This window comes from Pinus tabuliformis, chromosome 5_1 (genome assembly GCF_031772625.1).
Source record: "Pinus tabuliformis cultivar Carrire ecotype Pingquan chromosome 5_1, CPIR1, whole genome shotgun sequence".
Taxonomy (NCBI): Eukaryota; Viridiplantae; Streptophyta; class Pinopsida; order Pinales; family Pinaceae; genus Pinus; species Pinus tabuliformis.
In genome coordinates, this window is record NC_142305.1 from 413,382,501 (window position 1) to 413,670,858 (window position 288,358).

At 40.2% G+C, this 288,358-nt stretch overlaps 1 protein-coding gene and 3 pseudogenes across 6 annotated transcripts; 3 read left to right on the plus strand and 1 right to left on the minus strand.

The window, feature by feature from the left end:
- Positions 1–25,337: 25,337 nt before the first annotated feature.
- On the minus strand, positions 25,338–90,195 carry LOC149165227 (protein WVD2-like 4). 6 transcript variants are annotated; one of them, XR_016260319.1, is made up of 8 exons: positions 89,951–90,195; positions 67,187–67,265; positions 66,241–66,327; positions 66,055–66,123; positions 26,625–26,692; positions 26,154–26,436; positions 25,967–26,038; positions 25,771–25,830 (listed from the first exon to the last, which is right to left on the minus strand). XR_016260319.1 is itself a non-coding variant. In XM_089431095.1 (7 exons), exons 3-7 carry the CDS (start codon positions 66,249–66,251, stop codon positions 25,702–25,704), a joined length of 336 nt encoding a protein of 111 aa, XP_089287221.1. In that variant the 5' UTR covers positions 66,252–66,327; positions 67,187–67,265; positions 89,951–90,195; the 3' UTR covers positions 25,338–25,701. The 6 variants fall into 6 exon arrangements, 4 of the variants coding, with proteins under 4 accessions (XP_089287221.1, XP_089287223.1, XP_089287220.1 ...); XM_089431095.1 differs by lacking the exon at positions 26,154–26,436 and having other exon boundaries at positions 25,338–25,830; positions 66,055–66,110; XM_089431097.1 differs by lacking the exons at positions 25,967–26,038; positions 26,154–26,436 and having other exon boundaries at positions 25,338–25,830; positions 66,055–66,110.
- A 2,642-nt stretch (positions 90,196–92,837) lies between these two features.
- Positions 92,838–124,425, plus strand: LOC149165228 (transketolase, chloroplastic-like; annotated as a pseudogene).
- A 52-nt stretch (positions 124,426–124,477) lies between these two features.
- Positions 124,478–180,376, plus strand: LOC149165229 (serine/arginine-rich-splicing factor SR34 pseudogene; annotated as a pseudogene).
- Positions 180,377–184,772: 4,396 nt separating this feature from the next.
- Positions 184,773–185,429, plus strand: LOC149165230 (serine/arginine-rich-splicing factor SR34 pseudogene; annotated as a pseudogene).
- Positions 185,430–288,358: the final 102,929 nt, after the last annotated feature.

Consider the following 288,358-nt stretch of genomic DNA (forward strand, 5'->3'; position numbering starts at 1 on the left):
GGGGAGATCATACTCATTATTGCAGTAGTTGCAACAGTGGTGCAAAATCATCAATAAAGCAGTAGCAACAACAACATGAGTAGATTAGATTTCGCTATGTTGGCAACCATATCTTCAGGAGTGAGGTGGGGTGACTTGGAGCTGTAGCCCCAGAGAGATATAAAGATGGACAAGGTCCTTGGGGAGTCCACCTCATGGATCATTACCCAACTATAGGGGCCCACAGTATTCAATAGCAGAATGGATCAATGCCAGAGTTAGATATTGGGGGGTGTAGTGCAGAGTGGCACAGTGTAGAGTCAAAAACAACACAGAGTATTCAGTGGACAGTGCAATAGCTAGTAGCAACTAGAGACTCGGATGACATATGCATCATACTGAACACATTTGATTCAATATTTTGGATGCTTCTTAGTTGAAGTTGTAGTAGCAACAACAACAAATGAGAGGGAATTGCAGTGCAGATGTAGAGTTGGCAACAATATGGCAGTGTCAACAGCGACAAGGATGCAACATCAAATTTTCACAGTAGTTGGTGGGCAGCGTCAGCCAGACATCAACAATGTGATAGGAGATGATACAGCAGCATGATAGGAAATGATACAGAGACAAAGTTTTTTGGCAGAGTGCGCAACACTAGAACACAATCATCGCTAAGAGGGAGTGTTAGTTTTTGTAGCATCAGATGTGTTCTAGCCAAGAAATTTGGTGGAGAGGCTAGAATACATGAGCTCTCCAAAACCCATAATCGTTTATGAAAATTCCATCTAGAGATGACTTAATTAGATTATTCACCAATTTTTAAATGTTTCCTAAGTCTAAACTTAGGGAATATGGTTAATTAATCAAAATTAAGTCAAAGGGGAGAATTCTCTAGAAACTCACACGGATCGACTCTGAGATCATGATCCTAGCCCCCTATTAGGTTTTAATCTTGGTCATTGGTGCTCCAACAAAGGATTATAAGAGGAAGTCGATGGGAACTTGGAGAACACATTAGATACACCAGAGACACTTCGAGAAATCAATTTTCTAGAGTAGCAAGAGTTAGTTGCCAGAGAGTTCGAGCTTTAGAAGGAAGCAGAGATAGTGAGGGGCAGGGATAGTAAGTTTGGAGGAAATTTTCTAGATCCGGAGAGTCAATGATAAGAGGGCTAAGTTTTCTCAGTGAGGCTACGCAAAAGCAACGCAGGAGCTTTAGAGGCAGAGTACGATTTGGTGAGACAGAGGTTTGATTCAGTTGTTGAAGGTTGGGAAGATTTTCAGAAGGTGCTAGTGAGTCATTCTCAGAGGCTAGATTGGGCAGAAGACTTGATTAGTTGCAATTCTAGGTAGAGCGTTCTAGTGCCTACACATGCTTGATGTAGAGGCTGGTGCAGGGGTTTCGGGGAGCCCATTCAGAGCCAGTTTCAGAGCTAGATCAGTGCCAAGTGAGACAAAATTTGTCTCACTAATTTTTGGGGCCAATTTCTCCTGTAGTGGATTGCGAGTTTGTGCATCCATATTGTCTTCAGAATTTCTCACAGCGACTTAATAATACAAACCCTTAGATGCTGCACCGGTTTTCCCAAGTTGGGTTTTTTTTTTTTTTTTTTTTCTGGGGACATTTGTCCAAAAATAACAGTGACTTTTATGTGTGTGTGTGTGTGCTAGAATTTGCTCAGTTTCCAGTGCTATTTTTTCTTCCATAGTTTATTTGTGAAAATCTCAGTGTGAATTATTTGGTATTTGTTGTAATAGACAACAAATAAAATGTTAAACAAATTAACAATTAGGAAAATAATTTCCAATTGCTATGATAGATGAAATTTTCACATGGTATCAGAGCATAACTGAGTAACTAGGAAGCTCAAAAGCGGAGGAAAGAATTTCGCTATTCAGAGGGAGCAGGAGGTCGAAATTCTCAAAGGCTGCGCAATATCCATACAGGAAGGCATAATTACTGGGGCAAGGGTTCAAATTTCAGTTGCATGTTGGCAAAAAAGTCGAGTTGCCCACGATAGTGATTCCAATAGTCAGAGGGAGCAACAACAACTCAGATTTTTGCTGAGCATATTTTTGGTTGGACGCAGCGGATTTTGCAGCAGTGTCAGTTGCAGAATCAACATCGGGTGGAAGGTGTATTGCACACACAAAGGGAGATTTCTCTTAGATTGGCACTCACAACTAGCAGATCTGTTCATTCCAGCAGTGAGTGTCCAAATTTTGCAGCTTTGAAGAGATGGCCGTACGAGATTGCCAGAGAAGGTCGTATGATTTTGTCAGATTGTAGATCTGGACAACATATTGACTACCAATTGTCGGAGACAAGTGCTGGAGGAGGTGCAAGTTGTCTAGTGTGAGCTGAAAATCGAAGAAGGGTCCCAACTAGGGACTAGGCTTAAAACGAGATAGTGGGGCACCAGATCTAGGAGGAGTATGAAAATCCAGAATGCCGAATGGGCAGGATCTAGCGCAATTTCCACAAGGAGATCAATCAACTTAGCTTCAGATTGTTGTAGCGGGACCATCACCTTTGTTACAGGAGCCCACAGTATCATAGTAGTAGTTTTAGTGCCAACAGACACAATCTGTCAATAGACACTTGCAAAGCTAGTTGCAGTGAGTACTCGAGAGAATTGCAGAACTAGTTGTAGTGACAGGTAGGGTGAATAGCCCAGTCGCAGTATGCAGGTGCAATTCCAGCCAGGAGATTCCGAGTGAAGACCTATGCAATCTAGTTTACAGTGCAGAAGGAGAGTGCAGGGTGTGAGGAAGGAGCAAAGATATTTCCCATAGGGAGATCAAGACTCATATGGAGTCTAGTTTCAGAGGGACCATCCCTATGGAAACTTTAGGATCTGGGGAGATCAGACTCATTATCACAGTAATTGTAGCAACAGTGCAGAAGAATCAACATAGTAGTAGCAAGAACAGTATGAGTGGATCAAATTTTTCCATGTTGGCGACCATACCTCGAAGATTAAGGTGGGGTGACTTGGGGTTGTAGTCCTAGAGAGCTACAAATATGGGTAGGGTCCTTGAGGAGTCCACCTCATCGATCATTATTTGGTTATAGGAGCCCACAACATTTAGTAGCAGGATGAATCAGTGTCAGAGGTGCAGTCAGATTCCAGAGTGACAGTTGCAGACTACTAGTAGTCAAATATTGGGGGGTGCAATGCAGAGTTGGTAGATGTGTAGAGTGGCACAATGCAGAGTCAAAAACAACAAAGTTTTCAGTGGACAGTGTAATAGCCAGTAGTAGTCTGAGACTCGAGTGACAAATGCATCATATTGAACACAATTGATTCAATATTTTAGATGCTTCTCAGTCGCAGTTGTTGCAGTAGCAACAACAACATATGAGAGGGAGTTGCAGTACATATGCAAAGTTGGAAGTAATATGGTTGTGTTAGCAACAACACAAACACAACATCAGAGTTGCATAGTAGTTTGTAGGAAACAACAACCAGACATCAACAGCGTGACTGTGATGATACATAAACAAAGTATTGTTGCAGAGTGTGCAACACTAGAATACAATCCTCGCTAAGAGGGAGTGTTGGTTTTTGTAGCATCGGATGTGTTCTAACCACGAAATTTGGTGGAGAGGCTAGAATACATGAGATCTCCAAAACACAAATCGTTTATGGAAATTCCACCTAGAGACAACTTAATTCAGAGGCTGAGTTCGATTTGGCCAGACAGAGGGTCGATTTAGTTGTTGGAGGCCAAGAAGATTTCCGGAAGGTGCCAACGATCCATTCTTAGAGGCTCGATTGGGCAGACGACTTTATCAGTTGCAATTCCAGGCTGAGCGTTCTAGTGCCTACATAGGCTTGACGCAGACGCTGATGCGAGGGTTTCATGGAGCCCATTCAGAGCTAGTTTTAGAGCTGAATCAGTGGCAAGTGAGGCAAAATTTGTGTCACTAATTTTTGTGGCTAGTTTCTCTTGTAGTGGATTGCCAGTTTGTGCATCCATATTGTACTCATAATTTTTGACTGCTGCTTAATAATAAAACCCTCCGTTGTTGCACTGGTTTTCACAAGTTGGGTTTTTCTGGGCACATTTGTCCAAAAATAACGATGTCATTTTTGTGTGTGCTAGAATTTTCATAGTTTCTAGTGCTATTTTCTTCGACAGTTTATTTCTGAAAATAATAGTGTGAATTATTTGGTATTTGTCGTAGTACACCAAATAAATTGTTAAATCAGTGTTGCGGGGGAGCGCCCCCCCACCCCTCGAACCCGCTCCCGAAGCGCGCTCCGGGCCGGAGCGGCTCGGGAGCGCGCTCCCAAAATCGCTCCCGGACGGGAGCGATTTTCGGGAGCGCGCTCCCTTAAAAAAATTTACGCTTCCTGCTCTGATAGGGAGCGTTTCAGGGAGCGATCGCTCCCGAGCTCCCGGAGCGCTTTTTAATGCCCAGGAGCGATCGGGGAGCGATCGCTCCCTGATCGCTCCCGGGCATTAAAAAACGCTCCGGGAGCGATTTTTAACCAGCCGGGAGCGGTTCGGCGGAAAAAAATTCCGCCGGACCCGAAAAATCAAAAAAATTTAACTAATTTTTTTTTGTTTATAAGCCCAATGGGCCAAAAAAAACTCATTTCAACTTCATTGAGCTTGAGATTGAGAGCTGAGCAAGAGCAAAGGAGCAAGGAGCAAGAGCTGAGGAGCAAGGAGCCAGAGCTGAGGAGCGAGGAGCAAGTGCCAAGGAGCGAGGAGGAAGCTTGCAGAGGTAAGTAACTTAATCATTTAGTTAGTTTAGCTGGTTAGGTAGTTAATTTGGTTAGTTTCATTTACCTGTTTGAGTTTAAAGATCATTAATTTAAATTAAATTAATAAATTAAATGAATTAATCCCAATAAACTAAATTAATTTGCAGATTCAAGACAAACCCTACAAACATCAAACACGATGGACCTGAGCATTTTTATTGGCATTTTCCTCTTCCTGGTCCCCTTTCTGGTTATTATGGTGGTGGAGAGTAGGAAACGGAGGGGGCCTGAAACTGAAGAGGTGGATGAAGAAGCCGGAGGAAGTCAAATGGGTGAAAACCCCAGTGAGGAGGATGTGGAGGAGGGTGAACATGACCCTCAAAAAACTAAACAAGACCAAACTCCATTGTGGAAATATGTTCACAGGGCTGAAACAGGGAGAGGAGGTGGAACCACTAAATTTCATTGCCCCCATTGCAACACTGACTACACAGGCTCATACACCCGTGCTAGAAGACACCTCTGCGGGAAAAGGCCATGGGATGGAGAGAAACAAATAGGAATCAAAACTTGTGACAAGGTGTCAACAGCAGATAGAGCCAAATACATAAAGGAAGAGGAGGATGCCCAATACAGAGCAAAAAGATCAAGGGGTTTCTTTGAACCAAGCTCACAAAGAACTCCTTCAGCATCCTCCCAAGGCAGTGGATATGAACATGGAGGCACAGGGTCATCATCTTTACGCCATAGAACCATATCAGATTTCCTTGATGAGGGGTGTAGGAATGATGTGGATTCAAAAGTTTACAGGTTCCTCTATGCATGTGGGATACCATTCAATGTTCTACGCTCACCTTATTGGCACGAAATGGTTTCTGCCATAAATGATGCCCCTAAAGGATACAAGAGCCCTGGGTATGACAAGGCAAGAACTGTTGGCCTTGATCATGAAAAAGCAAAAATATCACATTCTTTGAATAAAATGACAAGTTCTTGGACTGACAATGGGGTGTCCATTGTATCTGATGGATGGACAAATGTAAAAGGCAAGCCATTGATAAGTGTTCTTGCTGTGTCTGTTAGTGGTCCCATCTTTCTAGCTGCACATGATTACTCAGACAAGTTCAAGACCGCTATCAACATTGCAGAAGCATTGCTTGAAACAATTGAGCGTATTGGCCCATACAATGTCATCCAAGTCATCACTGATAATGCTCCTAATTGTAAGGCAGCGGGAGCAATTATTGAGGATAAATACCCGAACATATTTTGGTCTGGATATTTGGTTCACACATTGAACCTTCTGTTGCATGATATTGTCAAAAACAAAAATGAACAATACCAATGGATTGGTGATTTGTACAAGAAAGGAAAAAAAATGATAAAATTTATTACAAATCATAGCAATACCCATGGCCTTTTCCGCAGTCACTCGAGATTGGAGTTGCTGAAGATTGCGAGGACTAGATTTGGTAGCTATTACCTCACCTTCAGGCGCCTTTTGAAGGTAAGAGAGGCATTAGCTAGCATGGTATCAAGTCCACATTGGCAGGTGTTAAAGGAAAGGGCTACAAATGTAGCTGACATTGCAGGTTTTGAAACGGTGGAGGAGGCCGCCCTTGATGGGCAGTTTTGGACAACTGTGAGACAGGTATTGGATTTCACCAAGCCAATTTATAACATGATTCGGTTTGCAGATACAGACAAACCAGTGATTGGCGAGGTGTATGAGCAAATGGATACCATGTTGGAGGAAATAAAAGACATTGTTCATAACAAAGATCCCGACTTGTACAAACTGATTCACGATTGTGTGTGTGAACGGTGGAATAGGCTTAACCTTCCACTACATTGCTTGGCGTATATCCTTACGCCAAAATACTACTCAGATTCTTGGTTGGGCAAACCTGCAGCAGGGGGTGGTGTTAGGACCAAACCCCATTTAGATCGAGAGGTAACTAGAGGATATTTGGAAGCATTAGAAAAGTTGGTGCCTGACAGGGAGGAATGTGCAGCTGTGCGCCTTGAAAGAGGCAGATACTTCACTGGCAGTGGTTTGTATGGTAACTTCCATGCAATGGATGACAAAGATAAATTTGATTCTCTCACATGGTGGGAAACATATGGCAGCCACGAACTTTTGCGAAAATTGGCAATAAAAGTTCTTTCACAGGTTGTAAATTCTTCTTCTGCAGAGAGGTGTTGGAGCACCTACAGTTATATACATAATGTGAAAAGAACTAGGCTCAACGAAAACCGAGCAGAAAGCTTGGTTTATGTGCACTACAACTTGAGGTTGTTGAGCCATTACTTTGATTGGGCTAATGAAGATCCCACATATAAAATTTGGGACACTCACCCAGAGGACGACAATTTGGAGGATGGCATTGTACATATGGAAGAACTAGAAGAGGAGCTTGTACGGGATGAAGCTGAAGCAGCTGCAGCAGCCATGGCACCTCCACCTCCACCATCCAGTAGCAGTTCTCGGGGCCCAAGTCTTGTTCCATTGCTGTCGCCACCTCCATCGGCACCCTCGCGTGGAGGCTCTAGTTCTGGTCGTCGGTCTGGGCGGGAGACTCCTAGAAGACCACCACGACCTACTTATACTCCTGGAGACTCTCGTGGCAAGGGCCACTTGTAGATTTACAGTTTACTTGTATTTTTTAGTTTCTATTAGACTTGTCACTTTAGTTTTCATAACTGTTCAGTGTTGAGTTTTGAGTCCTTGACTCTTGACTCTTGACTCTTTCATATCATTATGACATTATGATATTTTTTGTAAACATTATATCACTGTGACAATGAAAATTTGAAGTTTGAAGTTGGGCCTTGGCAATTATAACTCATTGGTAATGATTGTGAATTATGAATATGATGCTTTGTGAAAGACTAGTCACTAAAGTTGTTTCATTTCATCTCATTATTCATGTTTCATTTTATAAATTTTTAACATTTCATATCATGTTAACAGTTAGAAGTTAGGAGTCAGGACTTAGAAATATCTTCGATATTACTTCTTGTAATGGTTAAACTTGGCTTACAAGTACAACTTGTTACTTTGGTGATCAATGATGATAAATGTTATTGAATTTTCAATTCTGAAAGCTTGAAGTTGAAACTTTAATATTGAATTTGATGAATCATGATTTATAAGACTCAATATGTTGCAGTTGTAATATGTATTTTAATTTTACTAAGGTTGATGACGATTATAATTTCTAGATGATTGATGTGATATGGTTCAATGATCAATTTATGTGTTTTTATGTTTTTTATGTCTATTTCATCATTCTACATGTTTTTGTTGACATATATGTATCAAAAATTAAAAAATATATATATTTTTAAAAAATCGCTCCGGGATTCGCTCCCAAACCGGGAGCTTCTGAAAATGGTCGCTCCCGCTCCCACTCCCGCTCCCAAGTAACATTGTGTTAAATAAATTAAAAATTCAAAAAATAAATTCCAATTGCTGCGATAGATGAAATTTTCACATGGTATCAGAGTGTAAGTGATTGGCCAGAAAGTTCGGAAGTGAAGGAAAGAATTTTGTTATTCAGAGGGAGCACAAGGCCAAAAATCTCAAAGGCTACACAATATCCAGATAGGTAGACCAAATTACTGGGGCAAGTGTTCGAGTTTTAGTTGCAGGTTGGCAGAAAAGTTGAATTGCGTAGGATAATGATTCTTCCATAATTTATTTGTGAAAATAGTAGTGTGAACTATTTGGTATTTGTCGTAGCAAACAACAAATAAATTGTTAAATAAACTAACAATTAGGAAAATAATTTCTAGTTGCAACGATAGATGAAAATTTCACATGGTATCAGAGTGTAAGTGATTGGCCAGGAAACTTGGAAGTGGAGGAAAGAATTTTGCTATTTAAACGGAGCAGGAGGCCAAAATTCTCGAAGGGTACGTAATATCCAGATAGGCAAACCAAATTACTGGGGCAACGGTTCTAGTTTTAGTTGCAAGTTGGCAGAAAAGTCGAGTTGCCCAGGATAGTGATTCCAATACTCAGAGGGAGCAACAACAACTCAGATTTTCACTGAGCAGATTTCTGGTTAGACGCAAGGGGTTTTGTAAGAGTTTCAGTTGCAGAATCAACGTTGGGTGGAAGAGAAATTGCACACACATAGGGAGATTTCCCTTACAGGGTTTCTAGCCAAAAACTCCAATTTTCCCAGTTGCAGATTGGCAGTAGCAGCTAACAGATCTTCTCATTCCAAGAGTGAGTGTGAATAGCAGATCAATAACCGAGCAGATGAAGAGGGACATTTGCAGGTTTATTTTCTCTAGTTTTGAGTTTCACAGATTTTGAATCTTTGCAGAGAAGGTCGTACAAGATTGCCAGAGAAGGTCGTACGAGTTTGTCAAATTACAGATCTGGACAGTAGATCGACTTCCAGCTGCAAGAGACAAATGTTGGAGGAGGTGCAAGCTACAAAGCGAAGAAGGGTCCCAGCCAGTGACTAGGTTTAAAAGGAGATAGTGGGGCACCACATCTAGGAGGAGTATGAAACTCCAATGTGCTGAATGGGCAGGGTCCAAAGCAATTGCAACAAGGATATCAATCAACTCAGTTCTGGATTATTGCAGTGGGACCATCACCTTTGGTATGGGAGCCCACAATATCATAGTAGCAGGTTCGATGTCAGCAGGTGCAATCTGTCATTATACAGTTGCAAAGCTAGTTGCAGTCAATACGCGAGAGACAATTGCAGACCTAGTTGCAGTGACACAGGTAATGCGAATTGCCCACTTGTAGTATGAAGGTACAATCTCAGCTAGGAGATTCCTAGCATAGAGTGTAATATCCCTCCCCTTAATAATAAATAATAAATAATAATAATAATAATAAATAATAAATAAATAAATAATACAAAATAAATAATAATAATATAAATAATAAATAATAAATCACTTAATAATAAATAATAAAAATAATAAATCATAAATGTTAAATAATAAATGATATTAAAAATATATACAAAGAAAATAAATAAAAATAATAAAAATAAAAATAGTAATAACCATACTAAAACTCTAAATAAGAATAAATATAAATAAAACAAGAAAACTATCAAAAAGAAGGAAATAAAACAAGAAAAGCTAAAAATCAAAAGAAAAGTAAAGAAATAAAACAAGAAAGCTAAAAATCAAAAGAAAGTTGCATGTAGACACATGGAGTGTGTGCATGTGGTTCCCCTTCCAATGTTGTTCTATTTAATAGATGGTGAGGAAGATGAGAGGCATTCTTGCATTCCATCTTTCCGAGATTCTGTCTTTCATTCTCTCGGGAGAATGGTATACTAAGACCTAGGAGTCACTGGCAATAGTATGTTGATTGAGGGCTCGGGGGTGGCCAATTGTAGCAAGACGTTGCACAATTGAGCCTACGGTTGGGTGGAGAGTCGTCCCCAAAACCTTGTTGCGGTAAGCCTACTTCTACCACAGGTAAGTGCCACTCTGATTTAAATTTAATGCTAATTATGACAGTTAATTAGATATTTATTTTTAGACTGTTACATAGAGCTACGCAGTCTAGTTTCCAGTGTAGGAGGATAGTGCGAGTTGCTAGGAGGGAGCAGAGAGATTTCCCTGAGATTTCGAGAGAGTCTAATTTCAGAGGGAGCATCCCTATGGACGCCAATACTTCAGGATCTGGGGAGATCAGACTCATTATTGCAGTAGTTGCAGTAGCAACGCAAAAGCATCTGAAGAGCAGTAGCAACAATAGTATGAGTAGATCAGATTTCGCTATGTTGGAAGCCATACCTCTAGGAGTGAGGTGTGGTGACTTGGAGCTATAGCCCCAGAGAGTTACATAGATGGGCAAGGTCCTTAACGAGTCCACCTCATGGGTCATTACCTAGCTACAGGGGCCCACAATATTTACCAACAAGATGGATTAGTGTCAATGGTGTAGTGAGATTTCATAATGAGAATCGAAAACTAGTAGCAGTCATACGTTGGGGGCGTTGTACAGAGTTGGCAGCAATTTAGAGTCAACAGCAACGCAAAGTCTTTAGTGGACAGTGCAGTAGCTAGTAGCGGTCAGAGACTCATGTGACAGATGCATCATACTGAACATAGTTGATTCAGTATTTTGGACGCTTCTCAATTGCAGTTGTTGCAGTAGCAACAACAATAGATGAGAGGGAGTTGTAGTGCAGATGCAAAGTTGGTAGTAGTATGGCAGTGTCAACAGAGTCATAGATGCAACATCAGAGTTGTGCAGTAGTTGGGTTTTATATTAACAGCTTAGGTGCCAACTAATATTCAAGTCAAATAGTCCAAAAGATAATATGGTAGAAAGTAAGATCACAAAAAGATTATAGTTTTGTAATCAAACCCTAGAGTTTTAGTTTGTGATCATGAAGTAAATGAATTTAAGTGTATTCATTGATGAGTTGAACAGGACTTAATGGCTATAGGAATTTGTATTCTTGTAGAAGGGTTTGGAATACCCTTTGGTGAAAGGAAATTGCTATTGTTTGGTACGAATTAATCCTCCCCGTAAGAAATTACTGATCAAAAGCAAAGGTGAATGAGAAGATGGGATTTTGAACAAGGGAGAGAATTGTCATTGGATGTGTGTAGTCCAGTATTACTTCAAGAAGTTCTGGTAACTCTTGAGATTCAGGTAATTCATATGTGATTCTGGCAGTTGCTTTTTGTACAAATGTATTTGATGATGATGAAGTTGTTAATGAAGAGCTGAGCCTGAAACACGCTGAGATGAAATTGAAAGAGAAATCAATCAAGTCAAATTATGACTTCTGATGGATAAAGTGATAGTATTCCTTTCACTGTGGGCATAGTTTGACAAAATTGTGAATCGCAGTTATGAAACACTCCAAAATGGGGTTGGCATTCATAATTCTATGAGGGATTTTAATCATATTACTTTGAAATCTTGTCACTACCTTGACCTGTTTCATCCAGTATGACCTATGATGGCTCTAGCAGTTTTATAGTTCTAGAACTATCTTCTCTCTCCCTTGATCTGTTTCATCGCCCGGCATAATCTGAGATAACTGCAAGTTTCATAAAATATGCTATGAGACTAAAAAGAAAAAGAAAAAAGAAATTGTAACTTAAATTTCCAGAATGAGGTGCTGAGTTGAAAGTGAACATCATATGTATACAGCCCCAATTTGACAAGTTTCAGAGCTTTTTGTGTGTATTCTACCTGTACAGATTTTAAACTTAGAATTTTCCCGACATTTGTGGCATTTTTGTCAAAGATGTGCCCCTCATACCCTTGATGGAAAACTACATCTCTAACACAGCCATCATTCAAGAACAAGTAAATCATGCATGATCTTCTAAGAGGACAAGGACATCTTTGACTTATTAGCAATATTTGAGCAGTTAGTTCTTGACACATTGGTTAACACAAGAACCAAGAAGAACAGTGATGACTCATTTGTTTTTGTATTGTACCCCATCAACAATGACTCACTGGGCAAAGGAAAAACAATCCCACCGAATGCCCTTTCAGTTATATGGAAAGATGTTCACAGACCTTGCTACATTCCTGTTCAAATTTGAAATATTTGCCAACAGTATAATTATGTGAAGGATGAACAGAAACTTTGATTATTTCTCTTCATATTGAAGGATGAAGGGGTAAAATTGTTCATGGCCTTGGAAGACGACCTCAATAAATCATGGAAAGATATCAAGCAAGACTGCTGAGACAAATGCAAAGAATACTGCAGAACCACAGACCAAAAGAAGGAAATTCTGAGGATAAAACAATGAGAGAATCAGAACTTAGAAGGGTGTTACTTGCTGGAATGTAGGGAAATTTAGATATAATGAGAGGTGGAGATGTAACTACAAACTCCTTTACAGGTGGAGCATCAAGAGTTAATCACCTTACCTGTCTTCGGGGAACCTCTACTCGTCCTTGGGGAACCCAAATAGCCTGCGAGCATTCAACTATAGGTCTTGTTGTCGCGCGGATTGACACGACAACGCTCGGATCGGGGGCTGTCACTCCGATCCCCGATCCCTCCGTTTAAGCCTGTCTCCCGCGGCTAAGGGGGGTAGACCCTGTGAGGTGATGGAGGCCAACTGCCAAACAGTTGGGCTGGGAGACGAGATGCACGATTGAGATAAGCACTAAAATGATTTGATGAATTGAGCAGACTAGTGCCTTAAAAGATCTAAATGATTACTAGCTAGATGATCTAAGAACATGAGCCACGGACATCAATCATTTATTATCAGACAAAGAGAGCGATGCTTTAAATATCCAGTAAATCACAAAGCTCTTCAAATAACGATATCCAGCACTAAGAGAAATAAATTGCTTGAAATAACAATGACACCAGATATCTATTTCGTGTTCAAATCTCAGCGTGAAAGATGTGCAGTGATAAGCATCTGAAGGTGGTAAAAGTAATTCTCCACAAGAAATTTTTTTTTTATGCTTTTCAAAAAAAAAAATTTTTTTTTTTTTTTTTTTTTTTTATTTTTTTTTATTTTTTATTATTATTATTTTTTTCTTTTTTTAAAAAAAGTAAAATTTAAAAAAAAATCTATCTAAAACTAAACTATGAAACTAAATCTAAAAACTTCTCTTCCTTTCCTTTTTTTTTTTTTTTTTTTATAAATTTAAATGCAACTACATAAAAAAAATTAAAATCTAAATATTAAACCCTGAAAGAACTAAAATCTATGTAACAAAAACTATTTAAAATCTAACAAGTAAATAAGTTAATAACCTAAATCTAACAAATTTAAATCAAACTAAATCCTAGAAAGAAACTTTAACAATTAAAACCTAAACCAAATGGCATACGTTACATTTAAAATTAAAATCCTAAAGTAACTAATGAAACATTTAAAATTAAAATCCTAAAGTAACAAATGAAACTATGCTAAACTAAACCAAAGGAAATAATTAAATACTATACGGCAATCTAAACTAACCATAAGTTAAAAAACAAAATGAAAATTTAAATGGGACTTTATCAAAAATATTTCCAAAGCCCAAATCGTGGATCAAAACTGGTATACGTGACCACATAATGACTACGCCCAGCAAAATAAAAACGCAGGTATGGAAACAATACTTGAACCAGCACGCGGGGATGGAAGCCAGAAGGGTTTTCCGTGACAATACGAGGGCGAATCGAAAATCAAATGCTGACAGAGAGACCGATTTCAAGGCACCGGCAGTCTACGGGTTCATTGCTGCATACTTGAAAAGAAAGCCGCATCACCTCAGCCGTCGAAAGGGAAACGAATCACCTGCTGCCGGCGTGCTCGAGCTTTGCTGTAGGCGCAAATGGAAGGAGCAGGAAACTATGCCTACGCCCAAAAAACTCAAACGCATTCAAATTGCAGTTAATAAAAATACCCACGCGAATACCCTGAAGGGAATCACGCAGACAGCTTCGTCCAAAATGTTAGACGCAGGAAAAAAAACGCACAGTCAAGAAGACCCGACAAAAATGCCCAAACGAAATTCGTTTTTTATGCTCTGCCTGTATAAAAATGAAAACGATTTTACCTGGACAGCTTTGAAAAATTGGAGATCGATTACACAGTTACCTGGAGACGATGGCTTGCATAACAATCAAATTGATGGCGGCAGTATGGTGTGATCTCTTAAGCAGATGCAATTCAGGGTTTTATTTACCAGTGAAACCCCAGGCGTATCCCAAAACTATGATGACTCTTATAAATTTGAAATTAAAATCTTCCCTTTGTCACTGGGATTGAGACGTCTGATATCAGATGAACAGTTTTCTTGGTTATAGCAGCAGCATGAGCCTTTGAAACCCTGAAAAAAACAAAATAACAAGAGCCTGGCAAGGATATGCAAAACTTCAAAGTGAAACCCTTCAAAAGTAACTTAGTATCAGAAAATTTTACAGCTCTAGAACAGCCAAATTTAACAATAATTGCAGCAATATTTTCGAAATATCAGAAATTTGAACTTTACTGTGAAAATAAAGAAAATTCTCTCCTGTAAAACAAAAAATGAACTTTAAATAATTAACCCAGGGCACAATCAGCTGGGCTCTGCACAGAACAGCCTGTGGGAGTCGGCTGGTTCAGCCCGGAACTTCCCCAAACACCCACAAATACCCTTCACCTAAAGGTTTCCTGCACACCTCAAGCAAACATCAGCAAAGAAGGCAAGAAATGCTGCCAGATTTCAAAAAATGATGGAGATACCTGCCATATTTCCAGAAACCTACAACATTCAAAACCCTAGCACGTGAGCAAGGTACCTGTACTCACAATGCTCTGAAAAACCAGCTATTTTAACTGCTGAAAACTGAAATATGCAGAAAAGCAAACATCTCACAGCAATTCCAGAGAGTAACACCAGCCAGTTTGAACCCCAAAGTCTTCTTTATTAATCAGAAATCAGATTACAAGAGAGCTTTCAGTACAGACTCACAGATCAGATAAACCTGTAAAATGACCCCCTAAGACCCTATAAGAAGGAAATGATCCCAACGGCTAGTTTTGGGTGATCCATGTAGAACTGATCTCGACCGTTGATGAGGATCAAGACATCTCTTGATCTCATCCGTCGATTTTATTTAAAAATGATATTTTGCATGTGTTCACAAAAAATATTATTATTTTATTATTTAGGGTTTTTGCTTTGTTTTATGAATTTTTTTTTTATTATTATTATTATTATTATTATTATTTTTTTTTTTTTTTCAATATTTTATTTATTTTCTAAATGGATCATTTGAACCAAACCGTTGGAAACATCCCCTAGGACCTAGGACCTAGGACTCATGAGGGGATTTAAACATTTCTCAACCCTCAAGACACATTACATCATGACTTTTACAATTTACATCTTAAGGGGACGAACCCACTTTAACATAGACCCTCATAAACCACCCAGTTCTGCGACACAACTATAATCTAGCAGATTAACATGCTAGGATTCTCCTAAAGTCCTAATAACAAAATGCATCCCGGCTTTGGGGTCGGGTTTGAAGGAAAACTCTGCCGATCCATGGATCGGTCAGACTAAAAACCTCCCGGGACGCAGATCATCATTAGAAAGTTAGGTCCACCTAGGCAACTTTACATACATGACTCTGATCTGCTTAGATTATTTACAATTCAAACATGCAGACTGGGTTTACAACAAAAATGATCAAGCTGTCGATGACTGTAGGCTGGCACGGACATGTCGCTCAGGAGCTACCCCTCTCTGCCAACAGAAAGGAGGTGGACTACATGGGCAGTTGACCAGTAGTGGTCAACATCTGGCTCTACTTGGGGACACGTTGCTGCACTGGTAGGAATGTGAGAATCCAGAATCTGCATCCATACAACACACAAATAAAAATAAGTAGCGTCCATTCCAAAATCATCATATACATTAAGCACAGGAAAGATAAAAGCTCTTCATTTATTGACTAACTAATAACATGAAAAGTAAATCTAATCCTAAAAACAGAAATAAAATGCTGAAAAGACAAGGAGTAGGGATAGAAATACAATACAAAAGATGCCCCATGGCATCAGATATCATCTCTGAAGAACAGCTTGAGCATTTGGCCGTTCGCTGGTAGATGAAGTGGTTCACCATCCAATCTGCTCAAGTGGAATGAGTTTGGTCCAGCTATATCTCTAATGATGTACGGTCCCAGCCACAAGCTGTCAAACTTCTTATGCTTTCCTGGTTTTTCATTTTTGCGATCCCAAAGTAAAACCATATCTCCAACCTGCAAAGATCTAGATCTAGAGCATTTATCAAAGCTTTTCTTAATATTAGATTGATTTTTACATATAGTTTCGAAAGCTGTCCGACGAGTCTCATCTAATTCCACAATCTGATCTATCCTATTCTGAACAACATCTTTATCAGTGGAAAAATTTTGGAGAAGCTGATAGGCTGGCACTTTTAGGTGCACAGGTAAGGTAACATCCAAGCCATAAACCAATTCAAAGGGAGATCTACCAGTAGATTTCTTCTTAGTAATTCTGTCGGCCCACAAAGCATACTTGATTTTGCTGTCCCAAGACTTCTTGTTATCTCCTACTATCTTCTTTATAATGGTTATTAGATTTTTATTACTTGATTCAGCCAAACCATTACCCTGAGGATAGTAATTCGACGAATGAGATAAGACAATGCCATATTTGAAACAAAAAGATGTAAACTCTGAAGAACTAAAAGCCTTGGCATTGTCCGTGGTTATCTTAGCGGGGACACCAAATCTAGTAATGATGTTACTCTCAATGAAATCCATAATCACCTTTTCAATGGCATTCTTAGCAGGAATGGCTTCTACCCATTTAGTGAAATAATCTGTAGCAGTCAAAATCCAAGAGTAGCCATTGCTAGAATTTTCATGGAACTTCCCTATGAAGTCCAGACCCCAATGCTGAAAAGGTGCCTCTACAATAACAGGTTGTAGAGGAAGGGCAGCAAGCTTCTGTTTCCCAGTGAACAGTTGACAGGCTTGACACGTTCTAACATACTTGTGCACATCAGAAAAAATCGAAGGCCAATAATAGCCAGCTCTCAGGATTTTGTGGGCAGTAGTTCTAGCGGCATAATGACCACCACAAAATCCTGAATGAAATTCGGAGATTAATCTTTTGGACTCAACATCGTCAACACACCTAAGCACTATGCCCTCTGGATTTCTCCATCCAAGGCCATCCTTCATAAGGCAGTACTTAGTGGCTTTTAGTCTAAGAGCCCTTTTCTTATGAGCGACTAAGTGGATAGGACATGCAAGCTTTGTTAAATAGTAAACTATGTCCTTATACCATTCATGCTTAGCTAACCTTCTTAATTCTGGTGAAGATAGATCATCAAGGCAGAACAAACCAAGAGTCTTTTCATTACTTTCAGCTAACATTTGAGCTAAACCTTGGCCTTTGATCAGCTTAGTGGGTCTAATCTCTAAATCATACTCCTGTATCTTAGTAACCCACCGAGCACGAGTCCCTAAGCAATCAGTTTGAGTTAATATGTCCTTAACAGCAGAATGTGGGACGAAAGCGATGATCTTAGAATAACCCACATAAGTTTTAAAATGCTTAAGAGACATGACCAGGGCATAAGCCTGCTTTTCCATGGTATTGTACTTCAATTCGGAGTTTTGAAGTGCTCTACTCATGAAAGCGATAGGCTGCTCATGACCATCTTTATTCTTTTGAAGCAAGACACCGGCAATGGTATCCTCAGAAGCGAAAGAAAAAATCATGAAATCTTTGGAGTAATCAGGACTAACAAGGACAGGAGCTTTTGCGATAGCAGACTTGATTTCTTGGAAAGCCCTTTTGCCCTCTTCCTGCCAGACAAATTTCACATCTTTCTTCAGAAGACTTTGAATGGGCTTAGCTATTTCCGCATAATTCGGGATAAATCTTCTAATAAAATTTATCTTTCCAAGGAAACACTGAAGGGACTTGAGGTTATGCGGGAGAGGAATCTTTTGAATTGCTTCAACTCGTTCAGGATCGACCTTGACTCCTTCCTTAGAAATGATATGACCCAGAAGTTTCCCTTCAGTTACCCCAAAGACAGATTTAGCCGGATTCAAAGAAATTCCATATTCTCTGCATCTTTCGAAAACCGTCCTAAGATGATCTATATGGCTGATACCATCTTTAGAGAAAACAGTAAGATCGTCTTGGTAAATTTCGATGATTTTCCCGATTAACCCTTTGAAGGCATAATCCATGGCCCTCTGGAAAGTAGCCCCAGCATTTGTTAACCCAAATGGCATTCTGATGTATTCAAAAGTGCCCCATGGTGTTGTGAATGTGGTCTTGTGTCGATCTTCCTTTTTAACCCAAACTTGATTATACCCAGAAAAACCGTCTAGCAATGACATCATTCCAGACCCAGTTACTCTTTGCAACAAAGTTTCCATTTTTGGCAAAGGGTAATTATCCTTTTTGCATGCTAGATTAAGGTTTCTAAAATCGACACAGAGTCTTATTGTACCATTCTTTTTCCTGACAATCACTAAATTTGAACACCATGTCGAATGCCTAGTTTGAGCGATGATCCCTGTTGCAAGCATTTTCGTAAGCTCTTTCTGGACCAGGGGGGCTAACTTAGGATTAATCTGCCTAAGCTTCTGCCGGAAGGGTCTAGCATTTTCGTCCTTTAATGGAATAGTATGCTCCATAATATCCTCCCTATAGCCCTTCAATTCATCATAGGAAAAAGCTAAAACATCTCGATATTCGCGAAGTAAATTGGTTAACTTTTTCCTTTCCTCCAAACTAGTACCCTTACCGATTTTAACTATTTTCGGATTTTCAGAAGTGCCAATGTTGACTTCAAGGTACTCACCTGGGTCCATCTTGTTTTCTTCTCTCAGCTTCGTGGCATCATGCCGATCAAAATGTTGCTCTAAGGCAACCACATTTCTGGGAGTGGGATTTATGATATGTTTATGATCTAAAGACCCATCCTCGTCAGAAACTAACCGGAAATCCTCAAACTCGTCTAAACTATTAAGAAAACGAACGACTTGCTTTTCATCATTAAAAACTTGCCAATGCTCTGAGTTGTCTGGGACAGATGGTCTGAATATTACCTCCATTTTAATTTTATCGTTAATTAACTCATCAGACAACTGGAAAGTGGTAGCAGCTACGGCAAGTTCATCTGCCGAACTATTTAGTTCTCTAGGAATTGCTTCAAGGTTAAGGGCATCGAAGTGCTCCATAGTATCCCACACAGCATTCCGATAGTTTCTTAATCTCTGATTTCTACATGTGAATTTGTTCTTAAGCTGCATGATAACCAGATCGGAATCCCCCTTTATGCTAAGCAACTTAATCTTCAAAGCTTTGGCCAATTCAAGGCCCAACAATATGGCTTCATACTCAGCGACATTGTTGGTTGCTTCAAATTCTAGACAATAGGCAAACTTGAATTGGTGACCAAGGGGGGACTTAAGCACAATTCCAGCACCCTTACCATGACTAGAGAACGCACCATCGAAATACATATACCAGACTTCATCTTTAAGACTTTTGACCTTTTCATCGGGAGGAGTTATGAAGTTAGACAGGATAGAATAGTTCCCGATGTCAGATTGCTCTCTAATTATTTCGTTATGAGGCTTTTTAGGATTTTCAACATGAAATTTCCTCTCAGGCTCTCTATTTAGTCTAATGAAACCGTCACCGCTAGGAGAAGGAATCATAGCATATGACCAATTCATCTGAATGCTTCCCCCTAGATCAGAGGCCCACTTCCTAGATAACAGCATACCCCAAGCATCAGGTACATCAACGACAACAATATCCATAACAACCATGATGTCTGGATAAACCAAAAGATGAACTTGCAAATCCTTGATTAAACCATGTACTTCGATTTTCTTGGAATCCATGGCACATATATTATAATAGGGTCTGGAAACTCTTAAGTTAAGCTGTTCCATAACCCTTTTAGTCATGACACAAGCAGATGCACCTGAATCCAACATGCAGTTATTCAATTTATACCCATTGACTAACAAGGTGATAAAGAAGGGTTGATGATCCTTGTTATCAGCATCTACGCTTTGCAGGTAAATAGGAGCATCCTGATAGTCAACCTCACGAATCTTCTGTTGAGAAGCATTGACTTGAGGACCCTGAATTGCTTTTAGTAACTTGTCTCTTTGGGAAGGGATCTTAGCAATCTCAGATACGGGAACCCAGATTTTAGCATTATTAAACCAACTCCCCAAATCGACATCTATTCCAGAGTTTATACCAGGGTTTAAAGTTCGAGGAGGAATTTGATTCCCGCTCTGATCTTTATCCCTTCTCTGGTATGTTAAACCCTTATCTCTAGCAATTTCCAGAATTTTCTCAGGAGAGGGTTTCTCACCATACAACCTAGCCAAAATGTCATCTTCGTCTTCAAGGTTATTTATATTAAAAGCAGATTGAGGATTCCCAACATCATAGCTCCTTTCCTTAACATCTATCCAATCATTCATAGGCAAAGGAAACTTGCTCCCTACTACGTTTATTTGCTCACCTGTCCCAAACATTCCATTATCGAAAAGTCTTCTGATAATGGGACAAGAGGACTCTTCGTGAAAATCAGCGCAAGCACGACAGTAAGGAGGAGCATTATCCACCAGGTTGGTAAGCGGATTAGGGGGCCTCTGCTCACTAGATTGACCCTTTCTTTGCCAGTTACTATTTCTGTTATTATTATTTCGAGGCTGAAAATTTTGCGGTTGCGCTCTTTCCATTTGAATTAACCTATTCTGCAAAGTGTTTATCTCCTTGTTATGATTAATTTCCATGGTTTCAATTTTTTGAAGTAACTTGAGAACAAGTTCATTTTCAGGCTCTTGGGCTGCTTTTCCCTTAGGTTCCTTTAGTTTTGTAGCAGCCCTATCATAACCTGGGATTTCAGACTTCCCAGAAGCTGCCTTGTCCTTCTCAAGTTCTACAGCTAAGGCTTGGCAATCTCGATAATCAGTAAGTTTAGCACGCCTTAACTCATAAGATGGTTCAGGACCAAAGGCATCAATATAAAAATCTTGGAGAGTTTTATCTGAAGGTTTATAGTCTTGAGGTAATTCTCTAATAATACCATTAAACCTTCTATTAAATTCTTCAACAGTTTCGTCTTCTCTCTTTTTCATCAGAGTAAGAGCTCTTACAAGATGTCTTCCCTCTCTCTTATCTCCAAATTTTTCTCTAAATGAATTAATGAGTGATTGTAGAGAGTCAAAAGAATTAGGAGGTTTTTCTGTATACCAGTCATGAGCATCACCTCCTAGAGTCAAGATAAAAAGGGTCATCCTGACATCTTCATGATCAAAATCAGGAGATCTAGCATACTTAGCCATCCATATGTTGAAATCACGCAAATGGGAATTAACAGTAATGGCATTATCTCCATGAAAGCTAGGCAATTTGTCTATCCCAACAGATGGAATATCATTGGGGGCTCCAGGAATGTTGGAAAAATCACAAGGGGCAAACAGACTCATGGTGCTGCGCTTAACTTGACTTTTAAAGAGCAAATGAATATCGGAGAGGGCTTCTTGTCCAAGATTTCCAAGAAGTGTACGAGAGGCGAGTTTGTGTGATCGCACCCTATAAACCTTTTCAGGATCAGGAGTAGGATTGCACAGACTGCTCGGATGTCTTCTAGTGTACACTCTTGCAGATAATATAGGAAGTGGAGTCGCCACTTGAACAAGAAGCTAAGCACGGAAAAGCTTGAAAAACAAGGACCAAGGACAGAAAAACTCTATCCCCGGCAACGGCGCCAAAAAATGTTGTCGCGCGGATTGACACGACAACGCTCGGATCGGGGGCTGTCACTCTGATCCCCGATCCCTCCGTTTAAGCCTGTCTCCCGCGGCTAAGGGGGGTAGACCCTGTGAGGTGATGGAGGCCAACTGCCAAACAGTTGGGCTGGGAGACGAGATGCACGATTGAGATAAGCACTAAAATGATTTGATGAATTGAGCAGACCAGTGCCTTAAAAGATCTAAATGATTACTAGCTAGATGATCTAAGAACATGAGCCACGGACAGCAATCATTTATTATCAGACAAAGAGAGCGATGCTTTAAATATCTAGTAAACCACAAAGCTCTTCAAATAACGATATCCAGCAAACTAAGAGAAATAAATTGCTTTAAATAACAGTGAATCCAGATATCTATTTTGTGTTCAGATCTCAGCGTGAAAGATGTGCAGTGATAAGCATCTGAAGGTGGTAAAAGTAATTCTCCACAAGAAAAAAAAAATTTATGCTTTTCAAAAAAAAAAAAAAAATTTCTTTTTTTTTTATTCTTTTTTTTTATTTATTATTATTATTATTATTATTTTTTAAAAAAAGGAAAATTTAAAAAAAATCTATCTAAAACTAAACTATGAAACTAAATCTAAAAACTTCTCTTCCTTTCCTGTTTTTTTTTTTTTTTTTATAAATTTAAATGCAACTACATAAAAAAAATTAAAATCTAAATATTAAACCCTGAAAGAACTAAAATCTATGTAACAAAAACTATTTAAAATCTAACAAGTAAATAAGTTAATAACCTAAATCTAACAAATTTAAATCAAACTAAATCCTAGAAAGAAACTTTAACAATTAAAACCTAAACCAAATGGCATACGTTACATTTAAAATTAAAATCCTAAAGTAACTAATGAAACATTTAAAATTAAAATCCTAAAGTAACAAATGAAACTATGCTAAACTAAACCAAAGGAAATAATTAAATACTATACAGCAATCGAAACTAACCATAAGTTAAAAAACAAAATGAAAATTTAAATGGGACTTTATCAAAAATATTTCCAAAGCCCAAATCGTGGATCAAAACTGGTATACGTGACCACGTAATGACTACGCCCAGCAAAATAAAAACGCAGGTATGGAAACGATACTTGAACCAGCACGCGGGGATGGAAGCCAGAAGGGTTTTCCGTGACAATACGAGGGCGAATCGAAAATCAAATGCTGACAGAGAGACCGATTTCAAGGCACCGGCAGTCTACGGGTTCATTGCTGCATACCTGAAAAGAAAGCCGCATCACCTCAGCCGTCGAAAGGGAAACAAATCACCTGTTGCCGGCGTGCTCGAGCTTTGCTGTAGGCGCAAATGGAAGGAGCAAGAAACTATGCCTACGCCCAAAAAACTCAAACGCATTCAAATTGCAGTTAAATAAAATACCCACGCGAATACCCTGAAGGGAATCACGCAGACAGCTTCGTCCAAAATGTTAGACGCGGGAAAAAAAACGCACAGTCAAGAAGACCCGACAAAAATGCCCAAACGAAATTCGTTTTTTATGCTCTGCCTGTATAAAAATGAAAACGATTTTACCTGGACAGCTTTGAAAAATTGGAGATCGATTACACAGTTACCTGGAGACGATGGCTTGCATAACAATCAAATTGATGGCGGCAGTATGGTGTGATCTCTTAAGCAGATGCAATTCAGGGTTTTATTTACCAGTGAAACCCCAGGCGTATCCCAAAACTATGATGACCCTTATAAATTTGAAATTAAAATCTTCCCTTTGTCACTGGGATTGAGACGTCTGATATCAGATGAACAGTTTTCTTGGTTGTAGCAGCAGCATGAGCCTTTGAAACCCTGGAAAACAGAAAACAAGAGCCTGGCAGGGATATGCAAAACTTCAAAGTAAAACCCTTCAAAAGTAACCTAGTATCAGAAAATTTTACAGCTCTAGAACAGCCAAATTTAACAATAATTGCAGCAATATTTTCGAAATATCAGAAATTTGAACTTTACTGTGAAAATAAAGAAAATTCTCTCCTGTAAAACAAAAAATGAACTTTAAATAATTAACCCAGGGCACAATCAGCTGGGCTCTGCACAGAACAGCCTGTGGGAGTCGGCTGGTTCAACCCGGAACTTCCCCAAACGCCCACAAATACCCTTCACCTAAAGGTTTCCTGCACACCTCAAGCAAACATCAGCAAAGAAGGCAAGAAATGCTGCCAGATTTCAAAAAATGATGGAGATACCTGCCATATTTCCAGAAACCTACAACATTCAAAACCCTAGCACGTGAGCAAGATACCTGTACTCACAATGCTCTGAAAACCAGCTATTTTAACTGCTGAAAACTGAAATATGCAGAAAAGCAAACATCTCACAACAATTCCAGAGAGTAACACCAGCCAGTTTGAACCCCAAAGTCTTCTTTATTAATCAGAAATCAGATTACAAGAGAGCTTTCAGTACAGACTCACAGATCAGATAAACCTGTAAAATGACCCCCTAAGACCCTATAAGAAGGAAATGATCCCAACGGCTAGTTTTGGGTGATCCATGTAGAACTGATCTCGACCGTTGATGAGGATCAAGACATCTCTTGATCTCATCCGTCGATTTTATTTAAAAATGATATTTTGCATGTGTTCACAAAAAATATTATTATTTTATTATTTAGGGTTTTTGCTTTGTTTTATGAATTTTATTATTATTATTATTATTATTATTATTATTATTATTTTTTAATATTTTATTTATTTTCTAAATGGATCATTTGAACCAAACCGTTGGAAACATCCCCTAGGACCTAGGACCTAGGACTCATGAGGGGATTTAAACATTTCTCAACCCTCAAGACACATTACATCATGACTTTTATAATTTACATCTTAAGGGGACGAACCCACTTTAACATAGACCCTCATAAACCACCCAGTTCTGCGACACAACTATAATCTAGCAGATTAACACGCTAGGATTCTCCTAAAGTCCTAATAACAAAATGCATCTCGGCTTTGGGGTCGGGTTTGAAGGAAAACTCTGCCAATCCATGGATCGGTGAGACTAAAAACCTCCCGGGACGCAGATCATCATTAGAAAGTTAGGTCCACTTAGGCAACTTTACATACATGACTCTGATCTGCTTAGATTATTTACAATTCAAACATGCAGACTGGGTTTACAACAAAAATGATCAAGTTGTCGATGACTGTAGGCTGGCACGGACATGTCGCTCAGGAGCTACCCCTCTCTGCCAACAGAAAGGAGGTGGACTGCATGGGCAGTTGACCAGTAGTGGTCAACAGGTCTGACAGCTACAAGTTCTATGTTTCATTCTATAATCTGATCATCATACTGTATGCTCTAAGGTTTTATTGGTACCATGATGTTTTATAAAACATTGCATAAGTTACTTTGAAGGTGTGTCAAGGAAAATACCAGTATGGAAAACCTTGCAAGAAAATGCAACATAAAAGGCCTTGCACATTATACTATCTCACAGATCCATAATGGCCATACCTACATGGTAAACATTACAGAGAATGCTATAAAAAAAGTTGACATTAAATGGAAAAGGCTCATGATGTAAGGCATGATATGTTCTATTAGGAGAATCAATAGTTTGTCTACCAGTATCCAAGTTTTGATTTTAAACCAACAAGCCCAGCACACATGTTTTGTGAAATTCATGGTTCGACCAACTATTCCATCATAATGAATGAAAACCATCATCACTGGGATAGTTAATGTAAGTCAAATTCCTTTTTCAGCTCAGCCTTCGGTGGAGCTGCTTCATGATAGAATGATGGAATGGGAGATACTTTAAATGTCAAACTTTTCCTGAGCATCTTTATCTCATCTTCTTGCAACTCCTGCATTTTATGCACAGCCCATAAGAAAGTTAAAAGAATAGAAAATGCATAAGAGCAGATTAAAAAAATAGAAGCTAACAAAGAATATTAACAGTAGATGGATTAACACAACATTTTGTTATAGTGTGAAAAACACCTTTGCTTTAACTTGCAATTGGCTTTTCTCCACTTCCTTTGCATTCAATTTTGCCTCTAATTTTGTAAAAAACTGAAATATTTTAACAAAAATAATATTCAGTGACAAATTCTAAATCCATGATATGGAAGGGATACGATTATCAAGACAATGAAAGAGTGTCATACCCACATTCAAGAACAATTACCTCTTTATGCTTCTCAGCTCTCTCATTACATCTAAAGCTGAAAACAGGTCCAAAAGGAGCATTGCCAGATTGCCCTTAGAGTCAAACAAGAAGGCAATTTCCAAGAGTAAACAAACTGACTAGAAGATTTCTTAAATCATAAATTCATAAGATATTCATTTCCTTACATTCCAATTAAAAGATTAAAAGATACGAGGAAAAAGTTGAATGAGCATCTTCCTCTAGCTTTGTATTCACTTGCTTGGGAGGATTCACATTCTGGTCATGTAGACTACCCATTTCACTATATGCAAGGAAGAATTCCACATTAGAGATTAAATGAACATCTTCAAGGATACTATTCAAACATGAAATCTGTTTATTCAGCATAAAAATTATCGATCCAGACAAGCAATAATTTACAACAGAAACATTCTTAGAATATAATATAACATTTGAAAAAGTTGAAAAGGCAAAATGAGGATTACTCACTTGTAGATTTTCAGAGAGCAAAGGATTGCAAGCAGCTTGTGTATCCAGTTTCACTGACATCTGCGATTCTGCACAGACACAAATATAATAAAAGTTGAACTCATTCTTGCCAATTGTCATAGACCTGACTAACCATCTGATAATAAATTAGGAAGCATGAGTCTTCATTGTAGCCTCCTGTTTTCACAAAAATGAATACACCTAGACAATGGACTTTGTCATAATTTTTCACTATTATTTTTATCTGATATATCAATATTCTCTTTCAGCTGTTTAAGGAAGACACAAACTCACTAAAGTTGAAACTTTTACAAGTGATACTGCAGTATGAGTCCTACATCTAAACCTAACAAATTTTCTGCAAATTTCTTGTGAACCTTCTTTAAGCTTTATGTCCAGCCTTAAATATAGAAATACCAGTTACACCTAATTTTACCATGTCCTTCTTAGGAACTGAAGAATATGGGGTATCTCTTGCACCCATACGCTTGTTCATGTCATAGCTGCTACATCAACAGGCCATACTCCTGTAGAAGCCCTTTTGTCAGTTGTCTAAGTTTAACCCATTAGAAATTCTTCCTGTACTATCGGGTTTATTTCTTCCTACTTGTTTAATTATATACAAGTTATTTACTATGTAAATATTGAAAATAAACACAAGTACAATATCAACATCTACAAATCATTAACTGAAAGAAAACAAGCACACAAGTGACACCGTTAATTTTGGACCAATGTCCCCGGAAAAACCCAATGCGAGAAAATTGGTGTAGCGATTCAGAAGGTTTTATTATTATGCAGTTTTCAGAATACAACCGGGGTGCTAGAAATGGCTCACCCAACAGAGAATGCCCTTGGCAGTAGTACCTCTCGAAGACAAATATTTTGACTGATCAATCATCAGATGAACAATCCCACATCAACAATTGCAACTTCACTGCTCTGTGTCACTCTAATAAGGACTGCATCACCCTTCCTCGGCTCACCAACACCCAGTTTGCCCCACGAAAACCTCCCAGCGCTGCCTCTTGGCACTGCGTTAGCCCTTAGACCCTATGCGTCACACACGCTGGCCTCTCCTGGCTCTGTGCAGCTCCTAGCTGCAGCCTGCCTCTCCGTAGCACCCAGTTGCCTCTTGTCAACCTCTCCTGGCTCTGCACTATCTCTCTAGTACCAACTCTGCCTCTCTGTTATGTATTCATTGCCCCTCGCTACTGATCACTGATTCTATCTCCCTTAGCAAACCCTGCTCTAGAGAATAGAATGACTGATCACTCTAGTGTGTTCTCCAACTGACCCTCAAGCCTCCTCTTATACTTTTCTCGTTGGTCCATCAACGACCAAGATTAAATCTCTAATCAACGACTAACATTAGATTTGGCTTCATCCATGACTTTTGGAACCTTCTAACCCATTTTTATATTAATACCCATTAATATTTTATTTTTCCCAAGTTTAGACTTAGGAACTCCATTAAAAATATTAATTATTTTAATATCTCCCAAACTGGTTAGAATCTGCCCAACCCATTTTTGGGTCTTGGAGATCTCATGTGCTTTATCCTCTCCACCAATTTTCATGGCTAGAGCACATTCGATGCTATCCCAAATCAACAACTATCTCCAAAACACTTGAAGTAGCATTGGCATTTCATAGTTGTTAAGATTGAAGCATTTCTTGAATTCAATTATTTGGCTCTTCGCTTGAAAGAGTTTCCATGCAAAGCATGCTACAATTTGAAATGTTCGAAAGCTATGCTTGAAGGTTGATGTCTCCTAGAACCTTTGAAATGAAAGGTATGTATCTTCACTATAACTTTGTTTGAAGATCTATTGTCATCATAAAAGCAACTCTCACCAAGTATGGGTCTAAATGCTCGAATCATAATATTCTTTGTAACTATTCACAAAATCGCATTATTGCTCCTTAATCTGAAAATTGTGTCAATAAAATACGCCCTTACAAATCATATGCATTATATGAAGAACAATTATGCAAACACCTATTGATGCGTGGTATGTAATCCATCTTGATATGATATGGACTATGACTTGTGTTTGAAGGTGCAAGGTTTGGTATATCTTCAAAACAAAACAATAACACACATGGTACTGAATGTTTGAAGATGGCAGATGTTGAAAAGATTGCATGAATATTGTGCTATATTGATGACAAGGTATGTTTGCCCAATCCTAATGTCTATACTCTAGGAAGTCAATATTCCAAATAAGAAATCATACCTTGATGAATTGAGTTCATTGGACATGTCAAGATTATGAGGTCGAGTTCCTATTCAAGATTGAAGGTTAAGTTCTCTTGAGAAAAATGATCCATTCTCTGGGGTTGAACAAGTCAAATCTGATGTATAGTTGATCTGTGAAAAATATCATTTATGATATAGATCTATCATCACATTGGAAGATCATTGATCTTGACACGTTTTCCTATTCGATGACAATGATAAATATCATCACATGTGTTCTAGGGTTTTGGACGTTTGAGAATCTAGGGTTTGTAAACCCTAGTAGGGAAAATAGGCTTGGATAAGAAAGGTCTAGTGTTTATGGAAAAAACCCTACGATTGAACCTAGATAAATTATTCTGCTAAAAGAAGGAACCCAAACCCTAGCAAGGATGGAATGACATCATAATGATTCAAGGATGATTAAGTTGTAAAATTGGATGCAAGGGAGCTAAGATCCAGGGGGAGCTGACATTCCCCTATAATCCTCAAAAGATAAGCATTTTATATCTCTCTTGATTGAGTATTACTATTGTTGATTTACTATTAATGAGTCTCTTGTTTTTTAATTCTTTGCTTGGTTGTAATTGTTCTTACATGGCCTCCTAGTGAGGATTGCAACTACATAATGAATACTTCTAGAGCTTTGGCAGTAGATGAAAAGAATGGAAGAACAAAGCAAAGATTGTGTTGAGAGATATTGTACTAAATGAGATCCAAGCTTAGAGGGATCAGGCATATCAGAAACTTTGAAGTATACATGGATTTGTGTTGATGGGAAGTCAGTGGTAAATTCCAAATGAATCTTAAAGATCTTGCATGCAATAAGTTGACAAGATAGAATTGAGAATAGAATGTTCTCCCAGTAAGAGGGAGAGGATCATGACAAAATACTTTCTCCTGTTGTAAGGTACACTTCTATTAAAATTATTGTCATTGCTTTGAAAATGCACTAGGTGGATGCAAAGAATATTTTTCTCAAAAGAAAATGTACATGAAGCTACCTCAGGGCTTTGAGGTACATGAGAAGAAGTCTTGAGATTAAAGAAGGCTACTACAAGAAGACACACTCGGCTTGGTTGATCTCATTTGATTTGTCTCTGATGGAAGTTGGAGGACTCGTGTCAAAGGGAGTAGTTGTGGCAGAAACAATTGGCCATGGGAGAAGTTAGAGAGCCGCATATTAGTTTTAGAGGGATTAGATCTCTAAGTTCAAAATTATTAACTATCATTGACATTATCAGGCTAGATTAGCTTATATGTTCAGAGGCCACAATGGTGTAATTACCACAACAAGATATGTCTTAGTGTGAGAGGGAGCACCTAGTTAGGGTCATAGGCAAACAGTTGTGGTGAGAAACACAATAAAAGGGTTGGTATACCAGCGTGGTACATTTGGTCATGGTAAAGTCAGTTATGTTTTGAAATTTGTCTCAAATAGTGAAGTACAACTACATATTCAGATTGGGTAGAGAGTGTTGAAGACATAAAGAGTTCATCAGGATATTGTATCAGTTTGGGCTCCATTATGATTATAAGCATGAAGAAGATATTTGTTGCACTCAGTATTGCAATGGCTACATAAATTACAACTGGATTGGCTGGTTGATAAGTAGTTTGGCTTCAGAGGCTACTTGTAGGATTGTCTTGATTAGGTGCAAGTGACGACCATGATGACAAGTCGAAGAACCACGAGATTCAGTACTAAGACATGGTACAGAAATAAGCAGAATGGCTTCAGTATTATTCTATAGTGTAACACACTATTGGTAAATCCTTTGTCCCTGAGTAAAGTATTTATGCTTCAAGGACAAGCTTGGACTTGTTGAGAATTCCTCTCTCATTGAGAGAGATTGTTGATGCAATAACATTGTGGACTGAAATTCTCCCTGTGCTTAGTACATTGGCCTTTGACTAGAATTAGGGAGATTATCCCTGTCTAGTACATTGACCTTTGACTAGAATTAGGGAGATTATCCCTCTGTCTAGTACATTGACCTGAATTAGGGAGAATGGTCCTGCAGAGGGTTGGCATTCTTCACAGACCCGAATTAGGAAGAATGGCCCTGGAACATCAAGCTCATTTAGCATAGGGCCCCAAATTACTCTGATAAGAGTGTGACCTTTGGCGATTCACCATGTGTCGGGACATTGACCTGAATGATGGTGAACCAAGACTATTCCAGATTCCATATGTCAAGTTTTGACCCAAATTATAATGACTAGTTGATGCCAAATGATACACCATGTGTTTGAAGTACTTACCGAAATTATGGTGAGGTTATACCATAAGTTTGAAGTATTGACCCAAATTATGGTGTGGATGTACCATGTATCTGAAGTATCAACCCTGAATTATGGTGAGGATGTACCATAGGTCTAAGGTACTAACTTGAATGATGGTATCGTGCTAATGATATTGATTTACACTGTGTCAAAAATGTTTGACTCGATTATGGTATTAGGCTTGATGCTATCGATGTACCATGTGTCACAATTGTTGGCTCAATTATGGTAACTTGTTTTACCATGTGTTACGAGTGTTCACCTATTTATTGTGATGATTTGTAATAACTTTTTCTTAGAGAAATCTGTCAACATGATAACATCTAGATAGTCATTATGAATACCTCCCTAGCTAAGAGGGAGTGTTGAATTTTTGTATCTATGGTTGGTCTTCATAATTATTATTTTAGTCATTGATGTATTTGTAAAGCATGTTCTTCATGTTATTTTCAAATATATATATATTTGATATGTTCTTCATGTCGGTTTTGAAAAACAGAAAATTTGAATTTTGAAAAATTAAATTTTGGCTCCAAAATAGCTAGGTCGACCCTCCTGCTAGTAAAGTCAGCCTAGTTTCTAGAGACACCTATTCAGCCTATCAAGACACCATATATAGACATCATTCGACCTCCCTCCAAGTGCAATACAAATCCGCTCTATTGAATCAACTTCAAACTTCTTGAGGCAAAAGAATGAGCAAACATTTTGAGTCATAATCTTTTGCTTGGCCATGCAAAGGAGACAAGAAAGAAGGACAAGTTCAATGACAAATCTCTAGCTCATGTGTAGACCAAACTTCTGAGAAAACACCTTACCTATCTTTGTGAAAAATTGAATTTCTGAGGAAAGACTCTAAGACAAAAAAAGGATGAGTTCCTGAGATATAATAGAGTTGCAGGACAGAGTTCTATGAATTAAGGAGGACGAAATTCTACCCTAGCTAAGCATACTAGGGCAAGTTTCTTAGGCAGAATTATGACTTCACTAGGAGGCAGTGGACCAGGCTTGAACTACCTACTTTGTTGGCATGGTTGACATTGTATTTGACTGATGTATCTATGTTGAACTTGATGATTTCTCTAGGGAAAAGGTTGTTGGGTTTCCCCCACGTGGGTTTTCCCAAGGTAAACACTTGTATTTTTTGTGTGGTTGTCTCTTCATGATCCTATTGTCATATATCTTAATTTGTTGATTTCTTCTGTGTAATTGCTTAATAATGAAATAATGGATAAGAATGTGAAAAATATTTAAATCATGTGAACTTTGAAGTAATTATCAGTATAGAAGACACTATAAAAACTAAACACTTTTGATTATGATTAACGAGTAAAGGAATACAAATCTTACATATGCTATTGATTTGAACTTTTCTATTCCCCATCCCTCTCACATTATTGATCTTGAACAAGTATGATATAAAACATAGATGAAGTTTTTCAGACATGATGCAACATACTTATCCCTCGTTTGCTAATTTGGTATGGCTTTGAATTAATTTTAACAAGAGGACTATATTTATTCACTATTAGAAAGACCCTTAGGTTTTTCTAGTGTAAGTTAATTTTGCTTTTTCATCTTTAGGATTCATTGGATCCATTTTCAAATCAATCTTGTTTTTATCCTAAACATATAACAAATGGGGTTTGATCACATTTTTTTCTTGAATATGATGTTTTAATTAATAGAAAATATTAATAACTTACGAACAAATTATTTTTCCTAGCCCTAAAAGAGCTTGGGGAGAATTCATACCTTGAGGAGATACATAGGAGATACATTTAGTTAAATAAAATTGACCCTTGTGAAAACGATAATATATAATATGCAAAAAAATGATTTGACTCTTTGCATTGTGGTACTAGGGTCAATCCCCAATGCTATAGGAGCTCCACCAAATGGTTGAGATATAGTTGTACTTTGTTTTATTAGAACCAATTGAGTAGAAAAACCATTGAAAATGACATTATAGAATTTCAATCCCCTTCATGCATGATCTGACCCAATAACAATAATTCAACAATGAATTATATACGTAATTACAATTCATTCCTAAGACTGAGATATGTCATTCTGTGAAAGAGAAATTATTTATGTAATTATTCTTTGGGAGAACACATTCCTATTATATATGTCGTTGTGGTTCATTGATTTTGTGAAATCACCTAATGAAATCACCCCACTACATTATATATGTTGTGGTTTAACTTTGTTAAGATCAACCCCTTACTAAAATGACCAATGAAATAAGATATGAGTTAGTGGTTGGGTTGCACTTGACATTATATATGAGTTAGTGGTTGCACAAGATTGATCTCTTTTCCAGTGATTTCCTAAGAGTGTTTCATGTATTTTCCTTCCTCGCCCGAAAAGTCAAAGCCAAACACATGAACGTTTTTAAGCTACTTGAAAATAAAACAAATTGTTTTCTTATTTTGTTCTTCTTATCTACCATCAGGAGTAGGGGCCCTGAAATAGAGATGGCTTTGGTGGTAAATTGGGGAGTGATAAGGTGGGCTTGTCAGGAGTAGCTAGTAATGTCACTAGTGAAAGGGTGAAGCCCAACAACTTTGTGATATGAGGTCCTCCCAAAAGCATAAGAATAGTAGAAGTGGAACACTTGGCCCGACCGAGAAGAAAGAGCTTTAGATTCGCCTTCCAAACCTTAATAGAAAAAGAAACAAATAAAAGAGAAGCTTAGGTTTAGAAGTCTAGGCAAATTTGTACCCCCTCTGGAACTCGAGTGTGGGAAAATGGAGGAAGTTGTTGGCCCCATCTTCTCTTCCTCTCAAGGAGTGTTCGGGTAGCCCAATCCCTAGGGGAAGGAAGCAATATCTACCAACCAGTGGTGATTGCAAACGAGTTTCCCTCCCTAGGGAATGGATATTGATAGGGATTTCATAATTGAAGCATCGAACTCTCATATGATATTTAAAAAAAAAGGCTAGCACTAAAGGCAATGGCATCTTGGACTCGCAAAGCTTGTTCAACACTGCAAAGGGAAAGGTACACATTTATCCATATGGGAAGCAGGAACGGAATATTAATAATGCAAACACACCTTAGGCCAATATCTACCATAAGTCTTTTACCTATTGCTGTTATTTCTACCAAAAGAGAAGGAAGGATAAGCACTCTAATAAGGCTTTAGGGAGTACTGGAGTCTCTATCCTTCTATCCTTAATACACTTGGCCCAGCTGGGAAGAAAGAGCTTTGGATTTTCCTTCCCAGCCTTAATAGAAGAGGAAACAAATAGAAGAGAAACTTAGGTCCATAAGTATAGGAAAATTCATACCCCATTAACACCAAAGGAATATAGACAAATAAGAGGAAGACCCATTCTCATGGACATATGCATATTCAATTGCTTGTAGTAATATTGTGGAGGTGCAACAAGGTACCCAACAGTGTTGCATATAACTTGTGCCCATGCCATATGGCTGCATAGAACCTCCCCAAGGAAGAGCATGACCTATACAACTACCAATAATCTAAATGGGCATGATACAAGACTCCATTCAGTTTTTTTAAGGGTGGTAAGGGCTCAATAGAAATTCCATACACCACTCACAAACTCACCAATGGAAGGTAATAGCATCATAACCATAACCATTGATTCCTTTTAAGAAAAGTATGGTATGATCTGGGTTATTCAAACATTAAGCTTATGATTTTTAATCCCTGTGAAAATTTCATCTATTAGAATAACTAAAAAATATTCTTCTATTTTTTTTATAAATTATGCAGTTTATTTGCTACGACAAATATCGAATAAGTTTACTACTGCAATTTTCATAATAAATTACTGCGGAAAATAAAATGCTGGAAATAGAGAAATTCTATCACCCACATAGAAAATATTAACACAAATATTTTTGGACAGTTGCCCCTGGAAAAACCCAATGTGGGAAAATTGGTGCAGCAAATTAGGGTTTTTCTATTAATTTTCAGCAGTGAATATGAGTACAAGAATTCTGGCAATCTATATAGAGAAAAACACTGAGAGAAATTTTATAAGCAATTTCTCACTCTCCACAGCAACTTCCTGACGAAGAGATAGACCATCTGCCCATACGTTGGTGCCTCTGCGTCACTCTCTATGCAATGCTCTTGTGGAATACTGTTGATTTGGGGTAGCATCGGATGTGCTCTAGCCATGAAATTTGGTGGAGAGGTTGGGGCACATGAGATCTCCAATACCCAGAAAGGGTTTGGACAGATTCTAAACAGTTCAGGAGATATTAAAATAATTAATATTTTTAATGGAGTCCCTAAGTCTAACTTAGGGAAAATAAAATATTAATGTGTATTAATATGAAACTGTGTTAGAATTGTCGAAAAGACATGGATCAAGCCAGATCTAATATTAGTCGTTGATTAGGGACTTAATCTCGGCTGTTGATATGTCAACAGAGAAAGTATAAGAGGAGGCTTGAGGGTTACTTGGAGAGTACACCAGAGTGATCAGTGATTCTATTCTCTAGAGTGGGGTTTGCTAAGAGAGATAGAATTAGTGATCGGGAGATGCAGCTAAGGGGCATTTGAGTACAGAGAGGTAGAGATAGTGTCAGGACAGCAGCGCAGTAGCCGGGGAGAGTGACACAGAGCAAGTGAGGGTTCACGCAGGGTCACGCAGAGGGAGCCGGGAGCTGCGCAGAGCCTTAGAGAGGCCAGCATTGCGGACGCAGAGGGCCAGAGGGTTGATGTAGACCCATCCGGGGTGAAGCGGGACCAGCGCTGGGCAGAGAGGGTTGACGCAGTCCAGAGAGAGGCTGACGCTGGGGTTTCTGGGGCAGATTGGTGCTGAGTAGCTGCTAGAAGGATTATCCGGGGTTTCAGCCAAGAGATTTGTTAGAAACTGAGGTATTACTACCAAGGAAATTCTCTGTTGGGTAGGCTAGTTTCGGTACTTAGATTGTACTCTGATATTGCTTAATAAGAAAACCCTCAGATAGCTGCACCGGTTTTCCCACATTAGGTTTTTCTGGGGACATTAGTCCAAAAATAATGGTGTCATATGGTGTGATTATTTTTGTTTCCTTTAGTTATTGATCTGTAATATGTTGAGCATGCACTAGTGTTTATTTTCAGTATTTACATTGTAAATAACTTGTTAAATAAAATAACAAGTAGGTAGGAATGAATCAGATAAAGTGCATGGAAGGTTTCTAACTAAGTAAACTTAGAAACTTCAACATGGTATCAGAGCGTGATTGCAGATCACAAGAGGACTAAGGACATCAGCCGAGCGAAGCAATAGCAGCAGAAAACAATTGTCCCGAGGTGACAAAAGTTGTTTCTAGTAGAGCAGCAACAAGGAAGGGTGACGCAGTGCCTGCATTATCAAGGGTGAGCCAAGAAGAGGCAACGCAAAGGCTAAGGAAGGCAAAAGGAGCCTCACGCAGAGCCACGCAGTAGCTGGAAGGGCTGACGCAGTTGGCTAAGGAGGTCGGGTAGCTGGTGCTGGGATTGCGCAGAACCTAGGAGCTCTCACCTTCAGGTTGCTGGGGTTTAGAAGGCTGCGGGAATATTGCAGAGTGGAGTTAGTGAGGTATTGTACTCAGAACAGTACCTGACAGAGCAAGGCCAAGAGGAGTTGCTACCGAAGGTTTCTAGCCGAGGAACCTGGATCAGTGGTGCGGTTGCACAAGATGATCAGAGTAGGGGGCATCTCGACAACAGCAGAAGGATTTCCAGGAGGGAAATCGGGACTCAAAGGGAGTCCATAAGAGAACTTCCAGACGGGAAGTAGAGACTCGGAGGAGTCGAACAGAGAACTTCCATGAGGGAAGTAGAAAAGCATCATGGCACTACACAGAGTAAGAGACCAGGATAGACTGGATGGAGCGTCGAATTTCGCATTTTGGAAGGCCAGAATCTTATCCGTACTTTATAGAAATCATGTCAAGAACTTCGCCTTGAAGGTAATAGTTATCCCAATCAACCCCAATGATAACGACAAGTATGAGGAGGCAATGGCGAGGGCCAAGAGCATCATCCTTGATGGGGTCAAGGATCATGTAGTACCACATATTTCCGAGAAGGAAACAACATATGAGATGTGGGAGGTTCTCAAGAAATTGTACCAGCATACTTTTGTGCAGAGAAGAATGCCACTTGAGAATCGATTGAGGTCGTATCAGATGAAGAAGGGAGAACCGAGTGACACCTTCCTCGGAGGACTAAATGAGATCCGAGATCAGTTGACTGCTATAGAAGCCACACCGGATCAGGAGCTAATGGTGAGGACAACCCTGAATGTTGTCTCGGAAGACTGGGAGGTATTTTTCCAGAGTATACTGGGCAGAGGGACTCTCCCACCTTGGGACGAGATGTGGGCGGCTCTTCGCCAGGAAGAGATCAGACGACAGTTGAAGACGAGTAGTAGCAGCAAGGGGATCAAAGTCAAACAGGAGGAAGATGTTGCCCTAGCATCTGAGGGAAAGCAAGAAAAGCAGAAGAAGAAGGATCTCTCCAAGATCAAGTGCTTCCACTGTGGGGAGCTGGGTCATTATGCGACCCAGTGTCCAAGGAAAAAGAGTAAGGGAGAGTCTTCCGAGACTAAGGCAGTGCTAGCGAGGGCAGAGTAGGAAGTTTTGACAAACGATGACTGTGCCATGAGTGCACACGCACCACTTGAGCGGAAGTGGGGAGACATCGAGGTGTAGTCAGGTGGACTACAGGCGGTGAGGGGCAGGATCCTCAAGGTACCCAGCCTCTTGGATTAGACCTTGCTACAGAAGCCTTGAAGAGGAGTAGCAGGACTAGCTGAGTCGGGTAGAGACAGAATTAGATGGAGCAACAGAGAGAGCTACAGTGCAGGAGTCCCGAGACAGCGCAAGGCTAGCAGGCTACAACAGTGCGAGAGGCACAAGAGTGTTGCACCAATGGAGGATGGCACAGAGAGGTGTGCAACGGTGTGAGAAGCATGGAGTTGTTGCAACAACACAGAAGTTAGAGAGGGAGCACTTGTCAGCGGTAGAGGGAGCTTCAGCATCAGTGGGTGTCTCTAGCCCAACAATGAGTTCAGATTGGGAGATCAGTTACTTACTTCAGTAACTGAGTTGCAGTGCAGTAGTGGGAAGCACGATGCAACATGATGAGAGGAGGTGAGTGCGGATGCAGTGCTGGGAGAAAGGACCAGTAGCAAGCACATATGCAGAGGGAGTTGTCGTACAGATGCAACAGTGGCAGTGGCAGAACCATGGGCAGCAGTACAGGATACAACAGTGTAGAGGATGGTGGGCAGCAAGCCTAGCATTAGCACAGGGACCGATGCCGGATGATCAGAGTAATACTCAGTGAGGAGTATTGCTAGAGCACAGTCCTCGCTAAGAGGGAGTGTTGATTTGGGGTAGCATCGAATGTGCTCTAGCCACGAAATTTGGTGGAGAGGTTGGGGCACATGAGATCTCCAATACCCAGAAAGGGTTTGGATAGATTTTAAACAGTTCAAGAAATATTAAAATAATTAATATTTTCAATGGAGTCCCTATGTCTAACTTAGGGAAAATAAAATATTAATGTGTATTAATATGAAACTGTGTTAGAATGGTCCAAAGACATGGATCAAGCTAGATCTAATCTTAGTTGTTGATTAGGGACTTAATCTCGGTCGTTGATATGTCAACAGGGAAAGTATAAGAGGAGGCTTGAGGGTCATTTGGAGAGTACACCAGAGTGATGAGTGATTCTATTCTCTAGAGCGGGGTTTTCTAAGAGTTAGAATTAGTGATCGGGAGATGTAGCTGAGGGGCATTTGAGTGCAGAGAGACAGAGAGGCAGAGATAGTGTCGGGTGAGCAGCGCAGTAGCCAGGGAGAGTGACACAGAGCTAGCCAAGGCTCACGCAGGGCCACACAGAGGCAGCCGAGAGCTGCATAGAGCCTCAGAGAGGCTAGTGTTGTTGACGCAGAGGATGAGAGGGCTGACGCAGGGCCTCCTAAGGCTGACGCAGACCTATCTGGGGTGACGTAGGGCCAACGCTGGGCAAAGAGGGTTGACGCAGTCCAGAGAGAGGCTAACGCTGGGGTTTATGGGGCAGATTGGTGCTGAGTAGCTGCCGGAAGGATTATCCGGGGTTTCAACCAGGGGATTTGTCAGAGTAGTTGTTGATCTGTAATATGTTGAGCATGCACTAATGTTTATTTTTAGTATTTACATTGTAAATAACTTGTTAAGTAAAATAACAAGTAGGTAGGAATAAATCAGATAAAGTGCATGGAGGGTTTCTAACTAAGTAAATTTAGAAACTTCAACAAATACGCTCTCCCTCACGCTGCCTCCTCCTAAATTCGGAAATCTACCTTCCAGACTCTTGTTTCTACCCTTTCTCTCATCTACTACTCACCCTCTAGCTCTCTCTCCTCTATTAAATCACAGCCATTGAAAAAATCGATCTGCCTGGGCAACTAAGTAACTACGCTGGTGTATTCTGCAGCTACCCATCAACACCTTCTTATAATATTTTGTTGGAGCACCAAAGACCAAGATTAAAACATAATCGATGGCCCAGATTATTTCCCTATCGGTCCGTGTGAGTTTCTAGAACATTCACACCATGACTTAATTAATTTTGATTAATTAGTCATATTCCCTAAGTTTCAACTTAGGAAATATTTAAAAAACGAATAATAATCTAATTACGTCGTCTCTAGGTCGAATTTCCATAAACTATTTCTGGGTTTTGGATATCTCATGTATTCTAGCCTTTCAACAAAATTTCATGGCTAGAACACATCCAATGCTACAAAAACTAACACTCCCTCATAGTGAGGAATGTGTTCTAGTGTTGCTGCCCCTTGTAGCACCATCCCATCTCTGCATCATCTCCTATCACACTGTTGATGTCTGGCTGTTGCTTCCCACCAACTACTGCGCAACTCTGATATACGTTGCACCTGTGTTGCTGTTGCACTTGTGCTACTGCTAACCCTATTGAACTGCTACCAACACTGCAACTCCCTCTCATCTATTGTTACTATTGCAACTGAGAACCATCTGAGATACCCGGTATCTGCTACTAAAACGAATTCTCCACCATACCCATTTGTTCCCTAAACTGGATGAACTTAGCTCTCCCTAGAGCCTTCATGAGTATGTTTGCTACTTGATCTCCTGTGGGAAAATATTGCAGCAGGATTTCCCCACACTGTACACAGTCTCTGATGAAATGACATTTGATATCTATGTGCTTCGACCTGTCATGAAACACTAGATTCTCAAAGAGTTTTATGCAACTCTGATTATCATAGTAGACACTGGTTGCTCCCATCGTCTGCCTGAACAGGCTCATGAGCAGCTTCCTAAGCCAAATAGTTTTGCATGTAAGTTTGTTGGTTTCCATATATTCTGCTTCTGTTGAGCTCAGTGCTACTGACTTTTTCTTCCTGCTACACCAAGAAACCATCCTTGATCCAACACTGAAGCAGTACCTGAAGATACTTTTCCTATCCATTGAACTACCTGCCCAATCTACATCTGTGAATCCACATAATCTGACATCATCTCTTCAAGTATATTTCAACCCATACCCAACTGTGTCGCGCACATACCTTAGGATGTGTCTTGCTATTGCCCAATGTACCTTTTTCGGCTCAACCATAAACTGACTAAGGGTATTGACAACGAAACAAATGTCTGGCCTAGTGTTGACCATATACATGAGAGACCCAATGTGATGTCTATACAAGTTGGGGTCAACTTCCTTGTCCCCTCATGCATCTATCTTCTTCCAATTGGTGATCACTGGCGTATTCATGGGCCGACAATCCTGCATTCTGAACCTCTTCAGAATATTTGTAGCATATCTCCCTTGCCCAAGGAAGATCTCCCCATTCTTTTGTCAAACTTCCAATCCTAGAAAATAGTGCATCAACCCCATATCCTTCATGTCGAATTTTGTTGCAAGGTTCCTCTTGCAGTCTTTTATGAGCCCTATTATCTTGTCAAAAAGAGATCATCCACATACAAAACCAGAATGAGTGGCTCGTCCTCTACCATCATGTAGTAGAGGTTGGGATATGCACCACTCTCGACAAATCCCAACTGCTGCAAGTAATTGTCAATCCAACCATACCACACCCTGGGTGCGTGCTTGAGCCCATATAGGGATTTCTTCAACCTGCACACATGAGTGCGCTTCTCGTGAATTTCAAACCCTTCAGGTTGTTCTATACACACCTGTTCTTCTATCACCTCGTTCAAGAATGTTGTCTTGACACCCATCTGGTGAATCTCCCATCCCATCTGAGCTACTAGGGATATAACATATCTGATAGAGATATATCTTTCGACTGGGGCGAAGGTCTCCTCGTAGTCTATTCCTTCTTTCTGTGCACACACTTTTGCCATGAACCTAGCCTTGTACTTCTCTACATTGCCATATGCAGCGTACTTAATCTTGTAGATCCATCTGGAACCTACAACTGATCTGTTTTTCGGCCTTGGCACTACCTCCCAAACATTATTTGTCATGATAGAACTATACTCTTCTACCATGGCATCCACCCACACCTGATGTTGTGTGGCTTCTTGAAAGTTGGAGGGTTCTGCAACCTGAGCTACCAAGGCTTGATATCTATCAAGTTGTCTGCGTTGTCTCTTGTTCGTCCTAGAAGTTCTGATAAACTCCTTTGCATCTCTCAATGTATGACAAACTTCCCTGTTGGTTCTACCACTGGTGGTGGGAGGTCCAATCAGTTCCTCCTCCTGTTCCTGCTGCTTCGTTTGTTGAGAACTCCCCGAATCTCCTACCCCTGAGGAAATACTAGCACTAGTCACTGTACTTGATCCCTGTGACTGTCCTCCTGCTAGTCCCACTCGCTGTCCCTACTGCTGGACTAACAAAACTTCTATTGATTGATTATGATCACTTGCAAGCATCTCTCAAGATCTCCTAAAAGCTCTGTCATCCATGTGTTGAAGAAAGCGTAACTATGTCAGGTCTTCATAAATCTACTTTTGATATTTGTATTTATTCAAGAAAAGAAATATTATTTTTGTTATATTTATCAATGAGTTTCTTGCTCATTGAAATAGGTCTAGCACATGTCAAAGTTCTATAAGTGAGTCAAAGACTCAAAAGAAAATGTTAAAGACCCTTAAGGGCATGTTACACCATGTACATATTTGTATAAGAGTCAAAGAATATCCCTCCAAGCAAACACAAGTCCTCTCCATGCAACGACATCATCAAAGGAATAAAAAATGATGAAGGAAACTCAAGTCGGCCTACAATCATCATGTTGGCCTCAAGTCAGCCTAAAGGAGGGACAATCCTCTATATATAGAGGTTGTCCACTCCCTCAAACGACAAGCAATCCACCTTTGAAATCAGCGAGTAAGGAAGACCAAGAAAAGGGTGAAAAAGGACGAGTATAAGGAGCCTTTAGTGCAGCGAAGAAGGAGAAGTCATCACCGAAGGTTGGCGGATTGTTTCTAGGGTAAAACACAGTCACACTGCAAGAAAAGGAGGCATCTATGCGGTCATAACAGCAGAAAAATAATAGTCTCATACTTCTCATTGTTTGGGCTTAAAACTTAGGCCTATAAGGCCTCCCACTAGAGCAAAGAAGAGACCCTCCAAATTGAAGAATAAAGGAACCAAATACTCAAGGAAACCTCCCACACTTGTGACAATTTAGGGCTGCAAGATAGTCATATCAAGTCTGCAACTACACCTTCAAGAAGAAGCTCGGTTGGTCAAGAGGAAGGAAGGGATCATCACAAGTAAAGGGTCTCACTAAAGATCAAGGATAAGTGTATCTTCTAGAGCAAGTACAACAAGGAATATCAACAGTTGTAAGAAGAACGAAGTTCCGAAAGGAGGACGAAGTGTCGGGGAATGAAGTGAAGGAAGAAGGAAGGACTTGACTTGTGCTTGGACGATATTCGTGTCAAGGGTCTAGGGTTTGGCATTGATCAATAGAAGCTCCAATAAGAGAAATTTACGAAAAGGTTTTCCTCTATAAGAGAGAGAGGTTTTTGCCTGGTGTTGACCACTACTGGTCAACTACCCATGCAGTACACCCCCTTTTTTTGGGCAGAAAGGGGTAGCACCTGATTGACATGTCCGTGCCATCCCGCAGTCATCAGCAGCTTGATCGATTTATGTTGTAAACCCAGTCTGCATGTATGAATTGTAAATAATCCTAGCAGATCTGAGTCATGTATGTAAATTGCCTAGGTGGACCTAACTTTCTAATGATAATCTATGTCCCGGAAGGTTTTTCGTCTCACCGATCAACGATCGGCAGAGTTTTCCTTCAACCTGACCCCAAAGTCGGGATGCATTTTGTTATTAGAACTTTAGGAGAATCCTAGTGTGTTAATCTGCTAGATTATAGTTGTGTCGCAGAACTGGGTGGTTCATGAGGGTCTGTATTAAGTGGGTTTGTCCCCTTGAGATGTAAATTGTAAAAAAATCATGATGAAATGTGTCTTGAGGGTTGAAGAATGTCTTAAATCCCCTCATAGGTCTTAGGTCCTAGGTCCTAGGAGATTTTTCCAAAGGCTAAGTTCGAGGATCCATTTTAAATGAAATAAAAATTAAAAAAATAAATAAAAATGATAAAAAAAAAAAAAAAAAAAAATTAAAAATTAAGAAATTTAAAAATTTAAAAAATGAAATAAATAAAAAAATTATAAAAAATAAAGCAAAAACCCTAACTAATAAAATAATAATATTTAAAGTGAATGCATGCAAAATATTATTTTTTAATAAATCGACGGATGAGATCAAGAGATGTCTTGATCCTCATCAACGGTCGAGATCATTTCAACATGGATCACTCGAACTAGCCGTTGGGATCATTTCCTTTAAGTAGGGTGCTAGGGGTCATTTTCAGATCATTGGATCTGTGAGTCTTGTACTGAAAAAGCTCTCTTGTAATCTGGTTTCTGGTTAATAAAAGAAGACTTTGGGGTCCAAATCTTGCTGGTGTTACTCTTTGGGAGTGTTGTGAGATGTTTAATTTTCTGCATAATTCGTTTTTTAGCCATTAATAATAGCTTGTTTTTAGAGTATTGTGAGCACAGGTATCTTGTTCACTTGCTAGGGTTTTAGTGTTGTTAGGGTTTCTGAAGTAATGGCAAGTATCTCCATTACTTTCAGAGATCTAGCAGCATTTTTGCTCTCTTTACTGATGGTTGCTTGAGTTGTGCAGAAAAAACCTTTATTGAAGAATATTTGTGGGCGTTTGGGGAAGTTCTAGGCTGAACCAGCCGACTCCCACAGGCTCTTCTTTGCAGAGCCCAGCTGATTTTGGCCCTGGGTTAATCATTTAAAGTTTATTTCCTGTTTTACATGAGAGATTTTCTCGATTCTGTTCACAGCAAAATTTAAGTTTCTGATATTTTGAAAATATTACTGCAATTATTTTTAAATCTAGCTGTTCTAGAGCTGTGAGTTTTTTTTTGAGTTTAGGTAAAAAAAAAAAAAAATTGAAGGGTTTACTGCAAAATTTTGTGTATATCTGCCAGATTTCTTTTCCTGCAGGTTACTAAGACAAAATCGGGAAGAGGTTTTCTCTAGTGCTGTGTTGATTGTCTGCCCATCTGCTGGGCTGGCTGTCGAGGGATCAAGTCCCACAAACCGTGCACTGAAAGGAATATAGTCCAGTCAAAGGGTTTTAACTAAGCTTCGGAGGAAACATTGTTTCAGAGTAGAGATCAAGCAATCTAATTTAACACTTGCAAACTATTGTGTATGCCTTCAATCAATAAGTGCAGTGGTGTTCTACAAATACATAGAGGAAATGCGGGATTTGAAATGCATGTGTGCATTTTTCCTTCCTAAAACTGGAAAACGCATGTGCTGTCAGTTTACATTCTCACGTGGGTCCTTCAAAAAACATTTAAAAGACGCAGGATATCCGTCATCAGGTGAGGTACTTTCTTCAAATCTCTGCGTGCCATCGTATCCAAGTAACCCTGCAATCAAATTCGAAATTTTTTTCTTGGCCGCTGACAGGTAACATCTGAAATCCGATTCGCATTTTTCTTTTATTTCTCGCCATCGACTTTGTCATCATTTCTTTTGCCTGCATTAAATTCTTTCGTTTGAGCCAGGGTTACGACTTTTGGACTTTGGCATTCGTCAATTTGTAAATTGGTGGATTGGCTCATCACAGGTTGCAGTTTAATCTTCAGTGACCAGCCATTTGTATGCACCCGGAACGTAAGGCAAATAAAAAAAAAGAGGGTTACGTCTTTCATCCACACCTGCACATCTAAAATCGATCCGCAATCACCACCGCCGTCAAGCTTCGGTCGATTTGCAAACCAGGTTATCGATCTCCTTTGCTAATTGACATAACTGGCGTGAGTTCATTTTTTCATTTACGTTTCATTTAGTGTAGAAGTTATAAAAAAAAAAAAATCTCATAAAAAATTTTCGTTTAGATTTTAGTCATAGTTTTATTTTTTAGGTTTTAGATTTAAATAAATCGTTTTTAGTTCACATTTTCCCTTTTTTTTATTATTTAGACTTAATCAAATTTTCAAATCGTTTTTTTATTTCCTATTGTTTTTTTTAGTTAACGTAGAATTTTGTTAGAAATTTTGATTAGGCATTATTTTAAGGCTTTTATGTAGATGTAATTTTTTATAGTTTAGTTTAGATTCAAGTTTTGTTTAAATTTTATTTTTTTTAGGTTTTTAAAAAAATAAAAAAAATAAAAAAATTATTTTAAGTATAGATTTAGATCTAGCATAAAAAGTATTGTGGGAAATTTTGCCAGTTTCAGTTTTTCTCGGGATATCATCACGCCATACTTTTTCACGCTGAGATTTAAATGTATGTGGAATGAATGTTTATCATTTTAGACAATTCTGTGCATAATTCATCATCTTAAAGATTTGCTGCATATGATATCTGGTTAATGATTTATAATTGCATGGTTGTTTAAGGCACTAATCGAAATTTTGTTAATTGCTAGATATCGTTTGTTGAGATTTGGTCATCGCACGATCTTTATGGTTATTTGATGATAAATGATTGTTGTTCATGGTTTATAATTTTATATTATCTAGCAAGTAATCGTTTAAACATCACTCTCATAAGGCACTGGTCCACCAAATTAATAAAATCATTTCAGCATTTCGTGTCTCCCAAACCAACTGGTCGACAGTTAGTCTCCTTCACCTCGTAGGGTCTACCCCCTTAGCCGCGGGAGATAACGGAGGGATCGGGGATCAGAGTGACAGCCCCCGGTCTGAGCGTTGTCGTGTCAATCTGCGCGACAACATTTTTTGGCGCCGTTGCCGAGGACAGAGTTTTTCTGTCCTTGGTTCTTTTCAAGCTTTTCTGTGTTTAACTTCTTGTTCAGGTGGCGACTCCACTTCCTATATTATCTGCAAGAGTGTACACTAGAAGGCATCCAAGCAGTCTGTGCAACCCTACTCCTGATCCTGAAAAGGTCTTCAGGGTACGATCACACAAACTCGCTTCTCGTACACTTCTTGGAAATCTTGGACAAGAAGCCCTCTTCGATATTCATTTGCTCTTTAAGGGTCAAGTTAGGCGCAGCACCATGAGTATGTATGCCCCTTGTGATTTTTCTAACATTCCTGGATACCCCAATGATATTCCATCTGTTGGGATAGACAAATTGCCTAGCATTTCAAGGAGATAATGCCATTACTGCTAATTCCCATTTGCGAGATTTCAACATATGGATGGCTAAGTATGCAAGATCTACTGATTTTGATCATGAAGATGTCAGGATGACTCTTTTTATCTTGACTCTAGGAGGTGATGCTTATGATTGGTTTACAGAAAAGCCTCCAAACTCATTCGACTCCCTACAATCAATCATTAATGCATTTAAAGAAAAATATGGAGATAAGAGAGAGGGAAGACATCTTGTAAAAGCTATTAGTCTAATAAAAAAGAGAGAGGATGAAACTGTTGAGGAAATTAATAGAAGGTTTAATGGTATTATTAGAGAATTACTTCAAGACTATAAACCTACAAATAAAACTCTCCAAGACTTTTACATTGATGCCTTTAGTCCTGAACCATCTTATGAGTTAAGGCGTGCTAAACTTAATGATTATAGAGATTGCCAAGCCTTAGCTATAGAACTTGAAAAGGACAAGGCAGCTTCTGGGAAGTCTGAAATCCCAGGTTTTGATAGGGCTGCTACGAAACTAAAGGAACCTAAGGGAAAAGCAGTCCAAGAGCCAGAAAGTGATCTTGTTCTCAAGTTGCTTCAAAAAATTGAAACTATGGAAATTAATCATAATAAGGAGATAAACACTTTGCAGAATAGGTTGATTCAAATGGAAAGAGCGCAATCGCAAAATTATCAGCCTCGAAATAATAATAATAGAAATAATAATTGGCAAAGAAAGGGTCAATCTAGTGAGCAGAGACCCCCTAATCCGCTTACTAATCTGGTAGATAATGCTCCTCCTTACTGTCGTGTTTGCGATGCTCTTCATGATGAATCCTCTTGTCCTATCGTCAGAAGAATCTTAGATAATGGAATGTTGCAGGAATCACCCCCCCCCCCGGATCCGAGGCCGGAATCGCGTCCCGTACGGAAGCGTTCCGGAACCTCTCCCCGAAGTGCGATTCCAAATTTCTGAAGCGCGATTCCTTTTTTTAAAAACGATTCCTGGAATTCATGAAGCGTTGGCCCGGATCCGCGCTTCGGAGGGCGCTTCGAGCCTCCGGAAGCGCAACGCTTCAGGCCCGGAAGCGCACGCTTCACGAGGCCCGGAAGCGCGCTTCCAGTAAACTCCGCGCGGGCAGCATATAACTCGGTTTTTTTTTTTTTTTTTTTTTAAAGTTCACTTAAGTTAGCATGAGGGGGTGGGTTAGGGTGAGGTTAGGGTTAGTTTAGGGTGAGTTTAGAAAAGAATAAAGCCCCCATTCTCTTCTCATTTTCTCACTTTGAGTTTATGAGAGTTGGAGAAGAGAAGAGAGGAGAGGAGAAGAGAAGAGAGGAAAGGAGAGGAGAAGAGAGGAGAGCTTGGAGGAGTGAAGAAGGAGGAGCTAGGAGAAGGAGGAGGAGCTTGGAGGACTTCATCTACAAGAGCTAAAGAGGTAAGTTCAAACCCCAAACTCCCTTGTTTTTTTGAAAAAAAAATTGTATTTTTCTCCTCCCTCTCCTACTCTTTCCCATTGTTTCTACTTGCTCCTTTATTTACAGGTTGTCCACCACCTATATCCATATTCCAAGATGGTGTTCTTTTGGCTTCTATGTATCATTCCACTCTTGGTTTTAATGATGGCAAAGGTGAGGAATAGAGGGGAAGAGGAAGGGGATGAACTTGGTGACCCAATGTATGATGAGGAGGAAGGGTTTGAAGAGGAAGGGGATGAACTTGAAGGGGACACTGAAGCACAAGATGGGAAAGGTACAACAACACCCTTGTGGAACTATGTGACCAAACTTGATGGGGGAAAGGGTGGTGGATCTTACAAATGGATGTGCCCTCATGATTGTCATGGAGGAAAACCATATTGTGGTTCATATACCCGTCTGAGGAGGCATCTTTGTGGGGTGATGGACAGTGATGAAAAAAAGGGTTCTGTGGGGGTACAAATTTGCCCAAAAATTTCAGCTGAACAAAGAACAAAATACATCCAAATAGAGATGGTTGCACAACAAAAAAACAAGAAACAAAAAACTCATTCTGAATCAAGTGCAACCTCTAAATTTGGTAGTTGCCCATCTCCTCATGGTACTTCTGCAACCTCTGGAGGTAGAAAAACAATAGGGGATTTCCTTAATGTTGCTGGGAGGGATGATGTGGATGGAAAGATAGTCTGTTTTCTTTGTGCTTGTGGTGTACCATTCAATGTGCTTCGCTCTCCCTATTGGCATGACATGGTAAACGCCATCAATGAAGCCCCAAAAGGATACAAGGCCCCCAACTATGAGAAAGCTAGAACAGTGTTATTAGAAAGAGAAAAAGCTAAGGTTCAAAGAGCTTTGACACGTTTTACACATGAGTGGGTGGATTCTGGGGTATCCATTGTATCAGATGGGTGGACAAATATTAGAAACCAACATTTGATAAATGTTCTTGGTGTTTCTTCTAGTGGTGCAGTATTTATTGCATCTCATGACTCCTCCTCCATCAATGCAACTGCACAAAACATTGCAGATCTCCTATTGAAATCAATCAAAGATGTTGGTCCGAATAATGTGGTTCAAGTGATCACATATAATGCAGCAAATTGTAAGGCAGCAGGAAAAATTATTGAGCGTACTCATCCACACATCTTTTGGTCTGGGTGCCTGGTTCACACATTGAACCTTTTGATGCATGATATTGTGAAACACAAAGATTGTGGGTGGATTGCTGAGGTTTACAGGAAAGGGAAGCAGCTCATTAAATTCATCACAGGGCATACAAGGGTAAACTACTTCTATGGCACTTACTCCAAGTTGCAATTGCTTAAAATTGCAAAGACAAGATTTGCTAGTTATTACCTCACCTTTAGGCGGCTAGTGAGGGTGAGACAAGCTTTAACTAATCTGGTGTGTGCTGAAACATGGGATGAAATTAACACTGACACAGATGGTGCTAATGCAGTCAAGGACACTGTTCTTGACAGTTACTTTTGGTCACAGGTTAAATATGTTTTGCAATTCACCAAACCAATTTATTACATGATCAAGTTTGCAGATTCAGATCGACCAGTAATTGGGGAGGTGTATGAGCAAATGGATAGCATGTTGGGGCAGATTAAAGACATTGTTGAGCCTAGAGATACCACCTTGTACAATTATATTCGTGAAGAGGTGCAAAACCGATGGGAAATGCTAAATATTCCATTGCATGCATTAGCATATGTTTTGACACCTAAATACTATCATCCATCATGGCTTTCAACACCAGCACTTGGGGGGGGAAGCAGGAAAAAACCACACCAAGATAAAGAGGTTCACGAAAAATATATGGCTGCATTGAGTAGATTAATCCCTGATAATGAGGAGGCTGCATTGGTACGGAGACAGGTGAGCAACTATACGAGCAACACTGGTCCATTTGGGAGCATGCATGCAATTCAAGATCGAGAGCATTTTTCTGCTCTTGAGTGGTGGAACATGCATGGAGGGCCTACTCCACTTCTACAGAGTTTGGCATTGCGGGTGCTATCACAGGTGGTAAACACTTCTTCTGCAGAGAGGTGTTGGAGCTCTTATTCTTTCATCCACAGTGTTAAAAGGAACAGGTTGAATTTAGACCGGGCAGAGAGCTTGGTTTATGTTCATTACAACTTGCGATTGTTGTCCCATTACTGTGAAGATGCAAAGTCTAATAAAGACTTGTTGACTTGGGACAAGAATCCAGAGGAGCCCAATTTGGAGGATGGAGTGTTGCGACTAGAGCAATTAGAGGATTCTCTTATCCAGGTATGTCCATTGTGGTATGAATTTTCCAATTTTCCCTTATAAAGCATTTCTCTAATTCATGTTTTTAATTTTTTTGTTAACTAGTGTTTTTTTTTTTTGCATGAATTTTTTGAGCGATTCTAGGATGATGACACGGGTGTTGATATGCCACCACCCCCACCCCCATCTGGTCCCTTGGTTTCTAGGTTCCATGGTTCAACACCAACGGCAGGGGGTTCTTCTTCATCAGTTCCAGTGCCACGACTTACACAGGGACCATCTTCTTCATTGCCACCACGTGGAGGCCCGCCATCACGTTCTATTCGTGGTGGAAGGAGGAGAGATTAGTAGATATATTCACAATCTACTTCTTTTTGTCATAGATTACTCATTAGACTTGTAGACTTGTGAATTTGAATTTTGAACCTTTTTGGCTTGGCGGTGACCAAGTGACATATTTTGTAAACATTATTATTTGAATTTTGGACATGACAAATGTTGACAGTTGCTCACTTGCTAGATAAATCATAATATGCTCTATGTTTTATGTTTTATAATATGCTTAAATGTTTTATGTTTTATAATATGCTTAAAAATTTGATGTATGTTTGTAATAGCTAGAATATAGATGATTGTTGTACATACTAGTAACTACAATGGAATCATGGATGCCATATCTATCTTGATTTATGCAAAAATATGCATGTTTTCATGTCTTCTACAATTAATTTGGTATTTGGGATGTTTGTTTTGAGTATAAATGCAAAAAAATATAAAAAATATATATATATATAGCAGACGCTTCCGCGGACGCTTCGCTTCCTAGATTTTTGGAAAATGACGCTTCCGCGCTCTGCGCTTCCGCTTCGCTCCCGCTTTGTGCAACATTGGTTTGGGACAGGTGATCAAATAAACGTAGTAGGGAGCAAGTTTCCTTTGCCTATGAATGATTGGATAGAGGTTAAGGAAAGGAGCTATGATGTTATGAATCCTTCATCTGCTTTTAGTATAAATAACCTTGAAAATGAAGATGACATTTTGGCTAGGTTATATGGTGAGAAACCCTCCCCTGAGAAAATTTTAGAAATTGCTAGAGATAAGGGTTTCACATACCAAAGAAGGGATAAAGATTAGAGCGGGAATCAAATTCCCCCTCGAACTTTAAACCCTGGCATAAACTCTAGAATAGATGTCGATTTGGGAAGTTGGTTTAACAATGCAAAAATCTGGGTTCCTGTGTCTGAAATTGCTAAGATCCCTTCCCAAAGAGACAAGTTACTAAAAGCGATTCAGGGTCCTCAAGTCAACACTTCTCAACAGAAGACTCGTGAGGTTGACTATCATGATGCTCCCATATATCTTCAAAGCGTATATGCTGATAACAAAGATCATCAACCCTTCTTTATCACCTTATTAGTCAATGGGTATAAATTGAATAACTGCATGTTGGATTCAAGCACATCTGCTTGCATTATGACTAAAAGGGTCATGGAACAGCTTAACTTAAGAGTTTCTAGACCCTACTATAATATATGTGCTATGGATTCTAAGAAAATCGAAGTACATGGTTTAATCAAGGATTTACAAGTTCATCTTTCAGTTTACCCAGACATCATGGTTGTTATGGATATTGTTGTCATTGATGTACCTGATGCTTGGGGTATGCTGTTATCTAGAAAGTGGGCCTCTAATCTAGGAGGAAGCATTCAAATGAATTGGTCATATGCTATGATTCCCTCTCCTAGCGGTGATGGTTTTGTTAGGCTAAATAGAGAGCCCGAGAGGAAATTTCATGTTGAAGATCCTAAGAAGCCTCATAATGAAATAATTAAAGAGCAATCCGACATTGGGAACTATTCTATCATGTCCAATTTCATAATTCCCCCCGATGATAAGATTAAGGATCTTAAAGATAAAGTTTGGTATATGTACTTCGATGGTGCGTCCTCTAGTCATGGTAAAGGTGCTGGAGTAGTGCTTAAATCTCCCCTTGGTCATATTTTCAAGTTTGCCTATCGTTTAGAATTTGAAGCAACCAACAATGTTGCTGAGTACGAAGCTATATTGTTGGGACTTGAATTGGCCAAGGCTTTAAGGGTTAAATTGCTTAGCATCAAGGGGGATTCCGATCTGGTTATCATGCAGCTTAAGAACAAATTCACATGTAGAAATCAAAGATTAAGAAATTATCGAAACGCTGTGTGGGATACTATGGAGCGTTTCGATGCCCTTAACCTTGAAGCAATCCCTCGAGAACAAAATAGTTTGGCGAATGAACTTGCTCTAGCTGCCACAACTTTCCAGTTATCTGATGAGTTAATTAACGATAAAATCAAAATGCAAGTAATATTTAGACCATCTGTCCTAGATAACTCGGAGCATTGGCAAGTTTTTAACGACGAAAAGCAAGTCATTCGTTTTCTCAACAGTTTGGATGAGTTTGAATATTTTCGGATAATTTCTCAGGAGGATGGATCTTTAAATCATGGACATATCATAAATCCTACTCCTAGAAATGTGGTTGCCTTAGAGCAACATTTTGATCGGCATGATGCCACGAAGCTTAGAGAAGAAAACAATATGGACCTAGGCGAGTACCTCGAAATTAACATTGGTACTTCTGAAAATCCGAAAATAGTTAAAATTGGTAAAGGTACTAGTTTGGAGGAAAGGAAAAAGTTAACCGATTTACTTCATGAATATAGAGATGTTTTAGCTTTTTCCTATGATGAATTAAAGGGCTATAGGGAAGATGTTATGGAGCATACTATTCCTTTAAAGGACGAGAATTCTAAACCCTTTCGGCAGAAACTAAGGCAAATTAATCCGAAATTAGCCCCCTTGGTCCAGAAAGAACTTGCAAAGATGCTTTCAGCAGGGATCATCGCTCAAACTAGGCATTCGACATGGTGTTCGAATTTGGTGATTGTTAGGAAAAAGAATGGTACAATAAGACTTTGTGTCGACTTTAGAAACCTTAATCTAGCATGCAAAAAGGATAACTACCCTTTGCCAAACATGGAAACTTTGTTGCAAAGAGTAACTGGGTCTGGAATGATGTCGCTGCTAGATGGTTTTTCTGGGTACAATCAGGTATGGGTTGAAAGGGAAGATCGGCACAAGACCACATTCACAACACCATGGGGTACTTTTGAATACATCAGAATGCCATTTGGGTTAACAAATGCTGGGGCTACTTTCCAAAGGGCTATGGATTATGCCCTTAAAGGGTTAATCGGAAAAATTATCGAAATTTACCAAGATGATCTTACTGTTTTCTCTAAAGATGGTATCAGTCATGTAGATCATCTTAGGCAAGTTTTCGATAGATGTAGAGAATATGGAATTTCATTGAATCCGGCTAAGTCTGTTTTTGGGGTAACAGAAGGGAAATTACTCGGTCATATCATTTCTAAGGAAGGAATCAAGATCGATCCCGAAAGAATTGAAGCAATTCAAAAGATTCCTCTCCCGCATAATCTTAAATCCCTTCAGTCTTTCCTTGGAAAGATAGATTTTATTAGAAGATTCATCCCAAATTATGCAGAAATAGCTAAACCCATTCAAGGTCTTCTGAAGAAAGATGCGAAATTTGTCTGGCAGGAAGAGGGCAAAAAGGCTTTCCAAGAAATCAAGTCTGCTATTGCCAAAGCTCCTGTCCTGGTTAGTCTTGATTACTCCAAGAATTTCATGATTTTTTCTTTCGCTTCTGAAGATACCATTGCCGGTGTCCTGCTTCAAAAGAATAAAGATGGTCATGAGCAGCCTATTGCTTTCATGAGTAGAGCACTTCAAAACTCCGAATTGAAGTACAATACCATGGAAAAGCAGGCTTATGCCCCGGTCAAGTCTCTTATGCATTTTAAAACTTATATGGGTTATTCTAAGATCATTGCTTTCGTCCCACATTCTGCTGTTAAGGACATATTAACTCAAACCGATTGCTTAGGGACTCGTGCTAGGTGGGTTACTAAGATACAGGAGTATGATTTGGAAATCAGACCCACCAAGCTGATCAAAGGCCAAGGTTTAGCTCAAATGTTAACTGAAAGTAATGAAAAGACTCTTGGTTTGTTCTGCCTTAACGATCTATCTTCGCCAGAATTGAAAATATTAGCAGAGCATGAATGGTATAAGGACATAGTTTATTACTTAACCAATCTTGCATGTCCTAACCATTTAGTCGCTCATAAGAGAAGGGCTCTTAGACTAAAAGCCACTAAGTACTACCTTATGAAGGATGGCCTTGGAGGGCGGTAGTCCAAAAGATTAATCTCCGAGTTTCATTCAGGATTTTGTGGTGGTCATTATGCCGCTAGAACTACCGCCCACAAAATCCTGAGAGCTGGCTATTATTGGCCTTCGATTTTTTCTGATGTGCACAAGTTTGTTAGAGCGTGTCAAGCCTGTCAACTGTTCACTGGGAAGCAGAAGCTTGCTGCCCTTCCTCTACAACCCATCATTGTAGAGGCTCCTTTTCAGCATTGGGGTCTGGACTTCATAGGGAAGTTCCATGAAAATTCTAGTAATGGCTACTCATGGATTTTGACTGCCACGGATTATTTTACTAAATGGGTCCAAGCCATTCCTGCTAAGAATGCCACTGAAAAGGTTATTATGGATTTCATTGAGAATAACATCATTTCTAGATTTGGTGTTCCCACTAAGATCACCACGGACAATGCCAAGGCTTTTAGTTCTTTAGAGTTTTCATCCTTTTGTTTCAAGTATGGCATTGTCTTATCTCATTCGTCAAATTATTATCCTCAGGGTAATGGTTTGGCTGAATCAAGTAATAAAAATCTCATAACCATTATCAAGAAGATAGTAGGAGATAACAAGAAGTCTTGGGACAGCAAAATCAAGTATGCTTTGTGGGCAGACAGAATTACTAAGAAGAAATCTACTGGTAGATCTCCCTTTGAATTAGTTTATGGCTTGGATGTTACTTTACCTGTGCACCTGAAGTTGCTAGCTTATCAGCTTCTCCAAAATTTTTCTACTAATAAAGATGTTGTTCAGAATAGGATAGATCAGATTGTGGAATTAGATGAGGCTCGTCGGACAACTTTTAAGGCTATATGTAAAAATCAATCTAACATTAAGAAAAGCTTTGATAAATGCTCTCGATCTAGATCTTTGCAGGTTGGAGATATGGTTTTACTTTGGGATCGCAAGAATGAAAAGCCGGGAAAACATAAGAAGTTTGATAGTTTGTGGCTGGGACCATACATCATTAGAGATATAGCTGGGCCAAACTCATTCTACTTGAGCAGATTGGATGGCGAACCACTTGATCTACCAGCGAACGGCCAAATGCTCAAGCTGTTCTTCACAGATGATATCTGATGCCATGGGGCATCTTCTGTATTGTATTTCTATCCCTACTCCTTGTCTTTTTAAGCATTTCATTTCTGTTTTTAGGATTAGATTTACTTTTCATGTTATTAGTTAGTCAATAAATCAAGAGCTTTTATCTTTCCTGTGCTTAATGTATATGATGATTTTGGAATGGACGCTACTTATTTTTATCTGTGTGTTGTATGGATGCAGATTTTGGATTCTCACATTCCTACAGTGCAACAACGTGTCCCCAAGTAGAGCCAGATGTTGACCACTACTGGTCAACTACCCATGCAGTACACCCCCTTTTTTTGGGCAGAAAGGGGTAGCACCTGATCGACATGTCCGTGCCATCCCGCAGTCATCAGCAGCTTGATCGATTTATGTTGTAAACCCAGTCTGCATGTATGAATTGTAAATAATCTTAGCAGATCTGAGTCATGTATGTAAATTGCCTAGGTGGACCTAACTTTCTAATGATAATCTACGTCCTGGAAGGTTTTTCGTCTCACCGATCTACGATCGGAAGAGTTTTCCTTCAACCTGACCCCAAAGTCGGGATGCATTTTGTTATTTGAACTTTAGGAGAATCCTAGTGTGTTAATCTGCTAGATTATAGTTGTGTCGCAGAACTGGGTGGTTCATGAAGGTCTGTATTAAGTTGTCCCCTTGAGATGTAAATTGTAAAAAATCATGATGAAATGTGTCTTGAGGGTTGAAGAATGTCTTAAATCCCCTCATAGGTCTTAGGTCCTAGGAGATTTTTCCAAAGGCTAAGTTCGAGGATCCAATTTAAATGAAATAAAAATTAAAAAAAAAAAAAAATAAATAAATAAATTAAGAAATTTTAAAATTTTAAAATTTTAAAAATGAAATAAATAAAAAATTATAAAAAATAAAGCAAAAACCCTAACTAATAAAATAATAATATTTTAAGTGAATGCATGCAAAATATTATTTTTTAATAAATCGACGGATGAGATCAAGAGATGTCTTGATCCTCATCAACGGTCGAGATCATTTCAACATGGATCACTCGAACTAGCCGTTGGGATCATTTCCTCTAAGTAGGGTGCTAGGGGTCATTTTCAGATCATTGGATATGTGAGTCTTGTACTGAAAAAGCTCTCTTGTAATATGGTTTCTGGTTAATAAAAGAAGACTTTGGGGTCCAAATCTTGCTGGTGTTATTCTCTGGGAGTGCTGTGAGATGTTTAATTTTCTGCATATTTCGTTTTTTAGCCATTAATAATAGCTTGTTTTTAGAGTATTGTGAGCACAGGTATCTTGTTCACTTGCTAGGGTTTTAGTGTTGTTAGGGTTTCTGAAGTAATGGCAGGTATCTCCATTACTTTCTGAGATCTAGCAGCATTCTTGCTCTCTTTACTGATGGTTGCTTGAGTTGTGCAGAAAAAACCTTTATTGAAGAATATTTGTGGGCGTTTGGGGAAGTTCTAGGCTGAACCAGCCGACTCCCACAGGCTCTTCTTTGCAGAGCCCAACTGATTTTGGCCCTGGGTTAATCATTTAAAGTTTATTTCCTGTTTTACATGAGAGATTTTCTCGAGTCTGTTCACAGCAAAATTTAAGTTTCTGATATTTTGAAAATATTACTGCAATTATTTTTAAATCTAGCTGTTCTAGAGCTGTGAGTTTTTTTTTGAGTTTAGGTAAAAAAAAAAAAAAAAATTGAAGGGTTTACTGCAAAATTTTGTGTATATCTGCCAGATTTCTTTTCCTGCAGGTTACTAAGACAAAATCGGGAAGAGGTTTTCTCTAGTGTTGTGTTGATTGTCTGCCCATCTGCTGGGCTGGCTGTCGAGGGATCAAGTCCCACAAACCGTGCACTGAAAGGAATATAGTCCAGTCAAAGGGTTTTAACTAAGCTTCGGAGGAAACATTGTTTCAGAGTAGAGATCAAGCAATCTAATTTAACACTTGCAAACTATTGTGTATGCCTTCAATCAATAAGTGCAGTGGTGTTCTACAAATACATGGAGGAAAAGCGGGATTTGAAATGCATGTGTGCATTTTTCCTTCCTAAAACTGGAAAACGCATGTGCTGTCGGTTTACATTCTCACGTGGGTCCTTCAAAAAACATTTAAAAGACGCAGGATATCCGTCATCAGGTGAGGTACTTTCTTCAAATCTCTGCGTGCCATCGTATCCAAGTAACCCTGCAATCAAATTCGAAATTTTTTTCTTGGCCGCTGACAGGTAACATCTGAAATCCGATTCGCATTTTTCTTTTATTTCTCGCCATCGACTTTGTCATCATTTCTTTTGCCTGCATTAAATTCTTTCGTTTGAGCCAGGGTTACGACTTTTGGACTTTGGCATTCGTCAATTTGTAAATTGGTGGATTGGTTCATCACAGGTTGCAGTTTAATCTTCAGTGACCAGCCATTTGTATGCACCCGGAACGTAAGGCAAATAAAAAAAAAGAGGGTTACGTCTTTCATCCACACCTGCACATCTAAAATCGATCCGCAATCACCACCGCCGTCAAGCTTCGGTCGATTTGCAAACCAGGTTATCGATCTCCTTTGCTAATTGACATAACTGGCGTGAGTCGATTTCTTATATGCGTGAGTTCATTTTTTCATTTACGTTTCATTTAGTGTAGAAGTTATTAAAAAAAAAAAAAATCTCATAAAAAATTTTCGTTTAGATTTTAGTCATAGTTTTATTTTTTAGGTTTTAGATTTAAATAAATCGTTTTTAGTTCACATTTTCCCTTTTTTTTATTATTTAGACTTAATCAAATTTTCAAATCGTTTTTTTATTTCCTATTGTTTTTTTTAGTTAACGTAGAATTTTGTTAGAAATTTTGATTAGGCATTATTTTAAGGCTTTTATGTAGATGTAATTTTTTATAGTTTAGTTTAGATTCAAGTTTTGTTTAAATTTTAATTTTTTTAGGTTTAAAAAAAAAAAAAAAAAAAATCTTTTAAGTATAGATTTAGATCTAGCATAAAAAGTATTGTGGGAAATTTTGCCAGTTTCAGTTTTTCTCGGGATATCGTCACGTCATACTTTTTTCACGCTGAGATTTAAATGTATGTGGAATGAATGTTTATCATTTTAGACAATTCTGTGCATAATTCATCATCTTAAAGATTTGTTGCATATGATATCTGGTTAATGATTTATAATTGCATGGTTGTTTAAGGCACTGATCGAAATTTTGTTAATTGCTAGATATTGTTTGTTGAGATTTGGTCATCGCACGATCTTTATGGTTATTTGATGATAAATGATTGTTGTTCATGGTTTATAATTTTATATTATCTAGCAAGTAATCGTTTAAACATCACTCTCATAAGGCACTGGTCCACCAAATTAATAAAATCATTTCAGCATTTCGTGTCTCCCAAACCAACTGGTCGACAGTTGGTCTCCTTCACCTCGTAGGGTCTACCCCCCTTAGCCGCGGGAGATAGGCTTAAACGGAGGGATCGGGGATCAGAGTGACAGCCCCCGGTCTGAGCGTTGTCATGTCAATTTGCGCGACAACACCTGGCAAAGAGCCAACATCTTGTGTGCTTCTTCTTATGTTTTTGGTAGCGGTTTGATGAAGTAAACACATGTATTAATAATAAGAAGAAGAAGATCAAGCTAACAAGATAAATTGTAAAAGAGCTTCACAAATATTTATAAAGTCTAGAAGAATCCTACTATACCCCATTGCCCTAGATTCTTCAACACCATGAACTTTACATCTCGTCTCACTACAATCTTCCTACTACTAGGACTGTAGATCCTGTATGCCTTTGAGTTCTTGCTATACCCGACGAGGAACCCCTTCTCTGTAGTCTAATCCAATTCACTGTGTTTTTCATCTGGCACATCGTAGTAAGCTACACTCCCAAAAATGCTCAAGTGACTTACTTCGGGCTTCTTTCTTGTGAAGACTCCCTCTAGCGTTTTCTTCCCCAATGCTCTATGAGGAGTTTTGTTCTGAATGTACATTGTTGTGTTACATGCCTCTTCCCATAGAAATCTCGGTAGTTCCTGATCATACAACATAACCTTTGCAACCCCAATTATTGTTTTGTTTTTCCGCTCCGCTACTCCATTCTGTTGAGGGTTATATGGAGTTATCCATTCTCTTTTAATGCCTTCCTTTGTGCAGAAATCTGTGAAATCTTTATCAATATATTCTCCACCATTATCTGAGTGAAGCACCTTGATCTTCTTCCCTGGCGCGTTCTCTACAAGTGCCTTAAACTCTTTGAACCAACCAAATACCTCATCTTTGGTCTTTAAGAAATAGATCCAGGTCTTTCTGGAATGGTCATCAATAAAAGTGACGAAGTATTCGCCACCACTAAGAGCCCTAGTGGACATAGGGCCACAAATCAGTCCTAACACACCATTTTCTTTGCAGTCACTTCTCGGGAATGCTTCCTTTGTGTACTTTCCAAGTACACATCCTCTAAATACATCATCGCACTCTGTACTGAGAACTAGAACTCATGTTATAGTTTCTCTAAGAATTTTGAGTGCTCCATGGTGTAAATGTCCCATGCTCTTGTGCCACAATTCATTCAACTCCTTTCCACTACCACTGGCACTGCCTATTAGTGCCATTGGAGAATCAAGCTACAACCTGTATAGCTTGTTGCTTCGAGCTCCAATTTGTTTCACCTTCTTCCAGCTTGAGTGTTTGACATACACTTTCTTCCCTACAAAGTGTACATCATACCACTTGTCCTGCAACTGGGACACTGAAATTAAGTTCATACCCAATCAAGGCACATGAAATACATTAGTAGCGTTGGTGCTGACTCCTGACTCCCTCTGAAACTCTATGGTGCCTCTCCCTACAAGAGTACATTTAGTTATGTTGCCCATTTTGATCTGGAAGTCCATCTGCTCTTCTTGATAGCAAGAGAAATATTATCTAACTCCTGTCATATGAGCTGAAGCTCCACTATCTATATACTAGACACTAGGTGAAGATGATCCTGATAGGCAAGAAAATTCATCCTCCAACCTAGAAGATAAATCTGAATCATCCTGACTGTTAATTCTGTCCATAATTTTATGTGATATTTCTAATTCCTCTCGATGCTGAATCTGCTTAGCAAACTACTGCAAAAATTACTACATTTGGCTAGAGATTTGCTCTGCAAAAAGTATAGGGCTGCTCCCTCTGCCTCTGAACTTTCTTAATCTGGAGAAATCAAGTTTTTCTGTCGCTCTCTCAGAAAAGCTGATTTTCCTCAAGAATTACGACATCCTAGCCAAGAGACTACGCTGCCCTTTGGGGATTCGAATTGTTGCTCACATTGAGCAGTGAACCTCTTCCTTTCTCTGCTACTGAGATCTCTGACTGATCATATCTACTCTGATACCATGTGAAAATTTCATCTATTGCAATAACTGAAAAATATTCTTCTAACTTTCAAATAAATTATGCAGTTTATTTTCTATGACAAATATCAAATAAGTTTACTACTGCACTTTTCACAATAAATTATGCGGAAACTAAAATGTTGTAAATAGACAAATTCTAGCACACACATAGAAAATATTAACACAATTATTTTTGGACAATGGTCCCTAGAAAAACACAATGTGGGAAAATCGGTGCAACAGATGAGGGTTTTCTTATTAATTTTCAGCATTAAATTTGAGTACAAGAATTTTGGCAATCTAGACAGAAAAACACTGAGAAAAATTTTAAAAGAAATTTCACTCTCCATAGCAACATCCAGAACAAGATATGGACCCTCTGTCCATACGTTGGTGCCTCTGCGTCACTCTCTGTGCAGTGACTATGCAGTGCTCTTGTGGAATACGCTCTCCCTCACGCTGCCCCCTCTCTCTCACCTATTGCTCACCCTCTGGCTCTATCTCCTCTATTGAATCATAGCCACTGAGAAAATCGATCTTCCTAGGCAACTGAGTAACTGCACTGGTGTATTCTCCATCTACTCATCAACTTCTTATAATATTTTGTTGGAGCACCAACGACCAAGATTAAAACATAATCGATGGCCCAAATTATTTCCCTATTGCTCCGTGTAAGTTTCTAGAACATTCACACCATGACTTAATTAATTATGATTAATTAGTTATATTCCCTAAGTTTAGACTTGGGAAATATTTTAAAAAAAGACTAATAATCTAATTAAGTCGTCTCTCGGTGGAATTTCCAAAAATGATTTCTGGGTTTTTGAGATCTCATGTATTCTAGCTTCTCCACAAAATTTCATGACTAGAACACATCCAATGCTAGAAAAACTAACAATCCCACAGTCCACTCCAAGGTTAAAAAGAGAGTGGAATTATGTGTATAGCCCAATAATTAGAGACAGTGACGACTCCAAGGTAAAAAGAATGCGATCTAGGTTTATAATTCTTTGCATCGTAACTAGTGAGGAAATAAACCAACTATCACACAATTGAGAGCGGGTGTTATTCTTTCGACCAAGCTCAATGTTCAAGAACCATTACGTGTCGTCAAAGATTCAACCAATGAATTATGGTGCTACATGAGTCTATAATTTAATAGTAATGTGGACATTACCTTAGAATTGAAGGAAGTAATCATGGTTAAACTTACAAACCTAGTTCATACAACAATTGAAACACACCATAGGACAAATATTTCACCCTGGAAACCCAAATGGGAAATCCAACTTCAAATGGGTCATAGTTTCTTTATTTTGACAATCTCTGATTATAATGCTCTGATGGCTCTCTCTGTCTCTTTCTCTCTACCAAAAAAAGTCGTTGAGAATAAAATACGATAAAAAATAGGGACATAGGAGGTAAAAGAGAGCCAACAAACATGACCCTTTGTTCCTCATTCCTCAACCTTCTCTCCTAATTTTATTTTTTAATTCTTTTAGTTTTCTATTTCATTCTTATCTTATTCAAGTATACATTTACATTGATTCACAATGTTTGCTAACTCTCATACCATGCCTAAATAATTTTGCAAATATTGAGCCTTGCACCCATTTCATAACCATTTTAAATCAGATTACCATAAGATTGTTGACATTGACAGTTAATTTATCCTACAGTGAGTGAGAGAACCCATTGCCTACATCATTCTAGAGCCTAGCAATTGTGTAAAATTCATTATGTTGGGGAAGTAAATTGTCTAAATTGTTCCTTGACAACCATTATTCTCGTGTTAATTCTTATTTTCATTTTCTTTCCTATATATTTATTGGAAAAAAATAAGAAGTTAGAAGCTCTAGAATGTGTCTGTCAAAATGTTTGCAATGTTGAGAAGAATATTTCACATGTTTGTAAAGATATTTGGAATCTTGTGATGAATATTTGGTGTTAATTGTTTCAAGGGATTTCATTTGGAAGGGCTTATCTACCTTATGCTTATGTTAGAGAGCCCATGCTAAATTTTGTTGTTGTAATGAGTTATCTTGGATATCTGTGAGTTAAAATTTCTGATTAGAGAAGCACTTATAGCTTATCTTTTTCCATGATTGTCTTCATGTGAAATTTCACTGCTACTCAAGTTTAGCAATTGTTATAGTAGTTAGTAGACCAGTGATTTTGGGACAAATTTAATGGATGCCATATAATATGTACCTCATTCCCTCGATGGAGTTCACAGACAATGCCCATGAACTTGCTCTACAATATTTTCGATTTCAAGAGCCATGTACCTCATTCCCTCAATGGAGTTCACAGACAACGTCCATGAACTTGCTCTACAATATTTTCGATTTTAAGAGCCCGCATATTCTCATCTTGCCTCCTTGCAGTAAAAGAGCACACAGTCTGAATCAAAACCCCACAACTGGGAACCATTTCTACGGTTCTTACACTAATCCATCATGAGATGAGGGCAAGTTGTGGACTGTAGAAGCGTGAGAACAACAAAGTGCAAGAATGATGGTATTATAATATTATTGCAAACTTTGTTGTCCTCTTGAAAATATCACTGATTAAATTTATAAACATCTCTCAAGTCAGAAACCCAAAATTCTGCAAAAATATATGATGGGGGTCATGGTGGATAAAATATAAATGTCGAGCAAAGATTTCTACTGCTCACGACTTCAATATTTAATTAGCGTACGCATGTCGAGATAACATGTAATGCTCTATACCGCATTTACTTGGCATTGCTCTCAATGGATCTTCAAAATGGAAGAAGAGTTAAGCCCTTCATCATGATTTAATAACAACACCTCACAAATAATCTATAATAATTCTTATAATCATGTCGAAAAGGTTAGCCACAAATTCCAAAAGCTGGTAGTGAAAAAATATATATGATCAGTTTTGGAACTCATACCGTCAAATATTGGATTTCCCTTTTAAATAAAAATGATTTAAATGCAAAAATTTCTACATGCTTTAGTATATATAATTTTACATTTTCTTACACCCCGATATGGAATGTGTTTGGAATCCACAAAAGAAAAAGTATGCATATTAAAAGTAATCCTTTCTATAGGTCATGAGTACTTTTAAGGAATAAATTTCCATTTAAGATTTTCCTACAATATGAAGACTTGTAGACTTTGATAAGCTGACCGTCATTCTTATTTGTGTGATTTTGCAAGTTACATGGAGAATAAAAAATAATAGATAATATTACACTTGCCACAGAATGGCAACTAATGACCCTTCACACCAATTCCAACTTGTTTCTGGGCAGAACAAGAGATCAATCTGCTAAACTAACAATCTAAGTCATTGGACACGTCCCTCAGGGTCACGTGTCTCGTATTTCATGTGTCGGACACAAAATACCACCTAAAACGCGTCCAAAACGTTTTTTATCATGTCCTCCAATTGTGACATGAGTTTTCGACGTGGCAAAAATGTGCCCTAACGTTTTTGCCCCTTAGGACACGTGTCCCACAAAAGGTCACTCATAGAGCGCGTGCATGGTTTATTTTTTTGGTTTTTTCAGTCATTTTTCACCATCAAAGCTCGCTGGAGTCGTTGTTGTGTTGTGTTGGAAGTTCCTTTAGCGATTCCCCACTATCAACTTCACATCGACCTAGGTCCTAGATAATAGCTTTTATGGTTTGGAGTTTGTGGTTTGGGGCTTAAATTTCTTGTTTTTGAGCGTGTGGGGACCAGGTCAGCATTTTCTTGTAGTCCATACACCCTTACCTATATAATTTCTGTCAATCTATTCAAGAGACTTTCCAGGTGCTGGCTGCCATCCACGATTTTTAACTTTTGAAATAGCTTTCTTCATGGTCTCTATAGCTTGATTCATTTGCTTGTTCTCTAAAATATCCATCCACAAACATTTCCCATGTTTCCACAAACATTTCCCATGTTTTGAAATTTGGTTTTCCTTCTTTTTCTAAAACATGTTCAAGAAAGACTCTGCGGCTTGCCTTTTCAACCATTCCTTTTGTGATATAGGCATCAATTAGTACATTGGGCACTCTGATATCATAACTTAGGCCATCGAATTCCCACTCTTCAAAACATTTTTCGACTCCCTGCATATCTCCAAGTTTGACCAATGAAGAAAGCATGCATACATAGCTAGTGTATTGTTTTGATTGCAAATTTCAATGGCTACAGAGAGTTGACTTAAATATATAGGGCTCCACCTAGTTGAGTATGTCTTGCACTTGCCCACATTTTCCAGGATGTGCAACCTGAGTAAGTCAGATTCATATACTAGTCAACAAGAGAGCTAGAACTGTCGAGAAAGAAAATATTAGTGTCCGATGTCATATGTGCCATATGCGGAATGCCCCTGTTGAGATCCTTGATTTGGTTCTCAATCTGTTTAATAAGTTAATAACATGAAGATTCAAGAATGAACAATGAACTGTGATTAATGAACATCATTGATGTAGTAAATTAATAATACTATAATATATATATATATATATATATATATATATATATATATATATATATATATAACGTGTCCGTCGTGCCCTGTTTCTGCGGTTGCTGTGTCTCGTGTCCTTGTGTCATGTGACTTAGCTGGCAATAGAATCAGAACCATATACTGCATAAAAGTCAACTTATTAAAACTGGTCTCATGCTGCAACTGGTGTTGGCCTCTTACTGGTCATGATTTCCTTAATAGATGCAATGCAAAACTCATCTTTAGCTTGTACAACCTCGATTGTTACTAGTGCCTAGTACTTCAGATACCTATCTGGACGGTACAACAGATCAATATTATAGTCAAATTTAACCGTATTGATCATTTAGCGAATAAGAACCTACCTTCAGCATAATCGTTTGCTCCAAATACTGCAGATCCTGCTACTAGTGCTTTGGCACTAGCTTCAATAACTTAAATTAGAGAACGATTAGTAAAATCTGCAAATGTGAGCAAACAGAAGAAGAAGAGAACAATAGCATCTGAGAAAAATCCCTAATCAGCAACAATATAAAAGCTTTCATACCCACCTTGTGGACATTTGAAGGAGTAACTGAAATGTTAGTTTATGATTCTCAGGTTGAAGGATCTCTGGTGGCCTGTAATGCCACACAAATCTGCACAATAGAGGCAACATTAACATAGTGAGCTTGAGAAAGTCCATCTACTTCCTTACTCTATCCACACACATTCTCCTTAGGTCTGAGATTTTTTTGACTTGACTTTCTATAAAGCTCTACCCACCAAAGCCGGGATTGACTGACATAATCAAGACCAAGCCTACCACTGGCAACATTACCAACAACACAGTGCAACATCTGTGATCAACCTTCTCAAAATTAAGGTTCCTTGCAAACTCAATAATCACAAGCTAAAACACAATGTCATATTCATCTCCACTTTTAGATATGCTTGCTGCAGCACAGGTAGGTTTTGAATATTCAGCATATCATCTGTCTTATTCTCTTACATAAGCATGCACTAGTGCACACATGCAAAGAATGTGCATTACCCATGTAAATAAATAATGGAGTTCAATGATGAGGTGAAAAAATGTTGCAATAAGCTACAATTGAAAAGTTCATTGGAAGCCAAGTTCAATTGCCGATTGCAGAAACAAAACTGGGCAAAAGAAAACCCTAGTGTCAAGAAAAATTTAACAATACAAGATTAAGTCAAAGACAAATCAAATCCACCATACCTCTTCTAATAGATACTGTACTAAATTAGAACTATTTCATCCAATTTATTAAAAAGAAATGCTATTTGATACCAACAATCAATTTGTTACAAAACATAGCAGATAATGTTTAGATCATCACGAAAGAGTTGCATTAAATACCATTCCAGTGCCTGCGTAAATAAATATTGAAGTGCAATTTCGAATAAATTGTTTGTTAACATATTTTGCGAACATAAATAGATATAAATGCTATTTTTTTAACAACAATTTCTGAATTTTCTGTCAAAACTTACTATCAAGCACATATTTTATACAACTTAATGGAGTTGTTGGGTTCAACACTACTCCAGCTTTCGCTCCAAGACTCTTGATCTGAATTTCAAAGAAAAAAATGTTGAAGACAACCATTATAATTTGCCAAACAAAAAAATATAAGCCAATAATGAATGTGACTGTTCATATGTTTATATGAGGAAAATTGCTCTAAGGCCATGTCGAAAGCAGAATATATGTACCGTTTTGCATGCTATAAATTAAAATTTACAACAAAGAGAACAATTTTCCATTTAGGAATATGCCCGAGCAAACAACCACAAACATTGGAAAAAGGTTGGACTCCAGACACCAGAGCTTGGATGGAAAACTTGCTAATGAAAATGGAGATTTCCCAAAGAATACCAAAGCCACAAGAATTTCTCCCAGTAAGAGGTTTTGCATAACAATTTTATTGTCCTCTGGTCTGCAGTTTCCTTACGATCATAGGGAACTTTAAACCAACACATCACAAATCAATAAATTAGATTTACATGAAAACTGAAAAAACGTGGTTGAAGCACACATATCAGGGTCAATTTAGCATCACTACCCATTAATGTCAATTAAAGTCAGACAAGTAATTTTATTGATTATAATAACAAAAAATAGAAAATTACAAGGCAGGAAAGCAAATTGTGATAGGGAACTGTGTAGATACCCAAATGACATCACATCTACAAAGTTACAATTATAATTTATAATATGAACAAAAAAGCATATTAAATGAAACAGGCCCAAAAAGCTTGGGATTTGTGAGGAATAGGATCCAGAAGAGCAATCTGAATGGCTCTGAGCAATATAAGTATGGCCATGCTAATATCTCAGAAAAGAGTGACCAACAATCTAACAAATGAATCCAAAATACCTCAACAGTTCTTTAAGCTTGAGAAATACTTCAAAAAGATTATTTTTAAATTGCTTAAAAGTAACTAAAATGTTACTCTTGGTCTTTATCGTTGAGAAATCAATATGCTTGTAGATTAGGGTGATTTCTCTTACTTGATAATTACTTGTGAATGGTTGTTGACTTTTTATTTAATTTATTATGTTTTTCTTCATCAAGCAATTACCAAAATACAAAATATGAAGTCCATAAGAGTCAAAAAACATGGGAACTTAGGCTCCAAGTCAGGGAAAAACTCCACAAAGGGTAAAACCCAAGAAAATTATCTTCTTATAGAATCATATCAAAGTGAGATATCCAATACCCAAGACCAAACAGTCACAAAGAACCCAAGTCAGCCCTCTTCCAAGTCTCTTCCACCAAATCAAAGTCATCAAAGTCAATGTTGGTCAAATCTCTGAATTTTAGTCATCCCCTAAAAACTTGGCCTGTGAAATCTCGGGCCATGTATCAGCTCTCAAAAACCATAGAGAATACTCGCGCATGTGGACAGATTAGGGCAGAAAACAAGACTCTCTTTCTCCTTAGACTTTTCTCTCCTCCTTTTACTTCGCTGATTTTCTTCTTCTTCCTTTCACAGAAATCGAATTGGTAATGTGAAGCACAGTTGCCAATATATAGTTGTTCGAGCATATGAAGAGGCACAACTTATGGGCTGGCTGACTTTTCCATCTTGAGGGCCGACTTGGTCTTGTGGTGACAAAATTGACTAAAATAAAAATTTTCTTTTCTTACAAATAGTCCAAATGGAACTTTGACTCATGACAAATTTTCTTATTGACTCAATAAACCCGAGAAGCATGAAGAACATGCTTTGACTTAGAAAATAATAATAATTATAATAAATTTATTTTTCTTCTTTTTGTTTTTACATGAAATACATATTGATACAAGTACAATGATAATTATGAAGATCGAACGTAGTTACATTTTTCAACATTTATTCCCGATGATGGGTGATGCATTCACCAGAAATGTCTAAATTTCAAATCTACATGGTTTTATCCAAAAATCTTTATAGCAAGATAAAAATGTTGGTAATCAGGATTGTTCTTCACAAATTTATCCTCATGAAGTCTGAGTGGGCTGCATAGACTTACATAACTACTAATAACCATTAAAGGGCTTAATCTATGTGATTCTCTGTGCCATATACACATGCCTGTGAACTAAGCAATATTAATTTAATCGCAGTTTTGTTCTTGAGTAATGATATGAACATGCCAGGTTTTGAAAGGGAAGGGCCAATGCATCATAACTGAACTATAAACAGACTGCAAAAGTCAGTTTGGTAGATCTCAATATCTTTTACTGTAGCTGTTCTAGTTAGTATCTAGTAATGTATTCTGTTACCAGTACATCATAAAACTTGAGCTATTAACTTCCACCAAACTGTCTCTCAAATAGAGATATTAGATAATAATCCCACCTGATTTACTGTTCGGTACAAATGGATAGTGGAAGATTGCTCATAGTGGACACTAACAATGTCTGCCCCAGCCTTGATAAAATCTAGTACATGTTGTTCCGGTTCAACAATCATCTATATTGAATGAGTTGAAGCATTACTAAATCAATTAACACATTTAAGTGCAAGACCATAAACTCATAATCCATCAACATCAAAAACAGTAATCACATTTTACTATCAAATCAACCCATCTTTTATCTCACAACTAATACACAAAATCTAAAATATCTAAAGATCACATCTAGATGTTCACTCTGAACAATAGACACTCAAACAGAAAGAGTCATATGAGAAAGAGTGTCAATTAGACAAATGTACATCCAGTGACAAATCAGTCATGGGTCATAATGCAGCAATCACCCGAGGTCCGATGGTGATATTTGGCACAAAATGCCCATCTAGGATATCAACATGAACCCAATTGCAATATGCCAACTCCACAGCTTTGACCTATGAATTGTACAAACATATGTCACTCTGAAATCAATGGTTAGACCAGTGAAGGCGAAAAATCAAAGATTTTGCAACTAAAAAATTTTGCAATCATATAAAGCAGCCCCTTTTTTTCTTTTTGGTTGGTAGATCACCCTGTGTTAAGGAAGTGGGCTTACATTCATCTTATGGATAGCATGACAGAGTTGTATCTATTCAGTCGAACTAACATGACATCAGAACTCAGGGAAACTTGATCAACAACATTACCATGGAAAACATGCCCACCAGGTTTGCACGTGTGTAATCCTCATGGGAAGTGCTCCAACTTTTCACCAGACCATAACACAATAGACATGCAAAACAGCATCTAGCTTTAGCACATTTTACATAAACCCTTGAGGAATGGCAGCTTTCCCTAGCAATAGATAAATCCATATTTCTAATAAGTGCCTCAAGTTCCCCATTCCAGGAGAAACTACAGGAGCTCAAAATACAAAGAAATCCAGACCCAAACTAGGATTGGATGATAAGCCCAGGAGTTCATTATCTTGCACAGTGTTGATTTGGGGTAGCATCGGATGTGATCTAGCCATGAAAATTGGTGGAGAGGCTAAAGCACATGAGATTTCCAAGACCCGGAAATGGTTTGGGCAGATTCTACCTGGTTAAGGAGATATTAAAATAATTGTTAGACACACATGGATAACAAGACAATAGGAAAGATAAATCATCGAGTACATTTTTTATTAACAGGAGATGTACATTTATAATACAATGTTGTGACTCTTGGGATTCAGATCCCAAGGTCTCTTGGACTGCTTAGTCTTTTCGGCTTCCACACTAACCCTTTAGGATTAGGTGTCCAACATTCCCCCCCTTAATCCGAAGGGTTATGTATGAGTCCAAGAAGAGAGCTGTAATACAAAATGTGCAAAAATGCATGGCAGCACTAGGCTGAATGTGCTCTATGAAATGTTGGTAAAAAAGGGCGGTGGTTTAAGGATGACCACCAACACTGGAACGCTTAGTGCAGTTCCCGGAACTCTTCCAAAACTGGCAAGAAACTAAAGTTTTCTGCTAGAGGAAGTGTTCTCAATCTGTGATGGTTTAAGGATGACCAACAACTCTGGAATGCTTAATGCAATTCCTTGAACTCTTCCAAAACTGGCAAGAAGCTGGTGTCTTCTGCTAGAGGAAGTGTTCTCAATCTGTTCCTGGAATGCTTCCGAAACTGGCAAGAAGCTGAAGTCTTCTGCTAGAGGAAGTCCCAGATTGCCAACTGAAGGCATGTTCAGGCATCTTTTCTCTGGCTACAACTCTGAAACTGGTGTGGCAGGTTGTGGCTCAGGCTCGCTTGATGTGGCTTTGAAGCTTGTAGATGACCATCATTTTCCCCCCTGTCAGATACAAGGTGAGAAGATGGAGAAAACTCGACTGCAAGACTGTTCAATATTCTGGAACAAGTTCTGACATGTGTTTGGAATATCTTCTTGGATGTTGATGCCCATTGCCAAGAAGCGATCCATCCAAGATGAATCTTTGTTCTTGAATCTTGCAGGACGTTTGTTTTTGAAGCACCTGTGTGAAGAATGGTTGGTTTTATGACAGTGCTCACATGGATGAAGATCAAAACAGTGATATTTCAGATGGCCAACTCGGTCACAGTGTTGGCATTTCACGATCTGTTGTTTTTGTTGTTGTTGTTGCTGTGGAAGAGGGGCAGAATCTGGAACAGCTGAAGCTGAACTGTCATGAGGAGCAGGTGAACTGTCATGAATGAATCCGGCACTCTGAAACTGAATGGGCTTGGCATAGTCTGGAATATGAAAGGACAAGTCCTTGTCATATCCAAGACCAGTTCTGTGCTTGTTGTGGACAAGCTGTTCCCAAGGTCTGATGATGGGCTTGGGAAATGCAGACTGAGTTTCTGCATCTGCATGTACAACTGCTGCTTTATAGGATTCTGGATCTGAATGAACTTGAACAATATTGACTTGCTGTTTATGGGAGTCTGCTTCACTGTTCTGAACAGAAACAATTTCAGAATGATGACTCCACTGCTGTAATTCTTCCTGCTGTAGCTTTGTTTCCAGCTGCAAAAACTCAATATTTTCTTGTACATTTTTCAAACAGATTTGAATGTTTGCGACAATGGCTTTATCAATCATAATTGTATTGTCCGTTGTAGAATGTATTAGAGTGTTCAGCAATTCTAATACAACACCCATTCTATCCATTTCACAATAATATTACTGCAAAAAATTGATTGGTGTACCACTTTGTCTTCAAAAATCTTCAAGTATGTAGCTTCTCAATATACTTCCATATACAATGCAATTTCATACCATGAACAAATTATGTGCAAAATTACACAGAAGAAAACATCTTAGCCAACAATTGTAATAAAGAAGTAGCTGGGAAGTAGAGAACCTGGTTCTTCAAAAATCTAGATCAACATACAACAACCCAAACATTTGCAGAAGTCATAACACTTGTCTTGTAACTTGAATATCTATGTATTTCAGCCGCCAAACTTGAATTTCAAAACCCCTTCAAATAGGAAGACCAGTGTGAATTGCTTTGGGTCTGCTCAAAGCTTGAAGTCAAGAACATAAAGAATTTCATTCCATTTCAGTCACCATAGACTTGATATTACACCTTCAATCTATAACATATATTTCAAGTTTCTACAATCAATTCAAGACAGTAGCAAATGATTATGAGATGACTTTGCATGCAAATTCAGAAGTTGAAGAAGCAGTTGAGGAAGGAACCCATATTCCATAATATAAGCACAACTTTGGGAGTGTATCACTAGTTCTAAGCAACAATGAAGAAATCTCCAAGCGTGATATTACAATTGCAGATGAAAGCAAGAAGACAGTGGTAGTGGGTCTCTGGAATGATCTTGCAAAGAAAGAAGGACAAGTGTTGCTTGACAATGTTGATGATGGACCTTACTGCATTTTTATTTTGGCTGCCTGGGAAATGATCACTCTTCAATATGGTCTTTCTTCCAAGAACAGATCCCCCTTGCTACTGATAACCTGCTCTGGTCCTCTTTAGAGAGACATCATCATTTCATGTTCGTGCTCACCAGAAAACCCTTCGGCTTCCAACTTGTTAGAAACCCTAATAGATCGTACTCCTTTCTGAAGGGGCGATACAATCTCGATATTCGATGCTGCCACTACCTGCTACTTTGAGCTGTCTTTATGAAATAAAAGGTGCTTACAATGAAGAATATTACTGAAAGATGCGATGAAGTTAACGCGTTATATTCTAAAGTCATAAATGAATACCACAAAATGCGCACATATTCTTTAGTTCCTAGGGCAGCTATCCTTCGTCCAATGGTATGGAAAAGCCAGTACATTAAAGCGCTTATTCTTCTTTTAGAAAAAAGGGTGTAATTCGATTGCCGAATTATAGCATTCACAGGCCAAAATGGTCTGGCAATGGAATTTGAATGGCTTAAATGGCCCTAAATTCAGTACCAAAAATAGTCCAGGCAATAATAACAGAGACTGGGAAGTAATATGAACAGAATCGATTCAGAACAGCTGAATTCGATGAGAATAGTGAAATTTAATGTACGCGTTTCTTACTTCTTTGTTTTGCGCTTCCACGGACCTGCATAAATTTAAGCAGAGATTGTTGACGTTTCTTAAGCGCATGCTACACAATACACATGCCACTGCAACAGCAAATTTATCTGTTCATCAATTCAGTTTCAATAAAATGAAGTATGTGATTCAATTTCGTTTGGTAGCTCAACAGAAGGACGCCTGCGATCTGGTAGTTGAACAACTTTAGGTGCTACTGCTTCTGCTGCAGCGGGGAAATATCCTATTGTTGGTAATGGCTATGCAACCCAATACAGCAACGATGACTTGTTTTAATTTCAACGTTCAAAACACTTAGCTCCAACATACAAAGAATTAATGCCAAACGAACACATATAAACCTTGAATTTTGACACCACACAAGGTATCGCACATTATAATTGATGTAGTAAACAGCCAAGGCACATTTAAACTCCGATCAATGGTCATTAAAGCAGAGGAACGAGGTCTTCAAAGCAGATAATTAACGATTGCAAGAGCTCGGCTTCGAACGAACGTATGAGCAACGTCCAACGATCAAATCTCAAATTCATCTCTTTGAAATAGGAATTTGGACTGAGCCCTCACACCGCACTCCACGACATGTTTGAAGTCAAAACAATTATGAGAAAGACTGCAACTCAAAATAATAAATTCAATACCTCCTCGCTGTCCAATACCTCCTCGTTGTCTCAGATCCAAAATAGCGCCCTCCCTAAAAGAGCTTTCACATCAAATGCTCGACGCAGGTCATGGCCTTCAAGGTCTTGCTTCTGCGTTCGTCTGAGGGACAGTGGCTTAGAAACCGCCCGGCGCCCAGTTCTTTCGTGGCAGGCTTTATTATAGCAGGTTTTCTGACGGATCTCCCGCACAACATTGAGAGCTCAAAGCTCAACAGAGCCACACATTAGATGTTGAAATGCTCGGAGGGGCGTTGATGGCCATTTGCAATGACCATTGGTAGCGTCTTCTATCGAGGATAATCAAGTGGCGAGTTGTAACTCAGCATATCTCAGGTCACTGGGCTACACTGCAAAGGGCAGGAAGAGACGGCCAAAATGGGAATTGGAACGCTCGCATTTCAGGCGGCAAAGAGATCAAAATCCGCTTATGGGTTGTGCAGCAGCAGCAGCGAGAGGCGTTGGAACACAACTGGATTGTGTATGCGGGAAATATCTTTGTCTCCAGCGAGGGAAACGGAAGCGAGCGTAGAAAAAAGAACGTCGGTGGCAGGAGCGAGGGTGGAGATCCCTAAGCTGGAGGAAGCTTTCTCAGGTGTCAGACCAACATTTATGGACAGACAGGCGTTACAAAGGCAGCGCTGGTGCGCCAGAGAACATCATGGACAGACTGGCATTACAAAGGCAGCGCTGGTGCGCCAGAGAAAAGGAGTTACGACTATTCTGAGGACTCGGACCTGTGCTCAAGTCAAAATGACAAAGGCCAGTGCTCAGACCAGTTGCACAAAACTACACAGGCCACACATCATGGCTCTGATACCATGTTAGACACACATGGATAACAAGACAATAGGAAAGATAAATCATTGAGTACATTTTTTATTAACAGGAGATGTACATTTATAATACAATGTTGTGACTCTTGGGATTCAGATCCCAAGGTCTCTTGGACTGCTTAGTCTTTTCGGCTTCCACACTAACCCTTTAGGATTAGGTGTCCAACAATAATTAATATTTTTAATGGAGTTCCTAAGTCTAAATTTAGGAAAAATAAAATATTAATGGGTATTAATATAAAATTGGGTTAGAAGGTTCTAAATGACATGGATCAAGCCAAATCTAATCTTAGCCATTGACTAGAGATGTAATCTCGACCGTTGAAGGACCAACAAAAAAAGTATAAGAGGAAGCTTGAGGGTCAGTTGGAAATACACTAGAGTGATCAAAGTTGCAGCGAGGGACAGTGAGTACAAGACAGAGAGGCAGAGATAGTGTCGGAAGACCAGCGCAGAAGCAGAGAGGCAGACGCAGATCCAGAGGGAGCCATGCAGAGGCCAGAAGGGCCTGCATCATCCACGTAGAGGCTGTAGGAGTGACGCAGAGAGCCAGAGAGATTGCGCAAAGCCTCAGAAGGCTGTTGCAAAGGGTTTTAGGTTGATGTAGAGGCCAGGAGGGCTGACGTAGTGCTTTAGATTGTGTTGTAGAGGGTTTCATGGGGCATAGTTTCCGAATATCTGCTTCCGAAGAGAGGTATTATTGCCAGATATTTTATCTCTGCTGGGTGAGCCAGTTTGGCACCCAGTGTACTTAGAAAAGATGCTTAATAATAAAAACCATTAGAACTGCTACACCGGTTTTCCCGCATTGGGTTTTTCTAGGGAAGATTGTCCAAAAATAACGGTGTCACTTTTGTGTTTGTCTATTTCTTTTAGTTGTTGATCTGTAGATAGTTGGGACTGTATTATGTTTATTTCAATGTTTATATGGTTAAATAACTTGTTAGTAATTAAACAAGTAGGCGAAATAAACCAGAGAATACAAAGAAAATTTCTAATGGGTAATACTTAGAAATTTGTAGGTTTTAACCCTGTACAGAAATTACCTGCATACGAATTCTTAAACAAAGAAAATAAACAAGGCGAGAGCATAACCCATAAAACACATATACACAGAGATTTTTCCCTGGATCCCAAAACCGGGACTACCAGCTTGATTTTTCATTATGTTCTTTTCAATGTTACAATACATATTTATACATGTTGAAGCATCCAATATCATGGACCGAAAACCATCGCGTCCAATACCATGGACCGAAAACCATCGCGTCCAAAAAACATGTGCGAAAATCATGCACAAAACCATAGGTGCCCTTCAAACCACCTATTAACTACGTGGAAAGAATATAACACAACCCAACAATCTCCCACTTGTTGTTTTCTTTCCACAGGGGGCCACAGGAGAGCTTAGTCATTTTTCATCCCTAAGATTCCCATTGCTTCTCTACACCAAGAGAACTTCTCAAAGCTCACAGATTTTGTCAATGCATCTGCAGTATTCTTCAAAGTGTCCACCTTTACCAGCAACACCTTTCTGTCTTCTATCATATCCCTCACAAAGTGATATTGAACATCAATGTGCTTTGTCTTTGAATGATAAGCAGGGTTCTTTGCCAAGAAAATTGCACTTTGGCTGTCACAGTCTATTCTTATAGCTCTCTGTACTAACCCCATACTTGAACACAATCTCTGCAACCAAACCGCTTCCTTGCTTGCATGAGTGGCTGCCATGTATTCTGCCTCTGTAGTTGATAGTGCCACTACAGATTGTTTCTTACTCATCCAACTGACTGCACCTCCAAATAGGTTAAACACATACCCACTTGTAGATCTTCTCTGATCCAGATCTCCAGCTCAGTCTGCATCAACAAAGCCATGAATATCCAACACTCTGTCCAATCCTGGTCTTCCTTGGTAGCACAAACCATAATCACTAGTGCCACGCAAATACCTAAAAACCCGCTTCACTGCTGTCCAGTGCTCCTTCCCAGGTTTTGACATAAACCTGCTCAATACTCCCACTACATGTGCAATGTCTGGTCTAGTACAGAGCATTGCATACATCAGGCTACCCACTGCACTTGCATATGGAACACGGGACATGTCCTCTTCCTCTTCTTGTGTCTTGGGACACTGTTCAGCAGATAACCTCACACCTACAGGAATAGGAACCTTCACCGGTTTACTATCTTGCATATTAAACCTCTGGAGTATTGTCTCGACATACTTCCTCTGGTTTAACCAGAGCTTCCTCTTTGACTGGTCTCTTTTAATTTCCATGCCCAAAATATAGTTTGCAGCACCAAGATCTTTCATGTCGAATTTGGAGGACAATTGGGTCTTCAAATCCTGGATAATTTCTTTGTCATTTCCAACCAGCAACATATCATCCACATACAAGACCAGATAAATAATACGGTCACCAATTAATTTAAAATACACACAATGATCTGCTTTGCTTCTGGTGAAGCCAAGTCCCCGTGTAAATGTATCAAATTTCTGATACCACATCCTTGGTGATTGTTTTAACCCATACAGAGACTTCTTTAACTTGCATACCAGTTCTTTCTTACCCTTCACCGCAAAGCCTTCAGGTTGCTTCATGTAGATTTCCTCTTCCAAATCCCCGTGAAGAAATGTTGTCTTCACATCCATCTGTTTTACCTCAAAATCAAAAGCAACAGCAACAGATAAAAGTAATCTAATAGAAGTTACCTTGGCAACAGGAGAAAAAATATCACCAAAATCAATTCCCGGCACCTGGGAATAACCTTTTGCTACCAACCGAGCTTTGTATTTCTCCACCTTTCCTTCTGCATTTGTCTTCTTCTTGAACACCCATTTGCTGCCAATGGGTTTCCTTCCAACCGGCAACTCCACCAGATCCCAAGCCTCATTTTTGTGCAAAGATGCCATTTCATCGACCATGGCCTCTTTCCAGAGTTTTCCATCCTCTGAATCCACTGCTTCCTTCACAGTTCTGGGATCATTATCAGTAACAGACAAAGCAAAATTTGAACTGAAAGCAGATGGACTATACCTTTCTGGCTGCCTTCTTTCTCGAACTGATCTTCTCACAGCCGGAGTTTGTGGCTCTTCATCTTCTGATTCCTCCTCTGCTGCTGAGTCTGATTCTTCCTCCTTTGGCTCAAACTCTATCTTCTCAAGTTCCTTTGGTTGGACTTCATGTTGAATAACATCTTTTACCTCTCTGAACAACACATCTCGGCTGTACACAACCTTCTGTGTGACTGGGTTCCAAAGCTTATAACCCTTTAAACCATCCTTATACCCAATAAAGATGCACTTTTCAGATTTACTATCCAACTTGATTCGTTTCTCCTTTGGAACATGTACATATGCATCACATCCAAATACCCTTAGATGTGAAAGAGAGGGTTTCTTACCAGTCCATACTTCTTGTGGAGTCTTATCCTCCAACGCTGATGAAGGTGATATGTTGATCAGGTAACATGCAGTATCCACCGCCTTTGCCCAGAATTCTTGTCCTAACCCGGCACCACTAAGCATGCTTCTTGCCCTTTCCATCAACGTCTTGTTCATTCTTTCTGCGACTCCATTTTGCTGAGGTGTATATGGAGTAGTCTTCTGCCGTGCTATACCACACTTCTTACAAAATTCTTCAAATTCCTTGCTGCAAAATTCTCCACCATTATCTGTCCTCAGCACCTTTATCTTCTTCTCTGTCTGATTTTCCACCAGAGCCTTAAATTCTTTAAACCTGTCAAAGACTTCAGATTTCTTCTTAAGAAAATATATCCATGTATTCCTTGAGAAGTCATCTATGAATGATACATAGTACACAGACTTACCCAGTGATGGAACCTTCACAGGTCCAAACACATCACTGTGCACAAGCTCTAATATCTGTTTCGTCCTCTTACCACCAGAGGGGAAACTCACCCGATTCTGCTTCCCATATACACAATTTTCACAGAAATCAAAATCCAGAGAGCTATTATTCATACCTTCTACCATACCTTTACCATGAAGTATTCAAAGACCCTTCTCTCCAATATGTCCAAGCCTTTGATGCCACAACATGGTCTTCTCTCCAGAGACCACTAGATTCTCTACTCCATTTTCAGGAACCATAGAACTATTGCACCCATCAACAACAGTGCTACCTTGCAGCTTGTACAAAGTTCCAATCCGAACTCCCCGCATTAATATCAGTGCTCCTCGAACCATCTTGCAGGTATCTTTCTCGAACACAGTCTTTACACCTGCATCATCCAACTTGCTTACAGAAATCAGATTTCTGGCCAATGCAAGAATATGTAGAACACCCGGAAGTGTTCTAACCCTTCCACCTTGCAACTTCAACTTTACTTTTCCCCGACCAATGATTCTAGCCTTCCTATCATCTCCTAAGAAGACATCACCACCATCGTATTTCTCATACTCACAGAACCACTCTCTATGGGGAGTGAAGTGAAAGGATGCACCTGAGTCAATCAACCATGCCTCATGATCTACATGTGTATTTGAAGAAGCCAAGTACACATCCCCACCTTCATCTGAGGTGGTTTTCGCCTCTACAGAAGGAGCATCATCAGATCCCTTTCTTTTATCAGGAGCTTTAGATTTACAATCCCTTCTGAAGTACCCTTCCTTTCCGCATTTCCAGCACACCACCTTTGTAGGTTTTCCTGGAGATTTAGATCTCCCTCTAGATTTAGATCTCCCACTCGATGACTTATTTTTGTTTCTGTTCTGGGACCGTCCTCGTACAAACAAGGCATCACCATTCTGGTTGTCCATATTTTTCCGTCTCATCTCCTCCGTCAGCAAGGCTGAGACTATTTCATCAAACTGCAAAGCAGTTGCATTGCTACCTATTGCAATAACCAGACTATCCCACGAATCTGGTAGAGAACACAACAGACTGATGCACTTATCTTCATCTGAAATTTTAATATCAACAGATAATAACTGACTTACCACAGTATTAAACGCATTCAGATGCTCTGTCACCGAGTCTCCATCTTTCATCCTCAGGTTATACAGCTTTTTCCGCAGGAACAGTTTATTCACCAGAGACTTAGATTGGTACAAAGTCCCTAACTTGACCCACAAAGCCTTTGCCGTAGCTTCCCTTGATACATTCAGCAATACTGAATCCAAGACACATAATCGTATTGTGCTCTTTGCCTTCCGATCCAACTTCTTCCATTCTTCATCGGTCACTCCCGATGGTTTATTACCCGGATCTATCGCGATCCACTGATCTTTATCCACCAACAGATCCTCCATCTTGAGTTTCCACAACTCAAAATTCTGACCATTGAACTTCTCAATCTCTATCTTTCCACTGCTCGGCATCTTCTTTCACCACCAGAATCGATCTCGCAGATCTCCCACTGAACAGGGTCTACCACAGGCCCGAGCGAAACCCCTCAGCAACAAAGGCGTCCCCTTGAAGCCAAAACAGCTCTGATACCAAATGTAGGTTTTAACCCTGTACAGAAATTACCTGCATACGAATTCTTAAACAAAGAAAATAAACAATGCGAGAGCATAACCCATAAAACACATATGCACAGAGATTTTTCCCTGGATCCCAAAACCAGGACTACCAGCTTGATTTTTCATTATGTTCCTTTCAATGTTACAATACATATTTATACATGCCGAAGCATCCAATACCATGGACCGAAAACCATCGCGTCCAAAAAACATGTGCGAAAATCATGCACAAAACCATAGGTGAGTTCGCCCAACCTAACATATGGTCCAAAACCAAAATTTTCTGGGGCGTTGCCACGGACCCCATAAAGTGGGGTTACAGGTGCCCTTCAAACCACCTATTAACTACGTGGAAAGAATATAACACAACCCAACAAAATTTCAACATGCTATCAGTCTTCAGAGGGTTGCAGATCACAGGAGAGCTGAAAGCGCCAACTGAATCATAGAATTTGCAGTAGAAACAGCTGTCTCGAGTGACAGAAGTTGTTCCTAGGCAGAGAGCAGTTGAGAAGGGTTGACGCTGAGGGCTTGCGTCATCAATTCAAGCCAGAGAGAGGCCAGTGCAGAGGCTGAGGAAGACAGAAGAGGCTCATGAAGAGCCACGCAGAGACCGGGAGGGTTGACACAGTTGGCCAAGAGATCAAATTAGCCTTGCCGGGATTGCGCAGAGCCTGGAGGCTCAGTTCTTCAGCTGCCGGCGTATAGGAGGTTGTGGATAGATCTGAGAGAGTGAAGCTGGTGGGGTGCTAATGTGGCCGAGATAGAACAGTTCCTAACGAGGCAAAACCAAGGTAGAGGGAATTGCTACCTAGGCGGATTTCCAACCAAGAAATCCAGGTCAGTGTTGCAGGTGCATAGGAGATCAGAGAGGTGCGACTCGACGGTTCAGGCGAATATCCAGGAGGGAAATCGAGACTCAGAGGGAGTCTAGCAGAGAACTTCTAGGAGGGAAGTAGCCACTCAGAGGGAGTCGAAGAGAGAACTTCCAAGCAGGAAGTAGAGACTTAGAAGAGTCGAAAAGAAGAGCAGAGAGATGGCTATGAACAGATTGAGGGATCAGGATAGGCTGGACGGGGCGTCCAACTTTGTCATCTGGAAGGCCAGGATCCTGTCCGTTCTAGATAGACATCGTATCAAGGCCTTCGCCTTGAGAACCGTGGCTATCCCAGTTGACCCAGCTGACAATGAAAGGTATGAGGATGCGATGGCCAAGGTGAAATGCATAATCCTTCTTGGGGTCAAGGATAATGTGGTCCAACATTTTGCCGAGAAGGAGACGGCAAAGGAAATGTGGGATACCTTGAAGACATTGTATCAAGGCACTTCTGTGTAGAGGAAAATGCTATTGGAGAATTAGTGGCGATCGTACTAGATGCAGAAGGGGGAGCAGATAGATCACTTCCTTAGCAGGTTGCAGGAGATCTAAGACCAGTTGACTTCTATAGGGGCAACGCCGGATCAGGAGTTAATGGTGAGGACTGCCCTAAACACAGTCTTCGAGGAGTGGGAGAAGTTCGTCCAAAGCATTATGGGCAAAGCAAATCTTCCAGGATGGGAAGAATTGTGGGCAGCACTTCGCCAAGAAGAGATCAGATGGCTGACCAAGACGGGAAGCAACAAGAAAGAGGAGGAAGAGGATGCAGCTCTGGCATCTGCGGGAGAGCATGGGAAGAGGAAGAAAAAGGACCTCTCCAAGATAAAGTGCTTCAACTGTGGGGAACTGGGGCATTATGTGAACCAATGTCCGAGGAAGAAGAATAAGGGAGAGGCGTCTGACTCCAAGGCAGCACCACTGAAGGCGGAAAAGGAGGTAGAAGATGATGACGATTGTGCCACGAGTGCTCATGTACATCTAGAGAAGAGGTGGGGAGACATTGAGCTGTTGTCAAGAGGACTACAGGCGATGAAGAGCAGGATCCTTGAGGTACCCAAACTCTTGGATCATACCTGGCTACGGGAGCCCCGAAGAGAGAGTAGCAGGATGGCGGATGTCGGTAGAAATGGACGCGGATGAAGCAGCAGAAAGTGCTAGTAGTGCAGTAGTCCCAGACAGCGCAGAGAGGTTTGCAGTAGTGCGAGAGGCACAAGGGAGGTTGCAGCAGTGGAGGATGGCACAGAGAGGTTTGCAATGGTGCGAGAGGCACAAAGTTGTTGCAGCAGCACAGAGGTAGCAAAGGTAGCTCAACATCGGGAGGGTTTCTAGCCTGACAGGGATGTCAGTGGTTGGGTGGATCAATTACTTACGTCTCAATAACTGAGTTGCAGTGCAGTATCAGTTAGAAGTAGCACAATGCAACATGATGAGAGAGAACTACAGTGCAGATGTAGTGTTGGGAGAAAGGACCAGCAACAACACAGATGCAGAGGGAGCTGACATACAGAGGTAGCAGTGACAGTGGCAGAGACATGGGAAGAAGTACAGGATGCAGCAGTGCAAAGGATGTTGGGCAGGGACACCAAGCATCAACACAGGTACTGATGTTGTATAATCAGGGTGATGCTCGGTGTGGAGTATTACTAGAGCATAGTCCTCGCTAAGAGGGAGTGTTGATTTGCAGTAGCATCGAATGTGCTCGAGCCATGAAAATTGGTGGAGAGGCTAAAGCACATGAGATCTCCAAGACCCATAAATGGTTTAGGCAGATTCTACCTGGTTAAGGAGATATCAAAATAATTAATATTTTTAATGGATTTCCTAAGTGTAAACTTAAGAAAAGTAAAATAATAATGGGTATTAATATAAAACTGGGTTAGAAGGTTCTAAATGACATGGATCAAGCCAATCTAATCTTAGTCGTTGATTAGAGATGTAATCTCAGTCGTTGAAGGACCAACAGGAAAAGTATAAGAGGAGGCTTGAGGGTTAGTTAGAGATACACCAAAGTGATCAATCATTCGATTTTCTAGCGCGGGGTTTGCTAAGATAAATCGAATCAGTGATTAGAGTTGCAACGAGGGGCAGTGAGTACGAGGCAGAGATAATGCCGGAAGACCAGCGCAAAAGCCAAGAGGCAGATGCAGAGCCAGAGGGAGCCACGTAGAGGCTAGCAGGGACTACGCGGAGGCCAGAAGGGCCTGCGTCATCCACACAGAGGCTGCAGGAGTGATGCAGAGAGCCAGAGAGGCTGCGCAGAGCCTCAAAAGGCTGACGCAAAGGGTTTCAGGCTAACACAGTGCTTCAGATTCTGTTGGAGAGGGTTTCGTGGGGCAAACTTTCCGAATATCTGCTTCTGAAGAGAGGTATTATTGCGAGATTTTTTATCTCTATCGAGTGAGCCAATTTGGCACCCAGTGTACCCAGAAAATCTGCTTAATAATAAAAACCCTCAGAACTGCTGCACCGGTTTTCTCGCATTGGGTTTTTCTGAGGATGATTGTCCAAAAATAACGGTCTCACTTGTGTATTTGTATATTTCTTTCAGTTGTTGATCTGTAGATGGTTGAGACTGTATTGTGTTTATTTCAGTGTTTATATGGTTAAATAACTTGTTAGTAATTAAACAAGTAGGCGAAATAAACCAGAGAATACAGATAAAATTTCTAACGGGTAATACTTAGAAACAATGTTGCATTAATCGTTATTGGGATAATATCGGCGCGAGGGAAAAATCGGAAAAAATCATAATTATTGGGAAATAATAGGAAATAATCGGGAAAAAATCGTTTGGTACCAAAATATTCATTTTTTTTCAATTTTTTTAATATCTAAACCATCTACAACATAAAATAAATACGTTGACACATAAATATGATAAAAGAACTAATATATAAGATGTTCAATATCATTTCTAGTGCTAAAATCACACATAATATTGAAACATGTTCTGAATAGTAAGTCCTGACTCCTGAGTCCCAACTCAACCTCAAAATATCAACAAAAAAATAATAATGTATCTCATCATGTCATAATGTCATATACAATAAAATGAAGAAAATAACTAAAGTCTGATCCTATTGATTTTCTCTGCCCCTCTTGCGAGAAAATGCCACAACTTTCCCTTTCCCTCTAGATGTAGATGCTGGTGTTGGTGGAGTTGGTAGTGGAGACTGTTGTGCTCTAGAAGCTGAAGAACTAGAAATAGGAGCTATAGGAGGTGGACCATGTCCTCTACTGGTGGCAGGGGTAGCCCGGGCAGGTGGTGTCACCTGGAAACATTACAATCTCCCAATCCTGAACTCCTGAAAAATTGATAAGTCTGTTGGATTTTGAATGAAATCTAAAATTCTACTTTCTCCATATGAAATCCAATGAGGCCAGAACCATTATCAAACATCCTGAGTCATTTCATGGTAATGTTAAAAATTTAAGTAAAAGGATTAATCTTCATTTTCATCCTTTTACTTTAAGAATTTAACATTACCATGAATAGCATATCAATACTAGGGCCTAGACTTGATCATTAAGCTGCCCCACTCAAAAATTATTTGTTTCTTTCAAAAAAAATTGCATTTCAAACATTTGGCATCCCTTATAAAACCGCGTTGCACCGACCCTCGACGATAAATTGGGAAAAAATAGCGATTTTTTCGAAATTATCAGGTATAAAAAAAATCCGCGATTATTACTCGCGATAATATCGGCTTCGGGAAAAAATCACGATAAAACGATAATATTGCGATATTATCGCGATTTTCACAACACTGCAGAAATTTCAACACATACGAAGGGAATGTTTTCCTAATATTTTGTAAGGGACAGTGATATTCATGACAATTAAGCTAAATTTATTAACTGATCTTAGACTTGAACCTAAGTTGGTCTTTGAAGATGTAATATTCCTCTTTGGGAAAACCCTGAAGTGTCCATTGCATTTTCCAGAGCTTGTATAGTTTCCCAGTGAAGTCTTGGATGAAACCAATTGATAAACGTAATACCCACTGTATTTTTTCATAAATTTGTTTGTTTACTAGTGATGTCTTTTGTCAAACAGTATTATGAAATACTCCTGTAGATGTAATCTCTTTGGGTTTTGGTGCCAATGAGTAGACAATGCCCAAATTAACACTTAAGGGAGTATTTTATGACAACACCACCATATTTATAATTAAGACAACAAGAATAACAATGTTGATATACTAAAATCAGTCATAAGTAACCAAGCTCTTCACTGATATATTGTTTCAGCAACACACTATTGAGATTGGTAGCTTGGGAGGTACTCCAAGCCCTAGGGTTTGGGGTTTTGGAGGAAGGAGCACCAAAATTCGCTTTGTGGGCTTAGGACCCAAGGTGTAGGCTTTGCACCCAAGCTTGTGGGTGTAAAACCACAAGGAGTTTGATTGAATTGACACTTGGAGGATGTAAGGGACCCTTAGAAGAGCAAGGGGACACATTAAACACCAAGAGATGTGAAGTAGAAATGAAGTTATGAATTTATTTGTATCACTGGTGGGTTTTCTCAACAATAGGAGAGGTCGGCTAGGGTAAAGAGTTGCCCTCAAGACAACTCCTTGGAGCTACACATGAGCATATAAAGAGATGAAGGCGTGGAGGTCATGTAACATATCCCCCTTATTAACCAGAGGTAGTTACTATGATGAACGACTCCCATGGTTAGATTATGAGAATAAGGTAAAATTCTTTTTTTTTAGCATCTTTTCTTTCTAAGGGATCCCTCATACATTCAATAACTATTCTTACCATGAGCTACTACCCATTATTAACAGAGCCTAACCCTGAGGGCATCGATGAAAATTGACCCTGTGACCTTGGTACTTTAACAATGAGAACTCAAGCAGCCAAATTTAAAGGAACCATCCTCAGCCAATTAGTTTCCAGCAATCAAGATCTGAAAACACAACAATAATGTCATCTTCTAATGTTCAAAGCTACTAGAGGCCACAACATCCCTTACATAGTCAAGTAGACATGATTCTAGAGCTTAAACTCAATCAGGGAAAGTGTTTCAGCCCTCTCTTTTTTTTTTGAAGATCAATGAAAGAAGATTCTTTCCATGCCCACTCACATCATATACATCATCAAGTGGAAAGCTCTCAGTTGTTCCAGAGCTGTTTACGTTCACAAGATTTAATAACCATCATTTAAAGCTTTGTGTTCATGTATTCTTTCCAGCCAAAAGACTGACCTTTTCCAGCCTATATTTAAAAGCACAAGCACCTTCCTTAAGAAGTGAACCAGTCAACTTATTGTAGATTTTGTTTCATTGAAGTGCTCCACCTATTGATGTATCTATCCATTTGAATAGGTTCCCTTGCACACATCTCCATGTTATTGGTTCAAGGCACCAACACATGGAGGGCATCTTTTCAGATGATATACTACTTATTGAACACTTCTTTTTTGGAATCGGCCAATATGGCTGAAGCATCATTGCATCAATTGAAGCTACACAAGGATCTATCATTTTTAGGTTCTAATACTGCTACATAACTTATACTTGGTCAGAAAGGTGTAGAATATTCTACATGTGATGGCCTAGAGATAACAATACAGAGAGAAGATGACCTTCCTTTTAGTCTCTTCCACAAACATGTGATTAGAACGGACCTCATATTAAATGATTATAATATGTGGTGCTCCTTTGTTGGAAGAATATATGATTTGGGTTATTTTTCCACTGTTCATGAGCAGCCCTGATATTAGAAGCTCTTCCAGCCTTATAGAAAAAAGAGTGAAAGAGAGGGATTATGTTCATGACTGCCACAGCTTGATCTTGAGTTTGGTACTCGTATTGTCACTTAGCTTTGTGTTTAGCTTGACTTTTGCCTACATTAACACAATTAAGGATTGGTGCGCTGTCAGAGACCTTTCATTGTTTATAATAGAGGTCTTATTAGCTGACGCAAACAGCCCATGGATAGATTTTTCATATGATGCCTGCTTAAGCTCTTGTTTTAAGACAACAAATTTCCCACCTTAATTAAAGCATTGTTACTTCCAGAGACTGTAATTCCTTGAAAGTACACCCTGCGTAGCCATCAAATAACAATACTCCATACCCAGCATTGAGTTGAATAACTATATTTAACAGTATACCTAACCATGAATGCAGTTAAATGATTTCACACATTATCATGCTCAGTGATATCCTAACGTGACTTTAAATAACATCAGTGTGTGGCAGTACTTTATAACAATAACCAAAATGCTATGGTGACAGCATATTGCTCACACTTAGATATTCACACCTAATTATTGCAACATGTTATGACTGTGCAGTAAGAGTAGATGTCAGTATAATTTAGAAGCCATAGAGATCACATAGTGTCATGAGTTTCTCTTGTTGCCTATGAAATAAGGAACCAAACATAGCTACAGCAACTAGTACAAACTTCTCTTTCCTACTGTATCTGTATATATGAGGCAAATAACACTTTGTATAGTCTTTAAAGAGGGCATACATCAATGAAATTCACACAGGGAAATTAGAGGTAGTGACTTGATAGGACTTATGTCCATAGATTTTAAGCTAGGAACCCAACAGAGATAAAACTACAATAAACATAGTCAATCATGCTAATCTGTACATAACACAAACCTTGTTGCTCCAGATGACTTCAAAACACTAGGCAGCATTCCTATGAATCACATTTAAGACAACAGGGGAAGTTTCACCCTGATGGTGTCTTTCTAAATGCCTAGTCATGCTACCTGGTGACTCAAATTTAAGAAGACTTGAGACTTTGCATCATGTCAAGGTTCCTTGTGGGCAATACTGTCCCAGAAGTCTGTATATTACTTGCCTATGACGTGTAAATCCTCCGACTTGTGGAAGTACATTAAGCATATGGGTTAACAACAGTGCCAAATTGTACAATTTTATCCATGACTACAGAATCCCATTAATCCACCTCCTACAATGCAAATTAGGAAGTACCGTAATCTAGTGTCCCTGGTACATGGTGAACTGTCCCAGAAAATTTCAGGCATACAGTCAATAAGGTACCTAACATTGTGTGACTCAGAACGAGCATTGGGATAAGGTCCATAATTTTCCTCCCTACCATTGACAAGCTGCCAACAATGCAGCTGCCACCTCCTAGCTTGTGCAGTCTATCCCAATGACCAGACAAAGGATTCCAGAGGTCTGTCCCACCTCCACCCTGCATATAGATGTTCAGCTATAGGATTGTACAGGAGTTCCAGAGGTAATTCTCCTCCACCCAACAGCTCCCAGGGATTCCAGAGATCTGCCTCCGCCCTGAAGTTGCTCAGCAACTCCTTACAGTGCTGGGAATCCAGAGTTTACTAGTTCTGAGCACTTAACAAGGAAGGGTCTGTCCCACCTCCGCCTTGCACATAGATGTTCAGTTGTGGGCTTGTACAGGGATTCCAGAGGTAATTCTTCTCCAAGCAACAGCCAATGAGGGGCTCCAGAGATGAAAATCTCCACCTTCACTTATCCCAGGGATTCCAAAGATCTTCCTCCACCCTTCTAGCATAAAAAGTACTCATTTATAGGCTAGTCCAGGGACTCCAGAGGTAAGCCACGTCTGCCCACCAGCCAATGAGGGGTTCTGGAGGTGAAAACCTCCATCCTCACCCAATTCAGGGACTCCAGAGGTTTTCCTCCACCCTGAACTTGTTGCTGCAGTAACCCCACCCTGTGTAAGGAATCCAGGATCTACCACACTTTGAGTGTCCCTGCAAAGATGATTAGCCAAGGCAACCAGAGGTCTGCTACCTCCACCCACCAAGAAATGCAGAAAGGAAATTTTGACAACAGGGCTCTAATCCATGCCATAGATTACACAATTGAATCATAGTTTCAAATCACTGCTACCATCAGCACAGAGAAATAATGTGGCTCATTGAAACTTCTTTTAGCAAAACTTTTCGTGGCTTCAGCAGTAGAGCTATAATCCATCTTAGTTGCAATCACAGTCCTACAGCAAAGACAGTTTGGTTTCAAATTCAATGCCAAAGCTAATTTCACCCAGTAAATATTCATAGTTCATAGATGCAGCTTTTAGAAAAGTTGTGCATGACTCTTGGAGCAGAGTTATATTCCCTATTTAGGTTATACTTACTGCCTCTCAAACAACACGGTTTGGTTTCAAAACCAACTTTCAACAGAGAAATAGTTTGGTCTCAGATTCACTATTAAACAACTTTCATCAGAGAGAAACATGATTCTCTATTTTAAAATAATTCTAGAATGGCAGAACGGTCATAGATAAAGAAAAAAAACCTTTCAATTCAGTGATTCCAGGATTCTAAATCCCACCCCAACTTGTAATATAGTAATTTTACTTATCCACAACGTTAGACCCACGGTTTACTCATTAGTTGGTATGCAGGCAGGGAATATTAATTCTGAAATTTATATATTAAATGAGTATGGGTCAACAACTTACCCAAGGGAGTTGCTAGCCTAAGTCCTTCGTTCCCTGGTATAGTCCAGGTCTGTTCTGCTCTCTTCACCACACAGGATGCACAACCAGGCTTCATGTGCCTCTCTTCTCTGCTGTCACACACTAAGTCTCCCGTTCGCTCTTCTCTTTTATTTCCTGCCTTGACCTACGCTCTCTGTTTCCTTTTTTCTTTATCTCCTCCCTTGCTTCTCCTCCATATCGGCATAGATCCTCTCTATCTCCCAACAGAAAATCCTTCTTTTTCTTCCCCGCTCCATTCCCTCTTTTTTATGCTGTTCGATCTCTGTCTATGATTGGTTAGGGTCCAGTCTAGCCCAACTCCTCTGGACCAACCAAAAATGCCCCCGTCCTAGGTTTTTAGAATTTTTTGCCATCTGTCAGATATTTCCTTTTCTTGCAATGTTTTTCATGAAGTTTTTAATAAACTGCATGGATCTAAGTGTTACCTCCAAGACAATGATTTCCCCAACTTAAGGTTCACACACATAATTAAGTACATATATATCCACTTTACCACACTTGTGCAGTTTGGACATGTCTAGCTAGTATTCACATTGTTGCAAAGTGACCAAGGAGGCCTATATATTTATCACTGGCAATATTTACAAAATAACCCAAAAGCCGTATATGTATATTTACCATTTTTTGAGTTGTAGACAATATTTACACAACTAAACAAGACAACATTTACCATATCTACTTGAGTGCATGATGGTTGGGATAATCAATATATTTGCAGAATAATCGGAGTCACTACAACGCCTCCCCCTTGGAGGAACACCGTCCTCGGTGTTCTATGACCATATACCGCAAAAACAATACATGCTTAAAACAAACCTTACCATTAGATTCATCTCGTCAAAGATGATTCTGCTGATATAAAATTTCATGTCAAATGGGTACTGGAATCATAAGATATGGTGTTATACTTATTTAAAATGTACTCATTATTGAGCTTGTAAAGAAGGAAACATTTACATCGGTCTTCAAGACACAAGGTGAGATGATCATGCACACTCATTGTGACCTGAGTAGACTGTAAAAGACTAGACCAGAAAAGGAATACACTCCAAATCAAGTTCTGGAATTGGAAGAGAATGCTTAGGGCTACTTGACATCACCATATACAGTTAGATGCAAACTTCCAAGGCATCACCAATTGGGCAATTGAGTCACACATTTTCACAAGGCACCATTAGTTCCATCTTTTCTAGTGGGGAAATCAATGCCCTTGGATGTTAGGAAACATCTCCCTTCTACACCTACCATGTGGGGAGTAGGTTACACCACTCTGAATTATTATATTTCTTGGGCGTTATTAGCCTAGCCCAATGTCTTAATGACATTTGTAGAAATTTTGAAAAACTGCCCAATTCTGAAATTGCCACCTCACTTTAAATGAGGTCATGAATTTATACGCAGGACTTCCAAGCTTAGGGTTGCACTAAAATATTTACATATGCAGACCTTAGTCTTGGCAAGTTCAACTGGATAAACACCACAAAAAAATCTTCCAAAACTGGATCAATACAACGACCCTTAGGGTGTAGGGTGTAGTTAATCAAGTATGCAAATAATATGAAAATTACATTAATTGACAGAAAAGATATGACACACATTTCATAGCTGAAGTTTTCAACTAAGGCATGCCAAATCACTCAACATTTCAACCTTGTTAGTTCAACAAACCAGAATATCCAAACAGTCATAAAGGAGAATTTAGGACAGCAATGGTAGAATCTCCTTATTATCACAATATATTAAATAAAGCAATATACCTCAGTTCATTCCAAATTAGTACAATAATTCCTATCAGCTTATCTTAAGCAAAGATTCCTCCCAAGCTTCCCAAACCCTAGCTAGGGAATCTACAGTCATTGTAAATTCTAACCAGTGATAATAAGGCATTGCAAGGGATCCAACCACTACTACAAGGGCCTATCCAAGGAGCTCAACAATGCGCTAGATCACACCAATTCTCCAAGTTACAACCAAAGCACTTTCATCACACAAGCTCTATGCTCTTCAATTGCATTTCACAAGCCAAAGAACCCTAGCACAATGCAGTCAACAGGGACTACCCTTGTTAGAAGAGTGAGTGTACGATCTTTAAGATCTATCACATAGCTAGCATTACACCAACCAAAATTTTCTATGGCATGCTTTCTATGAGTGTTTCATTACAAGGGAACTTCCTTCTTTTATATATTTAATAGGTGAGTGAAGCCAACAATAAAACATTAACTAAATCCACAAGCAAACCCTAGGCTAAGTCAACAACAAAGGCTCCAAGCGGAGTGCTAACCAAAGTTGGCATACACCCACCAAACACTCCAAATGTAAGTCTACCAAAATATGAAATATCATTTTTTTTGTATATCTAAAGCTATCAAATTGGTCATGAATATGAACAGTCCTCTTAGTGATAACTAAATTTCTCATGAATTTAAATAGTTGTCGTGATATTCCTATAAGAGTGTGTGTCTATCTTAAGGCAAATTTGCTTCATGAGAACTACTCAAAATGAATGATTTCCCTAAATTTGAATATTTCCTTTGTTACAAGCATTTTTCATCCTTAGCCAATTCCACTAATCGGAAAGTGAGGATTAATTTTATTTTTGAGATTTATAATATAATATTCAGTTTTCTCCATTTAGTATTTAGTTGATTATTGTAAGAGAGGATTTCAACTTCACGAGAGAGAGTGCTCTTATCTATAGCACCTATTTTAATTGTTATCTCGCTGATGTCTAGTTGATTGTACTCATTTTTCTTCTTTGAAAGATGCCTTTGTGTACTTTATGATTCACATTCTTTAATCTAGCTTATTATGACCGGTAGGCTACTTTTGCTAGTGACGCAGAGAAATGCAGAAAAAATATGGAGAAAGACTAGAAGAATGGAACTCAATGCTAGAGATATACAAACAAAAATATCATGTTGAGGCATGTTGAATTTTCTAAGTCTGTCCGTTAGAAAATTAATCTGTATTTTGCTAATTTATTTCTTCTACTTGTTTAAATTCGAACAAGTTATTTAATACATTTAAATATCGAAATAAACACAATACAGTCACAACATCTACAGATCATCAACTGAAAGAAAACAAGCACACAAGTGACACCGTTATTTTTGGACAAATGTCCTCGGAAAAATCCAATGCGGGAAAACCGGTGCAGCTATTCAGAGGGTTATATTATTATGTAGTCTTCCTGAGTACAACTGGGTGCCTAACCGGCTCACTCAACAGAGAAAAATACACGGCAGCAATACCTCTATATTCGGAAACAGGTGTTTAGAAAACCTGTCCCACGAAACCCTCTCTAGCACAACTGAAGCTCAGTGTTGGCCCTTCTGGCCTCTACGTCAGCCTCCTGCTGACCTACATCATCCCTCTGCGGCACTGTGCAGCCTATGGGACCCTTTGTGTCACTCCAACAACCTCTGCGTGGATGACACAGTCCCTCTACCTCTACGTTGTCTTGTTGGGCTCTGTGTGGCTTGGACTGGCTGCTGCTCTCACTCTCTCTGCTTCTATGCTGGTCTCTCAGTACTGTCTCTACCTCTCTGCCTCGTACTCACTGCCCCTTGCTGTTGATAACTGATTCAACTTTGCTTAACAACCCCGCTCTAGTAAAATGAATGACTGATCACTTTGGTGTGTTCTCCAACTGACCCTCAAGCCTCTTCTTATACTTTTCTTGTTGGTCCTTCAACGGCCAAGATTAACTCTCTAATCAACGACTAAGATTAGATTTAGCTTGATCCATGACTTTTGGAACCTTCTAACCCATTTTTATATTATTACCCATTAATATTTTATTTTTCCTAACTTTAGACTTGGGAAATCCATTAAAAATATTAATTATTTTAATATCTCCCAAACTGGGTATAATCTGTCCAAACCATTTCTAGGTCTTGGAGATCTTATGTGCTTTAGCCTCCCCACCAATTTTCATGGCTAGAGCACACCCGTTGCTACCCCAAATCAACACTCCCTCTTAGCGAGGATTGTGCTCTAGTAATACTCCACACTGAGCATCACATTTATTGTCCAGCATCGGTCCTTCTGTTGATGCTAGGCCTCCCCGCCCAACATCCTCTGCACTGCTACATCCTATATTGCTGCCCATGGCCCTGCCTCTGCCATTGCTACATCCATACGACAACTCCCTATACATCCGTGTTGTTGCTCGTCCATCCTCCCAACACTGCATCTGCATTGCATCCCCTCTCATCATGTTGCATTGTGCTACTGCAAACTGCTACTGCACTGCAACTCAGTTACTGAGAAGTAAGTAACTAATCCACCCAACTTCTGACATCCCTGTTAGGCTAGAAACACTCCCGATGCTGAAGCTCCCTCTGCCACTAACAAGTGCTCCCTCTACTGACCTCTACACTGCTGCAACAACTCCTTGCATCTCGCACCGTTGCACACCTCTTTGTGCCATCCTGCACTGGTGCAACACTCTCGTGCCTCTTGCACTATTGCAGCTTGTTAGCCTCACGCTATCTGGGGACACTTGCACTATAGCACTCTCTGCCGCTTCATCCGCATCCGTCTCTACCTACATCCGCCAGTCCTTCTACTCCTCTTCGGGGCTCCCGTAGCAAGGTATAATCCAAGAGGTTGGGTACATCAAATATCCTGCCCCTCATCACATATAGTCTTCCTGACTATAGCTCGATGTCTCTCCACTTCTTCTCAAGTGGCACATGAGCACTCATGGCACAATTGTCATCCTCCTCGACTTCTTTCTTCACCCTCGCTGGTGCTGCCTTCGAGTCAGAAGCCTCTCCCTTACTCTTCTTCCTCAAACACTAGTTCGCATAGTGACCCAGCTCCCCACAATGGAAGCTCTTGACCTTGGAGAGGTCCTTTTCCTCTTCTACTGCTTTCCCGCAGATGCTAGAGCCGCATCCTCTTCCTTGTCCTTCTTGATAATGACCCCTTTGCTGCTACTCCCCACCTTGGTTAGCCGTCTGATCTCTTCTTGGCGAATAGTCACCCATAGTTCTTCCCAATCCAGAAGACTCGTCTTGCCCAGTATGCTCTGGACAAATGTCTTCGAATCCTCAGAGATTGCGTTTAGTGTGGTCCTTACCATCAACTTTGGATCGGCTTGGCCCCTATGGAAGTTAGTTGGTCACAAATCTCCTTCAACCAACCAAGGAAGATATCTATCTGCTCTCCCTTCTGCATCTGGTATGACCTTCGCTGATTCTCCAGGAGCATCTTCCTCTGCACAGAAGTATGCTGGTACAATGTCTTCAAAGTGTCCCACATCTCCTTTGCCATTTCATTCTCAGCAATATGTGGTACCACATGATCCTTGACCCCATCAAGGATGATGCAGTTTGCCTTAGCCATTGCCTCCTCGTACCTTTCATTAGCTACCGGGTCAACTGGGATAGCCATCACTCTCAACGAGAAGCCCTTGATACAATCCCTGTCTAGAATGGACAAGATCCTGGCCTTCCAGACCACAAAGTTGGACGCTCCGTCCATCCTGTCCTGATCTCTCAGCCCATTCACGACCATCTCATTGCTCTTCTATCGCCTCCTCCAAGTCTCTCGACTTCCCACCTGGAAGTTCTCGGTTCGACTCCTGCTGGGTCTCTTTAATTCCCGTCTAGAAGTTCTCTCTGGACTCCCTCTAAGTCCCGATTTTCCTCCTATAAATCCTTCTGCCAACTGTCAAGTTGCTCCTCTCCAATCGCTTGTGCAACTGCAACACTGCTCCAGATTCCTTGGCTAGAAATCCACCTCGGCAACAACTCCCTCTACCTTGTTCTTGCCCTATTAGGTACTATTCTAACCATAGTACCCCACCAGCTTCACTCCACAAACTACCCACAGCCTCCTATGCCCTAGCTACTGAAGGAATGAGCCTCTTGGCTTTGCGCAATCTTGGCATCGGCAAAACAACTCCCTCAGCCAACTGTGTCAGCCCACCCGGCCTTTGCGTGGCTCTGTGTGAGCTTGTTTCTGCCCTCCTCAACCTCTGCGCTGCTTCTCTCTAGCCTAGAATGATGACGCAGTCCCTCTGCGTCACTCCTTCCTCTGTCGCTTTCTGCAAGGATCAGCTCTGTCACTCGGGACAGTTGAATCTGCTGCAAATGCTCTGCTAAGCTGATGCCTTCAGTTTTCCTGTGATCTGCAACCACGCTCTGATACCATGTTGAATTTTCTAAGTCTGTCTGTTAGAAAATTAATCTGTATTCTGCTGGTTTATTTCTTCTACTTGTTTAATTCAAACAAGTTATTTAATACATTTAAATACCGAAATAAACACAATACAGTCACAACATCTACAGATCATCAACTGAAAGAAAACAAGCACACAAGTGACACCGTTATTTTTGGACAAATGTCCCCATAAAAACCCAATGCGGGAAAACCATTGCAGTTATTCAGAGGGTTATATTATTATGCAGTTTTTCTAAGTACAACTGGGTGCCTAACCGACTCACCCGACAGAGAAAAATACATGGCAACCATACCTCTATATTCGGAAACTGGTATTTTGAAAACCTGTCCCACGAAACCTTCTCCGGCACAACTGAAGGTCAGCGCTGGTCCTTTTGGCCTCTTTGTTAGCCTCTTGCTGACCTGCGTCAGCCCTCTGAGGCACTATGCAGCGTCTGGGACCCTCTGCGTTACTCCAACAACCTTTGCGTGGATGACACAGTCCCTCTGCCTCTGCGTTGTCTCTGCTGGTCTCTGCGTGGCCTATACTGGTTATTTCTCTTGCTCTCTCTGCTTCTGCGCTGGTCTCTGAGTACTGTCTCTGCCTCTTTGTCCCGTACTCACTACCCCTCGCCGTTGATCACTGATTCAACTTTTCTTAGCAACCCCGCTCTAGCAAAATGAATGACTAATCACTCTGGTGTGTTCCCCAACTGACCCTCAAGCCTCTTCTTATACTTTTCTCATTGGTTCTTCAATGACCGAGATTAAATCTCTAATCAACGACTAAGATTAGATTTGGCTTGATCCGTGACTTTTGGAACCTTCTAACCCAGTTTTATATTAATACCCATTAATATTTTATTTTTCCTAAGTTTAGACTTAGGAACTCCATTAAAAATATTAATTATTTTAATATCTCCCAATCTGGGTACAATCTGTCCAAGCCATTTCTGGGTCTTGGAGGTCTCATATGCTTTAGCCTCTCCACCAATTTTCATGGCTAGAGCACATTTGATGCTACCCCAAATCAACAAGGAAAAAAATTCATGACTTTCTTCAGGGTGGACTTCTTTGTGACTGGGAATTAGCTCTGCCAGTAAGTACTAAATTACAATGCCTTTTTATTTTTTCTTGATACAGAATAATAATAGATGTTGCTGCTAATTGTTGCAAAGTTTAATTTGGTCTGGTCGATTAGTAAGAGGGTACTTCCACACCCAACACATGACTCCATTCCACACATGGACATGCTTGGCAAAGTGGATTTTGTATGGTTTGTTGTAAACTAAGTTCAATTATGTTGTGCATCATATAATTTATGTGTGGTTGGGTATATGGATACAGAGATTCTCGCAATCAGACCAGATAGATGCAACACATGGGTATTTTGAAAAGTGCTTGAATCGAATTGCAAAAGTCATACCTAGTCCAATGGGAGGAAGTGCTGACCTAGCAAGCTCAACCTAAGTCTACCTAAAAGAATTTGAGGATTTCATGCGGCCAGAAAGGTCATGGGGCGGAAACATCCATTATGGTTGTGAGAACATGCCACGGCTGGGATCTCCAATGGAATTGTCTTGCATGGTAGTGGGTTAATCCCATTTGCAGCAATTTTCCTTGTGTTTTCAAACTACATGAAGAGTTCAATGAGGCTATCTTCTCTCAGCAATGTTGTGGAGTGGGTACATACTAATCCATGACTCAATTGGTCTAGTGGAAGATGGCCCAACACACCAGCTAGTTGAGCATCTTGCAGATCTGCGAGCTGTACTGAATTTGTTGGTCTTGAGACCTGGTGATTACAATGAAATAGCAGGTGCATACAAAATAGCAATTGGATATATAAAAGGACCATCCATAATTGCACTATCTAGGCAAAAGTTGGCTGCAAACCTGGCAGGGACAACAATTGAGGGCGTGGGTGATAATTCTGACAAAGATCTTGATTAGAACTAGATAAGAGCTCTGCCTTTGCAAGACTGCTGCCAAGAAACTCAGAAAAGGATGAATGAAGATAAGAGTGGTCTCTTTAGCTTGTTGGGTATTGTTTGAAGAACAATTGCAAGGATATAGGGATGTCATTGTTCCTCCAAGTATTGAGAAGAGACTAAGTGTTGAAGCTGGTTCTCCTCTGGGATGGAGAGAGTATGTGAGATCTAAGGGGCTAATACAAGTTGTGAGAGATTTTGGAGCTAGTGGAGCTTAAGTGGATGTCTTTGAGAAAATGGGATTTACAGAAGAAAATATAACAGAACTGTATTCTAAGCTTCCATGCTCATCCCACCCAAAACAGTTTCAGAATCAGCAGCACCATAGTTTGCTACATGAGAATAAATGTTGGTTTGTGTATATGTACAAAATTAAGACCCCCACAACCATCTGCAGTTGTCTCGCTATTGCATTCAATCCTTTTAAATGCATGTTTTTACTTTTCAATTTTCTGTATCCTACACATACACGGTCAAATATCTCCTTTATGGTTAGTATGTATTCTTATGACATGGGAGAACCTCATGAGAGTAATTGGCAGAACGATAATTGTAATCTGTGCTATTCTAGGGGCACCATTCTCATGGGCATTTCCTACTCCAGAGGTGTTAAGATTCATATACTTGTCCCCTTATTTTTATTTTTTTTTAGATGTCAGTTGGGCATGTGATGTGATTAGTAGTGCTCTTGAGGATATTTGTTCTCTCTTGGTTCTGGATCAATTTGATAGTGTTCCAATAAGCAACAGGGGGTTGGGCTTTCCTCTACTTAAGTTGAATATGCTAGTTTAGTTCCTTTCGAGAGGCATCTTTCTTGGAATTCAGATGTACTTGGTGAGCTACGTTTTGCTCAAGATCATCCTTTTGTCTTATTTTGTGACAATTAGAGTATTATTGAGCTTAATCATAATCTAATGAATCATACAAGTCTAAACACAACAAGGTTTGGAAGCACCATAGTTGGCACTCCCATGCTTAGGGAAAAGTTGTACAATTTTTCTTCCATTTATAGATCAATTTGGACTTGCTTATTGACACATATTGGTGGTATGTGATCTGCAGCAGCCCCTAAGCCCTAGGGCATAAACAGAGTAAGCATTAAATAGTGAAAATGCCAAGGGAGGACTTTGCTTGGGCTTATTATAAAAAAATTCCAGCTCCAGTTAAGCTTTGTTACTTACGTAAATTTTGCAAAGATCCATGTGTTGATTTCTAGTAGCACCGGATGCGCTCTAAGTCTCAAATTTTGTAGGGAGGCTTGGGCACATGTATTCCAAAGAACCCAAAAAGTGTTTTGGGAAATTCCACCCGGATACAGTTTTATTAAAATAATTAAGTATTTTTTTTAAATAATTAATAGGTGTTAATCTAACTGTGGGTGTAACTTTTAGAAGAAGACGAGGATCAAACAGAAATGATCTTAGCCATTGATTAGCTTCTAATATGGGCCATTGAATGTCAACGAGAAGATCATTTAAGGAGGCTTGAGGGTCATTTGGAAGACACATCGAGAGAGATCAAGAAGATCAAATTTCTCAGAGAGGGCAGCGCAACAATTGCTAGAGTGATCTTAGTGATCTTTTGCAGTGAGGGGTAGAGATAGTATCCAGAAGAGGGAAGCTTTTCTGGGCTGGAGAGTACAAGGCAGAGAGGGCAGAACGACGTCCAGAGAGAGGTAGATGCTAGCCCATGCAGCGCTGAGGCAGTGGCAACACAGGCCTTAGAGGGAGATCGAATTCCTACTGAGGAAATCGAGTTTTAGATGTTGAGAGCCGGGGTGAGAGACCAAGAGGCGGATATTCGGAATTTCCAACTAGTAGAGGGTCTAAAGGAGGAGCAATGTGATTCCCAGCAGGGGTGATGCAAAGATTACGTCAGGCTTACGCAGTTCTGCGCAGAGGCCACGTAGAGGGGACGCAGAGACTACGTGAGGCTTATGTAGTTCTACACAGAGGCCACGTAGAGGGGACACAGACGATCCAATCCAGCGTGATTAGACTCACATTCTTCTAGTGACAGGGTGAGAGCATCTCAATACTTGTTTTGTCCAGTTTCTCTCTGTATCGGATTGCTAGTTGAGCATCCAAGGAATTGTATTCAAATTTGCTACTGCATAATAATAAAACCCTCAGATTTGTTGCACTTGTTTTACCGCATTGGGTTTTTCTGGGGAAATTTGTCCAAAAATAACGGTGTTATTGTGTTGTATTTTCTTTCTTGCTCAATGTCTTGTTTCTGTATATAAATTAATTAAGTGAAGGTTGTAGTGTATGTATTTCAATATTTGTCATAGGAAACTGCAAGTAATTTGTTTAAAGCTAAGTTGCACAAAACGGGGAAACGGGTACGAGTTTCCGATACGGACACAGGTACGAAACGCGACCTCCCCAAATTTTGAAAACGGGGAAACGCGAATATATATATGTGTGTGTGTGTGTGTGTGCAATCATAAAGCATACATGATACATTATAATTTATTACATTTAAACATTATGATTAAATTTACATCACATTTACTCATGAATGATCACATAATGAAAATAAAAATATCGGAATATCCAAAAGCAACCTTTATTATATATCCAAAACTCAAAATCAGCCTTTATTATATTAATATATGAGGCTGCAAGTACAATAAAGACTATAAGGCTGCAAGAACTATAGAGACAAAAGAATAATCCTCATCAAAAATAGAAGCAGAACAATGCTCAACAGTGGATGGTGGTGCTGAAGAAGATGATGGGCCAATTCCACTTCCAATTTGGACCTCAATATTCAGGGCAGCAAGAGAGAGATCCAAATTAGGACTTTCTGCATCCACATCCCATTCTTTAGAAGGACCATTGTTGTATTCTGGACCCCTACAAGATGCAAGGCGAAGGTTGGAGTGCACATAAACAAGATCCTCTGCCTTCTGTGAGCCCAACCTATTGCGTTTCAAAGAATGAATAAAACCATAAGTGCTCCAATTACTTTCTGTTGATGAAGAGCTTGCCATGGGGTGAAAAAAGCCCTTATGAGAATATTTCCATCTCATCTACACACGGAGGTAAAGGAAGAATTTGCCAGTTTTGTTGCAAGATTAGATGATTATGCAGATATATCAGCTTTGGAGGAGAGAAGCACCATGAATCCAATTAGGTGGTGGATTTGTCATCGAGCAAATGGTGTACATCTGCAAAACCTTGCCACTCGTGTTCTTTCACAAGTGACAAGCTCTTCAGCAACAAAAAGGAATTGGAGCACCTATGGTTTTATTTATTCTGTGAAGTGCAAAAGGTTGGGCTCACAGACGGCAAAGGATCTTGTTTATGTTGACTCCAACCTTCGCCCTACATCTTGTAGGGGTCCAGAATACAACAATGGTCCTTCTAAAGAATGGGATGTAGATCCAGAAAATCCTGATTTGGATCTCTCTCTTGCTGCCCTGAATATTGAGTTTCAGCCTGGAAGTGGAATTGGCCCATCATCTTCTTTAGCACCACCATCCACTGTTGAGCATGCTTCTGCTTCTATTTTTTATGAGGATTATGATGATGAGGATGAGTGTTTTGTCTTTATAGTTCTTGTAGCCTCATAGTTTTTATTGTACTTGCGGCCTCATATATATAATAAAGGCTGATTTTTAGATTTGGATATATATTAAAGGTTGATTTTGGACATTCCAATATTGGTATTTTTATTATGTGATCATTCATGAATAAATGCGATGTAAATTTAATCATAATGTTTAAATTTTAAATGTAATAAATTATAATCTATCATGTATGCTTTATGATTGCACATAACATTTCTAACATGTCCTAAATTGTAATATATATATATATATATATATATATATATATATATCGCGTTTCCCCGTTTCCAAAATTTGGGGGGTCACGTTTCGTACCCATGCCCATTTCGGAAACTCATACCTGTTTCCCTGTTTCGTGCAACTTAGGTTTAAAGGAATTTAACAAATAGGAGAAATGTCATCAGTTCTTGCAGTAGGGATTTCGGTTTAGGGAATTTTCACATGGTATCAGAGTTGTAGGTGAAACAAGAAGAGCAGAGCCAGAGAAACCAGCGTTGAATAGAGAAGGAAGTCAAATAGCTGCAGGAGGTAGTAGTTCGAATCCCTAGAGGAATTGCGTAGTCCAAGCCAAGAGGGCTGAATTTTCGAAGAAAGTCTCTCTCTGAGTTAGTCGACGAAGACGAAGGGCTTCCAAATCGAAATTTTGTCGTGCCAAAAGGGAGCAGCACAGAGCCTCAGCGTGAGGAAAGAGCTAGTGGGACACAGTTTTCAGCAGGCAGATTGCTGGGCTGAAAGATGTCAGAAAAGAGAGGAGAAGCACAGTGAGGGAATTTTTCCTCAATAGACTTCCCACCAAGAAGTTTGTTTTCTTATTGTCTAAGCAGCAGCAGTAAGAGACAGAAAGGAGCAATTCGACATTTTCGTGGTAGATATGGCAGCTTCAGGGCTAAGAGATCAGGGCAGGTTGGATGGGGCATCCAACTATGTCATCTGGAAGGCAAGGATGTCGTTCCTTCTAGATGAGCATTTTCTCAAGGCCTATGTCGACAGCGTTGTGGTTGAGCCTGTAGATCCAGATCTGCTGAAGAAGTACAGAGGAGAAATGGCGAAGGCCAAGAGGATGATCCTAGATGGAGTAAAGGATCAAGTGGTATGTCACATCGCTAGAGAGGGACTGCTAAAGAGATGTGGGATGCATTGGCAATGTTGTATCAAGGATCTTCCGTGCAGCAGAAGATGTACTTAGTGTTGAAGTTTCTAACTTTACTTAGTTTAGAAACCCTTCATGCACTTTTTCTGGTTTATTCCTACCTACTTGTTATTATTCTTGAACAAGTTATTTACAAAGTAAATACTGAAAATAAACACCAATGCATGCTCAACATATTACAGATCAGCAATTAAAAGAAACAAGAACAAACACACAACATGACACCATTATTTTAGGACCAATGTCCCCGGAAAAACCCAATGCGGGAAAACCGGTGCAACTATCTGAGGGTTTTCTTATTAAGCAATATCAGAGTACAATCTGGGTGCCGAAACTGGCCTACCCAACAGAGAATTTCCTTAGCAAATATACCTCACAGTTTGAGATAAATATCTTGGCTGAAACCCCAAAAAATCCTCCCGGCAGCTCCTCAGCACAAAACTGCTCTGCAACCCCAGCGTCTGGCCAAACTGGACTGCGTCAGCCCCTCTCTATCTCATGTTGGCCCTGTGTCAGCCTTTCTAGGCCTGCGTCAGCCCTAGGAGGCCCTGCGTCAACTCTGGGAGCCTCTGCGTCAGCTACGCTGGCCCCTCTGGTGCTCTGCTACAGCACTTGGTTGCCTCTGCATGGCCCTGTGTGAGCCCTTGCTAGCTCTGCGTCACCCTCCTTGGCTACTGCGCTGCTCTCCTGGCACAATCTCTGCCTTCTTTGTTTCTTTGTACTCAATGCCCCTCAGCTGCTCTCCCGATCACTGATTCTACCTCTCTTACCAAACCCTGCTCTAGAGAATAGAATGATTGATCCCTCTGGTGTACTCTCCAAGTGATCCTCAAGCCTCCTCTTATACTTTTCCTATTGACATCTCAACGGCCGAGATTAAGTCCTTAATCAACGGCTAAGATTAGATCTGGCTTGATCCATGTCTTTTGGACCATTCTAACACAGATTCATATTACATTAATATTTTATTTTCCTTAAGTTTAGACTTAGGGACTCCATTAAAAATATTAACTATTTTAATATCTCCTGATCTGTTTAGAATCTGCCCAAACCCTTTCTGGGTATTGGATATCTCATGTGCCCCAACCTTTCCACCAAATTTCGTGGCTAGAGCACATCTGATGCTACCCCAAATCAACACTTGGAGCATAAATTGAGATCTACAAAGATGTAGAAGGGGGAGCGCACAGATCCGTTCGTCACGAAGCTTTAGGAGACTCGGGACGAGCTAGCAGCTGTGGGGTCTACACCTCAAGGTTCCGAGATGATGAGACTGGCCCTAAACTTAGTCTCAGAAGAGTGGAAAGTCTTTGTCCAGAGTATCTTGGGCAGGGTAGCTTTGCAAGATTGGGATAGTATGTGGGCAGCTCTCAAGCAGGAAGAGCTAAGGAGAGATCTAGTCAACTGTAAGCTTGACAGAACTAGCAACAATGGGTCGAAGCCAAAGGAGGAGGAAGAGACTGCAGCCCTTGCATCCAAGGGGCAGCACGAGCAGTAGAGGGGGAAGAAGGACGTTTCGAAGATCAAATTCTTCAGGTGTGGTGAAATGGGTCACTACGCAACATAGTGTCCTCTCAGGAAGAAGGATAAAGATGAGAAGCATGATCCAAAGGCTACACCCTCGAAGATCAAGGAGGAGAAGTTTTCCATGAGAGCCGAGATAACTCCAAGAGGGAGGTGGGTTGCTTTAGAGTTGTAGTTCAAGAGCTACAGATTGGCAGGATCCTTGAGGAGCCCACCTCTCGGATCAATTCCTTGTTTCGAGAGCCCAGATTAGAAGTAGCAGGATGGACTAGCGTCAATTGGTGCGGAGGAGTGTTGCAGTGACAGATGCAGTGGCTAGAATGCCAAGTTTGAGAAGCGTAGTGCAGAGTTGCAACATTGCAGGGAGGCACAGTGTAGTAGCAGTAGCAGCCTAGTGGCTCAAAGGGATAGCGTGGGACTTGCAGCGATCTGATCTTCAGCATTGAGATGCATCTATGCTGAACACTTGTTCAGATTTTGGGATGTTTTTCAATTGGAGTGCAGATGAACTGTTAGCAGTGGAAGTGTTAGCAGTAGCATAGTTGCAACACCTGAGAGGGGGTTGTAGTACGGATGCAGTGTTGACAGTGGCATTGTCAGCAACATTACAGTTGCAGCATCAACGCAGTAGTTGGTGGATATCATGTCAGACATCAATAGTGCAGAGGACGATGTTATGAAGTCAGGGTGATGCTTCAGTGGCAGGCATTGCTAGAGCACATTCCTCGCTAAGAGAGCGTGTTGATTTCTAGTAGCATTGAATATGCTCTAAGTCTCAAATTTTGCAGGAAGGCTTGGGCACATGTATTCCAAAGAACCCAGAAAGCGTTTTGGGAAATTCCACCCGGAGACAGTTTTATTAAAATAATAAATTATTTTAAATGGGTCCCTAAGTCTAACTTAGGAAATTAAAATAATTAATGGGTACTAACCTAACTGTGGGTGTAACTTCTAGAAGAAGACGAGGATCATGTAAAAATGATCTTATCCATTGATTAGCTTCCAATCTAGGTCATTGAATGTCAACGAGAAGATTATTTAAGGAGGCTTGAGGGTCATTTCAAAGACACACAGAGAGATCAAGAAGATCGAATTTCTTAGAGAGGGCAATGCAACAGTTGCTAAAGGAGTGATCAAAGTGATCTTTTGCAGTGAGGGGCAGAGATAGTATCCGGAAGAGGGAATTTTTCCTGGGCCGGAGAGAACAAGGTAGAGAGGGAAGAACGACATCTAGAGAGAGGTAGATGTTGGCCCATGCAGAGCTGACGCAGTGGCAGCGCAGGCCTTAGAGGGAGATCGAATTCCTGATGAGGAAATCGAGTTTCAGATGCCCAAAGCCGGGGTGTGAGACCGGGAGGCAGAAATTCAAAATTTCCAACCAACAAAGGGTTCGAAGGAGGAGCAGTTTGATTCTCAGCAGGGGTAACGTAGAGACTGCGTTAAAATTACGCAGTTCTACGCAGAGGCCATGCAGAGGGGATGCAGAGGCTCCAGTCCAGCGTGATCAAACTAAGATTCTTTCAGTGACAGGGTGAGAGCATCTCACTACTTGTTTTGTTCAGTTTCTCTCTGTATCGGATTTCTAGTTGAGCATCCAAAGGAATTGTACTAAGATTTACTAATTCATAGTAATAAAACCCTCAGACCTACTGCACCGGTTTTCCTGCATTGGGTTGTCCTCGGGACATTTGTCCAAAAATAACGGTGTTATTGTGTTGTATTTTCTTTCTTTCTAAGTTGCTTGTTTCCGCATATAATGTAGTATTTTGATATTTGTTGTAGGAAATTGCAAGTAATTTGTTTAAAGGAATTTAACAAATAGGGGAAATGTCATCAGTTGCTCTACTAGGGTTTCCAGTTTAAGGAATTTTCACACCATGTACAGATGCCATTTTTAGATTCAAATACCACCCTGCCCAGATTCGTGGCCATGACAATGGCCCTTGCAAAAGCATTCCCAAGGATGATAAACACGAAGCCAGCTTTAGCATTGATTTCATGAATGAGCTTAAAACCAAGAAAGCATGCTGAAATACAGAAATGGTACCCATTGTGGGTGGCTAAACTTCTTCAAATACGCCTTGTCACCTTTCTCTATTGAATCCCCAATGTCTGGGCCAAGTTTTCATGTTCAATGTCGAAAATCGTCAACAATATATCATCTACGCATGTGAAAAGCACAATCAAACTCCATGACAACAAACTATCCTTATGACCTATTTGCTACCCCTACCCCAGTGCTGGAAACCTCGCTCTGGTACCACTTTATAACATATCCCCCTTATTAACCAGAGGTAGTTACTATGATGTCCAACTCCCATGGTGAGATTATGCGAATGAGGTGAATTTTTTTTGGCATCTTTTCTTTCTAAGAGACCCCTCATACATTCAATAACTATTCTTACCATGAGCTACTACCCATTATTAACGGAGCCTAACCCTGAGGGCATTGATGAAGATTGACCCTATAACCTTGGTACTTTAGCAATGAGAACTCAAGCAGCCAAATTTAAAGGTACCATCCTCAGCCAATTAGTTGTCAACAATCAAGATCTGAAAACACAACAATAATGTCATCTTCTAATGTTCACAGCTACTAGAGGCCACAACATCCCTTACACAGTCAAGTAAGATATGATATTAGAGCTCAAACTCAATCAAGCAAAGTGTATCAGCCCTCTATTTCTTTTTTGAAGATCAATGAAAGCAGATTCTTTCCATGCCCACTCGCATCATATACATCATCAAGTGGGCAAGCTCTCGGTTGTTCCAGATCTATTTACATTCACAAGATTTAATAAACAACATTTGAAGCTTTGTGTTCATGTATTCTTTCCAGCCAAGGGATTGACCTTTTCCAACCTATATTGAAAAGCACAAGCACCTTCCTTAATAAGTGAACTAGTCAACTTATTGTGGAATTTGTTTCATTGGAGTGATCCACCTATTGATGTATCTATCCATTTGAATAGGTTCCCTTGCACACATCTCCATGTTATTGGTTCAAGCCACCCACACATGGAGGGCATCTATTCAGATGATATACTAGTACTACCTATTGAACCCCCTCTTCTTTTTTTGGAATCGGCCAATATGGTTGAAGCATCATTGCATCAATTGAAGGTACACAAGGATCTAACATTTTTCAGGTTCTAATACTGCTACATAAATTATACTTGGTCAGAAAGGTGTAGAAATATTCTATATGTGATGGCCTAGAGATAACAATACAAGGAGAAGATGACCTTCTTCCATTTAGTCTCTTCCACCAACATATGATTAGAACAGACCTCATATTAAATTATTATAATAGGTGGTGCTCCTTTTTTTGGAAGAATATATGATTTGGGTTATGTTTCCACGGTTCATGAGCAGCCCTAACATTAGAATCTCTTCCAACCTTCTCAAAAAAAGAGTGAAATGGAGAGATTATGTTCATGACTGCCACAACTTGATCTTGAGTTTGGTACTTTCATGGTCACTTAGCTTTGTGTTTAGCTTGACTTTTTCCTACATTAACACAATTAAGGATTGGTGTGCTCTCAGAGACCTTTCATCGTTTATAATAGAGGTCTCATTAGCTAACGCAAACAACCCATGGATGGATTCTTCATATGGTGCTCGCTTAAGCTCTTGTTTTAAGACAAATTTGTCAACCTTAATTAAAGCATTGTTACTTCCAGAGACTGTTAAATTTGGTAAATATGGTCGATTTTTAAAATTGGTAACTAGGGCCAAATTCCACTTTGGATAGCTCAATTGATGGAGATGATTATTGCATTGAATTCCTCTTTTCGAGAGGACCAAAATTGACCTAAATATCATCAAATTTGGTCAAGGATAAATAGGTTTTTGAGGTCAATCCCACACATGAGCAAATTATCAAGGTCGACCACATCATCATGTAGGCTCATGAAGCCTAATGGACATGTTCTTTGACCCTCAATGACTTCTATAAATAAGAGAGACCTCAAACCTCATTTGGTATCATTACAACTCATCAATGCTCTCTCCTCATTTGATTGTGTCGTACAACTTGCAAGAGCAAGTCTTCTTCTCTCACATGTGTGGCTGAAAATGGACGAATTTTAGGACGCCGAATTTCAAGATCTGTTGCAAGGTTTGACCATTGTTGACCAGGGCTATTTTGACCTGCTTTGACTACATTTTTTGTGCTAGAATTTCTGTTTTGGAGGGCTGCATTAATTGGCACAGAAACCGAGGTTTTCTGGGCCTGTTGACCAAGCTGACCACAGGGCAGACGTGCAAACTTTGACCAAGTTTGACCGACTGTTTTGAAACTGTTTTGTGTTGACTTTGACCAGCAAAGAAGGTCAAGTTCGATTGGCTTTGACCGAGCTACATTGTGAATTATTTGCTGCTGCATTGACCAGCATTGACTTTCTGGTTAGGGTTGTTCACTGCTGCTATCTGAAAGTAGAAAAATCACAGATTGACTGGGTTGTTTTGGACAGTAGTTTTGATCATCTATTGGAAAGTCAATATTGACTTTATTGCACCCTCTCTCTCTCTGATGAACATTTGATATAATAATAAGAAAAATTGATCAAAGGGTTTTCCCCATCTTGGGGTTTTTCCCTGGGATTCGCCAAATTCTGGTGATCTCTTGTCTTGGCTTGTTTTCTGTTCTTTTTTTGTTCATGTGTTGAAGTAAATGTAACTAGGTTCGGTCTTCATAAATGTACTTTGATATTTTTATTTATTCAAGAAAAGAAATATTATTTTTATAATATATTTCAATGAGTTTCTTGCTCATTGAAGTAGGTCTAGCAAATGATAAAGTGTTATAGGTGAGTCAAACAGTTAAAATAATTATGTTGAATACCTTAAGGGTATGTTACATTATGTATATTTATGTATAAGAGTCAAAGAAGACACCTCCAAGCAAAGTCAAGTCTCCTCCTAGCAAAGACACCATCAAAAGAAGCAATGGCACCATTAAAAGCACCCATCGAAGCAAAGAAAGTCAAGTTGGCCTAAAGGAGGGACGGTCCTCTATATATAGAGGCTGTCCACTCCATCAAACTACAAGCAACTCACTCTGAAATCAGCGAAGGTAGAGGACCGAAAAAGAAGCTGAGAAAGGGACGAAGAAGAAGCCTCTAGGGCAGCGAAGAAGCAAGAAGGAAGAGCGAAGGTTTTGGCACTGTTTTGGGGCCAATACCAGCGACATGTGTGAAGAGAAGGAAGGGCTATCTGTTGTTAGGATAGCAGCAAGTCACCTCCCATCATACCTCATCGTTTGGGCTACAAACTAGGCCTACTAGGCCTCCTATCCAAGAGAAGAAGGAAAGACCTCAAGCGAAGGAAAGAGGAGCCATATAACATCAACAAGACCTCTCACACGTGCGAGAATTAGGGCTACAGTGCTGTCACACTAAGCCTACCACTATACATCATGAAGGGACTCGGTTGATCAAGAGAAGGGAGGAGTATCCTTGGGCGAAGGATTTCAATAAGTACAACAGATAAGTCTCTTCTAGAAGGTTTACTAATAGTGGAAGGAAGAACAAAGTACAAGGGAACTGTAATACTCATTCACACACAGTAACTAAAATCTGAAATACAGAAGCCTGAAGAATTAATTTGTACTTACCTTAACTGCTGTTGATTCTGCTACTGAACTGGTGATTCTGCTGCTTGTGATGCCGTGGCTATGTTGATCCAATCTCCGGGAGACCAATACCACCCAACCAGACTGAGCAAACCTAGCTGCTCAATCCAGAAAGCTGCTCAACAGAAGCTCTCTGTCCCTCCGTGCCCACAACCTCAGATGACTTAAAGCTCTTCCAATGGATAATTATCTTCTCCTGGTTTTCTCCTGGTGAATTTCTGCTTCTAGTTCTCTCTGCCCCACTCTGGTTCCCCCCCCCGTTTCTCGATCTAGGCTACCGGTTTTTATCTACGGCCCTGGCGGTGGCCGCCCTCCTACCTGCAGCCACCGCCTTCCCTCGACTTGACACGCCCTCCATGCAATTTAACCCTCAGATATTTTCCTGGCAAAAGGCGCTCTGTTATAAATTTTCAGTTGGTTGGACGCGCCCTTCTTTAATGGATCCTGTAATGATTTTTAGGTATGATATAGCATATGGTTGTGTTTTACGCTTAGCATATGTATATTTATAAGTTCAGCTATATATCTTATAACATTTAAATATATATATATATATATATATATATATATTATAAAGTTCCATTATATAGTTTATAAAATTTATATTATAAAGTTCAATTATATATTTTGTAAATTTAATATATATATATTATAAAGTTTAATTATATATTTTATAAAATTTAACTTATATATGTTTATAAATTTAAATTGTATTTATAAAACTTAACATATTTATTGTTTAAATTTCATCACATTTGTTTTATTATAAAGTTTAAAACTTTATATAATGGATCAATTTAGCTGGGTCGTTACATACACCCCCCCTTCTGAGAACTTCGTCCCGAAGTTTAGAGTTTTAGGTTCAAGGTTTTAATGGACATGACCTTTTCTATCCAGGTCCCCAAGCTATTCAAAATCATCCTATCCTCCCTAATCTCTTTTGCTCCCATCCTATCCGTCCTCTACTGGAGTATGCCATGACGTCAATTTTACTGACCTAACCATTCATAAACACTAAGGTGACAGCGTCGGTTACACCGACCTGATTCCCAGTAGGCATCCGGCAGTCATCATCACACGTCTAGGGGAGCGTGACTCGCACAGTCCTCCCATGACTCCAGGGTTCGGAGGATAAACGGTGGGTAACACCTCCACCCCTCCCAGTAGAATTAGGGCTACTACCCTATCATAGGATCACTTTGAGCTTTAATTGTTCTGAGGTTCTGTCATCACGTGGTCATCTCGGAAATTGGATCATTTATCTGCAATCATACACTTACCCATGCATTTGTAAAATGTGCATCAGCATATTCAAAATAACTCATGTATTATTTACATATGTCACTACAGCATAACATATTTTGCCATATTCCAAGCACGTCTTTTGACGTTCATCTAGAATGTATTCACTTCCTGATTTCTATCCCATTGATCATACTAAAATAAAATAAATCAGATCTATAATATCTTAATTTTTATCAGAAGAAAACTTATTCAACTGTCTTAACTTTACTTCAACATTTATAATTTAGTAAAATAAATCACATATATTGTTTTGGTATCCATGTACCAGCAGGAATTAAACATATATTATTTTGGTATCCATGTACCAGCAGGAATTAAACATATATTATGCCACAAAATTTCATGTTTATCCATAATCATTCAAGAATGTTTTTGAGTGCCTGATTGTAGTGAAGTAAATATATACTAAACATACTGTAAGGTTCTTCAAAATGGACATAAATTAGGGTATCTCTGGCATATGTCCTCTGTATTCTCCCAAGTTGTTGATCCAGGACTATACTTGTCCCATTGGACCTTAACTTGGTCCACCAGACGGTTCCTCAGCTGTCGAACTCTACGTTCCAGTATACGTAATGGTTCGACCGTTATGACTCCCTCGTCCGATACCTGCAATTCTTTCCACAGGATGTTATGAGATAGATCAGCTATATAATGTCTTAATACAGAAACATGAAATACATTATGAATTCTATGCAGGTGAGGTGGCAGGGCAAGACGATAGGCAACAGGTCCAACTCTTTCCACGACTTTAAACGGTCCTATAAATCGGGGTGACAACTTTGTCCTTTTTCCGAATCGAATAGTACTTTTATTTGGTTTGATGCGGACGAAGACCTAATCCCCTACTTCATACCTCCTATCAGTTCGGTGAGCATCAGCATAACTCTTTTGTCTATCCTGGGCTTCCTTTAATCGTTGTCTAATCTGTCTGACCTGCGCTTCCATTTCATGGATTAATTCTGGTCCTATTATCACTCGATCTTCTAACCTGTCCCAACTTAACGGTGTTCTGCAAGGTCTGCCATATAAAGCTTCAAATGGAGGCATCCCAATCGAACTGTGGTAATTGTTGTTGTATGCGAATTCGACTAAGGGTAAATACTTTTCCCAGTGTGATTGTTGATCCATTACATATATTTGCAACATGTCTTCAAGTACTTGATTTACTCTTTCAGTTTGCCCATCAGTCTCAGGATGGTAAGCAGTGCTTAAATTTAGCTGAGTACCTAAGGCTGTCTGCATGCAAGTCCAGAATCTGGAAGTGAATCGCGAATCTCTATCGGATATAATCTTCTTAGGTACTCCATGAAATCTGATAATTTCATTTATGAATACTCGAGTTACGTCAGCAACATCATAAGTATCTCGTACCGGAATGAAATGGGCGCTTTTTGTTAATTTATCCACCACTACCAGAATGGCATTGTGTCTTTAAGAAGTAAGAGGTAGTCCAGTGATAAAATCCATAGAAATGGTCTCCCATTTACACATAGGAATGTCGTGGGGGTGTAAGAGGCCCGCTGGGTGACAATGATCTGCCTTTACTTGCTAACATTCCAAACATTTTGCAACAAATTGAGTGATATCACAATTCATGCCTGCCCAAAAGAAGAGTTTATTGGTATCCGCATACATTTTCCCTACTCTAGGATGAGCACAATATACTGCTTTGTGAGCTTCCCCAAGGATGGTATCTCGAAGATCTTTATCATCAGGAATGTACATCCTTCCATGGAATCATAGGATCCCATCGTTTTCTAATTCATAACCCTCAAATTTAGATTCTTTTGCCTTAATTCCCTCAAGACTTGCCCTCACCTTTAAATACCAGCTGTCTTTTATAAGACGATCCAGTACTCGTTGTCTTAAGTCCACTTTAATGGGTATGAGAGAAAATATATGGGGTCTCCTGCTTAAGGCATCGGCTACTACATTTTCTTTTCCCTTAATATATGATATTCCAAAGTCATATTCACTTAGGAATTTACTCCATCGTCTTTGCCTGGCATTTAAGTCTCTTTGGGTGAACAAATATTGTAGACTTTGATGGTCGCTTTTAAGTGTAAAATTTCGTCCCACCAGATAGTGTCTCCAGATCTTTAAAGCTAGCATTACAGCGGCCAATTCTAAATTGTGAGTAGCATAGAGTTCTTCATGAGGTTTTAGCTTTCTGGAAGCATAAGCTATCACTCCCTTATCTTGCATCAACACTGCACCCAGCCCCTGCTTGGATGCATCAGTACATACCGTAAAGTCTTTGCGCATATCAGGGACTCTTAGGATTGGTGCACTGGTGAGTAGTCTTTTGAGTTCAGAGAATGCTTTATTACATTCCTCGGTCCACTCATACTTAACACCTTTACGCTGAAGGGTTGTGATTGGCTTTGCGATTTTGGAGAATCCCTCCACAAATCTCTGGTAATAACTGGCTAAACCCATAAAGCTTTGAATCTCATGTGCATTTTTCGGTATTGGCCATTCCATGATTGCTTTTACCTTCTCAGGATCTATTGAAATCCCTTCACCTGATATGATGTGACCCAAATAATGAATCTTTTCCTGAAAAAAAGAACACTTGGATAGTTTTCCATATAACTAACGTTCTCTAAGGCAGGACAATACTATCCGCAAATGATCTTCATGCTCTTCTTCATTCTTGGAATAGATGAGAATATCATCTAAAAAGACTTGTACAAATTTATCAAGATACTGACGGAAAACACTGTTCATAAGATTCATGAATACGGTTGGTGCATTTGTTAACCCAAATGGTACTACAGTAAATTCATAGTGCCGAAAACATGTCCGGAATGCAATCTTAGAGATATCATTTTCAAAAATCCTTAGCTGATGATACCCTGATCGAAGATCAATTTTTGAAAAGACAGCAGCTCCTTTCATTTGATCGAAAAGATCATCGATTCGCGGCATAGGGTATTGATTCTTTACTGTAGCTCGATTCAAGTCTCGATAGTCTATGCATAATCTTAAGGATCCATCTTTCTTCTTCACAAAAATTACAGGAGCGCCCCAAGGTGAGGTACTAGGCCGAATATGCCCTATATCGAGTAGTTCCTTCAACTGGATTTGCAATTCCTGAAGTTCTGGAGCTGTCATTCTATAAGGCGTTTTAGAGATCGGTTGGGTACCTGGCTTTAATTCAATAGTGAGATCCAATTCTCTTACCGGGGGTAATCCAGGTAGTTCCTTTGGAAATACATCCGGGAACTCGGCTAACATCGGATATTGTTCTAAGGATGGCCCTTTTTCTTGGCTTACTTCGTGAATTGCATAAGCCTGACAACCCTTTCTTAAACAACGCTTCACCTGCATTGCCGAAATGTAGCGTAAAGAAACTTCCCTCTTGATTCCTTGAATTTGGATTACTTCTCCCTCATCATTTATGCCCAAAACCCTTTTTCCATAACAGTCCACCCAATCTTGGTGAGCTTCCAGCCAATCCATACCTATGATAAGATCATACGTTCCTAAGGCTGTGACATAGAATTTTAGTTTAGTCGAACAGACCCCTAGGTCAATTTTGCATTGATCCACACTCAAGCCCACGGTTTGGAGTTCTCCTGAGGCCATTTCCACTTGGTGGAAATCATTTTGTCTACGAGCTGCCAACCCACATTTGTTTAATGCATATGACGAAATGAAACTATTTGTGGCACCAGTATCAAATAAGATTTGAGTTTTATGCCATTGATAATACCTGAAGATTCCACTACAGTGGATTGATGGGCAGCTTGGTCGTGGTTGACTACTGCATGAATTCTATGATTACTTCGATTGGCTGATATCGGTTCCTTCCCAGTCCTTTGCAATATATTTGATGAAACTTCAGGGCAGTTATGCTGGAAATGCGGCCCCCCACATCCCCAACAATTGAGCTGCGCTGATCCTCTTGAATCAAGGTGTGAATTTCTAGAGAACGAGCCGCGTCCTCCCATGTTGATTCCTCTCGCACTCCTTCCTCTACCGGTAGTCCCTCGCGATGCCCATGGTCTGGTGTTGGACGATTCCGCGGCTATAGTGTTTACTGCCATGGGAACTCTTGTCCCCACACTTGGGGTAAACCTGTTACCGTAAGGTGGCCTCGAGCTACCTCTGAAAAAGTTCCGGGGAGCCTTCCCTAGAAATCCTAATTGTAAAGGCCCTGCTGGCCCCATATCCTTTTTGATTCCAAGGTGCTCTTCTGCATAACAGCCACATTCGACTGCCTCGGCTACAGATGATGGTTTCCACGAGGATTTAACCCAAATATGAAGCGTTTAGCTTGACGTTCATCAGAGTCTAAGTAGTGAATGTATTTTACCAGCTCCATAAACCTTATTTCGTACTCTTCCACCGTTTTACTTCCCTGAATTAGTGTATGAAAGGCTCTGGCTTGCTGTTGTTGAAAGTATGGAGGTAAATACTTTGCACGGAACCTTTCCTCAAATAGTTCCCAAGGAACATTATCCGATGTAACGTGCAGCTGCTTTTCCAGATTTCCCCACCAAATCAAGGCACTTTCCTTTAGTTGAAACACGGCAATTTTTGTTTTTGCTGAAGGCGAATATTCTCTTAACCTAAAGCACCGGTTCATCCCTTCCAACCATGCCTCAGCGCGTTCACCAACTCGACCTCCCGAAAATTCTGGGAGTCTAATTTTCTGAAGCTCTCTAGAGATGTCTTCTCTCGATCTTCTGGGCTCCAAATTATTTGGTTCCGCTGAACTGGTGGCTACATGCTGAAATTCCTCTTTGTTTTTAGCCTTAGTTGATTCCTTTAATGTCTCCAATAAGGCTTCCAAAGAGTTCATTATCACAATCAACTCTGGCGTTGGAGCGTTTGATGTTGACGGTGGTCTTGGTGGTGACGAAGATGATGGGGATGATGATGGCGACGGTGGCGGCATTAATGGTGATGATGTTGCATGGTCACGTTGTCGTCGCTCATACGTCCTTACCATAGTAATGGTCCCTGAACACATAATAAACTTAAAAATGATAAAGTTTTAGGCATAGATGAAAAGGAATCATTCAGACATCTCATCAAACATGCGGTATGTATCCTGGAAATTTTTTTTTTTTAGATGGGAATGAAATGCAATGTTTTGTTTTAAGATGGAAAATAAGACAATTGAGAGACCAACTTTCAAATTTAAGTGAGATTAGGAATGATGAGATAGCCAATCCTAACAGCTCTCAAACTCAGTTAGGAAACCAGTATACCAGCAAAACATGAAATCTATTAAACAGTCATAATGAGTTTCATTGATCCATTTCATCAAACAGTTCATGCACACTCTATGACAACACTTAGATTCTTTAGGTTAGATACCCATTACATAGAGCATATATCTTGTATTAATATACTGTAACTTCCAAGTATTAAATGACATTTCTAGGCTTATAATTATGAGTTCAGCTCCATAGTACAAAACAGAATTGATGGATGATATGCAAATGGGAAGGTTTCACACATACATTTGTTTGAACAGTTATATAAGTCCCATACATCTCTGATCATGGCTGAAGATACATGCGCTATTGCTCAAGGAACCAGAATTTAAACTACCTATCACTGCTCGTATGTAATGCAGTGATTTATGAGATGTCTCATTCATACAGTTATACTCTCAAGGCTGGCATACAAGCAAAATGCTGAGGCTGTCACACAATCTTGAAATATGCATTGTTTACCCCAAGGCTCAAGAGTGGGGTAATGCTGAAAGTAGAGGGCTTGGTGATTTGTTCAATTCTTATGTTAGTCATCTTAGTAATGCCTACTCTGATTTCCTTCGACATTGGGACCAACTGATTGACTTGGAAGCCCGCGATTCACAGAAAGCTTGCAGACCGTTACCCGTTCGTCGATTTTCTTATTCGGCTCCTTGAGAGCAGCCAGAACACCAGCACGCGACTTGTACGTCACAAAGCCAAAGCCTTTGTTCTTGCCGCTGCGGCAATGACTTGTTGAGGATCAGGGGCCAGCATCCCGGTAGACAGGCTGGGTGGCCGATTTATTGAAACGGCACCTTTTCCCACCATCGTTGTTCAAAGCAACAGACGATGAGAGCAGAGGTTGGCCTTTTTATTGCAACGGCAGTCTGTTGGTGCCCGATTCATTGGAACAGCACCGATTTATTGAAACAGCAGAATCCTCAGTGGTTACGGGTTCTAATCCCGCTCATGGAAACAATTTTTTTTTCTTTTAAACAACAAAAGAAAAAAAAACCACAATTGCGAGAAAATACGATCCATGCCGCAATTCGTGGGGAAATACGATCCAGGCCACCATTCGAGGCCTTGGATGTAATTACATTAGGTTTAGAAAATAAATTAAAGATTTCGAAGACGAATAATCGTGGAAATTCTACAAGGCCCTTTAAAAATGACTCGATCCCATCGTTGATGACGGAGAACATAGCCGTCTTATCTAATTTCAGTGAAAATGCGGCAGGAAACAACTTTGTATTTTCAATTGCTGCAGTGCCGGAATGATGCCCTAAGGCTAGAATCCAAAGCACAGGAACAGAATTATTTTTCCTGCGTTATTGCAGCAACAGGTGATACGGCTGACAGGGAAAGGAAAGAACGCAGACAAGGGCAATTAAAGAAATCCATTTCATTCACCATATACCAAAGAACAGCGGATTTGTGGGCCTGTAAGGTCGAAAAGAGTTTGAACAACTAGCTCTGATACCATGTGTAATACTCATTCACACACAGTAACTAAAATCTGAAATACAGAAGCCTGAAGAATTAATTTGTACTTACCTTAACTGCTGTTGATTCTGCTACTGGACTGGTGATTCTGCTGTTGGTGATGCCGTGGCTATGTTGATCCAATCTCCAGGAGACCAATACCACCCAACCAGACTGAGCAAACCTAGCTTCTCAATCCAGAAAGCTGGTCAACAGAAGCTCTCTGTCCCTCCGTGCCCAGAACCTCAGACGACTTAAAGCTCTTCCAATGGATAATTATCTTCTCCTGGTTTTCTCCTGGTGAATTTCTGCTTCTGGTTCTCTCTGCCCCACTCTGGTTTCCCCCCCCCCCCCCCCGTTTCTCGATCCAGGTTGCCGGTTTTTATCTACGTCCCTGGCGGTGGCCGCCCTCCTACCTGCAGCCACCGCCTTCCCTCGACTTGACACGCCCTCCATGCAATTTAACCCTCAGATATTTTCCTCGCAAAAAGGCGCTCTGTTATAAATTTTTAGTTGGTTGGACGCGCCCTTCTTTAATGGATCCTGTAATGATTTTTAAGTATGATATAGCATATGGTTGTGTTTTACGCTTAGCATATGTATATTTATAAGTTCAGCTATATATCTTATAACATTTAATATATATATATATATATATATATATATATTATAAAGTTCCATTATATAGTTTATAAAATTTATATTTATAAAGTTCAATTATATATTTTGTAAATTTAATATATATATATATATATATATATATATATATATATATATATATTATAAAGTTTAATTATATATTTTATAAAATTTAACTTATATATGTTTATAAATTTAAATTGTATTTATAAAACTTAACATATTTATGGTTTAAATTTCATCACATTTGTTTTATTATAAAGTTTATAACTTTATATAATGGATCAATTTAGCTGGGTCGTTACAGGAACTGTTAATTTTAGGTATGTTCTATGCTAGAGCAATTTATTTCAATTTTCACAATTAGCTCAACATCTTTTCTAGATTAGCAATCACATTAGTGTTAAAAGTAAATTGCAGATAGAACATAAATATAAATCGTATAAGACAAGCCAAGACAAGAGGACACAAGATGTGGCACTAGCCAGGGACAAACCCCAATGTGGGGAAACCCTTCGTCAATTCTTCTTATATGTTCTTTAATAGCTCAGCAGAGAGAGAGAGAGAGAGAGAGAGAGAGATAGTACATTTACAATAGAAGTCAACACTTTGACTTACCTAGATAAGAGCATAGATCATCTCCTAGGATGACGATACATGAGAACAGTTGAAGACATGTTGCTTCAACTAATTCTCCAAGGTGATTGCTTCACCTATCATTGTGTTGCATCTCGTCATCATGATGCTACACCTCACCGTGCTGCACCCGTCATCATAATGCTAGACCTCATGCTGCTGTTGTCCCAGTGTTTATTACTATTGTACATAGTGCCACTATTGCACCATGCTTACTGTTGTCCCAATGTACTTGCAACACTGTACTTGTTGTTGTCCATGCTTTACCATGCTGCTGTTGTAAATGATTCTTCGTGCTTGTAGCTGTCCAATGTTGCATCATGCTTTACCATCACTATTATTATGTGCACTATGTTGCACTGTACATTGTGCTATGTATTGTTGCTCCCATGTGCCATTGCTGCACCAATGTACAACTGCTACACCAATTACCATTGTTGTTATGACTGTGTTTAGGTTAGGGCATGACTTATAATCTACCACACAGTCAGGAGATAAGTCCTTTTAGGACAGCGGTTTACCTTGGAGACAATTCTCTCATGCCAAGATGCCTTCCAAAGGTCTAGTCCACCCTAGACTGCTTTTATCACAACCTCTAGCTGTGTGCTATGGCCGCGGCCTAGCACAACAACTAGCTGTAGATTTTGGTATGCCCAAATGACACTCAAACATCATAGTTTCCTCCTTGAAGATCTCGGCTTAGCTGACTGCTCTTGGAAACACCCAAAAACATACACAATTCAGCCCTACGTTGATCTATTCTTAGACTTGAGTGCAGACTTCTTTAACGCACAGCCTCACCTCTTGACTGTGGCTCCATGTCTTGCAAACAGTCCTCAAAACATGCCTAGAACAGCTTCTATTACTGCGTTGTCACCTACAGCAACCCGAATTCTTTCACGTTGTCAACATGCTTCTACTCGCTGCATTAAGGCTCCTTTGATCTGCGGCTAGGTCTTCTTTTGTTACGGTTTAGGGTCTCTTCTTAGCTGCGTATAGGGCTCCCTCTTTGCTGCGGATTAGGATCTTTTCTTGTTGCGCATTAGAACTCCTGTTCATTGCGGCTAGGGCTTCTTAGATCTGTGGCTAGATCTCCTTCAAGACTGCGGCTTGGGCTCTTTTGATTAGCGTACAGGTCTCTCTCCTTAGGGCTGCGTATAGGTACCTTTTATGGACAACGGATAGGGTCTCTTCTAGACCAACAATTAGATATTTCCTTGTTGCGTTATGTAGGCTTCCTTCACCATTCTAGATCTCCCTTTCTTTCTGCGTCTAGGGCTTCTTCATTAGGGCAACGTAGATCTCCATTAGGGCAGCATAGATCTCTATTAGGGTAGCGTAGATCCTTTCTCCATTACAGTAGCATTATCCCTTAGGATCTCTCCTCCTACTAAAACCCAAAGACAAGTAGAGAGGAAGAGATTCCAAGTGAGTGTGCAGAAATGACTTGAAGGCCACCTCTATTTATACTAAAACGTTGAGCACAAGTGGGGTTTGTTTGGTTGCTGGCCATAACACAGATAAATTCATATCTCCATGAATACTTATCGAAATCGGATGATCTTTGGATCAATCCTACACCTCTCGATGAGAGGGATCCAAGAAAAATATCACCTGCCATTAATAAGATGGCCCACATGGAGTTTGGCCCTAACTGCCAATTTTAGAAGGAACGAAGTGCCGGAAGGAGGTGGACAAAATGTCGGGGAAACATAGTGCAGAGAAAAGGAAGGACTGGACTTGTGCTTGGAGGATCTTCTAGTCAAGGGTCTAAGGTTTAGAATTGGTCAAGAAAGAAGCTTCAATAAGAGAAAACTTACAGAAGGGTTTTCCTCTCAAGAGAAGAGAGGTTTTGGCCCTGGCAGAGAGCCAACATCTTGTGTTCTTGTTTTATGTTTTGATAACAGTTTGATGAAGCACACACGTGCATTAATAAGAGAAGAAGAAGATTAAGCTAACAAATAAAAATTGTAAAAAGACCTCACAAATTGTTATCTAGTCCCAAAGAATCACTCTACACCTAATTGCCCTAGATTCTTCAACATCATGTTCTATCTACAGTTTCTGTCAATGTGATGATTAATGTGATTGCTATCGGAAATTAAATTGAAAATTGTCATTAGCCTAACCAAAGGACATTGAAGGAATTGTTGCCAGCATATAACATACCATTGTTAATTAAAATTAACACCGGCCTTCATAATATTCTTTGTTGAAGTTTCTAAGTTTACTTAGTTTAGAAACCGTTCATGCACTTTTTCTGATTTATTCCTACCTACTTGTTATTTTTCTTTAACAAGTTATTTACAAAGTAAATACTAAAAATAAACACCAATGCATGATCAACATATTACAGATCAACAACTAAAAGAAACAAGAACAAACACACCACATGACACCATTATTTTTGGACCAATGTCCCCAAAAAAACCCAATGTGGGAAAACCGGTGCGGTTATTTGAGGGTTTTCTTATTAAACAATATGAGTACAATCTGGGTGCCGAAATTGGCCTACCGAACAAAGAATTTCCTTAGCAGCAATAGCTCACAGTTTGAGAGAAATCTCCTCGCTGAAACCCCGGAAAACCCTTCCGATAGTTCCTCAGCACAAAACTACTCTGCAACCCCATCGTTTGCCCAATCTGCACTGCATCAACCCTTCTCTGTCTCACATTGGCCCTGTGTCAGCCTTTCTAGGCCTTTGTTTGCCCCAGGAGGCCCTACGTCAGCTCTGGCAGCCTCTGCGCTAGCTGCACTAACCCCTTTGGTGCTCTGCGCAACACTTGGCTGCCTCTACGTGGCCCTGCGTGAGCCCTTATTGGCTCTGCGTCAACCTCCTTAGCTACTGCACTGCTCTCCCGACACAATCTCTACCTTCTCTGTTTCTCTGTACTCAATGCCCCTCAGTTGCTCTCCCTATCACTGATTCTATCTCTCTTAGCAAACCTTGCTCTAGAGAATAGAATGACTGATCATCTGGTGTACTTCTCCAAGTGACCCTCAAGCCTCTTCTTATATTTTTCGTGCTGACATCTCAACGACCAAGATTAAGTCTCTAATCAATGGCTAAGATTAGATCTGGCTTGATCCATGTCTTTTGAACCATTCTAACACAGATTCATATTAATACACATTAATATTTTATTTTCCCTAAGTTTAGACTTAGGGACTCTATTAAAAATATTAATTATTTTAATATCTCTTAATTTGTTTAGAATCTGCCCAAACCATTTCTGGGTATTGGAGATCTCATGTGCCCCAACCTCTCCACCAAATTTCGTGGCTAGAGCACATCTGATGCTACCACAAATCAACATTCTTTTGTACTTGTAATCATGAAATATAAATTGTATTTGGAAAAGAAAATTATATGAAGCATCTTCTTCATGCTTGCAAGAAAAAGAAAAATATTTTTTTATGTATTCAAAAAAAAACATAAAGCATCCTCTTCCAAAGCAAGAAAAACGAAAATTTGAATTTTGCATTTAGCTCAACATGTGAACAAGTTGGCCCTCCAAGTGACCAGTGGGCCTGCCCATGAGACACACCCTTTTGCATGGATGAAACACTATAAATTGTGCCTATTTTCTCTCTTCCAAAGACACACTTCGATCACACATCTTATCTTTGTTCAAGCAAAGGAAACAAGGAACATGTTGTCGCACAGATTGTCATGACAACGCTCAGACCGGGGGCTGTCACCCTGATCCCCAATCTCTCTGTTTAAGCCTGTCTCCCGTGGCTAAGCGGGGTAGACCCTATGGGACAATGGAACCAACTGTGGACCAGTTGGGTTGGGAGACACGAGGAGAAACAAGCACTTAATTGATTTTATTAAGTTAATAGACCAGTGCCTTATGGAGTTAATGACTGAATGATTATTTATCAAATGCTTGCAGAAATATGAACTCATTAACAATCATTTACCATCAATTAACCCAAGCGATGTAAGATATTCAACAAACGTACAACACCTTAATAATGATCCAACAATTAAATTTCTAAAGAATGAATGCTCTAAACAACCACGAAATTTAAATGCTGACCAGATTTCAAATAGTTAATGTCCAGATATAAATATTTTAAGCACATTTAATTTCACCACAACAGAGAAAAAAACTTTAAAAAGAATTTCCAATTTTTAATTAGCTTTTTTTTTTTTTTTTTAATTTTTATATATTTTTAATAAAATTTTAAATCTAAAAATTAAACAAAACTAAAATCCTAAATAAAATCTAATCTAAACTAAAGTCCTAAAAAAATAAAAAATATTTATTTATTTATTGTTTTTATTTTTATATTTATTATTTTTTTTTTTTTTTTTTTTTTTTTTTTTTTTTTCATGAAATAAAAATAAAAATAAAACAAAACTATTCTAAGCAGAAACTAAACTAAAGTAAACTAAATGAAATTTAAAATTATTAAAACTAAATCCTAAAAAAAAAATCAAAATAAAGCTAAACTCTATTCTAAATTAAAATCCCAAAAAAAATGAAGAGTTCTTTTATATTTTAAAACTTTTTTTTTTTCAAACAAAACTAAACTAACAACTAAAAATGAAATTGATTTTTTTTTCAAACTTTTTGATATTATTTTTTTTTAAATTAAAATTTAAACAAAGGTGAATCTAAATTTAAACTAAAACTTAAAATTAAAAAAGTTAAGCTAAAAAAAAAAAGAACTAACACCTAATATAACAAAATTGAAAATTAAATCTAAATAATAAAACTCAGACCTAAATTTAAAATCAAATAAAAATCTAAACTAGCAATAATCTAATACTAGAAATTAAAATCTAAATAAAAGGAATAGAAATTAAAATCTAAATAAAAGGAAAAGTAATGAAAATTTATAGAACGCTAAGCAAAGTTTAGGAGAAATAAAATAAAAGCTAAACTCTAAATAATACGCTACCCCAACTTAAAATTAATCAACGCATGTAATAAAAAAGGACAAGGGAAAACTTACGATAACCTACCAAATCGAAATTTTTGTTTTTTGTTGTTGTTTTTCAATGTGTGCAGGTCGTACGGATGAGGGAATGGCAAGTGCGATGGGCGTTTTGCAGATCTGGATGGACGGTGGGCGTGAAGGGCAGCGTTGAAGGCTGCATGAGATGGCCGCCTTTTTTTTATATGTTTTGTAGGTGTGGAGAGATGATGAGCAGCGAAAGGGAGAACGATGGGTGCAGCATGCGTTTGATGGTTGATGGCAACGTAAAAAATTTGAATGGGATCAATGGATCGCGGCAGCGTGAAGGAACCGTAGAAGAGATCTTGTAAACGTGGGCAGCAGAAGAGGAAAACGCAGAGAGAGAAAAGGCTGCCAGAGTGGATAAGCCTGATAAAGACCGTGTGCAGATCTGGCAACAGAAGAAGGGATTTAAATTTTGTTTTTGCAAGCTCTGGAGCAGTGTGGGAAGGACACAGATCTGGACAGTAGTGGCAGAAAATGAACAGCCAGCTCGCGGAAAGGTTTGCAGATCAGGATAGCATAAAAAAAAATGATCTTTTCTGTCAGAAAATAAAAAATTTCCTTGAGCGGCAGAGAAACCGAAATCTTTAAACCCTTCCCACTTCAAATTGCCTGATGGAAACCCTGAAAAATTTTCAAAGCCTGTACTTGCAGCTTGCAATGGCAAAAACAGAAAACCCAGAAATAATATGTGCAAAAAACAAAACTGAAACCCTAAATCAGCGAAATAATTACAACATTTACAACTTTTAGACTCTTAAGCAACCAGATTTGTCAATAATCACAGTAATATTATCAGAATTTAATTTTAATGTGAGCTACTTCAGAAAATCCTTCATGCATTCATAAAAAAAATCAAATGATAAGACCCAGATCAAGAACTGGCTGGGCTCTTTCAGAAAACACAATCTGGGAGTTGGCTGGTTTAGCCGAGAACTTTTCCTAACGACCGGTAATCTAAAAAAAAAGATTTCATGCACAACTTAAAATCAACCATTAACATAGAGGGAAAAAACAATAGTGAAATCCAGATCAAATGGAGATACCTGCCACTATATTTCAGAATCTACACTATCATTCAAACCCCAGAGATCAGACAAGATACCTATGCCTAAATCAATCTTCATCAAGCTATTAACCATGGCTGAAAATAAAATTATGCAGAAAAATAAATAATCTTACAGCACTTTCAGAAGAGTAACACCAGCAAGATTTTTAACCCCAAAGTCTTTCTTTATTGCACAAAAAATTACTACAAGAGAGCTTTCTTTAACACCAGACTCTCCGATCTAATCTGATCTCAAATGACCCCTAACATCCTATTTAAAGGAAAAATTCCCAACGGCTAGTTCAAGTGATCCATGTCAAAATGATCTCGACCGTCGATGAGGATCAAGATTTCTTTTAATCTTATCTGTCGAATTTTTAAATGCATTTTAATATATTAAACAATTAAAATTCTGCATTTATTTACTCAAAATTTTGACTTGTTATTATTTTATTATTTTATTTTATTTTATTTTTCAAATTTTTATTTATTTTTTATATTTTTATTTATTTTATTTTTTTAATTTACTATTTTTTTTAAATTTTTTTTTTTTTTATTTTTTAGTATTTTTTAATTTTTTTATTATTTATATCTTTTATTTCTTATTGTTTTTTATTTTATATTTTTAAATGGATCCTCGAACTTAGCCTTTGGAAAAATTCCCTAGGACCTAGGACTTAGGACTTATGAGGGGACGAAAACATTTTCTAACCCTCAAGACACTTTACATCATAACTTTTACAATTTTACATCCGAAGGGAGAAAACCGATTTGACATAGACCCTCATAGACCACCTAGTTATGCGACCAAATATAATCTAGCAGATTAACGCACTAGGATTCCCCTAAGATTCTAATGACAAAGTTCATTCCGGCTTTGGGGTTAGGCTGAAGGAAAACTCTGCCGATCATGGATCGGTGAGACAAAAAACCTTCCGAAACGTAGATTATCACTAGAAAATTAGGTCCACCTAGGCAATTTACATATATGACTCATATTTGCTAAGATTATTTACAATTTACACATGCAGATTGGGTTTACAACATAACACGATTAGGTCGACGATGATTGTCGAATGGCATGGACATATCGATCAAGCGCTATCCCTTTTGCGAAGAAAAAGGGGGTGTACTGCTATGGGAAGTTGACACGTAGTGGTCAACAGAACATAAGGACGAAAATCAAGAGGATACCTGCTCGCTCTACCAATAAAAGAAGGTTGAATCTTGTGCGTGTTTTCTAAAGTACATCTTATGTGGAATAGTGTGAAGGTTCTATGGAATAATGCAAAATCTAAAGATATATCTCTATGGAACTGTGCGAAGGTTTGAGGCACATTACAGTGTGCAACCATGCAAAGTCTAAGGCACATATTCCGAGGTATGATGCAAACATCTATAGCATAATCTAAGGTTGAGATAGAGGAAAAGCTTCAGTCCTCTTGGAGACTTGTTTTTTGAGGTATATCTCTAAGGCATAGTGTGAATTCTGAGGTAGAGTTGTCAGTCATATGGAGACCTTGTTACAGAGATCTTTGTGGACACAATTGTGGAGGGTTGACTTGGTCCTTGATGGTTGGTCATCTTGTTAGTTATTTGACTTTGATATATTGCTTTTTGCAATAATTCTCAAAGGAAAAGGTTCGTTGGGTTTTTCCCCATTGTGGGTTTTCTGTTAAAATTGGCAACTAGGGCAAAACTCCATGTGGGTCACCTTATTTATGGCTAATGATATTTTTCCTAGATTCCTTTCGTCTAGAGATGTAGGATTGATTTAAAGATCATCTAATTCCGATAAGTATTTATAGAGATATGAATTTATTTTGATTATGGACAAATTGTCAAAGTCGGCCAACAAACTTAAGTAGGCTCAGAAGCCCAACAATCATGTCTATTCAACCTCAACGTTTGCATATAAATACAAGGAGCATTCTCTTCATTTGGACAATTCATTCACTCATCTTCTCTCTCTCTCTCTCTCTCTCTCTCTCTCTCCCCTACGCATAAAAGGAGCCTCTCTCTCACACACGTGTGGCAGAAAGGAAGACATCCTAGGGCAAGGAAGACGCAGAAAGAAGGACGCTAGGGCAACAAGTCATCTCATTGATCAGCATCGACCAAGCGTTGACTATCTGGGGGTGCGGATTGGCTGTGGCTGCCTCTCCTAGGCAGGCTGCAAATTTTGGCATGAAAGCCGAGGTGATCTGACCTCTGGTTTGTCCAGTGTTGTTGACTTCATAAATCTGCAAATTGACTGTACTTTTCGGGTTGTTCAAGGGCTGTTTCTTCAGGTTGTTAGAGGACAAGTTGACCGGAAATTAACCAAGCATTTTAGAGGTAAATTTCAACTAGTTTGACCAAGTTTGACTTTGCTGATCCAACATTCGTTGCTGCTGATATAAAATTACAGAATTCAGATTTTGTACTATTTCACTCTGCTGAACTATTGAAGATAAAAGAAGATTTGATCAAAGGGTTTCCCTGCATTGGGGTTTGTCTCTGGCTAGACACCACATCTTGTGTCTCTTGTCTTGGCTTGTTTTCTGTTGATTATTTAATGTTCTATCTGCACTTTACTTAATGTATATGTGATTGCTAATCTATGGCTAATAAGAAGAAACATAAGTAAACTGCTCTAAGCATAGAACATACCATAATTTAACATGGTACCAGAGCTGAGGTGAAGACAAAGCCCAAGCAAGAGCAAGAGCAAGAGCAATCACCGAAGAGAAGGTTGGCAAGGCTATCTTAAAGGAATCATGGGGTCCTCAACACACTTCCCTGCTGAAGACAAACTCCATGAGAAGTTTGACTATCACGGGTGGAAGATGTCTCTCGATCTAACATTAGAAGAGTAGGAAGTGTTGGACCATGGGAGAGGCAGGATTGTTGAGCCTCCATCAAATGCATCCGCTGTTGCTAGGAACAAATGGACCAAGGGAGAAGTCAAAGCAAGGAAGATCATCCGTGACTCTATCAACAAATGCTTGGTGGCCTATGTTTCCGAGCTGAACACCTCCAAAGAAATCTACGATAGACTGGTGAGTTTATTTAAAGTTAATGATGCAAATCAAGTCTTGTTTCTTTGAAATAAGCTTAAGGAAATTAAGAAGGGCAAAGATGAGAGTATGCAAGCATATTTTTTAAGGATCACCGAAATCAAGAACGATCTCCTATCTATTGGGGAAGTAATTCTTGACAGGGAAATGACACTCACAACTCTTGGAGGACTGCCATCTGAATGGTATATATTCAGGACTACTCTTTTCAACAATAACGTAATTCCTGGATTTGAGGAATTAATGGCTAGATGCATTCAAGAAGAAACGAGGATGGAAGGGCAAGAAATGCCCATACTTAAAGGTCATCCCTCTGCCTTTTCTTCTTATACTAAAAGAAGAAACAATTCTGAGGCTAAATTCAAAGGAAAGGCTGGACCAAAGGGTGGAAGAAAAGGACGATGTTACAATTGCAATAAAACGGGTCACTATGCTAGAGAGTTCCCTGATAAAAGGGACTCACTCCGGGATGATGATCAAAATCCCTCTCAAGGCAATCAAAGGGATGGCGGGTCAAATGGCAGAGGTAAAAGAAGTACCAAAAATCAAGGAAGAGGACAACCATTCAAGAAGGCAAGAAATTCCAGGTATGAATCTAACACTGTTAACAATAAGCAAGATGAATATTATCTACCAGCTGCTCTATCTACTACTGCTTTCCTAGACTCGCTGGGAAATTGGCTTATTGATAGTGGTACCTCAAGGCATTTCACTAGTTACAAAGAAGCTCTCTATAATTTGATAGAGAAGGAAACCAACCTGGAAATTGTTCTTTGAGATAATTCAAAATATCCCATGAAATGTGTAGGAAATGTCACTCTTCAATTGAATTAGGGTAATACCATTCACTTACAAGATATATTATATGTACCTGATCTCAAAAAGAACCTGGTGTCCATTTCGACAGTGGAAGACAAAGGCTATAAGGTGGCTTTCAGCGATGGCAAAGTACATGTATGGAAAAAGAAATCTGAAGATGCTTTTACTCTTGGGTTTCGAGTTGATCCATTATATCAGGTCAGAGCAAGTCCGTTGGGTGTCATGTCTTGTGACACATCTCTTCAGTCCGAACTATGGCACTGGAGGTTTGCTCACCTTCATTATAAAGCTCTACTTGATGTAAGAAAAATGGTGACCGCAATACCCGAGTTCAAATTAGAGCAAGAAGGTGTATGTCCAAGATGTACCGAAGGAAAGCTCAAAAGGGGACCATTCCCCTCAAGCCAAATTAAGACCTCCGATATATTGCAATTGGTTCACTCAGACATATCCGGTATGATGCCTGAGAACTCCTTGGGAGGATATTTATATTACCTCACCTTTACAGATGATTATTCTCGCAAGACTTGGATATACTTCTTGAAAAAGAAGGATGAAGTGTTCTCTTGGTTTCGGCACTTCAAAGCCTTGATCGAGAATCAAACTAAAAGGAAGATCAAGACCTTAAGGACTGATAATGGGACTGAATATCAATCCAATGAGTTTCATGACTTTTGCAAAGTGGCCGGCATGAAGAGGGAGACTATTACACCATATACTCCTGAGCAGAATGGTGTGGCGGAAAGGAAGAATCATACAATCGTGGAAGTTGTCCGTGCTATGCTCCATGATCAAAGACTTCTGAAGTTTCTATGGGTTGAAGCTGCAAATACCTTCTTATATGTACAAAACCAATGCCCTCATCAAGCATTGGGATCCAAGACTCCCGAAGAAATGTTCACTGGTAAGAAAGCTGATGTATCTCAATTTAGAATTTTTGGAAGCCCTGTATATTTTCATGTGCCGAAAGAGAAAAGGAATAAATTGTGTGCATCTGGAAAGAAAGGAATCTTCGTGGGCTATAGCAAAAATACTAAGGGCTATAGAATCTATGTAGCTGGTCAAAGGGAAGTCGAGATTAGTCATGATGTCACCTTTGACGAAGATATGGCTCTTAGCAAAGTAGACAATCTTCCTACTTTAAAGGGATCTAAAGAAGCTGACACAGGGGAACCGAAGGAAAAGGAAGATGAGATGATGCTCGTTTTGGAAGAACCTATGGATCCTATTGATCCTCCTCCACAAGAGCCTTCCTCTTCTTGGAAGAGACCTTCATGGCTTAGGGGGACACTTGATGATGCTAAAGGACACATTGCACACCAAGGAACCTTCCGTGAAAGTAAGAAGTCGAATAGGTATCAGGGATACCTGACCATCATGAGCACGATCATCCAAAATGAGCCTTCGTCATTCACAGATGCCGTCAAGCATCAATATGAGTCCATTATGAAAAACGATGTTTGGGATGTGGTCCCCAGACCCCAAGACAAAGCAGTTGTCACTTCAAAATGGCTTTACAAGATAAACATGTAGTTGATGGAAGTGCAGAAAAGTATAAGGCTCGTTTTGTCGCTCATGGCTTCTCCCAGAAGGAAGGTATAGAGTATGACGAGATATTTGCACCTGTTGCTTGATATACCACCATCCGCTTGATCATAGCCCTTGCTGCTTTGCAAGGATGGAACCTACATCAGATGGATTTCAAGACTGCGTTCTTACATGGTTCGATCAAAGAGGAGGTCTATGTGGAGCAACCCGAAGGGTTTGAGATTTACGATTGAGAATCTCACGTGTGCAGGTTGAAGAAGTCCCTCTATGGGCTAAAGCAAACACCCCAAGCATGATATGAGAGGATCGATAGCTACTTGATGAAGCTGGGATTCACTAGGAGTGAAGCCGACCCTAACTTTTACTTTAAGGTTATAGATGACAAGCCTCTCATATTGGTGCTATATGTTGACGACCTCTTTCTAACAGGTGCAGACCCTCTTATTCATGAATGTAAGAGGGAGCTGGCTTCTGAGTTCGAGATGAAAGACCTAGGACTTACGCACTATTTCCTAGGACTGGAAGTCTGGCAGAAACCAGGGGAGATTTTCCTATCTCAAGGAAAATATGTGGTGAATATATTGGAGAGATTCAGCATGGTGGACTGCAAGCCCGTAACTACCCTGATGGAGCTTGACTTCCAGAAGTTAAGCGGTAGTACTGCCGGACCTGTTTTACGAAATGCAACCGAGTATCGTTAACTCGTCGGAGCATTAATGTTCTTAGTGAACTCACATTTGGATATATGCTTTGCAGTCAACACATTGAGTCAACATATGGTTGAGCCTCACCACTCACATTGGATTGGTGCCAAGAATCTGTTGAGATATCTTCGTGGTACAATCACTCATGGGTTGAGATACACTGTCGGAGATGTCAGACTACTTGGGTATACTGATGCTGATTGGGCAGGCAGTGTGGTGGACCGAAAAAGCACTTTCGGGTGCTGTTTCTCTTTGGGATCTACCTCGATATCCTGGATGAGTAGGAAGCAGAAGTCGATGGCTTTAATCACCGTCGAGGCAGAGTACATTGCTGCTAACATGGCCTCCTTTGAGGTAGTCTAGTTGCGACAACTCTCCAGTGAGCTGTTTGGATTTACATTGGACATCACCGTGATCCTGTGTGACAACCAGAGCAGGATCCGTTTATCAGAGAATCCCGTATTTCATGATAGCTCCAAGCATATCGATACTAGGTACCACTATATTCGAGATATGGTGCAGCGAGGAGCAATAAGGCTCCAACATATCGGTACAGATGAACAGGTCGCTAACATCTTGACAAAGCCCCTAGGAAAGGTCAAATTCTTGACTTTCTGAGAATGGCTTGGTGTCGTTTAGAGACCCTCTTATTAAGGTCGTGTATGATGAATTGAGATCTGGGAGCTCCAGAGGGGGCGCAGGGTACTTCTTGGAGCGACATGTGACCACAGGGCAACTCACCATCCCTTGGTGGAGCACTATGTACAGGGTAAAAGGTTCAACCTTCCCTTGTGACACACTGTGGCGACCGTGGAACAGGGTGATTAGTTCTCTTGTGGGCTAGGATGATTCGTTCTCCGTGGCGACTGTGGAACAGGATGATTAGTTCTCCGTGGCATCCACTAGACAGGATGATTCGTTCTCCTGTGGATAGGATGATTAGTTCTCCTGTCGAGGCATCCTACCCATGCAGTCTGGGACTCATGGGAACTACCTCTCATCTGATCAATGAGCAGGGAAACGAGGATAGGGACCTTAGTAGTACTATCGATAGACGCATCGTTGTATCTATCGTACTCCCTATGCTAGGATGACCTCCATTGATCTGGGATCAGTGAGAGTGGTACACACTCTGAGACTGACTTCGGGTCAGTGGAGGATGGTATGATACATCCTCGATCATTTCTTCTTCTTCATAGTTCGAGCAGAGTAGAGCAGAGTAAAACAAAGTAGAGCAGAGTGGGGTCAAGCTGTGCAAGACAGTGCATTTGATGGATGGATAGTAGCAACGGTCAGACGGATTGCAGATGGAGTTCTCTCTAGTTGAGAGAGAGTGTTAAAATTGGCAACTAGGGCCAACTCCATGTGGGTCACCTTATTTATGGTTGCTGATATTTTTCCTAGATTCCTCTCGTCGAGAGGTGTAGGATTGATCGAAAGATCATCCAATTCCGGTAAGTATTTATGGAGATATGAATTTATTTTGATTATGCACAAATTGTCAAGGTCGGCCAGCGAACTTACGTAGGCTCAGAAGCCCAACAATCATGTCTATTCAACCTCAACGTTTGCATATAAATACAAGGAGCATTCCCCTCATTTGGACAATTCATTCACTCATCTTCTCTCTCTCTCCTACGCATAAAAGGAGCCTCTCTCTCTCACATGTGTGGCTAAAAGGAAGACGTCCTAGGGAAAGGAAGATGCAGAAAGAAGGACGCTAGGGCAGCAGGTCATCTCTTTGACTAGCGTTGACCAAGCATTGACCATCTAGGGGTGCGGATTGGGTGTGGCTGCCTCTCCTAGGCAAGCCGCAGATTTTGGCACGAAAGTCGAGGTGATCTAACCTCTGGTTTGTCCAGTGTTGACTGCCCTAGTTTAGGGCTGCAAGTTGACTTCAGAAATCTGCAAATTGACTGTACTTTTGGGGTTGTTTCTTCAGGTCGTTCGAGGACAAGTTGACCAGAATTTGACCAAGCATTTTAGAGGTCAATTTCAACTAGTTTGACCAAGTTTGACTTTGCTGATCTAGGGTTTGCTACTGCTGATATAAAATTACAGAACCCAGATTTTGTACTATTTCTCTCTGCTGAACTATTGAAGATAAAAGAAGATTTGATCAAAGGGTTTCCCCGCATTGGGGTTTGTCCCTGGCTAGCTGCCACATCTTGTGTCTCTTGTCTTGGCTTGTTTTCTGTTGATCATTTAATGTTCTATCTGCACTTTACTTAATGTATATGTGATTGCTAATCTGTGGCTAGTAAGAAGAAAAATAATAAACTGCTCTAAGCATAGAACATACCATAATTTAACATTTTCCAATGGTAAATCTCGTGTTCTTGTGTGGTTCTCTTTATGATCCTTTTGTCTCAAATGTTGTATAGTTGATGTTTTCTGTATAATTAATGAATGATGGAATATTAAATAACAATGTGAAAAGATCATAATCATCAAAAATAATTATCAGTTTAGAATTCTATTATTAAATCAACATGCTAAGCATCTTCTGCTCTCAGATCTACTATCGTTCTGCAGACGAGGATTTTAGTAATCTCCAACAAAAATATAATTGAAATAATACATAAACTGCTTGTTGTAATTAGCAAAGCACCAAAAATTATTTCCTTCACTTCTGCAAGCCAATTCTACCTCTTAGAACTATTTAGCCCTCTTAATCAATTCGGCCCTCCTGTTCATGACTCCTTCTCCGTGCGTCTAGGACCTAAATGATGAAATTTCAGTTGTCCAAAGATTTCATTCAGTGACCACAGACAGGGATAGTTCATTACAGGCTTCAAAGTTAGAACCTTGAGTATAAGCATTGTTGGGTTCATTTCATGGATATTGTGTATTTTTTTTTGCTGGATAGTTATGGATGAAGATATGGATCATTGTACTCTCTTTTGCTGAAACATTCAATGAGAATCTAATAAGAAGAATAATTTGAAAGGGTTTTCCCCATAATGGGTTCTTCACTGGTCTTCGACCAATCCTGGTGTATCTATGTGTCAATTCTTTTCTTCTATTGTTCCCTTATGTTTCGTTGCATTGATGATGATGATATTGTTCTTTCTATATAGTTGCATATGATGTTGAATAATGATGTAAATATGAATGATGTTATGGGGTGAAACTTAATGTGTTAATGAAGAAATTCAATTACCAAAGCAAAGAACAATATAGCCCCAAGAAAAATTAGCAGTCGTCTTTTAGCCACTCCTACCTAGGGAGGTAACACTTTTATGTGACTAAGGCCCTAAATTTTGGAAGAGAAACTTTGTATGAAGTGTCACATTTCCCATTACTTGCAAGTTTGGTTCACTTAGATGCAAAAATGATTAAATTTACATGATGTCATAGGTTGCAGCATTGGATATTATTTGTGATATGCACGTGGTTTCATTATGGTTTGCGCAACTTATCTTGGACCCATGTCCACCAGAGGATCATATTGACACCCACAGGTGAGGCATTAGGAGCCAAGGGTCCCCAAAAAATCATAGAGCATCACTTGCATGCATTAGCACCTTCAGCACCCATAGCTTCTGCACATTTCCCTACATTTTTCATGGGAGGATGCACTTAGACTAGTTAGCCCCCAGTTGGCTTAGCATATGTACATGGTGTGGTAGCTAATCTGAGCCCTAGATGAGGTTTGTCTTGTTCATTAAGACATAGGAGGGCTAACACCATCTTCGATTCCCTCCACATTGGAGCAAACACATAGATTAAGCCACATGGACACCCATGAGAGCAAGTTTGTGCCCCAAAACACATTTGGGGGTCAACAAGAGCATTTGCACCAAGGTAGAGGGGCCAACCCCTCCATCACAGTTTTAGAGACCCTCTAGACTTCATTCGACACAAGAAGGCCTCAACGCATGCCCTCTAGAGTCCTACATATGCATGATGTCAGCATTTCAAACATCTTTTGGAGATGTATTTTGATTTTCGCTTTGGTTACTAGGTCGACCAGTGACCTAGAGACTTCTCTTGCCCATTTTTTTATTATTATAGGGGTTTGTAAGAAAAATAGGTTATGCTACACCTCATAGATATTAGAGAGATGTCATTTAATCCCTCATCATTATCACACATGGGATTTTAGCCTCCTTAGAGAGACTCGCACTTGTTCTTTTTTATATTTGGAGCTGATTTTTGGACATATTTTGGAGCTAATGGATGGATTTTCTTGCAAAATTGTCTTGTAAGTGCTCTATTGTTGAAGGTCTTTCATTTTCATGTCAAATGTATGGAATGAGTATTTCTAAATTGTGCCCTAATTGTTGATAAATATCTATTGAATGCTACTTAGAAGAAATGCATTAAACTCCATTAATCCTTGAGAGGGTAAATGCTTGGAAAATAAGCTAGGGCATCAATTTTCAGCCTCCTTAAGAGCAAGATTGGCCAATCTTTGACATCCATGACTCCATACACCCAAACGAGCAAGGTACTTGTCCAAGTCTTTGGTGATCAACCTAAAATGTTATCCATAATTTACTCTCCTCAAATTCAGTCCTTTTAAGGCTAGGGTGAAAAGCTAGGGCTTGGAGGGAAATTTTAGGGAAGAAGCTTTTTTTAGATTTGAGAGCCTAAACATCAAGAGATAGGTCTATGCAACTTAACCTATCGATACAGTGGGAATCCACTCAAATTTCATTCATAAAATCTCTTGCCCAAGGTATTATTCTAAGAGAGAACCCTAGTTTCTTCTCCCTCAACTTGAGGACTTCCTTGAGGGTTTCATGAGCCTTGGATTAGATGAATATCATTGTAAGAAACCCTCTCCCTCAGGCTTTGACCTTTTGAATACCTATTACTATCGAAAACCTCAAAACTGTAGCCCTTGAGATTTCCTTTCTATGGCTCTTGTTTGAGAGTGATTTTCTTCATTTAAGCCTTGTACCTTTCTTGTGCCTCTCTTTGAAAGAGCTTTAGTAGGGTCACTTTCAACCTTATCATTAGCATATTGATTATAAGTGGTTCCTCCTTTACCGAGACTCCTTCCATCCGTGAAAATTCGTAAAGTGCAGGGGGTTTTGGCTGAGCTAACATTGCGCTTTGTTACCCACCACGTGTGGGTGACACCCATAGGAGAATTTTTTTCTCGTAGATTGTCTTCAACTAGCACCCAGCAACCACCAGATACCTGTATGTGCCATCATCTCTGCCACCTGAGTTGGCCATTATGCACCCTTGCCCATCTTCATCATCATATGTTTGAAGGCGGGCCTTCCAACACCAAAGGTACGTCTTTCATTATGTAGTTGGGTATTTTTTTGCTTACTTATCATGGACACTTCCGGGCATGGATTAGTGGGGGCATTCAAAGAATGGGCTTGGGCTATACTCTTGTCCCCTTGTCCAACTTGGTGGTTAACCTTGTATCCTACTTGTGGGATCTCCTCTAGTGGCTACTAGCTTTAGGAGTGGCACATGGGAAACCCCGATTTTGGTTATGTGGTCCTGCTTCCCGACATCGCATACATCACTCCCCTCCACTCATTATAACCCCTTTTCACATATTTCCCATCGGGGTCAACAATGAGTTAGCCTCCCCCTCCCCTTGTCCACACATTGGACAAGCAGTTAGACCCCCTTGTCCCTTGTGGTCCCAAACTTTTACATGTTTGTTATCTCATAAGACCTTAAGAGAGATTCTGGTATTCCCAAAGAGTATTAGTTCTAGGACAATTTTTGTTAAGAAATACCTCCAATCCCTAGGTCTAGCCTCTATTGAGCCTTTCTTAGAGAGCCCCTTACCTTGCCCCTAAAGCAAGCAAGCCTATTATTTGAGTCTCTCTTGTGAATGGGCCTTAGAAATCACTATATATCCTATCATTGACTTATCCCTCCTTGTGATTTCCTTATACCAGGACTCCTCCCATCGATGAAATTCCATAAAGAGTAGGGGGCATCGACGGAGGTGACGGTGGGTCCTTGTCCCATTGTTTCCACTTGTTCTAGTAGTTTCCCCTTTGGAACTCCTCCTAGTACCTCTGCTAGATTGAGCGGTAACAAGCCTCTACCCTATTGTTGTCCCACTATCTAGTTTGTACTATGTAGGATCTTCCTCTTCAAGGCCTGCTAGAGTTTGCAGAAGCACTACCTCCACATGAAAGGTTGTCATCCTACATTATCCTGCCATAGCTCCCACGGTAAGAATGATCGTTGGCCCCTTCATTCTGCATGATTGAACAGTTTCCCCAAGCGTGATACTAGCAATACCTCCAACTCAATCGTAAACTCTATACCAAGTACCACTTCATAGTCATCTATCCTAATGATAGTCAAGTCTACGGTTCCTTGCCAACTTTCCTCTTTTCGATGAAGGAGAAGTCTAATATAAAGGAGTTTTACAAGGTGAAATGTAGGATTCAATGAGAAACCCAAACAAAATCTATAGTCACCTATGTTACTACCAAAATGACCATCAATTTATTATGATATGTGTCCTATGAATTATGGTCTTTATTCAAATTAAATATGGATTTAAGTTATATAATTTTTTGGAGCTATTTTAGATACTTCACTAGATGATTATCCAATGAGAAATTATTCCAAAACAGTCATGATATTAAATCAGCGAAAACCTATTCTAAAATTCCTTCAAAAAGTAAAAAACAACAACATGTTTTAGCCACTTAAAAAAAATCTATGGGTGATTTCTATGGTTGAAGGCACAAGTAAATGTAGAATTAATGTAACCCGGTCCAACCTCTCATGAACCTCATATTCCAGTTGTCCTACCAACACACGAATGGTTGTCATCTTGCATTCTCCTGCCATAACTCCCACTGTAACAACGATTGTAGGCTCGTTCATTCCTGCATGAATGAACAGTTTCCCCAAATGCGGTACCAGCACAACCTTCTACTCAATCATAAACTCTATGACAAGTACTACTTGATAATCATGCATCCTAATGATAGTGAAGTCAACCTTTCCTTGCCAACTTCCAATCTTCATTGCAACATCTTCTGCTATCCCAAGGGCTTTGCTTCCTTCTAAATTCACCACTTTAAAATATGCACAGGTTGGAAAGAACCTTTGTCCCAACCTCCTAGCCACATCTTCCTTCACGATGTTGTGAGTCATTGTAATATAAAACACACCCATCAGCGGACTCCCAACTACATCCATCTTCAAGAAATTTAGCTTCCTCCTTTCCAAATCATGTTTCGAGGTAGCTTCCTTCACCGTAGCTACTATCGAAACCTTCTTAAGTCCAACTGGTGCACAAGAACATTGTTCTCTCTCTTCCTTCTTGACTTGTTGCAAGGCTACCACCTTCTGCATTAATGGACAATCCTTGGTCATGTGCTCTTCATTGCACAACCAACACACAAGAAGTTTCTTCCCCTTTGGAAAGCCACCCAAATTCGTTCCATCTTCCTTCACTCGCCCTACTCCTTCCCTTTTTTCTTTCCTTCACAGTAATCTACAACTATGTCTATAGTTGATCCATAAACTTCCATAGATATTCCATAGGATAGTTTGTCACAAGAGATCTTATAAAATTATATTTAAAATCTGAAATTCTACACTATTAAAGTTTTATTTCTTTTTAGATTTATGGATTTTGTAGATTATTGTTAATAGTGTATGTACTGTGTAGTGAGGCCGATATCTTATTATTGTAGAATTAGTCTTCAATCAAATTTTTGTACAATAGACACTTCAAAACTTAACATCAATTACAGTTTATTTCAATTAACTTAACTTCAACAATAATCACATTCATTCATAAACAACACAAATCAAATAAAGAAATAACACTTCAATAAATGAGAGGGGGAACTCCCATAATGATTTCCCACTAATATTCAATTACAAAACTTCAATATACAAAACTTCGATTTATAATGAACTTCGATTTGGTTGGGTCGAATTCCAAATAGTTTGTTGCCACAACACTTGACCAATAGAAATATAAAATAACTGGGTTACAACACTTTGACTAGAAACCCACACCCAAAACCCAATAAATAACTAAGTCGTAGCCCTTCAACCTACCCACAACCTGAATACAGAAATACCCCACCACATACCACCTGCAGCAATACTTCATTCCACAAACTCGCAAAACTTCCTTCTGTAGCGTGCTTTAGAAAGCGAGCTCCTTCTTGAGACTCAGCTTTCTTATTCCTTCATTGTCTCCTCCTTCTCTTGTGATGAGAGGATGTTGATCTTTGGTCGATTGATGTTCTAACTCGTCTCCTCCTCATCTTATATATATGAGTCACCCTCCTTCTTGAACAGTCACGTATCTTCCAAGGGACACATTGGTTGAGCGTTCGAGCTGACCTTCTTCTGTTTCGGCTAACCATAAACACGAAATTTTGTCGCATAATTTGTTGCATACAAACTTGCCTTCGGTTCACCTTCTGTTGTGTTCCTTCTCATCCCGTCCTCAGTCGCGTGCCTTTGAAAGTCGGGAAATCACATCTCGAATAGGAACGCCTTGTCTTCAATTGGATGCAACTCGTCTGGGTGTTCCTTCTCTTCGGTCGAGAGCACCTTGGCTACGCACCCTCATCGTGCTGCCTCTTCGATTCGTTCCAATGGACTCATCTCAATTGGCATTTGTAATTTGTTCCAATCATTCCACCAGACTCATCTAGGTTGGCATTCTTCATGTGCCTATCTCACGAAATTCGTTCCACCTAACTCATCTGGGGTGCACTCTTCGAGCCAACCAAGTCGTTCCACTGTACTCAACTCGCACTAACTCAGGTGCGCTTGGGTGCCTAAGCTTGAGGGGTTGACATCCTCTGCCACTTCAAAATGGTTTTCATCCTCAACAACACACACCTTGGTAAGCTTCTTAACCAAAGTTTGAAAACAATCCTCATCATGAACAACCTTCACATCAATTGTCTTCATGAATACGAAAGAATCTCGTCTCTGGCATATATCCCATGTGTCTGCATGTATCACAACCTGTAAGAATGACATGTGTTGGATCCCCTCGTGTAATCAACTAGTCAGGTAGCTAAGCTGACTATACCGTCAACTCCACAAGAACACATGCACCCAAACATGTGCAACCATCGTCACCACTACCCTGTCACAAAATCTTTACTCTAGTTCTAGCCATCGTGAACTGCCTTTGAATGGCACCTCAAGCTCCCAAGAGTCTCACCATCCCGAGCAAGCGATAGCGATACCATCTCCTTCATAAGCCTTAAAAATATGGTGGTCTGGAGAGGTCATATGACTTCCCTATCCACATCACAAGGCCCTCTCTCCTCGTCTCCGAGATGAATCCACCCATAGCTAGTATGAACCCTAGATACTTTTGTACAATACACTTCATCAAAGGTGTATAGGAACACCTACCCATACTCTCTTCCGTTAACTTCATCAAAAATGGATCGTTATGGCTTGGTATATATGACTTCACAGTCCCATCTCGGTCCACAGAAATCCCTCCAAATTCCTCCTCTTATCAGTCTAGTTCCTGCTCCAAACTCTTAATCCATCTATCAACATCTTCATCCAATTGACATACTCCTCTACCCGTTGATCCTCAGCCCCTCTACACTCTTCAATGGTAGAAGTTTGGGCATCAACAACCCCACACTCTCCAAAGCAAGTCCCCGCATCCATCCTCTTTGGCCTATCCGATAAACTCAAAATACCATCTGACAATGTTGCTATCAAGTTCGAATGCTCCATGAGCTTGGACCTTACTCGATCCAACCTCTCATGAACCTCATATTCCATTTTCCCTACCCGTTACCCACCAAAAGTGGGTTACCCCACAGGAGAAATTTACTCCTTATCATCTCATCCAGTCGGCATCCAATGGCCCCGAGCAGCCACCTAGTGGTCGATGTGGCATGCCATTCATATCTCCACCACCTAGTAGTCAGGATCACATGTTGGAAGGTCGACTTCTTGTTGGAAGGTACTTTATTCATTTTGCATTTGGGTGCTTATGCTTATGCTTGTTTGTGACTTGGAAGAAAGAAGGGTCTTGGCCTTAGTGTTGCTCCCTCACCTGAAATGGGGAGTTAATTCTCTATCCTAGTCCAGCAGAACCGCCTCTAATGGCTTATGGCTAAAGGCTTTCATTCATGACATTGTAAGAGGTATCCTAGTGGTGAAACTCTTTGAAGCTCTTCCCACAAATTCCATTATTCCTTGAGTGGGTAAATCCTTGGAAATTGAGTTAGGCCATGAATTTTCAGCCTCCTTAAGAGCAAGATTAACCAATCTTTGACATCCATATCTCCATACACCCAAGGGGCAAGGAACTAGTCCAAGGCTTTGGTGATCAACCTAATGTCGTCTTTTGATATTCAGTCCTTTTAAAGCTAGGGCGAAAAACTAGCACTTAGAGCGAAATTTTAGGGAAGAGTATTTTTGGTGATTTGAGAGCCTAAACATCAAGAGATAGGTCTATTCTACATAACCCATCAATCTATGGGCATCCACTCAAATTTCATCCATAAAATCTTTTGCTCTAGGCATTGCTCTAAGAGGGAACCCTAGTTTCTTCTCCCTCAATTTGAGGACCTTCTCGAAGGTTTCATGAGCCTCGTATTAGTTGAATATCATTGTACGAAAACCTTTCCCTCAGGCCTTGACCTTGGGAAAACCTATTGCCATCGAAAACCTCAAAACCCTAGATCTTGAGCTTTCTTTTCTAGGGCTTTTTTGTGAGAGCGGTTTTCTTCATTGAAGCCTTGTAGCATTATTGTGCCTCCCTTTGAATGAGCTTTAATAGGGTCACTTTGAACCTTATCATTAGAATAAAGATTATAAGTGATTCCTCCTTTACCGAGACTCCTCCAATCGATGTAAATTCGTAAAGAGTAGGGAGTTTTGGCTGAGACATTGGGCCTCTACCCCATTACTGTCCCATTGACTAGTTTATACCTTGTAGTGTCTTCATCTTCAAGGCCTGTTAGATTTTGCGGCAACACTACCTCCACATGAATGGTTGTCATCCTTCATTCTTCTGCCATAGTTCCCACAGCATGAACAAGCATTCGCTCCATCATACCTGCATGAATGAATAGTTTCCCCAAGTGCGGTTCTAGTAAAACCACCTGTTCAATCATAAATTCTATGCCACATACAACTTCATAGTCCTCCATCGTAATGATAGTGAAGTTGACCTTTCCTTGCCAACTTCCAACTTTCACCAGAAAATCTTCCGCTATCCCAAGGACTTTGCTTCCTTCCAAATTCACCGCTTTAAAAGATGCAAGGGTTAGAAGGAACTTTGCTCGCAATCTCCTAGCCACATCTTCCTTTATGAAGTTTTGAGTTGCTCCACTATCCAACATAGCCATCAACAGACTCTCAAGTACATCCATCTTAATGAAATTTAGCTTCCTCTATTATCATATGAAAATTGTATACTCATCTGTATGCATTAGAAGACATGCAGATTCAGTGATCAACACATATAGAGGTTACATTTTTAGCAGAAAGCACCATGAAGACCAAAAATTAAAATCTTTCCTAACGTTCAAGTTAAAAAATTGATCCGCGCGGGTGCACCATTATCAGAAACTACTGACTGCATGGTTGTTTCTTCGGTAGCCACACAGTCACGAAAAGTCCAGTTAGCACCTCAGGCCGCGAACTTGCTTTAGGAACACTCCAAATCTTGACATGATGGGTTGACAAATTCGAGTCTTGAACCCCATGAAGCCTTTAAGGCAAGGAGATGGTAGCTTTCATCTCATTTATGAGGTGAACAACCACATTACTGAGCTATGGAAGGAAGGAGTGTCCAAAAAAATCTATAAATACAAGTTCAAGGAGAGCTAAGAAACAATAACAAGTAGAGCATTGTTATGTTACCAAAATTATTCCCTAGCAATCAATCATTTCATTGAGAAGAGTATTCCATCATCGAGAGTGTCTTCTATACTTCTTTGAGAGAGAGAGAGAGAGAGCTTGCAAGGAGATTGAGAAAGGGAATTCCTTGTTCAAGATTTTTTAGCACCATTGTTCAAAAAATTATCTTCAAGTGTCTTGTATTCATCTATTATAACTCTTCTACCATAAGAAGTAAAAAATGGGGACCCTTTTCCTAGCCTTTCTTGATTTGTTTGCTTCAATAAGCTTGGTTATATGTTATCTAGTGTAGTTTTTAGTTTATGTTTATATTTATTTATGCATTTCCATTACTTTCAATGCTTTGTTTATCCATTTTGTCCACTAACAACATCCAATTACTTATATGCTCCTTGTAGGGAACAACCAACTCCAAGGAAGGTGTCTGCGGTACTCACAAGCAATAAACACACCAATACATCCTCCATTCTAGATCATGTTTCGAGGTAGCTTCCTACACCGTAGCTTCTCCCAAAACCTGCATAACGCCAACTCTTCCAAAATAGCTCGTAATTCCAAGGAGAGGTTTCAAACGTAAGAATATATCTGCAAAATAATGTAAGGGACCTCCAAAAATGTTGAAATGACCCTCTCTAAGTAGAAAATAATGAAGCCACATGTTCACTAATAGCATGTAGATGTGTCCACCAAAGGGTTTTGAGCTTTATTCCAGTTCAAAATAGTTGGAAAGATGATGATATAGGAGGGCGTTCAAGGATATTCAACATGGAATGTCAACAGGATGCCCATGCATGCGAAAGTTGCCTAAATGGGCCTTGAATGATGTGACCAATGACGTGGCATATGTGTATTACCAGGTCAACTATGAAATTGCCCCATGAAATATGATGCCACATAAATAATCATAAAATAATCTCACATTGACCCAATCCAAAACGTGTCAAATACATAAAACGAGGTCCATGCTTAACAAGGTAGATAAGAGTAGTGTTAAGCAAGAAGCATAAATGAGATGCAAAAAACCAAGGAAGAATAGTTAGAATTAGGATACTTATAATTCATTGAACAAAAGAAATGTCTTGATGTTGGAGCTTGTTGAAGGATGATCATGTTATGGTTTTACATCTACAACAAAACATGACACCAACTCTTTAACAAAGACACGAGGTGAACAAAATCAAGAGGAAAACACAAGAGAAGTATTGACACTACTCTAGCACTTGACATGTCAAAATGATGCCCTTGCATGAAAATGTTTCCTGAATGTACCTCAAATAACGTGACAAATGCCTTGGGATATGTGTACTACCATGAGAACTATTAAATTGCCTTACGAAATCTAACACCACATGAACAATCATAGAGTCAACCCCCGGAGTCCCTAGCCAAAATGTGTCAAATACATACCATGGGGGGGCATGCTTAACAAGATAGATAGGAATGGTTTCATGCCACAAGCATAAGAGAAATGGAAAAGACCCAAGGAAGAATAGTTAGAAATATGATACCTATAATTAACTCAACAAAGGAAGAATAGTTAGAAATATGATACCTATAATTAACTCAACAAAAGAGATGTGTTGATGTTGGAGCTTGTTTTACAATCTAAAAGATGTGAAAATGGTAACACCACTAACAAAATAGGTTATAACCCTACAATGGTCATCTTAGAATTTTTCCTTTAGGGGAGGGGGAAAGAAGGTGACACCCCTCCCTTGCAAGTACATGAGGTGAGGAAAATCAAGAGGAGAAAACAACAAAGGTATTGACACTAATTAAGCACCATCACAAACTAAAGGTAGAAATGTCCATGTAAATAAATTAAGGGAATCTAAAGTGGTAAAGTTCATGAAATAGCTATGATGCTAATAGGTAGTTATGCCCTATTGATTTTTGGTAGCATCGGATGTAATCTAGCCTTGAAATTTGGAGGAGAGGCTAAGGAACATGAGATCTCCAAGACCCATAAATCATTTTGAGAAATTCCATCCAGATGAGGAGCTATTAAAATAATTAATATTTTTAATGGGTTCCTAAGTCTAAACTTAGGAAAATAAAAATACTAATGGGTATTAATAAAGATAAGGATGAGAAGCTTCTAAGAGACGAGGATCAAGTCTATTTTAATCTTAGCTATTGATTAGGGACTTAATCTCGGTCATTGATTCATCAACAGGAAAAGTATAAGAGAAACCTGAGGGTCATTTCAAGAAACACCGGCAGATACTCAGTATCTCAAGGAATTTGATTATCAAGGAAGAGGAGATCGATTTTAGAGGGAGTTGCAGGGTGGAGGAAGAGAAGGGCTTCAGCAGTAGGCAGTGATCGAGGAGGAGGAGACACAGGGTCAGTCGAAGACAGCGCAAAAAGAGAGAGGGACACGGGGACGCAAAGCCACTCAGAGCCACGCTAGGTCAATCAGAGTGCTACAGGGGTGACACAGAAGTGGGAGCAAGGTCTCCAAAGTTTCAGATGGTCTCAGAGGGAAAGTCTCAGGTGTTTTCTTTTAGTGTCTCTGTAAAATCATTCCTTATAAAAGAAATTGCTACTGAAGATTAATAAAGCCCTCATCTGCTGCACCTGTTTTCCCGCATTGAATTTTTTTGGGGACAATTGTCCAAAAATCAATGTGTCAATGTGATTGATTCTTATGCATGTATTTTTTCTCTCTGGGTAATTGTGTGATAATTACAGCAGAATTTATTTTAATATTTGCTGAAGGAATATTTCGCAAATAACTTATTGAGAATAATAAGTAGGTGAAGTAAATCAGTTGTTGCAGTAATAGAATTTCAATTTAGAAATTTTCACATGGTATCAAAGTAAAGATCCGACAACAAGAAAGGAAAATCGATTATGGGTCAAGAGCATGATGCAGAGGCATCCACTCAGGGGGACTCGCGCAGATTTCCAAAAGAATGCACAAGGGACGAATATTCGATGTTAGCTTCTAGATTGAAAGAAGAAGTCGCTTGCCTTGCAAGCTCTGCCTCCTCGGAGATTTGGTAAATAGACAGTGGAGCTTCCTGGCATATGACAGGAATCCGAGAATGTTTTTCAGATTATCAAGAAGAAAGAATGAATTTTCATATCACCATGGGGAATAAGGCAAAGTGTACTCTAATAGGAAGAGGTACCATAGTTTTTCAAACCGAAGCAGGAGAGCAACTTCAGGCAACCAATGTGCTGCATGTGCCGGGATTGGGGATGAATTTACTTTCCGTATCTCAACTTCAAAACAAGGGCTATGACGTTTCTTCATCAAGGAGAAATTATATGTCAAACACCCAAGTTGGAAAAAGAAGGCTCAGATTAGAATTTGAAGTAACAGGTTGTACAAGTTACAACTAGAATCACCAATGGCACTGATAGGCAATGATGGAAACAAAGACTTGAATGAGCTATGGCACAGGAGGATGGGACACTTACACCATGGGGCTTTGAGAATTCTTGAGAAAACAATATCGGGAGTTCCAGAACTAAGTACTGAACGGGATGATGTATGCAGAGGGTGCGCTTTGGGCATGTATGCCAAAGTTGCATTTTTGAGAAGTAACAATAGAGTGAAGAGTGTGCCAGGATTGATACACTCAGACATCTGTGGACCGAAGTCCACAAAAGCTCTTAATGGTGCCGAATACTTCGTCACCTTCATCAATGACCATTCCAGAAAGACTTGGATCTACTTTCTGAAAACCAAGGATGAGGTTTTCGGTCGATCCAAAGAGTTCAAGGCTCTAGTGGAGAATCTGACAGGAAAGAAGATAAAAGTGTTGTGCTCAAACAATGGTGGAGAGTATGTTGACAAGGACTTCATGAATTTTTGCGCTAAGGAAGGCATCAGAAGGGAGTGGACAACTCCCTACAATCCGGAGGAGAATGGAGTAGCAGAAAGGAAAAACAAGACTATTGTGGAAGCATCTAGAGCAATGATGTATGATCAGGATATACCTAAATTCTTGCGGGCATAAGCATGCAGCACAACATTTTATGTCCAAAACAGGACTCCTCATAGGGCATTGGGAAAAATCACTCCGGAGAAAGTCCTCACTGGGAAGACACCTGAAGTCGGTCATTTCAGAATATTTGGGAGTTTAGTATATTGCCATATACCTGAAGGGAAGAGAAAGAAATTAGATCAAACTACTGAGAAATGATATCTTGTGGGATATAGCGAGCATGCTAAGGCATATAGAGTCTATCTTCCAGGGAGTAGGAAGGTAGTAGTTCGGCGGGATGTAACGTTCATGGAGGATAGAGCTTTCAGAAAATCCTGAGAAATGCCTTCCGATGAGCAGTCGAAAGACGAGCCGTTGGTTAGACCATTTCAACCAGCGGAAACTAGTCCAGAAATCATCCTGAAGACAAGGCTTCAGAACATGAGGAATCTCAGGAAGAAGAGAAGTTGATAGATGTACCTACTACCAGTGGAAGAACGAGCTAACAACTCCGAAAAAATCTACGGGATGCAGAAAACTTCATTGGTGCACCCAAGAATAGTATAAGGGAGCGAAGACAACCAGACAAATACCAGGCCCTAGTAGCTCAGGTTGGGGACCCTTCTAGTTTTCAGGAGGTCGTCCATCATCAAGTATGGGTAGATGCTATGGTGGAGGAATACAGCGCTATAATGGTCAATGATGTCTGGGAACAGGTACCTAGGCCTCAGGACAAATCAGTGGTAGGTTCGAGATGGATCTACAAGGTCAAATATGTTGTAGATGACAGTGTGGAGAAATACAAAGCCAGGTTTGTGGCTAAGGGGTATGCTTAAAAGGAAGGGATAGACTACGAAGAAACCTTCACCTCAGTAGCCAGGTATACTTCTATTAGGACCGTGATATCTCTTGCAGCACAGATGGGGTGGGAGATTCATCAGATGGATGTCAAGATGACATTCTTGAATGGGGTAATAGAAGAGGAAGTATACATCGAACAACCAGAAAGTTTTGAGACACATGAGAAGAAATCTCATGTATGCAGATTAAACAAAGCCTTGTATGGGTTGAAACAGACACCTAGGGCATGGTACGGTCGAATTGATCGCTACTTGCAAAAGATGGGGTTCGTCAAGAGTGACGCAAACCCTAATCTCTACTATCTGGTTGTAGAGAATGAGCCACTAATCCTAGTGTTATATGTGGATGATCTCTTCTTGAGAGGATCATCCAGGCTCATCAAACACTGCAAGAAGACCCTAGTCACAAAATTTGACATGAAGGATTTGGAACAGATGCATTATTTTCTGGGGTTGGAAGTTTGGCAGTAGAAGGGTGAGATCTTCCTAGGACAAGGGATATATGCTACAAAAATCCTGAGAGATTCAAGATGCAAGACTGTAGACCTATGTCTACTCTAATGATCACCAACTGGAAGAAGATTGATGCATCAGAAGATAAAGATGTTGATCCCACCTTGTACGACAGCTCATAGGGTCCCTGATGTATCTGGTCAATACCAAGCTAGACATTTGTTATGTTGTCAACACCCTCAGTCAGTTCATGGTAGAACCTATGAGGGCGCACTAGGCAGCAGCCAAATATGTTCTCAGGTATATACAAGGAGTAGTCGAGCATGGAGTATTGTACACCAGAGGTAATGACATCAGGCTGAGTGGGTTCACTAACGCAGATTGGGTTGGAAATTCAGCAGACCAAAAGTACAACAGGGTATTGTTTCAACATTGGATTAGGAATGACCTCCTCGTGCAGTAGGAAACAGGAATTCGTGGCTCTGAGCTTAGCTGAAGCAGAATATATGGCAGTTAGCATAGCTTCGTGCGAAGCCATATGGCTTAGAAAATTGCTTGTGAATCTATTCAGGAGAAGGATGGAAGCGACTAGGATCATGTGTGATAATCAGAGTTGCATCAAGCTCTCTGAGAATCCAATATTTCATGATTGGTCGAAGCATATTGATATCAAGTGTCACTTTGTTAGAGTCTATGTCCAACGAGGAGCAATACAGTTGAGGTACACTCCTACAGGAGAACAGGTGGCAGACATCCCCACCAAGGCTCTAGAAGAAAAAAGTTTTTTCATTTCAGGGAGAATATGGGGATGGTAAAGAATCCATTTCAATAATGGATAAGTATCAGAAGTTGCAGTGCAACAGTCAGTAGTGGCAGTGCTATGGGCAGCATGATGTAGCAGGTTGAGAGGGAGCTATAGTACAAGAGTAGCAGTGGCAGTGGCAGTGTCATGGGCAGCAGTACAGGAAGCAGTGGTGCAGAGGATGTGAGGCAACAAGCCAAGCATCAGCACAGGTACAAATGCGGAAGATCAATGTGATGTTTCTATAGTGAAATATTGCTAGAGCATATTCCTCACTAAGAGGGAGTGTTGATTTTTGGTAGCATCGGATGTGCTCTAGCCTTGAAATTTGGAGGAGAGGCGAAGGCACATGAGATCTCCAAGTCCCAGAAATTGTTTTGAGAAATTCCATCCGGATAAAATAATTAATATTTTTAATGGGTTCCTAAGTCTAAACTTAGGAAAATAAAAATATTAATGGGTGTTAATAAAGATAAGGATGAGAAGCTTCTAAGAGACAAGGATCAAGTATGTTTTAATCTCATTCGTTGGTTAGAGACTTAATCTCGGCCGTTGATTCATCAACAAGAAAAGTATAAGAGAAGACTTGAGGGTCATTTGGAGACACACCAACAGATACTCAATATCTCAAGGAAGAAATTCGGTTCTCAAGGAAGAGGAGATCGATTTCAGAGGGAGTTGCAGGGTGGAGGAAGAGGAGGGCTTTAGTAGCAAGCAATGGTCAAGGAGGAGGAGAGACAGGGTCAGTGGAAGACAGCGCAGAAAGAGAGAGGGACACAGGGCCTACGCAGGCTGACACAAAGGGATGCAAAGCCACTCAGAGCCACGCTAGGTCAATCAAAGTGTCGCAGAGGGAAAGTCTCAGGTGGTTTCTTTCAGTTTCTCATTAAAATCATTCCTTGTAAAAGAAATTGCTGCTGAAGATTAATAAAGCCCTCCTCTGTTGCACCAGTTTTCTCACATTGGGTTTTTTCGGGGACAATTGTCCAAAAATAACTGTGTCAATGTGATTGATTCTTGTGGGTGTATTTTTCTCTAGGTAATTATGTGATAATTGCAGTAGAATCTATTTTAATATTTGTTGAAGGAATTTCGTAAATAACTTATTGGGAATAATAAAAAGGTGAAGTAAATCAGTTGTTGTAGTAATAGAATTTCAGTTTAGAAATTTTCACATGCCCACATGTAGCAACCTAGGCTGCAAGAGATACAAAGATTGGTGAAGCACCAATGAAGGAAAGATCTAGAAATACCATCACCATGGTAGCTCTAGCATGAGAACTAGTGATTTAAGATAGGCAAAATCAAAGGCTACATCAGACAATGTTAGCACAAAACAAGCAAAGGTGTGAGTTGTGTTGAGCAAGTGACATACTAGTGAAGACAAAAATATCTATCATGAGCAAGTAGATGTTGGAAATATAAACAAAGAAGAATGAAAACAAGAAAAAATCTAGATATAGAAAGAGGGAAAACTTGTTACAACACTAAAGTTGTATTAGCTAACTCAAGAAGCAAACAATTAGAGGAAGGATGTGTTGGATAAATCATTAAGCAATCACATAGTTGCAGTCTACGAAATGCAACAACCAAAACCAACCTTCCAAGGAATGGACAAGGAGGAGGTATCATGGCGACTAGAATTATCTAAGAAGAAGTATCCCAAGTCGGGCCCAACTCAAGACAATGACCTAGAGGGAATCTATCACTATTGTGGTGACTATTACCCACCATTTTGTGTGTGATATCCCTAGGATAAAAAAATTCTCCAAGATGGTCCTCAGCAGGTAGCTAGCAGCCCCTTGCAGCCACCAACTAGCTCGATGTGCCATTTCTCCACCACCTGAGCTAGCCATGTGGTCCCTTGCCCATCTATTATGATCACATTTTTGAAGGTGGGCCTCCCAAACCTAAAGTTATGCCTTGTCATTTGGTCATTGAATATTGCAGTTTGCTTATCGTGGACACTTCTGGACATGGATTCATGGGTGGATTCGACGGAAAGAGTGTGCTATGTCTGTGATCTTGTCCCCTAAACCTCTTTTGGATCCATGATTGTCCCAACCCCTAGTGGGCAATGAATCGCCCTACCTTAAAGGGGGTATCCATTGTTATATCTCACCCATCATGCTCTTATCCCTTGAGCCATGTTATCAACTTTTGGCTACACCTACCTACAAGTTAGTGAAAAAAGCCTTCAACCCCACAGGGTGTGGTTTGTGACAAGGAACTTAGAGAAGGGGCTGTCAAGCTAATCCTGACTCACTTCGTTTGAGCTATCTCCTAGGTTAGCTAATGGGGGTGGTCCCTAATGGAAAGTTAAGTTAAAAGATGTGAGTTTCTAGGAGAATTGTTAGAGTTAAATAGATTATTTCTTTAAGATTTATTAGAAAAAACTTATATGAGCAATAACCATCAATACATAAGATAAGCATGAAAAACAAACAATCAGAGCCTTCAAAGTATTAATCTTTAAGAAATGAAATTGTATTTTCTTAAAATGAAGTGAAATGCTTTCAAATGGAAAGCCAAAGTAATCATGAAAAGTGAAACAATAAATTGTTAGAACGAGATGTTATAAATGCTTTTAAGATGAATAAGTCTACAAATCAAAGCATGGAAACTATCTGGCTCAAAAGGATACAATTAGAAATCTACTTCTGAGAATGAGATGACAAAAAGAACTCAAATGTTAGACCAAGCTGACAACATGCAATTAAGTTTGCAACCCAAAATAATAGTACTTGAAAGTGAAATCAACCATTCATGACAATATGCAATTAAACGAAAAGATAAGCCAATTTCCAAGTACAAGAAAATTAAACTTGTTGCAAAATTAAAAGAGATTACAATGTTTGCATCCAAAGTGCCTCTTGAAATAAGATTTGCATGTGAGACTTTAAACCATCAAGATAGCAAAAAATTTAAGAACTTCGCAAACAAAGCAAATGTGATGGAATGTTGTTCTTGGTTTATTTTATTAATTAGTGCTAAGGCAAAGTTACAATTGAACTTTAGTCCTCAGACCTCATCCTCGCCCAAATATTTGGATCTCACAATGAGGAGTCAGTAGAGGTAGAGGGTCCCTAAAAATCTATTCAACCTACTTAAGTTGGAGGTAAGTTTTAGTGATGCTTGGGGCATGTAAATAAATTAACCAAACAATGAAAATTAACCTCAACTTGAAATGTACTTGGCTGACATGAAATAAAATGTTACTTTATGGAGAAAATTTGTCCAAATACTTGATGCATGTAAAATATGTTTAATGGTGAAGCATAAGTAAACTTGGAACTATGTTCAAACCAAATAAGATCAAGTAAAAAGTGTTTGCATGCAAAAATTATGAAGTTGTTATGGATTTAAAACATGTAGTGCAAAATGAGTGTGATGCATGTTGTGTTAATTTCCCAATTATATGATATGCATGCAAAATGAAATAAACCAACAAAGTCAAACCACCAAGCCTCTCCAAAAGGTGGAGAGATAGGGATACCAACAAGTAAAACCTACGCTCTCAAAATCAGAATTTTTATTAGTTCTTACAAGAAGGAAAAGACAATGAAGTGTCCTCTAAAATCCAAGGAAAGTCTTAACAAATTGGTATCAGACCATAGCCCTTTCCTCGCTAAAAATTTCTGCAATTTGAGGCCCACAAAGGCTCAACAAAGTGCAGATTGTTTTTTTTTAAGAAGAGAAGATCAGCCTCCTCTATGGCCACGCCAAGAGAGAGAAAGAGATGGCCAAAATGAAATCGGTCTCTCTCAAGAAGAACACAACCTTATCCAAGATGAATTCGGCCTAAAGGTGAAAGCAATCACTAAATCTGAGCCCCAAGGTTCTGCATGCAAACTTGTAAGTAGTTTTCTGATGATGAATCCCGTAATTAGCTGCAAGAGAACAGGTTAGAAATGACTACAACAACACAACAAATATTAGCTTAGGAAAACTATAAAATATGTTACAGAAATAAGCTACAATAGGCTAGGCCAAAGAGTATGAGCAAACTCTCCTCTTTGACTAGCCATGACTTAACTCTTTGAAATAGCCACATATTGATAAATGAAGTACAATACGTAAAAAAAAATAAAAAATAAAAAAATCCAAGTTTGATATTTTGATGCAAGAAATAAAAGTTTTAAGAAACTTGAAAGAATCCCTGCAAGACACAAATAAGATATAGATGAGACTTTGGAGTTCAACACATGCGGGTTCTCCTTGAATATTTTTCAAGATGGATTGATTCCTCTGAGAATTTCCCCTCGCGCTTGAAAAGCTTGACCAAATAATGATTCATCTACAAACTTCACCACAAATCATTAAATCGACATGAAATTGAATAAGCGCGGTGGAAATAATTCCTAGAAATACATCTATTATCCACTAGAAGATTTATTTTCCTAAAGAAAATAATTAATTCTTATGCTAATATGAGACAGATGCATACTAACATAACTTGAAACAAGCAGGAAAGAAACAATGAAATGAGAAAATAGATAGAATCATAACAACAAGTCAAGAATTTACACATATACAAGAAGAAGAACACCATCATGCTTTACCCCAGAGACTGTTGTATTATATTGCAAGTAGTGAATACAATCCCACAGAGTCTCCTTAAGCACAATAACTCGTATTACATGATACAATATGAGAGCACATAGCCTCATTATATAGAGAGTTGGGAGAAAATCCCAAGGAAGAATGTATGTGAGAACTGAACTTGGATCAAATCCCAAGGAAAGATAAGTCAAGTTCGATGTGGAGAAGATAGAGACACCAGAGCAAAATCAAATTCCATATGTGCACCTCAAGGAAAATCAAATTCCATATATGGCATAGTAAACATATCCATGAGTGAACCAAAGCAATGAGATAACTCCAGTCAAACCAAATCAAACTCGAACCAAGTGTCGCCACTTCAGATGATGATACCAAAGATGATTTGCGCAGATCCCTAGGAACTGCGTGATTTCCTCAAGTGAAAATTGTAATCCTCCATGTGAAGTGCTATGTGTAGAAGCAACTTGAGCTGACAGTGAGAGAAGGCCCCATGAAATCCTCAATCTAAATATTCCGTAGAATATTCCTTTAGTGCATGAGTTCCTCTAATAAATTCAATTTTCTACATGCAACTTTTGCTTTATCTCTGGGAAATTCGATTTTATGAAATAATAGTATATTTATGATGCAATGTGCTCAGTCATCTTCCACATGTCTGTTGACTCAACTCTTTAACTTAAAATAATTTCCAAGTCATTTCCATGTCATTTTGTCCCATGGAATAATTTATAACTCTCTATTTTATTTAATTCTAGCCTAATTAAATGCCACAATTTCCACTAAACTTAAGAAATATGGGTTTTGAGGGTCCAAAACAAGTTATGAACCCCTCAAAGTGTGTCATAGTAGAAATTTGAAGATGAGAGGTGTCATTTTTATTACTCATACCCCATACAACTTCTCTAGACTACCCTTATTATAATTTAAATACAAATTTATTTGCAATCTTTGACTTGCGATAAATCTAAAAAATTAAAAAATGACTACCTAAACCTAACTAAATTCCATCAATTTTTTATGTGATCTAGTATGGTAATATACATTGACTCTAGACACTAAGATGTGTTAGGGGCTCAACCTTCAAAACGTCACCCTGGTTTTGGCGTAAAAAGTGAGCGAAAAAACCTAGAAAGTTATCTTCCTTCGAAAAAGAAGGGATAATTAACCAGACAAAAAAAACATTCAAAAGTGTACTCGTTTGTTGATATAGTCTCAACATCCTAGGCCTGTTACAGACTCAAAAACTCATCATTACTAATATCACTTATTACAATTCCTCGCACGGTGTGGAATCTGGGTACAAGAAAGATGATGAGAAGATAGAAGTAGAGCTAAAAAACTTTGTTGACTGATGATATCTGATGGTACAAGTGTCCTCTGGATCATCCTTCAGCTTGGAGTCTTTATATAATTATCAGGTGCCACTCCAGTGGTCAACAAGCCCCAAGCAGACAGTTATAGAAAAATCATAAAAGGCAAAAGACATAAATAATGGCGGAAAAATCAAGGTCGAGGCACCTTATATACCATGATTGCTCCCTCCTATACATTATATACCCAATTGTGGGCTTCCCTTTTATTGGTTACCCTTGTACCCCAACATGTGGCCCAGAGTTGCCCCTTTTCATCCCCTACTCCATTCATCTCTTTATCACATCCCACCACCCTTTAAAAGATGTACCTTGGACATATTATCCCCTTTCAAAGTAGAAACCACCTAATAGGGAACTTGGTTAACCCCGTTTGGAGTTTGGAGACATTAGCACATGCCAAAGCCCACTATGGATGGGCATGTCATTATGAAGTGCCCACCTGTTTCCCATGGTTTGTAAGCTGTTTTACTCAATTTCCTTGATGATTGTTGTACTGGAAGGCTAGGGGATGTATTGGATATTATGCAGGATTGCAGGTGGTCTACATTTTGGATTTGGTCTCCCTATACGAGGCCCTAACTATTGAAGGAAATGTAACTAGGTTCGGTCTTCATAAATGTACTTTTGATATTTGTATTTATTCAAGAAAAGAAATATTATTTTTATTATATATGTCAATGAGTTTCTTGCTCATTGAAATAGGTCTAGCACATGTTAAAGTGCTATAGGTGAGTTCAAGAGTCAAAAGAATCATGTTGAGGACCTTAAGGGCATGTTACTGTAGGTATACTTATGTATTAGAGTCAAGGAAGACACCTCCAAGCAAAGTCAAGTCCCCTCCAAGCAAAGGCACCATCAAATGAAGTAATCTGTAGCAAAGAAAACAAGTCTGCCTACAGTCTCCAAGTCGGCCTTAAGGAGGGGCATACCTCTATATATAGATATATAGAGGTTGTCCACTCCTCCAACATCAAGCTCACTCATATCTGAAATCAGCAAAGTAAATGAAGCCGATAAAAGGGTGAACAAAGGACAAAGAAGGGGTCTCCAAGTGCAGCAAAGAAGAAGGGTACACAACCGAGCCTAAGAGGACTGTTTCTAGGGCAAGCTACAGTCACACATGCAAGGAAAAAGAAGGTTGTCTGCTGTCATAACAGCAAAAACTCATAGTCAACATATCTCACCACTTGGGCTAGAAACATAGGCCTAAAATGCCTCCCATTCAAGCGAAGAAACAAGGAAGGAAAGCGAGGTTAATAGGACTGTTCTAAATCCTATTACAATCACACGTGCAAAGAGAAGGAGGCTCTCTTTGCTGTCATAACAGTCCTCCCATTACAGTCATACAAGTTCATTGGTTGGTGAAGAAGAGGAAGACATCATCCCATGTGAAAGGGTCTCATCAAAGATCAAGGATAAGTGTCTCATCTAGAGAAAGTGCAACAAGATCTAACAAGAGTTGGAAAGAGGACGAAGTGTCGAGGAACGAAGTGTCGAAAGAAGGAAGACGTGTCAGAAGAAGGAAGACTAAGTGTCAGGGAACAAAGTGGAGAAAGGGGAAAGGACTTGACTTGTGCTTGGAGGAAATTCTAGTCAAGGGTCTAGGGTTTGGCATTTATCAATAGAAGCTTCAATAAGAGAAACTTACTAAAGGGTTTTCCTCTCAAGATAAGAGAGGCTTTGGCCCTGGCAAAGAGCCAACATCTTGTGTTCCTGTTCTTATGTTTCTGGTAGCATTTTGATGAAGTACACGCATGCATTAATAATAAGAAGAAGAAGATTAAGATAACAAGAAAAAGTTAAAATACTCCACAAATTGTTATCAAGTCAAGAAGAATCACACTACACCTAATTGTCCTTGATTCTTCAACATGGAATCAAAGCTAAGATGACACATCAAGAAAAGGGCATCTCAAGAACACTCATCAAGGAAGGTTATCTATAATGTTGAAGCATCAAGCCAATAAATCTCTATCACATCAAGGACAAGAAGGTCTACCATCCATCACTCATCAAGGAAGACAACAAAGCAAGAAGAACATCCCTATAAAGGCACCTACAAGAAGAGAAAATTAGAGAAGGACCTACATCAAGCTACAAGTCATCAAGCAAGTCCACTTGAAAAAAAAAACAAAAAACAACTTGAAGAACATCAAGATCTAAGGAAGGCAAGCCATCAAGTCTTCAAGGAGAAAGCAAGTCCACTACATCTCAAAATCTATCAAGTAAGTATATGTCCCCTTCTAAATATACATCAATGTCTTTTTTCAAGGAAAGCAACAAATTGGTAGGTACCAATAACTTTCTTACATGGAAGAAGAGGACTGATTTACTTCTCAAGGAGAATGAACTTCTAGAACACATCAAAGGGAATATCGCTATCCCTGCTAAGGAACAAACTCAAGCCTTAACCAAGTACAATAAGGATGAGACAAGAGCTCAAAGGATTCTAATAGAATCCATCAAAGATTCTCTCATTCTTTATGTCTCCAAACTTGAAACATCAAAACAAATCTACGACAAACTAGTAGAGCTATTATCTGTAACCACAACTGGAGAAGTGATATCTCTACGAAAAGAATTGTACAAAATGAAGATATCAAAGGAAGGAATAGCTCCCTACTTCATGAAGATCTTTCAGATGAGGGATCAACTTCAAGAGCTAGGGGAAGTCATGTCCAACACAGAAATGACAATTGTAGTACTCAATGCTCTACCTGAGGATTGGGTCAACTTCACATCAAGCATATATGCAATGAAGGAAGCCACCCCACTAAGTGAAATGTGGTATCTATGCAAAATAAAGGAAACAAGACTCAAAGCAAAGGAAGATGTGGGATCACATGAGCAAGCATTTGCTACCATAGCCAAGAGAAAGGGAAAATTTGGAAAATTTGGTCCACGAAGAACACACAATAGAGATATGTCTAAAATCCAATGCTTTGGATGCTAAGAATAGAGACATTACAAAGGGAATTGTCCAAAACTTAAGAAGGACAACAACAACAAAGGAAAAAGGGAAGAAGCTCACACGACTCGAGAGGTGAAAGAATCAGCAAAAGAAGGAAGATCCTCCAGATCTCTAATATGACTAAGTCTACTTCTTTACTTCAAGTCTTCTTTCAAAGTTTTGATTAGTATAGGAACATGTAGGAATAGAATAAAATTGCATGTCTAGAAACATCTAGAATCTAGAAGCATGAAGTACATAGAGTTCAAAATACTCATGTAGAAGGAGCATTTATAAATAGAACAAAATGCATGGTTAGAAATATCTTCTAGAATATAGGAGCATGGTATATAGCTCAAGATATTCATGTAGAAGGAGCATACCTACTATAGGACCTCATCCACAATGAAAGAAAATTGATCATGATTAAGAATATTAGAAGACATCCATCATCAAAAAGAAAGAAACATTTGCTGGGTAAGGGTCTTCAAGATCCTCATATGCAATCTTCAAAAGAAGATTCATAATCAAAAGCAGATGTATCATTGGGAGTCCCATTCATGGGATTCAAGAAAAGGATGATCAGTAGGCAAGCTAAGATAAAGCGAGAAGGGCACACCATGGACAATCAATTGAAGCTAATATGATCAAATGAGAATCAAGATGAGGTATGTATGCATCAAAGTTTAGTCATGTTATCATATGTATATTATTGTGTCATGGGAATAGTTCTATGACATGATCAAGTAGGAAAGAATCTCTTTCACCAATGACATGCTCGAAGGCATGTACCACAATGCAATGAAGGTCAACAAAAAGAAATACTCACATAAGGAGTATAAGATTGCTTACTAAGAAGCAAGTGAAGAAGGAATGTTGACTAGTCCTAGAAGCAAGTAATGAAGAAGTGCTCCCACAAGGAGCATAAGGTGATTGACTAATCTATCCAAGAAGAAGAAGATGAAGAAGGAGATAAAGCATGTGAAGAACACCATGATCACAAAGAATCACTATCTAACAAGATTCATTGAAGACATCTCTTGAAAGAATGCAAAACAACTCTGACAAAGGAAGGAAAAGATCAAAGGACCCTTGACACCTATGAAGGCCTTGGAGATATGAAAGGTGCAAATAATTGATTCTACTCTACGAAGATGTCATGATGAAGAATCCATCCAGAAAAAGCAACATTTAATGTTGAAGCAATATCAGGATGAAGTCATCAATGGCTACTAGATTAAAGCATGGGAACAAGCATGTACAACGAAGCATCCATGTGAAGAGTAGTCCGAAGCATAGACAAGATGGAGTAGACAGAAGACAAGAGAACCTGATATATGCCAAGAAGGCCACTTTCCACAAAGGAAGCAATGACATGACAAACCAGGAAGGAAAGTGAATGATGGATGGTGCAATATCAAGAAGAAGTTTGAACAAAGACTTCATGACATCAAAGGAAAGAAGGAGATAAAGCAGCTGGAGGACCCACGAAGAAGAAGTTTCTAATGAATGGACAAGTCCCTAGCCAAGAGGGAGTTATAACAAGTTCCCAATCACAAAGGAACTTGGGCAAGTACCTTGTCAGAGGATACTTGTTAAAATTGGCAACTAGGGCCAAACTCCTTGTGGGTCATCTTATTTATGGCAACTGATATTTTTCTTGGATCCCTCTCATCGAGAGATGTAGGATCGATCTAAAGATCATACAATTCCGATAAGTATTCATGGATTTATGAATTTATTTATGTTATAAGGCAATTCGTCAAGGTCGGCCAGCAACCAAATAAACCCCACATGTGCTCAACATTTTAGTATAAAAGGAGATGACTTGAGAGTCATTTCACACACACTTCTCTCTTGATTCCTCTCCACTCGCTTTAGGTTTTAGTGGAAGAGAAATCAAGGAGTGGAAGCCCTAGACATTGGAGGAAAGAAGGCTGCCATAGCCATAACAAAGAAGACAGGCCAACGAAGCTATGGAAGGGATCTACATTGACCTAAAGGAGCTAATGGAAGAAGTTTAACGCAGCTATGGAGGAGGCCTTAACAAGCCCTAACCGCAGTCCTAAAGCAGCCCTAACGCTATCCTAAATTTGTCCTAACCGCAGGTCTGCCCAAGCCCTAGACGCAGGTCTATTGAGGTGTCTTGGGTACAAGAAAGGGCAGTGTATGATGCTACAAGAAGAGACCAAGGCAGCAAGGGAGTTAATCTCTGGTTCAAGGCCAACCGAGTTGTTGTTAGAGGGCCGAGGAGCTGAGCTTGGAGGCCGAGTTGAAGAAGGGTGATCACAGGTCTGTTTGGGGCAGCGAAAAGGTAAGGGAACCCTGTTTTGAGTGGGTTGTAGGTGACAACATGGGACTGTGGTAGCATGCAGTCCTAACCACTTCAAAACAAGTACAGCGTGGAGAGGTTGAGGGCTCAAACATGCCCAAAACAGTAGCGTGCTAGGCGAAGTGTCTCATGAAGGTGTGTTGCAGTCTTTGAGGGTTGTTTGTGGATTGTTAGAGGAGTTTAGGGCTGCCCTAGTACCCTAACCAGAACAACCATGAACAACAGTATACAAACATATTTTAGCAACATTTGTATGGTGTGTTGGCAGCTAGATACATGGGACAGCAAGGTCACTTGGTGGAGAAACCAATAGGACAACAATCAATGACATGGTGCAACAAGGCTACAATGGGACAAAAGCAATAGCATAGTGTTGCAAACTCATTAGGAGCAGCAAGGTACAACATGCCAAATGAGACAGCTAGGCAATGGTGCTTGTTGGAGCATAGCAAATGGGACAGCAGTATGCCAAACATGGTATGGCAATGTCACTAACAGTGGGATAGCAGTATGCCACATGGAATAGTAGTGGCTAGCATGGTGCAGCTATGGCACATGGGACAGTTGTCGCAGCATGATGCAACAATGACACATGGGACAACGTAGCATAAGGTGCAACAGTATGATGTGTGCAACATGGTTATGAGGTCCAACATAGTGATGATGAGTGCAGCATGGTGTAGCACGGTGAGGTGCAACATGATGATGAGGAGCAGCACAATGAAAGGTGCAGCATGGTGATGGAGTCACCTTGGAGAATCAGTTGAAGCGGCTTGTCTTAAACTGAGTTCAACTACCTCATGTATCATCTACTCAAAGATGATCTATGCTCGTACTTAGATAAGTCAAAGTGTTGACTTCTATTGTATATGTACTATCTCTCTCTCTCTCTCTCTGTTGAACTACTAAAGAACATATAAGAAGAATTGATCAAGGGTTTCCCCACATTGGGGTTTGTCCCTGGCTAGCGCCACATCTTGTGTCCTCTTGTCTTGGCTTGTCTTCTGCGATTTGTGTTTATGTTCTCTCTGAAATTTACTATTATGCTAATGTGATTTCTAATCTGGAAAAAATATTGAGCTAACTGTGAAAATTGAAATAAATTGCTCTAAGCATAGAACATACCTAAAATTAACATGGTATCAGAGGTGAGGTGAAGACAAAGCCCAAGCAAGAGTGAAAGAGAAATCACCGAAGACAGTTGGGAAAGGACAAAAGGCTCAAAGGATTCCATATCCCTCTTCAAAATCACCAAGGGTGAATTCAAAGTAGAGAACATTATCAAAATAGTGTAGCGGAAGTTTCTGATGGCCTACCTAAAGATCACTTCAATGGGAAGTCCGGATCTAAGGATGGAAGGAAAGGCAGATGCCTTGTTTGGAATAAGTTCAGCGATTATGCGAAGGAGTGTCCAAATGGTAGCGACACATTACTTGATGATGATAACAATCATTTCAGGGACATCTTCAATGATCAAAGGAATGACAGGTAATGTAGGTCATCAAGGAAATAACCGACACTTCAAAGGAAGCAAGGAACCCCATGTATGAAGAATCAAATGTTGTTTCTGATAAGATAAAGAAGCATTATCTTATATTGGCCCTCTCCTTCAGACTCTTTGGGAATCTAGCTTATTGATTGAAGTGCTTCGAGGCACTTCCTCGGATAAAAGGGTGCTCTGTCTAATTTCGTAGAGATGGAAACAATCGTGGGATTATACTTGCAGTCGATGCCACATTTACGAGAATCTCTTTATGTACCTGATCACAAGAAGACCCTGGTGTCCATTTCGGCAATGGAAGTCAAAGGTTTCAGGGTGGAATTCATCGATGGAAAGGTACGTGTTTGAAAATAGAATTTTCAAAGATGCTTTTATCTTTGAGTTCAGGGTTGGCAATTTGTATCAAGTTGCAGGATGGTCCATTGGGGACCATGTCAGTTGTCACATCTCATCTATAGCACCGGAGGTCCACTTATTATGGGGCCCTACCCGATGTGAGTCAGATGGTGACAAGGATGCCTGAATTCAAAAGGAGCATGAAGGTACATGTCTGAGATGTACCGATGGAAAATCTTACAAGGCGACCATTCCCCTCATGTAGCAAGTCCACAGGTTTGGAACAACTCGAGGGGTTTGAGATTCATGATCAGGAATCTCATGTATGCAGGTGCAAGAAAGCCCTTTATGGCTTGAAGCAAAACACCGCAGGCTTAGTATGAGAGGATTGATAGTTGTCTGATGAAGTTGAGATTCACTAGGAGTGAAGCCGATCCAAAGCATTGCTTGAAGGTTGTGGATGATAGACCTCTCATACCGGCACCTTCTGATGATGACCTCTTTCTGACAGGTGCTGGCCCTCTCAGTTACAAAAGTAAGAGGGAGTTGCATTCTAGATTTAGAATGATGAACTACAAGCCAGTGACTATCTTGATCGAGCTTAACTTTCAGAAGTTATGTGGTAGTGATGTCGGACCAAATTTAGGAAACGCATTTATAAACTCATTCGCATTGATGTTCTTGGTGAACTTCTGTCCGGATATATGTTTTGCAATTAGCATGATGAGCTCATATATAGTTGAGCCTCACTGGATTGGTGCCAAGAATCTTCTGAGATATCTTCAGGGCACAATCTCTCATGGATTGAAATACACTTCCGGAAATGTGAAGCTACATGATTATTCTGATGTTGATTAGGCAAACAATGTGGAGGATTGCAAGAGCACTTCTGGGTGTTGGTTCTCTTTGGCTTCTGCTCGATATCCTGGATGAGCAGGAAGCAGAAGATGGTTGCTTTGAGCACCGTTGAGACCAAATACATAGCTACGAGCATGACCTCATGTGAAGCTGCCTGTTTGTGGAATCTCTTCAGTGAGCTGTTTGTACACATGATGGATACCATCGTGATCTTCAGTGTCAATCAAGGGGGGATTTGATTGTTGAGGAATCTCGTATTCTATGATTGCTCTAGCATATAGACATCAGATACTACCTTATCTGGGATATGGTACATCGATAAGGGAGAAGGCTCCATCGCATTGGGATTGATGTGCAAGTCGCAGACATTCTGTCAAAGCCTCGAGGAAAGGTCAAATTTGTAACTTTCTGAGAACGACTTGGAGTCGTTGAGAGACCCTCTTATGAGGGACTTGCATGATGCATGCCTTGAGCTCTAGGAGCTCTAGGGGGCTTGGGGTACTTCTTGGAGCAACAAGCGACAATAGGGTGACTCACCCTCCCCTAATGGTGTGTTGTGTACAAGGTGAATGGTTCAGCCTTCCCCTATGATACCCCGTGGCAACTTATGGACAGCATGGGTGGTTCTCCTGTCGAGGCATCCTACCCATGCAATCTGGGACTCATGGGAAGTACCTCTCATTTGGCCAATGAGCAGGGAAATGGGGTTAGGGACCATAATAGTACTATCGATGGACGCATCATTGTATCTACCGTACTCCCTATGTTACGATGACCTTCATTGATCTGGGACCAATGAAACTAATCTGGGATCAGTGTGAGTGGTTTGAGACACTCTCTTTTGATATTGACCTGCGATCAATTGGAACTGACTTTGAGTCAGTAAGAGTGATATGACTCACTCTCTTGGAACTGATTTGGGATCAGTAAGAGTGGTATGACACACTCTCTTCATATGGAATAGACTTCGGGTCAGTAGAGAATGGTATGAGACATTCTCGATCAATTCTTCTTCATGATTCAGCAGAGTAAAGTAGAGTAGTGCAGGGCACTGATGGCAGAGATAGTATAGTGTGGCAGATGAATCAGTGGATGGAGTTCTCCCTAGTTGAGGTTTAGGATTGATCTAAAGATCATCTGATTCTGATAAGTATTCATGGAGTTATGAATTTATTGGTATTATAAGACAATTCATCAAGGTCGGCCAGCAAACAAATAAACCCCACATGTGCTCAACGTTTTAGTATAAAAGGAGATGACCTGAGAGTCATTTCACACACACTTCTCTCTTGATTCCTCTCCACTAGCTTTGGGTTTTAGTGGAAGAGAAATCAAGGAGTGGAAGTCCTAGACGTTGGAGGAAAGAAGGTTCCCTAACAGTCGCAAAGAAAACAAGCCAACGAAGCTATGGAAGGGACCTACGTTGACCTAAAGGAGCTTATGGAAGAAGTTTAACACAGCTATGGAGGAGGCCTTAACAAGCCCTAATCGCAGTCCTAAAGCAGCCCTAACGTTGTCCTAAATTTTCCCTAACCGCAGGTCTGCCCAGCCCTAACCGCGGGTTTGTTCAAGCCCTAGACGCAGGTCTATTGAGGTGGCTTGGGTACAAGAAGGGGCAGTGTATGATGCTACAAGAAGAGACCAAGGTAGCGAGGGAGTTAAGGCATGGTTCAAGGCTAATCGAGCTGTTGTTAGAGGGTCAAGGAGCTGAGCTTGGAGACCGAGTTGAAGAAGGGTGATCACAGGTCTGTTTGGGGCAGCAAAAAGGTAAGGGAAGCCTGTTTTGAGTGGGTTGTAGGTGACAGCGTGGGACTCTTGTAGGCTGCAGTCCTAACCACCTCAAAACAGGGACAACGTGGAGAGGTTGAGGGCTCAAACATGCCCAAAACAATAGCGTGCTAGGGAAGGTGTCTCATGAAGGTGTGCCGTAGTCTTTGAGGGTTGCTTGTGGATTGCTAGAGGAGTTTAGGGCTGCCCTAGTGCCCTAACCAGAACAACGACGAACAACAGTATACAAACATATTTGGAGCAACATTTGTATGGTGTGTTGGGAGATAGATACATGGGACAGCAAGGTCACTTGGTGAAGAAAGCAATAGGACAACAATCAATGACATGGTGTAGCAAGGCTACAATGGGACAACAGCAATAACATAGTGCTGCAAACTCATTAGGACAACAACAAGGTACAACATGCCAAATGAGACAACTAGGCAATGGTGCTTGTTGGAGCATAGAAAATGGGATAGCAGTATGCCAAACATGGAATGGCAATGTCACTAACAGTGGCACAACAGTATGCCACATGGGACAGTAGTGGCTAGCATGGTGCAACTATGGCACATGGGACAGTTGTGGCAGCATGATGCAGCAATGACACATGGGACAACAGTGGCAGCATAAGGTGCAGCAATATGATGTGTGCAGCATGGTTATGAGGTCGAGCATAGTGATGATGAGTGTAGCATGGTGCAGCACGATGAGGTGCAACATGATGATGAGGAGCAGCACAATGAAAGGTGCAGCATGGTGATGGAGTCACTTGGAGTATTAGTTGAAGCAACTTGTCTTCAACTAAGTTCAACTACCTCATGTATCATCTACTTAGAGATGATCTATGCTTGTACTTAGATAAGTCAAAGTGTTGACTTTTGTTGTATATGTACTATCTTTCTCTCTCTCTCCACTGAACTATTGAAGAACATATAAGAAGAATTGATCAAGGGTTTCCCCACATTAGGGTTTGTCCCTGGCTAGCGCCACATCTTGTGTCCTCTTGTCTTCTGCGATTTGTGTTTATGTTTTATCTGCAATTTACTATTATCCTAATGTGATTGCTAATCTGGAAAAGATATTGAGCTAACTGTGAAAATTTAAATAAATTGCTCTAAGCATAAAACATACCTAAAATTAGCAATACTTGGGCATGTCTTCCTCAATTGAGAGGAAGAGATAGACACAACATTCTTGTCTCCACTTGGGAAGAAAAAATGGGAGGACTAGGTAATCATCTGGCATCCGATACTGTTTGAGGATGTGTAGGCATCCAAGATAAGAGTAGGCAAAAGGATCGATATTCTTTCAGGGCTGGGAACCCAAGATAAGAATAGTCCTAGAAGGTCATACACAGTGAACACCCGGGTGGGTATGTACCTTGAGAGGCAATGACTAAGGTGTCTATAAGTCATTGATCTTGCCAACATTGTGCTCTGATGTATTGAGAGATAAAGTTGTTAGTCAAGGCCTTGCTGTGGAAACAATGTTGGTTACTATGATGCTATAACAGATGGATTTCCAATCCGGCTTCTCTTCTGTGGATTCTTTGAGATTGAAAAAATAGGCAAACACCTTGTAATGTTGTATGAATACCTCTCTAGTTAAGAGGGAGTGTTGAAGGAAATGTAACTAGGTTTGGTCTTCATAAATGTACTTTTGATATTTGTATTTATTCAAGAAAAGAAATATTATTTTTATTATATATGTCAATGAGTTTCCCTCTCATTGAAATAGGTCTAGCACATGTTAAAGTGCTATACGTGAGTCAAACAGTCAAAAGAATTATGTTGAAGACCTTAAGGGCATGTTACTATAGGTATACTTATGTATTAGAGTCAAGGAAGACACCTCCAAGCAAAGTCAAGTCCCCTCCAAGCAAAGGCACCATCAAAGGAAGCAATCTGTAGCAAGAAGACAAGTTAGCATGCAGTCTTCAAGTTGGCCTTAAGGAGGGACAGACCTCTATATGTAGATATATATATAGGTTGTCTACTCCTCCAACGTCAAGCTCACTTGTCTCTGAAATCAACGAATTAAAGGATGTCGAGAAAAGGGTGAACGAAGGATAAAGAAGTGGTCTCCAAATGTAGCAAAGAAGAAGGGTACACAACCAAGCCTAAGAGCATTGTTTCTAGGGCAAGTTGCAGTCACACGTGTGAGGAAAAGGAAGGTTGCTTGCATTCATAACAATAGAAACTCACAGTCAATATATCTCATCACTTGGGCTAGAAAAGTCGGCCTAAAAGGCCTCCCACTCAAGCGAAGAAACAAGGAAGGAAAGTGAAGTTAATAGAATTGTTCTAAAGCCTATTACAGTCACACGTGAGAAGAGAAGGAGGATGTCTCTGTTGTCATAACAGTCCTCCCATTACAGTCATACAAGTTCGTTGGTTGGTGAAGAAGAGGAAGACATCATCCCATGTCAAAGGGTCTCATCAAAGATCAAGGATAAGTGTATCTTCTAGAGCATGTGCAACAAGATCTAACAACAGTTGGAAGGAGGATGAAGTGTTGGAAGAAGGAAGACTAAGTGCCAGGGAACAAAGTGCAGAAAGGAGAAAGCACTTGACTTGTGCTTGGAGGACATTCTAGCCAAGGGTCTAGGGTTTCACAATTATCAATAGAAGCTTCAATAAGAGAAACTTACTAAAGGGTTTTCCTCTCGAGATAAGAGAGGTTTTGGCCCTGGCAGAGAGCCAACATCTTGTGTTCTTGTTCTTATGTTTTTGGTAGCAGTTTGATGAAGTACACACACATGCATTAATAATAATAAGAAGAAGATTAAGCTAACAAGAAAAAGTAAAAAAACTCCACAAATTGTTATCAAGTCAAGAAGAATCACACTACACCTAATTGCCCTTGATTCTTCAACACTAATTCTCCAAAGGGATACATTGGCACATGTAGGGTGTGCGTTGAGAGCCACGGGCCTCAACAGCATTAGAAAGCACACCATGAATCCCCAGAGATGTTCAGATATTGCTTGATATTCACCTATTGTACGAGGAAGATGTACCTGTTTCACCTCTGCCCAGGCAGCCCCATAGTCGTACCATACTCTTGGCAGATGACCCAGGACTTGTATGTTGATGTGGCATCACTTACACCATCATCTGAGCCCTTACAAATGGTCTACAAGCATCTTCGACTTACTTGGAGACCCATGAGGTCACTTGTGTGCCCTCACACCCATTGGGAGCACCACAAGTTTATTATGTGGAGAACAAGGGGCGAACCCCTTGTCCATTATTTTGGAAGTCCTATTCATTATTATGGCACTTATGGACTTCATCAAGCTTCTTAGAGAGCCCAAAGATATGTATTATTGATCACTCGATCTCTTGAGAGGCTTTTTGGTGGGATTGTCACCAAAAGTTAGTTATTTGCACATTATTTCTATTTTAGGGGCTAATGTCGGTATAAATAGCTAAATTGAACTCCTTAGAGGTGAATAAATACAAATGATGAGAGTTCATTTATCATCATCACTTGGTTTAGACTTGGATCTCTCTTGAGATTTTTGCTATTCCTTCTTGGTGGACGGAATTTTGGGTGCATGGATGAATTTTGATGTATGGATTGTCTTTACTTATCTTGGAGATTCTTGATTGGCAAGTTTATTGGTGTTTGGATATATTCTCTTACATGTAAGTACAAATTTAATGCTATTTATTCTTTTACCTTTTCACATACATTGATAATGAGATTTTCGTTATCTTAGGGCTAGTTGTTGCATGCATTTACAGCGAAATTGTGGAATTATGTTTCTATATAGCATATCTCTATGTATGGGCCATGGATGTTGAACGAATTCTCCTAGGGATAATTCTATGGTTGAATTTATCTTGATAATCCACTTCACCTTCCAAAATGAAGTATAAAAGCCTTTAATGTCACTCTCCTTTGCCCTAATGACAAGCGAAGTTGATCTTAGAGCCTCCTTGACCTAGAAACCAAGTCTATCTTCATATTCTTCTTGAATCCAATCTCCCCAAAGGATTAGGCACTAGTCTACCATAAGGTGATCACATAAAGAAACATTTCTCTTCACCTCTCCTTCTTTATTCTAGGTCTAGCCACATTAGGATTCCTAGGGCATCATTTTCCTGACAAACCACTCATATAAACACTTCGAACTCTTGGCCTCAGCTGCGTTGGTGTCTCTCCTAGGCCTCCTCCAAAATGGAGGAAATTCCAACAATGGGGTTGTCAAATATCCCAAGCCCTAGCCTCGAGATTTGTTTTTGCCCTAGGTTTCCAAGGCTAGTTCCTCGTAGGGATCATTTTGCACCTTCAACTGAAAATCAATTCTTAGATCCCCTTCTCCTCCTTGTTTAGGTCAAGTCTATCATTGGTTTTTAAACTCCTTCCTCTTGACCTAACCTCGGTCCCATAACTTTGAAAAGTCAACTCTTCAAAAACCACTTGGGAAACAAAGCTCAACAAGAATTTTAGAGTTTTGGAAGCTCCTTTATAATTCACACTCCTCAAACCTAGCCCTTAAATCCTCATCCCCTTCTCCTAGAAAGCCCTGTACGATGCTTAAAAGGCAAGCAAGTCCCATTCTTGAGCCTCCCCTAGGAAAGGGTCCTGAGATCACTTCACACCCATTTTCATTGATCTATCCTTCATAAGTGATTCTTTATATATTGAGTCTCCTCCCATAGGTGAAAGTCCATAAAGAGTAGGAAGCTTTAGCTGTGGTGATAGTGGCCTTTAGCTTCATTGTTGCTCTTAACCTAGCAAGTGACCCTCTAGGACCCCTGCTAGTTTGAGTGCTAACATTTTGGCGTTGTTGCCAGGGACACGAAACATGTGTTCCCTATACGACATATTGACATATCATTATTGGCGACTCCGTTGGAAGAATGAAGCCATAGTTCTTCATTAAGCTTTAAAGTTAATGCTTGTAGGGTGAAGCAAGCATCATTCAAGGCACTTTAAGTCACCCTGGCGACTCCATTTCAATCCTAATATGCAAGACCATAGAAAATGTACTATAGTAAAAGAAAGATTGATCTTGGTTCTATATTCACAAAACTCACTGACCAAGGCATTCAAGGACTATAAAAGAATGGGAACAAATATGCAGAATCTTATCAAAATGTATTGGAAGGTATGGATATGGAACTCATGCTCGGGGTTTATAGATCACAAAAAGTATAACTCGACATAATGATGGATTTCTATAAGGGGGATCCTAGTCACCTCTTTGACCTTGCTCGCCTAACCTATGCTCTGAATATTCTGACTGACCTGGTCAATGATAATGTCATAGTCAACCGCAAAGTCCCACAAAGGGAAATCAATTGGACGACATTGAAGAAAGCTTAAGTGCAGGTAAGGATGATGAGAAAATGTCAGTTATAGAATTGGAAGACTATGGCAATAAGAAGAGGAAAAACTCCTCTGACGATGAAGAGTTGGATCCTCTAAGCCTCCTAATCACGCAAGAAAGAACGGATCAATATAGTAGATCATGCAGGGGGTTAGTAAGGGAATGTAATTCTAACGAAGTGTTCTTTCATTTCCACAAAGAAGAGGTGAAGCTTCATAAGATGAAATGTGAATAGAAAGAAAACCCCACTAATACTCTCCTCCTAGAAGCATATTACCAAAATCATGTAACAAATGCCTTATCAGTTGTTCTTCAAGAGAAGAGGGAAGAAGAGTTTTCCCACTTGTCAACCAACAAAGATGAAGATACCCTTGAGAATCTATCTGATAAGCAAGAAGGTGTGTCCTTGTTGGGTCCACATGATGAACGGGATGAATTTGAGAACACATGTATTGGGGATGATGAGGCTATAGAAAGTAAAGTTTAGCCTGACCTTACCTTTCTTAAGAATATCAATCCTTATGACTCTTCTTTTGAGAACCTTGAGGAAGGAGATCCTGTGAGCTCCATGAAAGATGACATTGGAGACTATTTCCACATTGAAAAGTAGAAATGGGAAATTGTTGGGCCTCAATTTGATTATGCTCCCATTTATGATACCAACAAAGAGGATGAGGCTGAGAGTAGTTTTCCCTTTCTCCCAGGCTTTACTTGCGATGACATATCCATCAATACCCACAATAAGGAAAATTATTATTTTCCCTTACATGAAGAAAGACAGTTGGAAATAATCACTTCTCCTTTTAAGGGAAACCCGACCGTTGATGCTTATAATGAGGAAAGCAATAAGGCTCCTACCTACCTTCCTCATGATTCTGAGAGTATAGTCAAATCACTTAAGCCTCTAGAGTTGGATTTTCAGGATCCGTTGAAATTTCATCTTGAATCTTAATCAATTGATTCCCTCACCCCTTGTCATATGATCTCAAGTGACTATGAGCCCTTTACCCCTTCCAAGTATAGTGTCAAGGAAGAGCCCCTCATTGATTATACTTTACCTTCTTAGACATACCCTCAGGGTTTTGATCACTCCATGAACTCACATGTCAGATGTGACCATCACATTGAGGAACCTATTTGTTGCACTCCTTTCCCTCACCCTTCGCTCCCCTCTCATCACAACCTTGTGACATCTTCAAAGCATAATATTACGAGCAATGATTTTGATAAGGAGTGCTTCAGAGTGATCTTTCATTCCAAGATTGTGTACTTTGAAGGAAAGCCCCGCACTTATAGATTGTTAAAAGTGGCAACTAGGGCCAAACTCCATGTAGGTCATCTAATTTATGATGGCTGATATTTTTCTTGGATCCCTCTCACCGAGAGGTGTAGGATTGATATAAAGATCATCCGATTCTAATAAGTATTCATGGAGTTATGAATTTATTTGTGTTATAAGACAATTCCACAAGGTCGGCCAACAACCAAATAAACCCCACATGTGCTCAACGTTTTAGTATAAAAGGAGATGACTTGAGAGTCATTTCACATACACACTTCTATCTTGATTTCTCTCCACTTGTCTTGGGTTTTTAGTGGAAGAGAAATCTAGGAGTGGAAGCCCTAGAAGTTGGAGGATTGAGGCTGCCCTAGCCACAGTCAAGAAGAAGAACGATGCCCTAATCTAGAGGACGCAGTCAAGTGAGAAGCCCTAACGCTACAAGGAGGACAACCCTAGTATCTACGCAGTCTAGAAGAAGAAATACGCTGCCTAAGCACTAACGCTGTCAAGAAGAAGCCCTAGCCTATACGATGGCCTCTACGCAGCCAAGAAAGAGGTTGCCTTAGACATCGTGAAGAGCTGTGCGGACAACGGAGCCTTAGCCATAGTATGAAGGCTCAAAGGGACAGCGGAGGTTACCCTAGACAGCGTGAAGGGTTGTGGTGACAACGTGGTGAGAAAGAGCAGTTTTGAGGGTAAGTTAAGGGTTGTTCCTAGTGCATATTGTTGGGCAGATTAGGCCGAGGAACAACAGGGCAGACTAGGCCGAGGAGCAGCGTGTCAGTTTTGGAAGAGAAGTCGAGTTAGGACTTCACAAGTATTGTTTTAGGGCAGTGTGGTGAAGGTTTGGAGGGAGGTTGAAAGCTACAACAACTGTTGTGTGAGGTCATAGCCAACAACTAGATAAAGGGTTGTAGGGTGATGCCCTAACCAGTGATGCAGTGCAATGGTGCAACGTCATGGACAACAATATGGTGAGGCTATTAGACAACAGCAAAGGTATGCTAAGGCAAAGAGCATGGACAGCATGACAAGCAAGCAAAATGGCCATGTCACTAACAGTGGGACATCATTATGCTAAATACGATAGCTGGCTACATGGTGCTGCTAACTAGTGCAACAAAGTAAACAGGACAGCAACGTGACTAGTGCAGCAAAGATGCATGGGACAGCAGGCTACATAGCGCTGCAAAGATGCATGGGACAATAGGCTACATAGCATCGCAAAAATGCATGGGACAACAAGCAAACTTGGAATGAACAATGGGACAACTGTATGCCTCATGGGACAGCAGTGACTAGCATGGTACAACCAATCGTCAACAGTGCAGCATCAAGGGCAACAGTATGTAGTGGTTCAGCATTGTGATGATGGGTGTAGCATGGTGGAGCACGGTGAGGTGCAGCATGATGACGTGATGTAGCACAATGATAGGTGAAGGAGTCACCTTGGAGAATCAGTTGAAGCATCATGTCTTCAACTAATCTCATGTATCATCTTCTTAAGAGATGATCTATGCTCTTATCTAGATAAGTCAAAGTGTTGACTTCTGTTGTAAATGTACTCTCTCTCTCTGCTAAACTATTGAAGAACGTATAAGAAGAATTGATCAAGGGTTTCCCCACATTGGGGTTTGTCCCTGGCTAGCGCCACATCTTGCGTCCTCTTGTCTTGGCTTGTCTTCTGCAATTTACGTTTATGTTCTATCTGCAGTTGACTTTAACGCTGATGTGATTGCTAATCTGGAAAAGATATTGAGCTAACTGTGAATATTGAAATAAAATTGCTCTAAACATAGAACATACCTAAAATCAAAATGGTATCAGAGTTGAGGTGAAGACAAAGCCCAAGCAAGAGTGAAAGAGCAATCACCGAAGACAGTTGGGAAAGAACAAAAGTATCAATGGATTCCTCATCCCTCTTCAAATTCACCAAGGGTGAAGTCGAAGCAGAGAATATTACTAAGTTGCAGGAAACGCAGGGGGAGGGTCCGTTTCCGTACGGAAACGAAACGGAAACGCGTTTCCGCGTACCGTACGGCCTGGAAACGCGTTTCCGGCCGTACGGGCACGTTTCCCGAAATGGAAACGTGCCCGTAAGGCCGGAAACGCGTTTCCAGGCCGTACGGGCCCCGTTTCCTCCAAAAAATCACTTGTTTTTTAATTTTTTTTTTTCTAATTAGTTTGTAAATTTTTTTAGGGTTTCTAAGCTGTTCTAGAAACCATTTCTAAAGTTATAAAAGAGCAGTGCCTCTCATTCTCTCATCACACTATTCAGCAAGGAGTTTCTCTTGGAGATTGGCAGTTGTTTCAGTAGCTGGTATATATATATATTATTATATATATTCGCGTTTCCCCGTTTCCAAAATTTGGGGAGATCGCGTTTCGTTTCGCTTCGCGTTTCGTTTCGCTTCCCCGTTTCCCCGTTTCGTGCAACTTAGGAATATTATCAGAATGGCGCAGCAGAAGTTTCTGATAGCCTACCTAAAGATCACTTCAATGGGAAGTCTGAATCTAAGGGTGGAAGGAAAGGCAGATGCCTTGGTTGCAATAAGTTCAGACATTATGCAAAGGAGTGTCCAAATGATAGGGACACATCACTTGATGATGATAACAATCATTCGAGGGACATCTTCAATGATCAGAGGATTGACAGGTAATGCAGGTCATCAAGGAAATGGCCGACTCTTCAAAGAAAGCAAGGAACACCAGGTATGAAGAATCAAATGTTGTTTCTGATAAGATAAAGAAGTGTGATCTTGTATTGGCCCTCTCCTTCAGATTCTGTGGGAATCTGGCTTATTGATTATAGTGCTTCAAGGCACTTCATCGGATAGAAGGGTGATCTCTCTAATTTAGTAAAGATGGAAACAATCGTGGGATTATACTTGGAGCTGATGCCACCTATCCCGAAAAGAGTGTAGGGAATATAACCCCTCAATTGAATGAGGGTAACTCAATTCATTTACAGAATCTCTTTTATGTACTTGATTGCAAGAAAAACCTGGTTTCCATTTCGGCAATGGAAGTCAAACGTTTCAGGGTGGCATTCATCGATGGAAAGGTACGTGTTTGAAAATAGAATTTTCTAAGATGATTTTACTCATGAGTTCAGGGTTGGAGATTTGTATCAAGTTGCAGGATGGTCCATTGGGGACCATGTCAATTGTCACATCTCATCTATAGCACTGGAGGTCTATTTATTATGGGGCCCTACGCGATGTGAGTCAGATGGTGACAAGGATGCCTGAATTCAAGAACAGCATGAAGGTACATGTCTGAGATGTACCGAAGGAAAATCTTACAAGGGGACCATTCCCCTCATGTAGCAGGTCCAGGTCCACAGGTTTGGAACAACTGGAGGGGTTTGAGATTCATGATTGGGAATCTCATGTGTGCAGGTGGAAGAAAGCCCTCTATGGCTTGAAGCAAAACACCCCGGGGTTAGTACGAGAGGATTGGTTGTTGTTTGATGAAGTTGAGATTCACTAGGAGTGAAGCCGATCCAAACTATTGCTCAAAGGTTGTGGATGATAGACCTCTCATATCGACACCTTCTAAGGACGACTCATTTCTGACAAGTGCAGACCCTCTCGTGTGCAGAAGTAAGAGGGAGTTGGATTCCGAATGTGGAATGATAAACTGCAAGCCCGTGACTACCTCGAGGATCTTAACTTTCAGAAGTTATATGGTAGTGATGTCGGCCTGATTTGGGAAATGCCTCTGTGTTTCATAAACTCATTTGCGTTGATGTTCTTGGTGAACTTCTGTCTAGACATATGTTTTGCAGTTAGCATGATGAGCTCATATATGGTTGAGCCTCACTGGATTGGTGCCAAGAATCTTCTGAGATATCTTTGGGGCACAATCTCTCATGGATTGAGATACACTGTCGGAAATGTGAAGCTACATGATTATTCGAACACTGACTGGGTAGGGAATGTGGAGGATCGCAAGAGCACTTCTGAGTGCTGGTGCTCTGAGGCAAAGAGCCAACGTGTTATGTTCTTGTTCTTATGTTTTTGGTAGCAGTTTGATGAAGTACACACACATGCATTAATAAGAAGAAGAAGAAGAAGAATAAGCTAACAAGAAAAAGTAAAAAGACCACAAATTGTTATCAAGTCAAGAAGAATCACACCACACCTAATTGCCCTTGATTTTTCAACATGGAATCAAAGCTAAGGTAACACATCAAGGAAAGGGCATCTCAAGAACACTCATGAAGGAAGGACATCTACAAAAGTTGAAGCAACTAGCCAAGAAGTCTCAATCACTTCAAGGACAAGAAGGTCTACCATCTATCTTTCATCAAGGAAGAATACAAAGAAAGAACAGCCTTACATAAAAGCACTTATAAGAAGAACAAATCAAAGAAGGACCTACAAGTTATCAAGAAAATCTCAAGGAAGTCGACTTGGAGAAAACAACTTAAAAAACATCAAGATCGAAGGAAGGCTAGCCATCAAGTCTTCAAGGAGAAAGCAAGTCCACTACATCTCAAAATCTATCAAGTATATGTCCCTCTCTGAATATACATCAATGTCTTTTTGCAAGGAAGCAAAAAATTGGTAGGTACCAATAACTTTCTTGCATGGAAGAAGAGGATTGATTTACTTCTCAAGAAGAATGAACTCCTAGAACACATCAAAGGGAATGTTACTATTCCTACTAAGGAACAAACTCAAGCCTTAGCCAAGTATAATAAGGATGAGAGAGGAGCTCAAAGGATTCTAAAAGAATCCATCAAAGACTCTCTCATTCCTTATGTCTCCAAACTTCAAACATCAAAAGAAATCTATGATAAACTAGTAGAGCTATTCTCGGTAAATACAGCTGCAAAAGTGATATCTCTACGAAATGCATTATACAAGATGAAGATATCGAAGGAAGGAATAGCTCCCTACTTCATGAAGATCTTTGAGATGAGGGATAAACTTCAAGAGCTAGGGAAGTCAGCCAAGAAGGAAGCCACCCCACTAAGAGAAATGTGGTCTCTATGCAAGATAGAGGAAACAAGACTCAAAGCAAAGGAAGATGATGGATCAAAGGACCAAGCATTTGCTACCATAGCCAAGAGAAAGGGAAATTTGGCAAATTTGGTCCATGAAGAACATACAACAAAGATATGTCCAAAATCCAATGTTGTGGATGCCAAGAATATGGACACTACAAAAGGAATTGTTCTAAACTAAACAAGTACAACAACAACAAAAGAAAAAGGGAAGAAGCTCACATGAGTCAAGAGGTGAAAGAAGAAGAAAAGAAGCAAAAGAAAGAAGATCCTCTAGATCTCTAATATGACTAAGTCAAACTCTTTACTGAAAGTCTTCTTTCAAAGTTTTGAGTAGTATAGGAGCATGTAGGAATAGAATAAAATTGCATGGCTAGAAACATCTTCTAGAATCTAGAAGCATGATGTACATAGAGTTCAAAATACTCATGTAGAAGAAGCATTTTTAAATGACAACAAAATGCATGGTTAGAAATATCTTCTAGAATATAGGAGCATGGTAGATATAGCTCAAGATACTCATGTAGAAGGAGAATACCTAGTGTAGGACCGCATCCACAATGAAAGAAACCAATGACATGACAAACAAAGAAAGAAAGTGATCGATGGATGGTGCCCTACCAAGAAGAAGTTCGAACAAAGACTTCATGACATCAAAGGAAGGAAGGACATCAAGCAGCTGGAAGACCCGCGAAGAAGAAGTTGTTGATGAATGGACAAGTCTCTAGCTAAGAGGGAGTTGTAACAAGTTCCCAATTACAAAGGAACTTGGACAAGTACCTTGTCAGAGGATACTTGGGGCATGTCTTCCTCAATTGAGAGGGAGAGATAGACACAACATTCTTGTCTTCACTTGGGAAGAAAGAATGGGAGGATTGGGTAATCATCTAGCATCCGATACTCTTTGAGGATGTGTAGGGCATCCAAGACAAGAGTAGGCAAGAGCACCGATATTCTTTGAGGACTGGGAACCCAAGTGAAGAATAGTCCTACAAGGTCACACTTAGCAAACACCCGGGTGGGTATGTACCTTGAGAGACAATGACTAAGGTGTCTATAAGTCATTGGTCTCGCCAACATTGTGCTCTGATTTATTGAGAGATAGAGCTGTCAGTCAAGGCCTTGTTGTGGAAACAATGTTGTTTACTATGATTCTATAACAGATGGATTGCTAATCCAGTTTCTCTTATGTGAATTCTTCAAGATTGAAACATAGCCAAACACATTGTAATGTTGCATGAATACCTCCCTAGTTAAGAGGGAGTGTTGAAGGAAATGTAACTAGGTTTGGTCTTCATAAATGTACTTTTGATATTTGTATTATTCAAGAAAAGAAATATTTTCTTCTAATATATGTCAATGTGTTTTTTTCTCACTGAAATAGATCTAGCACATGTTAAAGTGCTATAGGTGAGTCAAATAGTCTTAAAAGAAAATGTTGAAGACCTTAAGGGCATGTTACACCATGTATGTTTATGTATTAAAGTCAAGAGAATACCTCCAAGCAAACTCAACAAGTCTCCTCCAAGCATGTGACACCACCAAAGAAGCAATCCGAGCTAAATATGTCAAATCGGCTTGCAGTCTTCTAGTCGGCCTTCAAGTCAACCTAAACGAGGGACAGTCCTCTATATATAAGAGGTTGTCCACTCCCTCACAATGTCAAGCAATCACCTCTGAAATCAGCGAAGGTAGGAAGCAAAGAAAAGGGTGAAGAAGAACGAAGAAAGGGTCTCCTAGTACAACAAAGAAGGAGGAAGAAATACCGAAGCCTTGAAAGTCTATTCTAGGGCTAAAAGAAAGTCGAAGGAGAAGGTCTCTCCGTTGTCATAGCAGCCCTCTATCACAGTCACATAAACTTCATTATTTAGGCTAAGAACATAGGCCTAAAGGGCCTCCCACTCAAGTGAAGAAGCAAGGAAGAAGAGCGAGGTAATAGAGTTGTTCTAGAGCCTATAGGCTATTAGAGTCACACGTGCAAAGAGAAGGAGGTTGTCTCTACTGTTAGAACAACCCTCCCATTATAGTCATACAAGTTTGTTGGTTGGTGAAGAGAAGGAAGGGATAATCATAAGGAAAGGGTCTTATCAAAGGTATCTCTTCTAGAGCACGTGCAACAAGATCTAACAGTAGTTGGAAGGAGGACGAAGTGCCAAAAGAAGGAAGTGTCAAGGAACAAAGTGTAGATAGGAGGAAGGACTTGATTTGTGCTTGGAGGATATTCTTGTCAAGGGTCTAGGGTTTGGCACTCATCAGTAAGAAGCTTCAATAAGAGAAATTTACCGAAGGGTTTTCCTCTCAAGAGGAGAGGCTTTGGCCCTGGCAGAGAGCCAACATCTTGTGTTCTTGTATGAAGTTATGAAGTTACCCTTACACGCTGTTCATATGATATATATATATACACCGTCAGCTGCAGTAAGATAAGGAATACAGCGTGGATGGAACGCAGTTATATACATATGCTCTCCAGAAGCTCACAGTCAATTAATGAATGCAGCACCGCTATCCAGAAACCCTTACTCGCAGTAATGAACGCAGTCAAGGGAGCACCGTTGTCCAGAAACACGCAGTTAGATTATATACGGACGCAGCAAATCTATGCATTGGATATATATACGCAATACAACGCAGCAAGATTCACCGGCAATGACTCAACGCGGCAATATATATATATATATATATACGCAGTTATTTCTGAAACACAGGTCATATATGGAACCTGCAGTTGGAATGCACCCGCAGTATTGCAACACTGTCATTTATGGAACGCAGGTCATATACGACACTTGTAGTTATGAAATGTTATTAGCCGCAGTCTCATATAGAGGAGCCGCAGTAGGGTCTGACTGCACCTAGGGTTTTAGTGCAGTCACAACCTTGATGCCAGAAGCAATAACGTCATCGTAGCGAAGAAGAGTCTCAGCATGGGAGCAGATCCGCACTACAGGAAGAATGATGTTGATCTCAGTTTGAAGATGCACGTGATGTTGAAGAGCTATTCGTGGCCGTGATGGATATAACTTTGATGGTCATCGAATACGGGTAGAGCTTGCCCATGGGGGTCGAAGGACGTCTTCATCTCTAGGTCGACCCAGTAGCTACAGTAGCAGTGTTGGTGGGTGTGGTGGGCGTGGCGGAGTCTCTAGACACACTGACTATCGTGTTGTTGTGACAGGATTACCTTCATCAGCATCGTGGCAGGACCTGAAGGATCACATGCAACGGGCTGGTGATGTCTGCTATGCTGAAGTGTTTTGTGATAGCAATGGTACACGTGGAACTGTGGACTACACCAACCTCGAGGACATGAAATATGCTATCAGGAAACTGGATGATACTGAATTCCGGAATGCCTTCTCTCGATCTTATATACAGGTGAAGGAATATGGACCTCGGAGGAGCATCTCTAGAAGTTATAGCCGAAGTCACAGCCGCAGCCGCAGCGTTACTCGAAGACATAGTCGTAGCATTAGTGTTGGTAGGAATAATAGATCTCGGTCAAGGTCTTTAACAAGGAGCCCAAGATGCCCACCTCTATCCAAGGTTCATGGTCGAAGTGCTAGCAAGAGTCACAGCTCATCTCGTTCTCTTTAACTAGCGAAATAATTAATGCAAAATTCCAGAGCGAGGAACATATAAATCAAGAATTATGAACACTGGTTTTAGTTCTTGAAAGAAGATTTCTTGGGACTGCCATATGGAAAAAATTAGCACATGTTGCAGCGAAACTAACCTTTGTTTTAGTTAGCAAGGAGCAGCATGATGAGATCATGGGCAGCATGAAGCATGATGATGCATGGGTAGCATAAAGCATGATGAGATCATGGACATGGGCAGCATGATGATAATCATGATTAGTGCAATATGCAGTGGTGAAGCAAGTAGTCCAGATGCAACACTACGACAGGTGAAGCCGTCATCTTGGAGAATCAGTTGAAGCAGAATGCCTTCAACTGATCTCATCATTATACGAAATGATCTATGCTAGATCTAGATAAGTCAAAGTGTTGACGTATATTGTAAATGTAATCTCTCTCTCTCTCTCTGCTGATCTTTGAAGATAAAAGAAGATTTGATCAAAGGGTTTCCCCACACACTGTGGGGTTTGTCCCTGGCTCGCGCCATATCTTGTGTCCTCTTGTCTTGGCATGTCTTCTGCATTTTATATTTATGTTCTATCTGCAGTTTATCGTAATGCTGATGTGATTGCTAACTGTGAAAATTTAAATAAATTGCTCTGCATAGAACATACCTAATCTTAACATGGTATCAGAGCTCAGGTGAAGACAATGCCCAAGCAAGAGTGAAAGAGCAATCACCGAAGACAGTTGGGACAAGACAGAAGGATCAATGGGTTCCTCATAATTCACCGAGGGTGAATTCAAAGCAAAGAATGTTATCAGAATGGCGCAGCGCAAGATTTTTGATGGTCCATCTTAAGATCACTTCATTGGGAAGTTCGGATCTAAGGGTGGAAGGAAAGGCGGATGCCTTGTTGAAATAAGTTCGGTCGTTATGTGAAGGAGTGTCCGAATGGCAGAGACACATCTCTTGATGAAGATAACAATCATTCCTGGGACATCTTCAATGATCAAAAGAATGATTGGTAATGCAGGTCATCAAGGAAATGGTCGACTCTTCCACGAAAGCAAGGAACCCCAAAATCTCTTTTATGTACCTGATCGAACCTGATGTCCATCTCGGAAATGGAAGTCAAAGGTTGCAAGGTGGCACTTATCGATGGAAAGGTACGTGTTTGAAAATAGATCTTTTAAAGATGTTTTTGAGTTCAGGGTTATATCAAGTTGCAGGAAGTCCACTGGGGACCATGTCCATTGACTCAGCTCTAGAGGTCTGTGAGTCAAATGGTGACTAGGATGCCTGAATTCAAAAGGAAGCATGAAGGTACATGTCTGAAATGTACCAAAGGAAAATATTATAAGGGTACCATTCCCCTCATGCAGCAGGTTCACAGGTTTGGAACAACCCGAGGAGTTTGAGAATCATGATCAAGGAATCTCATGTATACAGGTGGAAGAAAGCCCTCTATGGCTTGAAGAAAAACACCTCGGGCATAATATGAGAGGATTGATAGCTGTCTAATGCATCTGAGATTCACTAGGAGTGAAACCGATCCAAACCATTACTCAAAGGTTGTGGATGATAAACCTCTCGTACCGGCACCTATGTCTGACAGGTGCAGACCCTCTCATTTATAGGAGACAGAGGGAGTTGGATTCTAAATGTGGGAAGATAAGTTGCAAGCTTGTGACTACCTCAAGGATCTTAACTTTCAGAAGTTATATGGTAATGATGTCGGACCAGATTTGGGAAATGCTTCTGAGTCTCATAAACTCATTCGTATTGATGTTCTTGGAGAACCTCCGTCCAACATATGTGTTGCAGTTAGCATGGTGAGCTCATATTTGGTTGAGCCTCACTGGATTGGTACCAAGAATCTTCTGAGATATCTTCAGGGGCACAATCTCTCATGGATTGAGATACTCTGTCGAAAATATGAAACCACATGATTATTCGAATGATGAGTGGGCAGGCAGTGTGGAGGATCACTTTTTAGTGTTGGTTCTCTTTGGATTCTGCTTCGATGCAGGAAGCAGAAGTCGGTCACTATAAGCACTGCCAAGACCGAATACATGGCTACGAGTATAATCGTGTATGAAGCTGCATGGTTGCGGAATTTCTTAGCTGTTGTCGATTATTGAGGAATCCTGTATTTGACAATTGCTCCAACGGACAGACATCAGATACTGCCTTATCTGGGATATGGAAAGTCGATGAGCAAGGAGGCTCCATCGCATTGAGATGATGTACAGGACAGAGCCCCGAGGAAAGATCAAATTTGTGATTTTACCAAACGACTTGGAGTCGTCGAGAGACCTTTGTAAAAGGGTCCTGCATGTTGCATGCATTGAGCTCTAGGAGCTTTGGGGGGCTTGCGGTTCTATTGGAGCAACATACGACCACAGGGTGACTCACCCTCCCATGGTGGTGCGCACTGGAACAAGATGATTCGCTCTCTTGTGGGATAAGATGATTCGCTCTCTTGTGGAACAGGATGATTTGCTCTCCTGTGTAGCAGGATTGATGTGTTCTCCTGTGAGGCCTGGATTGATGTGTTCTCCATGGCGATTGTAGCAGGATTGATGTGTTCTCCTGTGAGGCCTGGATTGATGTGTTCTCCATGGCGATTGGAGCAGGATTGATGTGTTCTCCTGTGAGGCCTGGATTGACGTGTTCTCCATGGCGACTGTAGCAGGATTGATGTGTTCTCCTGTGAGGACAGGATTGATTAAGTTCTCCTGTCGAGGCATCCTACCCATGCAGTCTGGGACTCATGGGAAGTACCTCTCATCTGATCAATGAACAGGGAAATGAAGTTAGGGACCATAGTAGTACCAATGGACGCATCGTTGTATCCACCGTACTCCCTACGCTAGGATGTCCTCATTGATCTGGGATCAATAGTACTGGTCTGGGACCAGTGGTAGGAGTTGTACATACTATGACGCTGACTTCGGGTCGGCTGAGACTGGTCTGGGACCAGTGGTACATACTCCGAGACTGACTTCGTGTCAGTGCAGGACTGGTCTGGAACCAGTGAGAGTGGTACATACTATGACGCTGACTTTGGGTCAGTTAAGACTGGTCTGGGACCAGTGGTACGCACTCTGAGTTTGACTTCGGGTCAGTGGAGAATGGTATGAGACATTCTCGATCAATTCTTCTTCTTCATAGTTCAGCAGAGCAGAGCAGAGCTAGTAGAGCCAGCAGAGTTGAGCAGAGCAGAGCAGAGCCAGCAGCGCTGAGTAGAGTTGAGCAGAGCAGAGCCAGCATAGCTGAGCAGAGCAGAGCTAGTAGAGCCAGCAGAGTTGAGCAAAGATGGGCAGAGCAGTGCAGGGCATTGATGGCAGAAATAGTACAGTCGGACATATGGATCAGCAGATGGAGTTCCCCCTAGTTGAGAGGGAGTGTTAAATTGGCAAATAGGGCAAAACACCATGTGGGTCAACTTATTTATGGCAGCTAATATTTTTATTGGATCCCTCTCGTCGAGAGGTGTAGGATTGATCCAAAGATCATCCGATTCCGATAAGTATTTATGGAGATATGAATTTATTTTGTTTATGTAATTATTATCAAGCCGACCAGCTCTTATGTAGCCTCTAGAAGCCCAACCGACGTGTCTATTCATCATCCTTGTTTTAATATAAATAGAAAAAGTCTTTAAGTCATTCGACACACTCACTCTCTCATGATCTCTCTTCATCCTGTTTTGGGTTTGATGGAGAAGAGATCTAAAAAAAGTGCCCTAATATCTACGATGCCCTAATGGAGAACGCAGTCATGAGTAATCTACGACTTAAGGCGCAGGGATAGAAGTAGACGCAGTCAATACGCTGTCATGGAAACCCTTACACATAGTTATGCTGAACGCAGGACATAAAGTTATTAATATGCAGTTATGAAGTTACCCTTACACGCTGTTCATATATATATATATATATATATATATATATATATACGTCGTCAGCTGCAGTAAGATAAGGAATACAGCGTGGATGGAACGCAGTTATATACATATGCTGTCCAGAAGCTCACAGTCAATTAATGAATGCAGCACCGCTATCCAGAAACCCTTACTCGCAGTAATGAACACAGTCAAGGGAGCACCGTTGTCCAGAAACACGCAGTTAGATTATATACGGACGCAGCAAATCTATGCATTGGATATATATACGCAATACAACGCAGCAAGATTCACGGGCAATGACTCAACGCGGCAATATATATATACGCAGTTATTTATGAAACACAGGTCATATATGGAACCCGCAGTTGGAACACACCCGCAGTATTGCAACACTGTTATTTATGGAACGCAGGTCATATACGACACTTGTAGTTATGAAATGTTGTTAGCCGCAGTCTCATATAGAGGAGCCGCAGTAGGGTCTGACTGCACCTAGGGTTTTGGTGCAGTCACAACCTTGATGCCAGAAGCAATAACGTCATCATAGCGAAGAAGAGTCTCAGCATGGGAGCAGATCCGCACTGCAGGAAGAATGATGTTGATCTCATTTTGAAGATGCATGTGATGCTGAAGATGCTATTCGTGGTCGTGATGGATATAACTTTGATGGTCATCGAATACGGGTACAGCTTGCCCATGGGGGTCGAAGGACGTCTTCATCTCTAGGTCGATACAGTAGCTACAGTAGCAGTGTTGGTGGGCGTGGTGGGCGTGGCGGAGTCTCTAGACACACTGACTATCGCATTGTTGTGACAGGATTACCTTCATCATCATCGTCGCAGGCCCTGAAGGATCACATGCGACGGGCTGGTGATGTCTGCTATGCTGAAGTGTTTTGTGATAGCAATGGTACACGTGGAACTATGGACTACACCAACCTCGAGGACATGAAATATGCTATCAGGAAACTGGATGATACTGAATTCCGGAATGCCTTCTCTCGATCTTATATACAGGTGAAGGAATATGGACCTCGGAGGAGCATCTCTAGAAGTTATAGCCGAAATCACAGCCGCAGCCGCAGCGTTACTCGAAGACATAGTCGTAGAATTAGTGTTGGTAGGAATAACAGATCTCGGTCAAGGTCTTTAACAAGCAGCCCAAGATGCCCACCTCTATCCAAGGTTCATGGTCGAAGTGCTAGCAAGAGTCACAGCTCATCTCGTTCTCTTTAACTAGCGAAATAATTAATGCAAAATTCCAGAGCGAGGAACATATAAATCAATAATTATGAACACTGGTTTTAGTTCTTGAAAGAAGATTGCTTGAGACTACCATATGGCAAAAATTAGCACATGTTGCAGCCAAACTAACCTTTGTTTTAGTTAGCAAGGAGCAGCATGATGAGATCATGGGCAGCATGAAGCATGATGATGCATGGGTAGCATAAAGCATGATGAGATCATGGACATGGGCAGCATGATGATAATCATGATTAGTGCAATATGCAGTGGTGAAGCAAGTAGTCCAGATGCAACACTACGACAGGTGAAGCCGTCATCTTGGAGAATCAGTTGAAGCAGAATGTCTTCAACTGATCTCATCATTATACGAAATGATCTATGCTAGATCTAGATAAGTCAAAGTGTTGACGTATATTGTAAATGTAATCTCTCTCTCTCTCTCTCTGCTGAACTTTGAAGATAAAAGAAGATTTGATCAAAGGGTTTCCCCACACACTGTGGGGTTTGTCCCTGGCTCGCGCCATATCTTGTGTCCTCTTGTCTTGGCTTGTCTTCTGCATTTTATATTTATGTTCTATCTGCAGTTTATCGTAATGCTGATGTGATTGCTAACTGTGAAAATTTAAATAAATTGCTCTGCATAGAACATACCTAATCTTAACAATACCTCTATCAAACGGTGTTCCTCCGTTGTAGCACCGAGACCCATATCTCATGAAACCAAACTTATGTTTAGCGCTAAAATGATCCTCACTGTCCCTTGAGTTCCTTTTGCAACTTGTCATCCAAATTTGTCTTCTTTTATTGTCACTATAACCTCGTATACGAATCACAGAGATGTATGAACTTATCTCTGCATTAGGCCACCCAAATTCAAAGATATCCAAACTTGATCACTGCCACTATTCACTCGAAAATCTCAGAGATATATCCGAACTTCACTGTCGAAATGCGAATGTCATACACGCATATATATGTTTGTTTGTCTACATAAATAAGTCGACATGATCTATTGAATGGATGTGTCTCCAAAATAACTGAGCTGACATGAGTTTCTACTTCATCTTGAGGCTGACATGAAGAGAACTAATGCTAGTCTTTGGAGGGCTTCATGACAATTCTATAGAATTGTATACATTTGTAATATGCCCAAGAAGGGCTCTTCATACATCACATTGACTCTTTTGACTTTTATGACAAATCCTAAAGGCTCACAATGGGAGCCATCTAAAAATTAAATCATTGCTCATGAAACCCATGAGTCAAGCGTAAAAACATTTTATTTTTCTTCTTTAAATCAATCATATAAAATCCCAACTACACATGTCATTATGAAGACCAAACCTAGTTACACTTTTCAACACTCCCTCTTAACTAGGGAGGTATTCATAATGGTACTTGGTCCTTTTCAATCTAAAGAATTTCTCATAAGAAGAATCAGATTGGTAACCCATTTGTTTAGCATCATATCAACCAACATTGTTACATAGCAAGGCCTTGACTAACAACTCTATCTCTCCACAAGATCTGAGTTCAATGCTGGCGAGACCAATGATTTATAGACACTCTCATCATTGTCTCTCCCAGAATATACCCCACCCAGGTTCTTAGGGTGTGTTCCATCAGGACTATCCTTATCTTGGATTCCCCAATCCTTAAAGAATATCGGTCCTCTACGATTACTCTTATCTTGGATGCCCTATCTCATCCTCATAAAGCATGAGATGCCAAATGGTTACCCAATCATCCATTCTGTCTTCTCAGGTGAAGACCAAAATGATGTGTCTATCTCTCCCTCTCAATTAGGGAGGACATATCTATTCCAATAAAGAAATGTACTCATTCCTACAGAAGGAATGTACCTAAGCTCCTTCTTGGCTTAGGAATTTCAAAGTTTCTTAATTAGGGACCTATAGCAGCTCCTCGGGTGGAGATGAAAAGACAACCAAATACTTGAAGAGCTCCTTCCTTCGATGCCATGAATTCCTTTGTCAAAGAGTCTTCATCTTTTGTGACTTATTCATAGGGCACAAACCATTCATCACTTTTATCCATGAGTTAGTCATGTCATCATTCCTTTCATCAGAAAACGATCCATTAGTCTACAGTTGGCCTTGCTTCATGTCATGCTGCCTCCTTCATGCCATATTTTCCGAAAGGATCTTACATCCTTCTATATGGTCCTCTTGGAAGACATCCATAGTTCTTCACTTGGCAGACCTGCATAAACCCATCCAGATATTTGTTCAAAGATAAGAAATGAACACTTAAATCAAAATTACCTTTGTGATGGTCTTTCATCATGACATCTTCCAATTTGCATCAACATCCTGCATACATGTTGACATATCTCCCAAAGGTATCCATTGTCAACGGTCTCCATCTTTTTCAGACTTCCATCAGAACCTTCACATCTTTCTGGGAGATTTCCTAGTCAAATATTCTTGGTCTTCCGAATGTTGATTGCATATCTCAAGATCTCTTCCTTCCTTTCTTCACACATTTCATTCCCATGAGCTTCCAATCTGAGTTCCTCAATCGTAGTCAACCACCTCATACTCCATATGAGGACATATTCTGTTGATTTCCTCTAGTGTGACCCATGCCTTCCAGCATTCTTTCAAGGAAGGAGATTCCTTTCCATTGATCATGCTTCACAAGATAGAGCAATGATCCATGTTACCTGCAACCATACAATATGACTTTCTAATATTGAACACATATATACCTCATTTACCTATAGGTCATCTAGCCTTCTTTTAGCAGCTTCCTTAGTCGAAAAGAGTTTCAACCCCTTGATCTGCTTCACCTCTTATGTCATCATAACATCATCCCATGAATTCCGCAAGTTGGAATTCCTGATGAAACACTTGCTTCCTCTTTTGTTTGGTGAACCATCCGATGAAGATTCCATCAGAGAATCTTGAGCATCTTGCATATCCCTATCCAACAAATGTTTCCTTTTGACTGATGTATGATGATACTTGTCCTGGATGACTTCTTCCTTTTTCCCATAAGTGTTACTTGAGCTTTCAATGAGGTTCTCAAGAGCAATATCCTTCATAGTTGATTGTCAGACATCCTTCATGTTTCCTATGGTGATGTCACGAGCTCTTACTTCTAATGCTTTTCCTCTTTTTTAGACTTCCTCCTTTCAGCTTCTTCCATTTCCTCGGTGAAATGGACTTCTTCTATGTCTTACTTGTTACTGCCCTTCTTAAGCTTAGGACAATCTTACCTGTAATGCTCATAGCATTGATTCTTAGTTATGTTCTTCTTTCCTTTCGACAAATGTCTGAATACTTTTTTCCCTCTACTTGTCTTCCTCTATCTAGCATAGAGACCACAAGTTGTTGAATGAGATATCCTTTTATCCTCATTCGTGTTTGTCACCTTGTTCATCAGTTAATGTATTTAGAACAAAAGAGATTATTTCCTTATCCGAAATCATCTCTCCCAGATCTTGCAGTTTTATGAAGATATCCCTTCATCCTTTGATACCTTCAATTTTTGTAGATCAAATCTAAGAGATATGACCTTTCTTATTGCATATTCAGAGAATAGTTCTTCCAACTTATCATATATACCTCTTTGATGTCTCCAATTCTGCTATATGAGGGGACATTTGACAGATTTCATAAGAATCCCTCGAGCCCTTTGATACCTTTCCATGTATTCAGAGGAGACTTTTCTACTGATATGATCAATGACTTCTTTTTCTTCGAGCACTATGTCTATCCTCCTTTTTCCATGCAAGGAAGTTCGATGACCCAACTAGCTTATAGATCTCCTTGCAAAACGAAGTCATTTTACTAGATCTAGATTATAGAATAAAGATACTTACTTGTTAAGTGAACATGAAATCTTCAACTTGATTTCTTTGTTGATGATGATCGATGAAGATGACTTGATGCTTCTCGGATGATCATTTTTAAGGATAAGGAGGTCCTTACTTCAACGAGGGGAGACTGCCTTCTTTTGGATGATCTTCTTCCAAATGAAATCCTTGCTTCAATAAAGAGAAGATTGCCCTTTTTATTGCAATGTCTTTAGATCTAGCCTTTTATGGATGAATAGCCTTCAAGATATTTCAACTTCAAGTTGATTGAGATTGGATCCCAGGAATGCTACTTAGGGTTTCGACTTTCTCCAAGATGATGTGTTCTTTGTTCTTAAAGTGCTTCTCTTCGATGTCTATACTTTGGGCTACCTTGCTTTGTAGATCTCTTCAACTTGATGAGGGTCTTTGTGGTCTTTTGACGATGACTAGAGGATCCAACACTTTTGCAGGTGTATACTTCTAGTTTCCTTGATTTGAATGATGATCCCAAGACTCTTTTGAAGTAAACTTTCTTCTTTGATCTAGGGATTGATTCTTCAATGTAGATCTTTGAACTTTTGCTTTGATATCCTTCGACTTGCTTTGATTACATTCTTGAACTCAATCCTTGAGTGTCCCTTTGATTAGATGCCCTTCCTTAATAGTCACATTATCTCTCACACCATGTTGAGAAATCTAGGGCATCAAATTCTTCTTATAGAGATTCCAATTGATGAATACCAAGACCCTTGACCTATTAGCCACTCCAAGGCCAAGACACTAGTTCTTTGTCTTCTTCTCTTTTCTCCTTCTTGACTCCTCTTCCTCTTCGACCTTCTTAACACTAAGATCATCTCCTCAACGAATTGTAGATACACTAGAGATGGCACGGAAGCATTTCAATGTAATGTCACCAAAATGTGAACACTGTAGCAGCACAGAAATACTGTGATAGATCTCAAAACTGTAGCTCCTTCATAGCACCACACAGTGGTCTCCATAATAGCACCGAGTTGTGGTTTCTTCAAAGGACCGAGTTGTAGTATATAACGGTGTTCCTCTGTTGTAGCACCGAGATCCTTATCTCATGAAACCAAACTTTTGTTTAGCCCTAAAATGATCCTTGCTGTCCCTTGAGTTCCTTTTGCAACTTGTCATCCGAATTTGTCTTCTTTTCTTGTCACTATAACATCATATATGAATCACAGAGACTGCTAAACTTCTCTCTGCATTAGGCCACCCAAATTCAGAGATATCGGAACTTGATTACGGCCACTATCCACCCGAAAATCTCATAGATATATCCGAACTTCAATGTCGAAATGCGAAGGTCATACACACATATATAGTTTGTCTACATAAATAAGCTGACATGATCTACTGAACAGATGTGTCTCCAAAATAAGTGAGTCGTCATGCATTTCTACTTCATCTTGAGGCCGACTTGAAGAGGAAAACTAGTGCTTGTCTTTGTAGGGCTTCATGACAATGCTCTAGACTTGTATACATTTGTAACATGCCCAAGAAGGGATCTTCATACATGACATTGAGTCTTTTGAATTTTATGATAAATCCTAAAGGCTCAAAATGGGAGCCATCTAAAATTAAAATCCTTGCTCATGAAACCCATGAGTCAAGCATACAAACATTTTATTTTTCTTATTTACATCAATTACATAAAAACACAATTACACATGTCATTATGAAGACCGAACCTAGTTACAGTTTTCAACAAAGGAAGCAAGGCAAGCTTAGTCGATGGGAAGCCTTGGAAGGCTAATTTCGCTCACACATGTGGATGTAGTAGCAGTAGCAGTAGCAGTTGCAGGGGGGCAAAAATGTTAGACCTACACTACAGGTTGAAATTCTGAAGCTGGCGGTCGAAGTTGTGCTGTTGGAAGAGATTTTATTAGGTTTGACTTGGAAACAGAAGAAAATCATTCAGAAAGGTTGGACTTGGTCTTGGAAGGTATTGGTCTTGGTCTAGAGGTCTTGGAATTCATCAATTGAAGAATCTATAAGAAGAGGAGAATTTGCAGATTTTCCTCTCAAGTGGAGAGATTTTGGCGCTAGCTTGCAGCCTACATTTTGTGTTCTTGTGTATTATTCTTCTTCTTGTTTTCGTAGCTATTTGATTATATTCGAACATAATAATAAGTGAAGAAGTTAATAAAGTAATTGTTAAAATTGGCAACTAGGGCCAAAACTCCATGTGAGTCATCTTATTTATGGCAGTTGATATTTTTCTTGGATTGCTCTCATCGAGAGGTGTAGGATTGATCTAAAGATCATCCGATCCTGATAAGTATTCATGGATATATGAATTTATTTGTGTTATGGGACAATTCGTCAAGGTTGGCCAACAACCAAATAACATCCATGTGTGCTCAATGTTTTAGTATAAAAGGAGGTGACTTGATAGTCATTTGTACACACACTTCACTCTTGATTTCTCTCCACTTGTTTTGGGTTTTAGTGGAAGAGAAGTCTAAGAGGAGGAAGCCCTAAACGCAGGTCAAGAAGGAGACCCTATTTGTAGTAAAAGAAAGATGCCCTAGCCACAAATCTTGTGAAGTTTTGGCTGCAGTTCAAAGGTAGATCTAGTATGGTGAAGAAGGCCTAACAGTTGTCCCTAAACGCAGTCTTATCATACCCTAGATGCCCTAATCTATACGTTGTTTGAGACAGCCCTCAGATGTTGGAAAAGAGATACCCTAACCGCAATAAAGAGGCTCCCTAAATCGTTGTCTAAAGGATGCCCTAACCAACAAAGAAGGTAGGGAAAATGTGGGTGTCTTAGGGATGTTGGAGCCTCTTGGTGACTGCATGGAGGGTTGTTCTATGCTACAGCCAAACCGAGTTTGAAGAAGGGAGCACGCAGGTTTGTGAGGGAAGAAAGAGATAAGGTATGACAGTTTTGGAGGGTTGTTAGGGTGCCGCAGAGATCTGTGGTAGGCCGTAGGCCTAGCCACTCTAAAACAGGGCTACGTGTAGGCTTGAGAGGCTGCCAAATGCCCAGAACAGGAACATATGGAGGCAGCACTTAACCTTGACTAGGTCGCAATTATTTGGAGGTTGTTTGTGTGGGTTGATAAGGATTGTTGCAGCGTGCACATGCCCTAACCAGGAACAACAGTATTGCAGCGTTGATTGTGTAGTGTGTTGGGTCAATGTTTTGATGCAGTCAACCCTCATCCTATACAGACTTGGAGTAGCATAGCAGGATGTATAGTGCACATAGGAGCAGCAATGAGTACATGTTGTACAGTGCAGCATAGTGCACATACGAGCAGCAATGCATAACATGATGTACAGTGCAGCATATGATGATGCACCATGGTGTAGATCAGTGTTGTTGGGCATTGGATCAGCAATGGGACAACATGGTTATGATGGGCATATAGCAGCAGCGAGAATGCATACAACAACAGGATGATGAGGTATTGCCGCATCAGGATGATGTCGTATTTCAGCATCAGGATGATGAGGTATTGCAGCATGTATTTGGGTGTAGCATAGTGCAATGCACAGCTCAAGATAGTGCAGCAGTATAGTGATGGGTACAGTCATGATTGGTGAAGCATGATGAGATGCAGCATAGTGATGATGAGTGCAGCATGATAATGAGGTGCAACACAATGATAGGTGCAGCATGGTGATGGAGTCACCTTGGAGAATCAGTTGAAGCAACATGTCTTCAACTGTGTTCGACTACCTCATATATCATCTTCTTAGAAATGATCTATGCTCTTATTTAGATAAGTCAAAGTGTTGACTTCTGTTGTATATGTACTATCTCTCTCTCTCTCTCTCTCTCCCTATTGAACTATTAAAGAACATATAAGAAGAATTGACCAAAGGTTTCCCCACATTGGGGTTTGTCCCTGGCTAGCGCCACATCTTGTGTCCTCTTGTCTTGGATTGTCTTCTGCAATTTATGTTTATGTTCTATCTGAAATCTACTATTATGCTGATGTGATTGCTAATCTGGAAAAGATATTGAGGTAATTGTGAAAATTGAAATAAATTTCTCTAAGCATAGAACATACCTAAAATTAACATGGTATCAGAGCTGAGGTGAAGACAAAGCCCAAGAAAGAGTGAAAGAGCAATCACCGAAGATAGTTGGGAAAGGACAAAAGGCTCAATGGATTCCTCACCCCTCTTCAAATTCACCAAGGGTGAAGTCGAAGCAAAGAATATTATCAGAATGATCCAGCGGAAGCGTCTAATGGCCTACCTAAAGATCACTTCAATGGGAAGTCTGGATCTAAGGGTGGAAGGAAACGTAGATGCCTTGTTTGTAATAAGTTCGGCCATTATGCGAAGGAGTGTCCGAATGGTAGGGACACATCACTTGATGATGATAAACAATCATTCTAGGGACATCTTGAATGATCAGAGGAATAACAGTTAATGCGGGACATCAAGGGAATGGCCGACTCTTCAAAGAAATTAAGGATCCCCAGGTATGAAGAATCAAATGTTGTTTATGATAAGATAAAGAGCATTATATTATATTGGCCCTCTCCTCTAGACTCTTTTGGAATCTGGCTTATTAATTGTAGTGCTTCAAGGCACTTCATCGGATAGAAGGGTGCACTCTCTAATTTGGTAGAGATGGAAACAATCGTGGGATTATACTTGGAGTCAATACCACCTATACCGGAAAGGGTGTAGGGAATGTTACCCGTCAATTGAATGAGGGTAACTCGATTCATTTACAAGAATCTATTTATGTACTTGATCGCACAAAGAACCTAGTGTCCTTTTCGGCAATGGAAGTCAAAGGCTTCATGGTGGCATTCATCGATGGAAAGGTACATGTTTGAAAATAGATTTTTCAAAAATGCTTTTATCAACGTTGCACGAAACGGGGAAACGGGTACGAGTTTCCGAAACGGGAAGCGATACGAAACGTGACCTCCCCAAATTTTGGAAACGGGGAAACGCGAATATATATATATATTAGGACATTTAAGAAATATGTGCAATCATAAAGCATATATGATACATTCTAATTTATTACATTATGATAAAACTGTCAATTGTCAATGCATAAACTATAAGTATCTAAATTTGCATCACATTTACTCATGAATAATCACATAATGAAAATAGAAATATCCAAAATCAGCCACGAGAAATTTCTAATTTCTTGTCTCGTGCTTGATTGGGAGTCTCCCCTGCATAGAGGGCTGAAGCATCTGACTATAAATCTATAATAGAGACGTGATAAGACAAACCTTTAATGAAATAGAAGCCTCCATGATAATGTTTATAATACACGTACACACACGCACGCACACACACATGGCTTATAGACATTATGTTGGAAGCGTTGTCCTCTACACTTAAAATTTATGGAAAAAAACAAAGTCATGGGCGCTAAAAGAAAATGTGCATATTTACAACACCATGTGATGGGAGGGAACCTATAACCAAAATCAGCCACGAGAAATTTCTAATTTCTTGTCTCGTGCTTGATTAAATACAAGTTACCCTAGTACATGATAAAATCCAATGGAAAATTGCAATCCCCCCAATCCTGAAATCCTGAAAAACAGATAAGTCTGCTGGATTTTGAGGGAGATCTAAAATTCTACTTTCTCCATATGAAATCCAATGAGGGCGAAACCACTCTCAAACATCCTGAGTCATTTCATGGTAATGTTAAAAATTTAAGTAAAAGGATGAAAATGAAAAATAAAGGAGAATATAACTTTTACTTTAAGAATTTAACATTACCATGAACTGCATATCAACACTAGGGCAAAAGTTCACTTTTACAACTTTAGACAGGCATCTAGAAGCAACTAGAAGTCACTAGGCTAACATAAGAATAGATTAGAAAACAAATAAATACAAAAACAAATACAAAAAAAACAAGCAAATGCTGAAACATGGGTCGTACGGCCCTGAAACGCGTTTCAGGCCGTACTAGCCACGTTTCGGTTTCGTGAAACGTGGCAATACGGCCTGAAACGCATTTCAAGGCCGTACCAAATGCGTTTCAGCGTTTCGTACCCGTTTCCATACAGAAACGCCCTTCTGCCCCACGTTTCCTGCAACATAGGCTTTTATCCTTGAGTTCAGGATTGGCAATTTGTATCAAGTTGTAGGATGGTGCATTGGGGACCATGTTAGTTGACACATCTCATCTACAGCACCAGAGGTCTGTGTATTATGTGGCCCCACCAGATGTGAGTCAGATGGTTTGAGATTCATGATCGGGAATCTCATGTATGCAGGTGGAAGAAAGCCCTCTATGGCTTGAATCAAAACATCTTGGGCTTGATATGAGAGGAATGATAGTTGTCCGATGAAGCTGAGATTCACTAGGAAGCCGATCCAAACCATAGGTTGTGAATGATAGAGCTCTCATACTGGCGCCTTATGAGGACGACCTCTTTCTAACAGGTGCAGACCCTCTCATTTGCAAAAGTAAGAGGGAGTTGGATTCTGCATTTGGAATGGTGAATTGCAAGCTCGTGACTAACTCAATGGATCTTAACTTTCAGAAGTTATGTGGTAAGGATGCCAATCCTGATTTGGGAAATGCCTCTGAGTTTCATAAACTCATTCTAGCATTGATGTTCTTAGTGAACTCCCATCCGGATATATGTTTTGCAGTTAGCATGTTGAGCTCATATATGGTTGACCCTCACTGGATTGGTGCCAAGAATCTTCTGAGACATCTTCGGGGCACAACCTCTCATAGATTGAGATACACTGTCGAAAATATGAAGTTGCATGACTATTTGAATGCTGACTAGGTAGGCAGTGTGGAGGATCGCAAGAGCACTTCTGAGTGCTAGTTCTCTTTGGGTTCTGCTTCGATATTCTAGATGAGCAGGAAGCAGAAGTCGGCTACTATAAGCAACGCTGAGATCGAATATTAAGCTACGAGTATGACCTCCTGTGAAGCTGCCTAGTTGAGGAAGCTCTTCAGTGAGGTGTTTGACACATGGTGGATACCATCGTGATCTTCTGTGACAACTAGAAGGGGATTTGACTATTGAGGAATCTCGTGTGTTATGATCGCTCCAAGAATATAGACATCAGGTACCACTTTATCAGGGATATGATAAATCGATGAGCAAGAAGGCTCCATCGCATTGGGACTGATGTGCAGGTCGCAAACATTTTGTTGAAGCACCAGGGAATGCTCAAATTTGTGACTTTCCAGAACGACTTGGAGTCGTTGAGAGACCCTCTTATGAGGGTCCTGTGTGATGCATGCATTGAGCTCTGGGAGCTCCGGGGGGCTTGGGGTATTTCTCGGAGCAACAAGTGACCACAGGGCGACTCACCCTCTCCTAGTGGTGCGCTGTGTACGGGGTGAATGGTTCAACCCTCCTCTGTGATATCCCGTGGTGACTTGTGGGCAGGATGAGTGGTTCTCCTGCCGAGGCAGCCTACCCATGCAGTCTGGGACTCATGGGAAGTACCTCTCATTTGGCCAATGAGCATGGAAATGAGGATAGGGACCATATTAGTACCGACAGACGCATCGTGTTTCTACCATACTCCCTATGCTAGGATGACCGATATTGATCTTGGATCAATTGGAACTGACTTCGAGTCAGTAAGAGTGATATAGCTCACTCTCTCTTGGAACTGATCTGGGATCAGTTTAAGTGGTCTGAAGGAGGCCTAACAGTTGTCCCTAAACGCAAACTTATCATACCCTAGATTCCCTAATCTATACGCTATTTGAGACAACCCCTAGACGTTGGAAAAGAGATACATTAACCGCAGTAAAGAGGCTCCCTAACTCGTTGTCTAAAGGATGCCCTAACCAGCAAAGAAGGTAGGGACAACATGGGTGTCTTAGGGATGTTGGAGCCTCTTGGTGACTGCATGGAGGGTTGTTCTATGCTACAGCCAAGCCGAGTTTGAAGAAGGGAGCACACAGGTTTGTGAGGGAAGAAAGAGGTAAGGTATGATTGTTTTGGAGGGTGGTTAGGGTGCTGCAAAGATCTGTGGTATGCCGCAGGCCTAGCCACTCCAAAACAAGGTTGTGTGTAGGCTTGAGAGGCTGTCATATGCCCAGAAAACCAGCATATGGAGGCAACACTTTACCTTGACTAGGCCACAGTTATTTGGACGTTGTTTGTGTGGGTTGATAAGGATTGTTGCAGCGTGCACATACCCTAACTAGGAACAGCAGTATTGCAGCAGCAATTGTGCAATGTGTTGAATCAAAGTTTTGACGCAGTCAACCCTCATCCTATACAGACTTAGAGCAAAATAGCAGGATGTATAGTGCACATAGAAGCAACAATGAGTACATGTTGTAGAGTGTAGCATAGTGAACATAGGAGCAGCAATGCATAACATGATGTACAGTGCAACATATGATGGTGCAGCGTGGTGTAGATTAGCGTTGTTGGACATTGGAGCAACAATGGGACAACATGGTTATGATGGGCATATAGCAGCAGCGAGAATGCATACAGCAGCAGGATGATGAGGTATTGCAACATCAGGATGATGTGGTATTGCAACATCAGGATGATGAGGTATTGCAGCATGCATTTGGGTGCAACATAGTGCAATGAAAAGCTAAACATAATGCAGCAGTACAATGATGGGTACAGTCATGATTGGTGAAGCGTGATGAGATGCAGCATAGTGATGATGGGTGCAGCATGGTGCATCACAGTGAGGTGCAACATGATGATGAGGTGCAGCACAATGATAGGTGCAGCATGGTGATGGAGTCACCTTGGAGAATCAGTTGAAGCAACATGTCTTCAACTGAGTTCAACTACCTCATGTATCATATTCTTAGAGATGATTTGTGCTCTTATTTAGATAAGTCAAAGTGTCGACTTCTGTTGTATATGTACTCTCTCTCTCTCTCTCTCTCTCTCTCTCTCTCTCTCTCTGTTGAACTATTGAAGAACATATAAGAAGAATTGATCAAGGGTTTCCCCACATTGGGGTTTGTCCCTGGCTAGCGCCACATCTTGTGTCCTCTTGTCTTGGCTCGTCTTCTGCAATTTATGTTTATGTGCTATCTGCAATTTACTATTATGCTGTTGTGATTGCTAATCTGGAAAAGATATTGAGCTAATTGTGAAAATAGAAACAAATTGCTCTAAGCATAGAACATACCTAAAATTAACAGAAAGAAAAAGTAAAAAGACATCACAAGCAGTTAACATAGAAAGAGAAATCATCTTAACTATTGGCCTATAGATTTCTCAACACAAACCACCAATAAGTCTAGGGTTTCAATTGTAGGAAACTCAAATGCAACCTACAAAACTCATATTTATCCTAAAGCATCCATCTAGGTCTAGCCTAGAAAAATTACAAGAAAGTGACTTGTCATCCACAAGGTAAAGGAGACTAAGTCAATATACAAGTTATGCCAAATGTACAAAAAACCATCGAAGATAGCGGGTCATTCCCCAAAATATGAAGTTTCTTAGAATCAAGAAGCTCAATGTCCCTCAAGAAAGCCAATGTCCAACCTCAAAATGTGGGAGGTCCACAAGAGTGAAGTTTAAAGGGCCAAATTGGTTGAAGGCTCCTCCAAAACAGCTCATAAGTCCAAGGAGAGGTTTCGAACGTAGGCATTCTTGAAAATTGTAGCTAGGTTCAATCTTCATTATGATGTAATTGTAATCATGACATTGTATATTCTTTATAAGGAAAGAAAAAGAAATTATATTTTATTTTTGGAGTATGGGTTTCATACTCAAGTTTGAGTCAAAAGCATGTTCTTCGTTCTTTTAGGTCTTCTAGGCCTTTCTAGGATGAATAATATTGTTCATGTGTTATAGTCCCATTTGGACTCATTGTAATGAAGAAAAGTATTTATTTTGTCGAGATAAATCCATGGATAAGCCCAAGACCAAGTCGGCCCAAGGAGCAGATCAAGTGGGCCTAAAGGGAAGGAATTTGACCCTCGAGAAAGGCTATATAAAGGAGTGAAGCTCGACTCATTTGGTCACTCATCTAAAGAAAGATTGATTTGCAATAGCGAAGGTGAAGAAGAGTAGTTGGGAGGACGATGAAGACGAGCAGAAGTCGAAGTCTATCAAAGAATCTCTTTCCTTGTCTCGATAGGATTTGTGAAGCTGCCAGTTGTAGTGAGCCGAAATTCTTTAGCAGTTGCAGGAGGCCGAAATTGCAGGACTGAAAATCTGTTGTAGGCGTTGAAATTGCAGCATCAAGGAAGCAATATTGAAGTTCTGAAGTTGTCTCAAGGAAGATCTTGTTGGAGGTTAGCTTTGGGCTTGGAGGGTTTGTTGGTTTTGGTCTTTGGGCTTGGAGGGTTTGTTGGCAGACGAAATTTTGTTCTCTTTTTTATCCTACACATTCAACGACGAAAATGTATGGGTTATTCACAGTGGTGCCTCCAGATATATGACGGGAGAATGCAGTAAACTACAAACCCTATCTAAGGGAAACTCATCTCATTCTATATAACTTGGAGACAATAAGAGCCATCAAGTGAAAAGCATTAGGTCTACATCATTGGAGCTCGAGTCAAGTGGAAGCATTCACCTCAACAACATTTTATATGTTCCTGGTTTGAAGAAAAACTTACTATCTATTTCTTGTCTAGCGGATAAAGGTGATAGAATTTCTTTTGGTGATGGAAAGGTTTTTGTTTGGGGTAAGGGCTCAAGTATCGATGATGCTAGGGTGATTGGGATTTGTAAGGGGCCATTATATAGACTCTATAACTCTGGCCCAGGCTCTCGTACACTTGGATGTGAATCCTTCTAAACTATGGCATAGAAGGTATGGACACATTCACTTTAAGATTTTTCCATCTCTAAATCAAATTGTCAATGGCATCCCCGAATTGAAGGAAGAACATGAAGGGACCTGGAAGGGATGTGCTCTAGGGAAGAATGTAAAGAAACCATTTGCAAGTAGTGATACTAGGTATAAGGAAAGAATGTGCTCTAGGGAAGAATGTAAAGAAACCATTTGCAAGTAGTGACACTAGGTATAAGGAAATTTTAGATCTCATACACTCGGATGTATGTGGACCTATGGCAATAAATTCTCTTGCCGGGCATCAGTATTATGTAACCTTCATTGATGATCACTCAAGCAAGACCTGGTTATAGCTTCTCAAGAACAAGGATGAGGTATTCAAAAAGTTTCAAGATTTCAAGAATGAAGTGGAAAACCTAGCCAAGAGAAATATCAAGACTCGCTAGTCCAATAATGGTGGAGAATACACCTTCAAGGAATTAACTGCTTTATGCAAGGAAGCAAGGATTAAGAGGGAGCTCATTGTTCCTTATAATCTTGAACATAATAGTGTGGCAGAAAGGAAGAATATAACTATTGAAGAATGTGTTATGGCAATGCTACATGATCAAGGTCTCCCTCAATTCCTATGGGTAGAGGCATGCATGACAGCGATCTACTTGCAAAATCGAAGTCCTCGTAGGATTCTCAACAACATGACTCTGGAAGAAGCATTTACAGGAAAGAATCCAGGTGTGGATCATCTCCGAATATTTGGGTGTCATGTGTATATTCATATACCCAAGGACAAAAGAAAGAAGTTAGATCCTACCAATTTAAAGGGCATGTTTGTGTGATATAATGCTTCATCTAAAGCTTATAGAATCTATATCAAGGATGCTCGTCGAATTGAAGTAAGCAGGGATGTCATCTATGATGATAGCATATCTTACAAGAAATCAAAGGATAAGTCAGTTGACTCTGATGAAGAAGAGATACCTATGTTTGAGGATATCTCTAGGCACAATTATGGTCAAGAGTAGACATCTACTCAAGAAAGTGTTGAAGGTCCTTTTGAACCTATATAACAAGTGATTATTCCAGAAAGTCGAAAGAGGCCTATTTGGTTGAAAACTACTCTTCAAGAAGCAGAAGGACATACAACATCGGGGACCTCCAGGGAAATTAAAAGAGTGGAGGAATGCTATGTAGGAAGAATACCAATCCATAATGATGAAATATGTATGTGAGATTGTCCGTAGGCCAAGTGACAAATCTATTGTCACTTCAAAATGGATTTACAAGATAAGGCAAGTTGTATATGGGAGCATAGACAAATACAAAGCAAGGCTTGTAGCAAGAGGCTTCTCAAAGAAAGAAGGAATTGATTATGAAGAAACCTTTGCTCCCACAACTAGGTATATAACCATAAGATCATTGGTTTTGTTGGCTACTACTGTGGGATGGAACTGCGCTGTAGGTTCATCTGACCTCCTTTGAAAGCCGCAACTTTTGGTGGTGGAATGAAGTCAATCCGACGAACGGTTTGCAAGATATCGACTGCCCTAGTTTGAAGCCGGAAACTGCTGAAACTGACGCTGCAACTGTAGAAGTAAAGATTGACTTGCGTGGCCTAGAAGATCTCCTCATCTGAACTGCGCTGTAGGTTCATCTGAACCTCCTCTGGAAGCCGAAACTTTTGGTGGTGGAATGAAGTCAATCCAATTGTCGGTTTGTGAGATATGGTCTGCCCTAGTTTGATAATGAAGCCGCTAATACTGATGCTACTGATCTAGGGTTTGCTACTGTTGATATGAATCAGATTTATTGTACTATTTCTCTCTGCTGAATTATTGAAGATAAAAGAAGATTTGATCAAAGGGTTTCCCCACACATTGTGGGGTTTGTCCCTGGCTAGCTGCCACATCTTGTGTCTCTTGTCTTGGCTTGTTTTTTGTCGATCGTTTAATGTTCTATCTGCACTTTACTTTATGTACATGTGATTGCTAATCGGTGGAATATAATAAGAAAAAGAAGTAAACTGTTATAAGCATAGAACATACCATAACTTAACATGGTATTAGAGTTGAGGTGAAGACAAAGCCCGAGCAAGAGCAAGAGCAATCATTGAAGAGAAGATTGGCAAGGCTATCCTAAAAGAACTATGGGGTCCTCAACACTCTTTCCTGCCGAAGACAAGCTCCGTGAGAAAGCTGACTATCACGGATGGAAGATGTCTATCGATCTAACCCTTGAAGACCAAGGAGTGCTGGACCATGTAAGAGGCAATATTGTTGAGCCTTCGTCAAATGCATCTGCTGCTGCATGGAACAAATGGAAAAATGGAGAGGTCAAAACAAAGAAGATCATCCGGGACTCTATCGACAAGCGCTTGGTGGCCTACATCTCTGATCTAGACACCTCCAAGGAAATCTACAATAGATTGGTGAGTTTATTTAAAGTTAATGATGCAAATCAAGTTTTGTTTCTTAGAAATAAGCGGAGGGAAATCAAGAAGGGTAAAGATGAAAGTATGCAAGCATACTTCTTAAGAATCACCGAGATCAGTGTTGCGGGGGAGCGCCCCCCCCCCCTTCAAACCTGCTCCCGAAGCGCGCTCCGGGCGGGAGCGGCTCGGGAGCGCGCTCCCAAAATCGCTCCCGTAAAAAAATTTACGCTCCCTGGTCTGTTAGGGAGCGACTCAGGGAGCGATCGCTCCCGCGCTCCCGGAGCGTTTTGTAATGCCCTAGAGCGATCGGGGAGCGATCGCTCCCTGATCGCTCCCGGGCATTAAAAAACGCTCCGGGAGCGATTTCAGCCGGGCCGGGAGCGGTTCGGCGGAAAAATAATCCGCTGGACCCGAAATTTCCAAAAAATTTAGAAATTTTTTTTTATTTTATAAGCCCAATGCGCCAAAAAAATTTCATTTCAACTTCATTGAGCAAGAGATTGAGAGCTGGAGCAAGAGCAAAGGAGCAAGGAGCAAGAGCTGAGGAGCAAGGAGCCAGAGCTGAGGAGCGAGGAGCAAGTGCCAAGGAGCGAGGAGCAAGCCTGCAGAGGTAAGTAACTTAATCATTTAGTTAGTTTAGCTGGTTAGGTAGTTAATTTGGTTAGTTTAATTTACCTGTTTGAGTTTAAAGATCATGTATTTAAATTAAATTAATAAATTAAATGAATTAATCCCAATAAACTAAATTAATTTGCAGATTCAAGACTCAAACCCTACAAACATCAAACACCATGGACCTGGGGATATTTATTGGCATTTTCCTCTTCCTGGTCCCTTTTATGGTTATTATGGTGGTGGAGAGTAGGAAACGGAGGGGGCCTGAAACTGAAGAGGTGGATGAAGAAGCCGGAGGAAGTCAAATGGGTGAAAGCCCCAGTGAGGAGGAGGTGGAGGAGGGTGAACATGACCCTCAAAAAACTAAACAAGACCAAACTCCATTGTGGAAATATGTTCACAGGGCTGAAACAGGGAGAGGGGGTGGAACCACTAAATTTCATTGCCCCCATTGCAACACTGATTACACAGGCTCATACACCCGTGCTAGAAGACACCTCTGCGGGAAAAGGCCATGGGATGGAGAGAAACAAATAGGAATCAAAACTTGTGCAGCGGTGTCAACAGCAGATAGAGCCAAATACATAAAGGAAGAGGAGGACGCCCAATACAGAACAAAAAGATCAAGGGGTTTCTTTGAACCAATCTCACCATCAAAAAGAACTCCTTCAGCATCCTCCCAAGGCAGTGGATATGGACATGGAGGCACAGGGTCATCATCTTTAAGGTGTAGAACCATATCATATTTCCTTGATGAGGGGTGTAGGAATGATGTGGATTCAAAAGTTTACAGGTTCCTCTATGCATGTGGGATACCATTCAATGTTCTACGCTCACCTTATTGGCACGAAATGGTTTCTGCCATAAATGATGCCCCTAAAGGATACAAGAGCCCTGGGTATGACAAGGCAAGAATTGTTGGCCTTGATCATGAAAAAGCAAAAATATCACATTCTTTGAATAAAATGACAAGTTCTTGGACTGACAATGGGGTGTCCATTGTATCTGATGGATGGACAAATGTGAAAGGCAAGCCATTGATAAGTGTTCTTGCTGTGTCCCGAAGTGGTCCCATCTTTCTAGCTGCACATGATTACTCAGACAAGTTCAAGACCGCTATCAACATTGCAGAAGCATTGCTTGAAACAATTGAACGTATTGGCCCATACAATGTCATCCAAGTCATCATTGATAATGCTCCTAATTGTAAGGCAGCGGGAGCAATTATTGAGGATAAATACCCGAACATATTTTGGTCTGGATGTTTGGTTCACACATTGAACCTTCTGTTGCATGATATTGTCAAAAACAAAAATGAACAATACCAATGGATTGGTGATTTGTACAAGAAAGGAAAAAAAATGATAAAATTTATTACAAATCATAGCAATACCCATGGCCTTTTCCGCAGTCACTCGAGATTGGAGTTGCTGAAGATTGCGAGGACTAGATTTGGTAGCTATTACCTCACCTTCAGGCGCCTTTTGAAGGTAAGAGAGGCATTAGCTAGCATGGTATCAAGTCCACATTGGCAGGTGTTAAAGGAAAGGGCTACAAATGTAGCTGACATGGCAGGTTTTGAAACGGTGGAGGAGGCCGCTCTTGATGGGCAGTTTTGGACAACTGTGAGACAGGTATTGGATTTCACCAAGCCAATTTATAACATGATTCGGTTTGCAGATACAGACAAACCAGTGATTGGCGAGGTGTATGAGCAAATGGATACCATGTTGGGGGAAATAAAAGACATTGTTCATAATAAAGATCCCAACTTGTACAAACTGATTCATGATTGTGTGTGTGAACGGTGGAATAGGCTTAACCTTCCACTACATTGCTTGGCGTATATCCTTACGCCAAAATACTACTCAGAATCTTGGTTGGGCAAACCTGCAGCAGGGGGTGGTTTTAGGACCAAACCCCATTTAGATCAAGAGGTAACTAGAGGATATCTGGAAGCATTAGAAAAGTTGGTGCCTGACAGGGAGGAATGTGCAGCTGTGCGCCTTGAAATAGGCAGATACTTCAGTGGCAGTGGTTTGTATGGTAACTTCCATGCAATGGACGACAAAGATAAATTTGATTCTCTCACATGGTGGGAAACATATGGCGGCCACGGACTTTTGCCAAAATTGGCAAAAAAAGTTCTTTCACAGGTTGTAAATTCTTCTTCTGCAGAGAGGTGTTGGAGCACCTACAGTTATATACATAATGTGAAAAGAAACAGACTCAACGAAAACCGAGCAGAAAGCTTGGTTTATGTGCACTACAACTTGAGGTTGTTGAGCCATTACTGTGATCGGGCTAATGAAGATCCCACATATAAAATTTGGGACAATCACCCTGAGGACGACAATTTGGAGGATGGCATTGTACATATTGAAGAACTAGAAGAGGAGCTTGTACGGGATGAAAATGAAGCAGCTGCAGTAGCCATGCCACCTCCACCTCCACCATCCAGTAGCAGTTCTCGGGGCCCGAGTCTTGTTCCATTGTTGTCGCCACCTCCATCGACACCCTCGCGTGGAGGCTCTAGTTCTGGTCGTCGGTCTGTGCGGGAGACTCCTAGAAGACCACCACGACCTGCTTATACTCCTGGAGACTCTCGTGGCAAGGGCCACTTGTAGATTTACAGTTTACTTGTCTTTTTTAGTTTCTATTAGACTTTAGTTTTCAATGTTCATAACTGTTGAGTTTCGAGTCCTTGACTCTTGACTCTTGACTCTTTCATATCATTATGACATTATGATATTTTTTGTAAACATTATATCACTGTGACAATGAAAATTTGAAGTTTGAAGTTGGGCCTTGGCAATTATAACTCATTGGTAATGATTGTGAATTATGAATATGATGCTTTGTGAAAGACTAAAGTTGTTTCATTTCATCTCATTATTCATGTTTCATTTTATAAATTTTTAACATTTCATATCATGTTAACAGTTAGAAGTTAGGACTTAGAAATATCTTCGATATTACTTCTTGTAATGGTTAAACTTGGCTTACAAGTACAACTTGTTACTTTGGTGATCAATGATGATAAATGTTATTGAATTTTCAATTCTGAAAGCTTGAAGTTGAAACTTTAATATTGAATTTGATGAATCATGATTTATAAGACTCAATATGTTGCAGTTGTAATATGTATTTTACTAACTTGTGGACATGGTTGATGACGATTATAATTTCTAGATGATTGATGCGATATGGTTCAGTGATCAATTTATGTTTTTTTATGTTTTTTATGTCTATTTCATCATTCTACATGTTTTTGTTGATATATATGTATCAAAAATTAAAAAATATAAAAAATATATATATTTTTAAAAAATCGCTCCCCGATTCGCTCCCAAACCGGGAGCTTCTGAAAATGGTCGCTCCCGCTCCCGCTCCCCGCTCCCAAGTAACATAGTGTGGAATCTTCTTCTGAAGCACTCTCTCCCCCACATGAAACTCCAACCACTGATGATACCTTGGGTGATGTGATTGACAGAATTGGGAGACTCAATCTTGATTCGGTCCCAACTCAATCAACCAAGCAACCTAGACCATCTCAGAAAGGTCCCCCAAAGTGGCTGACGAAGACACTTGAAAGTGTTCATCTTGATGAGGTTGGAAAGACAGGGACAAGAAATTCAACAAGGCAAAATGGAGGTGATGCAGATGATTCGGATTCACTTGTTGATATGGATGCTTCTTATGATTGTGAACTGAATTTGTCTACATATTTTGACTAACTTTCTTCAAAGAAGTCGCTTCTCATGATGAAAGGAAAGAAGCAATGCAAAAGGAGGATGATGCCTTGATAAAGAATGGTACTTGGAAGATGGTTGATCCTCCATTGGGAACCAAACCAATTGGCTGCAAGTGGGTCTACAAGAACAAGTATAAAGTTGATGGCTCATTTGACAAGCACAAAGCTAGGCTTGTGGAAAAAGGTTTTGCACAGAAGGAAGGGGTTGATTATGAGGAGACTTTTGCCCCCACAACAAAATGGGCTACCATTCGGACACTCTTCACCCTAGCAGCTCAGAACAGTGGGAAAGTCCATCAAATGGATGTAAAAAATGCTTTCTTGAATGGAGATCTAAAAGAGAACGTTTTTATGTCCTAGCCTGAAGGATTTGCTATGAAAGGAGATGAACATAAAGTATGCAAACTTGTGAAATCCTTGTATGGCCTCAAGCAAGCACCGCGAGCCTGGTACGAAAAATTAATTGAGCATCTTCTGAAACTTAATTTCAAACATTATGATCTTGATGATGCAACTTTGTTTGTCAAGAAAGTTGGCAAAACAGTTGTATATCTTGTGGTATATGTAGATGATCTTTTGATGACATGGAATATTGAGAGCTACATTGCATCCATAAAGAAGGAATTCAGGAAAGGTTTTGAAATCACTGATTTGGGCTATGTTCATTACTATCTTGGTGTTGAAGTAACTCAACATCCGAAATCTATATTCCTTTCTCAAAAGAAGCACATTGGAGATCTGTTGAACACGTTTGCCATGGCTGAATGCCATCCTCTAACTACTACAATGGAAAAAAACTTAAAGCTCACATCCATTGAAGGAAAAGAATTTGAGGATGCAACAAAGTATAGACAGATTGTAGGAAGTTTCAACTACCTGACTACTACCAGACTCGACATTTCGTTTGTTGTTGGAATCCTCTCCAAGTTTCTGCAAAAGCCTTGGGAGGGATATTGGTCTGCTGCAAAAAGAGTTCTAAAGTACTTGAAGGGAACTCAAGACTTTGGACTCAAGTATACACAGGTGGGCGAATTCAGCTTGATTGGATACTCTGATTTAGACTTTAATGACTCTTTATTAATCCTAGGAGCCCTCAATGGGGACTTTGACTAATAAAATGATGACCCAAGCATGAAACCCATGCTTTAATAAGTCATTGTAACAATAATAAAAATTCTTTTGACAAATACATTTTATGACGACCGAACCTAATTACATTTTTCAACACATGGTGACTAGAACCATCTAGGAAGAAGTATCTCAAGTTGGGCCCTACTCATGAAAATGAGTTAGAGGGAATCAATCACTAGTGAGGTGACCAAAATAGATTTGACAAAAAGAGAAAATATAGAGAGAGAGTCAAAAAGAAAAAAAAAATGGAACAGACTAATTCCCACCATTAACATGAATGACTCACAAGTGGGAGACTACTATAACATGCTAAAAATTCAAACATCATAATCTCATTATCCAAGCAAGCTATATACCTCCACTAATAATATTTCTGTGTTGGATCAAGTAGACACAAAGGCAACACCAACTCCTTAGCTTAGAAAAATTACTAGTCGTTTTTCCTCCACAAGGTAAAGGAGACTAAGACAATAAGCAAGGTGTGCCAAATGTAAAGAAAACCATTGAAGGTAGAGGATCATCCTCCAAAGGATTAAGTCTTTTAGGATCAAGACGCTCAATATCCCTCCCGAAGGCATGGTATAAGCCTCAAAACATGGTGAGGTTTTCCTCCTAGAAATAACTTCCCTCAAGCAAGCCAATGTCTAGTCTCAAAATGTGGGTGCCATGCCCCAAAGCTGTACCTCTGAGCTATCAGCTTCCCGAGTTCCCTAAGGTGTCTGGCACCGGCATGCTTTCTCCTCAAGAGCAAACCAACTTGAATTTACTAATTCTCATATTACTCCTCTAGTCCATGTACTCTGTAGCAAGACCAACATCTTATACTTGTGAAATTTGTGTTCAATCAAATCTCAATACAATAGCCACTTCAAAACTTAACTTCAATTACAGTTTACTTCAATTAACTTAACTTTCGCAATAATCCCATTCATTCATAAACAACATGAGCCATGTACAGAAACAACACTTCAATAAATGGGAGGGGGAACTCCCAAAACGATTTCCAAACAACTCATTGACTATAAAACTTCAAGATACAAAACTTCGGTTTATAATGGACTTCGGTTCGGTTCAGACGAACTCTAAACAATTCGTTGCCACAATCGTTCACTAATACAAACGTACAATAAACGAGTTATAACCCTTCAACTAGTAACCCACAACAAAACCCAATAAATAACCAAGTTGCGGCCCTTCGACCTGCACATAACCTCAATACAAAAATACCCGCCAATGTACCACTCTCAGCAATACTTCGTTCCTCAAACTTGTACCTTCACAACTCGGGCAGGCGCCTCTTAGTTGGGCGTGCCTTGTATTCGGTTAGGTGCATCTCGAGCCTTGTCTTCAGTCAGGAGCACCTTGGCTAGGCACCCTCGTCGTGCTGACTCTTCAATTTGTTCCAATCATTCCACTGAACTCATTTCAAGCGCATTCTTCGTGTGCTCGTCTCACAAAAATCATTCCATCGAACTCATCGCGGGAAATCCCTTTGTGGCAACCAGGTCATTCCACCAAACTCGTCTCGACCTAACTCAAGCATGCCCGAGTACCTGGCTTCAGAGCTTCACATCCTCCTCAACTTTAAAATAGTTGTCGTCCCCGACAACGCACCACTAGGAAAACTTCGCATCAACCGTCTTCATCAATACATAACAATCTCATCTCTAACATATATTCTATGTTTATGCATGTATCGCAACCTATAAGAATGGCATGTGTTAGATCCCCTCGTGCAATCAACTAGTCAGGTAGCTAATCTGACAATTGTGTCAAATCCACACGAGTACATGCACCCAAACATGTGCAACCGTTATCACCTCTTCCCTGTCACACAATCTTTCCTGAGTTATTCTCATCATGAGGCGCCATTCAATGGCATCTCAAGGTCCCAAGTGTCTCACCATTTCGACCAAGTGATAGTGACCCCATCTCCTTCATGAGCTTCAAACATATGGTGTGGGTAAGTCATATGACTTCCCTTTCCACATCACAAGGCCACCTCTCCACATCTCCGAGAAGAATCCACCCATACCTGGTACGAACCCTCCATACTTCTCTGCAATATACATCATCAAATGTGGATAGGAACACCTACCCATACTCTCTTCCATCATCTTCATTGGCACTAGATCGTTATGGCATCGTATATCTGTCTTTACGATTCCATTGTGGTCCACAAACATCCTTCCATCTTCATCCTCTCTCGGTCTGGATCCATCTCCATCTTCATCAAGTTATTATGATGTGTGTGCTATGAATTAGGGTCGTCACTCAAATTAAATTCTATATTAAGTTAGATGCTTTTTAGGAGCTATTTTAGATGCTTCATTACATGATTATCCAATGAGAAATTATTCTGAAAAAATTATAATCTTAAATTTTCCAAACCGTGTTGTGTAACTTCCTTAAAAAACAAGAATTTATAGGAATAAAGAAGTAAAAAACAACAGCATGTTTTAGCAATCCAAACATATTTTATGGGTGATTTCTAGCGTTAAAGGCATCAGTAAATCTAGAATTAATAGAACGTGTACTTTTAGAAACTTTAGGAATAGAACAAAACTAATACAATCCAAATGTAAGATAGATTTTACAAGCAAAATGATTTTCCAAGTCAAAACCCATCCAGACCACCAAGAAGTCAAGGTTTATATGGCGGAAACTCAAATGCAACTTACAAAAACTCATATTTATCCTACAGAATCCTCCTAGATCTAACCTAGAAAAATTACAAGAAAGTGACTTGTCATCCACAAGACAAAGGAGACTAAGACAATATGCAAGGTATGCCAAATGTGTAAAAAACCATCAAAGATAGCAGGTCATTCCCCAAAACATGAAGCCGCAACTAATCAAGAGGCTCAACGTCCCTATCGAAGGCATGGTATAAGCCTCAAAATATGGTGAGGTCACCCTCCAGAAAATAACTTACCTCAAGAAAGCCAATGTCTAGCCTCAAATGTGGGAGGTCCATGTTGAAGAATGTGTAACTAGGTTCAGTCTTCATAAGTATGAAATATATTCTTGTAAATGATAAAATGAAAACAAATTATTATTGGAGCATGGGTTTCATGCTCAAGTTCTTTTATTTTATAGGTCAAGCACCCATTGTGTGCTTCTAGGGTTTTTCCTAGGTTAAAGAGTCATTGTCATATATTGAAGTCAGCCTACATGAAGAGCCGCGTCTACCCCTTGGAAGAGCCTATATATAGAGAGGATCTCGTCGTCCATTCTACACATTCACTCAACTCATTCTATGCGAAGAAAAGGAAGATAACAAGTGAAAAAAGAGGGTACGAAGAAGAGGAAGCCGAAGTGCTTGGGCTAGATCTCTCTCTTGAGAAGGTTGAAATTAGGGTTTCTGCGCTGGGACTATTGTTGGTTCGATCATGGAAGAGGAATAGAAGGAAAGGCAAGCGAAGGTCTCTTAAGGTGTCTTATTAGCCCTAAGACTCAAGGAAAGGCAAGCGAAGGGAGAAGAAGGCTATTCGAGGGAGATCGAAGTCTCCAAGAGAAGCAGTAGCAGTTGCAGTGAGCCAGAATTTCAGATCTTTAGTGGGAGGTCAAAGTCACTACATCAGGAGATTGAGTTGATCTTGATCTTGGATGGTATCTGTCTGAGACACTAGGCCATGGTATTCGCCAACTGAAGAATCTATAAGAGGAGATTTACGGGTTTCCCCTCAAGAGGAGGGGTTTGGCCTTGGCTTGCAGCCTATATACTGTGTCACTGTTCTTATTGTTTTGGTAGTTGTTTGATGTATCGCACATTGCAATAATAAGGAACAAAGCTAATAAGTAAAAAGGGTAACACAAACAGTTATCAAGTTAAGAGAATTAACCTACTTAGTGCCCTATTGAATTCTCAACATCATATCAGAGCTAAGGTTATCTAAGGGCATCATGAAGATCTCCTCTACAATGAAGAAGTTCATCAAAAAGATTGCAAGCCATCTCAAGAAAGGTATTAAGGAAGCATGGAATTTCTTATTCTCTACAAACAAGGATCAATTAAAGAAAGGGATGAAGGTCTCTTCTCGGCTCTCTCTGGCACATTTCAAGATGAAGACATTTGGGTAATTGCCAGTGGTGCATTAAGGCACGTGACTAGCCTTTGTCCATCAAGGTTTTGCTCACCGAGCTCCAACTTGGACACTATCACGCTGTCCTCCGGACCATAAGTACCCAGTCACATCCACACTTGGTCCACTCTCACGCTGCCCTCCAACAATCCACGAGTGACCAAGTCCACGTTGTAGCATATGCACCTAGCTAGGGCGTCCTCACACCTAGGAGACCCTTACACATGGCTGCCCATAGACTTCTCCAACTCTGCCCTTTACTCTACAATAGAGAAGCTAGTGTACAAATCTAGGCACCAATCTTCACTATGGAAACTGCCCACTGGTTAAGGCTTCTAACCTCTACGTTAGCCCTCCCTTCTTGGCTTCCACGGGATGCAATACAATCGATCAAATACTGGTCACACACTATGACCCAACACACATCACTAATGTTTCCCTCGAAGTCTGTTGTTCCTGTTGTCCCTTGATTATTCTGGTTAGGGCAATCTATAAACAACTTTCCAAAATCTGCGGCCTAGGCAAGTAGAGATGCATTTATTGTGGGCTACTATTCTTGGCTCGTTACAGCCCCACAAACTCCCACGCTGCCCTATTTTCAAGTGGTTAGGTCGGCTACCTACCACAAATATGGCTGTCACCCAACAACCCCCTCAAAACAATCTGCTCCTTACCTCATTGCTGCCCATATAGGCATGTGTGCACCCTTCACAAAACTCGGCTTGTTTGTAGCATATAACAACCCTCCACGCAACTGCAAAGAGGCTCCAACAGCCCTAAAACTCCCATACTATCACCTCCTTTGCCGCGGCTAGTTAACAGAATTCTTCCCACAAGGATGCTCTAAGATACACTCAAGGATCCCTCTATTCTTGTAATGAATCCGCACCTTCTTTGGGAGGTAACACTGCTCCTTGACACCTCCTTGTCACCATGCAATGTGCCCTAGAGCTGTGGCTTTTCCTCACACAGAAATCCGCACTAAAATAGAATTCGGCCTCCCATAAACATGTCCTTCATCCTTTTGTGTCCTATCTGCCTCCTCTTTGTCCGATTTCAGAGCTCCTCTCTTAGATGTGTTGTCCTCCCTTGGATGTCTAAATGAATGCTCCCTCACCTTGCATTTATACCAAATCCAAGGGCTCCAATGAATTCATGAAGAGTCATGTCTATTGGACAAAACATTTTCAAGCCTACATGACTTGACTATCAAAATACTAATGACAACTTCAAAAATTCATAACTCAAGTTCTAGAGCTCTAATTTGGGTGATTTTCGAAGAGTTGGAATCAGCACGCCAAGCTCTATCACCTCAAATTTTCTCATGCTCAAATTCGTCATGGTTTTGGCCCAAATCCCAATGGGTGAAAAATTCCATGCTTGGGTCTCAAGCCCACAAGCCTACTTGTGCTTTGCACTCCAATCCCCGAACCCTAGGGATTGTAGTACCTCCAAAGCTACACAAAAAGCAACATCTTTTAGGATCAAGGGACTCAATATCCCTCTCAAAGGCACAGTATAAGCCTCAAAACATGGTGAGGTTTCCCTCCTAAAAATAACTTCCCTTAGGTAAGCCAATATCTAGCCTCAAAATGTGGGTGTCATGCCTTAAGGGCGCACCTCTTAGCTATGAGCTTCACGAGTCACCTGAGGTATGTGCCACCAGCTCGCCTCAATTGTGAAACACACTTGAGTTTACTAATGCTCATACTATGCATCTAGCCCATGTACCTTGTAGTGAGACCGATATCTAAAACTTGCAACATTCGTGTTCAATCAAATCTCAATACAATAGCCACCTCAATTACAGTTTACTTCAATTAACTTAAATTCAACAATAATCACATTCATTCATAAAAAACACGAATCATGTACAAAAATAACACTTCAATAAACGAGGGGGAACTCACAAAACAATTTCTCAACTTCTCCTTGACAATAAAACTTCAATATACAAAACATCAGTTTATAATGGTATTCGGTTCGGTTGGGCCAAACTCCAAACAGTTCCCTGCCACAACCCTTCACTAATACAAATATACAATAACCAAGTTATAACCCTTCAACTAGCAACCCACAACCAAACCTAATAAATAACCAAGTTGCAACCCTTCGACTTGCACACAACCTCAATACAGAAATACCCCATGGTGTCCCACCCTCAACAATACTTCGTTCGACAAGCTTGCACAACTTCCTTCCATAGCTTGCTTTAGAGAAAGAGCTCCTTCGTGAGACCCAACTCTCTTCTTCCTTCATTGTCTCCCTTTTGTCTTGCAATGAGAGGTTGTTGATCTTCAATTCATTAATGTTCTAACTCCTCTACTCTCATCTTATATATATGAGTCACCCTCCATGAGCAGTCGTGTCTCTTCCAAGGGACGTGTCCATTGGACATTAAAGCCAACATTCCTTCTTGTGCCCTCACGTCTCATCCTCTTGTCTTGCGATGAGAGATTGTTGATCTTCGATTGATTGAAGTTCTAACTTGTCTCCACCACATCTTATATATACGAGTCATACCCCATGGCATACTACCCGTAGCAATACATCATTCCACAAGCTCACACGACTTCATTCTGCAACTTGCCTTACAGAGTGAGCTCCTTCGTGATACTAGGCCCTCTTCTTCATCCGTTGTCTCCTGCTTGTCTTGCAATGAGTGGTTGTTGATCTTCAGTTGATTGATGTGTTAACTCGTCTCCTCCTCATCTTATATAAATGACTCACCCTCTGTCCTGAACGGTTGCTTCTCTTCGAAGGGACGCATTAGTTGGGCGTTCACCCCGAGCTTGCTTCTTTAGGGCTGATCATGGAGATAGAAAACGACTTAGGTTATGAAACATAACATAAGATGGACATCATAGGAGAATTGTTATCGCACACTCTTACACCTTAATGCAAAGCCCTCACAAAGGTACAAGTATGCATCTAACACTGAAATGTTGCCATTCTCACCAAAGGAACTACTTCCCTCTTCTTAATGAAAGAGAAGTCCAACATAAAGGAGTTTTACTAAGTAGAATGTAGGATTCCATGGGAAAACAAAACAAAATCTACAATCACCTATGTTACTACACAAATGACCACAATTTATTTGATATGTGTGCTATGACTTATAGTTGTCACTCAAAATAAATCCAAATTTAAGTTAGATAGTTTTTGGACCTACTTTATATAGTTCATTATATGATTATCCAATGAGAAATTATTCCAAGACAAATCATGATCATAAATCTGCTAAACCATGTTGTAAAACTTCCTTAAATAACAAGAAATTATAGCAATAAAAGTAAAAAAACGACGACACCTTTTAGCAACTTAAACATATTTTTATGAGTAATTTCTAGGGTTAAAGGCATAAGTAAATGTAGAATTAATGTAACGTTTACTTTTAGAACAAAATACAACTAATAGAATCCAAATGTAAGATAGCTTTTGACAAGCAAAACGATCTTCCAATTCAAAACCCCTCCAAACCACCAAGAAGTCGAGGTTATCTACGACGAGAGACTCAAATGCAACCTACAAAAACTCATATTTATCCTAAAGCGTCCTCCTAGATCTCGCCTACAAAAACTACATTAAAGTGACTTGTCATCCACAACATAAAGTAGACTAGAAAATATGCAAGGTATATCAAATGTACATAAAACCATCGAAGATTCCCCACAAGATGAAGTTGTTTAGAGTCAAGAGGCTCAATGTCCCTATCAAGGGCATGGTATAAGCCTCAAAACATGGTGAGGTCGCCCTCCTAAAAATAACTTACCTCAAGAAGGCCAATGTCTAGTCTCAAAATGTGGGAGGTCCACAAACATCAAGTCAAAAGGGATAAACAAGCTGAAAGCTCCTCCAAAACAGCTCATAAGTTCAAGGAGAGGTTTCAAGCATAGAATAAATCCTTTAAATCATGAAAGTGACCTCCACAAATGATGAAATGACCCTCTGCAAGTCAAAAATACAAAAGCCACATGTTCTCTAATAGCAAGTATATGTGTCCTCTAAAGGGTTTGGAGCTCTATTCCAATGCAAAATAGGTAGAATAATAATGAAATAGGAGAGTGTTCAAGGATATTCAATGTGGAATGACAAGAGGATCCGCACACACACAAAAATTGCTCAAACGACCTTGAATGATGTCACCAACACCTTGGGATATGTGTACTATCATGTCAAATACAAAATTGCCCCATGAAATGTGATGCCACGTGAATAATCATAGAATCATCTCCAAGATTCCCGGGACAAAACATGTCAAATACATAAAAGCGGGTTCCATGCTGAAAAAGCTAGATAAGAGTAGTGTTAAGCAAGAAGCATAAATGAAATGCAAAAAGCCAAGGAAGAATAGTTATAAGCGCGATACTTAAAATTCACTAAACAAAATAGACGTCTTGATGTTGGAGGCCACAGAAGCATGTGAAAAATATGAAGATGGTAATCTCAATACCAAAATAAGTTACAATCCTGCAAGGGCTATGTTATAGTTTTACCTCTTGGATAGAAGGTGACATTAGCTACTTGGTAAGGACAGGAGGTGAACAAAATCAAAACGAAAAAACAAAGGGTGGTATTAACACTTGTTTACCAACTTGCATGTAACGAGGATGTCCATGCATGCAAAAGTGGCCCAAATGTGCCTCGAATAATGTGATCAATGCCTTGGGATATGTGTACTACCACCAATGAAATTGCCTTACGAAATGTGACACCACATGGACAATCATAGAGTCATCCCAAAGAGTCCTTGGCCAAAACGTGTCGAATCCATAAGAGGGGGGTCCATGCTTTAACAAAATAGATAGGAATGGTGTTAAGAAGCAAGCATAACTGAAATGCAAAAAACCCAAGCAAGAATAGTTAGAAATATTATACTCATATTTAACAAAAGAGGTGTCTTCATTTTGCAACTTGTTGAAGGATGCAAAAGATGTGAGAATGGTAACATTGCTACCAAAATAGGTTATAATCCTACAATGATCATGTTAGAGTTTTACCTTTAGGAGGGGAGAAGGTGACACTGATGTTAATCTTTTAGATTGTTCTATGTTGTATCAATTACTTTAGCCCAATTTACTTCTTCATTAACAGTGCATCCAATTATTAGCAATGTAAACAATCATAAACTGTAACTAAAGATAGAACAATATATGCAAAGATAAAGAAGACAACAGCAAAACCATAAGAGACAGCAGATTGGTCCAAGACTAGGGAAAAACCCCACACGGGGGAACCCTTTCAAATCTTCTTTTATATTAGATCGTCATAAAAAGTTTTCAGCAGAGAGTACAATGAGCCCAATACATAAACTTGCAATAGAGATTTACAGAGCAGATCTACAAAACCACAGAGAGAAACCCTTGATCCATCTTATCATTGAAGCCAACCGAATGTAACTACCAAACCCTGGATCAAAATACAGGATGCTCCTAGCAAGACTAACTGCGTGCATCTGAAACTTCCTGGACGCTACCTCACACATTGTGTGAGGGCGTCTGTGTCTACCCGAACACTCTCAGGAAGACTGTATCCATGCGTCCCGGGACAAACCCACTCAAATTTGCTCCAAAACCAAATACGCTCTCTTTCAGTTACTGTGCATGTGTCCGGGGCTGCATGGACATCCTCAAGACCACTCTGTGCGAGCGTCTGCGGATTAATACTGTCTAACCTGCCTCTGAAACCCTGGAGGCTCCCTCCAGACCTTTATGCGACCGTCTGGGACTTCCTGGACGCTCCCTTAGCCACTCTGTGTCTGCATTCAAGGACGAAAAATCTTAGTTATGTGCTTGCATCTAAGAAATAGAAAACCCTAGATCCGTGCAAGCTTCACCCCTGTGATTTCGAACCCTTGCACAAACTTCTTCCGTTAGACCTGTGCAAACCAAGACAAAATAGAAGAGTAGAAAATGGCTTAATCAATGTGTAGAAATAAGCTTGAGGTCTCTTCTATTTCTAGGCTTCCATGAGGGTCCACTTGGGGTTGAGGCCGACATACCCAATTTCACATGTGCTTAGGGCCAACCCACTCCATTATACATGAGTGAATAAAATAATTCAAAAATCAACTTTTGCTTGTGACGAACTAGTGACATGCTAGCGAAGAGGGAATCAATCACTAGTGACGTGACCAAAAATAGAATTGACAATACGAGAAAATGAAAAGAGAGAGGCAAAAAGAAAAAAAATGGAAAAGACTAATTCCTGCCATTGCCATGAATGATTCAAAAGTGGGAGACTAATGTGGCATGCTAAAAATTCAAACATGGTAATCTCATTGTCCAATCAAGCTATATACCTCCATTGATAATATTTTTGGGTTGGCTCAAGTAGAGGCAAAGGAAACACCAACTCCTTAGCCCAAAAAATTTACAAGAAAGTCACTTGTCATCCACAAGGTAAAGGAGGCTAAGACAATAAGCAAGGTATGCCAAATGCAAACAAAACCATCAATTATAGAGGGTCATCTCCCAAAGGATGATTCTTTTAGGATCAAGAGGCTCAATATCCCTCTCCAAGGACCACATTTCCCATCCGTCTACACATTGCACCCAACACTTGGCATCTTATCTAGAGCCCAAAGGAGGTTTTGTCTCACCTGGGAAGACATGGAAGGGCATGTGTCATCTTCTAGCCCTCATTGATGGAGCATCGACTTGATCGTGAGCCATTTGGAGACCTATGAGATCCAGTTGGAGCCCACAGAGCCCAAATTGGGGTTTGGAGATGTTTTGAAGCATTTGCAGGGCATCCCTTCATCACTTTTGAGGCCCTCACCCTCATTCTCAGCACATGACGCCTCAAAGCTAGAATTGGAGAGCACTCCGCATTGATTACATGAACTACAAGACAAATTAAGCAATAATTAATGTTTAAGCTATCTTGGTTGGCTTATAACCTAGGGTATCTCACATCATTCATTATGTTAGGGGTTTCTTCTTTAAGAATTCAAACTCACTAGACTTGTATAAATAAGAGAGACTCTCTCTAATTTTGAATTATCACACTTTGAATTTTTGGCTAGCCCCTTTAGAGATTTTTGGCCTGCAACTTTGTGGAATGATTTGGATCAATCTAACACATTTTGACATTTGGAAAAAATTGCTTTCTCTCATGGAGCTTCTCTTTGGCAATTTGATGGATGGATATATTCTTCATTATCTTGTAATTAATGTTTAATGCTATAATTCTGACCTAATAAATGTCTAATGCATGGAATATTGTCTATGGTTTTTAATGTGCCCTAATTTTGTTAGAACATTGAAGTTATTGGAAATTTTGCATGTGTAATGAATGGGTGAATGTTCTTGGAGGTTGTTTTGCATATTTCATCCTTAAAACTCTATTTATTCTTTCCTATGAACTATAAATTCCTAGAGTAGTTGTGAGGTTTCCTCCATTAGGGCTAGCGAAGCTGCCTTTGGGTCTCCTAGAAGAGCGAAGTTCTCAAATCAAGATTATATTTTACTCCAATCCTCCCAACTGCTAGGCATTGGTCCTAAATCCTTGGTGATCACATTATACTTCAAAAACCATTCTTATTTCACCTTTCCTTCACCTCTTTCCTCATCCCTAGGGCTTGGTATGAATTTCATTACGAAGGAGCTTTTGCAAACCCATTCGGATAGTCTCCTGTGTTGGTCTTTCCTCCAGCTCTCCCCCTAATTTGAGGCAATTATTACGGTGAAAACTCAATATAATTGATGCCCTACCCATCATACCAAGTGGGAACCCTAGTTGTTTTCCTTCAATTTGGGGGTTCTAGAAGGCTTGGGATTTAGTACTTGTTAAAGTATATCACTCATGGCATTTTCTCTTGTTTATCTAGACCTTAGTTGAACTTCTATTTCATCAAATATCACAACCCTAGGCCTCGGGTAATCTTCCTTTCAAGGGGTTTTTCTTGGAAAGTCTTCCTAGATTCTCCCAAAGCTCGTACTTTCATTGAACCTTTCCTTTGAATGAGCCACCTTGCCTCACTTAAAACCTATCCTAGGAACATCTATCACAAGTGAGAGACACCAAGACTCCTCCTGTTAGTGAAAATATGAGAAGGGAAGGGGGCATTGGTTGTCGTGACAGTGGGCCTTTGTCCCAAGGTGTTGTTGTGCCCTCTAGCTTTAACTCGTTTACTATGCCTGCTAGTTTGTGCAGCAGCAGGCCCTACTCATGACAATGACTTAGGGAATCAATCACTAGTGAGGTGACCAAAAATAGAGTTGACAAAATGAGAAAATATAGAGAGAGAATAGAAAAGAAAAAAAATGGAAAAGACTAATTCCCGCCTTTGCCATGAATGATTCACAAGTGGGATACCTTTATTGCATGCTAAAAATTCAAACATGGTAATCTCATTTCCCAAGCAAGTTATATACTTCCACCAATAATATTTTTGGGTTGGCTCATGCAGAGGAAAAGGCAACACCAACTCCTTAGCCTAGAAAAATTACAAGAAAGTCACTTGTCATCCACAAGGTAAGGGAGACTAAGACAATAAGCAGGGTATGCCAAATGTAAACAAAACCATCGAGGATAGAGGGTCGTCCCCTAGAGGATGAAGTATTTTAGTAGTAAGAGGCTTAATATCCCTCCCAAAGGCATGGTATATGCCTCAAAACATGGTGAGGTTTCCCTCCTAGAGATAACTTCCCTCATGTATGTTGATTTTTAATGTATCTTGGACAAGTGGTTTCCCATGGGTTAGTCTCTACCTAGGGAAAAGTGTCCAAAATAGTTATTTTCCTAAGTGTGACTTTATAAAGTGAAAGTGACTTTATAAGTGGTAAAGTCAATGTTAAATTATAAAGTGAAAAGTGACTTTAGACATAAAGTACAATGTGGGTACTTTATTTAATGGGTGAGTTAAAAAATAGAAAATGAGAATTAAATGCACATTTATTCTCATCCCTTGATCTAAATGAATCTAAGCCATTAGATCTTAGGGTTGCCCAAAAGCCATTTAGGGAAACAAAAGGGGGAAAAGAAAAGAGAGACTACATTCATTCTTCATGAGCACATTGGAGAAAGAAGGCTGAGAGCTGGAGAAAAGTTCTAAAGGAGAAATTTGTTGCAGCAAGCTGAAGGAGTGATTTCTGGGCAAAGTTGGGCATGGAAATCAAGGTTTAGAAGGCAACAGAAGGTACAGTATGAACATCATTGAATGTTGTGAGCTGCACGTCACTCGAGAGAAGTTTTTGAAAAAAAATGAAAAAAAATCCATACAATCTATACAGTGGTATGGAAGTCTGTATAGTCCGTACAGTGCATATTTTCAGCTTCAATTGGGCATGGAAATTGAGGCAAAGTGGGCACAGAAATCGAGGCAAAGTGAGCACAGTTTTCAAGGAGTTTTGGGCTGAAGAGATAAGTTGTATTTTGTTGTTTTGTTTTGTCTACAAATGTATTTTTCTTGAGCTTGAAAGATAAATAAATTTGAAGAGCTCTCTAATAGGTTTTCCCCGAAGAAGATTTAAAGGGTTTTGCCTGGGTCTAAGTTGACCAGAAATCTATGTGTATTTTTATGTGTGTTGTTGCTCCGGTTATGTCCATATTTATTTTCAGCATGTGTTCACAGTCCCATGTGTTTTAATCTGAAAATTTCATTTACAAAATTCTATATGTTGAAAGTATGTTTATGGGAAAGGGCATTTAAAAGGGAGTGATAAGGTGAAATTAAAACCAAGTTGCAATTGTTGGAAACTTTTTTTAGTCATCAAATTTCAACAAGGCAAGCCAATGTCTATCCGTAAAATTTGGGTGTCATACTCCTAGGGCGCACCTCTGAGTTATGAGCTTACCGAGTCCCCTGAAGTGTGCCACAACAACGTACTTTCTTCTCAATGGTGAAACCAACTTGAGTTTACTAATGCTCGTACTATGCCTCTAGCCCATGTACCCTATCACGAGACTGATATCTTATACTAGTGAAATAAGCGTTCAATAAAATCTCACTACAATAGCCACTTCAAAACTTAACTTGAATTACATTTTACTTCAATTAATTAAGTTTAGTAATAATCGCATTCATTCATAAACAACACGAATCATGTACATAAATAACACCTCGATAAATGAGAGGGGAAACTCCTAAAACGATTTCCCCGCTGCTCATTGAGTATAAAACTCCAATACACAACTTTAATTTATAATGGACATTCTCCTGCGTTGGTGTTTCCTCTATCTCTCCCCTTGATTCGAGGCAATTCTCATGGTGAAATTTCAATATAATTGATGCCCTAGCCATCATGCCAAGTGGGAACCCTAGGTGTTATCCTTCAACTTGGGGATTCTAGATGCCTTGAAATTTAGTACTTGTTATAGTATATCAATCATAACCATTTCTCTTGTCTATCTGGACCTCAGATGAAATTCTATTTCGTCAAATATCACAACCCTAGGCCTTGAGTATTCTTCCTTTCAAGGAGTTTTTCTTGGAAAGTCCAACTAGCTTCTCCCGAAGCTCGTACTTTCATTGAACCTTTCCATTGAATGAACCACGTTTCCTCACTTAAAACCTATCCTAGGAACATTATCACAAGTGCGGGACACTTGGACTCCTCCAGTCGGTGAAAATCTGAGAAGAGAAGGGGACATTGTTTGTGGTGGAGTTGGACCTTTGTCCCAAGGTGTTGTTGTGCCCTCTAGCTTTAGCCTATTTACTACACCTACTAGTTTGTGCAACAACAGGCCCTACTCATGTCAATGACTTAGAGGGAATCAATCACTAGTGAGGTGACCAAAAACAGAGTTGATAAAACAAGAAAATATAGAGAAAGAAGAGAAAAGAAAAAAATGGAAAAGACTAATCCCTGCCATTGCTATGAATGATTCACAAGTGGTATACTTTTATTGCGTGCTAAAAATTCAAACATGGTAATCTCATTGTCCAAGCAAGCTATGTTCTTCCACTGATAATATTTTTGGGTTGGTTCAAGTAAAGGCAAAGGCAACACCAACTCCTTGGCCTAGAAAAATTACAAGAAAGTCACTTGTCATCCACAAGGTAAAGGAGACTAAGACAATAAGTAAGGTATGCCAAATGTAAACAAGACCATTGAAGATAGAGGGTCGTCCCTGTTATAGGCCATTTTGTCGCATCTGGTCAATAGGCCTGCAAACCGGATCAATCATCATCAGTGAACATGTTGTCATCATCCACAAGGCCCTAAGCATAACCTTTCCAAATAACTGAGTTTCTCGGTCTAACTGCTTCAAATGAGTGCTTTTAAGCCCCCTCGCACCCTGCCCCTTTAGAGACCTGTGTTTAGAAAAAGGTTGCTCCTTTCTGCGCCAGCGCTAATCAACAACAGACTGCTCCTTGCTGGGGGTGCGTTAATTCTAGAAATTCGAGAAAACTAAAAAGAATCTTGAACCTTCCTCTTCCAGAGGCTTCCAAGGGATGTTTTAACCATTTACCTTGGATAAGAAGCTCAAGTAGGCTTGAAATCCACTTAAGATGAGAGGATGAGCTCAAGGAATAAAAGGTGAAATCTCCAAGGTAGGATCAGATAGGATTGGTAAATGGATAAGAATTCCTAAACTACCATCCCTCTCCTATAAATTTACTGCCATCTACAACATCAGGGTTCACTTTTGGAGACTAATCATGCCCTCATGTTGTTGCCTTGAATCTAAGAGAGTCATCATCTTCATGCATTAGGGTGAAATTGAGGTGTGCTTTGTGACAAGGAAGGATAAATCAACTTGGGGAGATCTCTACAAGATCTGCTATTATTCTAGGTTGTAAACTCTCTCCTATTTCTATAAGAGTATCTTGTTTTCCTATAAGCGTTGTGTTACATTTACATTTCAATGCCTTGCTAATTCATTGAATAGAGTAATTGAATTATGCTACATAGATATTGTGGATCCTTGGCTTGTTTTAGTTGTATGTACAAGCTAATTATAGCACTCAGAGCTACGATTAGAGCTTACAAGCAAGGAGGAAAGTAAATCTTGCAACAGATTCCAAGTAGGCCTCTTTCCCATTCTTCAATTTCTCTAAGGAAAACTCTATATTCTTTACTTTATGTTGTTCTAGACCAATCTATTAGGTCTAGGGAAGATACTTTTGTCCACAATTATAAATTTTGCACAACAAATTGGTGACTCCGTTGGGAATCGTTTCTTTCTCTTAGTGGTTTCCTTAATCTTAGCCCTTGTTTCACCTCTTGAATAGGCCTTCATTGCCTCACTCAGCTTTGGATTTACCCCAGGAATGCCTTTCTTTGACCTTGAATTGATTTTTTGTGTTGTAATTTGGTCGGATCTGCATCAGCGCTCCCCTTGGTCTGGAGACAAAACGCTGCACTACACCCTAGCCTTCTCTGCACCTGTGTTACAGAGCATTGGTGCAATTTTTGCATCTACTGGCCCCTGTAAGATGCAAAATGAAAAAATTTCATTTTGCGCCTTGCTCTCTGATATTTATGGTTCCAGCTGGTTTTCCTTTTGTCCTTGAGTGTGTCTTGGTCTCTGAAAAGGCTTCACTTTGTTCTCTTTTGGCTTTTATAGCCTTCGATAAGAATTTGTTTGGATTTTTCTTTGTTCTTGTCAGTTAGGTCATTAGCAAATTGTTGCTTAATCATTGATTGTTTGAAAGAATTGCTATTACAGTCATCATTTTGTATAGTTTCTTTTGTCAGTGATTTAGCAAGCATTTTAGTTTTCATCTCATTTGAAAATAAAGTGGATCGAACAGAAAAATCTCATGCATTTTGCATTGCATTTAGGGTTTTGTGTGTGAAATTGGAAATTGGAATAACTACATTAGGGGAATTGACTTAATAAATTTTGTTTGTTGCATCTTGTATGCTACATCACTCTTTGTTCTCTTCCCTCCCATACATAGATTTTCATTGAAAAGAAGATTTTGTTTTGTCATGCTAGATTGCATCTTTAGGATATTAAGGTGAAATTCATGGTGAGCCTTGAAAATTGAAACATAATTCAAGATAAACTATAAAATTTATTGAATCAATCTTAAAGAGCATTTGAAACATTAAAGCAAACATCTAGAGGTTTGCGCTAGAGACGTGTTCCGGCATCTATAAACATAGGAGCTGTCATTTTTGTCAACGTTGCATTTAGGGGGTGATAACCCATTCAACGTATGTAAGTGTATCAGACCGTTGCTCCACACATGAAATATATATGGGAATTCTCTCATCATACGATTACACACTAGATAACACTAACATAGATTGCACTTCCATGTACAGTCGAGTATATTTTGGAAGTCCACCATAGGTTGTTATCCTCACCTTAGGTAACCAAGTTGGCCACCTTGTATACTGTGATACACCGAACACAGCATTTGGGGAGATTGTCTGCCCATACGTAAATCCTTGGTTCTCCAAGGTGGTATATTGCAATTCATAGTTGCTTGACAAACCTTTATGCCTAGATTACCCTTTTTGATTTACTTTTGTTGTTAATTTTTAAAATTCACTAAACCAATGGGAAAGAACAACAACCTACACTATGTTGTTCGTATAGAATGCAAAATAAGCCTCCTCTTCCACCAACTCTTGGTCATAGTCAGCGGCACAAAAAGACGCAGACTATTGAATCTAGTACTTCAAAAGCTACTACTTCTGGTCCTCCACCTGACATAGATCCACCAGAATCATCATTTCTTGTGAGTACTGAACCCGAGATTACTTCTTCATTTGCTGGTGAGTCTAACATGGTCAAAACAAAAGCACCTAAAATTTCATTACCTGAGGTTATTGAACCTGACTATATTGAATCAGAGACAACGCAACCTGAGGCACCTCAGTTATCTATACATGTTACTTTAGGACCTTCCTCTTCTCTTCCTTTGTCTCAGGCCCAACCACAACCTATATATCTTGGACCCGACGGTGAACCCCTTCCACCTGGTCTTGTGAGTATTGAAGAGATTCCTTAGGAAGAGCCTTGACCCTCCTCTCCTATCCATTTGGGAGGGACTCATTTTTATCAGGCCCATCCTTTTCCTTCTCATCATACTCCATCACAAGCTCCTTTGTCTGGTTCTTCTCCTTTCAACTCACCTTTGATTTTCCCTTGACAATCCTCCTTGGGAGAGTTAACCAAGACTGAATCTGCTATGGTTTCTCAGCCTGTATTCACTACTATGACTAAGACAACCCATGTTGCAACTTCATCCATGTTTGTAACATAGCCAGAGACACATTTGTATGGTGGCCCGTCCATCCCGCCTGGTTACCAATCATTGTTTGGTACATTTTCTGGCGTAGCATCCAGTCTGTGGACCTCTCCCATGTAATATTCTTCTGGAATCCTATCTGGCACTTCTTTGATGAGCGCTACACAATCTTCTCTCTCTCCTCCATCTACACCTACAATTCAGTGGGGCCCTTATGTTAGTGGGTATGGACACCTACAACATCCCAATCCACTTCCTATTGGGAACCCTCCTCTTGGGGGGCAGTTGCCTCAGTATTCCCCTCCTCTTTCAACAAGGGGCAACCTGTTGCGATATTATTACCATCTCCTCATCAAATATCACAAGTTAGTTCTCAGCCTCATTTGAGTCCTCCACATTCAGGAATGGCTACTAATGTTTGGAAACTTACCTTGCCCATACAACCTAGTTCGGTTGTGGCTTCATATTCAATCTCTCAACCTATTCCATCTGCATCTCAGATTCTTGTTCATCAACCTATACCCCAACCTGTTCAAGCTCAAATTAAAGTACACCAACCTTCACATGCTACATCTTTAACTCCACCTATTCCACCGATATCTGGTGCCTCTCAAGCCCCATTTACCCAAACGTTTTAAGGGAAAGTACAATCTTCACCTCTTAGTCAAGCCATTCCTCAAATTCAAGTGGGTCAAAATGTATATGGTAACAGGCACAACCTAACCAACCTTATGTTGGAATGATGCAAAACCCCACAGGGCAACTATATCAATCATATCAACGTATACCTCAAATGCCTTACCACGGTCAACAAATCCAAACCCAGCCATTTCAACCTTACAAGGTTATCCTAGAGCTGGGCAGCAAGGTTATGTGCATCCCGGTTGTCAGAATCCTCCCTATCCCAGAACACAGATACTCGTTGCTCAGGTCATCCAATCTTACCCAAGGTATCCTCCACCAAACCTCAACAGGAAATTGCCATTCGTAGAAACTCTTGAATTGCCAGATCTGACTCGGCTCACCAATGATCCCATTGCCCATTCTCCTTGGTGGCCGATTATTCCCACAAAATTTCCTAGTGATCTCCCTAAATTTAATGGAAATCATCGAGAAGACTCATCTACACATGTTATGACTTATCATTTGCAGTGTTTTTATCTGTTTGTGTCTTTTCTAGAGCACAACTTAGCAGTATGGTAGAAAAATGGTTTATTGAACTACCACGAGCTTCGTTTTATAATTTCAGCACCTTGGCTACCACATTCTTAAAGCATTTTCAGCTACCCATTCGATATGAGACTGGAATTGAACTTTTAACCAATTTCAAACAAACTAATTCCAATCACATTTTTTATCACATCCATGAGTGGCGACATCGTCATCATTTGGTTAAAACTTTTGTTCCTAGTCAGTTGTTGGCTGAATGGTTTATTAAGTCTCTGTTACCATCCACAACAGAACACGTCGCTAAGGGCGTAGTTGTGACCAAAGAGAAGGTAATTGCTAGTGCCCAGTATTTGGATCTTATTTATACCCAATCTGGCACGCTCTATGATAAAATACCATATACTTCGTGACCTTCCAGTATTGTTCCTCAACCTCCCAGTAAAGAATTACATGTCGCCGATGGTGTGATATGTTCTACTAGCCAGCAGTCGACGAGTAAACCATCTTGTTCGACTCTTGCTGTGGCTGCCCAAAACCCTCCTTCCACTACTCCTGCGGCTTCTACTTCCGAGATCAATGTCATTCAATCCTCCAAAGGCAAATCTCGGCAACTAGGAAGTAAGAAGAAAGGCAAAGATAAAAGGAAGAAAGATAATCCTCTACATGATAAACAAAATAATCAGCCTTCTGAAGAAAAACAGAAACCTTGTTATCCATGTTTGATTTGTAATGAGGAGCATTTCGCTCATGATTGTCCACATCGGGCGGAAGTGGATCAATTCTTTAAGTCATCCACTGCATTCGTCGTGTTGGCAGATCCGTTTCCAAATCAGGAGACCAATATGGTTGCTCGAGATCCTGCTTCCTCTAACTCGGTTTTGATGCTTTCCTCCGCTAAGCTGAAAAAGGACGTTATGCTGACCACTCAAAATAAAGACTATAGTAATGCAAGTCCCTCGAATGGCCAGGCTACTGATCAACCTGCTAGTTCTACCGCATCTCCATCGGACCTTGCTCCAAATGTGTTTCCCACCGAATTGACAATTAAGCCTCCCAAAGGCATTATCCATAAATCTACATTCGACCCTCGTGCAAGAGCTGCTAAGAATTATAACAACGTTGAGGATCTTGCTCAAGCTCCTTTAGTTATGTCAACTCTTGAGGTGTTGCAAAATTGTCCCGCCTAGAAGAAGGCTTTGCTTTCCACAGTTGGACGTATTGAACCTTCAAATTCCAACCTAGTAGTTTTTAACCATGAAAATTATACGCCTCCACTTCCAACCCAATTATCTTTCATGATTCAAGTTGTTATTCGCAGTAAGAATATCCATCGTTCCATTGTGGACGAAGGAGCCTCAACCTATATCATGTCACTTTCTTGCTGGAAGGCCATTGGTTCTCCCCAATTGAATCAGTCATCAACTACTCTAAAGACTTTTGACGGAAGAGGCTTCAAGCTTTGTGGAATTCTGAATTCGTTACAAATAGAATTAGGCAACAAGACGGTGTTAGTAGAAGTCGAAGTTATAGATGGACCATTAGATTACAACCTTCTACTGGGTTGTACGTGGGTTTATGCTATGGTTGCTTTTGTTTCGACATATTTTAGAATGATTTCTTTCCCTCATAAGGGAGGTATCGTAGCCATTAATCAACTCACTTTCTTTGCCACCAATTCTCAAGTTACTGGAAGCATCCATCTTGTGGGAGAAATCCCTCATCCATATCAGCATGTCAAGGTGGGATTGCTCAAGGATTCTTCCCTCATGGGAATATTTTCTCTTCCTCCTCCTTCTCCCAACAACTCTAATCCGATTACCCATGTCAACATGGTATCTTCTTATACTACTTCATCTGATCCTTCGATAGTGCTAGATGCAACCAATATTGACACTTTTGATGAACGCATGTCGGTCAGTCCTATTAGCTCAATTATGAACCCATTTATTCGAACTGTGCAATACATTCTACTCTCTCCTCTTCGATCAATTGGGTTGATCGTTCCTGAGATTACGTCACGTCCTCTGATCCCTTCTCTCGTACATTTTCTAATAGTGAGAGCATCATGGAGATCATGATGCCAGATGATGCATTGTGGGACGATCATCATCATCGTTCCTCCTTGCCAGATTCCTTCGAGGATAATCTTAGTGAACTATATCGGCCCAATGTCATTGAGATGTCTACGAGTTTTGTATCCATCCATGGTATCGATTCTGAGAAGAATTTGTCGAATATTGAAGAGTTTATCCCTCTCGATATTTCGATCAAACCCGACATTGTTGAGAACATACATATCGGTGTGTCTTTCTCTCCCAATGAGACCAAGACCTATAAAGCCCTTTTCCAAGAGTTTCAAGACGTTTTCGCCTGGTCTTATCAAGAGATGTCAAGTATCGATAACATCATTGTACATGAAATCACTACATATTCTGATGTTAAACCAGTTCGGCACTGCCTCTGTCCATTCCATCCCAAGAAGGCTGAATGCTAAACCAGTTCTGCAGTGCCTCCGTCCGTTCCATCCCAAGAAGGTTGCCGCTATTAAAGTTGAGGTTAAAAAACTTCTAAGCGTTGGTTTCATCTACCCAGTCCCTCTAACTGATTGGGTGTCAAACATTGTTCCTGTCATGAAGAAACAAGGAACAATTCGTGTGTGTCTATTATCGGGACATCAATCGTGCTTGTCCTAAGGACAATTATCCTACCCTGTTCATCGACCAGATTGTTGATGATTGTGCTGGTTGTGAGATATTCTCGTTTATGGATGCCTTTTCTGGCTACAATCAGATCAATATTCTCCTAGCGGACCAACATAAAATCGAATTTATTTGTCCCTGGGGCACATTTGCATATCGAAAACTCCCTTTCGGATTGAAAAATGTTAGGGCTACGTTTCAGAGGGAAATGAATTATGCCTTCCATGACATCAAACACATTGTAAAACCATACTTGGATGACCTACCTGCTCACTTGAAACATCATGTTGATCATTCGATGCATCTTAGGGCTATATTTTTACGTTGTTGACACTATAAAATTAGGCCCAATCTACACAAGTGTGTGTTTTGTATCAGCTTCGCTCGACTTCTTGGTTTCGTTCTATCGAAACATGGAATTCCTATTGACCCATTGAAAGTACAGGCAATCCTAGATCTCCCTGCTTCTTCTTCCCTTCTTTAGCTTCAATGACTCCAACGGAAAGATAATTTTCTATGGATATTCGTTGCCAACTACACCGAATTGACCAAAGGATTTACTCACTTGTTAAAGAAAAGGTTTCCCTTCCATTGGGACGACACTGCCCAAAAGTTGTTCAATGCCTTGAAAGATGTTCTGATTCAGGCATCCTTGTTGTATCCCCCAGATTACCAACGTGAATATTTCTTGTATCTCGCCACTGCAGTTACTATCATCGCTATATTATTGGTCCAAGAGGATGATGTAGGGATCGAACACCTTATTTATTATTTGATTCGGAATTTGAATGATACCAAGATCAAATATACTCACATCGAAAAGTTAGCTTTGGCAGTTGTTCAGGTTGTCCAATGGTTTCGCCACTATATCTTGCTCCGCAGGACTATGGTTGTTTCCGGCTGCAACCCCATGACATACATCTTGTCACAACAATTGTTGGGGGGCAAGTACTCGAAAAGGATTGTCATCCTTCAGGAGTTCGATTTGGAGTTCATCAAATCCAAGTCGAAGAAATCCTTAGTTTTTGCTAAGCTTATCTGCGGCCTTCCCACTGCCTAAACTGAAACAACGTCTGACAATTCTATTCCAGACGAGTTGTTGTTCCTAATCGCGTCATTTGACTCGTGGTATGGAGACATTATCATATATCTCCAAACCTAGACTTTCTGGTCCGATACCTCTCACTCTGACTAGCGACGTATCTGATATCAAGCTAAAAATTATATTATAATCGAGGACACCCTTTATCATCGTGATATCGATGTGATATTCCGAAGGTGACTCACTCATGAGGAGGTCGAGAAAGGCTTATACCAACCACTTAACAAGGACACGCGGTGAACAAAATCAAGAGGAAAAAACAAGGGAGGCATTGACACTACACTTGCCATGTCAAGAGGAAGCTCGTGCATAAAAAAGTTGCCCAAATATGCCTCTAAAAATGTGACCAATGCCTTGGGATATGTGTACTACAATAAGAACTATGAAAATGTCTTACGAAATGTGACACCACATGAACAATCATAGTGTCATCCCCAAGAGTCCCTACTCAAAACATGTTGAATACATAAGAGGGGTTTCTATGTTTCACATGATAGATAGCAATGCCAACACCTTGGGATATGTGTATTATCATGTATACTATGAAATTGCCCCATGAAATGTGATACCATGTGAACAATCATTGAATCATTTGCAAGATTCCCAAGACAAAATGTGTCGAATACATAAAAGGGGATTCCATGTTGAACAAGCTAGATAAGAGTAGTGTTAAGCAAGAACCATAAATGAAATGCAAAAAGCCAAGGAGGAATAGTTATAATTACAATAATTATAACACTGAACAAAACAGATGTCCTGATGTTGGAGCTTGTTGAAGGATATGAAAGGTGTGAACATGATAATCTCAATACCAAAATAAGATACAATCCTCCAATGACTATGTTATAGTTTTACCTCTAAGAGAGAAGGTGACATTGGCTACTTAGCAACGACGGGAGCTGAACAAAATCAAGACGAAAAAACAAGGGAGACATCGACACTAGTTGAGCACCTTGCATGTAAGGAGGATGCCCATGCACGCAAAAGTTGCCTAAATGTGCCTAAAATAATGTGACCAATGCCTTGGGATATGTTTACTACCACCTATGAAATTGCCTTACAAAATGTGACACCACTTGAACAATCATAGAGTCATCCCAAATAGTCCTTGCCCAAAACATGTCGAATCCATAAGAGTGGGGTCCATGCTTAAAAAAAAGATAGGAATGGTGTTAAGAAGCAAGCATAAGTGAAATACATAAAAACCAAGGAAGAATAGTTAGAAATCTTATACTTATATTTAACAAAAGAGGTGTCTTCATGTTGGAGCTTGTTGAAGGATGCGAAAGATGTGAGAATGGTAACATCGCTACCAAAACAGGTTATAATCCTACAATGGTCATGTTAGAGTTTTACCTTTAAGAGGGTAGAAGGTGACATTAACTCCCCAACAAGGACACAAGGTGAACAAAATCAAGACAAGAAAACAAGGGACGTATTGACGTAGCTTTAGAACCATCAAAAACAAAAGGCAGAATTTCCATATTAAAAAATAAAGGGCATATAAAGTTGCAAAGTTGATGAAATAGCTATGAAGCCATGAGGTAGCTATGCTAACATGTACCTACCTACGATGCAAGAGATACGAAGACTAGTGAAGCACCAAAGGTAGGTTATAAGCCACAAAACATGGTAAGGTTGTTCTCGTAGAAATTAATTTCCTCAACCAAGCCAATGTTTGGCCCTAGAAGTTCAGGCATCCAAATGTGTGAATTGAAAAGGGGCAAGAAGTACGAAGACTAGTGAAGTGCCAAAGGCAAGTTATAAGCAACAAAACATGGTAAGGTTGTTCTCGTAGCAATAAATTTCCTCAACCAAGCCAATGTCTGGCCCAAGAAGTTCAGACATCCACATGTGTGAAGTAAAAAGGGTCTAAATAGGTGGACAACACCTCCAAAAGTCTTCATAAGTCCAAGAGAGGGGTTTTAATGGTAAGAATATATCCTCATAATCATCCGAGCGACCTTGTCAATTGCAAAATAGATGGCTATAAAGGGCATCTAAAGTGGCAAATCTCATGAAATAGCTACGAAACTATGAGATAGTTATGCCCACCTGTAGCTACCTAGGGTGCAAGAGATAAGAAGACTGGTGAAGCACCAATGAAGGCAAGATTTGGAAATACGATCACCATGGTAGCTCTAGCATGAGAAGAAGTGACTTTCGAAAGGCAAAAGCAAAGGCTACATGAGACAATGCTAACACAAAACAAGCAAAGGTGTGAGTCGTGATGAGCTAGTGACATACTAGTGAAGACAAAAATATCTAACATGAGTATGTAGATGTTGAGAGAATGAGAAACGAAGAATGAAAACAATAGAAAAAGGTAGATATAGAATAAGAGAAAACTGGTTAGGACACTAGGGTGGTACTAGCTAAGTCAAGAAGCAAAATATTAGAGGAAGGATGTGTTGGATAAGTGATTAAGCAATCCCATAGCTGCAGTCTATAGAATACAACAACCAAAACCAACGTTCCAAGGAAGTAACAAGGAAGAAGGAGCATGTTGACTAGAACCATCTAGGAAGAAGTAGCTCAAGTTGGGCCCTGTTACCCACCACATTGTGGGTGATATCCCCAGGAGAAATTTTTGTCCATGATGAGCCTCAGCCGATAGCCCCTTGATGCCTCCTACTAGCTCGTTGTGCCATTTCTCTGCCACCTGAGCTAACCATGTGGTCCATCAGCCACCTCTATTGATCGTATGTTGGAAGGTGGGCCTCCGGAATCTAAAGGTATGGCTTGTCATTTGGTAATTGAGTATTGGGTTTACTTATCACAGATACTTTTGGCTATGGATTGATGGGGGGACTTCGCAGAAAGAGTGGGCTTAGTTTGTGCTCTTGTCCCCTTTATCTCTTTTGGTTGTTACTCTTGGATCTTAGTCCCATGGGATCTCCTTTATTGACCATTTGGTTCTAGGGTGGTACTACATGGGAAACCCCAAATTTGGGTGCGTGGTCCCGCTCCTTTACACACACATGTTACTCCCTATCCACTCACTATACCCCACTCATAATTTATGCCACCTGGGCCGACATTCCAATTTTAGGTCCACATAGGGCTATCCCATGTACCCTATACTGAGACCAATATCTTATACTTGCAAAATGGGTGTTCAATCAAATCTCACTACAATAGCCACTTCAAAACAAAACTTTAATTTCAGTTTACTTCAATTAGCCTAAGTTCATCAATAATCGCATTCATTCGTAAAAAAACATGAATCATGCACAAAAACAACACTCCAATAAACGAGAAGGGGAACTCCCAAAACAATTTCCCAACTGCTCTTTGACTAGAAAACCTCAATACACAAAACTTTGGTTTATAAAGAACTTCGGTTTGGTTGGGAGGATCTTCAAACAGTTTGTTGCCACAACCCTTCACAGATATAAATATACAATAACCGAGTTACAACCCCTCAACTAGAAACCCACAACCAAACCCAATAAATAACCAAGTTGTGTCCCTTTGACCTACACTCAACTTCAATAAACAAATACCCTACGGTGTACCACCCTCGGCAATACTTCGTTCCACAAACTTGCACAACGTCCTTCCACAGCTTGCTTTAGGAAGCAAGCTCCTTCATCAGACCCAACTCTCTTCTTCCTCCATTGTCTACTTCTTTTCTTGCAATGACAGGTTGTTGATCTTCGGTTGATTGATGTTCTAACTCCTCTCCTATCATCTTATATATATAAGTGACCCACCATGAACAGTCGTGTCTCTTCTAAGGGACGTGTCGATTGGGCATTCGAGTCACTCTTCCTTCGTTTGAGCCAGCCATAAACTCCAAATTATGTCACATAATTTGTCGCATACAGACTTTCCATCAATTCAACGTTAGTTGTGTGCCTTCGCAACTCAGACAGGCACACCTCGGCTGGGCACCCCTTGTCTTCAGTCGAGCGCATCTTGGTTGGGTACACCTCAGCTAGGCACCCTCGTCGTGTCAACTATCAAATTTGTTCCAATAATTCCACCAAACTCATCTCAGGCGCATTCTTCGTGCGCTCATCTCGCCAAACTCTTTCCGTTGAACTCGTCTTGAACACGCCTGTCATGCCAAACAAGTCATTCCAACAACTCAACTCGACCTAACTCAAACGTGCTCAGGTGCCTAGCGTAAGGGCTTGAGATCCCCCCCCACGTCAAAATGGTTATCATCCTCGACAACGCACCCCTCGGCAAATTTCTTAACCAAATCCTAAATACTTTCCTCATCATGAAGAACCTTCACATCAATTGTCTTCATCAATAGAAAAGAATCTCATCTCTAACATATATCCCATGTCTATGCATGTATCGCAACCTATAAGAATGACATGTGTTGGATCCCCTAGTGCAATCGACTAGTCAGGTAGCTAATCTGGTCGTAGCATCAACTCCACAGGAACACATGCACCCAAACATGTGCAACCATTGTCAGCTCTTTCCATGTCATATAATATTTCCTCCGATTATGCTCAGGCGCCATTCAATGGCATATCAAGCTCTCATGAGTCTCACCATCTCGAGCAAGTGATAGTAAGCCCATCTCCTTCATGAGCTTCAAAAGATCGTGGTGTGGGGAAGTCATGCGACTTCCCTTTCCATATCACGAGGTCATCTCTCCTCGTCTCTGAGAAGAATCCACCCATACCTAGTATGAACCCTCAATACCTCACTCCAATATACTCCTCTTCACGTTGATCCTCGGTCATGTTCATTCGCAAATCGGAAGGGCGCGTTTCGGCTAGGCGCACCTTGTCTTCGACTGAACGCCCCTTGTCTTCGATAGAGCATCCCTCGGTTGGGTACCCTTGTCGTGCCAACTCACCAAGTCGTTCCAATTGTTCCACCTAAATCATCTTGAGCGCGCTCTTCGTTTGCTCGTCTCACCAAAGTCATACCACAGAACTCATCTCAGACGCACTCTTTGTGCCTTCCAATTCATTCCACCAAACTTGACTTGGCCTAACTCAAGCACATTCAAGCGCCTAAGCCTGAGGGCTTGACTGTGGGAGGTCCACACGTGTCAAGTGAAAAGGGCCAAATATGTTGAATGCTCCTCCAAAATAGCTCATAATTCCAAGGAGAGATTTCGAATGTGAGGATATATCCTAAAAATCATGGAAGTGACCTCCAAAAATTATGAAATGACCCTCTCCAAGTCATAAAAATGAAGCCATGTTCGCAAATAGCAAGTAGATGTGTCTGGAAAGGGTATGGAGTACTATTCCAGTCAAAAATAGCCAAAAAGATGATGAAATAGAAGGTCATTCAAGGATATTCAACATGGAATGTCAAGAGGATGCCCATGCTTTGCCTAAATGGGCCTTGAATGATGTGACCAATGTCATGGAAGATGTGTACTACCATGTCAACTATGAAATTGCCCTATGAAATGTGATGCCACATGAACGATCATAGAATCATCTCCCATTGTCCCAAGCCAAAAAGTGTCAAATAAATAAAATGGGGTCCACGCTGAGGAAGCTAGATAACAGTAGTGTTAAGTAAGAAGCATAAATGAAATGCAAAAAGCCAAGGAAGAATAGTTATAATTACGATAATTATAATTCAATGAACAAAACAAATATCTTGATGTTGGAGCTTGTTGAAGGTTGAGAAAGATGTGAACATGTTAATCTCAGCACCAAAATAAGATACAATCCTACAATGACTATGTTATAGTTTTACCTCTAGAAGAGAAGGCGACATCAGCTACTTAGCAAGGACACGAGGTGAACAAAATCAAGATGAAAAAACAAGAGAGGTATTAACAATAGTTAAGCACCTGGCATGTAAGGAGGATGACCATGCATGCAAAAGTTTCCCAAATGTGCCTCGAATAATGTGACCAATGCCTTGGGATAAGTGTACTACCACCTATGAAATTGCCTTATGAAATGTGTCACCACTTGAACAATCGTAGAGTTATCCCAAAGAGTCCTTAGCCAAAATGTGTCGAATCCATAAAAGGGGGGTCCATGCTTAAAAAAATAGATAGGAATGGTGTTAAGAAGCAAGCATAAGTGAAATGCATAAAAACCAAGGAAGAATAATTAGAAATATTATATTTATATTTAACAAAAGAGGTGTCTTCATGTTGCAGCTTGTTGAAGAATGCAAAAAATGTGAGAATGATAACATCGCGACCAAAAAAGGTTATAATCTGACAATGGTCATATTAGAGTTTTACCTTTAGGAGGGTAGAAGGTGACACTAACTCCCTAGCAAGGACACGAGGTGAACAAAATCAATATGAGAAAACAGAGGACATATTGACACTGCTTTAGCACCATCAAAAATAAAAGTCAGAAAATTCTATTTAAAAAAATAAAGGGCATTTAAAGTGGCAAAGTTGACTAAATAGCTATGAAGCTAAGAAGTAGCTATGAAGCTAAGAGGTAGCTATGCCCACATGTAGCTACCTAGGGTGCAAGATATATGAAGACTAGTGAAGTGCTAAAGGCAGGTTATAAGCCCCAAAACAAAGTAATGTTGTTCTTGTAGAAATAAATTCCCTCAACCAAGCCAATGTCAGGCCCTAGAAGTTCAGATGTCCACATGTGTGAAGTGAAAAGGGGCTAAATAGGTGGACAACTCCTCCAAAACTGTTCATAAGTCCAATAAGGCAATATTTGGAAATACGATCACCATGGTAGCTCTAGCATGAGAAGATGTGACTTTCGAGAGGAAAAAGCAAAGGCTAGATGAGACAATGCTAGCAAAAAACAAGCAAAGGTGTGAGTTGCAAAGAGCTAGTGACATACTAGTGAAGACAAAAATATCTAACATGAATATATAGATGTTGAGAGAATGAGAAAAGAAGAATGAAAACAATAGAAAAAGTTCAATATAGAATGAGAGAAAATTGGTTACGCCACTAGGTTGGTGCTAGCTAAGTCAAGGAGCAAAATATTAGAGGAAGAATCAAACGAGTCCACTGACGTGTGCAACACTAACACGCTTTCTCCTCACTGATGAAAACAACATGAGTTTACTAATTCTCGTACTATGCCTCTAGCACATGTACCCTATACCCACATGTATCATGTATATAAATAACACTTCAATAAACAAGAGGGGCAACTCCCAAAACAATTTCCCAATTGCTCTATGACTATAAAACTTAAATACACAAAACTTCGGTTTATAATGGACTTCGAGTCGGTTGCGAGGAACTCCAAACAGTTTTCTACCACAACCCTTCACAAATACAAATATACAATAACCGAGTTACAACCCTTCAACTAACAACCCACAACCAAACCCAATAAATAACCAAGTTGTGACCCTTCGACCTAGACACAACCTCAATACACAAATACCCCACGGTGTACCACCCTCAGCGATACTGCGCTCCACAAGCTTTCACAACTTCCTTCTGTAGCTCGCTTTAGAGAGCGAGCTCCTTTGTGAGACCCAACTCTCTTCTTGCTTCGTTGTCACATTTTCTTGCGGTAACAGGTTATTAATCTTCGGTTGATTGATGTCCTAACTCCTCTCCTATCATCTTATATATATGAGTCACCATCCATGAACAATTGTGTCTCTTCCAAGGGACGTCTCGGTTTGGCGTTGAAGTTGACCATAAACTCCAAATTATGTCATATCATTTGTCGCATACAAGCTTTCCTTCAGTTCATCGCCGTTCGTGTGCCTTCACATCTCATCCTCAATCGTGTACCTTCGTAACTCGGGCGGACGCGTCTTAGATCAGCAAGCCTTGTCTTTGGTTGGGTGCATCTTGGTTAGACAAGCCTTGACTTTGGTCGGGTGCGCCTTGGCTAGCCACCCTTGTCGTGCCGAATCTCAAATTTGTTACAATCATTCCATCAAACTCATCTCGGGTGTGTTCTTCGTGTGCTCTTCTCACCAAAGTCTTCCCATCGAACTCGTCATGGTCATGCCCTCCATGCCAACCAAGTCGTTCCACCGAATGCCACTCGACCTAACATAGGCATGCTCGGGTGCCTAGCATAAGGGCTTGACATCCTCCTCCAAGTCAAAGAGAACATCGTCCTTGCAAAACACCCCTGGGCAAACTTCTTAACCAAATCCTGAAGACTCCTCATCATGAACAACCTTTGCATCAATTGTCTTCATCAATACAGAAGAATCTCGTCTCTGACATATATCCCATGTCTATGCATGTATCGCAGCCTGTAAGAATGACATGTGTTGGATCCCGGCTAGTCAGGTAGCTAATCTGACCGTAGCATCAACTCCACAAGAACACATACGCCCAAACACGTGCAACCATTGTCACCTCTTTCCATATCACACTATCTTTCCTCTCATTATCCTCATCATGAGGCGCCATTCAATAGAATTTCAATCTCCCAGGGGTCTCACCATCTCGAGCAAGTGGCAGTAATCCCATCTCCTTCATGAGCTTTAAAAAGATGGTGGTGTGGGGAATTCATACTTTCCTTTCACATCAAAAGGCCATCCCTCCTCGTCTTCGAGAAGAATCCACCCATACTTGGTATGAACCCTCCATATCTTTCTGCAATATACTCCCCTTCACGTTGATCCTCGGTCGTGTGCACTTGCAAATTGGATGGGCACGTCTCAACTGGGCACACCTTGTCTTTGACTGGGCGCACCTTGTCTTTGATAGAGAATGCCTCGGCTGGGTACCCTTGTCGTGCCAACTCACCAAGTCGTACCAATTGTTCCACATAACTCAATTTGGGTGCATTCTTCGTGTCCTTGTCTCACCAAAGTCATTCTACAGAACTTATCTCGGGTGCACTCTTCGTGTTGTCCAAGTCATTCCCCCAAACTTCAATAGGCCTAGCTCGAGCACATTCGATCGCCTAAGCCTAAGGGCTTGACGATGGGAGGTCCACATGCGTCAAGTGATAAGGTCCAAATATGTTTAAAGATCCTCCAAAATAGCTCATAACTCTAAGGAGAGATTTTGAACATAAGAATATATCCTAAAAATCATGCATGTGACCTCCAAAAATTATGAAATGACCCTCTCTAACTCAAAAATAATGAAGCCACATGTCCGCAAATAGCAAGTAGATGTGCCCGAAAAGGGTTTGGAGCTCTATTCCAGTGCAAAACAACTAGAAAGATGATGAAATAGGAGGTCATTCAAGGTTATTCAACACTGAATGTCAAGAGGATGCCCATGCAGGAAAAATTTGCCTAAATGGGCCTTGAATGATGTGAACAATGTCGTGGCATATGTGTACTACCATCTCAACCATGAAATTTCCCCATAAAATGTCATGTCACATGAACAATCATAAGTCATCTTCCATTTTCCCAAGCCAAAATGTGTCGAATACATAAAATGGGGTCCATACTTCAAAAGCTAGATAAGAGTAGTGTTAAGCAAGAAGCATAAATGAAAAGCAAAAAGCCAAGGAAGAATAGTTAGAATTATGATACTTACAATTCACTGAAAAGTAGAGATGTCTTCATGTTGGACCTTGTTGAAGGTTGTGAAAGATGTGAACATGGTAATCTCAATACCAAAATAAGATACAATCCTGCAATGACTATGTTATAGTTTTACCTCTAGGAGAGAAGGTGACATCGGCTACTTAGCAAGGACAGGTAGTGAACAAAATCAAAACGAAAAACAAGGGAAGTATTGACACTAGTTTAGCACCTGGCATGTAAGGAGGATGTGCATGCATGCACAAGTTGCCTAAATGTGTCGCAAATAATGTGACCAATGCCATGGGATATGTGTACTACCACCTATGAAATTGCCTTACAAAATGTGACACCACTTGAACAATCATAGAGTTAGCCCAAAGAGTCCTTGGCCAAAACGTGTCAAATCCATAGGAGGGGGACCATCCTTAAGAAAATAGATCGGAATGGTGTTAAGAAGTAAGCATAAGTGAAATGCATAAAAACCAAGGAAGAATAGTTAGAAATATTATACTTATACATAACAAAAGAGGTGTTTTCATGTTGTAGCTTGTTGAAGGATGCAAAAGATGTGACAATGGTAACACCGCTACCAAAATAGGTTATAATCCTAAAATGGTCATGTTAGACTTTTACCTCTAGGAAGGAAGAAGGTGACACTGACTCTCTAGCAAGGACACGAGGCGAACAAAATCAAGACAAGAAAACGAGGGACATATTGACATTGCTTTAGCAACATCAAAAAAAAAAGTCAGAAAATTCCATATTAAAAAATAAATGGCATTTAAGGTGGCAAAGTTGATGAAATAGCTATGAAGCTAAGAGTTAGCTATACCCACATTTAGCTACCTAGGGTGCGAGAGATACGAAGACTAGTGAAGCAGCAAAGGAAGGTTATAAGACCAAAAACATGGTAAGAATATATCCTCACCTCATAATCATCCAAGTGACCTCGTCAATTGCAAAATATATGGAAATAAAGGGCATCTAAAGTGGCAGAGTTCCCTGGTGTTGGCTTCTTGAAAGCTCCTCAAAGTCGAAAGATTGTTCACCTTGCGGTGAACTTTTCTTTAGGAGTCTTGGAACCCAATGCTTGATGAGGGCATCAATTTTGTACATATACGACGGTGATTGTAGTTTCAGCCCATAGAAACATCAGAAGTCTTTGATCATGTAGCATGGCCCAGACAGCTTCCATCATCGTGCGGTTCTTCCTTCCCACCACACCATTCTGCTCAGGAGTATGTGGTGTAGTAGTCTCCCTCTTAATGCCAACCTCAGGTATGCCTGAGTGAACCAATTGTAATATCTCAGAGGTCTTGCTTTGGCTTGAGGGGAATGGTCCCCTTTTGAGCTTTCCTTCAGCACATCCTGGACATACACCTTCATTCTCTATTCAGAATTCGGGCATCCCTATCACCATTTGTCTTACATCGAGTATAGCTTTATAATGAAGGGGGGAAAACCTCTAATGCCAAAGTTTAGACTGAAGAGATGTGTCATAAGACATGACACCTAGCAAACTTCCATTGACCTGATATAAACACTAAACCCAAGAGCAAAGGCATCTTTAACATTATTTTTCCATATACATAGCTTGCCATCGCTGAAGGATACCTTGTAGCCTTTGTCTTCCGTTCCCGAGATGGACACTCGGTTCTTTTTGAGGTCAGGTGCATTTAATACATCCTGGAATTTCTAGCCTTCTTGAATGCTTGTCCTCTTCCTTGATTCCCAGCTCTCCTCTTACCTTTGCTGTTGAATTTGACATTCCTTTGATTGCCATCAGAGGGATTTTGATCATCGTCCTAGAGTGAGTCCTTTCTATCAGGGCTCTCCCTTGCATAGTGACTTGCTTTATCGCAAATGTAACATCGTCATTTTCTTCTAGCCTTAAGTCCAGCCTTTCCTTTTGATTTAGTCCCGGAATTATTTCTTTTCTTTGCATGAAAAGAAAAGGCAACAGGAGGACCTTTAGGCATGGGCATTTCTTACACTTCTTCCCTTGTTTCTTCTTGAATGCATCTAGCCATTAATTCCTCGAAACCAGGAATTACATTATAGTTTAGAAGAGTAGTCCTAAACACATACCATTCAGATGGTAATCCTTCAAGAGTTGTGAGTGCCATTTCTCTGTCAGTAATAGTTTCCCCAATAGATAGGAGATCGTTCTTGATCTCGGTCTATGTTACTTGGGAGCGGGAGCGGGAGCGGAAGCGGGAGCGGGAGCGGAAGCGGGAGCGACCATTTTCAGAAGCTCCCGGTTTGGGAGCGAATCGGGGAGCGATTTTTTAAAAATATATATATTTTTTATATTTTTTAATTTTTGATACATATATGTCAACAAAAACATGTAGAATGATCAAATAGACATAAAAAAACATAAATTGATCATTGAACCATATCACATCAATCATCTAGAAATTATAATCGTCATCAACCATGTCCACAAGTTAGTAAAATACATATTACAACTGCAACATATTGAGTCTTATAAATCATGATTCATCAAATTCAATATTAAAGTTTCAACTTCAAGCTTTCAGAATTGAAAATTCAATAACATTAATCATCATTGATCACCAAAGTAACAAGTTGTACTTGTAAGCCAAGTTTAACCATTACAAGAAGTAATATCGAAGATATTTCTAAGTCCTAACTTCTAACTGATAACATGATATGAAATGTTAAAAATTTATAAAATGAAACATGAATAATGAGATGAAATGAAACAACTTTAGTCTTTCACAAAGCATCATATTCATAATTCACAATCATTACCAATGAGTTATAATTGCCAAGGCCCAACTTCAAACTTCAAATTTTCATTGCCACAGTGATATAATGTTTACAAAAAATATCATAATGTCATAATGATATGAAAGAGTCAAGAGTCAAGAGTCAAGGACTCAAAACTCAACAGTTATGAACATTGAAAACTAAAGTCTAATAGAAACTAAAAAAGACAAGTAAACTGTAAATCTACAAGTGGCCCTTGCCACAAGAGTCTCCAGGAGTATAAGCAGGTCGTGGTGGTCTTCTAGGAGTCTCCCGCACAGACCGACGACCAGAACTAGAGCCTCCACGCGAGGGTGTCGATGGAGGTGGCGACAGCAATGGAACAAGACTCGGGCCCCGAGAACTGCTACTGGATGGTGGAGGTGGAGGTGGCATGGCTGCTGCAGCTGCTTCATTTTCATCCCGTACAAGCTCCTCTTCTAGTTCTTCAATATGTACAATGCCATCCTCCAAATTGTCGTCCTCAGGGTGATTGTACCAAATTTTATATGTGGGATCTTCATTAGCCCGATCACAGTAATGGCTCAACAACCTCAAGTTGTAGTGCACATAAACCAAGCTTTCTGCTCGGTTTTCGTTGAGTCTGTTTCTTTTCACATTATGTATATAACTGTAGGTGCTCCAACACCTCTCTGCAGAAGAAGAATTTACAACCTGTGAAAGAACTTTTTTTGCCAATTTTGGCAAAAGTCCGTGGCTGCCATATGTTTCCCACCATGTGAGAGAATCAAATTTATCTTTGTCGTCCATTGCATGGAAGTTACCATACAAACCACTGCCACTGAAGTATCTGCCTATTTCAAGGCGCACAGCTACACATTCCTCCCTGTCAGGCACCAACTTTTCTAATGCTTCCAGATATCCTCTAGTTACCTCTTGATCTAAATGGGGTTTGGTCCTAACACCACCCCCTGCTGCAGGTTTGCCCAACCAAGATTCTGAGTAGTATTTTGGCGTAAGGATATACGCCAAGCAATGTAGTGGAAGGTTAAGCCTATTCCACCGTTCACACACACAATCATGAATCAGTTTGTACAAGTTGGGATCTTTATTATGAACAATGTCTTTTATTTCCCCCAACATGGTATCCATTTGCTCATACACCTCGCCAATCACTGGTTTGTCTGTATCTGCAAACCGAATCATGTTATAAATTGGCTTGGTGAAATCCAATACCTGTCTCACAGTTGTCCAAAACTGCCCATCAAGAGCGGCCTCCTCCACCGTTTCAAAACCTGCCATGTCAGCTACATTTGTAGCCCTTTCCTTTAACACCTGCCAATGTGGACTTGATACCATGCTAGCTAATGCCTCTCTTACCTTCAAAAGGCGCCTGAAGGTGAGGTAATAGCTACCAAATCTAGTCCTCGCAATCTTCAGCAACTCCAATCTTGAGTGACTGCGAAAAAGGCCATGGGTATTGCTATGATTTGTAATAAATTTTATCATTTTTTTTCCTTTCTTGTACAAATCACCAATCCATTGGTATTGTTCATTTTTGTTTTTGACAATATCATGCAACAGAAGGTTCAATGTGTGAACCAAACATCCAGACCAAAATATGTTCGGGTATTTATCCTCAATAATTGCTCCCACTGCCTTACAATTAGGAGCATTATCAGTGATGACTTGGATGACATTGTATGGGCCAATACGCTCAATTGTTTCAAGCAATGCTTCTGCAATGTTGATAGCGGTCTTGAACTTGTTTGAGTAATCATGTGCAGCTAGAAAGATGGGACCACTTCGGGACACAGCAAGAACACTTATCAATGGCTTGCCTTTTACATTTGTCCATCCATCAGATACAATGGACACCCCATTGTCAGTCCAAGAAGTTGTCATTTTATTCAAAGAATGTGATATTTTTGCTTTTTCATGATCAAGGCCAACAGTTCTTGCCTTGTCATACCCAGGGCTCTTGTATCCTTTAGGGGCATCATTTATGGCAGAAACCATTTCGTGCCAATAAGGTGAGCGTAGAACATTGAATGGTATCCCACATGCATAGAGGAACCTGTAAACTTTTGAATCCACATCATTCCTACACCCCTCATCAAGGAAATCTGATATGGTTCTACGCCTTAAAGATGATGACCCTGTGCCTCCATGTCCATATCCATTGCCTTGGGAGGATGCTGAAGGAGTTCTTTGTGATGGTGAGATTGGTTCAAAGAAACCCCTTGATCTTTTTGTTCTGTATTGAGCGTCCTCCTCTTCCTTTATGTATTTGGCTCTATCTGTTGTTGACACCGCTGCACAAGTTTTGATTCCTATTTGTTTCTCTCCATCCCATGGCCTTTTCCCGCAGAGGTGTCTTCTAGCACGGGTGTATGAGCCTGTGTAATCAGTGTTCCAATGGGGGCAATGAAATTTAGTGGTTCCACCCCCTCTCCCTATTTCAGCCCTGTGAACATATTTCCACAATGGAGTTTGGTCTTGTTTAGTTTTTTGAGGGTCATGTTCACCCTCCTCCACCTCCTCCTCACTGGGGTTTTCACCCATTTGACTTCCTCCGGCTTCTTCATCCACCTCTTCAGTTTCAGGCCCCCTCCGTTTCCTACTCTCCACCACCATAATAACCATAAAAGGGACCAGGAAGAGGAAAATGCCAATAAATATCCTCAGGTCAATGGTGTTTGATGTTTGTAGGGTTTGAGTCTTGAATCTGCAAATTAATTTAGTTTATTGGGATTAATTCATTTAATTTATTAATTTAATTTAAATACATGATCTTTAAACTCAAACAGGTAAATTAAACTAACCAAATTAACTACCTAACCAGCTAAACTAACTAAATGATTAAGTTACTTACCTCTGCAGGCTTGCTCCTCGCTCCTTGGCACTTGCTCCTCGCTCCTCAGCTCTGGCTCCTTGCTCCTCAGCTCTTGCTCCTTGCTCCTTTGCTCTTGCTCCAGCTCTCAATCTCTTGCTCAATGAAGTTGAAATGAAATTTTTTTGGCCCATTGGGCTTATAAAATAAAAAAAAAAATTCTAAATTTTTTGGGAATTTCGGGTCCGACGGATTTTTTTTCTGCCGAACCGCTCCCGGCCCGGCTGAAATCGCTCCCGGAGCGTTTTTTAATGCCCGGGAGCGATCAGGAAGCGATCGCTCCCCGATCGCTCCAGGGCATTAAAAAACGCTCCGGGAGCGCGGGAGCGATCGCTCCCTGAGTCGCTCCCTAACAGACCATGGAGCGTAAATTTTTTTACGGGAGCGATTTTGGGAGCGCGCTCCCGACCCGCTCCCGCCCGGAGCGCGCTTCGGGAGCGGGTTCGAAGGGGGGGGGCGCTCCCCCGCAACACTGATCTCGGTGATTCTTAAGAAGTATGCTTGCATATTTTCATCTTTACCCTTCTTGATTTCCCTCGGCTTATTTCTAAGAAACAAAACTTGATTTGCATCATTAACTTTAAATAAACTCAACAATCTATCGAGATTTCCTTGGAGGTGTCTAGATCAGAGATGTAGGCCACCAAGCGCTTGTCGATAGAGTCCCGGATGATCTTCTTTGTTTTGACTTCTCCATTTTTCCATTTGTTCCAGGCAGCAGCAGATGCATTTGACGAAGGCTCAACAATATTACCTCTTACATGGTCCAGCACTCCTTGATCTTCAAGGGTTAGATCAATAGACATCTTCCATCCGTGATAGTCAGCTTTCTCACGGAGCTTGTCTTCGGCAGGAAAGAGTGTTGAGGACCCCATAGTTCTTTTAAGATAGCCTTGCCAATCTTCTCTTCAATGATTGCTCTTGCTCTTGCTCGGGCTTTGTCTTCACCTCAGCTCTGATACCATGTTAAGTTATGGTATGTTCTATGCTTATAACAGTTTACTTCTTTTTCTTATTATATTCCATCGATTAGCAATCACATGTACATAAAGTAAAGTGCAGATAGAACATTAAACGATCGACAAAAAACAAGCCAAGACAAGAGACACAAGATGTGGCAGCTAGCCAGGGACAAACCCCACAATGTGTGGGGAAACCCTTTGATCAAATCTTCTTTTATCTTCAATAATTCAGCAGAGAGAAATAGTACAATAAATCTGATTCATATCAACAGTAGCAAACCCTAGATCAGTAGCATCAGTATTAGCGACTTCATTATCAAACTAGGGCAGACCATATCTCACAAACCGACAGTTGGATTGACTTCATTCCACCACCAAAAGTTTCGGCTTCCAGAGGAGGTTCAGATGAACCTACAGCGCAGTTCAGATGAGGAGATCTTCTAGGCCACGCAAGTCAATCTTTACTTCTGCAGTTGCAGCGTCAGTGTCAGCAGTTTCCGGCTTCAAACTAGGGCAGTCGATATCTTGCAAACCGTTCGTCGGATTGACTTCATTCCACCACCAAAAGTTGCGGCTTTCAAAGGAGGTTAGATGAACCTACAGCGCAGTTCCAAAGAGGAGATCTTCTAGGCCACGCAAGTCAATCTTTACTTCTGCAGTTGCAGCTTCAGTTTCAGCAGTTTCCGGCTTCACATGTGGGGGAGAGAGAGACCCATTTCAGTGCAGTAGAGAAGAGACTCATATCTGCGCAGTAGAGAGAGAGAGATGTGATGAGATGAGTGAGTCCAAATGAGGGAAAGTCCTCTTATATTTATACACAACGTTGGTGGGTGAATAGATGCGACTGTTGGGCTTCTAAGCCTACATGAGTTGTAGGTCAGCTTGATAATAATTCCATAATCAAAATAAATTCATATCTCCATGAATACTTATCGGAATTGGATGATCTTTATATCAAACCTCCACCTCTCGACGAGAGGAATCTAATAAAAATATCATTAGCCATGAATAAGATGACCCACATGAAGTTTTGCCCTGGTTGCCAATTTTAACACATACAACTTCCCTTTCCACATCACAAGGCCATCTCTCCTCATCTCCGAGAAGAATCCACCCATACCTGGTATGAACCCTCCATACTTTTTGCCAATATAATCCTCTTCGCATTGATCTTCGGTTGTGTACCTTCCCAAATCAGATGGGCACATCTTTGTTGGTCACACCTTGTCTTCAGCTGGAGGAGCATTATCTTCATTAGAGCGTGCCCTAGCTGCATACCCTTATCATGCTAAGTCACCAAGTCGTTCCAATTTTTCCACCGAACTCATCTTGGGTACGCTCTTCCTGTGCCTCTCACCAAATTCGTTCCACCGAACTCATCTCGAGTGCACACTTCGCTTCATCCAAGTCATTCCACCAAACTCGACTCAACCTAAATCAAGCACATTCGAATGCCTAAGCCTGAGGGATTGGTAGTGGGAGGTCCGCACGCGTCAGGTGAAAAGGTCCAATTATGTTGAAAGCTCCTCCCAAATAGCTCATAAGTCGAAGGAGAGGTTTCAAATGTAACAATATATCTTAAATATCATGCAAGTGACCTCCAAAAATTATCAAATGACCATCTACAAGACAAAAATAATCAAGCCACATGTTCCCAAATAGTAACTAGATGTCTCCTTAAAGGGTTTGGAGCTCTATTCATGTGCAAAATAGCTAGAAAGATGATGAAATAGGCGGTCGTTCAAGGATATTCAACACAGAATGTCAATAGATGCCCATGCATGCAAAGTTTGCCTATATGGGCCTTGAATGATGTGACCAATGTCAACGCATATGTGTACTACCATGTCAACTATGAAATTTCCCAGTGAAATGTGACGCCACATGAACAATCATAGAATCATCCTTGATTGTTCCAAGCCAAAACACGTCGAATACATAAAATGGAGTCTATGCTAAACAAGCTAGATAAGAGTAGTGTTAACCAAGAAGCATAAATGAAATGCAAAAAGCCAAGGAAGAATAGTTAGAATTACGATACTTATAATCCACTAAAGAAAAGAGATGCCTTGATGTTGGATCTTGTTGAAGGATGTTTCCAAGGTAAGAGTATATCTTCATAATCATCCAAGTGACCTCGTCAATTGCAAAATAGATGGAAATAAAGATCATATAAAGTGGCAAAGTTCATGAAATACCTATGAAAATACAAGATAGTTATGCCCACCAGTAGCTACCTAGGGTGCAAGAGATACAAGGACCTCTGAAGCACCAATGAAGGCAAGATTTGAAACTATGATCATCATGGTAGCTCTAGCATGAGAAGAAGTGACTTTCAAGAGGCAAAAGAAACAGCTACATGAGACAATGCTATCACAAAACAAGCAAAGGTGTGAAACGTGATGAACTAGTGACATACCAGTGAAGACAAAAATATCTAACATGAGTATGTAGATGTTGAGAGAATGAGAAAAGAAGAATGAAAACAATAGAAAAAGGTAGTTATAGAAAGAGACAAAATCGGTTACAACACTAGGGTGGTACTAGCTAAATCAAGAAGCAAAAGATAGAGGAAGAATGTGTTGGATAAATGATTAAGCAATCCCATAGCTACAGTCTACAGGATGCAACAACCAAAACCAATGTTCCAAGGAAGTAACGAGGAAGGAGCATGGTGACTAGAACCATCTTGGAAGAAGTATCTCAAGTTGGGACCACTCATGGCATTACTTAGAGGGAATCAATCACTAGTGAGGTGAACAAAAATAGAGTTGAAAAAATGAGAAAATATAGAGAGAGGCAAAATAAAAATAAATAAATGAAAAAGACTAATTCCTACCATTGCCATGAAAGATTCAAAAGTGGGAGACTATTGTTGTATGATAAAACTTCAAACATGGTAATCTAATTGTCCAAGAGAGGTATATACCACCAATGATAATATTTTTGGTTTGGCTCAAATAGAGGCAAAGGTAACACCAACTCCTCAACCTAGAAAAATTACAAGAAAGTCACTTTACATCCACAAGGTAAAGGAAACTAAGAAAATAAGCAAAATATTCCAAATGTAAACAAAACCATGAAAATAGAGGGTCCTTCCCCAAAGGTTGAAGTCTTTTAGGATCAAGTGGCTCAATATCCCTCCAAAAGGCATGATATAAGCCTCAAAACATGGTGAGATTTCCCTCCTAGAAATAACTTCCCTCAGGCAAGCTGATGTCTAGCACCAAAATGTGGGTGTCATGCCCCTAGGGCACACCTCTGAGTTGTGAGCTTCCTGAGTCCCCTAAGGTGTGCGGTACCAATACGCTTTCTCCTCAATGGCTAAACCAACTTGCATTTACTAATGCTCATACTATGCCTCTAGCTAGCCCATGTACCCTGTAGCGAGACTGATATCTTATACTTGGGAAATTACTGTTCAATGAAATCTCAGTACAATAGCCACTTCAAAACTTAACTTCAATTACAGTTTACTTCAATTAACTTAACTTTAGCAATAATCACATTCATTCATAAACACCACGAATTTCCTAACTGCTCTTTGACTATAAAACTTCAATAAACAAAACTTCGGTTTATAATGGACTTTCGTTCAGTTCGGCCAAACTCCAAACATTACCCTACAGAAACCCTTCACTAATACAAATATACAGTAACCGTGTTACAAACACTTCAACTAGCAACCCACAACCAAACCCAAAAACATAACCAAGTTGCAGCGCTTCGACCTACACACAACCTTAATACAAAAATACCCCATGGCGTACCACCCTCAACAATACTCCGTTCCACAAGCTCGCACAACTTCCTTCCGCAACTTTCTTTCGAGAGCAAGCTCCTTCGTGAGACCCAACTCTCTTCTTCCTTCATTGTCTCCTTCTTGTCTTGCGATGACAGGTTGTTGATCTTCGATTGATTGATGTCCTCTCCTCAAATCGTATATATACGAGTCACCCTCCATGAACAGTAGTGTCTCCTTCAAGGGATGTTTTGGTTGGACGTTCGAGCCAACCTTCCTTCCTTCAAGCCAACCATAAACCCCATATTATGCAGCATCCTTTGTCGCATACAAACTTTCCTTTGGTTCACCTTCGGTCATGTGCCTTCACATCTCAACCTCGGTCGCGTATGTTCCGAACTCAAGCGGGAACGTCTTAGCTGGGTACACCTTGTCGTCAGTTGGGCACATCTCAGATGGGCACACCATGTCGTCGATTGGGTGCATCTCAGCTAGGTGGGCCTTATCTTCGATCAGGTGCACCTTGGCTAGGCACCCTCGTCGTGTCGACTCTCCAATTTCTTCCAATCATTCTACCGAACTCATCTTGGGTGCGTTCCTCATGTGCTTGTCTCACCGAATTCTTTCCATCGAACTCGTCTCGGGCACACAATTTGTGTTGACCAAGCCGTTCCACCTAACTTGACTCGCCCTAACTCAGGCATGCTCAGGGGCCTAGTATATGGGCTTGACATTCCCCCACCCCCCCCCCACTTCTAGATGGTTGTCGTCCTCGACAACACACCCATGGACAAACTTCTTAACCAAAGCTTGAAGATTGTCATCATAAACAACCTTTGCATCAACTGTATTCATCAACATAAAAAGAATCTCCTCTTCAACATATCGACCATGTCTATTCATGTATCGCAACCTGTAAGAATGACATGTGTTGGATCCCCTCGTGCAATTGACTAGTCAGGTAGCTAATCTGACCGTAACATCAACTCCACAAGAACACTTGCACCCAAACACGTGCAACCATTGTCACCTCTTCCCTCTCACACAATATTTCCTCTGATTTTGTTCATCACTAGGCGCCATAAAATGGCATCTCAAGCTCCTAGGGGTCTCAGCATCACAAGCAAGTTACAGTGAGCCCATCTCCTTCATGAGCTTCAAAAGGATAGTGGTGTGGGGAAGTCATACGACTTCCCTTTCCACATCACAAGGCCATCTCTCTTCATCTCCGAGAAGAATCCACACATACCTACTATGTGTTGAAAAGTATAACTAGGTTCAATCTTCATAATGACATGTAATTGTGATTTTATGTAAGGGATGTAAAGAAGAAAAATAAAATTATTGTAATGCTTGCATCATGGGTTTCATGAGCAAGAGATTTTATTTTTAGTCGAGGCTCAAATTGAGAGCCCTTAGGGATATTGTCATCTAGTCATAAAACTCTAAAGAGTCATTGTCATGTAATGAAGGCATGTTACACATTGTAAAGAATCATACTTGTCTTTGTAAGTAACCCTCCAAGACCTTGTCACTAGCCCTCACTCAAGTTGGACTACAACGAAGAGATAAATCTAGAAGATGAAGTCGGCCTTTCTCCAAGGGATCATGTCGGCCTAAACAGTCATGACCAACGACTATATATACCCATGCTCGGCCTCATTTGGAAGCAAGCAATTCGGTGAAGCAAGTCTAAGAAGAAATGTGAGAAACATACAAAGAAAGAGCCTCTAAATCAATGAAGGAGGAAGAAAAGATAGCGAAGGAAAGGGTCATCATTGGTGGACTGTTCTTGGGCCAGATTACCATCACACGTGCAAGAGATTACAGATCCAAAGTTGGCAAGGACAGACCGAAGTTTGCAGTCATACAAGGGTGATCAAGTTTTGGAAAGGACCTCGCTCTCGGAAACCGAGTAGGGAAGTAAAAGGACTCTCCCTCTTGAGGAGACTATTCAAGGAGCAAAAATCATCTAGGGTTTATGTTGTAAGGCTGCAGACCTGCAAGAAGAGGTTGGGAATCTGAAGGAAGATGAAAAGAGGAAGAGGGAGAGCAACGTAGAAGAGTAGGCTAGTTACTTGGTCTTGGGAGGCCTCTAGCATCAAAGGTCTTTGTCATGGTCTTGGTATTCGTCAATTGAAGATCTATAAGAATAATTTCATTTGGGTTTTCCTCTCAAAGAGTGAGAGGTTTTGGCCCTGGCTGACAAGCCTATATACTATGTCTCTTGTCTCTTTATTGTTCATGATTTCATAATTTTCTTGATGAAAAGAACACAAAAATAACTCAAGAAGAGAAGATCGTAATCAAGAAGTAAAAAGACTATCACAAGCAATTATCATAAGTAGAGAAATCACCTAACTATTGATGCCCTAGATTTCTCAACAATATGAACCCTCCATACTTATCTACAATATAATTTATCAAAGGTGGCTAGGAACACCTACCCATACTCTCCTCCATCAACTTCATCGAAATTAGATCGTTATTGCCAAGTATATTTGACTTCATGGTTCCATCCCAGTCCACGGACATCCCTCCATATACATCCTCTTTTCGGTTTGATTCCGACTCGAAACTCTCAATCCATTTATTATTATATTCTTCCTCCAAATCGACGCAAGGGTGGTACTAGCAAAGTCAAGGAGCAAAACATTAGAGTAAAGATGTGTTGGATAAATGATTAAGCAATCCCATAGCTACAGTCTACAGGATGCAACAAACAAAACTAGCGTTGCAAGGAAGTAACAAGGAGGAGGGAGCATGTTGACTAGAACCATATAGGAAGAAGTATCTTAAGTTGGACCCTATTCATGAGAATGACATAAGAGGGAATCGATCACTAGTGAGGTGATCAAAAATAGAGTTAAAAAAACGAGAAAATATAGACAGGAAAAAAAAATGGAAAAGACTAATTCCCACCATTGGCATGAAGTGGGAGGCTACTATTGCATGCTAAAAATTCAAACATGGTAATCTCATTGTCCAAACAAACTATATACCTCCACTGGTAATATTTTTGGGGTCACTCAAGTAGAGGCAAAGGCAACACCAACTACTGAACCTAGAATATTTACAAGAAAGTCACTTGTCATCCACAAGGTAAAGAAGACTAAGACAATAGCCAAGGTATGCCAAATTTAAACAAAACCATCGAAGATAGAGGGTTGTCCCCCAAAGGATGAAATCTTGTAGAATGAACAGGCTCAATCCCCTCTCGAAGGCATGTTAAAAGCCCCAAAACATGGTGAGCTTTTGCTCCTAGAAATGACTTCCCTTAGGCAAGCCAATGACTAGCCTCAAAATCTCGGTGTCACGCCACTAGTGCGCACCTCTAAGCTATGATATTCTTGAGTCCCCTGAGGTGTACAGCACCGACGCGCTTTCTCCTCAATGGTGAAACCAACTTGAGTTTTCTAATGCTCGTACTATGCCTCTAGCCCATGTACCCTATGTCGAGACCTATATCTTGTACTTGCGAAATTGGTGTTCAATCAAATCTCACTACAACAGCCACTTCAAAGCTTAACTTCAACTATAGGTTACTTCAATTAACTTAAGTTCAGCTATAATCGCATTCATTCATATACAACATGAATCATGTACATAAATAACACTTCAATAAACGAGAGGGGGAACTCCCAAAACAATTTCCCAACTCCTCTTTGACTATAAATTTTCCATACACAAAACTTCGGTTTAAAATGGACTTCGATTCGGTTGGGAGGAACTCCAAATAGTTTGTTGCCACAACCCTTCACAGATACAACTATACAATAATCGAGTTACAACCCTTCAACTAGCAACCCGCAACCAAACCCAATAAAAATCCAAGTTTTCGCCCTTCGACCTACAAACAACCTCAATACACAAATACCCCACGTTGTACCACTCTCAGCAATATTGCGTTCCACAAGCTTGCACAACTTTCTTCCGCGGCTTGCTTTAGAGAGCGAGCTCCTTCGTGAGACCCAACTATCTTCTTCTTTTGTTGTCCCCTTTTCTAGCGATGACATGTTGTTGATCTTCGATTGATTGATGTTCCAACTCCTTTCCTATCATCTTATATATATGAGTCACCCTCCATGAAACGTCGTGTCTCTTCCAAGGGACATGTCTGTTGGGCATTCAAGCCGACCGTAAACTCCAAATTATGTCGCATCATTTGTCGCATACAAACTTTCCTTCAGTTCATTGTCGGTCATTTGCTATGTTGCACGAAACTTCTAGGAACCCGACGTTTCGGGTCGTACCCATACCCGAAACTCTGAAACTCGGTCGAAACCTGACCGAAACTCGACCATCATGTGATCATGTAGAGAGTTAATATAGACTTGGTTTTCCTTCTAAATTGTCATCTATGGGTCTTATTCCCTTTTTTCTTGCAAGATAATGTGTTATTCACTTACTTATAACCTTTTTTTATATATATCTAGACATATATGACGTTTCAGCTGACGTTTCCATTTTTGGGAGGTGACGTTTCTAAACGTACCCGTTCTGGAAACTCTAAAACATTTCAGCGTTCTGTGCAACTTAGGTCGTTTGCCTTCGCGTCTCATCCTCGGTCGTGTACCTTAGCAACTCGGGTGGGCGCGTCTCACCTCGGCACACCTTGTCTTCGGTCAAGCGTACCTTGTCTTTGGTCGAGTGCACCTCGGCTAGGCACCGTCATCGTGTCGACTCTCAAATTTGTTCCAATCACTCCACCAAACTCATCTCAAGTGCGTTCCTCGTGCACTCGTCTCACCAAAGTCTTTCCATCGAACTCGTCTTAGGCGCACCCTTCACACCAACCAAGTCGTTCCACCGAACTCGACTCGGCCTAACTCAGGTGTGCTCGCATGCCTAGCCTAAGGCCTTGACATCCTCCCCCACGTCAAAATGGTTGTCGTCCTCGACAACGCACCCCTTGACAAATTTCTTAACCAAATCCTGAAGACTGACCTCATCATGAACAACCTTCGCATCAACTGTCTTCATCAATACAGAACAATCTCGTCTCTCACATATATCCCATGCCTATGCATGTATCGCAACCTCTAGGAATGACATGTGTTGGATCCCCGTGTGCAATCGACTAGTCAGGGAGTTAATCTGACTGTAGCATCAACTCCACAAGAACACATGCACCCAAACATGTGCAACCATTGTCACCTCTTCCATGTCAAACAATCTTTCCTCCAACTATGCTCAACATGAGGCGGCATTAAATGGCATCTCAAGCTCCTAGGAGTCTCACCATCTCGAGCAAGTGACAGTAAGTCCATATACTTCATGAGATTCAAAAAGATGGTGTTGTGGGTAAGTCATACAACTTCCCTTTCCACATCACAAGGCCATCTCTCCTCATCTCCGAGAAGAATCCACCCTGTTGTCGCGCAAACTGGCACGACAACGCTCAGACCGGGGGCTGTCACTCTGATCCCCGGTCTCTCCGTTTAAGCCTGTCTCCCACGGCTAAGGGGGGTAGACCCTGAGGAAAGATAAAGGCCAACTGCCACAACAGTTGGGCCAGGAGACGAAAAGCACTAAAATGACTTGACGAATTGAGCAGACCAGTGCCTTAAAAGATCTAAATGATTACTAGCTAGATGATCGAAGAACATGAAACACGACCAGCAATCATCAGGAAAAGAGAGCAATGCTTTAAATATTCAGTAAAACCACAACGCTCTTCAAACAACGATATCCAGTAAATTAAAAGAAATAAATTGCTTCAAACAACAGGGAAACCAGATATCAATTTCGTGCTCAAATCTCAGCGTGAAAGATACAGCATACATAAAAAAGGGCTGAAACTGGCCAAAGAAATTTTTCGAAATTTTTTTTTTTTAAAAAAAAGAAAATTTCTAACTAAAAAAAAAAAAAATTTAAATCTAAATCCTAATTTTTTTTTTTTTTTTTTTTTTTTTTAAACTAAAAATCTAAACTAACCAAATTTAAAATTTATGATCTAGATCTAAAGGGTAAAATTAAAATCTAAACAAAACTTTTTAAAAGGAAAAATCTATTCTAATCTTAAACCCTAAAAATCAAACTAAAATAAAATCATTTTATATTCCCCTTTTTTTTATATATGTAAATCCTAAACAAAGAAAAACATGAAAATCTAACTATGTAATAAAAAAGGTAAACCTATATCTAAATTTAATGAACCAAAACTTACGGGAGAAAATCTAATTAAAAGAAAATTTTACATATTCTAATCAAAATGAAAACCTACGCTATTTCCAAATGGCAAACGTGAAGCGTTAAATGATATTGACTGCAATACGATTTGATCAAAACTTAATGCCGACTACAGAGGGAATGCTGAGACAGCCAAGCTTAAGAAAAGAACGCTGTTACTAACCTTCACGTGAATCAATGGAGCCTGTAGAAAACGCTGGCAGTGATACGCAGATGCTTGAAGAAAAACGATACCTGGGCCGAGATTACAGATGATAGACGGTTCACGATTGCAGCCTGATGAAAAATGGAACTTCTACCCAAAATGCCAGCCGCTGCTTCACTTGAAACTCTTCACGCTGGACACAGTAACTTTTACCCGCAGTTTTTCAGTTGATTTTGATGAGGACAGACGGCTCCAGCATAACCAGATCAGGTTCGGAATGATTTAGTAAAGATAAATGCGGAAGGTGGAGTTCAGAGAACGCTGTGTCCACTGATACATTGACATCAACCGCAGGCAAAGGAAAGATGGCACACGCAGGACCCTCCAGGACGCTTAAAAAAAAACGCACTTGGCTCAGATACGAGATACAAAACAAATCAAAGTCAGAGAAAATCAATTTGGCTGTTACATGCATACATGATGATTTTGATATCTTTCATAAATCGATAGATTTTGCCCTGAAGCCGCTGTCTGCTTTTGGACAGGATTTCGATGGCATTCAGAGAACAACCACAAAGATGAAACGGAAACACCTGGGTCGTAACCCCTAAAAAGCCTGAAAATGCTTAAGATTCAAATGCGTAAAAGAAAATCATTCGAAACTTATCTGAGGATGGCTTGCCTGGTTTATTGCTCAATACGTTTGCCAGAAATCAAATCACAAAATATCCAAATCGACAACCTAAGTTATATATGCAGTCATGCTTCCATTGTATTTCAAAAAAAAAATTTCTCTGTCGTTCCTTTTTCTTTGCTTGCAGTTTTAAAAGAACAGCAGGGTTTTGTAAATACCTGGGATGGTTTGGAACCTGCAGAACGCACCTTTTCACGCTTGACTTTCACTCTGGCGCAATGTGTTTTCAGCAGCAGCATGGGCCTTTGAAACCCTGGAAAACAGATAAAACAAGAGCCTAGCAGGGATATGCAAAATTTTCAGCGTAAAACCTTCAAAATTTACCCACAGTTACAGAAATTCTACAGCTCTTAGAACAGCCAGATTTAACCATGATTACAGTAACATTTTCAAGATATCAAACATTTGAACTTTACTGTGAAATAAAGAAAATCCCTCATGTAAAACAGGAAATAAACCCTAAAAGATTAACCCAGGGCAAAAACAGCTGGGCTCTGCACAGAACAGCTTGTGGGAGTCGGCTGGTTCAGCCCAGAACTTCCCCAAACGCCCACAAATAACCTTCACCTAAAAGTTTCCTGCACACCTCAAGCAAGCATCAGCAAAAGAGGGCAAGAAATGCTGCTAGATTTCAAGAAATGATGGAGATACCTGCCACATTTCCAGAAACCCTACAACATTCAAACCCTAGCACATGAGCAAGCTACCTGTACTCACAATGCTCTGAAAAACAGCTATTTTAACTGCTGAAAACTGAAATATGCAGAAAAGCAAAAATCTCACAGCAAATCCCAGAGAGTAACACCAGCCAGTTTGAACCCCAAAGTCTTTTTATTAATCAGAAATCAGTTTACAAGAGAGAGCTTTCAGTACAGACTCACAGATCAGATAAAACTAAAAATGACCTCCTAAGACCCTACATAAAGGAAATGATCCCAACGGCTAGTTTTGGGTGATCCACAAAAATATTATTATTTTATTGCTTAGGGTTTTTGCTTTATGCTTTTTGTTTTTTTTATTATTATTTTATTATTTTTTTTTTTTTTTTTTTTTTTTTTACTTTTTATTTTTTATTATATATGAATTTATTATTTTTATTCATTAAAAAAAATTTTAAATTTATTTTAAGACGGATCATCAAACCCAGCCGTTGGAATCATCCCCTAACACCTAGGACCTAGGACTCATGAGGGGATTTACAACATTTTCAACCCTCAAGACACAATTCATCATAGATTTTTTTACAATTTTTACAATTTACATCTCAAAGGGATGAATCCACTTTAACATAGACCCTCATAGACCACCCAGATCTGCGACACAACTATAATCTAGCAGAGTAACACGCTAGGATTCTCCTAAAGTCCTAATGACGAAATGCATCCCGGCTTTGGGGTTGGGTTTGAAGGAAAACTCTGCCGATCCATGGATCGGTGAGACTAAAAACCTCCCGGGACGCAAATCGTCATTAGAAAGTTAGGTCCACCTAGGCAACTTTACATACATGACTCTGATCTGCTTAGATTATTTACATTTCAAACATGCAGACTGGGTTTACAACAAAAATGATCAAGCTGTCGATGACTGTAGGCTGGCACGGACATGTCGCTCAGGAGCTATCCTTCTCTGCCAACAGGAAGGAGGTGTACTGCATGGGTAGTTGAACAGTAGTGGTCAACATCTGGCTCTACTTGGGGACACGTTGCTGCACCGGTAGGAATGTGAGAATCCAGAATCTGTATCCATACAACACACAAATAAAAATAAGTAGCGTCCATTCCCAAATCATCATATGCATTAAGTACAGGAAAAATAAAAGCTCTTCATTTATTGACTAACTAATAACATGAAAAGTAAATCTAATCCTAAAAACAGAAATAAAATGCTGAAAAGACAAGGAGTAGGGATAGAAATACAATACAAAAGATGCCCCATGGCATCAGATATCATCTCTGAAGAACAGCTTGAGCATTTGGCCGTTCGCTGGTAGATGAAGTGGTTCACCATCCAATCTGCTCAAGTGGAATGAGTTTGGTCCAGCTACGTCTCTAATGATGTACGGTCCCAACCACAAGCTGTCAAATTTTTTATGCTTTCCTGGTTTTTCATTTTTGCGATCCCAAAGTAAAACCATATCTCCAACCTGCAAAGATCTAGATCTAGAGCATTTATCAAAGCTTTTCTTAATATTAAATTGATTTTTGCATATGGTTTCAAAAGCTGTCCGACGAGTCTCATCTAATTCCACAATCTGATCTATCCTATTCTGAACAACATCTTTATCAGTGGAAAATTTTGGAGAAGCTGATAGGCTGGCAATTTTAGGTGCACAGGTAAGGTAACATCCAAGCCATAAACCAATTCAAAGGGAGATTTACCAGTAGATTTCTTCTTAGTAATTCTGTCTGCCCACAAAGCATACTTGATTTTGCTGTCCCAAGACTTCTTGTTATCTCCTACTATTTTCTTGATAATGGTTATGAGATTTTTATTACTTGATTCAGCCAAACCATTACCCTGAGGATAGTAATTCGACGAATGAGATAAGACAATGCCATATTTGAAACAAAAAGATGTAAACTCTGAAGAACTGAAAGCCTTGGCATTGTCAGTAGTGATCTTAGCGGGGACACCAAATCTAGTAATGATATTATTCTCAATGAAATCCATAATCACCTTTTCAGTGGCATTCTTAGCAGGAATGGCTTCGACCCATTTAGTGAAATAATCAGTAGCAGTCAAAATCCAAGAGTAGCCATTGCTAGAATTTTCATGGAACTTCCCTATGAAGTCCAGACCCCAATGCTGAAAAGGTGCCTCTACAATAACAGGTTGTAGAGGAAGGGCAGCAAGTTTCTGTTTCCCAGTGAACAGTTGACAGGCTTGACACGTTCTAACATACTTGTGCACATCAGAAAAAATCGAAGGCCAATAATAGCCAGCTCTCAGGATTTTGTGGGCAGTAGTTCTAGCGGCATAATGACCACCACAAAATCCTGAATGAAATTCGGAGATTAATCTTTTGGACTCAATATCGTCAACACACCTAAGCACTATGCCCTCAGGATTTCTCCATCCAAGGCCATCCTTCATAAGGCAATACTTAGTGGCCTTTAGTCTAAGAGCCCTTCTTCTATGAGCGACTAAGTGGTTAGGACAAGCAAGATTTGTTAAGTAGTAAACTATGTCCTGATACCATTCATGCTCAGCTAACCTTCTTAATTCTGGTGAAGAAAGATCATCAAGGCAGAACAAGCCAAGAGTCTTTTCATTACTTTCAGTTAACATTTTAGCTAATCCTTGGCCTTTGATCAGCTTGGTGGGTCTAATTTCTAAATCATACTCCTGTATCTTAGTAACCCACCTAGCACGAGTCCCTAAGCAATCAGTTTGAGTTAATATGTCCTTAACAGCAGGATGTGGGACGAAAGCAATGATCTTAGAATAACCCACATAAGTTTTAAAATGCTTGAGAGACTTGACTAGGGCATAGGCTTGCTTCTCCATGGTATTGTACTTCAACTCAGAGTTTTGAAGTGCTCTACTCATGAAAGCAATAGGCTGCTCGTGACCCTCTCTATTCTTTTGAAGTAAGACACCGGCAATGGTATCCTCAGAAGCGAAAGAAAAAATCATGAAATCTTTGGAGTAATCAGGACTAACAAGGACAGGAGCCTTCGCGATAGCAGACTTGATTTCTTGGAAAGCCCTTTTGCCCTCTTCTTGCCAGACAAATTTCACATCCTTCTTCAGAAGACTTTGAATGGGCTTAGCTATTTCTGCATAATTCGGGATGAATCTTCTAATAAAATTTATCTTTCCAAGGAAAGACTGAAGGGACTTGAGGTTATGCGGGAGAGGAATCTTTTGAATTGCTTCAACTCGTTCAGGATCGACCTTGACTCCTTCCTTAGAAATGATATGACCCAGAAGTTTCCCTTCAGTTATCCCAAAGACAGATTTAGCCGGATTCAAAGAAATTCCATATTCTCTGCATCTATCGAAAACCTTCCTAAGATGATCTATATGGCTGATACCATCTTTAGAAAACACAGTAAGATCGTCTTGGTAAATCTCGATGATTTTCCCAATTAACCCCTTGAAGGCATAATCCATGGCCCTCTGGAAAGTAGCCCCAGCGTTTGTTAACCCAAATGGCATTCTGATGTATTCAAAAGTGCCCCATGGTGTTGTGAATGTGGTCTTGTGTCGATCTTCCTTTTTAACCCAAACTTGATTATACCCAGAAAAACCGTCTAGCAATGACATCATTCCAGACCCAGTTACTCTTTGCAACAAAGTTTCCATTTTTGGCAAAGGGTAATTATCCTTCTTGCACGCTAGATTGAGGTTTCTAAAATCGACACAAAGTCTTATTGTACCGTTCTTCTTCCTGACAATCACCAAATTCGAACACCATGTCGAATGCCTAGTTTGAGCGATGATTCCTGCTGCAAGCATCTTCGCTAGCTCTTTTTGGACCAGGGGGGCTAACTTAGGGTTAATCTGCCTAAGTTTCTGCCGAAAAGGTTTAGCATTTTCGTCTTTTAAGGGAATAGTATGCTCCATAATATCTTCCCTATAGCCCTTCAACTCATCATAGGAAAAAGCCAAAACATCTCGATATTCACGAAGTAAATCAATTAACTTTTTCCTTTCCTCCAGACTAGCACCTTTACCGATTTTAACCATTTTCGGATTTTCAAAAGTACCAATGTTAACTTCAAGGCACTCGCCTGGGTCCAACTTGTCTTCTTCTCTCAGCTTCGTGGCATCATGCCGATCAAAATATTGCTCTAAGGCAACTACATTTCTGGGAGTGGGATTTATGATATGTCCTTGATCTAAAGACCCATCCTCGCCAGAAACTAGCCGGAAATCCTCAAACTCGTCTAAACTATTGAGAAAACGAACGACTTGCTTTTCATCATTAAAAACTTGCCAATGCTCTGAGTTGTCTGGGACAGATGGTCTGAATATTATCTCCATTTTAATTTTATCATTGATTAACTCATCAGACAACTGGAAAGTGCTAGCAGCTACGGCAAGTTCATCTGCCGAACTATTTAGCTCCCTAGGAATTGCTTCAAGGTTAAGGGCATCGAAGTGCTCCATAGTATCCCACACAGCATTTCGATAGTTTCTTAATCTCTGATTTCTACATGTGAATTTGTTCTTAAGCTGCATGATAACCAGATCGGAATCCCCCTTTATGTTAAGCAATTTAATCTTCAAAGCTTTGGCCAATTCAAGGCCCAACAATATGGCTTCATACTCAGCGACATTGTTGGTTGCTTCAAATTCTAGACGATAGGCAAACTTGAATACGTGACCAAGGGGAGACTTAAGCACAATCCCAGCACCCTTACCATGACTAGAGAACGCACCATCGAAATACATATACCAGACTTTATCCTTAAGATCTTTAATCTCATCATCAGGAGGAATTATGAAATTGGACATGATAGCATAGTTCCCGATGTCAGATTTTTCTTTAATTATCTCGTTATGAGGCTTTTTAGGATTTTCAACATGAAATTTCCTCTCAGGCTCTCTATTTAGTCTAACAAAACCGTCACCGCTAGGAGAGGGAATCATAGCATATGACCAATTCATCTGAATGCTTCCCCCTAGATCAGAGGCCCACTTCCTAGATAACAGCATACCCCAAGCATCGGGTACATCAACGACAACAATATCCATAACAACCATGATGTCTGGGTAGACTGAAAGATGAACTTGCAAATCCTTGATTAAACCATGTACCTCGATCTTCTTAGAATCCATGGCGCATATATTATAGTAGGGTCTGGAAACTCTTAAGTTAAGCTGTTCCATAACCCTTTTAGTCATAACACAAGCAGATGCGCCTGAATCCAACATGCAGTTATTCAATTTATACCCATTGATTAATAAGGTGATAAAGAAGGGTTGATGATCCTTGTTATCAGCATCTACGCTTTGCAGATAAATAGGAGCATCATGATAGTCAACCTCACGAATCTTCTGCTGAGAAGCGTTGACTTGAGGACCCTGAATTGCTTTTAGTAACTTGTCCCTTTGGGAAGGGATCTTAGCGATCTCAGACACGGGAACCCAGATTTTAGCATTATTAAACCAATTCCCCAAATCGACATCTATTCCAGAGTTCATACCAGGGCTTAGAGTTCGAGGAGGAATTTGATTTCCGCTCTGATCTTTATCCCTTCTCTGGTATGTTAAACCCTTATCTCTAGCAATTTCCAGAATTTTCTCAGGAGAGGGTTTCTCACCATATAACCTGGCCAAAATGTCATCTTCGTTTTCAAGGTTATTTATACCAAAAGCAGATCGAGGATTCACAACATCATAGCTCCTTTCCTTAACCTCTATCCAATCATTCATGGGCAAAGGGAACTTGCTCCCTACTACGTTTATTTGCTCACCTGTCCCAAGCATTCCATTATCGAGAAGTCTTCTGATAATGGGACAAGAGGACTCTTCGTGAAAATCATCACAAGCACGACAGTAGGGAGGAGCATCATCCACCAGATTGGTAAGCGGATTAGGGGGCCTCTGCTCACTAGTTTGACCCTTTCTTTGCCAGTTATTATTTCTGTTATTATTATTTCGAGGCTGAAAATTTTGCGGTTGCGCTCTTTCCATTTGAATTAACCTATTCTGCAAAGTGTTTATCTCCTTGTTATGATTAATTTCCATGGTTTCAATTTTCTGAAGCAATTTGAGAACAAGTTCATTTTCAGGCTCTTGGGCTGCTTTTCCCTTAGTTTCTTTCAGTTTTGTAGCAGCCCTGTCATAACCTGGGATTTCAGACTTCCCAGAAGCTGCCTTGTCCTTCTCAAGTTCTACAGCTAAGGTTTGGCAAGCTCGATAATCAGTAAGTTTAGCACGCCTTAACTCATAAGATGGCTCAGGACCAAAGGCATCAATATAAAAATCTTGGAGAGTTTTATCTGAAGGTTTATAATCTTGAGGTAGTTCTTTAATAATGCTATTAAACCTTCTATTAAATTCCTCAACAGTTTCGTCTTCTCTCTTTCTCATCAGAGTAAGAGCTCTTACAAGATGTCGTCCCTCTCTTTTATCTCCATATTTTTCTCTAAATGAATTAATGATTGATTGTAAAGAGTCAAAAGAATTAGGAGGTTTTTCTGTAAACCAGTCATGAGCATCACCTCCTAGAGTCAAGATAAAAAGGGTCATCCTGACATCCTCATGATCAAAATCAGGAGATCTAGCGTACTTAGCCATCCATATGTTGAAATCTCGCAAATGGGAATTAACAGTAATGGCATTATCTCCATGAAAGCTAGGCAATTTGTCTATCCCAACAGATGGAATATCATTGGGGGCTCCAGGAATGTTAGAGAAATCACAAGGACCCAACAGACTCATGGTGTTGCGCCTAACTTGACCTTTAAAGAGCAAATGAATATCGGAGAGGGCTTCTTGTCCAAGATTTCCAAGAAGTGTACGAGAAGCGAGTTTGTGTGATCGCACCCTGTAAACCTTTTCAGGATCCGGAGTGGGGTTGCACAGACTGCCTGGATGTCTTCTAGTGTACACTCTTGCAGATAATAATGGAAGTGGAGTCGCCACTTGAACAAGAAGTTAAGCACAGCAGAGCTTGAAAAACAAGGACCAAGGACAGAAAAACTCTATCCCCGGCAACGGCGCCAAAAAATGTTGTCGCGCAAACTGGCACGACAACGCTCAGACCGGGGGCTGTCACTCTGATCCCCGGTCTCTCCGTTTAAGCCTGTCTCCCACGGCTAAGGGGGGTAGACCCTGAGGAAAGATAAAGGCCAACTGCCACAACAGTTGGGCCAGGAGACGAAAAGCACTAAAATGACTTGACGAATTGAGCAGACCAGTGCCTTAAAAGATCTAAATGATTACTAGCTAGATGATCGAAGAACATGAACCACGACCAGCAATCATCAGGAAAAGAGAGCAATGCTTTAAATATTCAGTAAAACCACAACGCTCTTCAAACAACGATATCCAGCAAACTAAAAGAAATAAATTGCTTCAAACAACAGAGAAACCAGATATCAATTTCGTGCTCAAATCTCAGCGTGAAAGATACAGCATACATAAAAAAGAGCTGAAACTGGCAAAAGAAATTTTCCGAAATTTTTTTTTTTTAAAAAAAAGAAAATTTCTAACTAAAAAAAAAAAAAAAAAAAAAAATTAAATCTAAATCCTAATTTTTTTTTTTTTTTTTTTTTTTTTTTTTTTTTTTTTAAACTAAAAATCTAAACTAACCAAATTTAAAATTTATGATCTAGATCTAAAGGGTAAAATTAAAATCTAAACAGAACTTTTTAAAAGGAAAAATCTATTCTAATCTTAAACCCTAAAAATCAAACTAAAATAAAATCATTTTATATTCCCCTTTTTTTTTATATATGTAAATCCTAAACAAAGAAAAACATGAAAATCTAACTATGTAATAAAAAAGGTAAACCTATATCTAAATTTAATGAACCAAAACTTACGGGAGAAAATCTAATTAAAAGAAAATTTTACATATTCTAATCAAAATGAAAACCTACGCTATTTCCAAATGGCAAACGTGAAGCGTTAAATGATATTGACTGCAATACGATTTGATCAAAACTTAATGCCGACTACAGAGGGAATGCTGAGACAGCCAAGCTTAAGAAAAGAACGCTGTTACTAACCTTCACGTGAATCAATGGAGCCTGTAGAAAACGCTGGCAGTGATACGCAGATGCTTGAAGAAAAACGATACCTGGGCCGAGATTACAGATGATAGACGGTTCACGATTGCAGCCTGATGAAAAATGGAACTTCTACCCAAAATGCCAGCCGCTGCTTCACTTGAAACTCTTCACGCTGGACACAGTAACTTTTACCCGCAGTTTTTCAGTTGATTTTGATGAGGACAGACGGCTCCAGCGTAACCAGATCAGGTTCGGATGATTTAGTAAAGGTAAATGCGGAAGGTGGAGTTCAGAAAACGCTGTGTCCACTGATACATTGACTAAAACCGCAGGCAAAGAAAAGATGGCACACGCAGGACCCTCCAGGACGCTTAAAAAAAAACGCACTTGGCTCAGATACGAGATACAAAACAAATCAAAGTCAGAGAAAATCGATTTGGCTGTCACATGCATACATGATGATTTTGATATCTTTCATAAATTGATAGATTTTGCCCTGAAGCCGCTGTCTGCTTTTGGACAGGATTTCGATGGCATTCAGAGAACAACCACAAAGATGAAACGGAAACACCTGGGTCGTAACCCCTAAAAGGCCTGAAAATGCTTAAGATTCAAATGCGTAAAAGAAAATCATTCGAAACTTATCTGAGGATGGCTTGCCTGGTTTATTGCTCAATACGTTTGCCAGAAATCAAATCACAAAATATCCAAATCGACAACCTAAGTTATATATGCAGTCATGCTTCAATTGTATTTCAAAAAAAAAATTTCGCTGTCGTTCCTTTTTCTTTGCTTGCAGTTTTAAAAGAACAGCAGGGTTTTGTAAATACCTGGGATGGTTTGGAACCTGCAGAACGCACCTTTTCACGCTTGACTTTCACTCTGGCGCAATGTGTTTTCAGCAGCAGCATGGGCCTTTGAAACCCTGGAAAACAGATAAAACAAGAGCCTAACAGGGATATGCAAAATTTTCAGCGTAAAACCTTCAAAATTTACCCACAGTTACAGAAATTCTACAGCTCTTAGAACAGCCAGATTTAACCATGATTACAGTAACATTTTCAAGATATCAAACATTTGAACTTTACTGTGAAATAAAGAAAATCCCTCATGTAAAACAGGAAATAAACCCTAAAAGATTAACCCAGGGCAAAAACAGCTGGGCTCTGCACAGAACAGCTTGTGGGAGTCGGTTGGTTCAGCCCAGAACTTCCCCAAACGCCCACAAATAACCTTCACCTGAAAGTTTCCTGCACACCTCAAGCAAGCATCAGCAAAAGAGGGCAAGAAATGCTGCTAGATTTCAAGAAATGATGGAGATACCTGCCATATTTCCAGAAACCCTACAACATTCAAACCCTAGCACATGAGCAAGCTACCTGTACTCACAATGCTCTGAAAAACAGCTATTTTAACTGCTGAAAACTGAAATAATGCAGAAAAGCAAAAATCTCACAGCAAATCCCAGAGAGTAACACCAGCCAGTTTGAACCCCAAAGTCTTTTTATTAATCAGAAATCAGTTTACAAGAGAGAGCTTTCAGTACAGACTCACAGATCAGATAAAACTCAGAATGACCTCCTAAGACCCTACATAAAGGAAATGATCCCAACGGCTAGTTTTGGGTGATCCACAAAAATATTATTATTTTATTGCTTAGGGTTTTTGCTTTATGCTTTTTGTTTTTTTTATTATTATTATTATTATTTTTTTTTTTTTTTTTTTTTTTTACTTTTTATTTTTTATTATATATGAATTTATTATTTTTATTCATTAAAAAAAATTTTAAATTTATTTTAAGACGGATCATCAAACCCAGCCGTTGGAATCATCCCCTAACACCTAGGACCTAGGACTCATGAGGGGATTTACAACATTTTCAACCCTCAAGACACAATTCATCATAGATTTTTTTACAATTTTTACAATTTACATCTCAAAGGGATGAATCCACTTTAACATAGACCCTCATAGACCACCCAGATCTGCGACACAACTATAATCTAGCAGAGTAACACGCTAGGATTCTCCTAAAGTCCTAATGACGAAATGCATCCCGGCTTTGGGGTTGGGTTTGAAGGAAAACTCTGCCGATCCATGGATCGGTGAGACTAAAAACCTCCCGGGACGCAAATCGTCATTAGAAAGTTAGGTCCACCTAGGCAACTTTACATACATGACTCTGATCTGCTTAGATTATTTACATTTCAAACATGCAGACTGGGTTTACAACAAAAATGATCAAGCTGTCGATGACTGTAGGCTGGCACGGACATGTCGCTCAGGAGCTATCCTTCTCTGCCAACAGGAAGGAGGTGTACTGCATGGGTAGTTGACCAGTAGTGGTCAACACACCCATACTTGGTATGAGCCCGCCATACTTTTCTGCAATATAATCATCATGAACAACCTTCGCATCAACTGTTTTCATCAGTACATAAGAATCTCGTCTCTCACATATACCCCATGCCTATGCATGTATTGCAACCTCTAAGAATGACATGTGTTGGATCCCCTTGTGCAATCGACTAGTAAGGTAGCTAATCTGAGTGTAGCATCAACTCCACAAGAACACATGCACCCAAACATGTGCAACCATTGTCACCTCTTCCATGTCAAACAATCTTTCCTCCAACTATGCTCAACATGAGGCGGCATTAAATGGCATCTCAAGCTCCTAGGAGTCTCACCATCTCGAGCAAGTGACAGTAAGTCCATATACTTCATGAGATTCAAAAAGATGGTGTTGTGGGGAAGTCATACAACTTCCCTTTCCACATCACAAGGCCATCTCTCCTCATCTCCGAGAAGAATCCACCCATACTTGGTATGAGCCCGCCATACTTTTCTGCAATATAATCATCATGAACAACCTTCGCATCAACTGTTTTCATCAGTACATAAGAATCTCGTCTCTCACATATACCCCATGCCTATGCATGTATTGCAACCTCTAAGAATGACATGTGTTGGATCCCCTTGTGCAATCGACTAGTAAGGTAGCTAATCTGAGTGTAGCATCAACTCCACAAGAACACATGCACCCAAACACATGCAACCATTGTCACCTCTTCCATGTCACACAATCTTTCCTCCGACTATGCTCAACATGAGGCGCCATTAAATGGCATCTCAAGCTCCCAGGGGTCTCACCATCTCGAGCAAGTGACAGTAAGTCCATATCCTTCATGAGATTCAAAAAGATGGTGTTGTGGGGAAGTCATACAACTTCCCTTTCCACATCACAAGGCCATCTCTCCTCATCTCCAAGAAGAATCCACCCATACCTGGTATGAACCCTCCATACTTTTCTGCAATATAATCCTCTTCACGTTGATCTTCGGTTGTGTGCCTTCCCAAATCGGATGGGCGCGTCTTTGCTGGTCACACCTTGTCTTCGGCTGGAGGAGCCTTGTCTTCGATAGAGCATGCCCTAGCTCCATACCCTTGTCGTGCTAACTCACCAAGTCGTTCCAATTGTTCCACCGAACTCATCTTGGGCACGCTCTTCCTGTGCCTGTCTCACCAAATTCATTCCACCGAACTCATCTCAAGTGCACTCTTCGCGTCGTCCAAATCATTCCACCAAACTTGGCCCGGCCTAAATCAAGCACATTCAAGTGCCTAAGACTGAGGGCTTGATAGTGGGAGGTCTGCACGCGTCAGGTGAAAAGAGCCAAATATGTTGAAAGCTCCTCCAAAATAGCTCATAAGTCCAAGGAGAGGTTTCAAACGTAAGAATATATCTTAAAAATCATGCAAGTGACCTCCAGAAATTATGAAATGACCCTCTACAAGTCAAAAATAATCAAGCCACATGTTCCCAAATAGTAACTAGATGTCTCCGCAAAGGGTTTTGAGCTCTATTCCTATGCAAAATAGCTAGAAAGATGATGAAATAGGAGGTCGTTCAAGGATATTCAACACAGAATGTCAACAGGTGCCCATGCATGCAAAGTTTGCCTATATGGGCATTGAATGATGTGACCAACGTCATCGCATATGTGTACTACCACGTCAACTATGAAATTTCCCCGTGAAATGTGATGCCACATGAACAATCATAGAATCATCTCCGATTGTTCCAAGCCAAAACGCGTCGAATACATAAAATACGGTCTATGCTAAAAAAGCTAGATAAGAGTAGTGTTAACCAAGAAGCATAAATGAAATGCAAAAAGCCAAGGAAGAATAGTTAGAATTACGATACGTATACTTCACTGAAGAAAAGAGATGCCTTGATGTTGGAGCTTGTTGAAGGATGTTTCCAAGGTAAGAGTATATCCTCATAGTCATCCAAGCGACCTCGTCAATTGCAAAATAGATGGAAATAAAGATCATATAAAGTGGCAAAGTTCATGAAATACCTATGAAACTACAAGATAGTTATGCCCACCAGTAGCTACCTAGGGTGCAAGAGATACAAACACCTGTGAAGCACCAACGAAGGCAAGATTTGGAAATATGATCACCACGGTAGATCTAGCATGATAAGAAGTGACTATCAAGAGGCGAAAGAAACAGCTACATGGGACAATGCTATCACAAAACAAGCAAAGGTGTGAGACGTGATGAACTAGTGACTAGGAAACTGGATTCGTCCTAAACCCCTGCGAATCCCGAATCCGGCGAATCCAACACGATTCGGTCCGGATTCGTGTCCAAATCACAGGACACGTCGTGTCCATTTCGGACACGTCGTGTCCGAGGGCGTGTCAAGATTTTCAGGGGCGTGTCGCGATTTTAGGACACGTGTCCGGTTTCCAGGACTCGCTAAGCTCAGCGCGTGTATGAAAAGGGCGTGTTTGCTCATTAATATTTTCATTTGGTAAGTGATTTGTGCTGTTGAAGCAAGGAGTAGAGCATTTTGGCAGCTTCATAATCAAGTCTAGGCCCTAGTATTGATATGATATTCATGGTAATGTTAAATTCTTAAAGTAAAAGTGACATTCTCCTTAATCTTCATTTTCATCCTTTTACTTAAATTTTTAACATTACCATGAAATGACTCAGGATGTTTGAGAGTGGTTCCGGCCTGATTGGATTTCATATGGAGAAAGTAGAATTTTAGATTTCATTCAAAATCCAGCAGACTTATCGGTTTTTTAGGATTTTAGGATTGGGGGATTGCAATGTTTCCATTGAATTTTTTCATGTATTAGGGTATGGAACTCGTATTTAATCAAGAGCACCAAACCAAGAGCTTCTGAATATGTCGCTCCCGCTCCCCGCTTTCGCTCCCGCTCCCAAGTAACATTGTTCCTGATGATATGGGTCTGGACACCATTGTTGAGTTGGCATTGGCCAACATGGATCTCAATGATCCAGTGCTAGAGCCTGTTAGATTTGATGACTTAGAGGGGTCAGCCTCCATACCAAGCAGATGCAAAGGCGGCTATGGATACATGGGAGGAGGAGGATGTAGAGGAGAGGAGTGGGGACCATGATGATGGGGACAGTGATGCTGATTCTGATGTTGATTGATGCCTTGAGGCTTGTATACCTGTAGTTGTTTTATATTTTCTATTTCTATTTGCCATTGGCATTGCACCAACACTACCTATGTAACACATTTTGATTTGATGACTTAATGAGAAAACTACAGTTGTCAGTGTGTTTATCTTACTATCTTGTAGTTGTAAGTTGTCTTTCAGTTATGAATTATGAATCATGATTTAAATTTTTAATAGATTTATCATTTATGTGACCAGTACCACTTACATTTATTTAAATTTTGTATGTACCATGCATGCTAATAGCTATAGATGAAGATCTATGTTTGAAATCAATAAATTTGTATCATTAATTAAAATTTGTGTAAGAAATATGATAATATCTAATTTTTAATATATATATATATATATATATTAAATATATTATATATATATATATTTTTTAATAAAATAATATATAACGTGTCCTGTTCCGGGGGGTCAGCGTGTCCCGAATCCGACACCACGAATCCCGAATCCTACGTGTCCCGAATCCCCGTGTCAGGTGACTTAGACTAGTGACATACCAGTGAAGACAAAAATATCTAACATGAGTATGTAGATGTTGAGAGAATGAGAAAAGAAGAATGAAAACAATAGAAAAAGGTAGATATAGAAAGAGAGAAAATTGGTTACGACACTAGGGTGGTACTAGCTAAATCAAGAAGCAAAAGATTAGAGGAAGAATGTGTTGGATAAATGATTAAGCAATCCCATAGCTACAGTCTACAGGATGCAACAACCAAAACCAACGTTCCAAGGAAGTAACGAGGAAGGAGCATGGTGACTAGTACCATCTTGGAAGAAGTATCTCAAGTTGGGACCACTCATGACAATGACTTAGAGGGAATCAATCACTAGTGAGGTGACCAAAAATAGAGTTGACAAAATGAGAAAATATAGAGAGAGGCAAAATAAAATAAAATAAATGAAAAAGACTAATTCCTACCATTGCCATGAATGATTCAAAAGTGGGAGACTATTGTTGTATGATAAAAATTCAAACATGGTAATCTAATTGTCCAAGCAAGGTATATACCTCCACTGATAATATTTTTGGTTTGGCTCAAGTAGAGGCAAAGGCAACACCAACTCCTCAACCTAGAAAAATTACAAGAAAGCCACTTTGCATCCACAAGGTAAAGGAGACTAAGACAATAAGCAAGGTATTCCAAATGTAAACAAAACCATCGAAGATAGAGGGTCGTTCCCCAAAGGTTGAAGTCTTTTAGGATCAAGTGGCTCAATATCCCTCCCGAAGGCATGGTATAAGCCTCAAAACATGGTGAGGTTTCCCTCCTAGAAATAACTTCCCTCAGGCAAGCCAATGTCTAGCATCAAAATGTGGGTGTCATGCCCCCAGGGCGCACCTCTGAGTTGTGAGCTTCCCGAGTCCCCTAAGGTGTGTGGTACCGATGCGCTTTCTCCTCAATGGCTAAACCAACTTGCGTTTACTAATGCTCATACTATGCCTCTAGCCCATGTACCCTATAGCGAGACTGATATCTTATACTTGCGAAATTACTGTTCAATGAAATCTCAGTACAATAGCCACTTCAAAACTTAACTTCAATTACAGTTTACTTCAATTAACTTAACTTCAGCAATAATCACATTCATTCATAAACACCACGAATTATGTACAGAAATAACACTTCAATAAACAAGAGGGGGAACTCTCAAAACAATTTCCTAACTGCTCTTTGACTATAAAACTTCGGTTTATAATGGACTTTGGTTCGGTTCGGCCAAACTCCAAACATTTCCCTACAACAACCCTTCACTAATACAAATATACAGTAACCGGGTTACAAACACTTCAACTAGCAACCCACAACCAAACCCAAAAACATAACCAAGTTGTAGCCCTTCGACCTGCACACAACCTTAATACAAAAATACCCCATGAAGTACCACCCTCAACAATACTTCGTTCCACAAGCTCGCACAACTTCCTTCCGCAACTTGCTTTCGAGAGCAAGCTCCTTCGTGAGACCCAACTCTCTTCTTCCTTCATTGTCTCCTTCTTGTCTTGCAATGAGAGGTTGTTGATCTTCGATTGATTGATGTCCTCTCCTCAAATCTTATATATATGAGTCACCCTCCATGAACAGTCGTGTCTCTTCCAAGGGATGTGTTGGTTGGACGTTCGAGCCAAACTTCCTTCGTTCAAGCCGACCATAAACCCCAAATTATGCAGCATCCTTTGTCGCATACAAACTTTCCTTTGGTTCACCTTCAATCATGTGCCTTCACGTCTCAACCTCAGTCACGTACGTTCCGAACTCAGGCGGGAACGTCTTAGCTGGGCACACCTTGTCGTCAGTCGGGCACGTCTCAGATGGGCACACCATGTCGTCGGTTGGGTGCATCTCAGCTAGGTGGGCCTTATCTTCAATCAGGTGCACCTCGGCTAGGCACCCTCGTCGTGTCGACTCTCCAATTTCTTCCAATCATTCTACCGAACTCATCTCGGGTGCATTCTTCATGTGCTTGTCTCACCGAATTCTTTCCATCGAACTCATCTCGGGCGCGCTCTTTGTGTCGACCAAGCCGTTCCACCTAACTCGACTCGCCCTAACTCAGGCGTGCTCGGGTGCCTAGAATATGGGCTTGACATCCCCCCACTCACCCCCACTTCAAGATGGTTGTCGTCCTCGACAACACACCCCTGGACAAACTTCTTAACCAAAGCTTGAAGATTGTCATCATAAACAACCTTTGCATCAACTGTATTCATCAATATAAAAAGAATCTCCTCTCCAACATATATACCATGTCTATTCATGTATCGCAACCTGTAAGAATGACATGTGTTGGATCCCCTCGTGCAATTGACTAGTCAGGTAGCTAATCTGACCGTAGCATCAACTCCACAAGAACACATGCACTCAAACACGTGCAACCATTGTCACCTCTTCCCTGTCACACAATATTTCCTCTGATTTTGTTCATCATGAGGTGCCACAAAATGGCATCTCAAGCTCCTAGGGGTCTCACCATCACAAGCATGTTACAGTGAGCCCATCTCCTTCATGATCTTCAAAAATATGGTGGTGTGGGGAAGTCATACGACTTCCCTTTCCACATCACAAGGCCATCTCTCTTCATCTCCGAGAAGAATCCACACATACCTTCTATGTGTTGAAAGGTGTAACTAGGTTCGATCTTCATAATGACATATAATTGTGATTTTATGTAAGGGATGTAAAGAAGAAAAATAGAATTATTGTAATGCTTGCATCATGGGTTTCATGAGCAAGAGATTTTATTTTTAGTTGAGGCTCCCATTGAGAGCCCTTAGGGATATTGTCATCTAGTCATAAAAGTCTAAAGAGTCATTGTCATGTAATGAAGGCATGTTACACATTGTAAAGAGTCATACTTGTCTTTGTAAGTAACCCTCCAAGACCTTGTCACTAGCCCTCACTCAAGTTGGCCTACAACGAAGAGATAAATCTAGAAGATGAAGTCGGCCTTTCTCCAAGGGATCATGTCGACCTAAACAGTCATGACCAACGACTATATATACCCATGCTCGGCCTCATTTGGAAGCAAGCAATTCGGTGAAGCAAGTCTAAGAAGAAATGTGAGAAACATATGAAGAAAGAGCCTCTAAATCAATGAAGGAGGAAGAGAAGATAGCGAAGGAAAGGGTCATCATTGGTGGACTATTTTTGGGCCAAATTACAATCACACGTGGAAGAGACTGTAGATCCAAAGTTGGCAAGGACAGACCGAAGTTTGCAGTCATACAAAGGTGATCAAGTTTTGGAAAGGACTTCGCTCTAGGAAGCCAAGTAGGGAAGTAAAAGGAGTCTCCCTCTTGAGGAGACTATTCAAGGAGCAAAAATCATCTAGGGTTTATGTTGTAAGGCTGCAGACCTACAAGAAGAGGTCGGGAATCTGAAGGAAGACGAAAAGAGGAAGAGGAAGAGCAGCGTTGAAGAGGAGGCTAGTGACTTGGTCTTGGGAGGCCTCTAGCATCAAAGGTCTTTGTCATGGTCTTGGTATTCGTCAATTGAAGATCTATAAGAAGAATTTCGTTTGGGTTTTCCTCTCAAAGAGTGAGAGGTTTTGGCCCTGGCTGACAAGCCTATATACTATGTCTCTTGTCTCTTTATTGTTCATGATTTCATAATTGTCTTGATGAAAAGAACACAATAATAACTCAAGAAGAGAAGATCGTAATCAAGAAGTAAAAAGACTATCACAAGCAATTATCATAAGTAGAGAAATCACCTAACTATTGATGCCCTAGATTTCTCAACAATATGAACCCTCCATACTTCTCTACAATATAATTTATCAAAGGTGGCTAGGAACACCTACCCATACTCTCTTCCATCAACTTCATCGAAATTGGATCGTTATGGCCTAGTATATTTGACTTCACGGTTCCATCCCAGTCCATGGACATCCCTCCATATACATCCTCTTCTCGGTCTTATTCCTCCTCGAAACTCTCAATCCATCTATTAACATCTTCTTCCTCCAAATCGACACAAGGGTGGTACTAGCAAAGTCAAGGAGCAAAATATTAGAGGAAAGATGTGTTGGATAAATGATTAAGCAATCCCATAGCTGCAGTCTACAGGATGCAACAAACAAAACTAGCGTTCCAAGGAAGTAACAAGGAGGAGGGAGCATGTTGACTAGAACCATATAGGAAGAAGTATCTCAAGTTGGGCCCTATTCATGACAATGACTTAAGAGGGAATCAATCACTAGTGAGGTGATCAAAAATAGAGTTAAAAAAACGAGAAAATATAGAGAGGAAAAAAGAAAAAAATGGAAAAGACTAATTCCCACCATTGGCATGAATGATTCACAAGTGGGAGACTACTATTGCATGCTAAAAATTCAAACATGGTAATCTCATTGTCCAAACAAGCTATATACCTCCACTGATAATATTTTTGGGTTGGCTCAAGTAGAGGCAAAGGCAACACCAACTCCTTAGCCTAGAAAATTTACAAGAAAGTCACTTGTCATCCACAAGGTAAAGGAGACTAAGACAATAACCAAGGTATGCCAAATGTAAACAAAACCATTGAAGATAGAGGGTCGTCCCCCAAAGGATGAAATCTTGTAGGATCAACAGGCTCAATATCCCTCCCGAAGGCATGTTATAAGCCTCAAAACATGGTGAGGTTTTGCTCCTAGAAATAACTTCCCTCAGGCAAGCCAATGACTAGCCTCAAAATCTGGGTGTCACGCCACTAGTGCACACCTCTAAGCTATGAGATTCCTGAGTCCCTTGAGGTGTACAGCACCGACGCGCTTTCTCCTCAATGGTGAAACCAACTTGAGTTTTCTAATGCTCGTACTATGCCTCTAGCCCATGTACCCTATGTCGAGACCGATATCTTATACTTGCGAAATTGGTGTTCAATCAAATCTCACTACAACAGCCACTTCAAAGCTTAACTTCAACTATAGGTTACTTCAATTAACTTAAGTTCAGCAATAATTGCATTCATTCATAAAAAACATGAATCATGTACATAAATAACAATGGTCATGTTAGAGTTTTACCTATACGAGGGTAGAAGGTGACATTAACTCCCCAGCAAGGACACAAGGTGAACAAAATCGAGACAAGAAAACAAGGGATGTATTGATGCACCTTTAGAACCATCAAAAACAAAAGGCAGAATTTCCATATTAAAAAATAAAGGGCATATAAAGTTGCAAAGTTGATGAAATAGCTATGAAGCTAAGAGGTAGCTATGCTAACATGTACCTACCTAGAAGCGCCAAAGACAGGTTATAAGCCACAAAACATGGTAAGGTTGTTCTCGTAGAAATAAATTCCCTCAGCGAAGCCAATGTTTGGCCCTAGAAGTTCAGGCGTCCACATGTGTGAATTGAAAAGGGGCAAGAGGTACGAAGACTAGTGAAGCGCCAAAGGCAAGTTATAAGCAACAAAACATGGTAAGGTTGCTCTCGTAGCAATAAATTTCCTCAACCAAGCCAATGTCTAGCCCAAGAAGTTAAGACATCCACATGTGTGAAGTAAAAAGGGTCTAAATAGGTGGACAACACCTCCAAAAGTCTTCATAAGTCCAAGAGAGGGGTTTCAATGGTAAGAATATACCCTCATAATCATCCGAGTGACCTTGTCAATTGCAAAATAAATGGAAATAAAGGGCATCTAAAGTGGCAAAGCTCATGAAATAGCTATGAAACTACAAGATAGCTATGCCCACCTGTAGCTACCTAGCGTGCAAGAGATAAGAAGACTGGTGAAGCACCAATAAAGGCAAGATTTGGAAATACGATCACCATGGTAGCTCTAGCATGAGAAGAAGTGACTTTTGAAAGGAAAAAGCAAAGGCTACATGAGACAATGCTAGCACAAAACAAGCAAAGTGTGAGTCATGATGAGCCAGTGACATACTAGTGACGACAAAAATATCTAATATGAGTATGTAGATGTTGAGAGAATGAGAAAAGAAGAATGAAAACAATAGAAAAAGGTAGATATAGAATAAGAGAAAATTGGTTACAACATTAGGGTGGTACTAGCTAAGTCAAGGAGCAAAATATTAGAGGAAGGATGTTGGATAAGTGATTAAGCAATCCCATAGCTGCAGTCTACAGAATACAAAAACCAAAACCAACATTCCAAGGAAGTAACAAGGAAGAAGGAGCATGTTGACAAGAACCATCTAGGAAGAAATACCTCAAGTTGGGCCCGGTTACCCACAACATTGTGGGTGATATCCCTAGGAGAAATTCTTCTCCATGATGAGCCTCAGACGGCAGCCCCTCGATGCCTCCTACTACCTCGTCGTGCCATTTCTCTGCCACCTGAACCAGCCATGTCGTCTGTCAGCCACCTGTATTGATCGTAAGTTTGAAGGTGGGCCTCCCGAATCTAAAGGTATGGTTTGCCATTTGGTAATTGAGTATTGGGTTTGCTTATCATGGATACTTTTGGCTGTGGATTGATGGAGGGATTTTGCGGAAAGAGTGGGCTTAGTTTGTGCTCTTGTCCCCTTTATCTCTTTTGGTTTTTACTCTTGGATCTTAGTCCCGTGGGATCTCCTTTATTGACCATTTGGTTCTAGGGTGGTGTTACATGGGAAAACCCAAATTTGGGTGTGTGGTCCCACTCCTTTACACGCACATGTTACTCCCTATCCACTCACTATACCCCATTCATCATTTATGCCACCTGGGTCAACATTCCCATTTTAGGTCCACGTAGGGTTATCCAATGTACCCTATACCGAGACCAATATCTTATACTTGCAAAATTGGTGTTCAACCAAATCTCACTACAATAGCCACTTCAAAACAAAACTTTAATTTCAGTTTACTTCAATTATCCTAACTTCAGCAATAATCGCATTCATTCATAAACAACGCGAATCATGTACAAAAATAAGAGGGGAACTCCCAAAACAATTTCCCCACTACTCTTTGACTATAAAACCTCAATACACAAAACTTTGGTTTATAAAGAACTTCGGTTCGGTTGGGAGGATCATCAAACAGTTTGTTGCCACAACCCTTCACAGATACAAATATAGAATAACCGAGTTAACACCCCTCAATTAACAACCCACAACCAAACCCAATAAATAACCAAGTTCTGTCCCAATAACCTACACACAACCTTAATACACAAATACCCTACGGTGTACCACCCTCAGCAATACTTCGTTCCACAAGCTTGCACAATGTTCTTCTACAACTTGCTTTAGAGAGCAAGCTCCTTCATGAGACCCAACTCTCTTCTTCCTTCATTGTTTACTTCTTTTCTTGTGATGACAGGTTGTTGATCTTTAGTTGATTGATGTTCTAACTCCTCTCCTATCATCTTATACATATAATTCACCCTCCATAAACAATCATGTCTCTTCTAAGGGACGTGTCGGTTGGGCATTCAAATCACTCTTCCTTCGCTTGAGCCAACCATAAACACAAAATTATGTCACATCATTTGTCGCATACAAACTTCCCTTCAATTCAACGTTAGTCATGTGCCTTCGCAACTCAGAAGGGCACCCCTCAGCTGGGCACCCCTTGTCTTCAGTCAAGCGCATCTCGACTGGGTACGCCTCGGCTAAGCACCCTCGTCGTGTCAACTATCAAATTTGTTCCAATAATTCCACCAAACTCATCTCAAGTGCATTCTTTGTGCGCTCATCACACCAAACTCTTTCCGTTGAACTCGTCTTGGACACGCCCGTCATGCCAAACAAGTCATTCCACCAAACTCAACTCGGCCTAACTCAAACGTGCTCAGGTGCCTAGCCTAAGGGCCTGAGATCCTCCCCCACGTCAAAATGGCTGTCATCCTCGACAACGCAACCCTCGGCAAATTTCTTAACCAAATCCTGAAGACTGTCCTCATCATGAAGAACCTTCACATCAATTGTCTTCATCAATAAAAAAGAATCTCATCTCTGACATATATCCCATGTCTATGCATGTCTAGCAACCTGTAAGAATGACATGTGTTGGATCCCCTAGTGAAATCGACTAGTCAGGTAGCTAATTTGGCCGTAGCATCAACTCCACAAGAACACATGCACCCAAACATGTGAAAACATTGTCAGCTCTTTCCATGTCACACAATATTTCCTCCGATTATGCTCAGGCGCCATTCAATGGCATATCAAGCTCTCATGGGTCTCACCATCTTGAGCAAGTGACAGTAAGCCCATCTCCTTCATGAGCTTCAAAAGGATGGTGGTGTGGGGAAGTCATGCAACTTCCCTTTCCACATCACAAGGCCATCTCTCCCCGTCTCTGAGAAGAATCTACCCATACCTAGTATGAACCCTTAATACTTCACTCCAATATACACTTTCCCTTCATGTTGATCCTCGGTCATGTTCATTTGCAAATCAAAAGGGCGCGTTTCGGCTAAGCACGCCTTGTCTTCGACTGAACGCCCCTTGTCTTCGATAGAGCATCCCTCGGTTGGGTACCCTTGTCGTGCCAACTCACCAAGTCGTCGCAATTGTTCCACCTAACTCATCTTGAGCGCGCTCTTTGTTTGCTCGTCTCACCAAAGTCATACCACAAAACTCATCTCAGACACACTCTTTGTGCCTTCCAATTCATTCCACCAAACTTGACTTGGCCTAACTCGAGCACATTCGAGGGCCTAAGCCTGAGGGCTTGACTATGGAAGGTCAACACGTGTCAAGTGAAAAGGGCCAAATATGTTGAATTCTCCTCCAAAATAGCTCATAAGTCCAAGGAGAGATTTCGAATGTGAGAATATATCCTAAAAGTCATGCAAGTGACCTCCAAAAATAATGAAATGACCCCCTCCAAGTCAGAAAAAATGAATCGACAGTTCGGAAATAGTAAGTAGATGCGTCCGCAAAGGGTTTGGAGTACTATTCTAATGAAAAATAGCTAGAAAGATGATGAAATAGAAGGTCGTTCAAGGATATTCAACATGGAATGTCAAGAGGATGCCCATGCAGCCAAATTTGCCTAAATGGGCCTTGAATGATGTGACCAATGTCATGGCATATGTGTACTACCATGTCAACTATGAAATTTCCCTGTGAAATGTGATGCCACATGAACGATCACAGAATCATCTCCCATTGTCCCAAGCCAAAAAGTTTTGAATAAATAAAATGAGGTCCACACTGAGGAAGCTAGATAATAGTAGTGTTAAGCAAGAAGCATAAATGAAACGCAAAAAGCCAAGGAAGAATAGTTATAATTACGATAATTATAATTCACTAAAAAACAGATGTCTTGATGTAGGAGCTTGTTGAAGAATGTGAAATATGTGAACATGGTAATCTCAATACCAAAATAAGATACAATCCTGCAATGACTATGTTATAGTTTTACCTCTAGGATAGAAGGTAACATCGGCTACTTAGAAAGGAAAGGAGATGAACAAAATCAAGACGAAAAAATAAGGGAGGTATTGACACCAGTTGAGCCCCTGGCATGTAAGGAGCATGCCCACGCATGCAAAAGTTGCCCAAATGTCCCTCGAATAATGTGACCGACCCCTTGGGATATGTGTACTACCACCTACGAAATCCCTTTACAAAATGTGACACCACTTGAACAATAATAGACTCATCCCAAAGAGTCTTTGGCCAAAACGTGTCGAATCCGTAAGACAAGGATCCATGCTTAAGAAAATAGATAAGAATGATGTTAAGAAGCAAGCATAAGTGAAATGTATAAAAACAAAGGAAAAATATTTAGAAATATTATACTTATATTTAACAAAACATGTGTCTTCATGTTGCAGCGTGTTGAACGACGCAAAAGATCTAAGAATGGTAACATCGCTACTAAAATAAGTTATAATCCTACAATGGTCATGTTAGAGTTTTACCTTTAGGAGGGTAGAAGGTGACACTGACTCCCTAGCAAAGACACGAGGTGAACAAAATCAAGATGAGAAACCAAGGGACGTATTGACACTGCTTTAGCACCATCAAAAATAAAAGGAAAAAATTTCAATATTAAAAAATAAAGGGCATTTAAAATGGCAAAGTTGATGAAATAGCTATGAAGCTACGACGTAGCTATGCCCACACGTAGCTACCTATGGTGCAAAAGATACGAAGACTAGTAACACGCCAAAAGGAAGGTTATAAGCCCAAAAATAGGGTAACGTTGTTCTCGTAGAAATAAACTCCTTCAACCAAGCCCCAAAAGTTAAGACGTCCACATGTGTGAAGTGCAACGGGGCTAAATAGGTGGACAACTCCTCCAAAGGTGTTCATAAGTCCAAGAAAGTGGTTTCCAAGTTAAGAATATATCCTCATTATCATCCAAGCAACCTCGTCAATTGCAAAATAGACGTAAATAAAGGGCATCTAAAGTGGCAAAGTTCATGAAATAGCTATGAAACTATGAGATAGCTATGTCCACCTGTAGCTACCTAGAGTGCAAGAGATAGAAAGACTAGTGAAGCACCAATGAAGGCAAGATTTGGAAATACGATCACCATGGTAGCTCTAGCATGAGTAGTGACTTTCGAGAGGCAAAAGCAAAGGCTACATGAGACAATGCTAGGACAAAACAAGCAAAGGTATGAGTTGTGATGAGCTAGTGACATACTAGTGAATCCAAAAATATCTAACATGAGTATGTAGATGTTGAGAGAATGAGAAAAGAAGAAAGAAAACAATAGAAAAAGGTCAATATAAAATGAGGAAAAATTGGTTATGAGACTAGGGTGGTACTAGCTAAGTCAAGGAGCAACAGATTAGATGAAGGACATGTTGGATAAATGATTAAGCAATCCCATTGCTAAAGTGTCCAAGATGCAACAACCAAAACTAATGTCCCAAGGAAGTATCTCTGGTTGGGCCCTACTCATGACAATGACTTAGAGGGAATCAATCACTAGCGAGGTGACCAAAAATAGAGTTGAAAAAACAAAAAATATAGATAAAGAGGCAAAAAGAAAAAAATGGAAAAGACTAATTCCTAACATTGCCATGAATGATTCACAAGTGGGAGACTACTATTGCATGCTAAAAATTCAAACATGGTAATCTCATTGTCCAAGCAAGCTATATACCTCCAATGATAATATTTTTGGGTTGGATCAAGTAGAGGCAAAGGCAACAACAACTCCTTAACCTAGAAAATTTACAAGAAATCCACTTGTCATCCACAAGGTAAAGGCGACTAAGACAATAAGCAAGGTATGCCAAACGTAAACAAAACCATCAAAGATAGAGGATCATCCCCCAAAGGATGAAAGCTTTTAGGATCAAGAAGCTCAATATCCCTCCCGAAGGCATCGTATCAGAGCCTCAAAACATGGTGAGGTTTCCCTCCTAGAAATAACTTCCCTCAGGCAAGCCAATGTCTAGCCTCAAAATCTGGGTGTCACGCCATTAGGGCACACCTCTGAGCTATGAGTTTCTCGAGTCCCCTGAGGTGTGCGCACCGGCGCGCTTTCTCCTCAATGGTGAAACTAACTATAGTTTACTAATGCTCGTACTACTACCTTTGGCCCGTGTACCCTATACCAATGTTATACTTGCGAAATTGGTGTTCAATCAAATCTCATTACAATAGCCACTTCAAAACATAACTTCAATTACAGTTTACTTCAATTAACTTAAGTTCAGCTATAATTGCATACATTCATAAACAACATAAATCATGTATATAAATAACACATCAACAAACGACAGGGGGAATTCCCAAAACAATTTCCCAACTGTTCTTTGACTTATAAACTTCAATACACAACTTCAATTTATAATGGACTTCGGTTCAATTGGGAGTAACTCTAAACAATTCACTGCCACAAACCCTCACAAATACAAATATACAATAACAGAGTTACAACCCTTCAACTAGCAACCCACAGCCAAACCCAATAACTAACCAAGTTGTGGCCCTTCCACCTACAGACAACCTCAATACACAAATTCCCCACGATGTACCACCCTCAACAATACTGCATTCCACAAGCTTGCACAACTTCCTTCCATAGCTTGCTTTAGAGGGCGAGCTCTTTTATGAGATCCAACTCTCTTCTACCTTTCTTGTCTCTATCTTTTCTTGCAATGACAAGTTGTTGGTCTTCGAGTGATTGATGTGCTAACTCCTCTACTGTCATCTTATATATATACGATTCACCCTCCATGAACAGTCGTGTCTCTTCCAAGGGACGTGTCGGTTGGGAGTTCGAGTTGACCTTCCTTCGTTCGAGCTGACCATAAACTCCAAATTATGTCACATCATTATTCGCATACAAACTTTCCTTCGGTTCATTGTCGGTCATGTGCATTCACATCTCATCCACGGTCGTGTACATTCGCAACTCAGACGGGCTCGTCATAGTTGGACACGCTTTGTCTTCGGTCAGGCGTATCTCGGCTAGGCGCGCCCTATCTTCGGTCGAGTGCATCTCGGCTAGGCACCCTCATTGTGCTGACTCTCAATATTTTGTTCCAATCACTCCACCAAACTCCTCTCAGGTGTGTTCTTCTGTTTCACAAAAGTCTTTCCATCACACTCGTCTCGAGTGCACCCTTCATGCCAACCAAGTCGTTCCACCGAACACAAATCGGCCTAACTCAGCCATGCTTGGGTGCCTAGCCTAAGGGCTTGACATCCTCCCCCATGTCAAAATGATTATCGTCCTCTACAACACACCCCTTGGCAAACTTCTTAACCAAATCCTAAAGACTATCCTCATCATGAAAAACCTTTGCATCAATTGTCTTCATCAATACAAACAAATCTCATCTCTGACATATATCCCATTGTCTATGCATGTATTGCAACCTGTAAGGAGGATGACCATGCATGCAGAAGTTGCGCAAATGTGCCTCGATTAATAGGACCAATGCCTTGGGATAAGTGTACTACCACCCATGAAATTGCTTTACGAAATGTGTCACCACTTGAATAATCGTAGAGTCATCCCAAAGAATCCTTGGCCAAAATGTGTCGAATCGATAAAAGGGCGGTCCATGCTTAAAAAAATAGATAGGAATGGTGTTAAGAAGCAAGCATAAGTGAAATGCATAAAAACCAAGGAAGAATAGTTAGAAATATTATACTTATATTTAACAAAAGAGGTGTCTTCATGTTGCAGCTTGTTGAAGGATGCAAAAAATGTGAGAATGATAACATTGCTACCAAAAAAGTTTATAATCCGACAATGATCATGTTAGAGTTTTAACTTTAGGAGGGTAGAAGGTGACACTGACTCCCTAGCAAGGACACGAGGTCAACAAAATCAATATGAGAAAAAAGGGACATATTGACACTGTTTTAGCACCATCAAAAATAAAAGTCAGAAAATTCCATATTAAAAAATACAGGGCATTTAAAGTGGCAAAGTTGACTAAATAGCTATGAAGCTAAGAAGTAGCTATGAAGCTAAGAGGTAGCTATGCCCACATGTAGCTACCTAGGGTGCAAGATATATGAAGACTAGTGAAGTGCTAAAGGCAGGTTATAAGCCCCAAAACAAAGTAAGGTTGTTCTCGTAGAAATAAATTCCCTCAACCAAGATAATGTCAAGCCCTAGAAGTTCAAACGTCCACATGTGTGAAGTGAAAAGGGGCTAAATAGGTGGAAAACTCCTCCAAAAGTGTTCATAAGTCCAATAAGGCAATATTTGGAAATATGATCACCATGGTAGCTCTAGCATGAGAAGGTGTGACTTTCGAGAGGCAAAAGCAAAGGCTACATGAGACAATGCTAGCAAAAAACAAGCAAAGGTGTGAGTTGCGAAGAGCTAGTGACATACAAGTGAAGACAAAAATATCTAACATGAATATATAGATGTTGAGAGAATGAGAAAAGAAGAATGAAAACAATAGAAAAAGTTTGATATAGAATGAGAGAAAATTGGTTACGCCACTAGGTTGGTGCTAGCTAATTCAAGGAGCAAAATATTAGAGGAAGAATCAAACGAGTCCGCTGACATGTGCGACACCGACGTGCTTTCTCCTCACTAATGAAAACAACATGAGTTTACTAATTCTCGTACTATGCCGCTAGCACATGTACCCTATACCCACATGTATCATGTATATAAATAACACTTTAAAAAACGAAAGGGGAAACTCCCAAAACAATTTCCCAATTGCTCTATGACTATAAAACTTCAATACACAACCCTTTGCTACCACAACGCTTCACAAATGCAAATATACAATAACCGAGTTACAACCTTCAACTAACAACCCACAACCAAACCCAATAAATAACCAAGTTGTGACCCTTTGACCTAGACACAACCTCAATACACAAATACCCCACGGTGTACCACCCTCAACGATATTGCATTCCACAAGCTTGCACAACTTCCTTCCACAACTTTCTTTACAGAGCGAGCTCCTTTGTGAGACCCAACTCTCTTCTTCCTTCATTGTCTCATTTTCTTGCAGTAACAGGTTATTAATCTTCGGTTGATTGATGTTCTAACTCCTCTCCTATCATCTTATATATATGAGTCACCATCCATGAACAATTGTGTCTCTTCCAAGCAACGTCTCGGTTGGGCGTTCGAGTTGACCATAAACTCCAAATTATGTCGTATCATTTGTCGCATACAAGCTTTTCTTTAGTTCATCGTCGTTCATGTGCCTTCACATCTCATCCTCGATCGTGTACCTTCGCAACTCGGGCGGACGCGTCTTAGATCAACAAGCCTTGTCTTTGGTTGGGTGCATCTCGGTTGGACAGGCCTTGTCTTCGGTTGGGTGCGCCTCGGCTAGCCACCCTTGTCGTGCCGAATCTCAAATTTGTTACAATCATTCCACCAAACTCATCTCAGGTGCGTTCTTCATGTGCTCTTCTCACCAAACTCTTCCCATCGAACTTGTCATGGCCGTGCCCTCCATGCCAACCAAGTTGTTCCACCGAATGCCACTCGACCTAACTTAGGCATGCTCAGGTGCCTAGCATAAGGGCTTGACATTCTCTCCCAACTCAAAAGATTGTCGTCCTTGACAAAACACCCCTCGGCAAACTTCTTAACCAAATCCTGAAGACTATCCTCATCATGAACAACCTTTGCATCAACTATCTTCATCAATACAGAAGAATCTCGTCTCTAACATACATCCCATGTCTACGCATGTATCACAGCCTGTAAGAATGACATGTGTTGGATCCCCTCATGCAATCGACTAGTCAGGTAGCTAAACTGACTGTAGCATCAACTCCACAAGAACACATGCACCCAAACATGTGCAACCATTGTCACATCTTTCCAAATCACACACTCTTTCCTCTGATTATCCTCATCATGAGGCGCCATTCAATAGAATTTCAATCTCCCAGGGGTCTCACCATCTCGAGCAAGTGACAGTAAGCCCATCTCCTTCATGAGCTTTAAAAAGATGGTGGTGTGGGGAAGTCATACAACTTCCCTTTCACATCACAAGGCCACCTCTCCTAGTGTTCGAGAAGAATCCACCCATACTTGGTATGAACCCTCCAACCTTTCTGCAATATACTCCTCTTCACATTGATCCTCGGTCGTGTGCACTCACAAATTGTGCCTAAGGGCTTGACGTGGGGAGGTCCACATGCGTCAAGTGATAAGGGCCAAATATGTTTAAAGATCCTCCAAAATAGCTCATAACTCTAAGGAGAGATTTTGAACATAAGAATATATCATAAAAATCATGCAAGTGACCTCCAAAAATTATGAAATGACCCTCTCTAACTCAAAAACAATGAAGCCACGTGTCCGCAAATAGCAAGTAGATGTGTCCACAAAGGGTTTGAGCTCTATTCCAGTACAAAAGAACTAGAAAGATGATGAAATAGAAGGTCGTTCAAGCTATTCAACATTGAGTGTCAA

Coding starts and splice junctions, on each gene's coding strand:
- LOC149165227 (XM_089431094.1), bottom strand. CDS start 90,044: ATGAAGCCTGGTTGTGCATCCTGTGTGGTGAAGAGAGCAGAACAGACC. Junction 26,693..89,950: donor TAGGCTAGCAACTCCCTTGG/GTAAGTTGTTGA, acceptor GTGTCTGTGCAG/AATCGCAGATGTCAGTGAAA. Junction 26,039..26,624: donor TGCTCTCTGAAAATCTACAA/GTGAGTAATCCT, acceptor AAAATATTTCAG/TTTTTTACAAAATTAGAGGC.